General features: G+C 44.1%; 1 protein-coding gene, 1 long non-coding RNA gene and 1 pseudogene across 2 annotated transcripts; 1 reads left to right on the top strand and 2 right to left on the bottom strand.

The window, feature by feature from the left end:
* Nucleotides 1-73,256: 73,256 nt before the first annotated feature.
* On the bottom strand, nucleotides 73,257-74,635 carry LOC146866957 (endogenous retrovirus group PABLB member 1 Env polyprotein-like; annotated as a pseudogene).
* Nucleotides 74,636-90,063: 15,428 nt separating this feature from the next.
* LOC146866956 (zinc finger BED domain-containing protein 6-like) lies at nucleotides 90,064-150,870 on the top strand. Its single transcript, XM_085603273.1, has 2 exons — nucleotides 90,064-90,189; nucleotides 147,927-150,870. The coding sequence occupies exon 2, from the start codon at nucleotides 147,948-147,950 to the stop codon at nucleotides 150,603-150,605; it is 2,658 nt and encodes an 885-aa protein (XP_085459399.1). The 5' UTR covers nucleotides 90,064-90,189; nucleotides 147,927-147,947; the 3' UTR covers nucleotides 150,606-150,870.
* Nucleotides 140,210-231,119, bottom strand: LOC146866955 (uncharacterized). The gene is made up of 4 exons (XR_014960946.1): nucleotides 231,075-231,119; nucleotides 219,211-220,413; nucleotides 206,427-206,513; nucleotides 140,210-141,472 (listed from the first exon to the last, which is right to left on the bottom strand). It is a non-coding gene; the product is annotated as an uncharacterized LOC146866955 (long non-coding RNA).
* Between the last annotated feature and the right edge of the window lie 57,239 nt (nucleotides 231,120-288,358).

Here is a 288,358-nt window from a genome sequence, read left to right as displayed (position 1 = left end):
CGGAAGTGATGTCAATGAATTTGCCTTTTAAAAATGTCCGCGCGCAGCGCATGTAATTAGACACTGAAGAAGGAATTTCCGAAATGCGTCTGTTTGCTGTTTGGTCTATCTGCTGATTAAAGACTAACTGATACGGAACCTCCCCGTGACTGCTGAACTTTGTTGCAAGGACTTTGTTGGAAGCGTTCGTATTAACAACGCGGGACACCGCCGCGTGATAGCACCCGCCTGCGAGTGCCTTGGCTCATCTGGTGTAACTTGGTAGCTGTATATATATATATTCACTGAAAAAAACAAAGGTTTCAGGGGCGTTATAGTTAGCTGGACATTTCCCTCGTACAAAACCCTAGAAATTCCCCTGTTATAGTTAGTTCAGCTAACTATAACTCGCGCCCCCGCAATGCACTGCTGATGACGTCACATATTACATCACTCATGACATGGTCAGTGACATCACTGATAACATCACTGATGAGATCTCAAATGACATCACTGATGACATCACTGATGACATCATCCATTGAGTATGTGTTTCTGAACAGTTTTATTATGTTTAATATATATAGGGAAAGGCCTGTTGAAAAATAAGTGGGTGTACAAGTGTGTGAATGGATGATTTTCTAGGTGCGTAACTGAGTCTATAAGTGAGTCATTAAATGTATCTTACTGCAGACTAGTGACTAAACTGTGTGAATGTCTGTATGTGTCTGTATGTAGGTGTATAAGTGGCTGCATGGTTTTGTGAATAGCTATATGAGTGTCTATATGGGTTATTGATTGGTTGTCTGAGTATCTGTATGGGTGCCTGAGTGTTTGTGTGGGTAGGGTGTGTGTGACTCTATGCATAGATGTGTGAGTGGGTGATTCTATGGGTGCATGGTTTTAAGAGTGCATCTGTGATGGACTGTATGGTTGGGTGAGTGTATGTATGGGTGTGTTAGGGATTGAATGTATATCTCAGTGGTACATGTGTGACTAACTACATATGTGGAAGGCAGTATATATGTGTGTAAGAGTATATAAGTGGGTATATGTGAGAGTGTGTGATTGTGAGAGTGGCTGTATGGATTAGTGTGTGCTTGTATCAATGATTTAATTAGAGCGTAAGAATGTGGTACTATGTTTTATGAGTAAGTGAACTTGAGTGTGTTTAACTGTATAGGTGAATAAATTGGACTGTGTTTATTTACTTGCACGACTGACTAGATGTGTCAGTACCTCAATGGATGATTGGCGGTGTGTGAGTGTCTATATAGGTGTATAAATGCATATGATAGTCTTGTACGGAGTGACTGTAAGTATGAGTGACTGTACAGGTGAGTGAGTGGAGGTGTATGTAGACCTAAGAGTTAATGAGTGGGTATGTAGTTATTGGTATTGGAGTATCTATGATTTTCAAAATGGCTGTCAGAAATTTTGAGTCGGTGTATCAAAGGTTATATTAGGGTGTGAGAAGATGCACTAATTTATCACATGGATGATGTCATCAGTGATGTCATGAGTGGTGTCATTTGAGATTTCATGAGTGATGTCATCAGTGATGTCACTGACCATGTCATGAGTGATGTAATATGTGACGTCATCAGCAGTGCATTGCGGGGGCGCGAGTTATAGTTAGCTGAACTAACTATAACAGGGGAATTTCTAGGGTTTTGTACGAGGGAAATGTCCAGCTAACTATAACGCCCCTGAAACCTTTGGTTTTTTCAGTGAATTTCTAAGGTTTTTTAAATGCCTATTCCTAACTATAACGCCCCTGAAACCTATGGTTTTTTCAGTGAATTTCAAAGGGTTTTTAAATGCTAATTCCTATCTATAACTTATCTCCGAAGATATCATGAAAAGCATTCTTTTTTAAAAGTAGGGTGCACATTAGTTTTGTGGAAAAGCATCTTTGTGATTGGTTAAGAAAAAGCAGTTTCAACGTGGAGTACATATCAAAGGATAAAATCTTCTCAGATCAACCACACCGGCTACTTGCATTTGAAAGGCACTGTTCGAACTTAAAACAATCGTCAACTTTTAACCTGCACGTGTCGTTAAATATTCAAGAAAATGTTACAAAAAATATCGTTAAGTTTTAAAAAATTGATGAACTTTTAAACTGCACGTGTTGTAGAATGTCCTAGAAAGTGTGTTGATAGAATACGTTGCACTTCTGACTTCTATGTGTTGTTCAATATTTAAAAAACGGTTCATATGGAAAATTAAAAAGAAACCAATAGAGAAGTTTTGAAACCTAAAAGAATCAAGGAACTATTCTAATTTATTCTTTGCATGTATTTATGTGTGCAGCAACAAAATTATAGACACAACAGCACTAGGAAGAGGAAGAAGCAGGGAGTGGGGTGAGGGGGGGAGATGGGCAGAATGGCACACATGCACAATTAAGTACAACACACATATAGACTAACAATGGCCAAAATGAAACACACCAACAAGCAGCACAAGTCACACAACCCGCCAACATCACACCACTGAACGAGCATAGGCGTGAAAACCACGCTGCATTCATACATGATGTGTACAAAGGCCAGTCGTTGGTGTTGTGGGATGTCTGCGACCGTGGTCATCATGGATGAGATGCCCAGCATGTGGCACATGGTCGAGTTCACTGTGTGTTATGTTGCCAAACGGCTGCACCTCCCTCCCACGAGCCCCACACTTTTGTACAGTGCGCTGTTGTATCTCGTGCACTCGTACAGCACACCATTGTAATGCCTATTTGCGCATGTCCTGCTACATTCCAACTACAACATCACAGTGCCGTTTGGAGGTGGTGCATGCCAGTTTACAACATCAACTGCTGCGGCTCTTGTAGCAGGCCACACCAGAACACAGAGACACACTTACCGCACTTCCTGTACACGGACATGTCCGAGACACCCCGTTCCCCTTGCCAGATAGGCACACCCCTGCACTGACCTGTGAACCCCAGACCAGCACACGCCAGTTGTGCGTGCAGGAGGATGCGTGCGTAGCTACACATCCAGGCTCACTGCCAACGCTGAGGTGACAGCACACTTTGATGTTGCAGGGCTCATGCCTATCATGCTAAGACAATGACCACAGGGACACACTTACTAAGATGTGGGTTTGGGGGGCATTGGCGGTCCTGGAGTTGTTGAGATGAGTCTTCTGGCCCTCATGGGTATCCCTGTATCATGCTCATTGACTCTATGGTACCTGTGGGTGTTCTGGTGTGGCTCTTGGCTGTGTTCCCTTTCATGGTGCAGGTAGTTGTCCTGCTTAACACCAGCAGAAAGCAGGTGTAAAATCCCTGGCGCTAACGTGTCTTATCGCCGGAATTTGTTTCGCATTGCAATTGGTGTGAAAGTTGTGATGTGATTTTTTTCGTGTGCAGAAAAATATACGAACTGAGCAGTGTATCTCATCAAGATCCAGCACCTGACGCACTATTCCCAATCAATATAAATACAATGAGATTTCTTAATAGATTTTGTGTGTACACTGTAAGTGCAGCCAATACCTCAGTGCAATTCAATACAGGATTTTAGTATTTAGAATAAATCGGAAAGGTGCACCTTGTGTCTTTTTGCACGGGAACGGCTACTCTCCATTTCATTATCAGCACTTTAACTGAAGTAAAGTTGAGATAAATCTAACGCACTATTCAGAAGTTGGTGCAAACTGCAGATATCACCAGTATTCCAGCGATAAGTCCCCCAAAAGTTAACACCATGGTGGACTCCAACAAATAACAGTAATAAGAACAAGAAAGAGTCACACAGCAGTTAAGAGAACAACCAAAAACGTTATTAATTTTTTTTTCAAACTTTATTTTTTATAATAATAAATATATAAACGTAAAACTATTTTCAAACTTTATTTTTTTATTAACATATATATGAACAATAAACTAATAAACAAAATGTAACAACAATAATAAAAAACAACAAGGCGGAACACTACTGTGGGGACAATGGATGTCGACGACAGACCTGGAAAATAAGAAAGATTGTTAAAAACAACATGGTATTCTCAACAAAATAGCAAAAGAAACAAATCACAGATATATAAAATGCATACAGCTAACAAAATTGTATAAGTTTAGCTTACAAAAACTGTAAATGTTGCCGCTTTAAAATATTTACCGAATCTGAAGAAAATGTTTTGCAGAAGGCACCACACAAACAACGTTTTTCTTCAGTGGTGAGGACATTTTTTACTTTTTCCAAGGAGCAAACAAAGATCAATGCCACCTTCGTAACTCGCAAGATTTGCCAAAGAGTTCTGTTATGAGGAGATCCTAACAAAAAATACTTGTGCGGCACAGCAAGTATGATGAAACACCTAAGGACCCTTCATCCAAACAATCTTGCACGAGAAGAGTGCAAACAGATGAGAAACACTCCTGTTCTGTATCTGTAAAAAAGAATCACAAATAAATGTATACTTTCAAATTTATACTATTCCATTACTGTACAAACCCGTTTTATATAAAAACTGACTATGAAACTATAGCCCTGAACCACAAGTGTGACGATCATTAAAACACTACATGCATAGTGCATACTACTTTGAAGCAGTTCATGCCCTAAAGCCTACCTCACTAAAAGACTACATGCTAACTGACTAAATGATTACAGTAGTTTAAGGAGACACACTTGGTGACTCACAGGGTGTTTGCTAGCAGAGTATGAATACTAACTAGGGAATAGAAGGTGTGAAACACAACTGTGTAGGTGATTAGAGGACTGCATCCATACTGCATAGGCATTTAAAGCAGTCCATGTGCTAAGGCCTGGCTCACTGCATGACTACTTGGGTACTGACTGAATAATTATCGTACAGCAAGGAGAGTGCCTAGGTGAATTTATAAGTGCTAGGTTTTTCGCACAGGGAATAGATTAGTTCTTGGTACTGAATGGGTCACTACAGGAGTGCAAAGGCAGTGACAACTGCTGGACTGTATGGATACTGACTAGGAAATTGAAAGTGTGAAAGACAAGTGTCTAGGTGGTTAGAAGACTGCATGCATAGTGCATCGGGGTTTGAAGCAGTCCATGTGCTAAGGCCTAGCTCAGTGTATGAATACTTAGGCACTGACTGAATGATTAGAGTACTGCAAAGATAGTATCTTGGTGAATTTATAAGTGTTTGGGTTTTAGCACAGTGAATGGATTAGTACATGGTGCTGAATGGGTCACTAGAGGACTGCAAAGAGAGTCACAGGGTATTTCCTGGAAGTGTATGGATACTGACTAGGGAATTGAAGGTGTGAAAGACAATTGTGTAGGTGGTTAGAGGACTGCATACATAGATGATAAGCCTGGGTCACTGGATGAGTACTTGGGTACTGACTGAATGATTAGAGTACTGCAAGGAGAGTGCCTGGGTGAATTTATTAGGGTTTGGCGCTGTGAATGGATTAGTACATGATGCTGAATGGGTCACTAGTGGAGTGCAACGGCAGTGACAGGGTGTTTGCTGGAAGTGAACGGATACTGACTGGGGAATTGAAGGTGTGAAAGACAAGTGTGTAGGTGGTTAGAGGACTGCATGCATAGTGGAAATGGGTTTGACGTAGTCCATGTGCTAAGACCTGGCTCAGTGCATGAATACTTAGGCAGTGACTGAATCATTAGAGTACTGGAAAGAGAGTGTCTAGGTGAATTTATAAGTGTTTGAGTTTTGGCACAGTCAATGGATTAGTACATGCTGTTGAATGGGTCTCTAGAGGACTGCAAAGGAAGTGACAGGATGTTTCCTGGAAATGTATGGATACTGACTAGGGAATTGAAGGTGTAAAAGACAAGTGTATAGTATGTCAGAACATTTTTATTTGAAGCAATCTATTTGGTACTTAGAAACTGACTAAATAATCAGACTACTTCTAGGACAGTGCTTAGATAAAACTTTTAAATTTTCAGTTCTGCCACAGTGAACAGAATAGTACATGGTACTGCACCTTAGTGTCATCCCTGACTCATTTTATCAATGCATAAGCAAAGACTAGCTTCTAATGCTACTAAAACTTTACAACATGAGAGGTTTTAAATTAGTTATCTGTCAACAAATACACGATGTTACCAAATGCTTCTCTCACAGTGGTTCTCAAATGCACACAGACTCACAGTGTAATTCTAGACAACAACCACTATACCTAGGAGTTTACCAAAAATCATTCACTACTGTGGAAGTGGTAAGCGAACTGCACACAATCTTCATATTTCAGGACTGCACTTTTGTGTCAATGCCTGACTCATATAATGAAAGCATAAGCCATAACTGTCTTCTAATGCTACTAAAACTTGACAACATGACAGGTTTTAAAACAGTTATCTGTCAGCAAATACACGATGTTACCAAATGCTTCTCTCACAATCCTTACCCAAATGCACACAGACTCACAGTGTGATTTTAGACAAGCAACACTATCCTAGGAGTTTACCAAAACTCATTCACTAGTCTGGAAGAGTTAATGGTACTGCACACAATCTACATATTTATGTACAGCACATCAGTGTCAAAGCATGACTCATTTAATCATCATATAAGCAAAGACTGGATTCTAATGCTACTAAAACTTCTCAACATGACAGATTTTAAAACAGTTACCTGTCAGCAAATACATGATGTTACCAAATGATTCTCTCACAGTGATCCCAAATACACACTAACTCACAGTGTGATTCTAGACAAGCACCACTATCCCTATGAGCTTACCAAAACTCATTCACTACAGTGCAAGTGGTAAGGGAACTGCACACAATCTACATATTTCACAACTGCAATTTACTGTCAATGCCTGACTCATATAATGAAAGCATAAGCCATAACTGTCTTCTAATGCTACTAAAACTTGACAACATGACATGTTTTACAACACTTATCTGTCAGCATATACACGATGTTACCAAACACTTCTCTCACAGTGGTTCCCAAATACACACAGACTCACAGTGTGATTCTAGACAAACAACACAATCCCTAGCAGCTTACCAAAACTCATTCACTCACTACAGTGGAAGTGGTAAGGGAACTGTACACAATCTACATATTTCACGACTGCACTTTAGTGTCAATGCCTGACTCATTTAATCAACGCATAAGCAATGACTGGCTTCTAATGCTACTAAAACTTGACAACATGACAAGTTTTAAAACAGTTTTCTGTCAGCAAATACACAATGTTACCAAACGCTTCTTTCACAGTGGTTCCCAAATGCACAAAGACTCACAGTGTGATTCTAGACAAGCACCAGTATCCCTAGGAGTTTACCAAAACTCATTCACTACACTGGAAGTGATAAGGGAACTGCACACAATCTACATATTTCACGACTGCTCTCTAGTGTCAATGCCTGACTCATTTAATCAACACATAAGCAAAGACTGGCTTCTAATGCTACAAAAACTTGACAACATGACAAGTTTTAAAACAGTTTTCTGTCAGCAAATACACGATGTTACCAAACGCTTCTTTCACACTGATCCCAAATACACACTAACTCACAGTGTGATTCTAGACAAGCACTACTATCCCTATGAGCTTACCAAAACTCATTCACTACAGTGCAAGTGGTAGGGGAACTGCACACAATCTACATATTTCACGACTGCAATTTACTGTCAATGCCTCACTCATTTAATGAAAGCATTAGCCATAACTGTCTTCTAATGCTACTAAAACTTGACAACCTGACTGGTTTTAAAACACTTATCTGTCAGCAAATACACGATATTACCAAATGCTTCTCTCACAGTGGTTCCAAAATGCACACAGACTCCCTGTGTGATTCTAGACAAACAACACTATCCCTTGCACGATATCAAAACACATTTCTTTATCTAGAAGTAGTACTACATTTTAGTATAGAAACATAACATAACTCATTTCACAAATTCATAAACAATGACTGGTTTCTAATTCTACCAAAATATAAAAACTGCACAGTTATCTGTCTACAAACACATGAAAAACACAAATGCCAATCACAGAATGGTTTCTACATGCACACACATTGTAGAGCAAAAAAGTACTCCCTACACTTTAGCAGGAAAAATACATTAGTCTGATTAAAATCAAAATAGTCCACATACATCCCCTCACAATTAAATAACTCATCTTTCAAGTTCTTTTGTAGATTAAGGAGTATATCAATCACTCACCATATTTTCTTTTACAGAATCTCTGCACTGTGCACCTCTCAGCAAAAGCAAAGAATGGAAAAGTTTCCCTTTCATTTTCCACACATATACATGTAAACATCAAATCACAATCCTTCGCACATAAACTCAAAAGCAAACACACATTTCTATTGGTTAAACATTTCAACCCTTTCCAACTGAAATACATTTCAACCCTTCCCCCAATCTGCCTTCTGCCTGTTACCATAGAAACAGGTCATGGAACACTGCACTGAGCTCACAGATCTCAAGTTCAGCACACAATGTTCCTACACAAGACAGGAAGTGTGCTTGACTTTTCAACATATCAGCTTATCATATATAATGTTCCTTACAATCTGTTTTTGTGAACCAATAACAATCATACCTTTAAAAAACAAAAATATACACCCTACCTTTCAGTGTAGAAAGTTGTTATACAACCAATGATTTTTTGTCGTTTTTCAAAAAACGTTGCTGTGGATCCGCGCACCCACCGCGAGAGAATCCGTGCATCCAACGCGATAGGATGCGCGCACCATGCGCGCATTTTGACGCTTTTTTTTTTAAGTGGGGGCCACAGGGGGTCCTTCTGGGTCCCCCTAAGCAGATCTAAAGGGTCAGAGTATTTCCACTCTGCCCCCTTTATATCTTTTACACACTTATTCCCCTCCCATCTTCAGCCTCGCTTCTACCGAGGCAGAAAATGGCCGCCAACAGTTCCTGGTTTCGAATGTAGAGAGACGCTCGACAGCCAATTAGCATTCAGCGTGCGATCGGGAGGGTGTGCGCTCCGTTCGGGGAGGGTGCGCGTACGGTGCGGGTACGGTCCGCGGATCCTCCGCGGCCATAGATATCACTAACTTTTTTACCCTAATTTTCTCAGGAACTACTGAACAGATTCACACCAAATATGCAAAAGGCACGAGTCCGAACTGAGGACTACCTCTTTGCCAAATTTGGTGTCATTCCGTTCAGCGGTTCGGGCTGTAGCTGCGATAACAGATCCTATGGGAAATTGCATGGACACCCCTTTTTTCTCGGCCCCCGCTTCACGGATCACCGCAAAACTTTCAGTGTAGGAGCGGAGCGGTGCTGGCCAAAAGTTTGGAGAATTTCGCGAAGATTCGTCAATCGGCGCCAAAGATATTCCCAATAGAATGTTGCGGATTTCCTATGGAAAATAGGTCCTAACTATAACTATCTACTGGCGACCGCCAGTAGATAATATATATAAATATATATATCCTCGTCACCGCGTCGAGACTGCAGGAGTCCTCCTTACTATCACGAACACCGGACACGGACCTCAGGTAGGTGCAAATTCAAATTATTTTATTTTTAAGTATGCTGCCATAACGTTTCAGCTCCTCCGAGCCTTGCTCACATGACAATGTACTTTTCAGAGAGCGTTTTTTGATTTGCTTATAACTTTGGCGTCGTTTGACGAGTGTTTTACGAAATTTAGCCAAAAAGTTCTCTTTTCAGATCAGCTCCTATGTTGAAACTTTGGGGGCGATTTGTCAAGGGGGGCTGAGAAAAAAGGGGGGTCCAAAACCGTGTTTTCTCCATGCAACTTCTATGGGAAACTTTAGACAAGGCTACAGGTCAAACTGCTGAATGGAATTACGCCAAAGTTGGCAGGGAGAAATGTCTTGGTTCAGAAAGCACCCTTTTGTTTAAATGGGGTAAGTCCGTTCAGTAGTTTTAGAGAAATATCAAAATTTACAGATATCGATATTTAAGAATTCTGACATCTGATTGGCTGAGGTGTTACGAGCACGAGCGTGCAGCTCATTGGTTGTGAACTGTTGAAACTAGGAAGTGTTGGCAGCAATTTTGTGACTGAGTTGAAAGGCGTGGGGGAAAATAAGAGAATAATTGTATAAGAGGGTATAGTAGGATCACTGTGGTCTTAGTTTAAGCAGTCTGTAAGATGCAGAGGCAGGGAGTTTGAATGTTGCGTAGGCCGTGGAAATCACATCCGCAGAACAACGGTGCGCGGTATTGTGGCAAAGTTGCGTAGGGTCTAGAAATCCCGCCGGGGAAAAAATGCGCCGTATTCCGGCAAGCAGTGTGTAGGGTGCACACACAGGTAGTGTGAATGTGCAGTATTGCGGCAATGTTCACGAGGCTGAGGAAATCATATTGGGGAAATAACAATGCACCGTATTGCAGCCTTCCTTTAATATAATGCGCAGTAATGTTTACTTATAATGCGGTTTTCACTTTTTTCACAGACAGTGTCACTTTCTTAGACAAAATTTTATATTATGTGGGAGGGCGTGTTCTGTTCCTGTGCGCGGAACAAAATTAACGTTTAATTGGCTGAGGTGTTCCAACAACGAGCTCAATGTTCATTGGCTGCGAACCATTAAATGTAGAAGTGTTGCCAGCCATTCCCTCCCCCTGCGTGGAGTTGTAAGGACATCTGATTGGCTCACATGTTCCAAGCAGGACCTTCCAGAGGTTAATGTTCATTGGCTGCGAACCATTGAAAGTAGAAGTGTTGCCAGCCATTCCCTCCCCCTCCGCAGAGCATCAGGGACATCTGATTGGCTGACATGTTCCAAGCAGGACCTTCCCAAGCTTAATGTTTATTGGCTGTGAAGCACTGAAAGTAGAAGTGTTGGCAGTGATTCCCTTCCCCTCTGCGGAACACCATGGACATTTTGTTGGCTAAAGTGTTCCGAGTACAAGTTTGCTCATTATTAGCTGGGAACGGTTCACTGTTGTGAACCATTTTGTGACGCACTTCAATGGAGTACAGGAAAAGAAAGTAGTAGTGGGGAGGGTAGGAACACTATTAACTTTGTACAGTGTACAGTGGTCACAAGGTGGTGGACAGGGATTGTAAAGGTAAAAATAGTTTTTTATATATTTTAAGGGCCATTTATATAATTGGCGTAGGGTGTACAAATCACGGCGGGAAAATAACAGAGCGTGTTGAGGTCTTCTTTTTATTAAGTTTGCGGGTGGGATACTTCCCAGGAGCACTATTTACTTATAATGTGGTGTTTACTTTTCTAACGGGGAGCTGTGGTTGCGCATCAAAAATTTCAGTCTAGGTTTGAAACAGTTTTTATTAAGCAATTACAAATATACTTTCTTTGGCAACTGAAGCTGTATATATCAAAGGGGTGACAAATAAAAACGCAATTCATAAACTATCCCTTAAGCGTGGCCACACCCTCTCTTTTTTCTGCTATAGTTTGTAAAAGTGTTGCTTCATATTCTTGATAATATAAGAGGGCATGAGTTACTTTTAGATAAAGTAGAAAAGAAGTGACACAAGAAACACTCCCGCACTACATCATCTCAGGTCACAAGAACAATAACAAGTAAAAAACAGTTAAACACAAATGACTTTATATTACAAAGAAATGTACGCTTTATCATTCTTTACAATTTCTATTCTGTAGAATTCGGGAAAGTTCTGTCGTAGTGCTTAGAGGTTGCTTACTGCTCCGCTAACAAATCACATACTCTTTTAAGAATATATAGGATAGTAGTATAATAAGATACACTACTGGTCTTGGATATTCTATAGGGAGAAGGTGAATAGGAACCGCAACAGACAAAAATAGAAAGAGCAAAAAAACATTCAGAATTGTAGAGGTTATCAAAGGTATTCACTAAGAAAGTATCTATGCAAACTATCTTTTTTTAAACTGCAATTTCGAAAAATATTCTTACTGTAAAAATATCTGAACAAGTAAGTTATAAAGGTCAGTAAGCTGTATTTCAGATGGTTTACTCCTGGCGGCGACAAATCTCCAATTCATGTTGTGTGAAAATATCACACTCTATTACTATATGCAGAGTGTCACTGATGCCACACAAAAAGGAAAAGGAAAATAAAGTCATCAATACAAAACAAGACCAATAGCTAAATACTTTCCAGCGATGAATATGTTCAGAGCTTCTTTTCTCTGGGACCTCTAAATCTTTCATCTTCGCTCCGACGGGTCATAAACTCCTCTGAGATCACAATGACTGTTAATATTATAATATACATATTCACAGTACATGATCCCAAGAAGGAAGCAGAGTAAGAACGAGAAGGTGCTGACGTTACATATAAATCTTTAGTCTTTGCGCCGACGGGTCATAAACTCCTCTGAGATCATAATGGGTGGTTATTATAATATACATAATCACACTATTTGATCCCAAGGGGAAAACAGACTAAGAACCAGACGCTGCTGACGTTACATATAAATCTTTAGTCTTCGCGCCGACGGGTCACCAACACTTCTGAGGTCAAGTAGAGTGTCAATATTATAATATACAATGTCACACTATATGAGCTCAAAGGAGCCAGAACAGGAACAATGTTTGCTGTATTCTGTCTGTTTCTGAAAACAAGCTGCTGATGTTACATATAAATGGCAAAAACAACCAATAACACTTTTTTCTAAATACAAGTGTTTAAATATTGACAAATAGCTACGTATTATAAATATCTACTATGCTATAATCAAACAACTTACAACTCCATAATATGTTTTGTTGTCGCCAAAGAAGAATCCGACGCTAGAAAACGGAAGCTGCATTACAGAATGGACGCGCGTAAATAACTCGCAACAACAAAAGTAATCGAACAACGGGTGTGGTTTATATACTTTTTGGTTATTGAGTAGTCTATGGAAGGAAGACGCGGCTCCGCCCATTTAGATGTCACATTTTACAGTTGACACATTCTCACGTTTTCACTGCTTAACTTGTGCACATGTTGGGAAAAGTTACAAAATGTGAAGCGGTAAAGGTTTCGATTTCGATCCTCACAAGAATAAGCTCCTTAATATGTACATACGTTGGAGAGCTTAAAAACTGTTACTTGGCAAACTGTGTCCTTTCCTTTCTCATGACTAAAAACATCTATCAATTGCCGTAATTCTAAATAGAAGATATAAAACAAATATCCTTCAGAATTGAAGAAAAAAAAAATACGTGCTAATGTTTCTCATCACTATGGCTTTAAATTTAAAAAAATGTAGCTTTTGTAAAGCGTACAGCTACCCCCGGAGAGGTGTCCCAGTGCTCGGGGGTGTCGGGAAGCTTAAGAAAGGTGTTGCCCACAGTGACATAGTGGTGGGCTAACCTGCCGCTTGAGCCGGGAATCGAACTGTGAACGTTGTTGTTCTAAGTCAGGTATCATAGCTGCTGAGTCACACTTTTTCCACACTTATATGTTAATTAGTGCTAATTAAGTTTTAAAAATTGTTAAATTATAACTTATAACACACTACTGTTACAGTTAGTTTTTCACTACAAAAAGTATGCACGTCTTTTTAAAATTTACTTAAAAACAATATAGGTTTCAGGGACATTGTAGTTAGAAATTAGCATTTATAAAACCTTTGAAATTCACTGAAAAAACCATAGGTTTCAGGTACGTTATAGTTAGAAATTAGCATTTAAAAAACCTTTGAAATTCACTGAAAAAAACATAGGTTTCAGGGACGCTATAGTTAGCTGGACATTTCACTCGTACAAATCCATAGAAATTCCACCGTTATGGTTAGTTCAGCTAACTATAACTCGCGCCCCCGCAATGCACTGCTCATGACATCACATATTACATAATACATGGCATGGTCAGTGACATCACTGATGACATCTCAAATAATATCACTGATGACATCATCCACGTGAAAATGTGATGCACCTCCTCACAGTCTAATATAACCTTTGATTCACCCACTGTAAAATACAGACTACCATTTTCGAAACCATCGAGACACCAATACCAGTTACTACATACGCACTCACTGATTCCTAGGTCTACACACACATCCACTCATTCACCTATACAATTACTTATACATGCAGTCACTCATCAATACAACACTATCATATGCACTCATACACCTATTCAGACACTCACACACCGCCACTCATTCATGGAGTTACTCACACACCTAGTCAGTCATGCAAAGAATCAATCACACTCCCATTTACTCACCTATACAGTTATACACACACCACCTCACTAATTCATACAGATACTAACGCATACTTAGTCTCTTATATAATCACTGATACAAGTACACACTCATCCATACAGCCACTCTCACAATCACTCACTCTCACATATAGTTATTTATTTACACCATCAATCACATATACTGCCTTTTACATATGTAGTTACTCACACATGTACCACTGAGACATCCATTCACTCACCAACACACCCATACACCTGTTTCCACATATACTCTTGAACCCATACACCCAGTGAATCAACCACTCACACATCTATGCACAGAGTCACACACCTCCAACCCACCCACACACACACTCAGTCTCCCATACAAATACTCAGGCAAACAATCAATTACCCATATAGACACTCATGTAGCTACTGACCAACCCATATAGCAGCTTACACAACAACAGACAGACTGATACAGACATTCACACAGTTTAGTCACTAACCCATGCATTCAGTAAGACACGTTTAATCACTCACTTATACAATCAGTCACACACCTGCTAAATCCTCCATCCAGACATTTATACTCATTCTTCAATACACCTAGGAATATATATATAGAGCATATTTAAAAATTACAGAAACACATAGTCACTGGATGATGTCATCAGTGATGTCATCAGTGATGTCATCAGTGATGTCACTGAACATGCCATGAATGATGTTATATGCACGTTATAGTTAGGAATTAGCATTTAAAAAACCTTAGAAATTCACTGAAAAAACCATAGGTTTCAGGGGCGTTATAGTTAGCTGGACATTTCCCTCATACAAAACCCTAGAAATTCCCCCGTTATAGTTAGTTCAGCTAACTATAACTCGCAACCCCGCAATGCACTGCTGATGACGTCACATATTACATCACTCATGACATGGTCAGTGACATCACTTATGACCTCACTGATGACATCACTGAGGACATCACTGATGACATCATCCAGTGAATGTGTGTTTTTGTAAAGTTTAAATATATTTTATATATGTTAATGCCAAGGTGTATTGAAGAATGAGTTGGTGTATAAGTGTCTGGGTGGAGGATTTAATAGGTTTGTGACTGACTGTATAAGTTAGTGATTACATGTGTCTTACTGAATGCATGGGTTAGTGACTAAACTGTGTGAATGTCTGTATCAGTCTCTCATTTGTTGTAAAAGCTGCTGCATGGGTTGATGATTAGGTACATGACTGTCTATATGGGATACTTATTGATAGCATAAGTATTTGTATGGGTGGCTCTGTGTTTGTGTGTGTAGGTGGGTGGGTGGTGTGTGACTTTCTGCCAACATGTGTGAGTGGCTAAATTACTGGGTGTATGGGTTCAATAGTGCATGTGGAAATAGATGTTTTGGTGAGTGAGTGTGTGTATCAGTGTGTTGGGTAGTGAATGTATATCTTACTGGTATATGTGTGAGTAACTACATATGTGAAAGGCAGTATATGTGAGTGTTGGAGTATATAAATGACTCTATGTGATAGTGAGTAATTGTGAGAGTGTCTGTAAAAAATGAGTGTGTGCTTGTGTCAGTGATTGTGTAAGAGAGCAAGTATATGTTAGTATCTGTATGAATAGGTTAGATAGTGAATGTATAACTGTATATGTGAGTAAACTGCAGTGTTATAGATTATTTACATGACTAGCTAGGTGTGTCAATAACTCTATGGATGAGTGACGGTGTATGAGTGTTTGTATAGGTGTATCAGTACATATAATAGTGCTGTATTGATGAGTGACTGCATGTATGAGTTACTGTATGGGTGAATGAATGAATGTGTGTATAACTAGGAAGTAGTCAGTGGGTATATGGTAACTGCTATTAATTTGTCTATGGTTCAGAAAATGGTAGTCAGTATTTTAGAATGGTTGTATCAAAGGTTATATTATTGTGTGAGGAGGTGCATCAGATTATCACGTGGATGATCTCATCAGTGATGTCATGAGTGATGTAATATGTAATGTCATCAGTAGTGCATTGCGGGTGTGCAAGTTATAGTTAGCTCTACTAACTATAACGTTCACATTTCTCTGTTTTTGTACAAGTGAAATGACCAACTAACTATAACGTCCCTGAAACCTATGTTTTTTTCAGTGAATTTCAAAGGTTTTTTAAATGCGAATTTCTAACTATAACATCCCTGAAACCTATGTTTTTTTCAGTGAATTTCAAAGGTTTTTAACGTCTGTAAAACCTATGGTTTTTTCAGTGAATTTCAAAGGTTTTTTAAATGTTAATTTCTAATTATAATGTTCATTAAACCTCTAGTTTTTTCAGTGATTTTATGTTTAAAACGTTTTTATTGAAACAAAACAAACCATGGGGGAGGGGGATAGGAGGTTAGGGTACATATAATACAGTAAAAGAAAAAGATGCAACTCAAGAGGGTTGGCGAAGGATAGCTCGGTGGTCCAGAGGAAAAGCACAGTAAATGAAAGGCAAGAAATGCCATCTGTGGGATCCCTGCGTGCATATCCAACACCCCGAATCTGAGCAATGAAAGCCAGCAGCAACTCAACAAAGCACAATCCACCCCCCCCCCATCCCTCATCCCCCCACTAAAGAAAGGAGGGGAAAAAAAAAAAACACCATACCCCAACCCCCCCGTCCTATGGTCCCGCGCCAGATTTATCCGCCCCAAAAAGCCCCGCACCCCCCCCCCCGAGGACCCCGTCTCACATGTGATCTAGTCCGCCGGGATCACCGGCGGCGTCTGCCTAAGAAGCCTAAGATACCTCGGACAGGTGAGCTCCCGGAATTCGGTGGACAGCAGCGCTAGAAAGGGTTGCCACAGCTCTTCATATTGGTCTATCTCCCCCGCCACCGTAAGTGACAACTTCTCCATTCCCAGCACATGCCAGAGCCTATGCAACCAACCCGTAATGGAGGGGACAGTGGTGGTGCGCCAGTGGATAAGGATGTTCTGGACCGCAGACCCCAGCGCAATCGCGATCTGCCTACCCCTGGGGGACTTCAGTGGGTACATTAGGTCATTGGGGAGGCCCAGCAGGACATACGCCGGGAAGCGCGGCAGCTCTATCCCAAAGTGCTTATCCACCTCGTCCAAAACTTCCTTCCAGTAAGCGGTCAGCACGGGGCAATCCCAAAGAATGTGTGAGAGGGTACCCTCCTGCCCGCAGTCCCGCCAGCACCCCTTGTCAGTGTGTTTATGCATTTCATACAGTCTCTCCGGGGTGTAGTACCAATAAGTGGACACCTTAGTAAAGGTCTCCGTAAGGCCCGTATGATATGCAGAGTGCCACGCCCTATACGCAATTTTGTCCCATTCCTTGTGGCTGAGCGTCCTACCCAGTTCTCTGTGCCAGCGCTCCCTCCCCGGGTTATAATAGTGAAACGGCGGGGGTTGTAGGTACTTATACAGATTGGTAATTAGCTTAGCGTCAGAGGTCCGGGTAGCCAGCCACCTCTCATACGGTGTAATTTGACGAGCAGCGGTGTCACGCACCTGGGGCTGGAGGGCCCAATGCCGAACCTGCATGTAGCGCAATCTGTCCAGCTCCGTCAGGCCGAATTCCTGGCAAAGTTGCTGAAAAGGAATCACGCCCTCCGGTCCATAGATCTGGAAGAGCACCCTGCAGCCCGCATGCACCCAATGGGAAAAAGCTACCGGCTCCATCCCTGGGGAGAAGTCCGGGTTGCCCACTATGGGTGTGAACGGCGAAGGGAAGGTGGTGAGGCCCCGAGCCTCACAGACTGCATCCCACACCCTCAGGGGGACCCGCGTAACAAAAGAGGCGTAAAGGTTAGGGGGGCGATGCGCGCAGCGCAAGAATGGAACCTCTTGTAAGGTGCGGCCCGCCACTGCCTGGTCTTGAAAGAGCCAGTGTTTGTCGGACTCCCACCTGCTCCACTCCACCAGATATCGCAGCTGTGCTGCCTGAAAGTACTTACGGAGGTCCGGAATACCGAGACCCCCCGCCTCCGGAGCAAGCGTGGAGAGGACCCTCTTCATCCGTGGCTTGCGGCCCTGCCAGACAAAGCGAGAGATGTCAGCCTGCATTTGTCGTATCCAGCCCACCGGGGGCTGGAGAGGTAGAGCCCGAAAAAGATACAGTATCTGGGGCAACACCATCATCTTAACCGCCGCGATGCGCCCCAGCCAGGACAGTAGGCCATTGCTCCAGCGGCCAAGCTCCTCCTTGATCTTCCTGCTGAGGGAGGTATAATTGGCCGTAACCATCTCCGGCAATGTGGGTGCCAGCAGAATCCCCAGGTATGGCACCGTGGACGAGGACCACTGCATGGGGAAGAGTCGCTGAAGGTCCCTCCTGGTATCCGCAGCCAGGGACACGTCTAATGCCACCGACTTGCTCATATTCATTTTGAAGCCGGCCACACGTGCAAAGGCGTCCAGTTCCTGGAGGCAAGCAGGCAGCGACCTCCTAGGGTCGTCCAAGGTCAACAGGACATCGTCCGCATAGAGACTAACCGTGTGGACATACTGGCCCATCTGGACCCCAATAGCATCCGGGTTGTTGCGAATCCTCTGAGCAAACGGCTCCATGTAGAGGGCAAACAAAAGCGGCGAGAGGGGGCAGCCCTGCCTCGTGCCGCGTTCGATAGCAAATCCACCGGAGCTACACCCGTTGACCCGCACCGACGCTGAAGGATGCTTGTAACAGTTGAATACCATGGTGCGGAACTTATCACCGATTCCCAATTTCTTGAGAACCAGCTCGAGATACGGCCAGTGAACTCTGTCGAAGGCCTTCTCCGCATCAACGGACAGCAACATCCGCTCCCCCGGGATCCGCGAGGCCTTCTCCAGAACATGCGTCACCCGCTTGGTATTGTCAACCGTCTGTCTGCCGGGTACAAAGCCAGCCTGGTCCGCCTCCACCAATCCGGGGAGGCGTGGACCCAGCCTGGACGCTAGAATCCCCGTATACAACTTGAGGTCGACATTTAAAAGCGAGATGGGTCGATACGAACCGCAGAAGGCCCGGTCCTTCCCAGGTTTCGGGATTACCGAGACCGTCGCCCTCAGGAGATCCGGTGGGATGGCTCCCGGTTCGGAGAAGGAATTAAATAGCCGAGTAAGGACAGGGGCCACAGCCGTGCAAAAAGTCTTGTAAAACAGAGACGTGTACCCGTCCGGGCCCGGGGCCTTACCATGTTTCAGCCGCGCGATAGCGGAAGTCACTTCCTCAACATGGATATCCCGCTCCAGGTGGTCCGCCTGAGCAGGATCCAGCACCGGAAGGGTCACTGACTCCAAATAGCCTTCGGCATCCCGCGGCGAGGAGGGCTCCTCAGCATACAGCGCCTCGTAGAAGCCGCGGAAAGATTCCGCTACCTCTGCATCCCCGGAGACGACCACCCCGTCCGTACCCACCAGTTCCCTCACGACGCTACGCTGCTGCGTGACCCGGAGCCGGTGTGCTAGGAGCTTACCACATTTGTCCCCCCAGTGTAGAAGGCATGCTTCAAGCGCAAGGCGGCATACTCTGCCCTATCAAGATCCAGTGCCGACAGGAGCTTCCTCGCAGCCTTCAACTGCCGCCACACCCTTGGCGCCCCCGTGCGGCGGTGGACCTGCTCAAGCTCCCGGACCTGAACGGTCAGCTCGTCCCTTTTCCGTTGCCGCTCCCTATTTTCGGCTGAGGAGATGGAAATAAATTCCCCCCGGAGGACTGCCTTCAATGCCGCCCACTGTGTCGCTTGTGAAGTGTCGGTGTTGCTATTGTGAGTTAGGTAATCCTGTATGACCTCCCCAATGCGCTTCACTACAGACTTTTTGTGTAAAAGGGTATCCCGAAGGCGCCACACCCCCCTAGAGGGGGAGGCCGCCGGCCACTTGAAAACGCCGGCGACTGGTGAATGGTCAGACAGGGTCAGGACCCCAATGTCCGCCGCCGTGGCGGCAGCGCGCATCGGTCCACTCACCAGAAGATAGTCCAGCCGTGAGTAGGTTCGGTGTGCGTGTGAAAAGTAAGAGTAGTCCCTATCAGTGGGGTGCATGGAGCGCCAAAGGTCGTGTAAGTCCATTTCCGCAATCCGGGCCTTCACAGCCTGGGACAGTTCCCCCGTCTGCGGGGAGCGCTGCGCCGATCTGTCCATCACAGAATCGAAGACAATATTAAGGTCTCCCCCCAAAATGACGTGGCGGTCGGGAGAAGCAGTGACATCCACTAGCACGGAGTCCAGGAAACGCTCTTGGTGGTCATTTGGGCTATAAACGGAACCGACTGTAAACGCTATGCCTCCTAAGCGCATGCGATACGCAAGAAGCCTCCCCTTCTGTTCAGCACACTTATACAAAACCTCCCCCCTAAAGGAGCTCGCTAGAAGAATGGCTACCCCCGCCGTCTTGTTCGCTGCCGAGGAGAAGAACTGGGTAGGGAACTTAGCAGAGCGCAGCCTATGGCAATCCCGGGACAATAAGTGGGTCTCCTGCAAGAGGCAAATGTCCGCCTGCGTCCCCTCCAGCAAAGATAAGATCGCTCTGCGCTTCACAGGGTTATTCAGACCCTGAACATTAAGGGTCACTACCTTTAGGGCCGACATTCCTCCCGGGGATCAGGAACGCCGTGCAATGGGCAGGGGATCAGCGGGTGGGGCGCGCGGGGCAATCGCGCGGGACAAGCCAAAACAGACCAAGCGTGGGCACGGACGACATCGGACGGAACCTCCCTAACCCCAGAACAACCCCTACACCCACCCAAAATACAACCCTGGCAACTAGCCAAATGCAAACCTAAACACCCCATTGTCCCAGTCAAGCCCCAAAACGGGCAAGTCCGTAGAAAAAAAACGAAGTGGACGTCCAGCCACTCACCTCCATCCGCTCCCCCCCGACCCCCCCGCCCCATACCCAGCATTTAAAGAAGCTAGAGGCATCTCGCCCCAGAGTGAGTGTTAGGCCGTCAAGGCCACGCCGGTGGAGCCGGCCGAGTCCCTGGCCGCCGCCCTCAATGCGTCGGCCATGTCCGCCCTGATGGTAGGGGAATCAGGACGCCCTGCGCTGGCCGCCGATCGTCGCCTCGCCGACCTCCGCCGGCTCCGTCTCTCCGAGGGCCTCCACGACGGTGTAGCCCCTTCCTCCTCCGCCGCCGTAAGCCCCAGGACCCCACAAATGTCCTGCAAGGAGCGTAGCTGATCAGGCGGAAGGGATGTCCCCAAGAGTACGGCGTCTCGTGTTCGCGCAAAAAGTCAGTGGCAATCCTGAAGGACCTGCGTTTCTGCAGCGTGATGGCGGAGAGGTCCTGATAAAGCGCCACAGGCCGCTCCCGGAAAGTCAGGGGCTGTTTCCTGCGGGCCTCAGTCATGATGCGTTCCTTCAGCGGGAAGTCGGGCAGGAAAGCCAAAATATCCGGTGGAGGTGCCGATGACTGGCGCTGCCGGCCAACCCTATGTGCCCTATCAATGCGAATAGGGAAGTCCGCAGCTTCCCCCAGGATCTCTCGAAACAGGTCCTGCAGGTAGCCCCCCAGATCGGACCCCTCGTCAGCGGACGGCACACCACGCACTCGAATGTTGTTCCTCCGTGACCTGTTCTCAAGGTCCTCAGAGTGGGCCTGGAGCTCAACACACTGCTCCCGGAGGCGGAGAACGTCCTGTTGAAGATGGACTATCTCCTCATCCCGGCGTTGGGCCTCCGTCTCCACCGTTTCAACGCGCTCGCCAAGGCCCTCCACTTCCCTACGCACTTCCCGGACCTCGCTGGCCACTTCCCGCTTCAGTGTCTGGAAGTCCTCTTTGAGGGAGCTAAACAGTTCTTCCATAAAGGACCTCGTGACCGGTGGCTCCCCCCCAGTCACATCCGCCGAGGCCCGGAAAGACCCCGGTGAGGGCTGTGTTCTGTCCCGCAGTTGCTGGGCCCTGCCAAGCATGTCCGGCAGGGTGCGGTCTCCCTTCTTCGAGCCGCCTCTTCCAGTCATCGCAAACACTGCGGTCGACGGGTGGGCACAGGTCCAGCCGCCCCAGGGATGCCCAGCCGCTGGCAAGCGCCCGACGTGGGGGTCCCCCCGCAAGCAGAATCGCTGCGTCACAGGCGACAAGATGGCGGTTCAGTCCGGTCACCGCCAGCCGCGGGTGCCCATCCGAGACAGCAATGGAAGCTACAGTGGGGGGCTCCTCATCAGCACGTCCCTCAGAGAGTCAGCCCGGCAGCAGTGACGGTCACATACATCCACCAGCAAGGGCTCCGGTGAAGGCCAACACCACTGATCCCTCGGGGACAAAATGGCGGCAGGGCGGGGCAGGGCAGAACGACCAGGCCCAGCGACACCACCGGGGCCCCCTAAACGCACAGCAATCAGATAAGTTCCACCGCCGGTTTCAGTCTGTCACACGCAAGGGCCCAGATGGTCCGACCCCAACAGAGAGTCCGCCGTACTGCAGCCAAGGGACAGGGGCCCACACAGTGCGAAGTGTCGCCGACACAAGTCTGAGTGCCAAAGCACCCGTCCTAAGTCTTCCGCACCGCCGGTTCCCAGCCCGCAGAGCTCCTTCACCCTCCGTCGAGCGACGGGTCAGACTTCCTCCAGATCGCAGCTTTCAGCACCAGGCCCAGCCGAGGCGCCCGGACAGCACTCCGATGCGCTCCGCCTCCCAGGCCCTCCGTCGCTCCTCGAACTCGATCGGACTTTTGGGGGACTTCCCTCGAGGCGATCCGAACCAAAGCGACAACAACGTGCGTGCCAGGTGCTCCGCCGCACTCCTCTCACACGCTGAGCCTCAGCGGGGGGAGAAAAGCGTAAGAAAAGGGCTCAAGCTTGGCCGGGCCGGAGGAGCTACGGGAGGAAGCGTCCGCTCACCCCGCCATCTTGGCCACGCCCCTTTTCAGTGATTTTAAATTAAATTAAATTATCATTCCATTCCCAACCTGGTTAAAACAGCCGATATCGCTAGTTTTCTGGCAAAAGCTCCCGCCCAGAAAAAATGCCACAAATGAGAGCAAGAGCTAACGCAAATAATATGCAGAGTAGGCGTTCCTGTACAAAAATAACACGAAACACCACTTCCCGATATTTTCAACGAGCAGCCAAATCTGCGGTGCATTCCAAAAATAGGCGATTAACTGTGTTAGCAGTAGGAATGTAGCATCTGCCTTTTACTGGTGTAAAGTAGGACAACTACCTACAGTGTGAAAGGGAGCACAGCCCAGAATCACATCTAAAGACCAACACATGTAGCGAGATGTGGCAACCAAACATGTGTGAAGAACGCAAGTCACCCACCAATAATAATGCACACAATACCAAGAGTACAGGGTGACACATCGGCTCTTGCAGCCCGGGTGGCGGCAGCACTACAACAGGGACACCCGCATCAATTGATTCCTCATACAGCCCAGGACGGAACCACGCCCAGAGCTCCGGAGTCATTGTTCACAGCCTCACGCTAGACTGGCATACGCCAGGCCAACCCAACCCGTTTACACATACAGGGAGGGACAACAACGCTACATGGCCCAGCTTTTCATTGTAGTGATCTGCTGCTCACAGGTCTAGTTGTCAGTATGCCATAGCCACTCCCTGACGGCTGGTTTACACCCACACCACACCCATCAAGCACAGGCGTCACAGGACACGTGACCCTGCCAATGGAAACGACCGGACGCACTTGCTCCATGCCATTTCCATTTCAGACTTGGTGCTCCGGATGCACTGCGGCCGGCACAGGCACACCGCCACCGGACGGTGAATTTCGGTCCACTGAGGAAGGGGCATTGTAAGTGCTGAGCGGGTATGCAGCCTGCGATGATGCCCCGTCCCGGTGGTCCGGACAGCTCATGTTTCGTGTGCCCTGCTGGACCACAGTGTAGGCCTGAGAGCCATCAAACAGCTAGGGCCTACCGCCATGTGCGTGGCCTCACTGGTCACTGAGATAGTGGCACCGCAAGGGCTGAGCGGGTGTGCAACCTGCGATTATGATGGGTGCACTGGTATGTCCACTGCCATGGCAAAATCAAGACGCAGCACAAAATATGAGACCTGTTGGCCTGCGGAGCGGGGCTGCATGATGTGGAGGGTGCCCTGTCTGCAAAAAGGTGAGCAGTGAGGCCTGGGTGCGCAGAGGCGGGCAGACACCTCTGGGCGGTGGGAGTGGATGGGGTGCAGCAGCCTGGGTGCGCAGCGACGGAAAGACACCTCTGGGCAGTGGAAGTGGATGATGTGCAGCAGCCTGGATGCACAAAGGCGGGACAGCGATTTAGGCGTGCGCAGTCGTATATACTCTGCCATTCCTGATTCTGTACTATGTTTCAGATTTGGGAGCTTGAGGCTCCACTGGGTCCGGGAACATGGTTGGAGACACAGCAGTGGTGTAAAGGTGAGATGTGAGGGTTTTGTCCACAGTGTGGGCACTCACTGTCTCTCCTCATCTCTTCCTTTTTCTCCCTCACACTCTGTCTCTCTCTCTTCTCTCTCACACTGTTTCTCTCTTTCTCTCTTCCTCTCTCTCTCACTCTCTCTTTCTCTCTCTCTCACTCTTCCTCTGTTTCTCTCTTCCTCTTACTCACACTCTTTCACTCTGTCTTCCTCTAGCTCTTTCTTTCTTTTTCTCTCTCTCTTCCTCTCACTCTCACTGTTTCTCTCTGTCTTCCTCTCACTCTTTCTTTCTTTTTCTCTCTCTCTCTCTTCCTCTCACTCTTTCTTTCTCTCACTCTCGTCCTCTCTCACACTCTTTCTGTGTGTCTCTCTCTTTCTCTCCTTTTATGGACGCATGCTGCACAATCTTATCTTGCTTTTTGTCTAACAGGCTGTGATTCACGGATTGACGTCCCCCCCAACACGGAACTCCTGCCAATCAGTGCCACCAGAACTGAACGCATGTGCAGCCTGCGATGATGTATGGCAATCCTGACAATCAACACTCATTCTGAATTGTGAGCTCTGCTTTACCACCTGTACGCAACGCCTGAGATGGTTGCTTCGGCACGTGGTGCACCCTCTTACACACACGCCGGTGGTGGAAGGTGAACAGAGAGGCTTGTTTCCGCAGCAGCGTGCAGTCACCTCTGGGCGGTGAAAGTGGATAGTATGCAGCAGCCTGGGTGCACGAGAGCGGACAGACACCTCCGGGCACTGGGAGTGGATGGGGTGCAGCAGCCTGGATGCGCAGGAATGGACAGTCACCTCTGGGCACTGAGAGTGGATGGGGTGCAGCAGCCTGGGTGCACAGCAGCGGGCAGACACCTCTGGGTAGTGGGAGTGGATTGGATACATCAGCCTGGGTGCACAGACGCGAGCAGACACCTCTGGGCGGCAGGAGTCGATGGTGTGCAACAGCCTGAGTGCGCAGGCCAGACAGACACCTCTGGGCAAAGGGAATCGATGGCGTGCAGCAACCTGAGTGTGCTGGGGCGAAACAGAGAATGACACGTGTGCAGCTGTATGTACTCTGCCATCACTGTTTCTATACTATGTTTCAGATGACTAAATTTGAGGGCTGCATTATACTTGGCACGTGGTTGAAGACACACCGGTGGCAGAAAGGTGAGCTGTGAAGATTTTCTCCACAGTGTCAACACTCTCTCTCCATCTCTTCCTTTCTGTCACACACACTCTTTCTCTCTCTTATTCTCTATCTCTTCCTTTCTCTCTCTCACACTTTCTCTCCTTCTCTGTCTCTTCCTCTCTCTCTCATTCTTTCTTTCTCTCTCTTCCTCTCTCTCATTCTTCATCTCTCTCTCTGTTCCTCTCTCTCACACAATTTCTCTCTTTCTCTCTTCCTTGTATCTCACTCTTTCTCTCTTTCTCCCTCTCACTCTTTATCTCTTTCTCTGTCTTTGTCAGAAGCTGCGTCAGAATTCCCACGGAGGCAGAACGCTGCTAGCTCCCAATGCCCACCTCCCGGAACACACTGTAGAATACAATGGCTCCAGGCAGGGGGAAAGGGGAATGGGACAAGAAGAGACACTCGAGCTTTTCTGGACTCCTTCTTCTCTTCTGGAGATTGTTGTCTTGGAGTACCTAATGCACAGAAGGAGAATCACTTAACTCTTATTTACTCTAATTACCTGGCTGACTCTGTTCTATCACCTTGTTACCTTCCCTACCCAGTTTTGCTTGAGTTTGGGCTCCTCTTCTGATTCAGCTGACTACCTCTGGCAGGTGTTTCTATTTACCTAATGCACAAGGAGATATAATTCAGTTAGGTGATCGCCTATTCCCTCCTCCAGTCTCTTACTAATTTGCCTCCCCTTCTTCTCCCCTTACCTTGTATAGACTAACTGAATGAGTATCTGGGGGTTCTCTTATGTTAGCGAGGACTGCACAGCATATGGTAAGTGGTAAGTTGTTCACTGAGTCTTTAAGGGCTGTTGTTCAGATTTAGGTGATACAATCCACTGGCAATCCTTTGCTTCCAAATGGAAAACGCGCAAAAAGGTAAGAAAAAGGGAAACTGAGGAAGGAGAGAATAGGAAAGACCGCAAGGAGGGGTGATAACTGGGGAATACGCCTGAATGCAGGGTCTCTTATTTTTCGGCAAGCGAGTATAAGATTTGCTAGTGTTAAGGATAGTTCTTACTTGTTTCTTTGTTGCCAGGACTCCAATTCTTGACCTCCCTAAGCTCGACGATTTCCCATCGGAGCAGGAAGGATACGGTGTACCTCTTTGAATACTACAGCTTCTTCTTCAACTGGAAATTAATTAATCACTTCTCTCACAAATTCTGGTCTCTCTTTCTCACTCTGAACCTTTCTGGCACTTGGCTGCTCACAGGAAGACCGAGAAGGAATTTTCCCCCTTAATACTCGAACTCGGGAATTTCCTCTTCAAAGGACCTCTTCTGTAACTTACGGAAGATACACATCCTGAACGTGACGTGCACTAGAATTCGCTAGTTTTCTTCAGAGCGCGCCCAAAACACAGCTTCTCTCTCAGGGGACAAATTGAAGTGCGCATTAGAACGCGCTTAGCTGACGCACGGAATCTCGTGCCTCACGAGATCTCGCGCATCAATCTGTACTAGGTAGTTTTGGTGAGTCAAGCGGCCATCTTGCAATGGTGCAGTTACTCTAGTAGGCAGTTGTCCAAACGTTGCAGCAAGAGGGCTTAACCGTTACTCGAGATCTTTTCTGATGCAAATTGAGGGTAGTAACGGTGTTTGCCTTTTCCCTGACAGTACCCCCTCTCAAAGACCGATTTATCGGTCCTGGCTATAGTGGGTAACGCAAATGAAATTGTCTGATCAGTCTTGGGGCATGCACATCATCTGCAAGTACCCAGGTTCGTTCTTCTGGCCCATAACCTTTCCAGTCAATTAAGTAGACTAACTTGCCTCTTACCCTCTTAGAGTCTAAAATCCCCTTTACCTCATATTCCAGGTGTTCTTTAATCTGCAAAGGGGGTGGCGGTCTGTCTACTCTGAGATTAGGAGCTGTCTTTTTTAAGAGGGATACATGAAAAACTGGGTGAATCCGCAACTGCTTGGGTAGCTTGAGTTTGCAAGTAACAGGACCCAAAACTTGTTCTATAGGAAATGGGCCTAAAAATCGAGGCTGAAATTTTCGATTTCCCTTCAACCCAAGATGTCGGGAAGATAACCATACCGAATCTCCCTTCTGATAATGTGGGGCCTTTCTTCGATGTCGATCGGCTTGTTTCTTGTAACCTTCTTTTGCTTTCAATACATAGGATTCCGCAGTCTTACGAGCAGAAGCCAATTCCATTAACAAGTCACTAACTGCTGGAACTCCAAAATCTCCCTGATTACAGAAGGGGTTTGGGTGTCTCCCATAATTCAGAAAGAATGGTGAGTAACCTGTTGAAACATTCTTTGCATTGTTGTGTGCAAATTCCGCCATCCACAAAAAATCTGACCATTCACCACCCCGATCCAAAAGAAACAGACGCAGATACTGTTCTAACTCTTGATTCACCCTTTCAGTCTGGCCATCTGTCTCAGGGTGGTAACTGGTAGAATGTCTGACTTCAACACCCAACCCTCTCATGAATGCCTTCCAAAAGTGAGATACAAATTGAGGACCACGGTCTGAAATCAGGACCTTTGGGACCCCATGAATCTTCACAATATTTTCCCTAAAAAGCTTAGCCAACTCAGGGGCTGACGGAACTCCTTTTACTGGGATAAAGTGACTCATCTTGGTGAAAGTGTCTACCACTACTAATACTGTGTCATAACCCTTACTCCGGGGAAGATCTACAATCAGGTCCAACGTGACCATATGCCAGGGATGTCTTGATGTGGGTAATGGTTGCAAGAACCCCTGAGGAGCCTGTCTACTTGATTTCCCTCTGGCACAGAGCCCACAAGACTCCACATACCTCCTGATCTGAGACCTCATGTTTGGCCACCAAAAATAGCGCTGGATTAAGTCGACAGTCTTTAAGGTTCCTTTATGGCCAGCTAAAGGTTGATCATGACAGTCTCTTAGAACTTGTTCCTGAAGTTCTTTAGTGGGCAAGTACAGAGCTCCCTGACGATAAGGCAAGGAATCCTTGATGACTCTTCCTTCCTCTTGTCTTGCCCATTCGGTCATTTCCTCTGCTGACATCTGTCTGCCAATCTCTTCCTGATAGTTCGCAAAAGAAAGTGCGCACACTATCTTAGTGTCTGGAATGATGGGTTGGGGAGTTACCACATGTTCCGTACCTTCTGTCTGGATTCTGGACAAGGCATCCGCCTTTCCATTCTTACTCCCTGGGCGATATGTAATCACAAAATCAAAATCTGCTAAATAAAGGGACCAACGCAGCTGACGTGGAGTTAATGTTTTTGCAGACTTAAGAAATTGAAGGTTCTTGTAGTCCGTGAACACTGTGATAGTGTGTCGAGCCCCGAGTAAATGGTGTCTCCACTCCGTGAACGCATCCTTCACCGCCAACAGCTCTTTTTCTGCGATGGTATAATTAATTTCGGCTGGATTTAATTTCCGGGAATGATACGCCACAGGGTGCAGTTGTCCAGTTGATTTGTGCCGCTGAGACAGGACTCCACCTATTGCTTGATCGGAAGCATCTGCCTCCACAAAGAAGGGTTCACTAGGATCTGCATGCAGCAAGATGGGTGCCGAGGTAAAGCTGGTCTTCAGATATTCAAAGGCTTGTTCTGCCTCTGTTGTCCAACAGAACTTCACTCCCTTCTTGAGCAATTTGGTGATGGGGATGATCTTTTGCGAAAATCCCTGGATAAACCGACGATAGAAGTTACCAAATCCTAAGAATCGCTGAATCTCCTTAACATCTTTAGGCGATGGCCAGTCCACCACCGCTTGGACCTTTTTAGCATCCATCAAGATACCTCCTGGGGATAAAACGAATCCCAAGAACTCCACCGTCTGGACACTAAAAGCACACTTCTCTAGCTTGACATAGAGCTGGTGCTTGCGAAGTCTCTCCAGAACCGCCTTGACGTGCCCAGGATGTTCTTCGGTATTCTTAGAATATATCAAGATGTCATCAAGATATATCACTGCCACCTTATCCACCAAATCTCCCATAATGTCATTAATAAAGTGTTGAAAAGCTGCCGGGGCATTGCATAGGCCAAAGGGCATTACCTGATATTCAAATAGCCCGTATTTGGTCCTAAAAGCGGTCTTCCATTCGTGCCCTTCTTTCATGCGAATTAAATGATATGCCCCTCGAAGATCCAACTTGGTGAATATTTGAGCATCTTTAATCTGGTCGAGGAGAACGGAAATCAGTGGCAGCGGGTAACGATTCTTGACGGTGACCCGATTGATAGCACGATAATCGATGCACGTCCTCAAGGAGCCTTCCTTCTTCGGAATGAAAAAGAGCGGAGAGGATACTGGAGACTGTGACGGTCTGATGAAGCCGTTGGCTAAATAGCGATCTAAGTACTCTTTGAGATAACCATTCTCTGCTTCTGTCAATGCATAGATTCGACTGCAGGCCAATGCAGCTCCAGGTTCCAACTCAATGGTGCAATCGTAAGAACGATGTGGCGGAAGTCGTTCCGCTTCCCTTTCACTGAAAACCTCTTGGAATTCTAAATATTCAGATGGAACTTCTAAGGTATCTATGACCCCAATTGATTCTCCACAAAACGATAACAATGTGGCTCTGGATGGTTCTGGAACCTTGGATGGGGAATTGAAGCAATGTTCGGAGCAGAAGATCGAATCCATATTGACTGTCCGATTTTCCCAATCTATCGTTGGATTATGTATTGTGAGCCAAGGAAGACCCAAAATTATCAGGAACTGGGGGGCGTCAATCAAATTAAATTGAAGGATCTCATGATGACAATTTGCCTGGATCAGTTCCACCAACTCCGTATGATGCGTGATTGGGCCTGAGGAAAGATCGGTACCGTCTACAGCACGAACAGACTCCTTTTGTTCCTTGCGCAAGGCCTGAATTCCCATCCTTTTCGCATATTTGATGTCACAAAAATTGCCAGTGGCCCCTGAATCAATCATAATGGCCACTCCGCCAATTTCTTGATCTCGAAACTTCAAAGTCATTTGCAGAATTAAATGTGGCGTCAGGGTCTGAAGGGTATTCATGATCTGATGAACTCCTGGAGTCTGGTCTTCCATTTTCGCCACCTGAGCGACTCCGCCTACAGATGGTTTTGAGAGTTTCCCGGATTCACGGTCTTCGGTCTTTTCGGACACTCTTTCACAAAGTGTCCAGGACCCCCGCAATACATGCATAATTTCTTTTGTCTTCTTAGTTCCTTTTCTTCCTTGCTTAAAGGGCCGCGAACAGATCCTATCTGCATGGGTTCACTTTCGGTAGCTCCTCCCGAACCCTTACTTGTATCCGGCTTCGTTCTGTCAAACCGAGGAAGGTTCCAGCGAAATTCTCTCGTTTTCCTTTCTCCTCTTCGTTCGGAACTTCGAAAGTCAATTTCCAGGACTAGATCTACCAACTCGGAGAATTCTGTGGGTCTATTAGGAATCTGTGCCAGAGTATCCTTAATCTCATCCCGTAGCCCCCGATAGAATAAAGCTGATCTCTTCTCCTCGGGCCAATTGGTTTCCACCAATAATTTATTAAACTGAGTTAGGTAAGTAAGGAGATCTCTGTTCCCTTGACGCAGTTCTAACAACTCATTATCAGTGGCCTGTGAAATTCTGCGCCTATCAAAAATCCTCAGGAATTCTGTCTTGAAACGTTCAAAATCATATAGAAAGGGGTCATCTCTGGAAACTAAAGGCATGGCCCAATTTGCTGCATCACCCCCCAAATAGGATAAAATGAAGGCTACCCGTGACTGGGCATCAGGGAAAAGAGTGCGGCGACACATGAAGTGTAAAGAACATTGGGTTAGAAAGAGTTGAGCCTTTTGAGGATCTCCATGAAATCTTTCGGGGGGGGCCAATGGAATCAAGGTCTTGAGCTGGCTGGGCCCTACCAGAAAATGTTGGGGCTGGAGGTGTTCCAGTGGAGATTTCACTAACTCTCTGGGACAATTGTGTGGTTTCTTGTCGGGAAATTAGCAGTCCCTGTCTTAAATTCTTATTTTCTTCATTTAGGGCTCCTAATTCCCGCTGAATTCCCTCTAACATTTCCCCTAATGCCTTTAAACTAAAACCTTCAGCCATTCTGCCCAAGTGGGGAATCAACACGGCACTTCAATCTGTCAGAAGCTGCGTCAGAATTCCCACGGAGGCAGAACGCTGCTAGCTCCCAATGCCCACCTCCCGGAACACACTGTAGAATACAATGGCTCCAGGCAGGGGGAAAGGGGAATGGGACAAGAAGAGACACTCGAGCTTTTCTGGACTCCTTCTTCTCTTCTGGAGATTGTTGTCTTGGAGTACCTAATGCACAGAAGGAGAATCACTTAACTCTTATTTACTCTAATTACCTGACTGACTCTGTTCTATCACCTTGTTACCTTCCCTACCCAGTTTTGTTGGGGTTTGGGCTCCTCTTCTGATTCAGCTGACTACCTCTGGCAGATGTTTCTATTTACCTAATGCACAAGGAGATATAATTCAGTTAGGTGATCGCCTATTCCCTCCTCCAGTCTCTTACTAATTTGCCTCCCCTTCTTCTCCCCTTACCTTGTGTAGACTAACTGAATGAGTATCTGGGGGTTCTCTTATTTTAGCGAGGACTGCACAGCATATGGTAAGTGGTAAGTTGTTCACTGAGTCTTTAAGGGCTGTTGTTCAGATTTAGGTGATACAATCCACTGGCAATCCTTTGCTTCCAAATGGAAAACGCGCAAAAAGGTAAGAAAAAGGGAAACTGAGGAAGGAGAGAATAGGAAAGACCGCAAGGAGGGGTGATAACTGGGGAATACGCCTGAATGCAGGGTCTCTTATTTTTCGGCAAGCGAGTATAAGATTTTCTAGTCTTAAGGATAGTTCTTACTTGTTTCTTTGTTGCCAGGACTCCAATTCTTGACCTCCCTAAGCTCGACGATTTCCCATCGGAGCAGGAAGGATACGATGTACCTCTTTGAATACTACAGCTTCTTCTTCAACTGGAAATTAATTAATCACTTCTCTCACAAATTCTGGTCTCTCTTTCTCACTCTGAACCTTTCTGGCACTTGGCTGCTCACAGGAGGACCGAGAAGGAATTTTCCCCCTTAATACTCGAACTCGGGAATTTCCTCTTCAAAGGACCTCTTCTGTAACTTACGGAAGATACGCATCCTGAACGTGACGTGCACTAGAATTCGCTCGTTTTCTTCAGAGCGCGCCCAAAACACAGCTTCTCTCTCAGGGGACAAATTGAAGTGCGCATTAGAACGCGCTTAGCTGACGCACGGAATCTCGTGCCTCACGAGATCTCGCGCGTCAATCTGTACTAGGTAGTTCTGGTGAGTCAAGCGGCCATCTTGCAATGGTGCAGTTACTCTAGTAGGCAGTTGTCCAAACGTTGCAGCAAGAGGGCTTAACCATTACTCGAGATCTTTTCTGATGCAAATTGAGGGTAGTAACGGTGTTTGCCTTTTCCCTGACAGTCTTCCTCTCTCTCTGACTCTTTCTTTCTTTCTCTCTCTCACTCTTTCTCTCTCGCTCTCTCCTTTGCTGGACGCATGATGCACCATCTTATCTTTCTTTTTGTCTTGCAGGTTGTGATTCACAAATTGTCGAGGGATGACACGCCATACCTGTACCTACTTCTATTTTGTTCTTTTGTTTAACTAAAATGTTTTATATGTAAATCCATATATGACTAAGATTTTTATTTGTCGAACCTCACAAGCATCTTCTTTTTAATAATTGTACCACATTAACCAATTTTTAACGTTCCAGATTCCCTAACGTGACTGTCACATTTGTTTGTGGGGGTGAGGGGGTTTGACGGACAAGGAGCTGCTGCTGGGGGGTGTCGGAGCAGTGTTGGGTGTCCGACCTGCATGATCATTGGCTCCATTGCATCTGTTCTTACAGACTTGCAAGCTGGCGGGCTGGCTTGTAGATGGAGAGCAGCGAGCAGACTGGCTGGCTCGTAGAGGTAGAGCCGCGGCCCGTCAGTTCGCAGAGGGAAAGCTGCGGGCCAGCTCGTAGAGGAACGCTGTGGGCTGACAGGTATAGGCAAAGGTGCAGGCCGTCAGCTTCCAAAGGGATGGCTGAGGAACAGTGAGGTGGGGGAGGAAGCGTGAAGAGGGTATTTTGCAGAGGGAGACCTGCGGTATATTCCCAGTCTTGACTTCACAGATACAACTGCAGGCCCAAGAGGTCACTCCCGAAAAGCTCCGAGATGACCGGTGGTTCACAGACGGAGATTTACGGGCCCAAGAAGGTTGTTGGGGGTATGCTGGTGATGTGAGAAGGGGGTGCATTACCTGCTGATGTGGGGAGAGGCAGCGTGAAAGGGTTATCTCGTACAGACAGAGCTCCAGTATGTTTTTAGAGTTGCCTCGGACAGATGGGAGCTGACAGACTGAATCACAAAATGGCTTTTCAATGCACATATAGTGTGACTTATCAACAGTTCGCAACCAGGCTCGCAGAGGGACAGCTGCGGCCTGTGGGCTCAACTCGCAGAGGGAGAAGTATGGGCCGTCTGCTCCCAAAGGAACAGCAGCGTACTAGCTCGCAGTGGTAGAGGCACAGCAGCGTACTAGCTCGCAAAGGTAGAGAGCTGCGAGCGGCCGGACTGGCTTCTAAAGGCATAGCTGCGAAGTGTTGATGTGGGGAGAGGGAGCTTGAAACGGGAATCTCGCACAGACAGAGCTCCGGTATATTTTCAGTATTGCCTCGCAGAGGCAGAACTACAGAGAGATACGAGCAGATGAACTGAATCACAAAATGGCTGCCAACACTTCCTAGTCTCAACAGTTCGCAGCCAATGCGCCGCAAGCTCGTGCTTGTAACACCTGAACCAATCAGATGTCAGAATTCTCAAATATCGATATCTGTTTAATATGACAGTGTTTCCCAAACTGGGGTCCGAGGACCCCCAGGGGTCCGTGGCACATTCCCAGGCGGTCCTCAGCCAGCAATTTTAAAAGCACTGCAAAGTTCTTTGTGAAATTAGCAGTTTTCGAGCAACTATAAAAGTGTCAAGAAAATGCCAGTAATTAATGTACCTGCTGGAGAGAGATGAGAGTTTTGTCCAGTGGCAGCTTTGACTTATCTAATGTGACACAGAGAGTTAATATGCCTACTGCAAAGAACGCTTACAATGCATTTAAAAAAACAGTATTTTATGTGCATAGGTCAATGGGTTACTGATTTTGTCACAGAGATTCTTTCGTCACTGTGCAATTCATAAGGGACAATAGTAATCTAGCAGTGTCCTATAAACTGTCATCAAAGAGCTGCTTGCAAACTGCATGGTAAAAGTTAGCAACATATGTTTATTCCCAGTCTATCATTATCCTGATGCTGCTATGTTCCCACTTCCTGCACATGAACAATTTTGTAATGCTGTTTTGTCACTTCTATGTGTGCTGCCTAATGCAGCACACATGGAAGTTACAAAACGTAATTTTTATTAAAGATTGTTTATGTGCAGGAAGGGTCACCTTCCTGAACATAAACAATCAAAGGTGTTTTGCTTTTTCCGTTGGAAAAAGCAAAAACGAGGAGAAATAAGGCATTTCTCCTCATTTCCCAAAGTTAACACCAGGTTTTTCATGGTCTTAATTTGGGTGCTGTCTCCTATTTAAGCTGACCTTGTAAATAGAGGGCAGCGTCAAAATCAATGGGTGTTGGAGTGAAACGCCCACTGTAACTCCCACTGCCCACCTTTTTCACGCTAAGCATTGTGTGATAGGGGGCCTTATTTACAAGGCAGCATTAAGCCACAATAAGTGGCTTAACGCTGCCTTGTAAATAAGGTGAAGCCCCTATTGCCACAGGAACATCGCTAAAAGTGACGTTCCCATGGCGATAGGGACTTGTAAATATGCCCCTGAAATCCTTAGTAATTCGAGTATTTGTTTTGTGTGCACGCGTGTTTTTTTTTATTTTTTTAACTGTTTTAATGTTTGAAATTCAAATCCTACAAATTGCTTGGGGGTCCCCGGCTTTCAGTGGTGACTCAATGGGGGTCCTCAGGAGTCAAAAGTTTGGGAACCACTGTAATATGATATTTCTCAAAAACTACTGAATGGATTTACCTAATTTAAACAAAAGCGTGGTTTCTGGACTACGACCTTTCTCCCTGCCAAATGTGGCGCGTCCGCTCACAAAGAGGCACAGCAGCGCACTAGCTCGCAAAGGTAGAGAGCTGTGAGCCAACGGACTGCCTTCCAAAGGCATAGCTGCACGCTGGTGATGTGGGCAGAGGGAGCGTGAAAGGGGTATCTCGCACAGACAGAGCTCCGGTATATTAAATTGCCCCCGGCACCTTTGTTTTATATTTTCACTCGATGCGAGGCACAAGATGGCTGCTAACACTTCCTGGTTTGAAGTGTTACCAGCCAATCAGAGGGCACTTCCTGGTTTGAAGAGTAAGCAGCCAATCAGAGGCAAGCTCGTGCTCGGGAGTTAGGCTCCGCCCAGATATATATATATTTTTTTGCCTTCATTATCTCAAAAACTACTGAACGGATTTACACCATTTTAACAAAAGCGTGCTTTCTGGACCAAGACCTTCCTCCCTGCCAAATGTTCAGCAGTTTGACCTGTAGCCTTGTCTAAAGTTTCCTATGGAAAATGCATTGAGAAAACACGTTTTGGGACCCTCCTTTTTTCTCAGCCCCCCCCTTGACCAATCACCCCCAAACTTTCAAGATAGGAGCTGATCAAAAAGAGAAACTTTTTGGAAACTTTCGTAAAGATTTGTCAAACAACGCCAAAGTTATAAGCACATGAAAAAATGCTTTTCCTATGGAAACGTGGTCCTAATTATAACTATCTACTGGCGACTGCCAGTAGATAAATATATATATATATATATATATATATATATATATATATATATATATATCACCTACTGGCGGTCGCCAGTAGGTAGTTATAGTTAGGACCACGTTTCCATAGGAAATCCGCAACCTTCTATTTTGAATAACTTTTGCGCCGGTCGACGAATCCTTGCAAATTTTTCAAAATAGGTGGGGCGCTACGCTCCGCTCCTACCCTGAAAGTCTCGGGGGGATTCGTCAAGCGGGGGCTGAGATAAAAGGGGGTCCCAAAACGCGTTTTTCCCATGCATTTTTCCATAGGACCTTTAGACACAGCTACAGCCCGAACGGCTGAACAGAATTACTTGAAATTTGGCAGAGAGGTAGTCCTCAGGTCAAGGAAGTGCCTTTTGTAGGTTTGGTGTAAATCTGTTCAGTAGATTCTGAGAAAATAGCCTTTAAATCAATATATATATCTGAGCCAGCTTACGGTGCGCTTACGGTGCGCTTACCGTACGCGTACGGTGGCGTGCGCGAGCACGATTCTGATTGGCCCTTAGATCTTAGTAAACATTCGAATCGGTCGAAACCAGGAAGCGGCGGCCGCCATTTTCTCTCTCGCACTCTGAGGGGGGAGCTGATAAACAAATGCCAAAAACATATAAAGGGGCTGTTTAGACAGCGCCCATGCACATAACCATGTTAGTTGAGTCTTCAAAGATCCCCCAAGGCAAAAAACGGTAATTTTTTATTTTTCGAAAATTTCGCCTATTATGCTTACCGTACGCTTACCGTACGCGTACGGTAAAAAAAATTTTTACAAAAAAATCCACACTCTCTCCACCCCGTGTGCAAATGGTGGCCGAAGGCCACCATTTGTGCATGGCATATAAGAGCACAGCATTTCCCAAAAAAATTTCAACAGATTACCTATCACAAGGAAGCGCATAATATGTCCTCCATGTGCGCACGGTGCGCGAAGCGCATCGTGCGTACATGGCCCATCTAGCGTAACGTGGGCACGCAGTGCGCGTAGCGCACCGCGTGCCCACCGTGCGTGCACGGCACTAACTGCGTAAACACGTAGTGAACACGCGGTGCGAAGCGCACCGCGTGTTCACTGTGCGCGCACGGTGCGCGAATGGCGTTAAGTGCGTTAAGTGGGCGCGCACGCCACGAATGGCGTAAAGTAACTTAGCATTTAAAAAACCGTACAAATTCACTGAAAAAACCATAGGTTTCACACACGTTATAGATAGTGCAGGAAACTATAACTCACGCGACCGCAATCTTCTGCTGATGACATATGTGTCTTTATGAAAAAAAAATATTTGTAATATATGTATAGCTAAAAATTTATGGAAGAAGACATGGGCAAATAAGTGTCTAAATACAGTATTAGCATCAGCATAAAGACACATATGTCATCAGCAGAAGATTGCGGTCGCGTGAGTTATAGTTTCCTGCACTAACTATAACGGGGGAATTTCATTGGTTTTTTTATCAGTAAAATTTCCGCTAACTATAACATGTGTGAAACCTATGGTTTTTTCAGTGAATTTGCAAGGTTTTTTAAATGCTAATTCCTAACTATAACGTGTGTGAAACCTATGGTTTTTTCAGTGAATATTTATATATATAGTTATATATATATTCACTGAAAAAACCATAGGTTTCAGACATGTTATAGTTAGCGGAAATTTTACTGATAAAAAACCAATGAAATTCCCCCGTTATAGTTAGTGCAGGCAACTATAACTCATGCGACCGCAATCCTCTGCTGATGCTAATACTGTATTTACACACTTATTTGCCCATGTCTTCTTCCATAAATTTTTAGCTATACATATATTACAAATATTTTTTTTTCATAAAGACACATATGTCATCAGCAGAAGATTGCGGTCGCGTGAGTTATAGTTGCCTGCACTAACTATAACGGGGGAATTTCATTGGTTTTTTATCAGTAAAATTTCCGCTAACTATAACATGTCTGAAACCTATGGTTTTTTCAGTGAATTTGCAAGGTTTTTTAAATGCTAATTCCTAACTATAACGTGTGTGAAACCTATGGTTTTTTCAGTGAATTTGTACGGTTTTTTAAATGCTAAGTTACTTTACACCATTCGTGGCGTGCACGCCCTAACGCAGTTCGTTCCGTGCGCGCACGGTGCGCTTCGCGCACCGTGCGCCCACTTTACGCAGTTAGTGCCGTACACGCAAGGTGGGCACGCAGTGCGCTACGCGCACCGCGTGCCCACGTTACGCACCGTGCGCACATGGAGGACATATTATGCGCTTCCTTGTGATAGGTAATCTGTTAAATTTAATTTGTAAGTGATGACAATAATATGCCATGCACAGAGAGTGTTTTTTTTTTTTATTAAAATTTTTAGCGTAAGCGCACCGTACGCGTACGGTAAGCGTAATCGGCGAAATTTTCAAAAAATAAAAATTTACCGTTTTTGGCCTTGGGGGATCTTTGAGGACTCAACTAACATGGCTATGTGCATGGGCGCTGTCTAAACAGCCCCTTTATATGTTTTTTGCCTTTGTTTACAGCCCCCCCTCAGAGTGCGAGAGAGAAAATGGCGGCCGCCGCTTCCTGGTTTCGACCGATTCGAATGTTTACTTAGATGTAACAGCCAATCAGAATCGCGCACGCCACCGTACGCGTACGGTAAGCTTACGGTAAGCGCACGGTAAGCGCACCGTAAGCTGCCACAGATATATATATTGATTTAAAGGCTATTTTCTCAGAATCTACTGAACAGATTTACACCAAACCTACAAAAGGCACTTCCTTGACCTGAGGACTACCTCTCTGCCAAATTTCTAGTAATTCTGTTCAGCCGTTCGGGCTGTAGCCCTGTCTAAAGGTCCTATGGAAAAATGCATGGGAAAAACGCGTTTTGGGACCCCCCTTTTATCTCAGCCCCCGCTTGACGAATCCCCCCGAGACTTTCAGGGTAGGAGCGGAGGGTAGCGCCCCACCTATTTTGAGAAATTCGCGAGGATTCGTCGACCGGCGCAAAAGTTATTCAAAATAGAATGTTGCGGATTTCCTATGGAAAAGGGGTCCTAACTATAACTACCTACTGGCGACCGCCAGTAGGTAATATATATATATATATATATATATTTATTTATATATTTATATATATATATATATATATATATATTTATTTATAATATATATATATATATATATTACCTACCGCCAGAAGGTAGTTATAGTTAAAACCACCTAGATTTTTGATTTGCAAATTACTTTGGCGCCGTTTGATGAATCTTCATGAAATTTTTTTAAACGAATTGTTCACTCACGTCAGCTCCTGTCTTGAAAGTTTCGGAGTGATTCGTCAAGGGGGGCCGAGAATAAAGGGGGGTCCCATAACGTGTTTTCTCTATGTTAATTTCCATAGGAAACATTAGACACGGCTACAGCCAGAACTGCTGAACGGAATTACACCAAATTTGGCAGAGAGATAGCTCTTGGTCCAGTAAGCACACTTCTTTTAAAATGGTGTAATTCTGTTCAGTTGTTTTTGAGATATTTAAAGATTTACAGATATCGATATTTGAGAATTGTGAGATCTGATTGGCTGATCCCTCCGAGCACGATCTTGCCTCTGATTGGCTGCCAAAACTTCAAACCAGGAAGTGTTGGCAATAATCTTGTGCTTCACACTGAGGGAGAAGGAAAAGGAGATAGATTAAAAACAAGAAAAGGAGGCAGGGTAAAAACACCCTGACCCCCAGGCCTGTTTAGGGGGTCCCACAGGGACCCCCAGGCCCAAAAAAATCATTTTTTTTTACAATTTTGGCCAAGTCGCGCCATGTGCGATAATGAAATAAAAACAAAGCGCGGTCTCCTGCACTTCGTTTTTTAAAGCCCCTGGGTGGGCTAGGTCCCGGGGGCAATCCTGCATTCTGAAGCAGGTGCTCGCGGAGGCGCCCGCAGCCCTGGACGCCGCCACCTCCCTGGGGCTTTATATTTTATGCGCTGGGGCACGGGGCCCCCAGCAACCCCAGGAACTGCCATCTCCCCGGGGCTTCATTTGAATAGGGTGGGGGGCCTCGTGGGCCCCCCAAGCCCCGGGTCCGCCACATCCCGGGGCTTCATTAAGATACCATTGGGGTCCTCACCGGCCCCCCAAGCCCCGGGGAACACCACCTCCCTGGGGCTAAAATAAATCATAAATAAAGTGTGTGGGGGGCTCACGCCCCCTACACTGCCCCGGGTACCACCACCTCCCGGGCCTTTAAACACTTTGGAGGGGGGCCACGCGGCCCCCTGTTGGAGCCCTTGATTGCCTTGGGGACCGCCACCCCCCAGGGCTGGCTCCTGCAATGTCCTGGGGTGCCCACCCCCAGGACATTGCTGTTTGCTATGACAGGGCGGGAGAATGGCTCCAGCCCTGCCATAGCAAACACTGCTTTGCTCCATTAAAGCGAGAGCAGGAAAACCTGCTCTCGCTTCAATGAAGCAAAGCAGAATTGCTTTTGAGCAGGGGCAGCTGCATGTCAGCAATTCCCCTTGCTCAAAAGCAATGCCGTCTCCCGCAGGAGGCGGGGAGCCGGCGGGACCGTGGAGGCATTGGGGCTCCCCCCACGGTCCCCAACGGTGAGGCCAGGCCCCGGGGGATGGGGTCCCTGGGGCCAGAAGTGGCCTGGGAGGGGGGCCACGCAGCCCCCCTCCCCAAAAATTAAAGGATAATTTAAATAAAAAACAGAAAGGCTGGCCACGGGGTAATGGGTTCCCCGGGGCCATAATTGGCCTTAGGAGGGAGGCCATGCGGCCCCCCTCCAAATATGAATTAAAAAAAGAACATTCTGGCCATGCCCCGAAGGATGGGGTCCCCGGGGCCTAAATTGGCCTCGGGAGTGGAGCCACGCAGCCCCCTTCCCGTTTTTTTTTAAATTATAAAAAGGGGTCAGGCCCTGGGGATGGGGTCCCCAGGGCCACAAAAATGATAAAAGAAGGGGGGCCACAAAGCCCCCTTCTAAAAACAATTATTTTAAAAATGCCGGAATCTCGCCGGAGGCCCCGCCCCCTCCCTACACCACTCCGCAAACGTGCCCCCCTAAGTTGGGGAATTAATTCCCCTTGAATACTGATGGTCCCTGGGGGCCAACTAGCGCACCAGGTACCTCAAAAAAGCGCTACAAAGCGGGATTGCAGAGAGGTGGTCCGAGGCCATGCCCCTTTTTACACCACTCTGCAAACGCGTCTCTTGGAACACTGCTGGTGGGGCAATGAGGTCCTCCTGTGTCCTAAGGACCTCAGGACACAAGTGGACTTCATCCTCCGAGCAGCTATGTGCCAGGAGCTGCGTTTGCAGAGTAGTGTAAAAAGGGGCATGTCCTTGGACTGCCTCTCTGCAATGCAGCTCTGTGGCACTTACTGGAGGCACCTGGTGGGCTAGTTGGCCCCCAGGGACCCTCAGTATTCAAGGGGAATTAATTCCCCAACTTACAATGCACCAGGGGGCACCTTTGCAGAGTATTGGAGAAAGGGGGCATGGCCTGGTATGAGAGGTTATCAATCCTGCTGTGTGGGACTTACTGGAGGTAATAGGAGGGATAGTTGGCCCCCAAGGTTGGCGTTGGGGGCTAACTGCCCCTCCTGTTACCTCCAGTAAAACCCACACAGTGGGATTGCTAAGAGGTGTTCGGAGCCCATGCTCACCGTTCTCCACCACTCTGCAAACATGACTGCTATGTCATAGTTACAAATTAGAATTTAAAAAACCTTTGAAATTTCCTGAAAAAAAACATAGGTTTCAGGGATGTTATAGTTAGAAATTTACATTTAAAAGACATTAGAAATTCACTTGATCAAGGCCGCTTGACGGACAAAAAGCACCACAACTTGGATTTATGAAGCCATAAATCTATTGTACCTTTCATCGCTAGTTTGTGGTTCCTGAGAGCGGGTCAATTTCTGCTTCTCTCATAAATATATAGCTGATGTTAAAGGATACAATAGACAGCTTTCAGGAACAAGTCGTAAACGATCTAAAAAACCTGAATCGAAAAATTCAAAGTATCAATTCTGCTGACAATACAAATAAAAAACAATAGAAAAATATAAAGGAGCTCTAATACCATCAGCTCATGACGAAACTTAAAAACAACAGCGAAATATTTGTCAGGAGCGCTGATAAGGGTGGGAACGTGGTTTTATGGAAACGAGTGGACTACATCAATGAATCAATGAACCCATGAACCAACTAAATGATACCACCTGTTATTGCCGCAACAATAAACAAACTTTGAATGCTGTACATGGAGTTTACAATTTAAAATTGGCAGCCTGGAAAAATACGGTACTATTATCCATGAATGAATACAAGTATCTAAGAAACAACAACCCTGTAACACCGATACTATATTTCCTCTACAAGATCCACTAGGATGCAAGTTAACCACCAGGTAGGCCGATAATATCTGCCAGAAACAGTATCTTTGAAAAGACATCAAAATACATTTACTTTTTCTCCAGAATCATGTCCAGTCATTGGAATCTTATGTAAGGGTCATTGGGGACTTTTTTGAAAAAAAATTGATCTTAAATGAAATGATGAATATTTACTTATCGCCCTCGATGTGACCTCCCTATATACGTCGATCAAACACAAAGTCGGTCTTAGAGCAGTGCAATATTATCTTGCACGTAGAGGTCCTGAATACAATGAGCATACCAACATGTTAATTAACATGATAGAAAGCTGCTTAACGAACAATATCTTTTTATTCCAAAATGCGTATTTCCAACAGGCAAGAGGTCTCGCCAAGGGAGCCCGCTTCTCCCCCAGCTACGCATGTTTGCATATGGGCTGGTGGGAGGAGCTGGTTCTCATGAAAGAACACAGAGAGGCCATGACCAGACGTGAAAACATGGTGGTGATTCATTGATGACCTCTTCTTAGTGTGGCACGGTATATAAACTGAAGCAGAGATATTTATTGCCCAAATCAATAAAAACCAACTCAATTTATACTTCAGTGCCTGTATTAGTGACAAAACTGTCAACATAATAGACATGGAAGTTTACATTGATAAAGGTAAAATTGAAACACGACTTCACAGAAAGCCCACAGCGGGAAATGCTATCTTACATGCCAGCAGTGCTTATCCTGGGCACTTGATACAAAGTATACCATATGGGGAACTGTTGCGTTTGAAACGCATATGCAGCAATGAACATAAGCAGGGGGAATGCATAAAGAGATTTCGGGAGAGGGGATACAGTGAGAAATGCTTGGAAAAAGGCCCTCACCAAACGTAATCAGGAATCTAGAGCAGTCCTTGTGTAAACTAAACCCAAGGGGATAAAGGAAATTGATACAGAGGACAAATTCAGAATTATTTTGAAATTCAATCAGCAAGAAGGTGCTGTACGAAAAATGATCAAGAAAAACTGGCACCTAATCAGACAGGACCCCATAAATGGCCCCATAGTTCCTCGACAACCCGCAATCACATACTGCCGGGGAAAATCCATGAAAGATGTTTTAGTCAAGAATGACCCATGTGGACCCCAGTTAAAAATACATGGTTATCTCAACGGTTGGGTTTCCGTAGATGTAAAACTTGTAATGCCTGTCAACATGGTATATCCAAAACCAAATACAAGACCCAATTTAGTGAAAAAGAAATTCCTATAGACAAAGTGCTGAACTGTAAAACCGATCATGTAATCTATGTGCTGGAGTGCCCCTGTAAATTAAAATATGCCGGCAGTACTATTTTACAAGGCCACAAAAGGGTGCTCCAGCACATATGAGCAATCAGAAATAATGATACAGCATATCCAGTGGCTCGCCACTTCAATGAGAAACATGATGGAAACCCCAAGAAGCTACTATACTATCTAGTAGACTCCATTCCAATCACTAAAAGGGGAGGAGATCGGGAAAAAGCACTCCGCAGGTTGGAGATGATCTATATTTTAAATCTCGACACCAAATACCCCAGGGGTTTGAATGCCACTGAAGAACTACATGCCAGTCTTATTTATTAGTATTCTATAATGGATTTATCAAACTTTTTACATATTTATATAGGTATATATCTTTTATATATTTTATATAATTTATATGTATATATTTTTTATATATATATGTATATATATGTATTTTAAGTACCAAGCAGGACACTACATTATGTGATGATTACTTCATTATGGATGATCAAATGCAATGTGTGTGTATATATATATATATATATATATATATATATTATCTACTGGCGGTCGCCAGTAGATAGTTATAGTTAGGACCGTGTTTCCATAGGAAATCTGAAAATTCAATTTTGAATAACTTTGGCGCCGGTTGACTTATCTTCGTGAAATTTTCAAAACTAATGGGACGCTCCGCTCAGCTCCTACCCTGGAAGTCTCGGGGTGATTCGTCAAGCGGGGGCTGAGAAAAAAGAGGGTCCCAAAACGTGTTTTCCCCATGCATTTTCCCATAGGACCTTTAGTCGAAGGTACAGCTCGAACGGCTGAACAGAATTACTTGAAATTTGGCAAAGAGGTAGTCCTCAGGTCAGGGATGTGCCTTTTGCATATATGGTGTCAATCTGTTCAGTAGTTTCTGAGAAAATTGCATTTAAAAGCACATAAATATCTATATGCGCGCACCGTGCGCGCACCGTGCCGTGCGCGAGCGTAATTCTGATTGGTGGGTACACGTCAGTCAACATTCGAAGCGGTCGAAATCAGGAAGTGTCGGACGCCATTTTGTGTGTGACAGTGAAAAAGAAATGTGGAGAACGTGTAAAGGGGGCAGGGTACAGAGTTCCTGACCCCCTAACTTTTTTCAGGGGGTCCCTGAAGGACCATGAAGGGTGAAAAAAACATTTTTTAATTTTTTTTAAATCGCGGGGTGCGCGCACGGTGCGCGCACGGCGGAAAAAAAATCATTAGAAAAATAGAATTAAAAATCAAATTTAAGTGTTTAGATGTTAGGTGGCTCTAAAAAGAGCCGTTGTGTTAATTGAGGGACAGAGGTACAGAAAAATGACAAAAATTATAGGGTGCCGCACGTGTGCTGCTGTATCTTGCTCTCATTTAGGGGAATGCTGGTGTCCCCATAAGAGAGAAGAGCATTGCACGCATTGCACCGTATATGCACCCTCTTAAACAGAGGGTGTATATCCAGAGGAACAGAAGCAGGTGAAGCTGCCGCCGCAGATGAGGTGCTCGGCCGAGCTGCCGATGATGTGCTCGGCTGAGCTGCTGCGGATGTGCTCGGCTGAGCTGCTGGAGGGTTTTCTCTAGCAGCTCGAGCATAAGCCACAGGATGCACATCTCTAACGTGCCTGATCATAGTGAAGATACTAAAAGAGTATTTCTTTTTAGGATCTCCTCTTGATAAGACACCATTACAAATAGTGCAGGTGACTTTTGGAGCATTCACCTTCTTCTGCACCTCTGGAAAAGTGAAAAATTGCCATATAAAAGAGTTTTTCTGTTTCCTCTGTCTCTGTGGCACAAGGGTCTCCTGCTCACTCCCAGAAGATGACTGCTGCTCTGCCATTCTCAAGTACTGGAGTACTGGAAAAGCTGCTCAGCTCCTTCTCCCAGGGAATCAGAAGTAATAATGAGGGGAGTGGGTGTGGTGTTGGAAGTTTCTGGAACTGAAACTACTATAAACCAATGAAAAGTGTTGTTTCTTAATCACATGACCTGAAACTACTATAAACCAATGAAAAGTGTTGTTTATAAATCACATGAATTGCCGTGCGCGCACGGAGCACGCACGCATGCAAGTACGCGCACGGAGCACGCACGCATGCGCGTACGGAGCACGCGCGCAGGCGCGTACGCGCACGGAGCACGAACGGAGCACGCGCACATGCGCGTACGGAGCACGCACGACATACGCATGCGCACGTGGAGCACGTACGCATGCGCACACGGAGCACGTACGCATGCGTGCACCATGCGCGCACCATGCGTGCACGGTCAAAAACATTTAAAAAAATAAATAAATTAAAAGTGTTTATAAGTTTATAGAAGATATTAACTATGCTGTTCAACTCTATACAAAATAAAAAAAAAACTGAGCCATTCCATATTACACAATAAAGTTAATCTATAACTATATATATAGGTAGCTTATTGTAAAATAAATATTTAAAAAATATAATAATACATTCATAAATTAGCATTTGAAAAACCATGCAAATTCACTAAAAAAAAACATAGGTTTCACACACGTTATAGTTAGGAATTAGCATTTAAAAAACCTTGCAAATTCACTAAAAAAACCATAGGTTTCACACATGTTATAGTTAGGAATTAGCATTTAAAAAACCTTGCAAATTCACTGAAAAAAACCATAGGTTTCACACACGTTATAGTTAGGAATTAGCATTTAAAAAACCTTGCAAATTCACTGAAAAAACCATAGGTTTCACACATGTTACAGTTAGCTGGACATTTCACTCGTAAAAAACCAATTAAATTCCCCCGTTATAGTTAGTTCAGCTAACTATAACTCGCACACCCGCAATCCACTGCTGATGACGTCACATATTACATCACTCATGACATGGTCAGTGAAATCACTCATGACATCACTGATGACATCTCAAATGACATCACTGATAACATCACTGATGACGTCATCCATGTGATAAATTACCACATCTTCTCACACCCTAATATAACCTTTGATACACCGAAACAAAATTTAAGAGTTCCATTCTCAAAACCATACATACTGCAATACCAATAACTACATACCCACTTATTAACTCTTAGGTCTACATACACCTCCACTCATTCACCTGTACAGTCACTCATACTTACAGTCACTCCATACAAAACTATCATATGCATTTATACACCTATATAGACACTCACACACTACCAATCATCCATAGAGGTACTCTCACACCTACTCAGTCATGCAAATAATCACACTCCCATTTACTCACCTATGCTGTTATACACACTCAAGTTCACTTACTCATAAAAATAGTATCACATTCTTACGCTCTTATAGAATCATTGATACAAGCACACACTCATCCATACAGTCACTCTCACAATCACACACTCTCACATCTACCCACTTATATACTCTTACACGCATATATACTACCTTTCACATATGTAGTTAGTCACAAATGTACCACTGAGATATACATTCAATCCCTAACACACCCATACATACACTCACTCAACCACACAGTCCATCACAGATGCACTCTTAAAACCATGCACCCATAGAATCACCCACTCACACATCTATGCATAGAGTCACACACACCCTACCCACACAAACACTCAGGAACCCATACAGATACTGAGACAAGCAATCAATAACTCATATAGACACTTATATAGGTATTCACAAAACCATGCTGCCACTTATACACCAACATACAGACACATTCAAACATTTACACAGTTTAGTCACTAGTCTGCAGTAAGATACATTTAATGACTCACTTATAGAGTCAGTTACGCACCACAGAAAATTATCCATTTACACACTTGTACACCCACTCATTCTTCCACAGGCCTTTCCCTATATATATTAACCATATTAAAATTGTTCAGAAACACATAATCAATGGATGATGTCATCAGTGATGTCATCAGTGATGTCATTTGAGATGTCATCAGTGATGTCATGAGTGATGTCACTGACCATGTCATGGGTGATGTAATATGTGACGTCATCAGCAGTGGATTGCGGGCGCGCAAGTTATAGTTAGCTAAACTAACTATAACGGGGGAATTTCATTGTTTTTTTACGAGTGAAATGTCCAGCTAACTATAACATGTGTGAAACCTATGGTTTTTTCAGTGAATATATATATATATATATATATGTGTGTATTTTTTGTGTGTATTTATGCATTTATATGTTTATACATCTACACATGCAAGATTCTAAGTCACTGTATTCTATTCTATCAACCCATTTCTTCTCTTTCCTCTTAGTTTCTTTTCTTCCAGAAGAATCTATAACAACGAAACGAGTTTACCACACAGCCTCCTCAAACCTGCCTTGTATATAGAGGTATTTTTCTTTATTTTATTCACTGGGTTTTGTACAGTTGAAAGACAACACGACGAGTAGCACCAATCACGTGTATATATAGATATATATATATATATATATATATCAAAAAACCAGGGTGTCCCCAAGAAAACATCACACCTGGAAGGGTTACCGCACACCACCACCAGCAGCAGCGTCCACCACGAGTTCTGGCAACTTCCAATTTGCATATTACCATACGCGTTTCAAGCCGTAGCCCTTGTTCACTGGCATGCAACAGACAAAGTGAGGCAGTAAGGTAAATTAGGAACACCTTTATTCAATTCAGAGTCCCGCCCATGTGGGCGTGAGCAGGCATGGCATTGTGGTAGATGCAGTCCATCTGCTAAGACCCAAGTTCCATGTAAAACCAAGTGGCTATGCTGCCTCACGATGAAAGAAATGTCAACCCGGTTGGGTGGAGGTGACCAAGAACATCACAGCGTAGCTCCCAATATAATCCGGTGGTGAGGCCCCATCCACTCCCAAACTGTGCACGCAATGGCGCGCACTAGGATCCGCCCTTGAGCGGCGGGACATTTCCGCGGCCGGACTAGCCGCATTACATCAAAAAACCAGGGTGTCCCCAAGAAAACATCACACCTGGAAGGGTTACCGCACACCACCACCAGCAGCAGCGTCCACCACGAGTTCTGGCAACTTCCAATTTGCATATTACCATACGCGTTTCAAGCCGTAGCCCTTGTTCACTGGCATGCAACAGACAAAGTGAGGCAGTAAGGTAAATTAGGAACACCTTTATTCAATTCAGAGTCCCGCCCATGTGGGCGTGAGCAGGCATGGCATTGTGGTAGATGCAGTCCATCTGCTAAGACCCAAGTTCCATGTAAAACCAAGTGGCTATGCTGCCTCACGATGAAAGAAATGTCAACCCGGTTGGGTGGAGGTGACCAAGAACATCACAGCGTAGCTCCCAATATAATCCGGTGGTGAGGCCCCATCCACTCCCAAACTGTGCACGCAATGGCGCGCACTAGGATCCGCCCTTGAGCGGCGGGACATTTCCGCGGCGGACTAGCCGCATTACATCAAAAAACCAGGGTGTCCCCAAGAAAACATCACACCTGGAAGGGTTACCGCACACCACCACCAGCAGCAGCGTCCAGCCGTTCTGGCTGTAGCTGTGTCTAAAGGTCCTATGGAAAAATGCATGGGGAAAACGTGTTTTGGGACCCCCTTTTTTCTCGGCCCCCGCTTGACGAATCACCCCGAAACTTTCAGGGTAGGAGCTGAACGGAGCGCCCCATTAGTTTTGAAAATTTCGCGAGGATTCGTCAACCGGCGCCAAAGTTATTCAAAATAGAATTTTGAGATTTCCTATGGAAACTAGGTTGTAACTATAACTATCTACTGGCGACCGCCAGTAGATAATATATATATTACGTATACTCTCTTTATATATTTATATTTATAATGTATTTATTTATATATATATATATATATATTATCTTTTACGTATACTCTTTTTATATATTTATATATTTATATTTATGATTTACGTTTTTTCAGTGAATATATAGATATATAACCTACTGGCGGTCGCCAGTAGGTAGTTATAGTTAGGACCACGTTTCCATAGGAAATCCGCAACATTCTATTTTGAATAACTTTGGCGCCGGTCGACGAATCCTCGCGAATTTTTCAAAATAGGTGGGGCGCTCCGCTCCGCTCCTACCCTGAAAGTCTCGGGGGGATTCGTCAAGCGGGGGCTGAGATAAAAGGGGGGTCCCAAAACGCGTTTTTCCCATGCATTTTTCCATAGGACCTTTAGACAGGGCTACAGCCCGAACGGCTGAACAGAATTACTAGAAATTTGGCAGAGAGGTAGTCCTCAGGTCAAGGAAGTGCCTTTTGTAGGTTTGGTGTAAATCTGTTCAGTAGATTCTGAGAAAATAGCCTTTAAATCAATATATATATCTGAGCCAGCTTACGGTGCGCTTACGGTACGCTTACCGTACGCGTACGGTGGCGTGCGCGAGCGCGATTATGATTGGCTCTTAGATCTTAGTAAACATTTGAATCGGCCGAAACCAGGAAGCGGCGGCCGCCATTTTCTCTCTCGCACTGAGAGAGATGATTAACAAACAAAGCACAAAAACATTTAAAGGGGCTGTTTTGACAGCTCCCACACACATAGCCATGTACAGGGAGTCCCCAAAGATCCCCCAAGGCCAAAAACGGAATTTTTATTTTTTCGCTAATTTCGCCGATTACGCTTACCGTACGCGTACGGTAAAAAACTATAAAAAAAAAAAAAATATCCACACTAACCCCACCCCGTGTGCAAGCGGTGACCGAAGCTCACCAATTGTGCATGGCTTATCACATAAGTAAAAAACAAAAATATTTAAAAAAAAATATTAAAAAAAAAAATTATCCACACTCTCTCCACCCCGTGTGCAAATGGTGCCCGAAGGGCACCATTTGTGCATGGCTTATAACTACTGCGAAAAATTAAAATATTACCTTTAAAAACGAAGTGCATCATATGTCCTCCATGTGCGCATGGTGCGCGAAGCGCATCGTGCGTACATGGCCCATCTAGCGTAACGTGGGCATGCGGTGCGCGTAGCGCACCACGTGCCCACCGTGCGTGCACGGCACTAACTGCGTAAAGTGGGCGCACGGAACAAACTGCGTTAAGTGGGCGCGCACGCCACGAATGGCGTAAACTAACTTAGCATTTAAAAAACCGTACAAATTCACTAAAAAAACCATAAGTTTCACACACGTTATAGTTAGGAATTAGCATTTAAAAAACCTTGCAAATTCACTGAAAAAACCATAGGTTTCACACATGTTATAGTTAGCGGAAATTTTACTGATAAAAAAACCAATGAAATTCCCCCGTTATAGTTAGTGCAGGCAACTATAACTCACGCGACCGCAATCTTCTGCTGATGACATATGTGTCTTTATGAAAAGAAAATATTTGTAATATATGTATAGCTAAAAATGTATGGAAGAAGACATGGGTAAATAAGTGTCTAAATACAGTATTAGCATCAGCAGAGGATTGCGGTCGCGTGAGTTATAGTTGCCTGCACTAACTATAACGGGGGAATTTCATTGGTTTTTTATCAGTAAAATTTCCGCTAACTATAACATGTGTGAAACCTATGGTTTTTTCAGTGAATATATATATATATATATATACACATACAGAGATTACATTTATTTGTAATACAGTGGATATATTTATGTGTGTATTTATATATTTATATATTTAATGTTTTTCATATATTTTACGTATACTCTTTTTATATATTTATATTTATGATTTATTCATTTATATATATATATATATATCTGCAAAGCGACCCACTTCGGAAATCACAGGGCGCTCTCAGGCGGTGCGTTCAGAGACGGCAGGGTCAGGCCGTATTCAAATTATTCATTCGTTTCCCCGCAGGGCTGGGTTCTCGCGCACTCACGGAAGAAACAGATCGTCACCAGTTCATATCGTCAGGTTTCTTTCTTTATTTACAGCATGCCAGTTAGAAAAACTCTACGCGTTTCAGTCCCACCAGGGACCTTGTTCACGAGACTGATCTTGGCTAGAACTTTTTTTGTTTGTTTTAAATCCACCTCTACAATCGACAGTGACATCACTTCCTTTTCCGGAGCTAGGCATTCTGGTACATGAAGTCCAAACAAATTAAACTTAATAGATTATACTGTTACAATTAAGTTAAAACAAAGACTGGGAATTGTTACCCTTAATAAGGAGGCAAAGTGATGATAACGATATGCACATAATGTGACAACCTTCCTCAACAATGCATTAATGTTTCTGAGTTGCAATTCATTTTGCATTAAATATGGCCCTCTGGTGGGTCATCTTTTTTGACCGAGGTGATCCACTCATAATTAAATTTAAACAATATGAGTCCCAACTAGGTGTCGAATTTGCCCTCTGGTGGGCCCTCATTTTTCAGGCAATATATTGTGTCTAGATTTCCTCCCAGTCTATTTTTTTCATTTTTTTCTTTGAGATTGATACTATTCTGCCTAGTGCTCCCGAGTCCACCCAAACTGTGATAAAATCAAAAATCAATTTAAAAAAAAATAATAAAACAGCACAAATCGTTGACAGTTACAGAAAATGTCACTCATAATGAAAATTAATTCTGCAGTTTATAGATGGTAATGGAGTTCTTCGTCTTGATTTAGACCATCGGGGGTCAAAGTTCTGAAGTTTAGAATGTGCTTCGATTCTTTTTGCCTCATCACTCTTTCACGGTCTCCTCCTCTGGGATGTATTCCCACTGCTTCAATGGCATAGAATTTGAGATCTTTCCAGTTTCCTTTGTGTGCCTTCTCCATGTGTTTAGCCACCGCATTGCTCCTATCGGTGTTGATTGTGGCCCTTACGTGTTCCAAGATGCGTTTTTTCAATTCGCATTTAGTACTCCCCACATATTTCATTGAGCAGGGACATTCAATGATGTAGATTACAAATTGGGTCTTACAGTTGATCAACTGTTGGATTTGCCACATGCGTTTGTTTGCCATAAGCACTTCCTTGGTATTTTGTGCGATTGCACAGACTTTGCAACATGTGCATTTAAAAAATCCTTTGGGTTTGAGCCAAGTGTCTTGTTTCTTAGGATTCCTGAAGTGACTGTGAACTAGTTGATCTCTTAGATTTTTTGCCCTTCTGTACGTTATGTTTGGGTGATCCCCCATTATCGCAGCTGTAGTAGCATCCATGTGAAGGATATGCCAGTTTTTGCGAAGTATTTGCATCACTTTTGCATTTTCCGTGGAGTGAGTTGTTATAAACCTTATTTTGTTTTCTTCGTTTGTTTCTTTAGGTTTTTCTTTCAACAGTTCCTGCCTGTTGATGATCGTCATTTTTTGCAATGAGGTTTGAATCGTCTTAGAGCTATAGTTTCTTTGTTTGAATCTTGTTATAGCTTGATTTCGATGTTTTACCCACTCCTCCTCTTTGGAGCAAATTCTTTTGATCCTCATGAATTCGCCGTAATCTATATCTATACGCGCGCAGGGTGCGCGCACCGTGCGAGCACTCTAACGTGCGCGAGCGTAATTCTGATTGGTGGTTACATGTTAGTCAACGTTCGAATCGGTCGAAATCAGGAAGTGTCGGCCGCCATTTTGTTTGTTTTCAGTGCGAGAGTGAAAAAGGAAGGTGGCGAACGTGAAAAGGGGGCAGGGTAGAGAGTTCCTGACCCCCTAGCCTTTGTCAGGGGGTCCCTGAAGGACCCCGAAGGCAGAATTTTTTTTTTCTTTTTTTTTTAAATCGCGGGGGTGCGCGCACCGTGCGCACACGGTGAAAACCAAAAAAAATAAAAATAAAAATTTTAATACGTAGTTTATTGTAAAATAAATATATAAAAAAAATAATAATACATAAATAAATTAGTATTTAAAAAACCGTACAAATTCACTGAAAAAACCATAGGTTTCACACACGTTATAGTTAGGAATTAGCATTTAAAAAACCTTGCAAATTCACTTAAAAAACCATAGGTTTCACACATGGTATAGTTAGGTGGATATTTCACTCGTTAAAAACCAATGAAATTCCCCCGTTATATTTAGTTCAGATAACTATAACTCGCGCGACCGCCACTCTATCACAAGGATGATGTCATCAGTGATGTCATGAGTGATGCCACTGACCATGTCATGAGTGATGTAATATGTGACGCCATGAGCAGTGGATTGCGGGCGCGCGAGTTATAGTTATCTGAACTAACTATAACGGGGGAATTTCATTGGTTTTTTACGAGTGAAATATCCACCTAACTATAACATGTGTGAAACCTATGATTTTTTAAGTGAATTTGCAAGGTTTTTAAATGCTAATTCCTAACTATAACGTGTGTGAAACCTATGGTTTTTTCAGTGAAAATATATATATATATATATATATATATATATATATATATATATATATATATATATATATATATATATATATATATATATATACATTCACTGAAAAAACCATAGGTTTCACACATGTTATAGTTAGCGGAAATTTTAATCATAAAAAACCATTGAAATTCCCCCGTTATAGTTAGTGCAGGCAACTATAACTCACGCAACCGCAATCCTCTGCTGATGACATATGTGTCTTTATGAAAAAAAAATATTTGTAATATATGTATAGCTAAAATTTAATGGAAGAAGACATGGGCAAATAAGTGTCTAAATACAGTATTAGCATCAGCAGAGGATTGCGGTTGCGTGAGTTATAGTTGCCTGCACTAACTATAACGGGGGAATTTCAATGGTTTTTTATGATAAAAATTTCCGCTAACTATAACATGTGTGAAACCTATGGTTTTTTTAGTGAATTTGCAAGGTTTTTTAAATGCTAATTCCTAACTATAACGTGTGTGAAACCTATGGTTTTTTCAGTGAATTTGTACGGTTTTTTAAATGCTAAGTTACTTTACGCCATTCGTGGCGTGCGCGCCCACTTAACGCAGTTCCTTCCGTGCGCGCACGGTGCGCTTTGCGCACCGCGCGCCCACTTTACGCAGTTAGTGCCGTGCACGCACGGTGGGCACGCGGTGCGCTTCGCGCACCGTGCGCACATGGAGGACATATGATGCGCTTCGTTGTGAAAGGTAATATTTTAATTTTTAAGGAATTATTTATGCCATGCACAAATGGTGTCCTTCGGGCACCATTTGCACACGGGGTGGGGAGAGTATGGATAATTTTTGTTTTTTTTAGGAATTTTTACCGTACGCGTACGGTAAGCGTAATCGGCGAAATTTTCGAAAAAATTAAAATTCCCTTTTTGGCCTTGGGGGATCTTTGGGGACTCCCTCAACATGGCTAGGTGCTTAGGAGCTGTCTAAACAGCCCCTTTACATGTTTTTGGCCTTTGTTTTTCAAGCCCCTCTCAGAGTGCGAGAGAGAAAATGGCGGCCGCAACTTCCTGGTTTCGACCGATTCGAATGTTTACTAAGATCTAACAGCCAATCAGATTCGCGCTCGCGCACGGCACCGTACACGTACGGTAAGCTTACCGTAAGCGCACCGTAAGCGCACCGTAAGCTGCCACAGATATATATATTGATTTAAATGCTATTTTCTCAGGAACTACTGAACAGATTTACACCAGTCCTACAAAAGGCACTTCCTTGACCTGAGGACTACCTCTCTGCCAAATTTCAAGTAACTCTGTTCAGCCGTTCGGGCTGTAGCTGTGTCTAAAGGTCCTATGGAAAAATGCATGGGAAAAACGCGTTTTGGGACCCCCTTTTTTCTCAGCCCCCGCTTGACGAATCCCCCGAGACTTTCAGGGTAGGAGCGGAGCGGAGCGCCCCACCTATTTTGAAAATTTCGCGAGGATTCGTCGACCGGCGCCAAAGTTATTCCAAATAGAATGTTGCGGTTTTCCTATGGAAACAGGGTCCTAACTATAACTACCTACTGGCAACCGCCAGTAGGTAATATACACATACAGAGATTACATTTATTTGTAATACAGTGGATATATTTATGTGTGTATTTATATATTTAATGTTTTTCATATATTGTACGTATACTCTTTTTATATATTTATATTTATGATTTATTTATTTAATCTACATATCTATTTATATAATCTACTGTTTTTCCGAAAATGCATTTATGCAGAAATGAATGCTGACTGATTACGTGATAACTATCATTGTACCTGTTATCTTGTTTAACCCCTTCACTGCTAGGCCTTTTCCCCCCCTGTGCTAAGCCTTTTTTTTGGCTATTTGGGGTAGTGCGCGCTTAGGCCCCTGTAACTTATTGACCACATAAGCTATCCAAGCCAAATTTCCGTCCTTTTCTTCCAACATCATGGGGATTGTAAAGGTACCCAGGGTTTGTGGATTCCCCTGGAGGGGTCCCCGAAATTAGCCAAAATACAGCTAAATTATGTTTTTTTGGGGAAAAATTGGAAAAAAGGGCTGCATCCAGGTGGACTAGGTATTGCCCATGGGCTGTGCCATTTCATGTGCATTGTTTGAGACATTCAGCACATCTTTGCAGTGGGCATTCACTAGTCCTGGGCTAAAATTCCGTTCCGCTCACGGAAATTGCGATCATTTGACATTTTCGCGTTCCGCGGAGAGCGCGAAATTGTCAAAATTTCCGCAATACGCATTTTACCGGAATTTTTTGCTTGCTCGCGCTGTAAAATAATACATTCTCGCATGCGCGCGATCGCCTTACCTGAATCCCCGCATTCGCCGACAAGTTTTCCCGATCCGGTCGCGTTCTCCACGAGATGTTGGATTGTTGGTAGCCATTTGCGCTGTCTCGCGACAGTTCGCGCCCGCAGTAACGTCCTTCGTCGTGCGATCACATCTTTCTTCTCGCGGTGCACCGTGAGACAAGTGAAAACAAGATGGCCGCACCCGTGAGCAACCGCATGGGTAAGTTGGCGAGTCGCGACCACGCAGAAAATACCGCGAACGGGCGGGAAAAAAACTTCTGCATCTTCGCGATATTTCCGCGTGTTTGCGGAGATTTTTTACATTTTCGCGATAATTTGCAAAAGTGAATTTCGCAAATTCCGCCCACCCCTAGCATTCACCAAGAAGAGTGGGCATCAGTTGATGTCTCATTATTTGGATGATTTTTTGTTTGTGGGCAGGTAGGATTCTGGTGACTGTCTCGGGGCTCTGAGACAACTTGAATCATTAACGGTGGACTTGGGAGATCTGCTGGCTCCTAAGAAGATGGAAGGTCCCAGTACAGTTTTTACGTTTCTGGGTATTGAACTTGACACTGACTTGTTGGTGGTAAGGTTGCCTCAGGCAAAGGTGCAGGAGATTCAAAAATGTTTGACTGAAGTGATCAGAGAATGGAGGATTGAGTTGAGGGCAGTGCAGAAGTTGTTGGGGTTTCTGAATTTTGCATGCAGGGTTGTGAGGAAAGTTAGGACGTCCTGCAGGAGGCTGGGTAAGGCGATGTCAGGGGCTGAGTTGCCCCATCATGGAGTGCAGAATCCTGTGGCAGTGATAGCTGATCTATGTATTTGGAAGACCTTTTTGGATGAGTTCAATGGCATGTCTATGAAGTTTCTTGAGCAAAGCACAGTTTTGCAGGTGCGGATTTTTTCGGATGCGGAAGGGGCACATGGTTTCGGACTGTTTTGGAATGGACGGTGGTGTGTGGAAAAGTGGCGGACACACTGGCTGCATCAAGGTCAGAGCATTACCGTTGTGGATTTTTTTCCATTACTGGTAACCATGACAGCTTGGGGCAGGGAACTGGTAAACAGGACGGTGATGTTCAATGTAGAGAACATGATGGTGGTTGACTTGGTGAACAGGCAGAGGGAAGTGAGAGTGCTGCGATTGTTGAGACAGTTCATGCTGGCTTGTTTATGTTTGAACATTGTTTACGGGGCTAAACATGTGCCGGGTGGTTAACAATGATACAGCAGACTAATTATCTCATTTGCAGTGGCATCGGTTCCGGACATTGGCACCAAGAGCGGAGGACGACGGGATGCCATTTCCCTGCAGACATTTGGGCCAGGGGTAATGAGAGTGGTTGGTCTGCTCAAGAGGTCTTTGGCAGAGTCTACCAGAGGGAGCTGCTGTCTGGCATTGAATGAGTGTGGGGAATTTGAGGTATGTCCTCAGAATACGCTGTTACAGGACCACCGTGAAACTGAAGAGAGGGTGTTATGTTTTGTTATGTCGTTCATTGAAAAAGGTTTATCGCCCACAACCATTGCAGGCAAGTTAGCAAGTGTTTATTTTTATGGGAAATTATTTTGGGGGTTTGATACAGCTGGGAATTACATTTTGGGGTGGATTTTGAAGGGGTGGGGCAAGGAGCGGGGTGTGGGTGTGGTCTGTATTACCGGAGGCTATTGCTTTTGAATTGTTGCATGGTCTTCTTAGGCCTTTGCTCGATTGTTGTTGATAGATTTGAGGTGGCTGGTTTCCAGTTATGCATGATTTGTATGTTTTTTGGTGTGCTCTGAGTATCTGAGCTTTTAGGGTAGGCCAGGGATTCAAGGGTGCTACATGAAGCAATACGTTTGGAGCAGGGACGGATGGGTATTTGGCTGAGGCGATCCAAGACGAATCAGGCAGGGAGGGGTAAGTGAGTATGTTTGCAAGAGGGAGGCAGTCATGAAGCGAGTCCAGTGAACGGGTGGTGCAGGTTTCAGGTTTGGCCTGGGTGCAGACAGGAGGCCATATTTTGGCATGAGAGAGCAGGTAGGGTCACTGTCTCTCAGTTGCTGGTGGTATTGCACATTGCGCTACGTAAGCAAGAGAGCAATCCGGCCAGTTTCGGGACACATTCCTTTAGGTTTGAGGCAGAGACTGCAGTGGCATCCTTAGGGTGGGATTGGAGACAGATACAACAAATAGACAGGTGGAGTTCGAGATGTTGCGAGCGCTACGTGCGGAAGTGAAGAGGTTCTGCTTGACGGATAGGGGAGGTGGAGTGAGGTTAGCACTAATTCCTTCTTTTTACCGCAGGATGCGTGAGAGGTCCTGAGAACAAGCTGGTGATATGGATAATTGGACACTCTTTCGTGCACTGGGCAGCAAAGTATGCGGACCAGCAGATTTATGGATTAAACCTGGAACTGCCCAGCAGCAGGGATGAGGTGCTATAGTGGGGGAGAGGGGGGATGTGATTGGGCAATTTATTGCCATGGTTGCTAAAACTGGTCCCGCAATGGGGTTGCCTGGGTATGCTCTGGGTGCACTTGGGGGAGAATGATTTGGTCCAGCTGTCGGGTTGACAATGCTGCAACACATGCAGCAGGATTTGGAGGTGATCAAAAAGAACTTGTCAGGGAGATGCTTGATATGGACAGAGTTTGTGCTCTGCAGACAGTGGAGAGGGGCAGTGAAACATGCAGTAATTGACAAGGCTCAGAGGAAGCTAAACAGGGCGATGAGGGTTTTTTGCAGGGCCAGAGACATCACGGTGATAGCCAATGGGGGGATAAAGGAGGAGGAGCAGTGGCTCTTTAGGGAGGATGGTGCACACCTTTCTCAGATGGCCAATGCATACTATATGATGGAGATGAAGGATGTGGTGAATAAGTTGTGGAACGAGAAGACTCTGGATCAGACGGTCGGATTGATGAATTCATGAGTGTATGCCAAGAGGGGTGGGGAAGTAAAATGCCCTATGGGGTTTTCCTGCATGGCAGTATTTTGGGTGGGGGGAGAGTCACATGTGGGCTTATCTACCCCTCAGGGGATGAAGGGTACAGAGACAAAGAAGATGGTGTGAGGGATTCTTCGAACAGGGCAAATAGTTTTCATTGAAAGATGCTTGCTAGGGGAAGTGAAGGCAGAGATTGGAGAATGGAAGGAGTTCAGTGAGTGAAAGGGGAAAGAATGAAGCAAGGTATGGGGCATTGGGGTGAAAATATTGTGAGATGTGAGACCTAAAGTTTATGAACTGTTTTGCAACCCTGTCCTAATAAATGTCCTTTTACACTAATTGGTGCAAGGTTTGTGATTATTGCACGATGGCACCGCTTGACCATTGTGCTGAATAGCAAGTTGTTTATTGTTGTTTTGAGTTACCCCCTTTTAGGGTCACCAGGTTGACTCGTTTTATCTTATGTGTACAGGGGTGGCTCTCTGAAGCCTTGACTGTTCCAAAAACATGTATGTTGTAAGCAATTCACAAAGCAAAGCTCTACAATAAGTCCCATTTATCAGCCCTGTCAAGTGTCTCTCATCAGGCGTTAGAGTAACGCATTCTGGTAATTTCCTCACTTTGCCACGAGGCCCCAGAATGCTCACACAAATCAGCTGTTTAATTTGACCAGTGTTTTTGGTCTCTCTGACTGCGGCCTTTTGCTGTACTCTTTTGTTTACTGTCTATCCGTGCTAGAGGCAACCAATGGAGTGGCTGTTCAGAGCCACGTATGTGATTGGCCCCACCCCCGAGTGTGCCTAAGATCTTAGTTAGATGTCAGGTTGCCTCACTTCAACTGACAAGCACTTTGATTGGTGCCTCCTGATGTACTGCGCAGCTATTGTAGCTTCCTGAATTCTTTGCACTAACGGTTCATGGTGAGGTCCATGGCACTGCTGTCCCGTACCATGGGAATTGCTAATGAGAGCTGGTTATATGCCCCTTGCAGTTTCTGATGGCTTACTTGAACACCCACATCAGCCCCATCAAAATCTGACAGTCCACAAGCCTGATGCAAGTGCTTAGAGGGAGAGATGCCAGTCAGGAATTGAGCTCAGTAGGTGTGATGTTTCCTGTCCTATAGTCCTCCATTGGACATTTGACCTTCTCTGCTGAAACCTCTGGTAAGCTGCCTGATGCAGGGACAAACTCACTAAGGACGAAAGGCAGAAGGGTGGTGCAGCTGTGTGTCTTATTTATTTATTTATTTAATGAGTTTTATATAGCGCTGGCTAGACCCGTAGGTATCAGAGCGCTTTACATAAGGTTCCACAAAAGTTACACAGTACAATAGATTTGGGTAACATCAGTTGCTAGAAAAACATTTCAAGAGCATGTAAGCGAAGAAGGATAAGGGGGCAGGGAAGGGGGGGGTAGGGGAAGATAGGACAGGGAGACGAAGGAATATCTGCCCGAAGACCAGCTGGGTAGGTTAACGGCAGGGGGGGTGAAGTCCAAAGCCCATCTCCTCTTTAGCTATCAGGTAACTCCACCGAGCAACGGCCAGAACGCTAGGTCTCTGTGGGAAAACATTAAAAAAGCAAAGAGGACGGGGTAAAAGGAGAGTAGAGGGGAAAGGGTAGGGTCAAGGGGTAGGAGGGAGAGAACGAGGGAGAGATAAGGGAAAGTCTGCCCAAAGTCCGGCTGGGTGGGTGAGGGCAGAGGGGAAGTCCACGGCCCATCTCCTCTATAGCTACCGTGTAGCTCCACCGGGCATCGGCCAAAAAGCAAGGTCTCCACAGTCGCTCGCAGGTTCAGTGACTAGATGGGTAGGCCAGATGGGGGCTATGATTCGAGTTCTGTTTGAAGTCCAGATTTAGTCCCCGAGTAGTAGTACAGGGCGGAAGGGACCACTCAGGAAGCCATCTTGAGGTAATGTAAAGGGTTATGTCCACGGTGTTACATACCGCCAGTCCCCACTTAATCATTCTTTAAGAGATAGGGGTGCTTGATGTGCAATGGGGCAATGGTGCTCTACTTTTCTTATTAGCCTCTGCAAACATCCCTTTACTTAGGGGCTTGCCTCAACCCGCTTACTGCAGGCATCACATGTGGTGTGTGCAGGAATGCACTTGTGGCTGCATCAAAGGTGCTTTCTCCCCTGTGCCCCTCCACCGCTCACTATACAAGACGATGTGCTCCCGGGTCCCCTTGTTGCCGCCGGGGGCTGCTAGGAAGATGACAATAGTCTAGCAAGATCAGACTTCCATACCTGCAGCCGTCGCGTCCATAGTCGTCGCAAATCATGACACAGAGGTAGGCGCGGGCTGAGACCCCAGTCAAGGACCGGTCTCATGGGATGCTGCGAGTCAGGCTCGTGTGCCCCTCCCCCTCCAGCCGTAACCGTACCTCAGAAGCAGCCGCCGTGTCTTGTGGTACCTGAGCACAGAACACTTACAACACAGTACCATTTAACTCCTCTGTTAAACGTTTATTTGCTCTAACTTTCCATACTTTGGTATTGTAAACTTAAAGTTTGGCTCACAAAATGCTGTCTGGTCAGTGCCACTTCACATAATACCTTTTAATTATATTACAGATATGTACTGGAGTCATAAGTAGTACGATAACAGAGAGAAAACAAAGGAGGGTGAAATGAAGACTGCGTGAATTTCAGCATGCTGCTGGCAATTTTTTTTTTTATATCAGGGAAATTATCAGTAAAACCAGGCTGAGCAGACCATAAAACAGGTCCACAAATAGCCAAGAAACAGCCTAGACATTGATATGGCAGACTAGCCTGTTGGGCACTGTCTAATTGCCCTTCGGGCCGGTCCAACACTGGGGGCGAGTTGGAAAGATAAGAGTGACGAGGGAGAGAAAAGTAATGAGCACTCAAGAGGAAGGGGAAGAGTTAGAGGGGAAAATAGAAGCAAATGAAGTAGGGTAAGAGGTGTAAAGAGAGCAGGGATACAAAAAGAAAGTGGTGAGATAGGTGGACAGGGTGAGAGAAAAGACAGGAAAGGTGGAGGAAAGGAGAGAAGGTGAGGGCGAGGTAAAGGAAAGGAGTGGGTAAAAGTCAAGAGGGAAACGTTGGATGATAGTGAAGGGTTTGGAGTTTACTGGTAGATTTGGATTGGGAAAATGAGAGAGTGAAGGGCAGAGAGTGCACTGGAGTGTGAGCGTGCGTGGACAGTTTCAGCACTGCCAAGTACCACGCATAAGGCATTAGACTAACACATTTTAATGTGGTGGTCCACGTCACTGCATTAAAATGCATTATCACGCATTTTTAGCGCCTTAACCACCCACGTACGCTGAGACTGGGTGGACTAAAGCAGGTAGTTATCGCCGCCCCCCCCGCAGAAGTGCAGTGTCCAAGACTCAATGTGAGAGTCAATGTCTGGCCGGCAGAGCTGGGACAGAGCTGTGGCGGGGCTGCATAGGCAGCCAGCTTTGGGACCTTCGTGGCCGTGCGCTGTGATAGGGCAGCTCTGACAGGACTGACAAGCATTCCATGAGAGTGTATCTGCATACTGCAGTAGGGTGACCAGAGTCTCAAAACAAAAAACGGGGACAGTTCATAGACATAGAAGTAGGACTGCAGTTTGCAGTAACGGTCGACATAAAAGTAGGACTATTTGACAGCTGTTATAGACATGGAAAAGGGACTAAAATGACAGCCGCCTCCACAGACACAGATGAAGAATTACAGACAAATCATATGTGTGACACAGACTTAGCCGAGAGAGACGTCGAGGTTTCAGTGACCGTCACCCGGGTGACCCGCTAATTGCACTGTGTGATATCCTTACTTGGTGACACTCATGGCTCCCTGTGGATTGCAAAGTATGACTCACTGCACAGCCTGGACAACACGTCCTGGAGGCGCGGATTGAGCAGCAAACCTGAATTGACGGGGCACGCAGTGGCTCGCAGCCAGAGCCTGCCAGTGCCTGCAGTCTGGCCACACTTGGCAGAGTGTGTTACAGCCCAAGTAAGTTTAAGTTTAAAGCCTGGGTGCCAATGGCAGCGCGCGATCAGGCAGCTGCAGCGTCTGCTGTGTTACTCAAAACGGTGAAATGTGTTGCACGACTGGCGCCGTGTGAAGTGTGTTTTATGTTGATGGGGCCTCTCTCACATAGATTCCCTGTTGGGCCAGGTCGCTCACATGATATCAGAGAGTGGCCCCAAGTCCTGATGTTCTCCTGACTTCTGTTTGCTGGGAAGGAGGGGGGCACCGCAAAGGCTGGCAATCTTTATGTTGATTTTTCTGCTGGCCCATCCAACAACAGTAGCCACCAGAGTGTTGTTTGGGTCTTGCACATCTTTTTTGGGCTGGGTCCCACCTTGGAGAGAGGCACAGGGTCACTCATGTGACGTCAGAGGGTGGCCCGAGTTCTGATGTTCTCCTGACTTTTGTCTGCAGGGAAGGAGGGAAGGAGGGGGGCCACCACAAAGGCTGGCAATCTTTATGCTGTTTCTCTGCTGGCCTAGCCAACAACCGTAGCCACCAGAGTATTGTTAGCGGGGCCTCGCACATCCTGTTTGGGCTGGGTCCCACCTTGGAGAGAGGCCCTGGACTGAGTGATGCTCTCTGCGCAGCATATTTAATTACGAGGGAGGAACCAGATGCTCCAGTATAAGTCAGAAAAGGCTGAAGGTACAAGCCTAAAAAAACAAACAACCACAAAAAAACAGCTCCTGATTTAGTGTGCAGAGAGAGCCTTGATTTAATATGTTGGAAGGGAATTTCCTGATATTTGTACGATTCTAAGTATATTTACTTAGACATGAGTATAAATGAAAGTTGTTTAACCATTATTTCTAACGCTTTGCAGCAGCTCACGTAGAGATTCCTGATGCTCAAAGGGGTGTCATATCTGATATTTGTAGGTTTCCCTCGTTTTAATATCTTGATTTTGCTCGCAGGCAAGTGCTACTCATAGTCATTAAAATGTCACTCATAATTACTCTGAAATTATGAAAATGTCACATAGAAATCTGAAACCTTGGCAGCTATGCATGTAACATTAAACCTACAACAAGCCAGGACTATTCGCTTTGTCAGTTGTTCTTAGCTGCATAAGATAAAAAAGCAACAAACTTGGGCTTCGTTGTACATAACATTGAAAATGCTTCAGTTCTGGGATGATGAGACTGGGAAAGAACTATAACGGGTCTCTTTGAAGCAGTGGTCGAAGTGGGCGGGATCGGCAGGGCACGGCGTGCCCCTACTTCTTGAATTCCAAAGATTCCGTTCCCCATCTTATTTATTTTGACAATGCGTCCCAGGACGGAAGAAATCGGCATGGCCTATAGATAAAGCTCGGCGTTCCTGGCCTTCGTCACGGACGGGGCGGCTGCGAAGTAACAGAGAAGTAACAGGACTCTGTCTTTTCCTTCTTGCCCAGAGAAGACAAAGACAGTGTCCACTTCTGCTCTGCCGCTTCAGCTGCCCCCTCACTCTTTCCTTCTTCCCTTCTTCCCTCTCTTTCTGTCTAGCAGTTCTTCTCTTACTGAAAACCGTGACTTCAAGAAGGGGCTTGTTGTAAACACTTAATATCTTTAATGTACTTACCGATCTTCCTTTCATGTATTAGCCCTTCCTTTGTGTCCGTTCCCCATTCTTTCTTTGGAACACTCGTTGTGTTCTAAGTGCTCGTGTCTAATCCAAGCTGTATTCTAAAGTGGTCAGTTGGTGTCTGGTCAGCTGGTGTGGTGTACGCTTCGTCTCTGCTCCAGTAATAAATATCCTGTTTATGGTGAAGAGGCTCCAGTGTTGTTTATACAACCATCTACATCAATTTGGCGATGATTTCTTGTGCTGACTGGACGAGAGCGTGAGCCTTCTTCAGAGCAGACATCCGACAAGCGACACCCTCCACAAGAATTCACAGCGTGCCGCACTACCAATGATTTCCTGAGACTACGAGTCAGATCCATGCATTCGGCGAAAATTATTTGATGAAATAATGAGATTGCCGAGCTGTGCTGACGTTACCCGGCAAACCGTGAGTCAGTCACTGTGCGTTAGTCATCCCGCATGCGCAAGTCCACTACGTATTGAACGATGCTAGGCAGCAGCGTCTTCTATCCTCAGCGCGTGAATGGCCTCCTGTGTCGAGCATTGCTAAGCGGCAGCATTTGCCGGTCTCAGCGTGTATTAGCCTCATTGTATCTCCGCATTCCAACTCACCGCGTAGCCGCTCAACGTGACGACGCATCCCTACTACGTCTGGCGGCCATCTTAGATCAGGAAAGTTCATCGTCGTGACAGTGTACATTTATCTCAGCTGCTACACTGTTCTCAGCAGAGTTTCTGGGAATAGTTATTATGTAGCGCATTTACATACAAGAGTGATGCGCGCTCCATGGGAAAATAAATAGACATTCACTCAACACGTGAAACGAAGAATACTAAGGTTTCCACACAAACTGACAATGCCAAAGCAACAGTAAACTGTCTCTTCTGCAGGTGCTACATCCACGAGGGTTATCCTCACACGGTGATACACTCACCAATCGGGGAAAAGAAGTAAAGGAAAGGAAAAGAAGTGTTAACTAAAATAAAATAAAAAATAATAATAATTTGTTTTTGTAGGTCATATTGTTGGTAAAGGTGTGTTATTATAACATAGAAACAAATACTATTTCCAACAATAATTGACATACAAGCTTTCTTGCCACGCGTTCCGGAATATTTTGTCTTGGTTGCTAAACAACACCATGTCTCAACAATCGAATCAACAAGTCTCTGTGTCATTACCTCCTCAATTTCTCAGTGAACCTGGCACACCATCAATTTCATGGGAAGACTGGATACACATGTTTGAGAACTATTTAGACGCTTTGGATGGACAAGAGTTTTCTGCTAAACGCAAAAAAGCGTTATTACTAAGCGCTTTAGGTAAGGAGGGTCAACGCGAATTTCCGTATCTTCGCCAAGCGTTGCAAGCAAGCGGACAGCCAATTCCAAATGAGTATAAGGAGACCATAACAAGACTGGAAGTGAGATTTGGCAAGGAAGAGAATCTCGTCATGAACATATATACGTTCTACACTCATAAACAACGTTCTGAAGAATCGATTGATGATTTTGTAGCACGCCTTAGAGAATTATCTGTCAAATGTAATTTTGGAGCCATGAGTGACGAGCTGATACGTGATCAGCTCATAGTACAGTGCAACAATAAAAACATTCAGGAGAGATTGTGGGCAGCCAAGAATCCGTCGTTGAAATTAGCTATAGATTTAGCGAAAGTAGTGGAAAAATCAGAAAAATGCATGAAAGAGTTAGAAAAATATAGTTCACAACAAGTTTCGGTTTCAGTTGTGGCAGAGAAGCCTAAGAATGAGTGTGAGAGAGGAAATGAAGAAACGGTTGGTATAGTTACGTCTAAAGGGAAAAATCCCTTAAAGAAAAGTACTTTTGTAAAATATCCCAACACTAGATTTTGTTCCAGATGTGGTAGTAATAGCCATAGTTCAGATGCAAAATGTTGTTTTGCGAACAACAAGGAGTGCCTCAAGTGTGGGAGGTTGGGCCATTTCTCAAGAATGTGCCGGAGTAAAGGTAATACGAATGTGGCTGTTATTGAAGATAACCCATAGTAGTGAAACGTGAAAAAGACAAAATGTTGAGTGTGGATGATTCTGACATCAACAATTGCAATGAAAAAAGGGAAAAAAAGACCCAAAGCAGAGTTTCTGGTCAATAGTCGCACAGTAACTCTGATGGTTGACACAGGTTCAAGACACACTATCATTCCTGAGTCCCTATTCAGGGATGAGTGGCGTGATACTGTCTTGAAGGAGAGTGATATCTCTCCAACTGGGTACCAAGGTGAGAGTATAGAATTGTTGGGGTACTTTGATGCAGACATTCATTTTAAAGACAGGTCAATTAAAGGGAAGGTATAGGTTGCCGTAGATGGACCACCAATTCTTGGTTGGATCCATCAATACGATTTACATATAATAGTAAATCCGAGAGCACCCAACCAAGTAATGGTAGTAGATGACCACACTCTTAGCGACATACTGTATGGTGCAAGAGATGTGTTTAGAGATGAATTAGGAGAATTAAAGGGCTATGTTCACAAGATTGTTATAAAGAATGGCACCATCCCGGTACAACACAAAGTAAGAAGAATTCCACTATCAGTCAAAGATGAGGTTAAAAAAGTAATTAATGAAATGTTACAGGGTGGTGTCATTGAACCTGTTGAGGCCTCTTCATGGGTGTCTCCGGTCGTCATCACGCAGAAGGCGGATGGCAAAATTAGGTTGTGTGTGGACTTAAGATCTTTAAATAAATATGTGGTGGCAGACACTTTTCCCCTTCCCAACATAGGAGAGTTGGTCTCCACTCTACAAGGGGCGAAGTCTTCACGAAATTAGATTTGAAGAGATTCAAAACATTTAACAGCGTTCATAACCACAGAGGGTACATTTCAGTTCACAAGACTCCCTTTTGGTTTAATCTCTGCTGCTAGTGTCTTTCAACGCATGGTCACAGAGATTTTTAAAGGAATAAAGAAAGCCGTGTTCTTTCAAGATGATATACTTGTGTTTGGTGATACTATCTCAGAACACAATTTGGTGCTCAAAAACATGTTGCAAAGAATAGATGATGCTGGTTTGACTCTACGCAAAGAGAAATGCTGTTTCCTTGTTCAACACATAGAGTATTTGGGCTATGCGATTTCAGCTCAGGGAGTCAAACCAAAGAAAAATCTCTTAGAGGCCATAAACCTGGCTCCATGTCCCACAGACAAAGAACAACTTCGGTCATTCATGGGGCTTATAGAGTTTTATTCTAAATTCGTGAAGAACTTCTCAGACAAAACATTGACATTGAGATTGCTGCTAAAAAAAAGGAGTAACATTTTGTTGGAATGTTAACCACGATGAATACTTTAATTCGATAAAAAAAGAATTGTGTGAGGCTAAGGTTTTGACTCCCTTTGATATCAGGCGTATTTCTGTATTGATTGTGGATGCTAGTGCCACAGGCTTAGGGGCAATTCTTTTACAGATATGTCATGAAGGAGAGAAGACCATTGCCTTTGCGTCACGCACCCTCTCTTCTCCTGAGCAAAACTATTCAGTAATAGAGAAAGAGGCATTAGCTGCTGCCTGGGGAGTACAATATTTTAGGACATATTTGTGAGGTACAAAATTCCAACTCAAAACTGACCACAAACCCTTGTTAAAAGTTTTGTCGCCAGGTGGGGCTGGGAAAGGCTCACCAAGATTGGCAAGATTAGCTTCCAGACTCCAAGAATATCAGTACGACATTTCTTATATTCAAGGTTGGTGTAATATACAGGCTGATTGCCTCTCAAGACTCCCTATCAAAATGGAGAACACATAAAACAAGTTTTCTGATGTGCATACTGATGGGGCTGTGGCTATTATTCATGATGTGGTAGCTCTAAGTGAGGGTAGTTTTACCAAAGATTAATGGCTTGCCGCAATGGAAAAAGATATAGTTCTTACTAAGTTGATTGAGCTGGTAAAGTTAGGAGCCAGGCGGGAAAGCTGTGTTCAGCCCCCAGTGCGACCGTTTCTTAAAGTATTGGATGAATTATCAACCTGTGGTGATAGTATTCTAATGAGGGGCGACAGGTATATTCCACCATGCAACTTAAGACAAAAACGTTTGCAACTGGCTCATGAAGGTCATTTAGGGCAAACACTCACACAACGTAGACTCAAGGCAGACTTCTGGTGGCCAGCCATGGATACTCAAGTAGCATCCTGGGTAGAAAATTGCCCTGTTTGTAGAGATAGTGAAAAGAGACTCAAAGTTGGCTCTAGTTCAATGCTGAGCCACATTATTACTCCAGATTTACCATGGCATAGTGTATGTCTTGATTTCATTGGTCCGATGGATGAACTACTGTTCAGTCAACGTTTCGCCATAGTTATTGTTGTTGTTTATTCTAAATGGCTTGCAGTGGGATTTGTTAAAGACATAACCACTGATTGCACTATACAGTTCCTTAAAAGTATATTCCTTAATGAGGGTTATCCTTTAGTACTAATCACGGATAATGGCACTCAGCTTACTTCTCAGAAAATGCGTTCATTTTTATCTGGTTGTGAAGTGACTCACCACCGCACTTCTCTCTATAACCCACAAGCTAATGGTGTGTGTGAGAGGGCTAACAGAGTGGTTAAAGGAATTATTCAAATGACTTGTGCTTCGGGTGGGTTTGCCAATGAGATAGTCAAAGATATGGTGTGGGCCTACCGAACCACTGTTCATACAGAAGATTGTAGGTCTCCTTTTGAGCTCATGCGTGGCAGACGTCCTGGCACTAAGCTTGCGCCCTCCTGGATCAAAAATTGTCTTGTTGAAGGTAATCATTCTGAGTCTAGTGGCTATACCTCTAAAACAATTTCTGTAGGTGACTTGGTTAAAGTTAAACCAGGTAGAGTGACCAAAGGTCTTTCCAAATTTAGAGGTCCACATGTGGTTAAGGAAATTTTTCCACACTATGTTGTACTTGACAATGGTGAGAAGTGGAATCGTCGCAGGGTAGCACTTTATTGCAAGTCCACATCTTCCAGTGACATCACTAAGCCAGTAAAACCTGCTCAATCCAGTAGTGGTTACTTGCTATCTACCCCAGAGTTTTCTACCTCTTCTTCTGATGTAATTCGTTGTAGGGAGGAAGGGGGTGGTGATGCCTTTAACCCTAATGATGTGCAGAGTCAAGTTCCTCATAATAATGTTTCTCATCAATCTGAGGGTACTAGAGGTGTGAGATCTCGCAGACTTCCTGTCTATCTGAATGATTACTTTTGTTAATGTTTCTGATGTGTACTTTCTCTATGGTAGTTTTAATTGTTTTAATTTTTAGGGAAGAAGATGTGTTGTAAACACTTAATATCTTTAATGTACTTACCGATCTTCCTGTTATGTATTAATGTACTTACTGATCTTCCTTTCATGTATTAGCCCTTCCTTTATGTCCGTTCCCCATTCTTTCTTTGGAACACTTGTTGGGTTCTAAGTGCTTGTGTCTAATCCAAGCTGTATTCTGAAGTGGTCAGTTGGTGTCTGGTCAGCTGGTGTGGTGTACGCTTCGTCTCTGCTCCAGTAATAAATATCCTGTTTATGGTGAAGAGGCTCCAGTGTTGTTTATACAACCATCTACATCAGGGCTCTCACTCTGTTTCCTCTCCTTTCTTTTATTTGCTCCCCTGTGAAATGGATCTAAAAAAGGAACACACTTTTGCTGGAAGTGTTGTATACTTCTGAAATTTGAATTCCAAAGTAGGCATCGGGAAGAAAAGGTTAAAAATATGAAAAATAAACAAAGTAAGACAGAGTGGTAGCAAACTAGCCAGACTGATTTTATTCACACCCAAACACATTAGCGCCACTTTTACAGTTTGCCAGTAAAGCGCTATTTTTGTTTTCTTGCTTTTGTTTTCCCGGGGCTTGGAACTAGTGCACCAATCCTGGAGGTACTGCAATGCATGGATTGGGAAACAAAATGTGTACTGCGGCTCTGCTTTCAGGGATGTGATCTTTTTTACCATACTGCTTATGTTTTGTAAGGATATAAGCAATGGACAGGGCCCTGTATTCATGTCCTTCCTTAACATTTCATTCAAAAGCACTCACTGATTTCTGAATAGTGAGTGTAAAAGCGTTAATGTAACCATGTTCCTGATTACATTTCACATGGTTTGCTAAATTTTGCATTCCCTATTAGTGTTAACTTTTTTTTGTAGGCTGCATATTGCTCTTGTCTAGTGCGTAATTTAAATTGAGCTGCATCCAGGTGTTTATAGCCAGCAGCAATTGGGTGCAGTTGAAGGCAGTGTGACTTTTTCTCAGTGGGGCAGAATGGTGTTCAGTGGGGGAGAGGATGTGGCACTATGGCCAGAGCTGCTGAATTTGGAACCGGGGAACTAGGTTCAGCCTTCATGACCAGTCCACCAGACCATTCTCCTGAGGGAGCACATTCCCATGCTAGACCTTAGAAGGCTACGCAAGACCTTAGAAGCCCTGGTGTCTTAGCACCAGCAGGTGGACCCTAGCATGACAAGTTTAAGTTAACCTTCAAGGCTTGTCCACCACTATCCATACTGAAGTTCACCTCCAGTCTTGCAGGTAGACCTATGAAGCAGCACACCCTAGAACAACAGTGACCCTGTCACTGAGGTCACAAGACCCTTGAGAAGGGCCAGCTCTAGGGCAGTGCAACCAGTGTGAACGCACCGGGTGCTGACTTTGGGTGGAGGCATCATTTTTTCAAGTATATTATGGTTTTAAAAGTGCTTTCTGCCTCCTTTCTGGCCTCAAGCAATTTAGTTAAAATCCTAACATAGAACAGTGAGACATTAACTGTCATCTAAGAGCTGCATACAAACTGCAAGGTATGAATTAGAGTGTTATGTTTTTTCCCCCCAGTCTTAGATTATCCTAATGTTGCACAGAGTATTCTTTTGGATAGAAATCAATTGTGAATAATAAAGAGAACCCCCAATCATGGTATTACGTTTTAAATTATGAGTTTGTGTTTCTCCAGACCAATCACTATTGAACTATACAGCCTACTAGTATGGTTGTCATGTGACTCCTACACCTTGTAATCCTTAGTCTTATGTAACATTTTCTATACAGTGATTTACACACATATTGATTGTCTCTGTGTAATGTGTGTGATGTAAAGTGCTCTGACACCCTACAATGGTATGAGTGGAGCTGTAAATCAAATTAAATGCAACTGAGAGTGGGGTTATGGAGACTTGAGGGGCACTGTTAAAGGGTGGTAGTGAGGTAATCCGTGGCGGAGGTGGTCATTGGGGGGCACCAACAAACATTAATGCACAGGGCACCACCAGTGCTAACGCTGGCCCTGCCCTTGTGGCCAGTCTGCCTCACCCATAGGTCCCTCTATTGGCCTTGTTTCAGCAGTAGAAGCTGCAACTCACCAGGGATTGGCAATGCAGGAGTTGCACTCACACCAAACTAAGGGGTCTATTATGATGGCGGGCGGATCTGAAGAACTGGGCCTTTAAGGGCCTGGCAGCGCAGGGCACGCCTGAAATCTCCGAGTTCACCTGCCTTGTTGTACAGAGACACGGAATACTCTGTTAGCGTAGAAAACCAAATTTATTAGCTGCAGCTACGCACAGTTATCCTAGAAGTACATCAGTGGTAGGTTCTCAGGAGACTGCCACTTTACTCCGTGGCTCACAGTCTTTTATAACCTTATACACCCAAAGAAAAACACTCCCCATGCACCAAATATTAGCCAATAGGAAAACATTCAAAACAAGGCACCATGTAACCAGAACATCCCCCTTGAGTCGTGTTCTTGCCCAGCCCCATAAGTCAATCAATGACGGCACCTATAGGTCAATCAGTAATGGCAGGACGTGTTTGTGTGCTTCAAAGGACGACTTGCAAAATAAGATAATGCATAGAAAGAATACCGATGGCCAACAGATAGTTGGGACAAGGATTAGTCAGTCTAGACAAGGATTAGTCAGTCTGGCTAGTTCCTGGAATTGGCTTCACAACAAGGAAGGGGGGTTATTTGACATGTAGCAGTACAAAGGGCAGAAACACTTCGTTCGCCGAGCTGCCTGAGTGAGGGCAACACAAAATGGCGACGGAATACAAAATGGAGTCGAAACTAAATTACCTCAGACCCTCCTTTTGCCATTACGGAGGCAAAACACATAGACTCATGTTAATCTGAGTCAATGTCAATAGCCATGAGGTCGTCAAGCTGTTGCTGTAACATCATTTTCATATTTTCGGCTTTCTGTGAGACAGGCCTTGGAACACACATGGTGGCACAAAGGCCGCAGATAGCAGGACCACATTGTAGACAGAGGCAACACAAGAAGATAATGGCCAAAATCATTCCAATGAAAGTCAATACTTTCCATCCCCATGTGGACAGTAATCCCCAAAACCATTCTGTCAAAGACCAATCTCCTTCATCCTGGTGAATGGACTCAGCGATCAGATGCAATTTAGAGATGGCCTGGTATACTGTAGGGGCGTTGTCAGGTATGTAAATGCAACAGCTGGATCCAATCAATTTACATACTCCACCACGGTCTGCAAGAATGATGTCTAAAACCATCCTGTTCTGTAATGTCATAAGTCGGTCCGCCTGAAGCTCGGCTGTGAGGTTACTCAGTGCCCCTACAGTTTCATCTATCGTTGCCTCAACAACTCGAGTGAGGTGCCTTATGTTTCTGCTATTGGCCATAGGGCCCCAAAATGGGAGGAATCCTTTGAAAAAGTCGCCTCCCTCTTGTCCTGCTGTATCTTCTGAATTAATGACGCCCCTACTGTACCTATTTCTGTGATGTCCCGAAGGGGCGGTATATGTCGGAGGAAGGAGAAAAGCCACGTAACATGATCCTGAGAAATTAGTTGGTAACCATGTATAGGCCCTGTCATGGCAAACGAAATACGTTCCCTGAGATGGCACTAACGGTGGAGAAGTCTTAGATGCATAGGTATATGTATGTGCACAAGAGCTCGTTCCCAATTGAGCCTTAGCATTCTGACCATTTCCTTGGAGACACAGGTGGCCTCGTGGGGTACAGTCCAGATGGGCGGGGATCTCTTTCGTCTGGCCCTATCTGTAAGGCTAGTAACGTAACGGGTCACGTTCCAGCCAATGTATGCCCGTCGTTCGTCGCGGGGGAACTTATTAATTTTCCTGTAATATTTGCTCATAGCCAATATTCCCTTTACCAGAGGGTCATGACTAACGTCAACCCCACCCCCATATGGACCAACAGGGTGCCGGGGTTGGTTCTCGTAAGCATTAGAGAACATAGACACATAAGCCCAAGCAGACCCCTCCAGGGAAAAAGGGAAAACTAAATATGGCATCCCTTTATCCGTAGTATGGGGCAAGAGTCCAAAAACCCAACAATCGGTGGTATTGACCACCAATTGATGCTGGTGCAACAATTGAATGAATGAATTATTGAAATATTCCATTCTCCTACTTTGCTCATGTTCTGGTAGTGTATGTAACTGGTGCGGGGAGGCAGTGGTGTGAAAAGACACGGGATGGGAGGTAGGTGTAGGTGTCTGCTGCATAATATAAGTAACCCAACCCACACAAGCTAATATAGTACATAAAAAGATTAAAATACACAACGTTATACCACATCTATTAAATAATAATTTGCAATATTTCTTCTTCATTTTATCCTTCTTATCATTTTTCCTTAATATAATAGAATCCATCCTCTAAATTTTGCTCGTGGCAGTCTTCCTTCTTCACTCAGCTGTGATTATCAGCCGTCCTATGACACTGCAAGTCCGGCAGGCCTATTGCCACTACTCAGGTCACAAACTAAGACTCTTACCATGACCCTGCAACCTAATTGGATGGTCAGTATCACTGAAAAGCGTAATCAAAAGAAAAATTCTCAACTGTCTCTAGCCACTCTAGGCCTCAAATTGTATCTTGTTTTATTCGGCACAGTCTGGTCCTGAAAAAGTGTCTCTGGATTAGTCGTATTTAACCTGAGATCTGGTGGTACAGCGTCCTGCAGAACGTCATCATCCTCTTTCTCAGATCGAGTCAAATCTACGTGTGCATTGCTAAAAGGTACGAATCGGGGGACCCTTTCACCTTCAAAATCGCCAATACCTTCACGAACCCACTGGTCATAAGGCAAAGGCAAGGGTACCTTCTTACAATGCACACCGTGGATCCAATTTTTCTTTCCGACCACCTTCACAGCTGTGCGTGTTGTCAATAATACTTGACGAGGCTCTTTCCAGCGAGGTTCCAAGTTCTTCGATCTTTGAAAATTCTTCACACACACCCAATCGCCAGGTTGTATGGTATGACCAGGATCAGTAGAAGCCTGAGGCAAAGCGTCTTGTACCTGTTGATGAAGGACACGCAATTTAGTGGTGAGGACATGCAAATAATCAATCAATATTGGATGCTCTATCTCGGAATACTTCTTTGGCCTTGGGACTCCCCAGACATTTGCTGGGCGTCCAAACACAACCTCGTAAGGACTGAGTCCCATACGGGAATGAACAGTTGTTCGAGTAGACAAAAGAGCCAAGGGTAAAGCATCGGGCCAGGCAAGCATTCCACCAAACCTGCTGACTGAGGGTGGTTTGCCGCATGATATTTCTGTCTGATACCAAGACCTGCACACACTTTCTGCATTATCTGACCCACAAATTCACTTCCATTGTCACTCCAGACAATTCGAGGCAAGCCGAACCTCGGGAAAAACTCCTTCAAAAGGACTTTAGCTGTAGACAGAGCAGTATTATCCTTTAGGGGGTAGGCCTCTATCCATCTAGAAATGGCACACACCACCACAAGGACATACTTCAGATTATTACATCCCTCCATGTGAATGTAATCTATTTGCAACACCTCAAAAGGGTACGTTGGAGGGGCAAAATGGCCTGCTGGGGTTGGTGTTCCCTTTCCTGGATTGTGCATCAAGCAAACAATACAGTGCTTAACCAGATTATCTGCGCATTTAGGGATCCCCACATTCTGCCATACAGGGGCCAGAAGTTTGCATATCCCTTTAACACTAATGTGGGCTGGACCAAGTGCCATGGTAACTACTGGAAGTACATAGGCGTCTGGTAACAGCCAGCGCTGATGTTCCGACAATTCTGTCCAACACCCTGTCGCGTCCAACATTCCTGTACCCTCTCTCCACTTACTCAGTTCCTTCTCTGTAGCCTCTACCTGGATCATTTTTACACTTTCTATTGTGTCCTCACACATCCCTCCTTGTCTGACCCATCTAGCAGGGCCCGCAACATACATGCGGCTTGTGACGTCTCTGGCTGTCTCTTTCGCTGTCTGGTCTGAAAAAGCATTTCCTCGACCCACATCATCAGTGATTTTCTTATGCGCACTACATTTGACAATTGCTATCTGAGTGGGCAAGGTGAGTGATTCGAGAAGGTCATTTATCAACTGACCATGCTGTATCTTAGTGCCGTGGGAGGTGAGAAATCCTCTTTCCCTCCACAGGCGACCAAAACTGTGGGCCACTCCAAACGCATACTGGCTATCAGTGAACACATTCACTCTCTTTCCTTCAGCCAACACACAAGCTCTAGTCAGAGCTATCAATTCAGCTGCCTGGGCTGAATTGTGCCTAATGCGTGCTGTTTCCACAATTGTGTACAAAGTAGTGACTGCATAGGCCGAAGTCGTCTCACCATTGGGGAGCTTGAAACAAGAACCATCCACCCATAGGATCCCATCCGGGTCCAGGAGTGGAGTGTCCTTTAGATCCACTCTACCTTTTGTCTCCTCCTCTGTGCGGAGGAAACAATCATGCTGCTCCTGAGTACCTGTTTCTACTGGGATCGGTAACAGTGTGGCTGGGTTTAGGGTATTGCATCGTTTAATATGTACATGACTGGCCAAGAGCGTCAGCTCGTACCCTGACAAGCGGGCGCTCGTAAGGTGCTGAGTCTTTGTTCTATTTAGGAGAGTATCTACTGCATGCGGCACCATGACAATAAGAGAATTATCCAGTACCAATCCAGCAGGCTGGCGAATGGAAACTGCTGCTGCTGCTGTGGCTTTCAGACAACTGGGTAACGCCTTGGCCACTGGGTCTACTGTGGCCGAAAAATAGGCACATGGGTGCTGCTTGTCTCCAAATGGTTGCGTTAAAACTGACAATGCGCAACCTTCTCTCTCATGAACGTAGAGTGTGAAAGGCTTACTGTAATCAGGAGTACCTAACACAGGAGCAGAGCACAATGAATTACGTAAATCAGTAAAACTTTTCTGACATTCCTCAGTCCAAGGGAGAGGTTGGGGTGTATCTTTGAGAGTCAGTGCCAACAGAGGTTTCGCTAGCAAAGAAAAATTTGGAATCCACTGTCTACAATAAGAGGTAATGCCCAAAAATGCACGCACCTCCCTTTGTGTACATGGTACAGACATTTGAGCAATTGCTTGGATACGTTCTGGGGTCAATCGCCGTCCCTCGTTCGACAAGAGATGACCTAGATAGGTAACCTCTTGGCGACAATATTGCAATTTAGAGGGTGAAACCTTGTGATGAAGGTCAGACAAGTGACGTAACAGTGAAATAGTAACCTGTTTACAAGTGTCCTCAGAATCAGCAGCAACCAACAGGTCATCTACGTATTGAATAAGGGTGGCACCTGGGGGCAAAGAGAAAGCATCAAGCTGTGTTTTTAAAGCTTGACTGTAAATGGAGGGACTCTCGCAATAGCCTCGAGGAGCACGCTTGAACCGGAAACTTCGGCCTCCTAAAGAGAAGCCAAAAATATCCCTACTTTCCCCAGCAATAGGAATGCTGAAGAAAGCATTCTTAAGGTCGATAACAGAAAACCAAGCAGCCGAAGCAGGTATCATTCTCAATAGGGCAGTGATATCTGGGACGACAGGAAATTGGGATACAACAATCTTGTTGACGTGCCGGAGGTCAATCACAAAACGATAAACGGGTGGCTGGGAAGAGTCAGTGCGTTTAAGAACAGGTAAAACAGGACTATTGCATACATTTCCCCTTGTCTCTTCAATCACACCTTTCTGAACCAAATCATAAGTAATAGCCAATAGAGCTTTTTCACCATCACTGGAAATCTTGTACTGTGGAATGCGGGGTAACTTAACATTGGATTTGAGGGTGACGATATAGGACGGATTCCGCAGAAGACCAACATCATTGGGACCTGTAGGCCAGAGGGTTGCAGGAAGGGAGCGCAATTCAGGGGGGAGTTGGTCTTTAGACAAATACGCCGGGGAAATCAATTTCTTACCTAAAGTGAGGTGTACACCAGAAGGGGAACAATGCAATGTCGCATACAGTCTTTTTAACAAGTCCAAACCTAACAAATTTTCACCACAACCAGTTGTCAAAATAAGCGGAGCCTCCAAATCATAAGGACCTATTCAGATGGGCAGAGGACAAGAAACTGGGTTATGAACTGGGGCGCCAGAAAATCCTACAGAAACATTTGTTAAGCCAGACAAAGGTGCCCCAGGGAGTTTAGAGTGGATGATAGAACTCTTCGTTGCACCAATGTCCAATAGAAATGGCTCTGAAACACCTAGTGCAACGACTTTAAGATAAGGCCCATTTTGGTCCACTGGAACTGATATGACTCCCTCACTTTGTCTATGGCTGTCCTAGCTAGTATGAAAACCCTGACTCTCATCCTCGGTATAATAATCATCATTGTAATAATGGGCAGACTTAGCATTATGCTGATCAAAATAATTCATGGAGTTTTGAGGGGAAAAGGAACGCTGGTCTTGAGATGATGTGCCTCCCTCCCTACCCCTGGGTGTTGACTGGTAGCCACCTCGGCCTCGCGGCCCAGGCATGCCACCAGCACGCTGCAACAAAACTGGGCAACTATTTTTGAAGTGACCTTCCTCCTTACAATAAGCGCATTGATTTGGACCCAGTGAGGGCCGGGGAACAAAGGGCTCAGGTTTTTGCAACAGCTTCTGGAATTGGGGAAGCGGCTGGAACTGACGCTGAGCAGGGCGAGGGGGATAAGCCTGTTGCAAAAGAACTTTCGTTTTTAATTCCTTAGTCTTTTTATCAAGTTTGTCCTTTTCCTCTTTATCCCTATTTTCATAATACTGAGCAGTACCCAATATCTGGGCAGAAGAGGAAACGGCCCACGCACTTTCGGAATCCTTCAGTTTATTGGAAAGTTCAGGGAGCAAATTAAACACAAATTTATCTACAAATAATCGTTGGCCACCTTCCGTGCTCATATCCTGACCACTGTGATCAAGAAACGTCTCCTCAAATCGAGTAAAAAAGTAGGAAACGCTTTCATCTTTCTTTTGCTAACAGGCAGCTAACTTATCCCAATTAACTCGCAGAGCGGGCATCATAGTTTTCATCAAGGTAATAATCCTAGCGGGAAGGTCTGCAATTAAGGCATCAGGTTTAGCACCACCCACTTGGAGTCTATCTGCGGCAATTATAGCAGCCCAATCACCCCCCAATTCTTGGGCATGGTCCTCTTTCCGAATCCTAGCCCACAATGGTTGTGGGACCACATTTCCCATCAGCATGTCTATATCGGCTAAATTCATAATGCATGCATCAACAGTCTGGGACAGTTCTTTGTAATAACCAGCAGGATTTTTACGGGGGTCTGGTAAGGATTGTTTAAGGGTCAGAACCTCAGATCTTTTCCAAGGAACATGTACCCATACACGTTGAAAGTGAGCGGGTATACCAGGATTAGCGCCCTGGGGTGCAACCGCTTCTCTCCACACCGGAGGAACTTCTCTCATAGGATAGTGTTTTAGTTTCCTTTTAACAGAAGGATCTAGTTCAGGCAGAGACGGGTAAGTGAACATTGTTCTAAAGGTGACAAGTGTCCTTACAGCATCCTCAACCTCAGCACCCACAATTATCCCTTTGTTAAAGTCAGCCTGAACATCTAGCAGACCCTGGGGGGCTGATCCTAAACCCATATCCTCCCACTCTTGACCAAGAATGACACACATGGTATCAAAAACATGTCTTTGTGTGGGCGCATCCCACTGCTGAAAAGTGTCCATGATATCTTGCATACCATACTGGGGGTCATTCATGATCCAGTTACGGGCGAGGAGGTCTAACGCATCACGTTCTTGGGGACCTGGGAGCTAACTACGGGTATGCCTACGAGGAAGAACAGGAGTCATGTTTAATGACCCAAAGAAAGGGGACAAAAGGCCAGAAACAGTGTCAACCAGCCGCTTACGAACTGAGGGGGAATTCGACATAAGGACAGGGGACAAGGTATTAGGCGGGGCAGAAGAGGGGGCAGAAGAGGGGGTGACAGGTATAAAGGGGGTTGAAGGCAAAGGAGTCTGAGGCAAAGGAGGTGGCGGGATTGGCATTACCAGAAGGGGCTGTGGTTGAGGTGCAAGGACCTGTTGGGGAACAACAGGTAGTTGAGCGGGTGGCAATAGTAGGGGTGCATTGGCACCCTGTGCATAGGGAGGGGGTAATTTCAACAGGTGGGACATTAAAGGATCCTTTTCAGGGTCAACATCCTTGTCTGAAGGGGAAATGGGCAACACCGGATAACACTTATCTACTGCCATATGATGTTGTCTATCTAAAACCTCAATTGTATAATCATTCTCATTATCTTTAAACTGCTGGGCAGCCTGTATAACAGTCATGCCCTTTTTCTTCCTATCTCTTTTTGCTTGTTTTATTTCTTTCTGTTTGGCTTCCTTGCGCCAAAGGCGAAAAGAGTCAAACATAGCCGGCCGGGCTTTTCTTTTAAACAATGTAGCTTCCAAATTATCTAATATATCAGGCTCAAAACTACCATTTTTTGGCCACTGCAAAATGCCATCTTTTCTCGTATAACAGACCCACACTTCATTAAAGGTGATGGGGCCCACACCATGTTTAGAATAGAGCTCATAGGTGGGAGTTCCAGCCGGAGGAATTGGACAAGAGTCCTCCAGTCGGGAATCCCTATTACAACAACAACAACACCACCTTCTAAACTTACTGAAACCAGGCATCGTTATTTCACTGGCCTCTTTACAAACATCAAGAGGTTAATCAACCAACACAGCACAAATGTACTCACCCCTCGGCTTCGGCTTTTGCAAGAGCCGAATCAAAAAATCAAAAACAAAGAAGTGGGAGCTACCCACTATTACTTAACCAAATGTTATCTCACGCCAACAGAGGTCCGTCTAACGTCTCGCAATACCAGTCATCACCAAAGGGGGGCCAAGGCAGGGCGGCAGTCAGGGCAGCAGTCACAAGCAGCCGTTGGAAAGGAGAAGCCGCGCTGCAAAGACCTTCGGTCCACTTGCGACATGCAGGGGTCGATCACGTGGTGCGCTTCCTCTGGAATTTCCTTGCGGGGCTCCTCACGACCCTCGGGCTCGACCGCTACCTCTGAAGCCACCTCACAGAGGGCACCAATTGAAGAACCGGGCCTTTAAGGGCCTGGCGGCGCAGGGCACGCCTGAAATCTCCGAGTTCACCTGCCTTGTTGTACAGAGACACGGAATACTCTGTTAGCGTAGAAAATCAAATTTATTAGCTGCAGCTACTCACAGTTATCCTAGAAGTACATCAGTGGTAGGTTCTCAGGAGAATGCCACTTTACTTCGTGGCTCACAGTCTTTTATAACCTTATACACCCAAAGAAAAACACTCCCCATGCACCAAATATTAGCCAATAGGAAAACATTCAAAACAAGGCACCATGTTACCAGAACATCCCCCTTGAGTCATGTTCTTGCCCAACCTCATAAGTCAATCAATGACGGCACCTATAGGTCAATCAGTAATGGCAGGACGTGTTTGTGTGCTTCAAAGGACGACTTGCAAAATAAGATAATGCAGAGAAAGAATACCGATGGCAACAGATAGTTGGGACAAGGATTAGTCAGTCTAGACAAGGATTAGTCAGTCTGGCTAGTTCCTGGAATTGGCTTCACAACAAGGAAGGGGGGTTATTTGACACGTAGCAGTACAAAGGGCAGAAACACTTCGTTCGCCGAGCTGCCTGAGTGAGGGCAACACAAAATGGCGACGGAATACAAAATGGAGTCGAAACTAAATTACCTCAGATCACCACCGCCCATATAGCGGTGGCGATCCACCCGCCATTATCCTCCGCCCGCCTCCCATTTACCCCCGCCATATCAGGATGGCGGGGGGGACCCCAGCGGACGGAGAGACCGTCTGCAGGTTTTCCACCGGTCTCACAGGAGACCGGGCGGAAAAGGGGTCTAACATGGTGGCGGTGTCTGCAAGACACCGCCATCCATATTAGCATGCAGGTTGGGATGTGCCTTTCCATTGCGGCGTTGCCGCCATGGAAAGGCATGCCATCTTTGCCTATGGGGGCCGTAGCGGGCCCCAGGTAGTTGGGGGGGGCACTTCGTCTGCCCGCCATCCTAATAGGTCCCTAAGTTCGCAAACTTAACAATCTCTCTGCTTCATTCACAAGCACTTTTAACATGTGCTGCCTGCTGTGGGGCCACTGGAATTAATTATGCAGCAAAGGAGGACAAAATTATGCCGCAGAGTTTTACTAAAATTTGCATTAAAAAAAAAAAGGCTGCAGCGTAATGCAGTATATTTTCAGATATTTTATTATTTTGACATATGTACCCACACTAACCGTCTCTGGAAAGATTTTGCCTTATTAGTACCAATGTAACATACAAATGTAGCAGAGAGAAAGGTGACCAGTCAACTTTTGCAATAGGCCATCCACTCCGCAGGAACACATGTCACATTTTTTATTAACTTTTGATATACGTTTGAGCTACAAATAATTTATTAGTTTAAATGGTCAGATCATGCATCAGATCTTGCATTATGAGGCAAATATGGCAGAGCCATAATTATATAGAAAAAATTTGCAAACTAGGATATTTTGCGATTCATGTTTGAACTGCTGTTGTGGAAAAAGGGAGAAGTGCTGATAACAAACTCCATGGCTCGGAGACAAATGGCTTGTGCTTCCACATTTTGTCATATTTAGGACATTCTGTGATTATTAGCATATCCCGCTTTGTGAATGTATTTTAATGTCAATAACTCATTATAACCTTAAATAATCATGTGTATCCGTTGGTTGATTAAACTGGGCAGTGAAATGCCAAACAAATACTAACAAGCATTGGCATAGCCAATAGGTCTCGCCTTTGGGACCTTATAAGTGTTTAGCCATGCAACAGTTGCATAACTAAATACTCATAAGGTCCCAAAAGCTAGACCTATTGGCTATGCCAAGCGGCCATGCGGCCGCGAAAGGGAAAGTAATCGCGGTCAAGCGAGGCGCGCGCACCCGCGTACATGCACTGTAGCTCTAGGCTGGCCTGGGAGCACTTTTTGGAGCCCCCTCAATAAGTCTCGCCATGCCAGCGCATGCACTGGGTCAGGCGAGACCTAAAAATTGGGATGTTTGCGCATTCTGGCCACACTTCTGGCTCCGCCCACTGACCCAATCCACATGTTATTCCCGCCCTCTGATTCTCCGCCCACAGTTCCCTTACTTTTTTTCCCCCACTTCGACCACTGCTTTGAAGGCAGTTAAGGGTGGTAGTGCTGCAGCAGTAAGATTATTTTTTCATCCTAAGGGCAAATATGGACATCCCAGTAAAGACCCATCTCAGCATCTGTGCTAAGTAAGCAGAGAAATGTCCCGGTTTTAAAATAGTGTTTCAGTGCGAGACACTATTTAAAAACCGGGACATTTCTCCATTTAACTCGGGCACAGCACAAAAACGGGGACATTTCTCAGGAGCAAAGTGTCAGGACACGGGAACACTGCTCCGAAAACAGGGACCGTCCTGGGAAAACAGGGACGTCTGGTAACCCTACACTGCAGTGACTTGAGCAGAGTCCTGTGAGTCTGCCCCGGGAGATAAAACCTGTAAATGTAATACTGCTCCAGTCTCTCACCAGCACTCTGTTCATTCATAATCATCTCATTGCCCAGGAAGGTGTTTAAAGCCTTAGTAGTCCCGTCCCCCCCTCCCCCCCGCACTACCACTCTCTCCACGTACCCGACCCCAGAGCCGCACTGACAGACTTGACTGTACAGCCACCACTGTACTGTTGCTGCAGATCAGAGCTCATAAATTCTCCCTACATCCACGGACAGAGTAATTCTGCAGTCATACGCACATACACTCATCATACGCTGGGGCCCATCACACCAACATTTATTCTATTACTCTATCCACACTGAATATACGAGAGAACTCCTAAATCAATCTGCATCTAATCTGAGGTCAATGCAACCTAATTGATTTGTCTCGAGTCATGATTTAAACAATAAAACACATTTGAGATCTCAATAAATTGACAAAGAAATAACCACCCGACACTGTAATTCAAACAAAAGGTTATTTTATCTAAATTAGTTCAAATGTAAAGTCATCCAATAGCAAAATCATTATTCTCATAGTTACCTATTCTAGCTAAATGTCGTATTTTAGGTCAGGACAGGTCTCTCAGTAAAGTCTCCCGAGTCGCCGTCCTCTCAATCAGCATCGATCCTCTCGAGCATAGGTTCAAGAAGAAGTGGCCTTAGACCCTCTCTAGTCTAACAATATTTATACTAAAACTTACACATTAAAAGTTACAAACAAGCTCCAAGCGTCCGTTGAGCAGAGCGAGCAGGAAAGGATGTTGGCTCGCAACATTTAGAAAAAACCTCCGCTCTCGAATATCTCAAAAATAAAAACACGGAAGAAGGAAGCACAAACTAAATCTGCAACATTCATGGATGCTCTTCTCCGGAATTATAGTGAAGCCACCGCAAGTTTATCAAAATGTTCATTGTGACAATTGTTCTCTTCCAAGGATATCTGGCAATGAGCCCAGAGCTGCTGTGCTTTCGGAAACTTTTAGCTCAGACAGAGGCCGAGGTCATGTTCAACCATATTCAGCGAGGCCTCTCTTCATATTTCATCTATCCAAACGCAGGCTGTAAATGTCGGCCATTTTCCAATAGGCCAAAATGGACAATCTTAATTAAAAGAAACACAAAACAACGTTACTACATCGTATTGTCAGTCAGTCAACAATAGCTTTATTCGGTTAATAATTAAAACCATCAAAGCATACAGACAATCTCATTTGCAAAAAGTTACATATAAAGATAATTAACAAAGAAAATTCAGACAATGCAAAGTACACAAATATACATAAGCATATGTTTACACAAATAATTGGCGAAAGTGTTAAAAGATTTAAAACAGGCCAAAATTTAAGAAACTATTACATGATTTCAAAAGAAAGAAGATAAAAAAGGCCTGATCTCGGACTCTCACACATTATAAAAAGACTAGAGCTAAAATATATTAACCTACATTCGATTTCTACTTCTAATAGCCCCTGAAAGATAACTGGCAACTCCAAAACAGACCAAGGGAGAGCCCAGCATTTGCAGAAAAACCAAAGCGGGCCTTACTTGATCAAAGTGACAGTTCTTAAAAATTGGGCAAATAAATTTCTTACGTAACAAAGTGTAGAATTTGCAGAAAAAAATCATGTGCAGCGTATTTTGTATGGAGGAGTTATCACATGGACAGGGGCCCAAAGTGCCCTCTTTAAAAAAGCCCTTCGGGTGTGCTAGGAGCCAGGGTAACATGTCATGTTTAAACCTAATCAATAAAAACAAATGAAAAGGGTTATTAATATAAGTCAGGTATGGCTGCATCACATAGCCCATACTTAACATGACAAATCTCCTAACAGACGGTTTACACACTTCCTCACCTTCTCTCTGCAACTTTGCCCTGCACATGAACTGAAACTTTAAGTCTTTTATTTGCGATTTGGACAGCTCACAGGGTCTCTCAAATAATTCTGGGCAGCCAAGAATCTCCATCTTTGATTTAATATATCGTAGCCAGGGAATGCACATGGCTTTGTCCAGTGCCAGACAATCTTGTATAATGAGCTGGTTTAGGGTTGGTGGGTGCTGCACCCAAACCCTTAGCCAACCCATTAAAGGGGCAACGGCAATCTGGTCCACTAAATATTCAGCCCCCAGATCTTCATGAATATTAAAAATTGAAGTAGAAACAGGCAATGACAAAAGTTTCCGGAAAAAGGCATTCTCAATTGGTTGAATCTCCACTGCAGATGCATAGCCCCAGACCTCACTACCATACAGGGCCATAGGCACGCACTTAGCGTTATATATTTTCAAAATCGCGGGCAAGGGCTTGCAACCCAGCCGTTTTGCAAAACCCAACAACGCACCAGTTGCCCTAGCGAGGATATTCTGTTTCAGCGCGCGTTGCGCGACCCATGAACCTCGGTCATCAAAAGTGACCCCTAAATATGGAAAGGTCTGGACTTTTGTTAGCACCTGCTTATTGCAGAAGAATTTTACCTTTTTTGCAGCTCCATCTCCTATTGTCATAGAATGAGATTTCTTAAAATTTATTACTAAGTCCAGAGAGACCATAAAATCGTTAAAACCATTTAAAAGGGCTTGAAGGCCTCTAGCAGTTCTCGCCAATAAGACCGTGTCATCCGCATACAACAACGCGGGAATCAACTTATTACCTACTCTTGGGATGTCTTTACAAGATGAAGACAAAACGTCCCCCAGGTTATTAATATAGAGAGAGAAGAGCAGGGGGGCAAGAATGCACCCCTGTCTCACCCCACGCTTCACCTGCCAGGCATCAGTTAGATTCCCGTCCTTATTATAACGGACCGCCGCTGTAGTATCTTCATGTATAAGTGCCAAAAAGGAAATCAGCACGGGGTCAAGACCCATAGTTGCCAGGGAAGCCCATAATTTTTGGCGATTAACCAAATCAAAAGCAGTCGATAGGTCCATGAATGCTAAATGTAAGACCCCCTGCTTCGCAATCGTGTACTTCCCAATGATAAGATGCAAGTTAAGGCATTGGCCTACCGTGCTCATTCCCTTTCTGAAACCGTACTGTAGGTCCGAAATAATGGAGTTATCCTCCAGCCAAGATGTTAACCGTGCTAGGACGACTTTACCCATTATTTTTGTTGCGGAGTCAAGAAGAGAAATAGGCCGATAACATGCCGGATCCTCTCTTGCACCTTTTTTAAATATTGGTACTATCACGGCCTTACCCCAAGAACGGGGAACACCCTCCTTTGCTGCCGCATTAAAAACTGAAGTTAGAATTTTCGCCCAGTACTTAGAATCTGCCTTGTACAAATCCGCCGGGACACCATCGGGGCCGGGTGCTTTGCCCTTTGCCATTGATTCAATGGCGTCCTGAACTTCAGTCTGAGTAAAATTAATTGTCGATGACAGATTTGTATCCCCAAAGTTCACAGGATTCTGGTCAGGAATCTCGGAATAAAGCCCACTAAAATGAGACACCCATTTATCTGGGGCAATGAGACACTCATTAATAGTATTTTCCAATTCATTAAAAAGTGGGCTGTTAATTACTTTCCAAAATTGGGAACTACTTTTTAAGACACTAGCGTCTGAGAGTTCTTCCCACGCCAAATTTTTCAAGCAAGATTTCCTTGCCTTTAGGGCTTTCTTGAAGGATCTTCTTGCCTCCACAATCCTACTGGTGTCTTTCGCGCCGTCTTTTAAGGCCAGCAAGAGAGTAGCGTGCGCGCTACTACATGCCTGATCAAACCAGTTTTTATGCTTCTTAGGTCTTGGTTTCCCAACGAGAGTTAACTTATCCATAACCTGGCTGGTTATTCGCTCAAAGGCACCAAGGATATCCCCTGATTTAGATTCAGTCGCTAGGCAAATATTAAAATCCTCCAAATTACTATGATACAATTTCTCAAGAAAATCACTAGGGGTAATAACCTCCCATCTCAAACGAGTTCCCTGTTTAGTGGGGATTATGTTAGAATTAGAAATTGTAGACATATGAATAGGCCTAAGGACATTCTTAATGTTTAATTCCAACGATAGTGGGTTGTGGTCACTAAGAACATTAGCCGTGACACAAAAAGGTCCTATCAGTCCCTTCATAGTGCAGGAAATTAATATATGATCAATAATACTGTTGTTGCCCTGACCAGTAAATGTGGGCACAGGAGATACTAAATTCTGCAATGGCATAAATAAATTGAAAGCAGATACAATACTGTCTAGAAACATCCCACCTTTTGACAAATCAAAAAGGGCTTCCACCTGCGGACAATAAGCCTGCTCAAAATTTTCAAAATAATTAGATTGTCTCAAATGAATATTAAAATCGCCAAACAGTAACAAATAATAAGGGGTAACATTATTTGCATCGAAATCCTCTAGAAAGGTAAATAAAGCCTTTAAATGCTCCAATTCATCCGTCCTCGTAAATGAATTATAAAAGTTCACAACTAACAATGATGGGAGGTTGACACCTACAACCTTAACCGCCAATATATTGGGTGAACTAGTCTTAACGAGTTCTGTGCTATACAATAGCTTAAGACTAAATAATAACAAGAGGCCACCACTGGGTCTCCCCGAGGAAGAAGGGACAGCATATTTTATAAAAGACTGGAACCCATCCAGGTAAAAGGGATCTCTGGCCTCCCACGTCTCTTGTAATGCAATTATATGGTAGGAGGCGAGAAATGTCTTCCAAACTGTATCCTCTCTTTTTGTTCTCAACCCCGCTATGTTCCATGACAGAGCAATCTTAATTAAAAGAAACACAAAACAACGTTACTACATCGTATTGATTATACAGTGTTAATTCCCACTAATACCCTTATGTGTATGTATTTATCTAGCCATTTGCGACATAAAGAAGCGTTAAAGCATGTTATTTTAAAGCGCAAACACATAACAAATAGCACCTTAGCCACACGTATTTAATTAATTTGCTCACCAACTTAGTTCACGTATTAATTAAGCCATGCAATTGCATTCCCACGTGTAATTTTTCATTAGTAAAGTTGATTAGTCAGAACACTCGACAAAATTAATATCTAGTAATTATTCTTTAGTAAATAATTATAACATATAGAAATATAAACTGAAGTTTGAGTTTAAATAGAAAACCCTGCTCCAGCACTGTCACAGTGTCACTGTGCTGCTCAGCTGTGCTAAGTTCTGTGTGCCTGCTTTTCTGTGCACAGGACACCCGTTATAAAGTTAAAGATTGTTAGCAGCTGCTGCAGTGCAACCTTACTTGCCACAAATGGTCCACAAACATTTGGGAATATATTGTTCTGTGAATGTTTAAGTTACTCAATGATCCAGAATCACCCGTCTGCCTCAGAATGCGCAAATCACATACCCTCTTTGTTTCTCTCAGTCAAGCGCTTGATACAGATTAACATGTATCTGGATCCTCGGTACCTGCAGAGACAGCGCTCTCATGTGGATCCTGATGTAGGCACCTAGCTGTTGTTATGTTTCAGCAAAACACTTGCCCCACTATATTCTGCAGTTACAGTATCTCATGGCCCGACAGAGCAGGCACTGCCCTTACATTTCTGATGCTTTGCAGTAGTTTTAAGATCTCTAATGGATGTAATTTCTGTTATTTACATCTTCATCGCTTATTTTGCTTGCGAGAAAGTGACACTCACAGTCGTTGAATGTGACTTATATTTACGCTGAAATTATGAAAATGTAACACATAAGCAATCTGAAACCTTGGCAGCTATGACTTTTTATTCAGTAGCCCATTTGACCAGGTGTAATAAGCCCTCAATCGCCATAAGACTTGCGGTATCGGCAATAATTCTTGCTTCGACGCAATTGTTCATTTTTGTCAGCCTTAAATACTCGAAAATTAAAATAAATTAATTATATTCACTTTTGTTGTGCTGAGAGCATAGAATCTGCACTTTTTGCTACTTCTACATTGGTGTTCCAAATGTTGGCATGTACGACTGCTATGCATTTCACCTTCATATTTTATCCTGTATATTAATATTGCATAAAACGTCACCACTAAATTCCTGGGTCCACTTTTCACTTTAAATGTACTAGCATTTGACCATTGAAAGATGGCGATTATTTTGCCGCGTTTTCAGCCAGTCAAGTTATTTGTTATTGATCTGAAGCAGCCAATCAGCTTTGCCTCTCCGGAACTAATCAGCGAGTCTGAATTTGGAGTTCAGCGCGTATTCCTGAAGGCGTGTGTTCTTACCAGGGTAGATTGTTGTTATCCTAATTCCTTCCAGGTAAGCCACTCCAAGTTTTCTTAATGGCGTGAAGGAGCTGTCGCAGGCCACCGGCCGTTTAGTTTCTTCTAAAAGATCGCGAGTGGGTTATATTAGGTGGAGAATGTGGAAGGTTTTGAGACAGGGAGCAGCAGAGAGCACGTGTGGTCAGGCGTGGGGTAACAAGTGTTCAAACCAGCTGAAGGATATGGGAGAGCAACGAAGGTGGCCACAGGGTGATGGCAAAGGGGATCGTGTGCAGATAAACGTTTTCTGAAAAGACGTTTTCATTGGTTGCAAGGGATCGGACATTAAAGATTGCTTGTTGGTCGAGGAAGGAAGAGGGTTCGTGTGGGTAGGTAACCACGTAATTGCAGAGTGAGGGCTCAGCTACGCCGTCCATCAAGACAGTTGGTGCAAGCATTCGGTGAGTAGAGTTTTCCTCGGACAGTCCCGGTTTTTCGTGGTCTGTCCCGGCAGTTTTAATTAAAACGAATACATTTCCTGGTTTGTGGGAGAGGAAGGCGAACGTGCACATTTGACTTATAATACCGTACAGGCTCTCTTTCCCTACTTCCCTCTCCTGTTATTTCGCCATGGGAATAAAAGTTAATTCTCCATCTCGTTACAAAAAGAGGCTCGCTATGTTTTTTTTGTTCCAAATTGTAGCAAAGACGCATTTTTTTATGGATCCCTGTGCATCGTCCTACGACCTTCTTTCGTATCTTCTAGGCGCATATGCACTCTTACCAATTACTAGTTTAATGAGTAGCTCGCTGCCATTGTCAGTTCTATTTTTACCTTTGTAGATGCAAAACTACAAGCTCCAGAATGCAGTTTGATTGAATTACCTGCTCATGGGACAATTTGAGATCTCTGTAATTCCTTATTTTAGTTCGGTAAAGCTTAGTGAACTGGAATAACCCCCCCGCACTGCGCCCAACCGGTGGAACTTCTTATCTAGCCCCCGCCCCACTGGCGTCCCAAGAAACTTAGCCAACAAGGATTGTAATTGTTGTGGTCGTTGTTGGCCGCAGATTTTATTATGGTTACACACATACTGGTTATCCGGTCATCCTTTAGCATGACCCCTGATCACATTGGGTTATTTGCGAACTGCCATGTCTTTGTTCACAAAGCCCTGCCCGCATCTCATTCGCAGATTGTGGTACATCCAGCTCGTAAATGACCCCCCAACCAGTTCTGTTGTTAGTCCTTGGTAGTCCTCTTTTGTCCTGTTACCACTGGGACCACCATTTGGTTGGTCACCCACGCCCTCTCCGTGTAGGGAGAGGTAGCTTCTCCCCAGAGTTAGGCCTCCAACTCGCTACCTTTTGTGCCCTGCCGACAGGCCGAGTCTGGGCTACGAGCGCCGTCTCCGTTTGCTACCCCCCTCCTTGGCCAGGCCACCTCACCCTGCCGCATCCCAAGGTGAGCGGCCCTCCTCCTACACACCGCCCTGTCGATGTGTCTCCTTAGCCAACCATTGTACAGTTTTTCGCCACGCCGCAGGGAAGCTCACGTCTTCTTGCGGCTCCCCCCTTCGTTGTTGTGTTTTTTGTTTTTATTTTAATCTGCAACCTGCTAGGGCCATAGCGCCCCATAGGTTGTTCCAAAAAACTTTCAACCCTTCCTCCGACAGATGGACCCCGTCCTTGGGATGTATGACGATACAACGCGTGCTGTTACAACGCATGCTGTTACAACGCAAGTGGATTTACAACGCATGCCATTACAACGCAAGTCTTTACATCGACTTGCGCTAGATGGCGTGCTAACATTAGAAAAGTGTAATTTACTATTCCAACTCCAGTCCACTTAACAGTAGGGAAGGTGTTGGGATAGTAAACTACACTATTTGTAATGTTAGCACGCCATCTAGCGCAAGTTGATGTAAAGACTTGCGTTGTAATGGCATGCGTTGTAAATCCACTTGCGTTGTAACAGTTTCGTTGTAATGGTAGTGCGTTGTAAAAGTTGCGTTGTAAAGGTTGTTTCCCCCCCCCGCCCCCCCCCCCCCCCCCCCGTCCTGGCCATACAACTCTTGGCGCCCGGGGTGGATCAGACCGTGTCTGATGGATTCCATACCGTTGGTTTTGCAAAATTTGTGCATCAGATAGTCATCTTAGCAGCTCAGGCGCACCGGCTCTCCACGTTTTTTTTTCTTTTTTTCTTTTCTGTGATACCCTGCTGTGTGGCATCCCAAGGTGACACGCTGTGCCCACTCACCCTGCCGTGCGGCATCCCAAAGTGAGTGGCACCGACCCTTCCCAGTGCGGTCTAAAGCAGCTGTGGCCTGATGAATGTTTTTTACGCCCTGGACCGCCACCGGCCCACTTCTTGAATTCTTGCCTCCGGCATACCGTGCTGCGCCGCCGCTGTTGCTGCGCCGATCCTGAAAGAGTGGGGGGCAAATGCTCCCGGGGGCAGCCCGGCTTTGGCGAGGGCCTGGCGCATCAGAGCAGTAAATTGGAATCTGCTCAGGTTGCTTCCGTCTTGATGTTTGAAAAGTGGCGCCCCCCCCCCCTGCCGGGCGTGCTTCCATGTATCTGCGCAAGCAACATACCGCGCACGACTTGCTCCCCTGGATGCATTGCAGCTGTACTACTGTGCCCTTTCCCGCCTGGTCTGGTTTTTGACCTTCGCAGAACTATTTCCACCGAGGCTGCCCTGGGTCTGATGTCCACGGCCTGGAGGCACCGCCCCACTGGCCCCTGCCTCCTGGGTGCCACCAGTTCGCTGATGCGGTAGGCGCCAAAGAATGCTGTGGAAAAGGCTGCTTGGAAGAGGTGGAGCTCAAAACTGTCCTTTGTACACCACACCAGGGCCTCTAACAGCTGGCCAAGTCTTTCGAAATCTATGGGCCGCCTGCCATCGACTTTCCTCCCCTCGGATCACTTCCACCCCTTCATGGCTGCTTTGAGGTACAGGGATGCTGTCGGATCTTCCCCTGTATACATTTTTGAAAAATGGGCTATGGCTGCCAGGTGGGCCTGTGCCCAAGACCTTGTCTTATTGTTGGTGAATGCCCACTGTATGAATCGCTCTACCGCCCTTTGAGTCTCGTCCCTGTCGGCTAGGGATCGGATGCCACCTATCTCCATTACTGTTGCGGCGTATTTCTTGTAACGTCTAGCTGCTGCAGGAGTGAGGGCCTGATTTACCAATATAGATCGGTCTACCCCCCCCCCCCCCCCCCCCCCAGGTCCCACAGGTGCGCTGGGAAAGGGGTCATGGCCTTGTCTGCTCCAGGTGCCAGTTCCCTGAAGCGGCTCATCTGTGATCTGGACAAGGCGTTTGCTACTGTGTTGTCCACCCCAGGGACATGGCGGGCCTTCAAATCCTGGTTCCCTTCCAGCTGTAATTTAATCAACTGACGCATTAATCTTAAAATGTCGGGGCACCTTGCCGCTCCATTGTTAATGGCCTGCACCACCCCCTTGTTATCTGACCAAAGTGTTAGCTTCATGTCCCTTAGCTCCTGCTTCCATATAGTCAGTGCCACTATAATGGGCAATAGTTCCAGAAATGTTATGTTGCCTGTGATACCCAGCCTATGCCATTTATCTGGCCACCGACTTGCGCACTTCTTCCTGCCGAGGATTGCCCCGAAACCTGTGCTACTAGTGGCGCCCGTAAATAGGGCTATCTGTTTGGCTGTTACCCAGCCTTCCCTCCATATGAGGATGCCGTTAAAATCAGTGAGAAATGTGTCCCACATCAGTAAGTCTTGCTTGACCCCCGCCCCTAGCCTTACGTGATGGTGCTTGTGGGTGAGGCCTAACGTAAGTTGTGTGAGGCGCCTGGCAAACACTCTACCTACTGGTATGACCCTGGCAGCGAAGTTGAGCTTCCCAATCAGCCTTTGCAGCTCCTTGAGAGTTGCTTTGTTCCTGCCGCATAGGCCATGCACCTCTGCCCTGAAATCCTTTACTTTGTCCTCCGGGAGCCTGGCTGTCCCGGTTACTGAATCCAGCTCTATGCCCAAAAATGTGAGTTTTGTGGAGAGGCCTACCGTTTTCTCTGGTGCCAGGGGGATCCCCAGTAACCATGCCAGCTCTTCAAACGCTGCCAATGTGTCCCCGCAGATTGGTGACCGGGGGGGGGGGGCCTGTAAACATGAAATCATCCAGGTAGTGGAGTTTCCCCCCTTTTGGGTGTGTATCGTGTAGGGCCCATTCTATAAAGGTGGTGAACTGCTCAAAGTATGCGCAGGATACTGCGCAGCCCATAGGCATGGCTTTATCTATATACAGGTCCCCTTCCCACTGGACACCTAATAAGTGAAAACTGGAGGGATGGGCAGGTAACAGACGGAAGGCAGACTCGATGTCTGCCTTGGCCATGAGTGCCCCCTGCCCCGCCGCCCTCACCAGGTCGATTGCGTCGTCCACAGATGCATAACCCACCGAGCAGGCCTCTGCACCTATCCCATCGTTTACTGACGACCCCTCGGGGAAAGAGAGATGGTGTATGAGTCTGAATTGCCCCGGTTCCTTCTTGGGGACCACCCCCAGGGGTGAAATAACCAGGCCTTCTTGCAAATGCGGGGGTAGGGGGCCCTCAATCCTGCCTAAGGACTTCTCCAGTTTCTTGGTTACCACCCCGAGTGCTCCCTTGCGAATTTCAAGTTATTTGCCCCATCTAGGGGGAATGGACCACTGAATGGTATCACAAAACCTTCCACCAAGACCGCCGCATCTGCTTTGTTGGGGTATTCTCCCCGGTGCGCCGCTCTCCCCGCTCCACGAAGTTAGGAGCTACTTGGGAGAGCGGCTGCTTATATTCCCCCCCCCCCCCCCCACGTTTCCTGCCGCCAGGGTAACGCACCCCCATTGGGGGGTTCGTAACTCGCATCGGGGGGGGGGAGTTTGTCGCCACCATGATGGCCCGGGGGCGGGGGGGCTACCACTTGCCGCTTCCGGTCGCCGTAGGCACCCAGAACCAGTTTTTCCCCACCTGCGGCGCGGGTTATGGCGCCGGCCCCTGAGCCTCACTCCCTCTTCGGGGAAGAGCGGCGGCCTCTGCAAGAAAGGGTGCAGTCAGTAAAACACTAATCTTGTTTACCTTGCTATTATAAAATCTGTCTCATAGGTTTGGGGGATGTAATTATAGTTATGCTGACCAAGCATTCCAGATTAGCGTTGAGTCTAGTTTTTTCCCCGTCTGTCTCGGCAAATGTCAGTACAATGAGCATATCACAATTTTCATAGACTGTTTACGAAGCACATAGGATGTGTACGTTTTCATGTACTGCAAGGCAGAATTAATTGATAGACCTCGCGAGAAAGAAATTTAGCCAACACAGATTATTCTGTTTTAAAGTTGAATTTAACAGGCCCCACCCCCAGGATATCACAATTTTATATGTTAACTATTGTGAAATATGCACTTTAATAAAAGTCCCCCTTTTTTTTATTTTATTTTTTTGGTTTTACAAAAATACCCTCAAAAGTTAACGAGCATTGGCATAGCCAATAGGTCTCGCCTTTGGGACCTTATAAGTGTTTAGCCAGAGATATTGACTTTGCCTATGTCTTTAAGCTGTGCTGTACAGAAGTCTGCAGTATGCTGAAAAGTTATAATAAAGAAGTGTCAGAAGCATTTTTGTTACCTTGTATATGACCAAGAAAGCATTATGTACAACTGAACAACCATATTAAAAAAAGTATTAACAATAAATAATGTCTTAATTTTTATTTTTGTCCTTTCAATGCTGGCAACTTCTATCTGTCTGTCCCAATGGTTGCTTGTTATGTTTTTTTTTGTTATGGTGGGGGCATAAAAAACAAGCATTGGCATAGCCAATAGGACTCGCTTTTGGGACCTTATAAGTATTTAGTTATGCAGCACAATATCCTTGCTGCAACAACATCAACTGTTCCATGGCTAAGCACTTATAAGGTCCCAAAGGTGAGACCTATTGGCTATGCCAATGCTTGCAATGCAATAGGTCTTGCATTTGCGAGAGTTTAAGCAATTGGCATTGCAAAAGACAATCGCTTTTTATCTCTTTTAAAAAACCAACTCATAAATAAAAGGAATTGTCATTTACAATGCCAATAGCCCAAACTCTCGCAAATGCGAGACCTATTGCATTGCAAATGCCTTTTAATACATATTTTTTGTTTACTGGATGTCCTTGCCTCTTGCTGCCTCACTCCAAGCACACAGTCAGGGTGATGGGAGACATGGGCTTGCAAAGGGCTGGGAATAAAGGTACCAGTGGGTGAAGAGAAAACATTGATCTGGGGCTCAGTGCATCTGTAACCCGCTACTACAGGCCTGAATTTAGAACTGGTTTCAAAGTCAGACGCATTATAAATATAATGTATATAAAGTTTATGGCTGCTTCCTCCTGTTTAGGTCTCGCCTGAGCGCTAGCGCATGCTCTAGCTCGGCGAGACCTTTAGTAAGCGGGTTTTCCAAGTGCTGCCTGGTGGCCTAGCGCTTGCGTTCCTGCACGCACGCAGCCGCCCGATCACTTTAACTTTTTCGTGCTGCTGCGCGCGCCTCACTTCAATGCCCCGCCCCCTCCACCACCACAGAGCGCGTCTCACAGCTTGTTTTTTTTTTACTTTGAGTTCGAGGCGCTCTACCCTTAGATTCTATCTTTTTTTACATGTGGATTTTCAAATTTAATTGCGCACGCGAATACGCTCTTCATTTTGCATTAAACAATTAACTTCTATGGAAGCAAGGGCTTAACGCCTTAACCCCTAACAGCCCGAGGATGCGTTCGAGTTAGCTTATTTAAAAAAAAAAAAACACAATTTTACTGAGGGAAACACAATGGGCAAGGGATATTCTCGTTATCCTGTCTTAATGAAAACGTGCAGAATTAGTCATGCCCTGTTTGCTATGTGTTGCTTTGTTTACCTAAGGTTTGCTCTGCTTCAACATCCGATGTTCTGGCCTTGGAATGCACACACCAACTCTGTGGTAATTAATTCAGTCACCTTTTCCTCTGCTACTACTGCCAGTGCTGTGTTTTGGTATCTGTGCCAGGATCTCTTTAGTTCACTGCTTCATATCATGCAAGCACTTATTCACTTCATACACAGTGCTCTTTATGAATGTCAGCGCATTTATCTCCCCAGTGTGTTACACCGGCCAGCTTCTTTTGTCAGGAGATGATTTTAATGTGGAAAATACTTTTCCTGATGTTTTGTTGTCTCACTTTTGGGGATTTTAACTCCCTCAATAATAAATTTCACTTATCTCTTTCTTAAATCGCTAGTCTGATGTTCTTGGCTCCTGGGTTGTCTTGTTCCGTGTTTTATCGGTCAGCCATATTTGTGTGTTTTGGCCACTTCCAGCCTTCCATGCAATTTTGCACTTTTCCTGCAGGTGGCGCCGTTGCTGAGTCGTCATTGCCACATGCTGCAGACCACATTTGGTGCTGCGCAGCAACGAAAGTCTGATTTCCAAGCAATAAATACAACGCTGCTGTTATTCACGAGTAGAGTGTGAGAATCGAGACTGGATGACGGGAAGTTTGGCAGGGGTCACCCGAGTTATACTGTCGGGTAACTCGACTTTGTTTTTATGTTTACTATTGTAATCGTGGCACAAAGGTTCACCTGACGCAATTTACTTCCTCTGCCAGTCCAAAAGCAAATAAATTGTGCTACCTCCTCCACATTTTTTTCCAGAAAATTCACGGCAGCAACAGCAACAAGCATTGGCATAGCCAATAGGTCTCGCCTTTGGGACCTTATAAGTGTTTAGCCATGCAACAGTTGCTGTTGTTGCACCAAGGATATTGTGCTGCATAGCTAAATACTTATAAGGTCCCAAAGGCGAGACCTATTGGCTATGCCAATGTTTGTTTTGAAATTGCTCTGGAGGTCGGGGGGGGGGGGGTTGCAGAAGGAAGATAAACAAAATTGCAGCTCTTGGAGACATTATGGTTGCGTTCGCTAGCTTCTTTGTAATATGCAGACTAATCACCCAAAACTGTTTAAAACAAAACACATTCAACATTGTCAAGATCCCTTAATGTGTTATCAATTTTTACTGCTGAAGGGTAAAGAAAAGGGTTTTTTTAAAAAATTTTTTTTTTAACTCCTGTTTTCCAGATTACCTCACTAACAACATAGTTCTCAGTTGACATTTATTTTAAAGGCATGCAGATTAGACTTAAACTACTTTCTTCGTGTCACAATTCAAAAAAATGTATGCAGTTCAGTGCATTTCACAGATACCGTTAGTGGACCAGCATTGAGTGTGAGGTGATCGTCGTTGTGAACTGACAGACTTGGAGCTAAATATTCACTGACCGATTAAAAAAACAAACATTGTGGCTCAAAGCGATCCTCCAGTTTTGTAACGGGATTTAGATTGTGTGCACTGTATTTAAATTGGCATTATGTAATTATCCTGGGGCACAGTGTGCTTAAGACTGCATTTGTGCATTGTGTGTTTTTGATATTGTTGATTCAATGCACAACATTTAAGGCACATAACATGTTTTTTATTAAAATAAAAGAAAAACGCTGTGTGATGCTTTTACTGTTTAGTTTGGTATATCAGATAATGCAGGGCATTGTTTATGTTCATTGATATTAGTGTTAATATTGAGCTTTGCCTTTTGTTCCGATCTTGCCTCCTCACTGTCCTCCTACTGCCAGCCCAGCCTGTCACTTTTATTTCAATCTGGAGATCCTTGTGTATCAATGACTACAAAAGCATAGAACATGCCGGCCCTAGCAACATTTCCGACCCCGCCTCCAGCTGTAACACACAGGAAACACTAGGCCGCGTCAAAGATGAAGTTTAGACTTCATTAAAATCAGGTAGCTTGTTAATGACGCCATTCATTTTGCAGTTTTATATAGTGCGAATTAGACCTGAAGATATCGGAGCGCTTTAGGTGGGTACCAGTTTCATTACACAATGGAAACATTCACACAGTAAATAAAATTATTTTAAAAAAAATCACATTATGTGGAGCCGACGCCGAGACTCCAACCTAGTACTCCAGGGCCAAAGTCGGTAACTGGTTGTTACGACATATTCTTAGTGGTAATAATTCTCCCCCCCCCCCCCCCCCCCCCCCGCCACAGCATTTAGAAATGAGGACCCATTACGGGCGCGGTGCTGAAACGTACAGCATAGTATCAAAACAACAGTGTCTCAACCAGTAATTATAGGAACAATTTTTAGAAAAAATGCATAAATCATCAAGAAGGGAAACCAAAGTAAGGAAAAATTCTTTTGTTATTATTACTGTACAAAAAGATTATAGCAGCACTATAATACAATTAAATCAAGTTAAAGTAGCCAAACATACACCAATTGTGTACTGACCGTGCTCAGTGCAAGTGATAAGTGCAGTGACACAAGTGATATATACAGTGTGGGGGGCGCAAAGTGAAAAAACAGCATAGATCATAAACAAATTACAAAAGTACAATGAATAATTTGCAATAAGGTATAGATCCTTAGGTGGCCGTGGATTACACTGGGATGTCGACGGCGTTTCGACCTTATACACTTAAGGTCATCATCAGGACAATGGCTACAATTTGAAGAGTGCTGTAGAGAAGTAAAGAAAGATAAGAATAGGTGGATCATCTTTAGAATAGGATAAAACAAGTAACAAAGAGCGAGAAAAAAATTAGTAAAAAACTGAAGTTGTGGGGACAGGGGGGTGGGGGGGAAGGAGGGGGGAGAGGGGGAAAGAGAAAGGGGAGAGGTAGAGTGAGGGAGGTGTGGAGGGGGGGGGAGAGAAGAAGGAAAGGAAAATCAGTATGCCATCACGGAAAAAACGTATGGCTAAGGGTAGATATCAGTACAGTGACTAGGTATATTAAATCACCTGAATTCTGATCTAAAAGAATCAAGCAGGGCGCTAATAATAGGGCATTTGTCAGGAACTCCTACGTTAGGAGAGAGAGTCCGTGAGAGAGAGAGAGAGTCCGAGTTTGTCAGTGAAAGAGTCACAGTGAGGGAGTAAGTGAGAGAGAGTGTGAGAGGCCATGCGGGCAGAGGGGTGAACATATAAATCTAATATCAAAAGTTACTAAAAACGCAGCAGCACTGTTGCCTCACAGGGGAAGGCCTTTTGCAAACGTAGACTGGTCATGTTTCTGTTTCTTATTGCTATATTTGGGTATTTTACTGGTACTAATGAGGTGCACCCAATGCCCAGGCAGTTTTAAGAAGAGGAAAAAGTAAAAAAAATAATGAAATAATACTATTTAAAAATGTGCTGCTTTATGCCACATGAATTGCATTTCTTTGCTGCATAATTTACTCCACTCTGCTGCATAATTTTAGCCCTCTCCTGCAGCATAATTCCAGTGGCCTTGTTAATAGACAAGGCGTGAGGGGAGTGGGGAGAGGGAAAATCCTAAAACCAAAACAGGCCTATTAGTAAATAACATGCAGTGAAACTGGGTCACCAGATGGATGGGGCACAGCCAAAGACGACCCCCCCCCCCCCCTTCCCACTCCACAGCCCGGGAGTGCATGCAAAGAGCAGGAATTTAAATAGGTGGAGCGATAATAAACTGGAGACCACATAAGTAACCAGGAACACCACTACTTGGTAAAAGATGGGGACTGTGCAGTCCGGAGCGCTCGGGCCGTAGTCCTGCCATTGGCAGAAGAAGCCCCTGGAGCTCGGGGCGGGGTCTTTTGTTACACCACTGTGTCGGGGAATATTTATTGTTCCACCCAAAAGAATCGTTAACCTTTTTGTTTCTGCCCCCTCCCGCGGGAAACCAGCCCTAAACGAGCAGCGACGCGCGCGCAGTCCTGTTCCCCCTGCCTTTCTATATGCTGCACGAAGCCTGTCTTCGGCATTCCTTCGCTCTCATGCAGCATGCGCTTTACAGTGCCCCTGGGGCACAAGCGGAGACCGATTAGAGTGCTGCTGTTTCAGCACACACTCTACAGCCTCCCAGGGCACAAGCAGTCATCCACTCCAGCGCGCCTCTGTTGTTGGGAACCCCATGTGCCTAGGGTTTCCCAGAGTTGCTTAGCCTGTTTTTTACGATGGCCTCATTGCAGGAGTTGTGTTGACGGTGGGCCCTCCGACAGTAATTGCACTTTTAACAAGCATTGGCATAGCCAATAGGTCTCGCCTTTGGGACCTTATAAGTGCATAACTAAATACTTATAAGGTCCCAAAAGCGAGACCTATTGGCTATGCCAAGCGGCCGTGCAGCCGCTAAAGTGAAAGTGATCGCGATCACGCTCAAACATCAAAGCGGCCGTGTGGCCGCTAAAGTGAAAGTTAGCGCGGCGCGCGCGCACGTGCACTGTAGCTCTAGGCTGGCCTGGTAGCACTTTTTGGAGCCCTCTCAATAAGTCTCGGCAGACAAGCGCATGCGCTGGGTCAGGCGAGACCTAAAAACGGAAAATCCAAGGGGCTGAACTGCCATATGGCTCGGTGTGAGCACGAGGTGGGTGTGGACATATCCACGTAGTCTTTCCTGCTCTGGCATGTGTTACAGTACCATACACAGAGATGGTGCGGGAATTTTGTTTGTGCTGTGGGCAGATATATATTCAGTGAAATTCTCTTGGGTAGGGCAACACACTTCCACGTTCGCAGAATGTCAGAGGTATTGAAGGTAATAACAGACCTCTGACTTAGAGCCTGACCGGGCTTTTGAACAAACTACATTTGCAACCTGAGACTTGTAGGCCACACGTGCAGTGGATGGAGTGAAACTACAAGTCCCACCATGCTTGGTGCCGAAGGCTACAACACCAGACAGGCTTAAAGTCTCTCCATAACACTGGGGTATCTGTTGACATGTATCGTAGTTTCATGGAGGAAGGTGGCCCGTCCTGGGCAATCGGTGAAGAACTGCAGCCCACGTTCGCCGATAGCACACCAAGCACACCTCAATTTTTTAGATTGTCTGGTTGTGTTATCATTGTCCACCCACTTTTTGTTTTGGTTACAGATTTGTGATTGTTTGTTAAAGTATTTTGCAGATGCCGTTTTTGCCATGCCTTTCCTTGGTTATTAAAGTGGAATGAGTGGCCTCCGGAAAGCCTTGCCACAGCCATCCAAAGCACTTTAACATCACTCGCTCTGTAGTGCAAGCTCACTTAAGCATTCCTGCTAATATCTTTTTCATGGTTTATTCTATATGATAGTAACTTGTGGCCATGAACGACCCGGTTATTTGGCGTTATACCGAGCGTTAATGTGGTCTGTTCCAGCAGAGCAGCTGATCCTCTCAGAACACCATTACAAAGTTTAATATTCAATTTCACGCACAGAGTAAAATGAATGACATCATACTAGTGTTTTTGAATGTACTGTTTTCTCTCGACCGTTTTCTCTCTGCCGCACAAGTTAGTGCCCCTCAACGACTTAATATAGCGTAGTCCATTTAATCCATATTATCCGTATCTTGACCTAGCGACCGGTCTCTGTTTCAAAGTTTCAACAAAGTTTCAACAATGCCTAGAAAATCCTTTGGGTTGGAGCATGTCCAGAAATTGAGTTCCTGGATCATTCCAGGTGTTGCTGGTGAACAGTTTAGTAACCGCAGAATGTTCTCCTACCTGTAATGCAGGTGGTTTTGAACTTTACTGGTCTTGGAGCAAAGAAGAAGTACCAACCTTCATGGGCGCTTCATTTTTTCAGTGCACTCTGTGCCGCTCTTAATGTCCCCATGCCATTCCCCACACCACCCCACCACTCCCACAACAGTGCATGCCTTTCCCCCACTAGTTAACATTACTTTTTTTAATGAGCGCACCAATTTACCTTTTTAATTCATATTTCGTGCCATTTTGCATGTAGGATTAGCGCAGGAAAACAGAACGTAGAAACACAGAGAAACCTGATATGCAGGAATAAACATCTTGTTTCATAAAATGCTTAATTTCGCATATTTGTATTTCCAAGCTTTGTAACTAGCAGATTGTTACTATTGCTAAATGTAGTGGTGATCAGTTTACTTAGGATGGACTGATTCTGTCCCCTTGGTGTTGGAATTTGTCCTTCAGCTCATTGTAGATGTCAGCAGCGATCCTGCATGCCTATTGTATGTTTGTTAGCGTTAAACTCTTGTGTGTATTTTTGTGTGTTTTTTTTGCTTCTCCGTAAGCATCGATTCGACACAAATTGGGGTGAGGCAGCGGATTGCTGTGCTGCTTTTTTTCAGACTTGGCCACGCATCTAACTTTTTGATATTCCAGTGGGAGTTCAGCCTGGCTGCTTTGACACGTCTCCGTGTCATTAGGCTGTCAGTGTGAGTCTTCAGCTCCCCTCTGGCGCTCCGCATGACACATGATGAGAAGGGTGGGCCTTGCAATCTAATTTTTTGTTAGTTGCATTGGTCTTCTTTTTTCCTGACACACTTGTGCTTTTGTGTGTTTTGATGTCGACGTCAGCAGGAATTTGCGAAGAGTGCACCGGGGTTTTTACAGAAAAGTACTTCTATCGTGGCAGTGTACCTCAGAGTGTGCCCGGTTCCAGCTGTCAGGCGATAGGCACACTAGCTCAGTGATACTTTTTTTCTTAAAGATGGACCATGGGAAGGCTGATTAGCCCTTTCTGAGCTTCTAACTAGTCCTCCCCAGTCTATTATGCAGTGGATGCTCAACTCACTGAGCTGTTTTATTGGCCCTGGTAGTTGAATTCTGTTTTGTTAGCCCCCGTAGGCAAAGTGGTAGACTCCTTGCCAGTGTCTGACCTGGTTGATTTTTGTTTTGTACACAAAATGAAAAGCGCATTGACAAAGCCAATAGCCATGCTTGCATTTTTAGGCCTGCTGAAGTGAAAAAGCCAGCATTTGCAATTCAGTAGGTCTCGCATTTACGCGGGTTTGAGCTATTGACATTGCAAATGACAATGCCTTATATTTTTGTTTTCGTTTTTAAAACCTAAATAAAAGGCATTGTCATTTACAATGCCAATAGCTTAAACTCGCAGAAATGCGAGACCTATTGCATTGCAAATGCTTGTTGACCTTGTTGGGCTGTCTAAGATGTACCCAGTCATTTCTTTTGAAATCAAAACACTTCACACCATGAGTTGCGTCATAATACAGTTTGTGTTTAATTTGTGCAGCTTCCACTCTGTTTCACCATTTTAGCAATATCACAATGACAAATGTAGTCTTTTGGCAACATGTCTTTTATCCAATCAGGACAATCTTCTGTCTTAGGTTTCCTTTTTCTTAACAAAAGTTAAGGAGATACCCCCGGTAGTGGAGTGTGGGGTGAGATGATACTCCCAAACCTTTTGTTTTAAGAAAACATCAACCAGTACCCCACTTGCCAAAGCGGACTGTACACCTTTCAAAAATTTGTTTACAATCTCAACCAAACCATTAGAGGTTGGAGAGTAAAATGCCACTTTAAGATGTCTGATATGGTGTTTCTTGACTGTCTTTCTTTGTGAAGAGACAAAGCGAGTGCCAGTTTTAGTTAATAGATCCCTTGGGAGCCGTTCACAATCAAAGCTATTGCTGAAAAAAAATTACAACTGATAATGTGTTGGCCACCGGAACAAAATCATAGAAAATCCATTTAGAAAAGTAATCAACCAGGACTATTAAAAAATCTTTTGTCAGAAGGCAACAAGTGAAATGGGCCTGCAAAATCAAGAGCAACTTTTGCCCATGGCTCTTTAGGAAAGGGAACCACATGTAAAGGTGTATTATGCATAACCCAATGTTTAACAACAAACAGGTACTGCAAGACGATATCCAATTGGCTACTTGGGAATCTAAGAAGGGCCACCAAAAGTATTGTTTAAATGGTTAGACGTGGCCCCAAAACCATGATGAGCCACTTGAAATAATTTCGGTCTAATTGCAACAGGTGGAACAATTATATCAATGCGAAAGAGTAGGCCGTCAACAATGGACAACTCACTGGCTACCTGTGAAAATGGCCTGAGTGAAGCAAATAGGCGCCTCTTCCCTAGGGCATTCTTTAGTAACAAACTCCATGACATGGGATAAAACATTATCATTCGAAATAGCAGACCTCAATCATCACAAGAAATGAATTCACGGGTACTTAGGTTATGTTCCAAAGTAGCTACCACTTACTTAACTTCTTGTTCCTCACCCAAATTAATGTCTTGAGTAGGCATCCGGGACAGAAATTCTGCCTTGGCATTCCTGCTACCTGGCATAAATTCAATTTTGAAGTTGTACTCCAGCAATCGTGCCAGACGTCTGACAATCTAGTAGAAACCTTTCCTGATCAATTTCCATTAAGGAGATTAATTAATCGCTTGTGGTCAGTGAAAAGAACAGATAGGTTTTTAACTAATGGCCCAGGAGCAAGCCAAGGCTTCTCTCTCAATGGTACTAACTTTGAGACTCAGAAGTTTTGAGAGCGCAGGAAGCAAAAGCCACTGTATGCTCACAGTTGTCATAGCATTGTGAAAGTACACCGCCTATACCAATTTGACTGGCGTCCACAGTAACCATACATTTGGAGTCCGGATTAAACGCAGACAAGGCAGAACCATTCGTGATAACCTTTTTGACTGTATTAAATGCATGATCATCATAGTCATCCTAAAGAAACTGATAATGATTCTTTAACCGATTCCTAAGAGGTTTTACAATAATGGCATAACCTTGAATGAACTTGGAATAATATTCACTCATCCCCCAAAAAGATTTAAGTGAATCTTTATCTTTAGGAGGAGGAACCTCTTGACCAGCTTGTACTAAAGAAAACTTGGGAAGTATCCCAGTATCAGAGATACAATGTTCACGATAGTCTATATATGTTTTAAGTAATTTACATTTCTGAGGTTTAAGTGTCTACACTTTAAAAAACTTCTAGTACCCATGTTTAAAATATATTTATGCTCCAACTTTCTACTTTAAAAAATAAGGTCTTAATCCTGATATGCATGTGTTCCAGGAATTCCGGCCAAAATAGAATCCACAAGTTTTTGAAAAACGCGCCTCCCTGCAGAAGCCTGACCGAAAGGAAGCCTTAATGTATACGCACCAAAAAGGGTGATAATTCTTGTAAGGTCTTGGTATTCTGCAGCAAGGGGACTCTGGTAATTAGTGGAATGAAGATCTAACAAAGAGAAAAATTTAGCACCACTAATATTTGAAAGCAAATCATTGATCTTTGGTAAAGGATAACATTCAGATTCTTATTTAAAGTGCACAAGTCCACACATAATCTTATATCGCTATCCTTTTTGCGAGCTATGACGATGGGATTGACACATTCAGAAGAGTCAGTCTGAGTAATATCTTGATCTTGCCCAAGATTTTCCAGTAACATTTTAAGTTCATGACTAATTGATAAAGGCACAGACCTGACCTTGTGTAAAACGGGAATGGCCTTTTTCTTTAATTTTGTGTTCAAATTTCTGAATCATACCAATTTTATTGGAGAAAACCTCTGGAAAGGAATGTATCACCTCTGATAGGATATCATCTCCAGAATCTTGCACAGAAGCTCCGTTTAAATCACATATTCTGACCTGGTTGGGCGAGCCAGGAACAAGCATTAAGCCTAACCTTGCCAAGTCATGCCACTGTAAAATAAACATACCTTTTTTGGCAAAATAGACTTTGGTGCAAGTCTCTCTGCCTAAACACTTCCCACTTTCCATAAAAAAATCCAAGCATATCAGTGTCTTGATCACCGTATGCTTTAGGGTACACATCTGGTCTTTCTAAAGGTTTGGATTAACTCCAAATATGTTCATACAAGGTATCTGAAATAATTGTGATGGGTGCACCTGAATCTGCCATCATATCCAGTTTTGTAGCACTAATGTAAACATCACAAATAGGTCCTTTTGATTAAATTAGTTTCAGTTGCATCTGCCTCAAGTGTAAGGACAATCCTGGACAGATATTGCACACAGTCCTCTGTAATAGAGGAAATGTCAACAGAACCTACCCTAGAGGTATCTCTATCACTCCTGCAGACAGCTTGAAAATGACGCATCTCATGACACTTGGTACACTTCCTGCCAATGGCAGGATACCCAGGGTTATTGCTAAGATGTGTTTTGGAACCACACCTATAACAAAAAGAAGTTTTCTTAAATTGATACTTCTTATTTTTACCCCTGTAAGACAAAGCATTAATAGATTCTGGAACCTGAACAGCATTAATGGGTTGTGTCAGCATTTCAGATAAGGAACATTTACTAGATAATATTGAATGTTCAATTGCTTTTGCAATGTCAATGACTTCCATTAGGGGTTGGATCTCAAAATGAAAGAAGGCATTCTTAGAACTACACCCAAATACAAATTGATCCCAGCCTGAAACCTCCACAGTTAATCCAAAATTGCATCTGGCAGCTAAAATCCTAAGCACAGAAATATACTCTTCCACAGTCTCCTGTGTAGATTGTTTCCTCTTGTTAAAGTTACAACTTTCTAATAAAACACTTGGCTGTTCTGTGAACTTGTTCTTCAATCTGGTAATAGCTTCTACATAATCGTTCCAGCCTTCTCCGGTGATAACGGGTAGACTGTCAAACTTGTTGCCCTTCAGTGTCTAGATTGCTGTACACAATAGCCTTTTTTCTTTTTGCATGAAACTTCTCTGAATCAATTGCCACCAACAAATTGTCAAAGGCATTATTGTATTGTAATTGCATTTATATAGTGCTTACTACCCCTGACGAGGCGCCGAAGCGCTTTTTCGGCAAGTAGCACGCTACTCCGGGACCCATAGAGGATTAGTGTTGAATTAGTATAGTGAAATATGAAAATAATTTTAAGTGGTGGATAGGTTAGTCAGTTATTTGGATTCGGAAGCATAGAAAAGGAAAAAAGGTTTGTATTTATATAGCGCTTGTTACCCCAGAAGGGGTGTTGAAGCACTTTTTTTTTTTTTTGTAAGAGTAGCACACTACTCCGGAAGCCCATAAAGGATTAGTGGTGAATTAGTATGGTGAAATATGAAGTAATTTGAGTGGTGGATATTAGTCAGTTATTTGGAGTGAGAAGGATAGCGGAGGGATCAAAGGAGAAGAAAGGTTTGCATTCATAAAGCTCCTGTTACCCCTGATGGGTGCTGAAACACTTTGCTGGCGAGTAGCACGCTACTCTGGAACCCATAAAGGATTGGTGTTGAAAATTAGTATAGTGAAATATGAAGTAATTTGAGTGGTGGATATGTTATTCAGTTATTTGGATAGAGAAGGGTAGGCGGTGGGATAGAAGAGAGAAAAAGGTTTGTATTTATATAGCGCTTCCTAACCCTGATGGGGTTTTGAAGTGTGTTTTCGGCGAGTAGCACGCTACTCTGGAACTCATAAGGATAAGTGTTGAATTAGTATGGTGAAACATGAAAGTAATTTGAGTGGTGGATATTAGTCAGTTATTTGGAGTGAGAAGGATAGCAGAGGGATAGAAGGCGAAGAAAGGTTTGCATTCATAAAGCACCTGTTACCCCTGATGGGTGATGAAACGCTTTTCAGGCGAGTAGCACGCTACTCCGGAACCCATAAAGGATTAGTGTTGAAAATTAGTATAGTGAAATATGAAGTCATTTGAGTGGTGGGTATGTTGTTCAGTTATTTGGATAGAGAAGGGTAGGCGGCGGGATAGAAGAGGGAAAAAGGTTTGTATTTATTTTGCGCTTCCTAACCCTGATGGGGTTTTGAAGCTTTTTTTTGGCGAGGAGCACGCTACTCTGGAACCCATAAGGATTAGTGTTGAATTAATATAGTGAAACATGAAAGACATTTGAGTGGTGGATATGTTAGTCAGTTATTTGGATTGAGAAGGGTTGGGTAGGGGTAGAAAAGGGAAAAAGGTTTACATTTATATAGCGCTTGTAACCCTGATGGGGTGTTGAAATGCTGTATTGGTGAGTAGCACGCTACTCTGGAACACATAAAGGATTAGTGGTAAATTAATATAGTGGAATATGGAATTTGAGTGAACATGTTAGTCTGTTAAATTGAAAAGGATAGTAGCGGGATAGAAGAGTGAAGGATTTGGATACATTTCTTATTTTTTTTTTAGGAGGTCCTAGCAGTAGGAGGAGGCTTTTGGATGAGTAAAAAGGGATTTTGGAAGGAAAGAGTCAGAGGGAAGAGTTTAGAAAGGTTTGTTTTGGGGGCCCTGTATAGCAAAAGAGGTGTCAGATGATGCAAGGAGCGGCAGAGTAGGGGAAAGTCTAGAAAGGGTTATTTTGGGGATCATAGTAGTGGTATGGGGTTTGGGATAAATGAGAGAGTGGATGTAGAGGATACTTTGATCATGTTTAGGGTGAGAAGTAGGGTAGTGCATTGGAAAAAGTAGTAGAAAGAAGTTTGAGATGAGTCAGAAAATTGGGCTAGAAGATGATATGCCACTTTTCCCAAGGTTGAGATGGTTTGCCAGGATTTAGCAAAAAAGTGAGTATTTGAAGAAACTGTTGAATGGGGGACATTTTAAACTGCAGTCCTTTTTAAAATAATGACATATATATTTCCAAAAGTTTTCCCCAATGTTTTTGTTTAAAGCGAAACAAACAGTGCATTAATTTATTGGTGCAGGGTACAGCAAGGCAAAGAATGAACTTTAGTGGTAAAATGAAAAAAAAAGTACTTGTAAGTAAATGTCATGTCAAGTTGAAGAATAACAAATCATGTTTAATCATTCGAGTGTTAAAATGGCCCAATCAAAGATAGCCGCCACATAAAAATGACTCTAAGCGTCAGGGTCACAATCCAATTAGTCCTATAAAGTTGCAGTCACCTAAAGGGATGCCCAAGTGCGCGCAAGCAAAGAAACAGCTCCACGTGCTGGGGTACAGAAATTATCAAAAATCCCAAAAAGCGACTCCCGGTTAGCGCAGCGGATGACTGAAGCAGTTGAAAACACCAGTAACAGGTGAAATACGGCTGCCATTGAAATCACCAGTAACAGGTGAAATACGGCTGCCATTGAAATATGACGGAAGGTCAGAAAATTTAACAGCGGGCTCCTGCTTGCCGTCGCTCGATGCCAAATATGTAGAGGTGAAGGATGAGGCCGTAAAGCAGTAGTTGATGGTAAGTAAACAAAGTTTATTTCAATAGAATCAGGAGCCCACTTCCTGCAGGTCGTTCTCCGTGAAATCCCAACCGCACATGGAAACTTAGTTGCGGATACCAAGGAGAAGGGATGTGGCCATTAGCTCAATTAAACACTACATTTAAAAGTACACAAGTTGCATGATCACGCTCCACACCTGATGGAATGCGACCATGCATGTGATCGCTACACTTCAATTTTTGCTAATGTTTTTGAAGCAAAACTTGCTATCCCAATAGAAATCTTAGGGGGGGGGGGGTCTTATTTAATTACTTTAGGGCAATATCTATGTTTCCTATGTTGGATAGTGCTGTAAAGTCCTTCTGTGGCCCTCAGCTGATGCAGTCCCACAGTCCTCCTTCTATGTTTGTGGACTGTCCTGGGTTTTGTTTTTCAAAATATGGTCACCGTACGCAAGGATCATGTGCCTGAGGTTTGGCTGATGGTACAAGAGTCCTGGAAACTACAGCAGGGCAAGCAGGTGTTATTTCTAAAAGATGATAGCAGGGATTTTAACTTTGTGAAAAGAGAAGTTGTGACCCTAAGTGGGGGTGACAAGGGTTATTTGCCACAGACTGCCCATTGCAATTCGGGGTAGAAGTGTGAGGATGAGTTGCAAGGGTTTCCTGCGTGGCTGGGAAGCTGGCGGGGAAGGTCGAACCCAGAGTTGTGGGAGGAGTGGCAGAGGTCTCAAGCTGCCCAGGTGTGAGAAGCTCTTGCACCCTTTGTTTTTAGGGTGGTCTAGATACTTTTTTAAAAGACCTATTATCACTGTACAGACAAAACATAGATAAATAAATAGAACATTAAGAAATGGGCTTCGGCCAGCCATCTCAGCAATGGGCTTGTTTGGGTCATTCCCCTTAACGCATTGGCTGGATGAGCTGACCGTCCGCATTTGGATCAGCCCACAGCATTTTGTGGATTGCTGTGAAAGCCCTTACTCATCGGCCTCTCTCCGCTTCACCTCTTGCATATCCCTTTCATCTTCTATGGCATGTCTACTCTCTCCTAAAGGTTTACATTATCATTTAATCTCTGATGACCAAGGACGCTGTGCAAAACAATTGTACAAAATCAAAGATGGACGTGTTTCTGTGGCATAAATACGTTTTTTACTGATTGTTAACTCATTGTTTTCAGTGTTTTAGATGGTAGCAGCAGGTGTTTGTTGGTATTGGACAAGCATGTAATTTTGTTATGTATCTAAAGGTGCAAACAAAACTCCTTTATCTGCACGTCAGTTTGCAGCACTCAGTGTGTGTGTATAGGGCTGCCTGACACCAGAGGGGGAAAAAGAATATGAAAATGGCATGGATGGATATGGCAGGGTATGGTTTAACATTTTTCAGACTTTAGAGATGCCTTTAGATTTAAATATGTAGTGCTCCAACGTCTTACCTGTGCCCAATCATCTTATTTTATAATTTACACTGGGTCTCAGAATCTAACCACACCCATAGAGGCTTTGGTCCTCTGATGGACCTTGCTCATCGCATTGAGGGTGAGGAATCAGGGTGTCGAATGTCTGCCACCTAATGAGGACCAATAAGTTGTAGCCAATTTATACATTAGAAATTAGATTCAAATATATCATCCCCAAAAACATGCTAAAGCTATCTAGGATAGCTATGGGAAGTCCAAACCTCCTGAAAAAGTTCAATCTGGTCAAAATCATACAGAGCAGTAATTCCGCTGTTGCTATGCAGAACAGTGGTAAAATAATCTGATGCTCTGAAAATAGCCTGACTATTGCTTTTATGCATTTGAATCCAGATATTGTATGCACAGTATCTGTGGAAAGAACATGTGAAATGCAATTGAAAAAGACTCAGACAAATTTTAGATTCAATTAATTATCGTATTAGACAAGTGTAGCACTTTCAGCAATAAACCACATTTTAGGCAGGTCTGTAATCAGTCTCAATAAGCAATTACAGAATGTAGTATAAAACCACACATTTAGCAGAGTATAGACAAAAGTTAACCTCGCAGGGGATTTGAAAATCTATGGTTCAGCCAAAGAGTCCATGGAAATTTTGCTACACAAGAGGGTTCCTGCAAGGGCAGGAGGACAATTCAGAAGTCTGGTCAACGTCTGCCAGAAAGAAGTTCATGGGCAAAGCATATAGAAACAGCCACATGCGTGAGAAACACAAGGGGCTCTGATCAAGAGAGTTCTGGTCTGGACTGCCCTCCGTTCTGGGCTGCTCCTCTTTGCAGGAAAAAGTGCTGTATAATCAATCAAGTCCTAAGATGGCATCAGTTGTCACAACATCCAGGTTCAATCCAAATGTTACGATCATCCGCTCACAAGGTGCAAAAGCAGATACTTTAGCATAGTTTCCCATAGCATGTTCATGAGAATTGATCGTCCGTTCCGGGCACACAGGCTAGTCCACAAAGAGAAAGTCACAAAAGTAGCTTTCCATGTGCTGAGGTTAATAGTTCAGTTTCACACACTAATGTCTATATAGATGTATCATTTCTCTCTAAGAATGTCATATGAAAGTACCGGATAGTTAATGAGTGAGAAGTGAAGCAAGATTCCTTCTCACCAGACCATGAGACAGTGCAAGCCTAGAGACTAAGGCAATTTAATACATTTAAGAACAGTACTTCTTAATTAATAAAGCAATCCATAAATAGACTTCAAGCATGATGACATTCAGTTAAGCACTTGTGTCAACCAGTTAAATGTCATAAATTGTCAAAGATTGTTACATAGGAATGTTCAGTCTTGAGTATACCCTACTGCCACAATTTCAAAGTACATACATGTAAAACATTCTTCTAAAACGAATAAGAATTTTCGTTTTAGGAAATCTAAGACACTATTAGTGTGAACCTTTAGCTCAGAAACTTCCATTCTTGTAGATCAAATCATATAATATAAAGATGGCTTATCTTCATCATACATTTTTGCACAGTTGTGATTGAGACTTAATAATGCATGCGTACATAACTGATCATATTCATTTATATTAATTTGCATAATAGGAAATACATTTTATACGTTTTGCATTTTTACATTCTCATAATAAGTTTATATGTCATGCAAAGAACAACCAGCTTTCAAGCTGGATCACAAGTCATGGGACATAAGCTTGGTAAAAATTAGTTACCACATTTTCACTTTGATTTTTGTTCCCCATGATTTAGGCTCTTTTTTTTCCCGTTGTGGCACACAAATTCATTGTATTCTTTCGTTTTGTAAATTTTAATGGAACCACTACCCCTTCTCGGCTCACTCACTGCCATCAAGCCCTCTCTAATGCCTTGGCCAAATATCATAAAAAGGGGTTCGGTTGAAACGGCATACATAGCTGTCTGAGAGGTTATATTTTTAGATTTATTCTCATGCTGAAACTACACCGTAGTAATAAAGGGCTGCATTACTGGTGTTGGTGAGGAGAGTTGGTGCTGCTAATTGGAGGGGCTGCCGTGACCTCGCTAGAATGCGAAGTAGAATGACTACAGCGGAGAGAACATGGGCGCAGCTGGGGTTTGAAGAGATGGTGTCGAAGGCTTGGGGAGGAAGTTGAGGTTTTATTTTTAGTTAGTTGGCAGATTGGTGTTTAGAGTGAGCTGAAGGGAGTTGAGAGTGGGATGGATAACCAGGCTCTGAGAAAGGGGGTGGGGAGGCTGTGAGAATAGATATGAGAAAAGGCGATGTTCTATTTTGAGGGTAGGGTCTTCATACAAGAGCCTGGAGCCGTTCAGATAGGAGTTAACTTTCTTATTTTAGGTTAGGCCCTTATGTTACTGCCGTAGCATAATCCCTCTTATTAGGGCTCCATTCTCCCTTCAGGTGCAAACAACTCACCGGGCTTCTCTCAACACAGACACCAACATTCCTCGCATCATTACATTCTCACAGCACCACGATCCTTTGACCTTACATGTAGAACCAACGTCAAAACAATTTAGGAATGACCGAGAGACAACCAGACAAACGCTCCACTTTTCCAACTTGTGCAAGTAGCATATACTCCCACAACAAAAGTACATTCTCTCTCTCAATCTCATTCTCTCCAAACATGACGGGACCAGCAGCTTATGGTGTCAGAACAGGCAAGCAGCCTACATTGAGGCCATGTCAGATCCATCAATCTGTTTGCAACAATGAAAATCTCTAATATACACAATCACCAATTTACACCGCCTCCAGAACCACACCACTGTCTTCCTATTGGAATGCGGTGATGACTGGTCCTAGAGCACCCTACATTGACAATTGTGGCTTCCAACCACAAAACCTAGGGGTGCTACACTTCTGCATGTTTCCTCTCATGACAGGGTATTATTTCTCCTCACTTTGGCACACCACGGGGTACAGCACTCTCCAATGCTTCTATCAATGACTGAGTTCTACTCTTGCCCACTTTTGCACACCAGGGGTACAACATTCCTCTTCCTCGCGTGACTGAGAATACTACACTTCCCTATTTTCGCAAAATCGGCAGCTTGGATACTGCTCCCACCCCTCCTCCCGAATGCAGAGAAACCCGCATGTGCTCTAATTGCGGTTGCTGTTAATGCCATACTACACACTTTATGGTGAGGTACTCCGATGTTTGCAAACAAGAATCCACGCAATCAGTATTTGAACCCACAACACATGGTTACAAACTAAAGACTCTTTCCCCATCCTGTCACCCAAACTTCACTTTTAATGCGCGTCACATAATGCCATGCAACGTATGTTCAAATCAAATACAGAAGGTTCCTTTAACCTCCCCAAAACTACCTAGCAATTGTAAACCCAGCACAGTCCATGCTTCAATATTGCATTACAAAAAACGATGCAGGGCACACTTTCCCAAAAGTTTTAAATGTACCCAAACTGGAAAGATAAACATGTGCATCAACCAAAAACATAACATTAGCACAACATTAAAAGCCATTGCCTCCACACTTTAGCATACTTATTCTTGTATATACAAATTCTTACTCATTAAGAAAGATATTTCAAAACAATTTCTGATACTGAAGTCCCATTCCTCACAAACTTTGCCAGCATCTTAAACAAAATCACATAATTGTGTATCTCTAGTGTAGTTATCCTTCATACCCAGAGTTAACACTGAAGTTCATACATTCATTAATAATTTCTCAACCGTGTGTTTCATTGCCACCCCCAAACTGAAAGTAATCTAATCCACAGTCCTTCCTTGTGTTTGTTGTAAGTTCCTCATCAAAGTACATGACCGCGCGGACGACTCTGTTTTTTTGTGTTGTAATTCTTTTTGTTATATAAAAATATACAGGGAAAATGTATGGGAACAAATAAAAGAAAGAAGGTTTGAACCGGTAAAATTACGTGATCCATTCTGGCGAGTTATAAAATAACAAGCGTACATTTGTGAACAATAATAAAACTTATATTGAAAAGCGATAGAAATGGAGATGCTGTGCTGGCTTCTGACTTGTACAAGCGTGTAAATAAATGTGCATAAGCAGCAGCAAATGTGCTGTCTCTCCTAAAGTTTACAATTGAAGTTATATGCGCTGGGGAGTGTAAAAGACAGTGGTAGGGATTACTTTCTAATTTGGCAGGAACAGAACTACTCAAATTGCACAGAATTTCTTCATTCCTTGTCAGTAGGCATCATGTAACAAAAAAAAGAAATGTAGGCAGCATCCGTTAATAACAGTTACAATAATGTTGGCCCTTGTGGTCATTATTCTTGCAAAGTGAGTGCTTGTAAAGCGGTGGAGCTGCTGTGAAGGACAGTTCGGTGTTTGATATAGTAATACATGTTCTCATAGCAGAATGGAAGGGAGGAGAAATAGGTAGGGAGAGGGCTACATATGTGGAAAGGGGCATTGTGGTTATAGGAGGGTGGGGGGTATGTGAGAGGGGGTGATGTAAGAGGTGGCTGTATATCTGGTATCATCCGGAAGGGGTTGGGAAGTGGGCGGAGAGCCAGGGGAGGTTTGAATTGAATATCTTTGGCATCTGAGAAATGTTCATAATAGGGGACTCTGCCATGAATCTGTCCACGCCATCCAAGTTTATAGTTGTGTTGTCTCTGGTGGGGCCCATAATAACTGAGAAAACAGTAGTATGTTTTTTATCCATAAATCATGGTCCTCTAAGGGAGGAGTGCTCGGGCTTCCACAGTCTGGCCCATGATAAAGGAGAAACCATATTCAAATGAGTCTGTGCATTCACCTGTAGTTTATAGATAAGTTGTTCATATGTCACAGTCCTGTACATTTCTGTCAATCAGTCATCATGGGCGGGTCTTGGTGGCAAACGCCAGCATCACAATATGCATATTTATGCAGTTGTCATTGCTGTGGCCCGTAGGGGTCTCATATGGCTTGTGAGTGTCAGGATGCCATATGTGTCATGAAGCAGAATTAACTTTGCTGATAGTAGGAGAGAGAAGTTTGTTGCCTTGTTTGTCGTGTTCCATATTGAGGATCAATATTTGGAGTGCTCCGAGCAGCGGAGTAAGATATAGTGTGGGTCATTCAGGCTGGGCACATCTCCAGCAATTATTATTTTAATGCAGAAGGCCTGTTGACATGAGTTATTGGGCATTCCAGTACCAATCTTGTAAGGTTTTCAAAAGAGTACATTTCATTCTGGATTCCCTTAACCACCCCTCCTCCTCCATCTAGGTCACTAATCACCTTGGACCAGTCTTTCTCTGTACATGCTCTTTGTTAGGAATCCTGCCACTTAGTAGATGGATGCGCCATAGGAGGCCGGGAATGTAGATGATTACATTTCAGGTTGAAAAACCCTGAGGTTAACCCTTTGAACAGTCCCCAGATGTTTAGGTATTGTAATATGGCGGATTCTTTGATTACCCATGGATGTGTACCTAATCTGCTACAAAGGGAGTGCTTCAATTGTAGATATTTCAGTTTCAGGAAAGGCAATGTTCCATTTGAAGTACTGCAAAAGGTTTCAGTTCTCTTTGTGATATTAAATTATCCATTGTGAGGATTTCCTGCTTCTTTCGTGTTTTCCATGAAATTGGTCTCTCTCCCACTTGTATGCAAGCGTTATGCCAGATAGGCATGCGTGCATGTAGCCGGCTCTGATTTAAATAGTTTACGCGAGGATAGCCAGTACTTCCTTATGGCATGTATCACAGGGTTTATGGGTCATGTCATCGGGAGGTCATGGCCATAAAGTATGTGTAGGCCAGGGCCTCTGTGGGCGATCTGTTCACTTTTAACCCTGAGAATAGCATCAATTTGTCTTGGCCACATAAAGATTAGTCGAGAGAGGTGAAGTTGTGCGTAATAATGTTCTACACACAGTAAATGTAAGCTCCCACTTCGTCTTTGGGCAATCAGTTTTGTGATTCTCAAAGTTGGCTTCATGGATTCCCCTATGAAGTCTTTAATTACCCTATCAATTGCTCGTAGTGAAGGGCTCTTGACTATGGGTGTGAGCGTCCCGAGCACGTAAGTGAATCGAGGTACTATCACCATCTTCACAGCTTGTATTCTGCCCCACATTGATAGGTTATAATGTGTCCATGTCTCGAATTCCTCATTTGACTTAGTTATAAGCGGGTCCAGGTTGTCTGATCCCTTTTTTCCAGATCTACGTTAATAAATATCCTTAAAGATGTGAAACTCCGTGATCTGCATTGAAATTTACATTGTGCTGTAGTTGCTTTTGTCGTAAGCTGGGACAGTGGGAGGACATCATTCTTGTCCCAGTTGATCTTGCATCCCAATATCTCCGAAAAAGCAGAGATGGTATACATAAGTGTCGGTAGTGAGTTGGGGCGCCCTGTATGAGTAAGTTAGTTGTCATCCGGATACAGAAGGGTCTTGGAGGGGCCTTCCTGTGTGGGTATGCCTGCTTATTGTTCTTGTTGAATGGCCACTGACCTGGGTTCGAGAGCGAGTAGAAAGAGGAGGGTGCAACAAAAGACATCCCATGCAGGTTGCCCATGCCCCTGGGAAGGATTCAAACAGGAATCCTCAGCCGTTAACATGCGCTGTAGAGGCTTCATATAGCTATTTGACTTTACCGATAAAGTCTTTTCCTAGGACCAGCTGTTGAAGGATGCAGAACAGGTATTCCCATTTCATTTGATTTGGTTATTTATAGAGCGCGACTATCACTCCGAAATGAGCATCCTGGCGCTATGTGGGAGAGGAAAAGGAAGACCGTTCCATCACTTACATGAGTGATGAGCAGAAGGTATCTGAGGATCCAAAGATCCCAGTCTTCAAGGACTTTCTGAACTGTGGTTCTGCTTCCGTGAGCCTTTGGTGTCTAGGCATGAGGTTCCAGGCTCTAGTTCCTAGAGAAGCTAAAGATTTACCTTCTTTAGTTTGGCACCTAAAGACGGGGTTCAAGAAAATTTGCTGATGAGGATCCGAGTCTCCTGGCAGTGGTGTAGTGGGTAAACCTGTCCAATAGATATTTGGGTCCTAGGTTTCTGGAGGCTCTAAAAGTGACTAGCAGAACCTTAAATAGGATTCTCTTCTGCAACCAATGCAGGGTTTTGAGGTCTGCTGAGGAAGATGATCTGCGGGGCAGTTTCAGCACTAAGCGGGCTGCTGCATGCTGTACCTCCTGTAGTCTCTTTAGTACTTGTTTGTTAACTCTTGCGAGTAAGCTGTTACAGTAGTCCTGGCTGAACAGGATACGTGCCACTGCAACTTTATTCCTCGCGGAGAGCGGAATGTAGTCAAACTTTTTAAGTGTTTTTGTTCTGTTGAAGCACATTTCTGCTGCTGTCAGGGTATAAGGTTGGAACGAGAGCGAGGCATCAAATTTCACTCCCAGGTTCTTAGCTACTTCTACTGTGTTTGGTGGGGCGGGTGCAATTTCAGGCCGCCATTTGCTCGGCTCAAAGGGATTGTCCTTCCCTATCAGCAGGATCTCGGTTTTATCCGTGTTGCATTTAAGGTGGCTGAGCTTCATCCAACGGATGACCTCTATGAGGCATAGCTTAAAATTGAGTTCCGAGTTATTAGACTCTTTGTCTAAGGCCAGGATCTGGTGTGTTGTCTGCATATGATATTGTTTCAAGGCCAAAGGAGGTTATCTGTGAGATTAGCGATGCCATGTAGATGTTAAGCAACATTGGGCTGAGAGACGAGCCCTGTGGGACGCCCGATGTGATGGGACGTTTTGTTGAAAGAAAAGTGCCTAGGGCCACTGCTTGTTTTCGATTGGTGAGAAAGGATTTTATCCAGGCTAGAGCTGTGTTGGAGATGCCCACTATTTTTTATCCCTGTGAGGAGAATGTCATGTGAGATGGTGTCAAATGCGGCTGACTGGTCTAAAAGAAGTAGCACCACCTTTTTACCTTTATCTAGGGTTAATTTCAGTGAGTCCACTATTTCTAGTCGTGCGGATTCCATTGAGTGTTTAAGGCAGGAGCCAAATTGGCAGGGGTGTAGTATATTGAAGTTGGTTAGTTGTCTGTTGACCAGCTTTCTGTGATTTTGCCAAGAATGAGAAATAACGATATTGGTCGGAGGTTTGAAAGTATGGATGGACCCAGTGTTTGTGATGGAGGTATTTCCCTTCCTGACATTTTATGGTCGGTGAAGGATTTTACGTTTATGAAGATCGTTTTCTGATTAATGGCGGTCATTTAGTATTTTTTTTGTGTGAAAAGTAATCTTTTTTTTTGCTAATTTATGTTCAGGTGATATTTTATTCTACTTGATTAGAAGAGGATTAAGTCTTCTGGAGTGCATGCTCTCCATTTCCGTTCCATTTGTTTGCACTGGAGGTGGAGCTCTGCTAGTGTGGGCGTATACCAGGGCACAGAGATTCTAGACTTCATCTTATTTGTTGGCAGTTGTAGAGGGGCTAGCTCATTGCTAATTGAGGTCATCCATGTATGGGAGAGTTGGGTATCTTCCAGTAAGTCTCCTGATAGTACTGGAGTGGATGCGCTTGCTAGGTGTGGCAGCGTTGTATTTGCTACCTGTTTGGCCCATTTGCGACTTGACTGTGGTGGGGATATTTGTTTAAGAGGGTGTTTGACACCTAAAATCTCAAGGCTGAAGGGGATTAACCTGTGATCTGACCAAACTTGGTTGATTGGGGTGCTGATCGTAAATGAGGTGGAGTTGGAGCACACTCCGTCTAATGTGTGGCCAGCCTGGTTAGTGGGTGCTGAAAGCAGTTGGTGGATTCCTAGAGTTTCTAAGATTTCAAGAAAGTGGTCTACTCCTGGTTCTTTCCGGCATTGTAGGTATAGATTAATATCTCCTAGGAGGGTAAAGTTGGCATACCTGAGCATGAGGTGACCTAGTGTATCTCCTAGCTATTCCAAAAATCCCAGGCTAGGGCCTGGCGGGCAGTAAAGGAGGATGAGGCATTGAGTTTGAAGAAGTTGAAGCAGAAGCCAAGGCTTTCTGCCCCTTTCAAGGAGAGGAGGTCAAAGTTAGTGCATTGCAGAGAGTCTGATAAATGATGCCTAATTCCCTTCCCCCTTCTCTGGTTTCGTCTCTGTCTTGTCTGCAGAAGGTGTAACAGGGGGGGGGGGGGGGGGGGGGTGTTAGAGCAATATCCTGGTTGCACCATTTCTTAAGCTATGTTTGGGTGATAAAAAGAAAGTCTAGTTGTAGGTCCACAATTAGCTCTTCAATGTCTAGGGCATGTTTACAGAGTGAGCACACATTGATAAGTCCCCCCTTTAGTAGTGAGCGACCTGGTGCTTCATGTCTAGTATCTGGTGGCTTGGGGCTGGTGTCTATGAAATTAAATAACAATTTGCATTTGGGGCATGTTGGAGGGCCTTTAACCTTCCAAGTTACCAAACGACATTCATATTTTGTACCGGTGTTAAATGTTTTTGAAAAGTCTGATGACATTGTATTTCCTGGGCATATTATAAAGAAGCAAGGGAACCCAAGTAAGGTCTGCCAAGGACCTTGGGAATTAAGCTATTTTTAAGAACAGTGGTCCCTAGAAATACATTTATTACTGGCAATTGCACACAGGCAAGCTTATTCTAAATGTCCTGATGATGATCCATTTATTGCATTTATGGATCGAACTGCCGTCGACACCTGATACATCTTATACACTGCTCTAAATTGTCATTTAATGTGTAAAGGTGGTCTCTTGCAATTTGTTACATTGAAAATTGTGTGTTTAACAAACCTACAGATTTGCCTGAGCCTTTTCTGTTCTTCATTGTTTGTCCCTCTTGGTTTAGTTGGATGCAGGCTTGTGTCCCACTTACGAATTGTTTTGTCTGTATTGTTCCTATTCGAATTTAAAATATTAAATATCTGACCTCTGTCCGGCTTGACAAGTTATACAGATCTAGTACTGACTGGGTCTATATTCATTTCCCCCCCTTTTTACTGTAGTTTCTCTAGGGATCACTGTTCTTAAAAATATTGTATTACCTGGGGGCAGTTGAGCAGCGTGGCTGGCGCTGGTCGCTGTCGGGCGCAAACGGGCTTGCCTTTGGCGCGCCAGCTGCGCATCCGCGTTGGCAGTCCGTAGTGGAGCCTGCCAACCACTGGAACGCTACAGAGACAAAATGGCGGCTCCGGACGGGCATTTTTCCTCCCGGAAGGGGAGCGGAAGTAAGGTGCAGGTGCTCGCAGTTTGCTTGCAAGGAAGGGAACGCACAAACTTATTGTCCAGAACGAGAGGACTCCATGTCGGATTCAAATTCAGGTGAGCAGTACTTATTACAAGGCTAATCGGTACAATTAGATTTCCCCCAACATTAAAAATGCATGAATCGTGTATAGAACGGCCCAAGATCAATCAAATTAAAATCGTTTTCAAATACTAAGAGTAACGTGAGCAATTCAAAGTGCAGCAGATTTAAAACAGAGCAGTGAGGTGTGCAGTCTGACTTTGTCAAAGGTCTTCTCGGTGTCAAGAGATAATGCTAGCGTGTCTTCCTGGGTGTCTTATGAGAATCATATTACATGGAATAGAGTATGCATATGGTTCCGGGTTGTCCTGCCAAGCACAAATCCCATTTGTGATCTGTTTATAAGCGAAGTATTCAGTTTTTAAGTTGGGCTGCCAGGATTTCAGATTGAATTTTGATGGCTGCGTTGAGCAGAGATATGGGAGATAGCTGGTGCAGAAAAGCGGATCTTTTTCTGTTTAGGGAGAACTATTATTAATGCCCTGTTGAAAAGGGCTGAGAGGTTCTCTGAATTTCTGCCTTCTTGTGGCAGCCCATATAGGGAGTCAACAGATTTGGTGCGTGCCCATCTGTAGAATTATCCTAAAACACCATCCTCGCCTGGGGCTTTGCTGTACTGCAGAGATTTCCTTCATAGTCATTTCACCTAGGAGAGCTTTAGCCTCTTTAAGATGTAGAAGCTTTACCTCTTCAAGGAAGGTATCTTAACCAGTTTCATTATGAATCACAGGGATAGCCATCAGTGTCACTCTTTGCCTAAGTTGTGCAGCTGGTAATTGGCCCACCGTTTCCCCCTGTTCTTAGTGCTGATCTCTAATCCTATACAACATACACTTTTCTTTATTAGTGAACAGAGTGTTAGTTCTAGTGTGACATTTTCAAGATTCCATCGGGAGTTCTTTGCAAGTTAAGTCCCTCCTCATCATGGATGTTCTAGGCTCGCCTGCCTCTCAGCTCCTTGTTTGTTGGCAGTCGCAAAGTCTCTCATTACTTATCCACATATGGTGTTCAAATCACCAAAAGAATCTTCCATCCCATAAATAGCATGCGACCTCCATCTTCCTCCTCTTTTCGTTTGCTCTTCTTTAATTCTTCATATGTCTTAACATTTCAATTATCTTCCTCTAATTTCCAGCAATAAAACATATAAACAAAAGGAACATGTAAACTCAATTCCTCTGAATCTTATCCAAATGTTTACAAACAAACAACTTAAGGTATTGCATTGATTAATCAAAAACTGCCACACCCATAGGGATGGGTGTGCTGGGTAATGCTAGCCTCCTTGTCTTTAATAAAATCTCTATTCTATATTCAGTAAACCTACTAGAATCACAATTTTATGTCAAGGCAGGAGGCTAGCATTATCCATGTTCAAAGCTTTTTAAAACACATTTTGAAACATGTTCTATCGATTTTAAAATAGAATCTCCTGAACGTTGTAGCAGACTACCAATCTGCTGCTTTCATATCTTCTAATCTACCACCTAGCATACTCGCCCTACCTGCCGTACCTCCTCTTACCGAATGTGTTGTGAACTGTGACACTTCCACACCAGCCTCCCTCATAGTACACTTTACCCATCTCTTAATCATAGCACTCGAAACTGCTTTATATGGTTTGACATATGAGATCAGAACCTGATCCACTCCTGCTGCTCTCTTCTCCAGCATTCTGCTTTCATACTCTTTCCAGCAGCGCACCATGCAGAAACTTGGACATGTATCAAATATTGGATAAAAAATAGACCCGGACACGGTCTTTTTTTCTCTGACATAATTAAAAAGCCAGGCTATCCGGTTGATAAAATCTACGTGATGTATCTAGTGCCTTGAGATCTGATACACTTCGAAAAGATATAAGACACAACAAAGTAACCAACTTCCAAGGTAACTTCCTCGCTTCCATATATTTGTTGCTTGGTCAACCTTCAAACATTTTAAGAACCAAATCTACATCTCATAAAGACTGATACTTATGATTCGTAGGCCTCCTCAAACGACTGCCTTTTATTACCCTACATACCAACGGACTTCTACCTTGTTTGAATGAATGACCAGCAGATACCGCTGACCTATAACAGTTCACTGTCCTATAAGATGTCCCCTTCTCAAAGAACTCTGCCAAGAAATTCGCTACATAAACGTCATCTGCCTCCAAGGGATCCAAACTCCTTTCCAAGCACCAACACAGCCATTCCTTCCATGCCCCTCTATACCGTTTTCTTGTTCCTGGGGCCCAAGTCTCCTACAGTAACTCTGCAGCTCAGCCTAAAGGTCTGCGAATGCTTTTGAACACCTGATATCTTCCATACGAGACGGTTGAGGGAACACTACTCCACCAACGGGTGTTCTCCTCCTTCTACATTTTTCAAAAGACCCTTGAAGGCCATAATCAAAAGTGTTTTTTTCACTGCCAATTCCATCACCGATGGAAACCAAGGTTGACTCTTCCAAAACGGGGTAATCAAAACCAACTTTAATTTCTTCCTCCTCACCTGTACTGAAACCATCTGTATCGTATTGAATGGGGGAAAAGCATACCTCTTCAATCCTTTCCATTCCTGTAAGAACAGCATCCACCACCATTGCCCCTGGATCCGGTCTCCAACTCACATAATTCTCTAACTGGTGAGTTTATGTTGATGCATAAAGGTCCACTTCTAAAGGACCCAATTTCACAAATATTCCCTGAAAAATTTAATCTTTCAATTTCCAATCGCTGTAATCTATCATGTTCCTTGAATTCAAAGCTTCTAACACATTCTGGACACTTGAAATATTCCGCCTTCAGTCTTATTTTGTGTTCCAAACAAAACTTCCATATTTCTTTCGCCAGATCTGCTAGTCCCTTTGACTGTGTTCCTCCTAATCTGCTCATGTAAGCTACAGCAGTTACATTGTCCATCCTCTACCACACCGATTTGCCTTTCAAACCTGTTTTGAAACTCTTCAAAACAGACAATCCTGCTTTCATCTCCAAGCAGTTTATATAGACTCTCCTTCTCCCACGGGGTCCAAAGACCCCCATTTTCTTGTCCTAATCCAGTCGCTCCCCAACCTGAATTGCTCACATCCATCTCCAACATAAATTCTGGTCGGTTTTCTTTTCACCAAATTAACTCTTCTTTGGCATCCATAGTTATTGACACGGTATCTCCGTACCACAAACCCTTCGCTAATCCAGAACTTTTTAAATCCTGTAAGGCCCTGTAATGCAAAGGCCCTGGAAAAACTGCCTGTATTGACGACAATAGCAAGCCAGTCACTCGTGCTAATTCTTTTAACATTATTCTTTCCTTCCTAATTACCGATTGAATGTCTTGTTTTATCTTCCTCACCTTCTCCTTCTGAAGACACAATTGACTTAAAACTGTGTCCACTACAAAGCCTAAAAATTCTATCTTCTTCACAGAATTCAAAATTGACTTCTCCAAATTTACTACAAATTCCAGTTTCTCTAGAACACTTCTTACCAAATCCAAATGTTCCTTTAGCTCCCCAATTTCCTGACTGATTATTAAAATATCGTTGAGATAAATGATCATTCGGATCCCTCTCTCCCTGAAAAAACCAACCACTGGCCTCATTACCGTTGTAAAACACGATGGGGCAGAAGAAAGCCAGAAAGGTAGGCTCTGAAATTGATATAATTTTCCTTTCCATTTGAATTGCAGAAATGTCTGACTCTCCTTCGCTACTGGAATAGTAAAAAACGCATCTTTCAGATCCATTTTCACCATCCAATTGCCTTCTTGAAGAATATCCTTTAAGAGATGAATACCCTCCATTTTGAAATGTCGATATGTCACAAATTGATTCAATCCCCTTCGATTTATTACTGGTGTCCACTCTTTGTCCTTTTTCTCTACCTGGTTTTGTCCTTGTCCTGAAACTTGGCCTCTTCCTCTGATTGATCGACTTCGACTTCTTCCGCTTTCCAGGAAGAAATTGTAACTTCCCTGTCCTCTGTAATGATTATTGCTTTAGTTTTGATATTGGGCTCTGTAATTTGCATGGCTGGTAGGTTGCCCTCTCCTACTAGCCCATCCATAAAAACTACTGTTTAAAAATATCCTACGCATTGAATATTGCACCTTATCCAAGCTTGTGAAGGTGCAAACATAATTGGTTAATGACTTCACCATACCTTCCCCAAACAATAAGCTACGAGCCTCCTCACTGGATACCCTATTGGCTAAATCCCTTAAAATGGATTAATGCGCATAAGCACAGTCTTTCTCCTTTCAGCTAAAATTCCTGTATTTGCATTTCCTGAAAAGCAAATGGCTCTCCGACACCAGCCATGTAACAATGCCAGTTCCAAATCTAAATTTTTAAGATATGCCTCCTCATCCGCATCAAATATCTTTGCCAGAGGTCCTAGAATGTCAAGTATCTTATCCTAACATTGTTTCAAGGATCTTTCCAATTCTTTTCTTGGATCCTTACCCATCTTAAAAAGATAAGTAATGAGCTCCGGATCTATGATTGGAGTCATAACCGCTTTTTCATCTATCATAGGTCTCGAGCATTCCGCTCTCATAATATTCCTCTTTTTTTTAAAAGAATGTTTTTATTGTGATTTGTACACGTCCAGTAAAACATAGTACAGCACAATCGTAGCTATAATGACATATCTCAAATAATTGTGGGTAAGTGATGAACACTCAAAGAAAAAATACAATCCTGTCAAGGGATAAATTGATTACAACTGAAATCTTGAATTAATATGCTTAGTACTGTATTCGGACATAAGCAGTTAATTCTCAGGAAAGGAAATCGTAACATGGTAACTCTTAACTTATCCCACCCACCTCCACCCCCGGGTCACATAAGGAAAACCGCCTTTTCAAATCGTGCAACACAGGTCAGATTACGTATCTGAACAGGTGTTTCTACACTATTCTCAGACTGACAGTGCCCTGTGGCCGCACCGCCTTGTCTGATCTGTCACAGTCAATGTGTAGTTCCCCCGGCATTTGTGAGGTGAAGCCCTCTCCTATGGGGATCTCCGTGGTCATGGTGTATCAGGCCCTCGCATCCTCTTCTAGTTTTCCATCCCTTCGAACAAGCCTCATTCGAATGAGCTCTGCCGTTGCCCATTCCCGTATATCCCTGGCACAATTTTCCACCGTGGGGGGCACCAAACACATCCAACTAATTGCAGTCCTTCTTTTAGCCAATACCAGCCCCAACTGGAGGAACCTACGTGTAAGCTTTTTCCCTTCAGGTCTAGGGAGAAGACACAGCAACACCTCCTTAATGGATTGGGGTAGTGTCCACCCCGTCACCTGTCTTAAGCGCTCCAGTATCGATCCCCAGAAGAGACTTCGCTGTGGACAATCCCATATCATTTGCAAGAACTGGGCCTCATTATAACCACATTTGGGAAAACTAGCAGGGCGGTCCGGGTATATTTTGTGAAGTACACTTGGAGTCAGATAGGTTTGATGGACAATATTGAATTGGGTAAGTTTAGATCTGGTATAAGAACTAATTTTGCTTAACCCCTTCATGTAACCTTTTCCATTCAGAGTCCATTAGAGGTTCTTCCAGTACCGCGTCCCACTTAGCTTGAATCAGAAGCAGGTGTGTGGCACGGTCTTCCCTTAATGCCCTGTAAATGTGAGATACCAGCCTACGCCCCCCCCCCCCCCCCCCCCGCGCGATTACGAGAGCCTGAAGCGTGGCGGTGATGAGTGGCTCCTCCGGGAACGCCGGCCACACCTCTCGTACCACCGCTGAGATCTTTGCATATTGAAGGTATTGCCCCCTACCTAGCTCAAACATTGATTCCGCCTCTTCCCTAGTGAGTAACTTCTGTCCCGAGTACAAATCTCCCATCATGCAACAGCCTCCCTCCGTCCATCTGATAATAGACATTGTTTGACTTATTTGTTTAAACTGAACCACTGCCCCGGGCCATCCGGGGCATAGGACGCTCGTTTCACCGTAGTTTTTGTTGTGGATTTCCGAATTGCAGCCATGTGTCTGATGATATATGGGAGCCCCTCGGGCACCCGGGATCCCAACATAAGGAGATCCGGAAGAGGGGTTCCCCTGTGCTTCTCCCAAAAGTCGTTCTCGACTCGCCACTGTACGGCATGTTGAAGCTGTGTCTCCATGTAATAGAAAGCCTACCTAGGGACCTCCAGTCCTCCCTTCTCCCACGTCCTCTGTTATGTATCTAGTTTCATCCTTTTCCTTTTGGACCCCCACAACATGTCAACCAATAGATGGTCCAGCAGGTGGAAATACGCCCGTAGAATACGGTAGAGGGAGTTCTGCATGGTATATAAGCATCGTGGAAGAATCACCATTTTTAAGTCTCGCCTAGCGACGCAGCGCATGCGCTGCTCGCTTGTGAGACTATTGTCGTTGGTTTTGCTTCGGAAGTGGGGTGGAAGCTTCACCCATGCTTCTGACTGGCACGCGTCAAAAATATGTGCTTTTAATTGGGAGGCATGTTTGTACCCTCCCTGTCTCCTGTTTGCCGTAGTGCAGGAGATGTGCACTCGTACGACTCGCGGCGTTTCAGAACAACGCTTGCATGGCGCACTTTCACTCCCCCCGCCCGTCGGCTCCAGATCATCTTGGAAGCTCCCGGGGACCCTGCATGGCATCAGCAGTCTCGGAGTCGGCTCGCCGTTCTGTGATTCTGGGCTAGTCCCGAATCCCCGTCTCTTCCGCCTTGTTCATCCTACCCAGATTTCCTCCCATCTCTCCATTATGGCCCCTTCTAGTGGCTGCATTCCAATTGTTCTCTCTCCGTGCCCCACCCTTTAATGTGTTCCCTGACTCTGCACTTCCCTGACTCTGTGCCTCCGCAGCTTCGCCCTCCCTTCCCCCTCCTGCTTTCTGTCAGCTCGCATTGCCACCGCCCTCCACGCTGTCCTGGATGACTGAAGCTGATTCAATCATACCAAAACGCCTTCTGAAAAATCTTTAATGAAACCATGTGATAGAGCGAGCCAAAGTGCCCGGGCAGAAGGAAAGTGAGGCATGCAGACTGTAGGGCCCGGCACACCCTGGTGCATGTAGGCTGACCGCACATACACATAACAAAGAGACTTAGCTGTGCAGTTTTCCACGCGGCAACCCTGGAGAGCGTCACATCTAACCATTGACAAAACACCTCCGCTTAAGAGTGTAGTTAGACCCATATGGACCACCGTATCCAGATGAAAGAGGAATGGAAATCTCGGTATAGAATGAGGGGCAGATTCACCCACTGACCGCGTCATGCATGTAATCTTACACCATGTGTTGACCTCAGTATTTGCCTTTTTCCTGGCGTGTGTGTTGAGACATATTGTTGGTTGAAGTGCTCAGTAGCTGGCGATGTCTTGGAAATTAAGACACTGCCCCGAGCTGTCAAACAGTTAATTTACTGGCAGCGCAATAACATGGCCTGTCTTGTGCCTTTTTTGTTTGCTCAGTTCCCATAATTAGTGGTGCACATATCACGAGAATCCCATGTTGAGGATGGAGGGGTAGGGACTTGCTACATTAATCAAAACCTAAACTTGCCTTCTCTGCGTTATGCTCCAGTGTCGAGACCATGTGAATGTCTGTGGTTGGAGGGTTAGAATGCTTGCTGTCTGTCTTGTGATTTTTGTTTTGTCCATATGATTTTTTTCGCACCTTCCCTACCTAAAAGATGGTGGTCTTTTTTCTGTTAGCATTCGTCTGTAGGATATCGAAGATAGGTGAGCTCTATGGCACACTAGGAAGTGAGATGTGCTTGTCTATGTGAAATGGCTAACCAAGATAGTATGTTGTGAAGGTGGTGTTTGGTGAGATGGTGTGGTGTTTGTGTGACAGGCGCTGAGTTGTGTGTTACTGTGCTTTGATGTAATTGTAAAAAATTGTATTTATATAGTGCTTATTACCTCATACGGCGCTTTACAGGGAGTAGCACGCTACTCTGGAAACCAAGATTAGAGGTTAATAGTAGACTAGTCATTTTCTTTGTAAATTAGTTATGCAGAAGTAATATAATAATTCTTTTGTCACATTTCAAAGCTACTAATTGTATATATGGACATGGCTATTTGGATGTACGTGTGGTACTGTCTTGCATGCAATGCATTATGGGTACGGTGGATTTACCATATTTTCTGCAGGGTGCAGTACTATATGTAACCAAACGTACGTTTGCTCACTAGGGACCTCCAGAGCAGCTTGCATTACTGCACTGAGACATACAATGCTGGTTCCTGGGTCACTACGCAAGCATTTGCAATGCACCAGGTCTCGCATTACTGAAAGTTTGAGCTACTGGCGTTGCATTATCTGCAACGCCAATACCTCAAATATCAGTAATGCGAGACCTATTGCATTGCAAATGCTTGTTATTAGCCCTCCACACATTTCCCCATATTGCGTTCTAAGTAGGCTTCCTGCTTGTGTACCAGCCTACCCCCAAGGTAACGGACTGTGTCTCTGGCCCAATTCTTCCCTACTATGGGTAACTCATCCTCCTCCTTGTCCTCCAGGATTCACATGGAGAAAGTTTAGACTTCCCCGGGTTAAGGCAAAACCCTGATATCTCACCAAAGCCAGTTAACCCCCTAAGAAGCTCCGAGACCGCCTCTTCAGGATGCCGGAGTTATACCAATGTGTCATCGGCATACATTGACACCGCATGGACCGTTGTACCCAGCCTAATCCCCCACTGCTTCTTCTTGCATCTAAGGGTGATCGCCAAGGGCTCCATTGCAAGGTTTAAAAGGAACGGCGACTGGGGGCAACCCTGTCAGGAACCTCTCTAGAGTTCTAAGCTTTTCAATACCTGGTTGCGAAGGCGGACCCAAACCGTTTGTTTAATGTAGAGTAGTTTTACCATCTCAAATATTTATCGCCCAAGTACTATCCATATATAGTCCCATTCAACAGAATTGAAGGCCTGTCGTATATCTAGGAGACATAGAGCCCACTCGACCCCCCGCAAGTCCAGTGCATGCCAGATATGTGCAAGTCTACGCAAATTATGGGTGGTGTTCCGGCAAGGGATAAACCCAGCCTGGTCCGGGTGGACCAACATGGTCATGTATGGTAAGAGTCGCCCCGCCAACTCTCCACTCAGAATTTTCTCATCAGTATTCTAAAGGGAGATAGACATGTAGGAGCAAGGGGAGAGGGGATCCCTATCTGGCTTCAGAACCATGGACACTAGTGCTTCCATCATGCTATTAGGAAGTGCTCCCTTGTCTAGAGCCTTGTTTAACACATCCAGAAGGCGATCTACCAGCTGTGGGGAAAACGTTTTATAAAATTCGGCAGGTAGACCATCACTCCCGGGGCATTTCAATGACCTCAGCTTTTTAATTGATGATAGTATTTCTTCCCTAGTGAGTGGCGCCCCTAGGACCCCAGCTTCCTCTTCCTCAAGGATGGGAAGTGTTATTTCGTCTAAGAAGTTCTGTAGTGCCTGCGGCCTGGACTGGGCCACAGTCAAGCATGTCGTAAATGAGTCACAAATTCCTTTATAATTGCGTCTTGGGTATATACCATGTTCTCCATACTATTGCAAAGCTCTAACACCGGCACCTGTTCCGTCTCCGTACGGATGAGTCGTGCCAGGAGGGCTCCTGACCTATCTCCCTTTATATAGTCTCTGCCTGTAGGTGGTATATGTATGCTTCTCTAATCGTAACCAGGCCTCGAGGAGCTCCCTTTGGTGCCGCGTCCACTGCCATATTCGCAGGAGTCTTGTGTAGTGTGCTCTCTAGGGTCTGTAATCGCTTTTCCAGAGTATCAATATCAGCACTAAGTTGATGTTGGTCCCCATAGGTAGTCCTCATGCAGACCCCCCCTAATGACGTCAGTCTGTACGTATGGGGGAGTCCATAGGGGTCTCCACTCGAAGCCGCCATAGTGGGATAGGTGGTCGACCTAGTCCGCTGGACAGAGTCAATAGCAATGGCGCATGGTCAGGTATCGTGGCACATAGGAAATGGCCTGCGTTGTGGCAGAAAGGCCAGCGGAGAGGCAACAATGGTTGATACGGGAGAAGGTATTGGCTGCGGGGGTGAAACAAGAGAACTTCCTTTTTGTGGGATTGGGCGCTCTCCACTCGTCCCGTAGCTACATACCTTGAAGGATATCAGTGAGGGATCACATCATACGGGGTTTAGTGTTCTCTCTAGGGGGTTCCCTATCCAAGTTCCGGTCAAATATACAATTGAAGTCTCTGAAAAGAAGGAGCTCTGCACCCATGTACGGCGTTGCCGCCTTCAAGACTGCTGGGTACAAATCGGGCAGTCCAAGTTGGGCACATAGATATTGATAATGCACAATTCCCTCCCTTCCCTCCTCCCAAACAGGATAACATACCCGCCTTCAGGGTCTAGAACATGTTGTAGGTGTTGGAATTGGACCCCTGTAGCCACCCACACAAGTGCCCCTCATGCACAACCAGAATATGATATGGCATATATCTGCCCCCTCCATCTCTTCCGTAGGCTCGGTAATGTGTTCCCCCATATGTGTGTTTCCTGCAGTCCCGCAATTGCTAACCTGTACCTCTTCAGGAAGGCATTTATTCTGTGACGCTTACCTAGGCCTGCCATCCCTCGAACATTCCAGTTAAGAAACTTAAACGTTTGCACTGTCATGATGATATGGTACTAGGTGTATGGCGTGTGTCCCCCTTTCTCGGGTGTATCCATCTTGTCGTCTCTCTAGCCTGTGTGTCTTAGTGTAATCCAGAGTGACCCGAAAAATTCCCCCACAAACAAACCAACTTGTAAGAACTAAACAAACCCGTACGCACCCCCCTCCCATTGGCAGCAGTATAGATTGTATATGCATCTCGAGATCCCTATAAAAAACAATATGCACTGACCAACACCACCCTCTCCCTCCCCTCAAGCATTTCAATATCAGTATATCAGGCCTAGGGTCGAAACCCAAGCCAGCAGATGTCCATGATCATGCCCAATAATCGCTGTGCAAGAGAATTGGTGACACCGGGGCGCGAGATTACTCTCAGTACTCCCTGGCGGCCCTGGTCTCGAGTGGGGGCGTTGCTACTCCAGTGGCTGCCTGTCCTACCAGCATAGTATTTAATCAACCGGGCCCTCGACCGCTACTTGGTTTGAGTTTAGGATAGGCAGAAAATAAAAAAAAAAGGAAACTTATTGTAAGAGGTCAGGGTGCCACGCCCACATTCCCAAATTATAGGTCCCCTATGAACCCGCAAAGTAATAGCTCGGACCAGAATTGTCAGATCCACATCCTATCTACAATATGAATCACACTTATCTGTACAGTTCAGCAGTTAGTGTTCAGTACATAGTTTTATTCGTGGCCACTGCCTGGTCCGCCCGCCCCCCGTTTAAAATCCAGTGTCATTTCCACCGAATCCGGAACAATCTCCAAATCAGAAGCTTGTAATGTGCCGTCCCATAGGACCGTGATACGACCCAAGCTCATTGCTCTCTTTTGTGGCTTTTGACGTGTAGGCTGCCTATCGCCACTCAGGGAGGATTGCGTAGAAGGTGTCCCGGTGGAACTCGTAGAAGGAACCAGGTGTCTCCCATCCGGGGCCCTGGCATCCAACCAGTCACTCGCTTCTCACGCTGAGAAAAAGAACAAGGCGTGTCCCTCACTCTCCACTCTCCGTTTCGCTGGGAACATTAGGCTATATTTTAAGTTCAAATCTCTGAGCCGCTGTTTAACTGCAATGAAGGTCTTCCTCTGTTCCTGGACCCTTTGGGTGTAATCCGGGGAAACTGTTATGGAAAGTCCCTCAAAGAAGTATCTTTTTCCACTGCGTGAAAATTGAAGCAAAAGGTCCCTGTCATTAAACAGTTTTGGAATTAAAGCTCGAGGAGGCGCTCCTGGTCTGGGGGGCGACCAGCGCTCTTTGTGCACGCTCAACACTGAAGAACTTCGACAGTTGGTTAGGAGCCATTTCCCGAGTGCTCCAGTCCTCCAGAAACAGGCCCACATGTGGCCCTTCCGCTTTTTCAGGAAAGCCCACAAATCTGAGGTTCCCCGTGAGCGAACCTTTTGAGTCCTCCGCTCGATCGTCGAGCTTGATCACTTGTTGTTTCAGCTCCACCACTGCAGCACCAAGGCTCTTGAACTCTTCCTTTAAGACATCTGTATCTTTCTCTGTGGCAGTCACTCTATCTTATACTTTTCTGAGATCACACCTCAGTAGATTAACGTCTATGGCCACAGCATCGATCATCCTGATCATATCGTCCCTAGTGCACTGAACAGCCCAGATAACATCCATCAGTGTCGGTGCATCTTCAGCAGCCCTCTCCAGTATCCCCTTATCCATTGCTTGGTCCTCGTTTCTGTTCTCTGGACCAAGGTATATAGTCTGGGCATAGTTAGATATTTTGTTGGATTCCCCATGCTGTCCAACCAGCTACAGCTGGGTTTGTCTATAGGACCCTCCCCAATGGGGGTGCACCCAGAGTATCTCTTCTCAACGGCTTCAACCCCACCAAGGGTTCAGCTCTCGCTCATGTGAAGTGATCTCTTCTTTGACTCTGATATGCATGATATCCGTAAATGTGCGGGTTGTTCTTATAGCCCTCGCCCCAGAGTAAGGTTCTCCCGCCCTCCACAGTGCACCACCAACTCTCAGTTTGGTGAGTCTGGTGAGCTCGTCTGCAATCTCTCGAATCTGGCTCCCAGGGGGGACTCTCTTCGAATGTTTTCCTCACTCTCCAGAGCCGACACGGGTCCTGGGGCCGTTTTCCCCCCCCCCCCCCTCTCCTCAGGGCCACTGTCACCAGACGAGTCCAAGCTCGGCAGGACCTAGTCAGCTCTCTGCCCAGTCATCTTATCGATTTTTTTCAATTTATCACCCTACAGTAGTCCTTCATTCCCTTTAATTCCCGACCTGCCGGACACTCCCTAGCCAACAATGGAGGAGAGTCTCCAGTCAAGGGTGCGCTTCCCCACGAGGGCTTACCGGCATTAGGCGACCCGTTGGCTGAGCCAAACTGGTCACATTTATATGGTTTTCTCCAGCTGCTTTCACCACTCTTGTGTCCCTGCACCTCAGGCCATATGTAGTGTGCCTCCGCGCATGTCAGGTCGATCCTGCCTCTACCCCGGCCGCCATGGGGGGGGGGTCCCGACTGCCACACCACCCCAGCAGGGGCCCGACTGGCTCCCAGAGTCAGCTTGCCCGCTGTACCGGATCTTTGACTGCATTTGACCTCCGCATGGCCAGACTCTGTTCAACAGGTACGGGGTCGTCCGCCTCCAGACTTTTTCAACGGATTCAGCACCTCTCCCTCCGGGGCCGGAATCCATTCTCTCCCCTCTCAGCGGGGTCTAGCGAGTCTGTAGGCCTGGCGTCTTCGTCCAATCTCGCAGGCCAATCCCAAATGGCGCCAGCCGTTTAACCAGGTCAGGGCTCTGCTTTCACTGTCCTGGGCTTTCATGCCTCATCTCCTCACTCGCATGGCACCCGATAGTCTCACGGGTCCCAGGGGATCAATTTCCATGTATTTAGGAGCTAGAATTCTCCAAGATATTGACTTATCTCGGGCCGTCGCACGGAGCTTCTTCAGAGCATGTCTACGCAGCCATGATGCCAAGCCACACCCTATAATATTCCTCTCTTCCTTTTCTAAAGGCTTTCTTATCGTCTCTTTTGTGTAATCCGAAACATGTTCTCGGGGCCACCAATCCTTTCCTCTAAGGTTCCTAATATCCGTTGGACTGAATAACTGCTCTCCAAATGGCTCTACACCATATCCTTACTATTCTCTCTACCACTAAATTCATTCTCCTCTTCCAAAGCATCATTATATTCTAAATCCAGGATATATTCATCTATATCCATATCACTATATTTGCTTACATCTTTCTTCTCTTTCCTATAGCCTGTTTAACAGACTCCTGACTCGCCTCCTTTAATTCCCTATCAATCATGCTTCTTATTAGGTTCTCCTGTTCCTCCTTATTCATTCCAATTTTATCCATTTTATAATCTCAAACTTTCTGCATGTCTCTCTTTGAAATACCAAAAAACCTCTCCAATGAGCCATTCCGGTACTTTAAAACCGTCTCCCCGACATGAAGCTCAACCAGTGCTTTTTTACCTAGGAAATGGCCTTGCAGAGCAACTGCCTGTAGAAACAAATCTAATTGTTTCGCAACGTGCTGTAATTCTCTTCAAAATAAACTTAAATATTGGCCAATAGAAATGCGAGCTGAACAACGTACTTCACTCTTCCTCCCTTCCCTCTTCCTGCCTCAAGCTAGATGTGCGTCTTCCCGCGCAAGACTGCAGCACGAGCCAGAGGTAAGACGTCTTCGAAAAATTGAAAATATTTGAAAATAAACGGAGCCTTATGCATATTTGTGCTTGTGCGCTACAGTTAACCTCGCCTCACTAAACGCTTGATCGCGTTACCCATTTGAGTCTTTTTGACATTTCACTTCACTGAAAATTAAAACGCCTATTTCTTAAATCGAAACTCTATCAATAATTAACTTATAATCATTTTTAACTAATAACCAGTTTAAAATCCAACCAAATCACACCTCAATCATACACCTATAAATTGGGTATCCAATCAAATATTCTTCTTTGATCACTCCATCCCAATATTTCTTAATAAATATTTATTTAAGAAATAAACTTATATTTATCTGCTCAGAAACCCCAAACAAAAGAGGAGGAAGATGGAGGTTGCATGCTATTTATGAGATGGAAGATTCTTCTGGTGATTGTGATGTTGTTAGATTCCATGAGCGCTTTCAATGGTGCAGCTCAGAAGTGGCGAATAAAAGTTTAATGCATAATGCTAGCCTCCTGTTTTGAGATTAAATCTGCAATGGTTGTGAGGTCATGTTGGGGGGGGGCAGTGACACAAGTTTGTACGTGGGTGGAGTATTGTTGATGCAGAGTCGAGCCAGAAGGCTGTAGAAGACTGTGGCATCTCCCCTGCCCAAGATTGGGGAGGAGACTAGGACTCTGACTTAATCTGCTAGGAGTATAAATTAACTGGTGTGATCTATGGAAGTGGTTATGGTGGAAATGGGTGGGTAGAAGGAGCTGGAATGAGTTTGTTGAGGGGCTGTTAGCTAGTGTCTCTTAGCAGTGTGTTGTTACCTCTGGCCCCATCTTTATGCCCTGCTGGGGTGGGGTGGATGCTCAGTTTCCGGTATATCTAACATGTATCATGGGTCTCATGTCTCCTAGTGTTATAGATGTAGCTAGGTGTTGCAGGTGATGGTCTAGCTCAGAGGTGCTAAAATAGGAGAGTGCCTGGGTGCAGATGCCAGGCAAAAGGAGGGGTGTTTATAGTAACGGAATATCCCTCATGGCTGACTGGAGAAGGTCTTAAACGGTCCGATCTAAGACTTTGGTGGACAGTACAGTAGTGTGTATGGGCACAGACTTTCCAGACAGAGAGCCTGTCTTGTCTAGCAAAATATGGTCTAAAGGAGGGAGAGTTAGAGGTTAGTGAGTGCCTATTTTATGGTAGTAGGGGATAGTTGGGTAGAGTTAAACATTTGATAATCTGCAAACAGAACGCAGTAAACTATCAACAAAGGCAATCAATCAGTGATGAAGATACAGCAAACAGAGGTAGCAGTTGTACCCCACTGGGTTTTTGTCCGTTGGCACCAGTTCATTTAGTAGTAGTCGCCAGTACCGACACTGGGGGTGGTTTCAGGGGGTTACCTGGATCTGTCTGGATAAGTCCTGTGTAAGCTCTTTCACAGCCTTAATCACCTTCTCGCTTTCATCCCTTTTCTTGATGATACTGTCCTGTAATCTGCCTTGGCATTGATAATGTTAATTGCCTTCGTGTAGAGGTCTATTGTCTTTTGGTTGTGGTGGGGCCATGTTCATCCATTGTTCGTCTAAGCTGTTGAGAAACCTGGCAATATCCTCTTGGTCTGTATAGTCCCCGGAGTTCCCATCTATTGTCATCCACATTGTTGTTGGTTCTAGAAGGCAATTTCATGTTCCATTTTCGGAGCTTAGTCGGTAACCGCAAGAAGGCCTTCCTTTTGACATTTCTTTCCAGTTAAGAGTCTGCAGCAATTTGTATTCTGTAGCATTCTAGGAAGAATGGCCCATGTTTTTGAACTGTGGGGAGGGCCTGTCTGGCCTGTTAATGGCAGAGGAAGCAGACTATAATTGGTCTGGGCCTGTCTGCCACAGCTGACTACGAAGCCCAGGTTCATATTCTGTGCGCTCTTTGCAGATCAGGTCATGTTAAGAAGGTCACTTTCAGAAGACTGGGTAGAAGTTGGATAAAGAAACCTCACACATAGTTTCCTTCCATCTTTTCCGGAATCCCATACAATCTGACGTTATCCATTCTTGTAATCGCTACTGTAGAGCGAGAGAAAGTGAAATCAGTTGCACTCTCCCACTAATGAACATTTAAATAACATAGACAAATGATTAAACAGGGGTTTCTTGGAACTCTAACCAGTTCCCTCTTTGTAATAGGATGTCGGGTGTACTCTGCTTAATTGTTTTCTTCTGATGTGGTATCCAAATATTTTGAAGTAGACGTTTCACTCACTTATCGTGACATGCTTCATCATTGGCGCCTATCTACACACTGGTCAGATGATACTACCATGGCGGACTCAACCATAGTTGATAATGGGAGTTCTTAGATAAAGCAAAACTGGATATTCAGGGACCCAGATAGGTGATATGTTAAAAATACCTCAAGGTATGCCCTAATTATTATTTTATTTAGTGGGTACCTGGGGTATTAGTAAAACCAAGAATATTGCAGGTTCTACTGAAAAGCAATTGTTCAATTATACCCTCACTTTACTGCCAATATGTTTCAGCCCTCACCAAGAGCCCAATCTGGTCTCGGGCGTTCGTCAGGGCTGTCTAGTCAATGTCCCTGCCTGTTGTTTGTGCACGCACTCCGTGCAAAATGTGAGGCCTTGTGCTCTCACCTGTCTTTCTACCTTTATTTCCTTTTTCAGAGGATTTTCCTCTAGGGTGTCTCTTTGGGGGTCATGCAGTACGTGCAGGATGGTGCCGTCTTATAGTCACACATTCGTCAAAGAGCTGGCACCACGGAATTGCCTATGTTCTGCCGCTACAACCTAGACTTGGGCCTAAATATTTAGACTTATAGGCCCATTTGATGGGCCTATAAGTCTAAATATTTGGGCCTGAAGCCTATTAAACCTGTCAATGCTCTTCATTGAGAAGCAACCTAGGATTTTCCTTATTTACTGCACTGCATCTAGCGATCCCCCCTCTCCCCGTTGAGTTCCTAGAGCAGCCACATGAAAAAGTAAATTCAGCAGGTGCAATAGCTGTTTAATTCTGCTGTCCACAGTATGTTTGGAACAGCAAGAACAGAAATAATTGGTTCTGCAAGAATATTGGATATTGTATTTTCACTTTCCTTTACACCAGTCAACCCTTATTTATCTTCCTGATAACAGCATTTCATGATTTTGGCTTTACTTCAATATATTCACTGGCTACCACTGTCTAAATTTGAATGTAGGTGGCATATTGGCCAGTAAGCATTGGCACTCCATTATCAAAAGATATGCTCCTGGGTAGGCCAGAGAGGGTTTGTAAACCAGGACTTAGAGGGATGTGAGCAGCAAGGCTGTTGAGAGTTGGGTTTTTGGTTCTTGGGCATAAGGACGAGATGAGGCACACTACTCATATGTCCACCACCCTTCTTGGCAGTTTAAGGTTCATACATCTCAGTTTTCATTGACACAAAGAAACATAATTGAAAGTGTTTTACCGTTTCAGTGTAAGTGCATCATATTTGTTATAAATAGCTTTTACCAAAGATGCCTTTCCTTTTAGGCGGATAGGCTGCTAGGGACTACATAAGGCCTGTGTGTGTAGGCATAATTGTATATACATACAAACGCATTTCTCACTTTGTTGAGGGTTAGCGGTTAATGTTTTTAATGTGAATCAAATTAACATCCTTAATTTTAAATGACATAGCGATCTATTTCCTCACTGTAAGGAAAATAGGGAAGTGATTTCCAGTTCATAATCTTCTGGTGTTAATTTTAGCTAGCATGTTCACTGATGCTCTCATAAGAGGTGACTCATAAATAGGAATAATTCTGCCATTAGAATGAAAAATGTTACAACATTTATGAAATTGAACGTAAATGCTTTTGTCGTGTAGTCCCTACAAATCTGCAAGATCTGCGCATTATTTGGACAACATAAACTAAGGGATTGGTGTCTAGACTGATTCCGGACACCGCCACAGGATATATCGGCCTATACACCAGCTAGCTCACTGTGCCCACGGCCCTTACCAAGGAACTAATAGTTTCTTGCAACCACTAAACATGACAACTCTCGAACCCCTCAGGGACCGTGGAAACAGTGCAGTACTTTTAGCTCAGTCACTCTTACTCACTTATTCTCAAAGAAACACGCAGAATAAACGAGGTGGATGTTTTCAATAAACATTTATTGAACCAGCGTCATTCTAGTGTAAAATGTGTTTACTGCTTCAATCATTAGACGGAAACATATATATATGATTATAAGCACCAACAGAGTAAATAAAAGGTAGAATTCTACCATGGTGCTAAAACAGTAAATATATGCAGGCATATAGATACATCACAGTTATCGAGAGTACTCTTAAGACGCAAACCCTATTTAAGTGTACCTAAGTGTACCTAGCATGTATGTGGATGTAAAGCCAAGATTCCCCTAGGAAAGAGCCAACCCCATTACCTGATGGGAAAGAATGAAGGACCCAGTCTTTGGTCTTGAGTAGGAGACCCCGCAAGGCATGTCAGACCGCTGCATGCTGGAACTGCGTGCAGGACCTCAGCATCTTATGTTAGCGCAGAAGCATGCTTCTCTGGTTTCCCACTGAAGATGTGGTTCTGTTATACCAGAAAAGTACCCTCCAGGGTTCCACCTAGATGTGAAATTGTAATGTGGGTCTGTCGTGCAGGGATGACGATAGTGGTCACTTTTGTACAGAGTTATTATACAGAAGATGGTAATCCTGCTGTGCATGCCCTAGGCAGGGGATTACGATATGATGTTAACAATCCTCATGCATAATAAATGAGGCTAGATTTTGGACAAAACTGCACATTTATTCGGCCATTAACTAGGTAAAAGGTCCGTGCCAGAACCGTTATGTAGGGCAAGGTAGGACAAATGTAGGTAAAAGGTCGTGCAGCTACCTAGGGATATATTGGGGCACTTTGGGGATAATAACATTTTAAACCTATTGTAGTAAGTACACAAATGGATAAATGAATTCACAAACGTAATAGGACTGCTGAAAGCCAGCTCATATTCTCAGCAATCTCATAAATGCCACAGTTACAATGCACACACAACCTTGTTCCTCACATAGAATCCCGGGACATATATGCAGTGGTTTAGTTTATGAATTATGCTAAATACATTTAGGCAAACAAAACCTATAATTTCTAGAAAAAACAGATATTCAGATTAAATGTGGAACGTGTATGCAGATACTAAAATTATTCCAAGAAAACATAATTCAAGTGATGCACACCAGAGAACTTTGAGTCCCACCAAATCTTTGACCTGCAAAAATGTTGGTGAACCATCATTGATACTTTGTGCACAAAAAGCTGTAACTTGCGTCCTGCCAGAAATGTAAATTCACCATAAATTTTCTAGTGCACAAAAACGTGTTAGTGAAACATTATACCGGATACCTACAACAAAAAGATATTTGTGTTAATAATGGTCTATGTGAGCAGCTCCATACAGTAGTTTGCCAAGCATTTGTGACCATATACAGTAGTCATTTCTAATAATTGGTACTTTATTTGATTAAAAATATAATCATAAAAGTAAAACATACATATACAAAACTGAGAGGTTAAGATGACCAAAATGTAATAAGACTACAAAATTTAAAAACTACATTGTCTTTCAGCATGTCAAGACAGATTTTAAAAAGAACTTGCAGCAAAACAAACAACATCCCCCTTTAGTAAAGGTAAGAAGCGAAAAACTGTTCTATGCTGAACAAAGTTGTATCTTTTCCATGTAGGAATTTAAAAGCATTTTGAATAAATACAGCACAATTTGCTGAAAGATTCAAAATGTAAAAATGCCTGGACAGAGACCCCATCACAGTGATAAACTCACGAAGCGGTAATACCGACCCACTGCAAAACAGATTAAGAAATGAGGATACCGGTCCAACAACAAATAGGGAGTGTCCTATTAACACACCCAGCCACCTTCGATGAATCGGATTTAGTTCTACGGCATGACTGCAGCATGATATAAGGTCGATAAAATGGTTTGAGTAGTTACATATCTTAATTTTCCAAATATCTATTGTTCAAGAACTGGGCCGTTGAATTATACATATCCTGTTTACAAATATTAGCTGGAACTCTCAGTGGACTAGCTTTCCCCAGGACCTCTAAAATATCTTTAATATAAGGCAACCAGGGAATTTTCAGATGCTCCTTGCAGCCTAGACAATCCTTGATAACAGATTGATTAAAAGTAACGAGAATTGGATCAAACTGGGATTGATTTAAGGTAACAAGAAGATTGGGCCGAACTGAGAGCCTGGGTGATAATGGGGCGTGTTTAATGAAATCTTTGATTAAGGAAAACCAAGCTCCTCATAGCATATAGACGTGGAAGACATAACACAAACATTGGTTATCATCAAGTTGTAAAGTGATTGATGTAGAGTTTCTTCTAATGCAAAATAACTTTGACTTGCGTAAAACCGCATAGCAGCATAATGTCATTAAAAAAACAGTTAATAATATAAAAATAAAATAAAAGTTGCTGCTAAAAACTACAGATAAGACACTTGGGGCCAGATGTAGGTGGCCAAATACCGAGCAGTAACGCAGAAATTCGCAGATTTTCTGCGTTACCGACCGGTATTTGGCCGAGTGCAATGTAGGTGAGTTGAAACGTACTTGCAAAATTAGGAATCGCAAAATAGGGATTCCTTATTTTGCTCTTGCATTTAAGGAATCGGAAATACAGATTCCTTAAATGCAATGTACATAGCACTAAAAATAGTGCACTTCAGCCTTAAGGAATCGCTAATTACCACCAGCTTCAAGGTGGTGGTAAGTAGCAATTTCCTTTGAAAAAGCACTTTTTGCTTTTTTAAATGTGCCATGTGGCGCACATGCATGCCCTTAGGGCATGCATGTGCGCCACATGTGCACACATGCACATTTCAGGGGTGCAGTAGGGTGTCCTTTGGACACCCTGGCACCCTTGAAATAGCTCCCACTATTAGCGATTCGGTAATACCGAATCGCTAATAGTGAATATCTTCCCATTCATTCCTATGGGCCTCCTAGCCCATAGGAATGAATGGATAGGTATTCTTTAATAACGAAACTCAATTACCGATTAGTTATTAAGGACTGTTAAGGAATCGCTAATATTTTAGCGATTCCTTCGTACATTCCATTTAGCGAGTCTTTAATAGCGATTCGGTAAAAATCGCTATTAAGGACTCGCTAAATTGAAGTTACCTACATCTGGCCCTAAGTTGTAAAGTGTCCCAAAAATAGTACAGTTCGGTGTGGCAGCTGTCAATTGTCGGTACTTGATGTCTGGTCTATCAGGATCGCGTTCCATATTATTGCAGGGGCAGAGTACACAGATTTTGCTGGAATTCGGCTTTGTGGATATGCCGTTGTTTTAGTCACCTTTGCACGTTCCTCGAGGTTGGTACAGGGCCTGGAATTTGCTGGTTGAGCTTGCGATATGAACGGTGAATGAAGATTGTGAAGCTTATGTTTAAAGTAGTGTTCTCAGGGTTCAACGCCCCGATGATTGTCTGCCTACAGGACCGAACTCTCAATCTGTTCCACTCTGGCTTCAGTTTTAGTCTGCGCAGGTCCAGCAATGCTGGGCAGAGGCATACAACGTGCTCCAAAACCAAAAACTCCACCAAGTCCTCGCAGCCCCTGCACTGTAGCTCGTCTGATGGCGACGCCAAAGTGGTAAATGTTTCAGGAAATGCCATTTCCCCAATCGAAGTGCCATAAACCGCCATTTTAAGTACAAGGGATATGTGCATGCCAGGTATGGTGGAAGAGAATCCAGCTGGTAAAAGTTGATTACTGCCCATGCATGCTTGCATTTGGCGAAGAGTACTTTGTCGGTAGTATGTGACCACATACGGATGCGCTTCTTGAAACTTGTTTTAAAAACTGTATTACTAGGGTTAAGGTTCCAGAGGTCGCTTGCTGATAATTGCTGTACGCATTCGTGAAAGAACCGACTGTAGGATCCAGCAGAATTACTAAAGCTAATATCGGACCATAACAGTGACTCGAGGGAACCAACTCCGGCCTGCCTTAACTTGTGGCACGGTTTTAAATAGGCACCTGCGCTTAGCATTTTGTGATTTAGAAGGCCCAGTTCTAATCGAATCTGTGCAGCAGATGTGGATTTTGGCATATGGAAGACTCTTTTGTAGATCTTAGTCACATGTTGGTTTAATATTGTGCTCCGTTTGCCCCGGGAAATTTCAATGCCATACGACAACGTGGGGCCTATTTTGGCTCTCATGACTTCCAACATTGGGGTTAAACTCTGGCCTGTCAAGTTTTTTTGAAAGTTTGGAAAGCTTCACTTGGAGAGCCATAGCTTTCATTGAGATGTCGCTGCGATGTTTGGCAAAGGTGCCCCTAGAGTCGAAGTAAATCGCCACGTATTTCTAAGATTTTCCTACCACGAGTCCAGAATTGTTATATGTCCAACCGCCACCTCCATAGTGCTTTCTGCCAAATATGACCACTTCGGTTTTCTTTAGGTTTATCTCCAAGTTGTTGGTAGCGGTATAACTGTGTAGTTTGTTTAACAGACGTTGCAGCCCTACTCGAGTGAGACTGAAGAGGGCAATGTCATCGGCATACAGAAGGTTGCTTAACTGGGTACCACCAATCTTAGGGAGATGGCTGTTTATCACATCTAGTTCCTGTTGGAAATGGGCCTTTTTGCAGGGTCATCCCTAAACTTTTTGCCTTCTGTAATTTTTCTGACCTGTTTGTGTTGGTTTTATGACTCTGGGCACTTTACCACTGCTGATCAGTGCTAAAGTGCATATGCTCTCCCTTTGTAAATATGACTATGTGAATTGGTATATCCATGATTGGCTTATTTGGTTTGCCTGTTAGTCCCAAGTAGCGTGGCCTGTGTGTGCCCAGGGCTGGTAAACCAAATGCTGCTGGTGGGCCTGCAGCTCTGATTTGCGCCATCCACAGAAGCAGCTTGTAAAGTGTGTCTCAGACCTGACACTGCAGAGTTTGTGTGCAGTCCAGAACTGCCATCTTGGCTGTGAAGTGCACCCACTTCCCAGCCCCTGAACCTTCCCTTGGCATCATGTAAGTCACCCCTATGGTAGGGTGCATTGTATGTGTAAGGTAGGACATACCTTGGTGTGTGTAGCATGTCCTGGTAGTGAATTACACCCAATTTTGTTTTTCACTACTGCAAGGCTACCTGTTCTCCATAGGCCAGAATGGGCAGTTTGACTATTACATTCTATAGCTCTAACTGACCCAAGGAACATGGTAGAAAAAACAATGTAGTATGCCTGAGCTCAGAATATTAAAATACATCTTTTAGTAAAGTTTATTTTTATATTCTGTGTTTGAAAATACCACTTTTAGAAAGTAGGTATTTTCTTGCCTAAGCCTTCCAGTGTGCTCTGTTGTTACGTGTATTGGCTGTTTGGTTTTGTAGGGACAGGGCAGGCTGAGTCAGACCTGGGTTGAATAGAGAGATCTGCATTTGGAGTATGGGGAGGGGTAGCTCCTTGACCTGAATAGGGCTGTGCCTAGCAAGGTGAATGCTGGCTCCACCTCCTACTGTGCGTCTGATTGCAGACCCCCTCTTTCTGAAAGGAAGGATGCAGCCTGGTAAACAAAGTGCTCCTGGACTGAGCAGAACTGGTTCTGGTGGGGTTCAGTGACTTGTAGCTTTTGAGAACAAAGACTTTTGGGGTATAAATATCTGTGCTGAAATCCTACAATTTGTATTGCTCCTGGACAACAAGACGAACCTCTGTCCGTGTAACTGAAGGAATCTGCAGGAGAGGACTATCCTTGTGCTTGTGTGCTGTTTCTTGGATTGGCCTGCAGTGGTTATCATTGGACTTGGAAGAAGAGGGAAAAGGACTTTGAGAGAACTTTTATTCATCTTGCTAAAGCAATCACCCAAGGGCTAGGAGAGAGCTAGCCTCCTGTTGAAGTCTCAGGCACATCAGACTTAACCATCAGCCTCCTGTTTCCTCCCAGCGAGGATTTCTATCTGCAGGTGAGGCTCCTGTGAGTTTCAGGGCATCTAGTTCTACTACAGAGAAGAGAGTGCTGAAGTCTTCTCTAACGCACGTTTGCGAGCCGCCGCAGCTGAAAGCGCTCCATAAATTCATTGCGCTGCTGCCTCTGAGTGCTCGCAACCAAAGATCATGGCACGTTTGCGGGATTCCAAGTGCTCGCTAACCAAAGATCATCCGATCGAGATCATCACATCGTGGACTCCAGGCGTCCGCTATTTTCATCGCATCACATCAGGATCGTCGCTCCCTCGCGGAGCGCCATTTCTTCGCATCGCAACCTGATCGCACACACAACAGGATTGTCGCCTCGTCTCCTCCCTCGCTGCAAGGATTCATCAGATCAACGGCCTAGCGTGCAGAAGTTTGTCGCAGTGTCTCCGTACGCATCAGCAGATCGGCGCATTGTCTCCTCCCTCGCTGCAAGGATTCATCACACCACCGGCCTCGCGTGCAGATAATCATCGCTACAGCTTCTTTGCGACATTTTGGTTACTTTGCAACAAAATCCAGGTACTTTGTAAGTAAAAAGGTCGCAGAGACCACTGCTTTGAACTGAACTCCTCTTTGAACTATTTTTGCAGCATTTCAAGAGCAATCCTATTTTACAGTATTGTGGCTTTTTATCGTTATTTGGTCTTGTGTTCAGTCTATATATAAAGATACTTATTTTTTATAACTACTTGTGTGGTGTCACTTTGTAGTGTTCTTCACTGTGTTACTGTGTATGGTCATAAATGCTTCACACACTGCCTCTGAGATAAGCCTAGCTGCTCATGCTACGTTACCACAGGGTTGAGCAGGGGTTATCAAAGGGTGTAGCCCTCTTACTCTGACTTAGGAATAAGGGTCCCTACTTGGACAGTGGTCAGCCATTGCCAACTGGAGACCCCCATTTCTAAAATTTCCGCTGAAAGATCGGCGATGAACAAGTTGAAAAGCAGTGGAGCTACCTAACACATCCCTGTTTGACTCCCCTTGTCGTCTTGAATTTTCGAGACACATGTGAGCCGGTGCCAAGCTTGACTTGTATCCAGGTTTTAGTATGTAGTTGGACTATGGCCTCCAAAAGTTTGACCGGGATTCCCCATTTCATTAGCTTTGCCCAAAGTGCTGCCCTAGAGACCCAGTCAAAGGCAGCATTAAAGTCAACAAACCGGTAAACCACCTTAGATGAGATTAGTGCTTTATCGATGAGTATTGATAATGCTAATAAGTTGGACATGGTGCCCGAGTATAGAGTAGTCATTTAAATCCTTTTTTGCCAATGAGCTACCTAGACATTTTTGATGTTGCAAGGCCATTTCAGAATTCTGGTTCTTCCCCCTCAAAGTATACTTTGTCTAAAATAGAAGTTTGTTTTCTCAAACGCTATTTCCTCGTTATGGCCCAGATGTAAGACCTGCCAAATGGCGTCTCGCAAATTGTGTTGGATTTGCGAGGCGCTATTTGGCATGTACAACAGTGTGTTTAACACGGTTTGCAATTCCCAATGAGGTTGCAAGTTGCGAGGGTCATGAATATTAATGAGCCTCTCGCAATTTGCGAGCCCAATGGGAATGACCGGCCCTCCCGGGGATGGTGGCCTGGTGGGCTCAGCAGACCACCATGTCTGGGACCGCTTTTAAATAAAGCAGCTTTTTTTTAGCCCATTTTTCTTAAAGGAAAACGGGATTAATTTTTTTAAAAAAATTAAACGTTTTGATTTAATTTTTCAAGGGCATTGGGGGGGTTATATGGGTAGGCAAGACATTGACTTTTATAGAGTTGTGTTGCCTTGAGTTAATTATTCTCATTTTGTTAAATATGATTTTCCTTTTTATTTTTAGACTTTACCATCATTGGACACTATGCCTAATGGCTCTAAAAGGAGAAAATGTATCTGCAAAAGGACCTCCGAGCATGGCCAAACTAATCTATACTTCCCGCCTGACTCCACTCAACTCCCGACTGGTACTGCTGAGGCATCTGCAAGTGTCACTGAACACAGGAGCCATTGCCCTTTACACATTTCACCACCTGTTCAACATCAGGTCATTCCTGGAGAGAGCAGTCAAACCATTCTCCAAGGTGATGCGAAAAAGAAAGTGGACCATTATGAGGTTGATACGAAAATGGAGACTTTGACCGAAGAACACCTAAAAATGCAGTTGGCTGATTGCCAAGAGACAAAGCAGATACATGTGATTGAGGGAGTGGAAAAGAAAATTGAAGATCAGCAGGCTGCAGCTCTATATGGGCATGGTCGAACTATACCTACATTGCAATTTTTGTTTGCTCCATCATCCTGCTCCCCAGCAGCAGGGACAGCAGTGGATAATACCAGTCCTATCCATGATGACAAGATCCGATCTTGCCCTACCTCATCAGACGACTCATCTGAATTTTCGATGACTGAAGAAGAAATAGAGTGGAAAAAACATCAGCTGCAGGAGTATGTAGCAATGTGGCCCAGCACAGAGACTACGCCAATAATGGGTTTAGATCACATTTTGCCCTTGGTAGATTGTCCATCTCACTCCCTCACAACCTTGAACATTGGCGGAAATGAAGGAGGAACTATATGTGCACTGTCAATTAGTAGCACATCTTCCGAATTACTCAGCAGTGATGAGGAACCAATAGTACACAATGATGCAAACCGCAATGATTTGACCGCTGGTGAGGAGTTTGATAGCAGTAGTAGGCTGCTAACTGAAGACTGGTTATGGGAAAGTGAAAAGTGCCCAAGAACACATGAGAAAGTGCGGCAATTTAATTCAAAACTGGCAAAGATGTTGATTGTGGACGTAATTCCACTTTCTTTTGTGGAGAATGAGGGCTTCCTGTCAATGATAGCAGCTGGTGCCGAGGAGTGGGAGGTACCAAGCTGCCGTTTCTTTGCGGAAACTGCTTTACCTGAACTGTATGATCAGGTGGTATCGCAGCTATGCAAAGCACTGAAGCAAATGGTGGGGGGAAAATTGCATCTCACTATGAACATATGGTCAAGTGCAGACATGGCAACCTATGTGTGCTTCACTGCTCACTGGGTGTCCTTCAGATCATTTGCTGGTTTTGCAAGCCATGGCACAGCATCAAATCCTGTGCGTAATCAAGCAGTATTGTGTATGCAATTATTTGAGGAGGAGTATCCAAATGCACAAGATATTGCAAGTAAATTGAATGATGTGATAAAAGATTGGTTCAGTCCTTGTTTCCTGCAAGCTGAATTTGTGACGTCTGGCAATAACCCCAACTTCCTAAATGCCCTCAAAATACTAAATTTCAAGCACATCCCCTGCTTTGCACATACACTCAGTTTGGTGGTAAGCAGATTCCTGTCTTCCTCTCCAGATATTGTTGACCTTCTAACCACTGCACGCAAGATCTGCTCGCACTTCAGCCACTCTCACAGGGCTCTCCAAGATTTGTCAGTTTATCAGAAAGAGTATGACCTACCTAAACGCAGAATTAAGTTGGATGCCCCAAACAGATGGAAGTCAACTTTGCACATGTTAGAACACCTTCATGAGCAAAGGAAGGCAATCATCAAATATACCATGTCACCACAGCGTGCAAAGGATTTGGAGGGCACTGCCTTGACAGAAAGTCAGTGGAAGCTGAACATGTTTTTGTGCATGATCTTATCCCCATTTGAGGAAGCAACAGTGAGGGCTAGTCGAGAGGAAGCTGGTATTAGTGAAATCCTGCCCTTAATATCCCTGCTGGAGAATAGGCTCATCACTGTGCAACATGAGTGTGTCCAGCACAATAAAAAGCTGAGGGAGATGGCAAATAAGATGCTTTCTTCTTTAACTGATGATGCCTGCATCAAATACATAAAGGGCAATGACAATTATATGCTTGCCACTTTTCTGGACCCACGCTTCAGGGACCAGGTGTCTAGGATGACTTCTTGTCAGAGTCCAGAGGTCACTATCAAGAGATGCAAAGACATTTTGCAGACTAGACTACAAGCTGTTTTGGACTTAGGAAAGCATGAGTACAGAAAAGGCACAGTTGTTCCCAGTTCTTCAAGTGGGACATTTTCATTAGTCCCAAATGTGTCACACCAGTCTGCTAATGGTTCTGATACTATTAGCAACAGCAGCAGCCTTTGGAGTCAGCTTTCAAACAGCAGCCTTCTAAGCACAGGACGAATAACTCCTGACAACGCCCATGAAATGGTGATGGCATACATGCAGGACGTTTATGTGATTGATGCACTTGAGGAACCCTTGCATTATTGGAAAGGCAAAGAAGAATTTTGGCCAGTACTTTGTCGTGTAGCTGTTGAGATTCTTGGTTGCCCACCGACTACTGTCCAGCCTAAAAGGGTTATCCGTGCAGCTCAGGCCGTTTTGAATGCCAAGGACATCTGTGAGTACACAGAGAAAATGTCAAGGCTTACATTTCTGAGGATGAACCACCACCTTCTCCCTAATGACTACATCCTCTTGCCTGAGCAGATTCCAGACGGTGCAGCTGAGCCCGAGAGTGATGATGAGGAATATTATCGTTTATAATCCATAAAATACGACTTTCATGCTATGCTGCCTTAAACCTTTATTAGCCTGCTGCTGTGCACAGCCTGGCCTGCATCTGATTCTTTACATTTGGACTTCCCAAAGAGTTTGTTTCATCTTTTTTTGTCAGGTTTACATTTGGCCTCGGAGCAAAAACTATAATGTGCGGTAGTTTGGTAGCTTCAGTGTTTGTTTTGTTTTAATTTGTGTCGGCATATCGCTTTATAGCTTAATAGCACAATAAACATGTTTTTCTCACCTGCAATAGTTTCATTAATGAGTTCAACAATCCTTTTTTTTAAATGTTTTTATTTTAGGCACCTGTCTGTCTGCTTTATCTCTGAAATAGATAAATAACCCTCAATACTATTTATTCACATTTAAGTTGGAAAAAATCCTCTTTCAGTAAATGGGATCCCTCTTCATTTGTCTTTTGCTTTCCACGCTCAGTTTTTGAACGTGCAGTTTCCTCGAGGATTCGACTCATCTGCATGCAGCAAAGGCTGCTAGAAAATTTGAGCTTCGAAGAAAACTTCAATAGGATTTGCAAATTTCGACCATGTGTCCTTTTCATGTCCTGTTCTGTGCTGTGTCTGTATCGTATTCTTAAGCGAAACTAACATACTTCACAACCTGCCAAAATCACATACAGCCGCAACCTGCACTGACTACTGGTAAAAATGTGTACTGTTTGGACCATATGTGCCTTAATTATACATGTAAACCTCAGCAAGATCCTAGAATCTACCTGCGTTTTTGGTAATTGCACATCAAGAGAGAATTGATAACAAACTAGGAAAATCTTAGGCACAGTGTGTGTTAACATTACAATGAAATTAACTGCAAACTTCTACCTCAGATGCACCCATACTTTTTAGGAGACCATTCTGCACTTTATGAAACCACACCAGACGTCGATGACTAAATTCACTGAGAAACTTCGGGAGCATCTGCAAGTGGCAGCCATACTCCACAAATAGTATAGGTCGGCGAAAATTATCGAAGTGTGCCATCTAAATTTGCTTGTAACAAACTTCTGCTTCTCGCTTTTCAGTGTTAAAATGACGTTCAACTGGCTTTACATCGGTACCTCATGGCAAGTTTTTTTTTTTACTACAGCTCACCTCTACATGATTTGCTGTAGTATAACTATGTAAGATAGATAATTTTCACAAACGGTTAATTTGGATTTAGGAAAGTATTTTATAGGTTCTGTGCCGAATAAAATGAACGCCTGCACACCTCCTTTGATGGAAATGAATGTATTTGCAAATATTTTGCAGAATCTGTCTGTAGTTAACCATCGATCTGGAGGACGAGTATGCGACCCTGTTCGAATCTGTTCTTCATGCAATCCTCTGGACGTGTGCACAGTACCAGAGATGTGATTTGTATCCATGTTGCACATTGGAAGGCAACGAAAAGCTGTAAGAGGCCCTCTGGTATGCAAGTTTGATGGTATTTTTCCCGGTATTTTTCCCGGAGATATGAGGTGATGGTTATCTGGCACTGGTACCGCTTAGAATCTCTAGTATTGTACTCTCTTGGCTCTTTTGTTGTCTTGGTTGTGCCTACTGTTCTGAGTAGGCAAGGTCTGGTTACCTCTATTTGGAGGTGCCTCAAAGCTCTGCTATGGGCCTTTCTTTATCGGCACCACTCTTTCACGTATATGGTATATGTCTATTCTGTCGGTTATATGCTTATGACTGAAATGTAGAATCTCACTCTTACTCCAGCTCCCTCTGAAGAAAATATTCCTCACCATTTCCTCTATCTCTGTCTGAATCTTTTTAATCTCCATGTTAAAGCTGCTAAAACCAAGATTTTCTTTTCCCTTCCTCAGATCTCTCCATACACATTTCTTGTCTTAGCCTATTCATTCCCACCCTCTTTCCATCTCATCATAGCTGAGGGTGATGTGTGATCGCCACCCTTCGCATTCTATTACTTTTCCCTCCAAACCAACTTTAGAATGTTGGCAAAATGTCTTTACCTTTTCATGCGTCGAAGAACCTCATCTCTGGATTATTGGTTCTCCTTCCTTATTGAACTGCCACATTACTCTTTTGAGCCTCTGCAGTGTCTCTTTAACTCATGATCTCTTCTCCAAGGCTTCCTTCCTTCTGGTGGCTTACATTTCACTCCGCCTTCTTTTCTACTTTCTCTATCTTTTTAAAAATGCACTTGTAGTTTTGTTCTATACATATCTTTTGGCTGTCTTATTTCCTGTACTGTTGCTTGTGTTCTGTTTCTCATCTATATTTTGTTTCACTTCCACCCCCTTGCACAATCGATCCTTGTGCCTAAGCACTAGAACGCTGTCCTAGTTTTGCACACCATTTTTCTCTGTTAGACATTCTCTTCTCTACTACTTTATGTTCCTAGTTATGTTGCTAACATTTTGTATTTTCATTTTTTGTACCATATTGCATAACGTCAGCGATTTTGGGGAAAAGTGTTCTGAATATTCTGTGATTTTAAATGGAAAAAGTGACTAGTGCAGTGCTGTTACTTTCTTTTGTCAAGGCGATACTGCCCAGTACCTTGAGTGGACTAGTGTAATTACAGAATAAGGTATGACATTGTCTGTATACTGGATCCTTTAATGTTTTGGCTGTAGCGCCACTATGGGAAAACGATTGCAGTGGTATCACCAGCAGTGGACAACAGGACAGAAATTAACGGCATGCTGGAGGGTTGTTTCTGTTGCTTTGTCTTCACGAGGAATAGTCCAGATAGTTATTGTTGCTTTGACATCTTGCAATGGGAGTTGCCACTCCCCAGATCAAAACATTTATCAGTTGTTCCCAAGAAAGACCTTTTCTGCAGAGGAGTTTTGAATATTGTGCCCTAAATTTGCTCGTTCTCGTGGAAAGAAGTTTTGGGTGAGAGCCAGGTCCCCACAACATCTGCCTTTTTGAGGCAGGGAAGGATAGGGAGTCAGACTCTTGGGGATAAGGACACTGTGGCAGCAGCCAAGGTAGTTGTGGTGGTTCACACATTGTGCTGTGAGGAGACTGGTGGCTTAACGGGACCCAACTATAAAGGGGTTTGGTTTTTGTAGTCCCTCCGTCAGTTTAGTGTGTCATCTTTCTGTTGCCACCATTTTTATGGATTGCAGATTTCCCCTTAAGAAAACCAACTTTAGTAGTCGGAAGGCAGGCACGTGGGTGTGATGTGCGTATGGTAGTAAGGCATATTTTTAGTCCTAACAGAAACCGTGGCCTTCCTTAAAGATCACAGTGGACGGGATGAATAAACACCCATGCTAAAAGGAAGCGTGAAATTACTTTATACAGATTTCCTCTTCTCCCCGGGGTGCTGTACCTTTTCAAGTGTAAGTGAAGCGAACACTAATGATGCTACTGAGAAGCTTGCAAAACTGTAGTGCATTTTTGCTGTCTGTGTTGAATGTGACAGCTGGAACTATATGCTTGTGCTGGAACTATATTGTGGTCTTTCTGTTCTTGTGAGGAAAATTTGCACGGCCGTTTTTGGCCTTGCAGTGCCTGTTTTGGGTGAGAGTTGTTTGGTTTGCAGGTGTGTGACACTTTTTAAAACCTTTGTGCTATAGAACAATCAAAACGATTGGCTTTGTCAACGCAAATTCTTTTTTACTTGGTGACTTGTGTTTAGGTATGTATGGGCACACACATTTTCCTTAATGACTTGACAGGTGTAGGAAGCAGGCTCTGTATATACTATACCAAAGTGAGTGTGCACAGAGTCCAGTGGAACCCCAAAGGTAGGCAGAGGCAAATTTGGATAGAACCTTACTCTCTCTTAGTGGTAGTGTGATCGAGCAGTAAGGCAGTATCAGAGGACAGTGTTAAGCATTTGTTGTACGCACTCAGTCAGCAAATGAATTCACACACTCAAAGACAGAACTTGAGACCAATTGTTTTTGTATAAAACTATTCTTTTAGTTATTATATTTTCTAGAACCAAGCAAGCCTGGCACAGGTAAGCAATAAGTACTTTACAGTAGTAATGCAATTGAAATACAGTTTGAATGATAACTGTATATGCACTTCGATTTGATTTACAGTATGGATGCAGAGAAATGCAATACTTAGTAAATGCAGTACATGGACTTGAATAGACTTTTTAGTAAAATAGCAGGTAAGTAAATTTTGAGATTACTATGCTTACACAGAGTAGTATACCTGGATACTACTCTGGGACATTTCCTGAAACTGGTAAGTAAAATCGTTTTTGTTAGATTATGCAATTGTAAAGAATTTTTTTAGTTTCTCAAACTCCACACACACCAACTTTTCACAGAAAATTTTCAGTGTTATCCTATGGAGGAAAATAGTGTTATCGGTTTTGAGGTAAGTAATCAGTCTTTGGAGTTTAGGTCCTGGGGTTTGAACAAGGGTTCCCACAGGGTCAAGGATGCACTCTCGTTGCACCCTCAGCGGCACTAGGGCGGCCGGGTGCAGAGTGCTGAGGCCCAATGTTATGCAATGGGGTATAGGGGGCCTTCGGTTGGTGGCTGCTGGCAAGCAGGCCAATGGGTTGTGGGAGCAAAGCCCCTGGACTTTAGCTCAGAGCAAATGGGGAAACAAATTAGTACCGAAGGTGCACCCTCTGCGGCATTAGAGCGGCCGGGTGCTGTTTCCACGTTGGATGCCCTGTTGTTTCCAATGGAGAACCTCCGGTTTGCAAGAGCTCTGTAGGCAGGGAGACTAAGGACTTCTGGGTGCGATCACCACTTCGAGAGGTAAGTTGGGAAGTTACGGGTTGGTTAGGCACCGTTGGCTTGGGCACACAAGGCCGTGCGGCGTCGGGTGCAGGGGTGCCTTTAGGGGTCGGATCTTCTTACCGGCTCCTGGTCGCAGTTAGGGGGGGGGGGCCTTCTTGATTTAGACTGCAGGTGTCGGCTGGAGGCTTGAGGCAGGTCAGGGGTCACCTTATCTCGGTTCAGGATCGCTGGGGTGACCTTGTGGTGTTAGCCCACTCGAGCTTGGGCCGTGGACGGCGGGTGCAGAGTGGGGTAGTTTCCAGCTACTGCCAGAGGTTGCAGTTGAACAAATCCGGTGTTCACGGGAGAATCGGTCTTTGGAAGTGATGGCAGGCAGGTCCTCTGGGGTTTTGAGGTTGCTGGCTGCAGGACACAACGGGATTTCGCAGAAGCAGGTTCGAGGGGGAGACAGGCCGGTGGGGCTGGGGCCAAGTCAATGGGCGTCTTCCTCTTGTTAGCTGCTGCATGGCTGTTCGGTCCTTCTTCTTTTCTTCTTGTTTTTTGTCTGGATCTGAGGAAGCAAGGTTCAGGGGTGCCCCTAAATACCAGATTTAGGGGCATTACAAGTAGGTAAAAGGCAGGGACCAATGGGTCCTTTCCCTGGGGTGGGTACACCCCCTATTATGCCACCCTCCAGTGGGAGGCGGGCATGAGCCTGTCCCTGGTAGGCTGAGTCCCCCCCCGCCCCCATCTTCAAGATGGCGTGGACTGAGAGTTGTGCTTCACCAAGCCTCCCCCACCTGAGGTGTGGAGTTGGCAGTGATGGGAACCCCTCTCTTCCTCACTTGTTTTTCCCGCCGGTTCTCCTGGCCAAAGTGGAGGTCAGATCCAGTGGGGACCCGTTGCTGAGAGCAGCAAGTGGCCTGGGGAAGCTCACAAAGGTGGCAAGCCTTTGAAGCTTCCCCTTCGTGAACCCTGCCCATCCTGGGGGAGGAGGCTTGGCACCTCCTCCCAGGATGTGCATTGTTTCAGGCCCCAGAGAGCAGCAGGCTCTCGACCCAGGGGTCTAGAAACATGTCTGGTGGTGGCAGCTGAAAGCAGCCACTCAGCCTGGGCACTAGTGGTGTGTTAGTTTTCAGGGGGCATCTCTAAGATGCCCTCTGTGTGCATTTTTCATTAAATTCCACACTGGCATCAGTGTGGGTTTAATGTGCTGAGTAGTTTGATACCAAACTTCTCAGTGTAGCCATTATGGTGCTGTGGAGTTCGTAATGCCAAACTCCCAGCACCATAAAATGGCAGCACTGCACTTACAATGTCTAAGAATGGACTTAGACACTGTAGGGGTACAGGGCTGATGCACCTGCACCCTCACCACTGGTATAGTGCACCCAGCTAGAGGGGTGACTGGCCTATGCCAGGACAGTGGGTTGTAGGCATGACACACAGAGGTGTGTGCCAGAGAGAGAGAGAGACACACAGACGTCTTCCCTGGGTACCTGTGATATCATTTACCAGGGGCTGACCTGTGGCTAGAGATGCCAATTGGGTTAGTTTTATGGAAAGAACACAGGCCCTGGGAACCTGATTGGCAGGGACCCAGCGCACATCAAGTCAAAATTCATCAATAGTCTGGCAAAAAGTGGGCGGGGGATACTACAATAGAAAGCCACTTTCCTACAACAGGTGGTTGAGCCTGCATGAATAGATGAGAACTGATTCTATTCTTCAACCTCGAAAGGTCTGTCCTCCCCCCACAAAAAGGCTGCACACCAAATTCACATGTAAAGCCCACACCCTCCTGTAAGGGCTTTGATCCTTTAATGTCCATCATGTACTGCAGGTGCTGCAACAGTGATTAAATAGTGTAATCCCTTGTTCTGCAAAATCCTATCATGAGTGCTGAGTTACTACTTTCTGAGCTATAACTCTACCCCTTGTGAGGTCACGCAGGGCATGGTGCCTTAATTGGATGTCTAGAGTGACCAGGACCCCCTGCCAAACACCCTCCCTTAAACCTAGTCCTTGATCTCTCACTTCTGTGGGTGCAATCTCCCTGTTATGCTTGCACACTGAGAGGAGAGGCTTGATCCCATCCTTCACCCATGAAAAACCTGTTTCCTGGCCACTTGCTTTGTTCCCTAGTCTATTGCCCAAGACGAGCTGCAACTGTTAATCAAACAATGTAGGCAGTTGTTGTGCATCAGACGTCTAGAGGCAATGTTTGTTTGCCTTCTGAAAGTCAAATTGCATGTTGCAACATGAAACTTTCTGGGTTCGCATGCTGTATATTAGTTTGTCAGCCATCTAGTAATGTATAGCCTGTGATCCCAGAAAGATTCATTAATTCAGAAGAATTGTCGGTTCCTAAGCATCATTTTTGATCATTTGATATTGTGTCCCTCCCTGATGCCATCAGACATATACCCAGAAGTCCCATTGCGTGGTCACCATCTTTAGAATGTTTTTTTTTGCCCTTGGATCTAGATGCAGTGGTGGTAGCTCCTGGATGGAGAAGAGAAAACCCTTTTCAAAAGAAATCAAAAAAGATCCAAAGAACCACCGCAGGTCACCAAACAACAACGAAGGTCACTGAAGATCATCACCGGTTTTACACCGAAATCTTGAGGTTTTCAACCTTAACAAACCACAGGGTTCCTCGACTGTGTGGCCGAAGAATTCTGGTATGGAACACGCACCATTCAGGTTCTACCCTAAGGGCCATCACAAGTTTCCACTGAAAGACAGCCATCAACTGTGTAATTTGTGTCTGCCCAAGGACCCCACCCACACGCCTGAGGGCTGCAACAACTGTGCTGAATTTCAACCAGAAACTCATAGCAAGAGAAAAGCAGAGGAGTTGGCCTAACGGCTAGGGCGCTCGACCTCGGACCTGGGGAACTGGGTTCGAGTCTCGGTAATGACGCTGAACATCCTGTGATTCTGGGCAAATCACTTAATCTCCCTGTGCCTAACAAAGAATGAATGTGTCCTAATGTACGTAACTGGTGCTATGTAAAGCGCTCTGATACCTGATTGGATTCGGGTCAAGTTCGCGCTATATAAAACTCTGCAAAAAAAAAAAAGGTGTGCACAGTACACCATGGCGCACAGTTGCTGGAACAGACTCCTACGGCAGAGGAGCCATACAGAGATGACAACGCGGAAGTGGCAAAGCAGTAAGATCCTAACTCCGAGACAGTTGGCATTGAGAGGGGAAAGGCTCTGAAGAAGCAGACATTGACTGGCAGAGACAGATGGTACAGGGGAAATTGGTTGGCGAGCCAAAGCAGTTGGAATCCAAAGGGGCATACTTTGAGCTCGAAGGTGGCAGAAACCAGACACTAGCTCAGAGAGCCCTTCAAATCTAAACCCAGAGATAACACAGGAGTCAAACCCTCTGGACCAGCCTTGACCCCAAAAGTTGAATGGGAGAGCAAAGTTGTCTTGGCGCCAGCATTGACATTTGACGCTGAGAGGAACAAAAATTTCAGACTTGGACAAGAGATACCTTGAGGCCGAAATGGAGGCTTTGTTCAAAAGTTAAAAGGACTTTGGCAATTCCCTAAGTGGATACCAAATCCCTCTCCAGCGGGGGCACTGCTAACTCCATGGCGATTGGAGCTCACTGAGAGTGCGCTCTCCCTGGCCCTGGCTAATCCTGTTGCTATGCGCTTTTAGGGGATACATGCAGACTCCCTTACTGCCAGGGCTGACCTGAGCCTGGGTCGCGGCTTCCTGGCATGGACAAAGCTGCTGTATTCGGACCTAACTGCCAGAGTACGTACGGGCCAGACCCTAGCAGAGAGCTATAACGTGGGGTGAGGGACAAGGCAGGATTGCCCCCCTTATTTCTTTGCACTGGCCATGGAGCCATTGGCCAGTCACCTGAGAACAGTGAATAGATCTCAAGGTATACAGATTGGCAGCCATCCCCACCACATTGCGTTATATGCGGATGATCTAATATTTCTTGGGATTATGGCAACGGACTTGAGAGGCGCCAGGGACCTGCTCAAAGAGTTTGGCTCCCTATCACGCCTGAAAGTTAATTGGCAGAAATCAAGGCTGTTATAGAGAGAGGCGGACTCCAGAGAGACTGGACACGCTCCTGTGGGAACCAAGATGCTGCTTGGATCTAGGTGTTAAGATATACCACAGCCAGGCTGACCTCCTAGACTTGAATATAGGAATGGCCGTTAGGGCACTAAGGTTGAACACAGACTTTTGGAAAACTCTACCTCTATCAGTAGCTGGACAGGTAGCGCTGCTCAAAATGATAGCACTTCCTCGCTTACTATATTACTTTACGGTTCTGCCAGTAAGGATCCCTAGAGCAGTGTTCCAGAAGTTGGATTCTCTTATCTCATTCATCTGGGGAGCGGGCTGCAGGAAGATGGCGATGGCTACACAGATGGCTGAGGGTGGGCAGCTGTCTCTGAGTTTGAGACCATCTTTTTATCAGCGCAGCTACACTGGTGAACGCAGTGGCTGGCCGGCAGAAAAATCCCACATCGTGTGATGGGACCGTTAGTCCTGGAGTTTATTAGTTTAGTTGGGATGCTGCTGAAAACTGGATGCCCTTCGCATAGCGAAACCCAGTAGTTCAGAGTAATGCATAGATACTGGTATAGATGCTTACAAAAATGTGCATATGGGTTCCATATTCCCCTGACATACCCATAACTACTCTAGAGGCACTACCACATGGCGTCAAATCAGGAGGATTGGGGGGCTAGGATACAGCAGGGGCAACAAGAACGGGGGACTTATTCCGTGAGGAGGGGCACCTCCCATTTGAAGATTTCCATTCGGAGTTTACCATACAGCAGAGCCACTTCCTACTCCACAGGGCTGTAATGACAGTGCTAGGTAAACATTGGGGTACCTGACTGTTGGAGCCACGCTCTCACAAAGCCTGTCAATATGTTACCTTGTCTTCGGGGACTGTTAACGCGGTCATGTGTCTGTATAAAGAAATATGGGCAGACATGCTTTAACCCCTGCAAACCCAGTGCGGGGAGGACTTTGGGATTCCCATATCCAACAGATTGGGAGACAATTCTGTAGAGAACACCAAAGGTATCTAGAAATGCCTGTTTCAAACAAATCAAACACTATGTCCTACATAGGTGGTACCGGACTCCAGGGTGAATCAATAAATATTTCAAGATGTGGGGAGGTGGGAGCAGAGATCATGTACATGATATGGACCTGCCCCCGCTGACTACGTACTGGAAGGAGGTAACCATAGTGGTTGCTGATGTCCTATTGAGAAAGGTCCACTGCTTTCCAGGTCACTAAGATCACTGGTAGGTTCCAGGATGTGACCTATATATTGGAGAAAAGGAAAATCACCAGACCCTGAACGGCCTGGAGTGGGAAGGGCCAGGTCACAGGTACAGGGAACTTGAGAGGTGGGCTGGATATAAGGGAGAGGTACCGCTTTGAGAAGCTAGATGGGGCCTAGGCTAGTTAATCACAGCCCATGCTTGTGAAACATTGATGATTTGCTTAAAGGACCCAGAACACCCATCACAAACGGCGACGGTGGGGGGGGACCACCTGCTGCTCATCCTTAAATGTGATAGGTGTAGGGACTAGCTACGTTTTGAGTATACACATTCCTGCTGTCTCCTTGGTAGGAGCACTTTTATTATTCCTGTGACTTGATTGGATATATGGGACAATATTGCTTGTGACTTTTCAGTTGCTCTTTGGATTTCTATGGGGCATGGCTCTTAGAGAGAAGGGGAAGGTGGTGAGTTTGGTTACTGATATTTTTTAGGACAACTTTATAGCCATGATTCAATGTAAGGTAATGATGATGCAAATGTGCTTGTAGACTACTGATGTTATGAGCCTCAATAACATCTGTTGGAACGAAGAAAAAAGAGCACCATGAAGGGTCCCTGACGGCTGGTGCACCCACCGCAAACGGCTGCAACAATGACTGCACTGGAGACCTGTGCGGCTGCAGGGAGAGTAAGATGACGGCTGCACAGTAGACCAGGTATACAGCGAGGTGGCACCCTGATCCTGTCCTGCGGGATTTGGTCGCTTGGTGTGTAAAAATAGACGGAAACTGGACCTGTTGTGCTGACTTCCGATCCTCACCTTAGCACCCTCCGATGGCTGGGCTTACCCAGACTGTGACAGTCTGGGGGTGCCCAGGTCAGTGGCGTGCTACATCGACACAGGAGGCTTGAAAGCCATGGCAGGTGAGACTGGGAGACCTCATGCACACACAGAGCCAGGCCTCTGGACAGACACCGCTCAAGTTGCATGGTTCATTGGGATCTCCACCACTGACTGGACCGGCTCACAGCTGCAGCCTGAGGCCCTTGCCCCTGCACTGCATCGGAGAGGAACTGAAACTGGGTCTCCTGGAATTGTAGCTTGTGCAGAGGCCTGAGAGGGACTGCTTCTCTCCCCTCCTCTTGACAATATGCCTTGGACCCTGTGGGGGCAGCTTGGGGCATACTCATCACTATAAATCTGATGAGTAGGGGGCGCTCTCCTTCTGCTGATAAGCTGGACATAATACTGGCAGCCATAAGCTCCACCAAAGATGCCATCTAAACTAAAATTGACTCCCTGGTGGTGAACCTGGGGCTACTAAGAGATGACCAAAGGAAAATAGTGGACTGGGTGCACCAAGTAGAACTGAAAGTAGCTGAACTTGACCCCATCACTAAAGCACACACCATGGACGTGAGCTCCCTCACAGGCAGAGTCTTGGAGGCCCAAATAGATGACCAGGAGGGTAGGGTCAAGCAAAACAATATACAAGTGGTGAGGCTGCCAGAATGGATTGATGACTCCGCCATGATCACTGTTCTGGCGGACGAGCTGCAAGAGACAGTGGCCCCTGAGGGGCTATCTAAGCACTATGCTCTGGAGCGAGCTTATAGGGTACCAGCGTGCCCCCTGGGCCCCCACTGCTATTGGTGGTGGCAGTATGGGGACCATGACTACTGCCTGTACCACGCCCACAAGGTCCATACCAGTTAGACAATGCCAGCATTTGCCTGGCTTCACAGCTGCTGTTCAAAAGCAGAAGGCATTATTCCGCTTGGCGAAAGAGATGACTGCAAGTTGGGAGGGGGGGGGGCATCTACAAGCTACCTTTCCCTACTAGGCTGTGGATAACCACAGACGGAAGGTTTGTAATCTTTACTACGCTGGAGGAAGTGTGCCATGAAATTGATGGCTATGAGGCAGAGGGCTGAGAACAACTGTGGAGTTCTCCAGCGCCACACTCTGCAAGTGCAGGAAGTCTCGCCTAGATCAAAGGAGGGGTGCACAGCCTACACACCATCAAGACCGAGCTGGGTGTGACGAGGCGATAACTGCGGCAGTCAGGACTACCCAACCAATGAAGGGCAGATACTTCATCCTATGTGAAGAGTAGCACCGACTAGGATGGATACAAGCATGCTCCTACCCAGTCACCCCAGGCATGGCGGACAATCTTCCATGACGATTTCCTTCAGGGCACTTGCCAAGCAATGCTCCTGACTTGCCCCACACACCCCCTCTTTACATTCCCCTAGCGGCTTCTGTGGTCCTCTGAGGAATACTACCGCCCTGTTGTGGGGCCAGGCGAAAAACTGTTTTGGCTACCCTATACCTCTTTCATCACACTCCTTCTCTTTACTCCATGCGGCAATGGCTATTGTGTTTCCCTAGAAGTTACCCAGCACGACTATGGTTGGATTCGTTTGGACAATACACAATGGTGTAATCGTACTGGGTGTGGTCAGTTGGGGATTGTTTAAAAAGTCAGTTACATTTCGTGGGTATTGGATGCAGGAGTGCAGGGAACAAAACCCACATCTCAGAGACAACTCATTTCACTGGGGGATGCATGACCTATATGTCTGCTGTGATACAGTACTCTAACCATCTCATGTGGCAGGCCTACCTACTCTGAGTATTTGGCTAATGCACATTTGGATCACAACCACTTCTTATTAACCCTGGGTTGGTATGCCCCAAACCGTGATCCTGACCTGTAGACTGACTACAGCTGCTCCAGAGAACGCTGTCTTCTGGGACTCCCTGGCAACCGCTATCTGAAACTACATTGCAGAGGTAGGGGTATGGTGGGATGGGAGGCTGCGGTTGTAGTCTGCAGACAGTGCATAGATGCAACCTCCGGGGTTGAAGCTGAACTACCTCACAAGATTTCACAGCAGTAACTTACAATAGGCACCTTACACAAACAGGAGCAGCACTACCCAGAGGTGTATGGTTGGCCAGTGGGGAGAGGGAGCTCCTGCTGGTGTTACTCGACCGCTTAAGAGGCTATGCCTATTGGCAGTACATCAACAGGGCCCATAATGAGCAGGACAAAGCGGGGCGTCTACTCGCATTGTTAGCTGACCCCCCTATAGGCAACTCACATGTATTTTATCCTTAGATGCCATGACAGAAAGTGTACACACAGGTTGCCATTAATATAGTTTTTCATGACTACTACACAGAACTTTACACAGTGAGGCCTGGAGCTAGTCCACAAGATCTGCATAATCATGTATTTTCTGTCAAGACCAATAGATTTCCTCAGGATGTGGCTACCACACTAGGTGGAGACCTACAGATCCAAGAGGGCCATCCAGTCTCGTGCAAGTGGGCAGTCTCTGGTGCAGATGGACTACCGGTAGAGTTTTACTTGACCTTCCTCAACATAATGCCCCCCACCCCCGACAAATTTATATTTGAACAAGCTGAGGTTAGGGGCTATAGCAAAACGCACCTGACCGATAGAATGCCCCCTCGACAAATTTATGATGCTGCGGGGATGGTAAATTTCTACCACCCACTATCCGTTAGGCCTTACTTTTACCTCTACTCAAAAAGGGCAGGGAGGCGGTCCAAGCCTGCCCACACAGGCCATTATTGATAATCATTTGAGTGGGATATTGGTTACACGACTATCACTCTGCCTTCTGGACGTGATCCACCTGGATCAATCAGGCTTCATTCCGACGTGCAACACAGTCCCTAACATCCGTAGGCTTGTACACACACTACATTCCCAGTTTAAAGAGAACCCCAGGGCACTTGTCCTGGCGATTGATATAAAAAAACGTTTTGACATCCTCCTCTGGGAATACATGTATAACGCAATGATCAATATGGGTTTGGGCTGGGGGTTAATTACATGGGCGAAACATCTATACAACTCCCTTACAGCATGAGTTAAAACAAGACAACATATCTCCGATCCCTGTAAGATAGAGCGGGGTACTTAGCAGGGAAGCCCTCTCCCCCTGGTGCTGTTTGCCATTGGGGTGTAACCACTGGCAGCCGCACTCCAGCAGGGCAGATCCTTTCAGGGAATACACCTGGAAAACACCCCTTTACATATTGTTTTACGCAGATGACCTGGTACTGTACCTCCAAGGGGAGCGATCTGACATACAAGAGACATATGCAACACTAGAAGAATTTTCCAGAGTGTCAGGGCTAGGGGGTCAACTGGAACCAATCCAATGCCTACCAGATGAGCGCCCCGGACCAGAGGATAGACCACCTGAACTCGGGCGGAGTTGCACTGGGAGCCACAAACACCTTTGCCTACTTAGGTGTGCAAATCTACCAGACCGAAACCCAGCTGATAGAGGGCAGTATACTGGTGGCACTCACCTCTACAGTACAATCTATTTTCATTTGGCACGCATTACCGCTGTCCTGTAGTTGGCCACACAGCTCTGGTGGAAGTGTTGTTTTTTCCATGTTACATGAATTTTAATGCTATGCTACTCGTCCAATATACCAGAGCTTTTTGGGGGGGAATCAATTGGCTCCTAATGACCCTGCTCTGAAAAAATACAAGGCGCAGCGTTACCTTGGTCCAACTCTGCCTCCCAGCTACAGAGAATGGATTGGCAGTCCCCAGCTTCACTGTATTACCTGGCTGCTCAACTGGTTTGAGCGGCACTGGAGTGAATCACCTGGAGGTGCTCTGGGAGCAGAATCAGTAGAGTCTCCGAGCCAGGGTGAGCTGCTTCAACTACCCTTGCGCCCCCGGGGGATAACCGGTTGAGGCTGAAAACATCCTACTTAGGACTCTGATACAGCTGGAGCCCTGCCCTACGCCAGACTTATTGTATACTTCTGTGCGCCTGTGATCTACTGCTGGCGGCATTGGAGACTGTTTACCCCCACGGCGATTGGGGGGGTCTGCGGGAGTGGAGAGAGGCCGGAATCCTCACGCTGGAGGACCTATACGAGAATGATACACTCAAGGACTTACAAACACTTGTGGACACATTTGGTATTTCTCTCCACCACTTCTTACTTATGGCTCAGTCAGGGCCACACTGTGGACCTACTGAAGGCTTGGTACTGTTGAACCAGCTTCTCAGGCAGCACTACAATTAATGTGCACGACCTTGGAAAGGTTCAAGGGGATAATGCTGTTCTATAATGCACTGACTCAACAGGCCAAAACACACCTTCAGGAGATCGGGGCCAGATGGGCCTAACTCGGATAAAGATTGAGACACAATCCTGGAATCCACATCAAGGGGTTCTCAGAAATGGTCGATTCAAGCTCATTTAACTTTACTATTTGCATAAAGCATTTAGAGTATTAATGTTATTTTGTCTGGAGCATATGTGCAATGTCCCTGATGCAGTGAAGAGGGAGTGAAACTTTTCCACATAGTGTGGGCGTGCCCATCATGTAACCCCTACTGGAACTGTCACTTGGTACGTGGAAAAGGCTATAGGACTCCATATTCTGAAAACCCCAGCATTTTTTTTGCCTACTAGGCACTCTATCAGTTGGCGATGGCTTGGGAGACCCCCACTTGCCCAAACATCCTGCATTGGCATCCAGAGGTTCTTAAATGGGTAGAATGTGAGGGGGCGAATCTCAGTAGGGAGGAGAGTCATAGACTCCCCATCACTGAAGCATGCGCAGCCATGGGATACCCTTTAACAGGCCTGCCCAAGCATTGATGAAACCGGTGCTCTCCTATCAGCAATTGACAGTGGACCATACAAGTCCCACTGAGCCGGTATACAAACCTCCTACATGCACATGTGTGCCCTATACATATCACTCCTTCTTTTTTCCTGACTGGGTGACTTACCTACCTCCCCCAAAAACACATATATGCCCTGTGCGGAGACAACCGTGCTGCACCCACTCCTGACCGATGAATATCCCATGGCAATGCAACACCCCGACTCCAGTAAATTGATGTGTTAGCCAAGGTTGGCATGAGTTGTTGTTCACACGAGGATATGTTATGTACCCTGCATGATGCTTACCTACTGAACCGCCTGTGTATGCTTATACGGCACAATGGTTCCTCATGTACCTGATTTAAACCCCCACCCATCACTTATTGCTGGACTGTATTGGAGATAAAATTTCAGAGAGAAAAGTGGGGGTATGGCAAAGAATCTCGCGATATTACAAAATTTGCACAAAAATTCAATTAGAATGTGTTTAATAAAAACAAACAGGGGTGGTGACAGCTGGGTTTTGTGCATTCCCTCGAGACAGCCACATACAATGGGAACTTCGGTGTAACTTTATGGGCCTTAATGGGCCATCAACAGGCTTGATAGGGGGGCAGAGCTGAGAAATGCCTATTTACACCTGAATAGGCTGTGTATTGTCCACACACAAAGGGCTGCATACCCCCTGTAGTGAGCCTGGAGCCAGGACAGGAACTCTGCACATTAAAGGTCTCTCTCTGAAGTCTCCCCCAATTCAAAGACACAACTGGTTATAAGTACTGGACCTCTGGTACTTCTGAACCTGTGGACACTCTGCCAGGAAGAAGGACTGTCACTCTGCTGGACTGCCACTCTGCTGGACTCCTGTTCTGTTGAACTCCTGCCCTCCTTGCCTGGCAGTGATTAGGACTGGACCTGCTTATCTCCAACCCAGGACCACAGTGACTCAAAGGGTTTGCTGGCTTGCCTCCTGGTTGAAGTCTCGGGTACATAAAAGACTTCCAACTCACCTTGCTACAGCACCTAGACTCTGCCATCTGAGAGTCTTACCCTGCCAAGTGGTGCAAATCCAGTCCTGAACCCTTGGAAATGGTTATAAAGTGCTGCTCCAGGTAAAATCCACACATCAATGCTGTTGCCCTGCTAGAAACCGTTGCATCTCTATCAACACCAATTCATTAAAGCTGTTGCGATTATTGAGGACATTGCATCGCTGACGGAGCCAACGCATCACATACATCCTAAGGGTCAACCCCGATTCATTGCCTCCTTTTCTCCTCGCATCTCGTCCTTGACACAACCATGAACCAAGGTACTGTACTATTTCAGCGAGCCAAGGCTGGTCTCTGTATCTGAACCACAGTCCATCACGGTCTCCCTGAAGTTTTCGATTTGACCCAGTCTAACGTGACCAGATAGCCTCGGTCGGTGCTTTATGCTAGTAAGCACTACATTTCAGTTTAATCTTTAAAAATTAATCACTCCAGTTATACTTATTGGATTTTTGTTATTTTGGTCTTGTTTCATTCGATAAATTAAGATCTATTTTTCTAACCAGGTGTGGTATCTTTTTGTGTGGTGTTTCAATGTTTTACTGTTTGGAGTGTTGCACAAATACTTTACACATTGCCTCTTAAGTTGATCCTGCCTTCTCTTTGCCAAGCTACTACAGGGTGAGCACAGGTTAATTTAGGGTATGTATCTGACTTAGCCTGATTGTGGTTTCTGCTTGGCAAGCTGCATAGGTTTGCCAACCAGAAACCGAATTCTTAACAGCTTGTCTCTAGAGTAGCATAGCGTAGAAAAAAACAAATCGTCTCTGAGAAACGCCAGTGACTGAGATTAATACATGCATTCCTTCCGTTACTATGTTGTTTGTTGTATGAACTCCACATCTGCGTAAGTCACACAGACCTGCTAACTACCACTTTTATTTTCCTGGGTCACCTTAAAGCATTTACTAGTCTCATACACTTCATACTGCATAGTGGTAGACCACGCAACACTGATTTCTTAACTACCAATTACTATTGTAGCCTTCAGATCAATCCTTGGTTACTAGGTAGGGAAGTCTGATATTACATTTATTGAACACTAAGGCAATTTAGAACCTTTTTCATCCATTGTCACATAGGTATCACAGTCTACTTAATCCTTGAAAACATCTATGTAGTGCCAAATACATCACCTTGTAGCCCCTCCCACTCACCTTGCTATTATTCCTTCTCATTAAATCACCGCTATCTCCTATTCATACACACACTCCTCTAACTATACCACCTCACCCCTCAACATGCTATGGGCTATTTAGACCCTAGCAAATGGTGCGCATGGGAGCAGAGATCACCAGTACCACCACCTCCACCACCAACAATACCAACACCAATAACGCCATCAGCACCAATACAAGTACCACCACCACTAAATACCACCACCTCCAATACCGGCACCACCAATACCGCCACCACCAATACCACCACTAATCCTACCACCAATACCAGCACCACCACCACTACCAATATTACAACCAACAATACCAATACCACTAATACCACTACCACCACCAATATCAACACCACCATCAATACAACCACCAATCCAATACCACCAATACTGCCACCTATACCACCGCCACCACTAAAGCCACCACAACCAATACCATCACCACCAATACCCCACCACCAATACCAACACTACAACCACCAATACCAACACTACAACCACCAATACCAACACTACCACCACCAATACAACTGCCCATACCACACCTCCACCAATAGCACCACGACCAATATCACTTCCACCAATACCACCACCACCACCAATACCAACACTGCTGCCACCATTACCACCACCACCAATACCTCCCAGCAATACCACCCCCACCAATACTACCATCACTAAATACTTCCAATACCAGTACCACTACCACCAATATCAACACCACCACTACCAGCAAGACCATCACCCATACCGCTACCACTAATACCAGCACCGCAACCAATACCACCACCAATTCCACCGCTGCCATCAATACCACCAGCAGCAATACCCCCACCAATCCAATAGCACCACCACAACCACCACCACCAATACAATCACCACTAATACCCCACCACCAATACTACTACCACCCCAATACAACTACCAATCCAATACACCACCAATACCACCACCAATCCAATACCACCACCAATACCCCCACTAATACCACCACCAACCACAACCAGTGCCACCACCAATACCACCACCACAAATACCAGTACCACCGCCACCACCAATGCCACCTCCACCAATACCAGCAATACCACCACCACCAGCAATACTCCCACCAGCAATACCACCACCGCAACCAGTACCACCACCAATTCCACCGCTGCCACCAATACCCCCACCACCAATACCACCACCACTATTAATACCACCACTACCAATACCACCACCACTCTAATACCACCAATCCAAACCCACCACTAATAGCACCAATACCAGACCACCACCAATACCATCACCGCAACCAGTACCACCACCAATTCCACCGTTGCCACCAATACCACCACCACCAATACCTCACCACCAACAATACCAATACTACTACCACCACTAATACAACCCCAATACCGCCACCAATACTACCACCATTGCCAATACCACAACCAATGCCACAACCACCACCAATACCACCACCACAATACCTCCACCAACACTACCACCACTAATACAACCACCACCAATAACCCCACCACCAATACCACCACCACAACTATTGCCACCACCACCAATACCTCTACCAGCAATGCCACCACCACCACTGCCGATACCACCACCACCAATACCACTACCACAAGAAATACCACCAATAATACCAATACCACCACCACCAATACCAGTACCACCACCTCAGCACCTCTCGCTCACTAGTAATAGCAGGGGCACTGTACGAGGCTGGAGCTGCAGCCGACACCATCCCTCCCTGCCTGCCATAAAGCACAGCCCGCCCTGCACCAGGAGGTGAAGCGACGGCCCTACTACAGCTGGGGTGTTTTTATTATTCCAAAGATAGCAATTACATTACGCAATGCCACACTGCACGCTCGAAATACGGCGAGGGGAGGAAAAAGCCCCCCTCCCGCTCTTACTCCTGAGCCGCAACAGTGTAATCACAGAGCGAAAGGTGTTGGAGCACTTAGTTCGTTTTTATAGCTCGGATCATATGTAACGCTTACACATCTTCTTCACTGCACTATTTATTACTACTTTGAAGACGTCGCAGGCCGGTCTCTTCCTCTGATATTTACAATCTAAGAAGCGGTTGAGAAGGTACTTTGTTTCAATGCAATTGGGCTCTCATTTGCGAGATTTTAAGCTATTAGTATTGTAAATAGCAATGCCTTTTATTTGTTTTAAAAACCAAAACACAAATAAGTCATTTTCATTTATAATGCCAATAGCTCAAACTCGTGTGAATGCGAGACCTATTGCATTGCAATTCTTGTTTAGTATATAGGTTTGTCTTCCCCTGGAGACCACTGTATTTTGTGCTACTTACCTGATTGCAATTGAAGTATTGTAGTGCATTTGTGTTTATCTCCACATAGGAGATCTACTAGTGTGGTATTGAGTGTTGTGCAATATATGGACATAGTTTTATATATACACGGTGTGGTTCTTTTTCATTCAACCTACACTACATGATTAAACTGGTAAAACATGCTGCTTAACTTTCCTTCAAGATTAGTCTGAAGGCTGCTCTCCTCAGCTACCACTTTGAGAGCTTTCTATGGTTATCAAAGACCACTAAAATCACTATAAGGGTTGCCTGGATTAGTGCAAGATGCATCACTTATTTAAGTTTGCACCAAATACTAAGCCAGCCTCCTACAGCCATAGTATAGGGAACTAGACTATACCCGGCTATTACTACTAAGAAACCTGCAAAGCCGAAAAAGAATAAAACACAGGGAAAAGAAGATGAAAAGAACCCAGATACAGATAGCGATTCAAAGGATTTAATATTGGATGGATTGTTAGCCACACGTCCACCACGTTGGGGTCCCTACAACTAATGCTGATAATAATACAACAGCAGGTACTACAGTGGCTACTGCCCCTGTTGAACAGAGTGTAATCCAGATTGAGAGAATATTTCAGGCATTCCAGATTACTCCTGCACCTGTTGGTATAGCTCCAACTGTGGTAACGCCATGTTACTTTTTCAATTGTGACCGTTCCAGTACAAGAACCACAATTTGCAACAGCACAGACTATGGGAAGGACAGTTGCTAGTGCCCCCATAAAAACTGCCCTGAATTTCAAAGTTCAGGGAGCTGTAGGAAAATTGACTGCGACAGGGTTTATTCCGATAATTTCCGAATTCACAGATTGTTACATGGACATCACTGTAAACAATGTAATCACTAAGAGAAGGATTGTCTTTACGACACCAATATCCCAGGCAGAGAATTTATTTGAACATGGAATTTTTCACCATGGTTTGAGGAATCTGCAGGGCTTAAAAAGACAGAGAGAGCAGTTACCTCCGAACCTAAAGGTTTCAAAATTAAAGGATGAATAGGAGGAAATTATCAGGGAATGTTTAGATCTTGAGCATTTGAACCAGAATCAGGAAAAGGAACAGATTTACCTGTGTAAGGAAATTACAAGGCGTTCAGTAATTGCGCATGACAAATTGATGGATTTGGCCCAAAAATCTGAAGTTGATCTTTCAAAAAGTTTTATATGCAGATAAGTTACAGGATACAATTAGATGATGAAGCCATTGAGACAATGCGTTTGTCATGAATGCAACTACATATAACTGAATTAGTAAAATGCATCCATAAATGGAGTGATTTTGAAAAATGTGAGAACAAATGGGTAAGAAAGCATGAGAAGAACAAGAAACCATCAGAGTTTAATGGGGCAATAGAAAGCCATCAGCAGGTTCCCAAGATGAAACAAGCTTAGGCTTATTCATTGAGAGAAATAGCTGGTGGAGTGTATGTTCATGTAGCATGAAGTAGAGGTGATCTTGCAGCATTTACGAATAGTTTTCCAAAATTAAGAGACCATCCCAAACAGTGGTACACAAAAAGTGACATTTATTAAAATTTCAAAAGTGCTTTAGATTGATTTGGATACATCTTTTGATATTATAGTGCCAAATGACTTGTGGGCTGAATGTAAAGTTGTTGTGCAATGGCCATGTGAAGAGCCAACTAGAGATGCCCCCATTAATGCACTTTCTCCTGTAATCATGGAAAACTACAAAGCAGTGATTGCATTCCTGAAAGACAAGTTTCCTTTCAAAAGATATTGATTGGGTAAAGATAGAAGAACTTCACCAGTGCCAAACGAATCAGTGCATGATTACTATGAGCAGTTGCTTCAGGTGTTTCAACAGCTTAGTGGCATAAAATATCCTTAATCAAGTGCTATGGGATACTTTGTGTGTCAGTTTATTGAGTTAAGACCAGAGCTATGGGATACTTTGTGTGTCAGTTTATTGAGTTAAGACCAGAGCTATGGGATACTTTGTGTGTCAGTTTATTGAGTTAAGACCAGAGATCAGTATGCATATACAGCAGACTATAATTTGCTGGCAAACAAAATCTTTGCATGAGATCCTGAGATATGCAAAATACTGCAGTGACGAAGAAGAAATTAAGCAGAAAAAGCTTAAAGAGAAATTCCTGTTACCACAGAGAAAGTTTGCTCAGAAAGGTTTTCAGAATCAATCATTTGTAGGAAACCAAGGTGGTATGCAAGGTGTTGGTTTACATGCTGGAATACAAGGTACTCGAGGAGGATTTGGTGTTTGACAGGGTAAAAGTAGAGGTGTTCCGGTTGATCTGAATTCTGGTGTAGATGTTGCGATGCTGAAGAAAAGGACTCCTTGTCATTTCTGCAATAAGATTAGGCATTGGAAGAGGGAGTGTAGGCTGAATCCAGATAGAGTAAATGGCAATGTACAAATGCAGGGGTGGGGAATTAAATGCAGATGCAAAATGTCGCAGTTCACCAAATGTAAGTGCCAGTGCAGAAACCGGTTCCAATGATGTAGGTTCCAGATGACTTGATGGTCTCACAAACTATGGAAAATCCTAGATTTAACATGAATCAGATGCCCAAGGCAAATATATACCCATTACAGAACCAGAACCCATTGCAACAGTTCCCTATGTTTGATAATGACCGGTTGGGTTCAGATAACTCCCAATGTTTGCTTGAGGGGGGAGGAAGATTGCGTACTTGGCACAGTATTAGAGGTAGACTATAGTGGACCATTTGTAGAAGCAGTAAATGGTCACCAAGTGTCATTTTTGATTGATACCTGTGCTACCTGATCCGCTGTTAGAACAGTGGAAGTCCCAGACCTACCCCTCTTGGGGAAAGAAGATCCAAGTAACTGTTTCAAATAAACAGTTCACAAACGCAGTTTCAGAAAGGTTTCCTGTAACAATAGGCTAATTTGAGGAAAAACATCAATTCATTGTCTGACATTCGAGTCCTGTAAACCTGCTAGAGGGAGATATGTTGTGCAAGTTAACTTGTGCAATTTACTGCGCACCGGCTGGTGTTGAGTTTCAAACACATGATGAGGACGTAGAGTTTAAAATGGCCTGACAAGATACAGCTGTAGGTTTGTTGCCAGTGAGAACAATCGAAGAGTTACCTCCTGATTTGAAAGAGACAATAAACCCAGAAGTATGGGATTTCACAGGAAAAGTTATCGGTTTGATTAAAGGTCTAGAACCTGCCCAAGTTACAGTAAAGCCAAATGCAGTGTATTCAAAAACACCACCATACAATTTAACCCCTGAAACCAGTGCAGGAATAACACCAGTAATTGAAGAATTGTTGAGTAAAGGGATTCTAAAGGAACGTTTTTTTGGACGTCCATGCAACTCTTGGATCATGGGTTTGCTGAAGCCCAATGGTAAATTTCGGAATGTGTAGTATTCCCGAATGATTAACAGCATTGTTGTCTCATGGTACTGAATACAGTCCCCATACTTTTTCAGATTCCATGCACTGCAGAATGGTTCACTGTTGTGGACCACTGCCAGACTTTTTTCTCTGTACCATTGCATGAAGTTAGCCAGTTCTAATTTTCCTTTGTGTTTCGACTGACAGTTTTGGCATAGTGCCAAGTTCCACTAGGGTATACAGGGATCCTGTCCATTTTTAATCAAATTTTGAAAAAGAATCTTGAATCACTGCAGATGCCTTTACAATTCAGTCCTCATCCTGTACATTGATGACCTACTTGTGGCATGAGAGGCGCTAGAAGCTTGTAAATAGGATACGATTCCATCATTGAATCAGCTGGCTGAGACCAGACACAAAGTGTCTCCAGTTATACTGCAATACTGTTCAAAAGAAGTCCAATATTTGGGACATATCATTGAGAAAGAGCAAGAAAGGTATTGACAGAATGAGTTGAGGCAATTCTGCAAATAAATCCACCTCAAACACAGAGAAGTCAGGACGTTTTGAGAAATGTTTGGCTATTGTACACAGTGGATACTGAACTTTTCCTAGTGGCTAAGCCTTTACTGAGGTTGACACACAAAGATGTGCCTGAGCCACTTCCATGTGACAAGTGCTTTCCTAGAACTGAGAGAAAGTCTCTGTCATGCCCCGTCACTCGGAATGCCTGATTACAGTAAGAATTAAATTGTCTTTCAATGAGCGGGAGGGCAGCAATTTCTCAGTGCTTACTCAAATGCATGGAGGTGCACAAAGACCAGTGTTTTATTTTTCGACTAACCTTGAGCCTGTAGCCGCAGGACTGCCTAGCTGCCTTAAAGCAGTCATGGTCGTTGGTCTCAGTATTGAGAGTAGTGAGAAAATAGTGATGCGACATTCTATAACTGCATTGGTCCCTCACTCTGTAGAAATATTGCTCACCAGAACGAAAATCCAGTTTATGACCAACAATAGGTTCACTAAATATGAGCAGCAGATCTAAGCTGCTGACAATGTGGTTTAAAAAGATTGAGATGATTGTGATTGTGATGAAGTTAAACAGGATTGTCTAGATGTTAAAGACTTAAGCACCAAGCCAAGGCCAGACATTAAAGATGAACCCCTGAATGATCCGGATTATGTAATCTTTGTTGATGGTTCATGTCTAAGACAACGAGAGCAGCTTGCAGTGTCTGTACAATTCATGATGTGGTGGAAGCTTTAGGGCTTCAAGGGATTACCTCAGCACACGTTGCAGAATTGATTGCCCTTACCAGAACTTGCATTTTTAAAAGCCCAATTGAGAGTGGCTATATATGCAGATAGTCACTCTGTCTTTGGTGTTGTACACTACTTTGGATAGTTATGGCCACAAACCGGTTTCATGACCTCATCTGGAACCCCCATAAAAAAATAGGGAACATGTAAGAAATTTGCTTGAGGCACTTAAGTTGCCAACAGAAGTCACAGTGCTTAAATGTGCAGCTCACTGAAAGTGGCAATGATTACGTTGTATTCGGAAACACATATGATGATGAAGTTGCATGGTATTGTGCACTTGTGGCCTGCACATTTAACGGAGCTTACGCAAATGAATCTGAGGAGGATGCTGTCCTTTCAATGTTATTGTCAGTAGCTGACACATAGGAAGTGCTCAAAAGATAGCAGGAAAAAATTTCTGAAGCAGAACAGCAGGGTTGGGTCAGAGCGGGTTGTGAGAAAAATGCAAATGACATTTCGATGTCAGCTGATGGAAGATCAGTGTTGCCTGAAAGCTTGTCCTATGATATGAAATTTCCATGGAGACACACATCTAAGAAGAAATGCAATGGTGAGGTTATTCAGACAGATTTGGTTTTAACCCAGATTTAGGATGCTCGCTGAGGATTTGTGCCATTGTGTGACATGTCAACAAATGATAATAATGCTGAGTCACATAGGGAGATCATATGGTCTCCTCAAAAGGATGCAAATGGATTTCATTGAGATGTCTGCCTGTAACGGGTTAAGATATGTCCTGGTTATTGTGTTCATTTTCTCTCAATGGATGGAAGCCTACCCAACAAATGACAGTCTCAGTGTAGCTAAACTGCTGTTAAGGAAGTTAATACCAGGGTACAGAATACCGGTTTCTCTGGAGTCAGGTTGTGGGACTCATTTCAGTAATCGGGTCCTGAGGATGCTTTGTGCAGCATTACAGATCGAGCAGAGACTGCACTGTAGGTATCGACCACAAGCCTCTGGCGTTGTTGAACAGCTCAATGGAACCATAAAGTCTTGATTAGCAAATGTCTGTGCTTCCACATCACTGAAATAGCCTGATGCTTTACTCTTGGTTCTAATAAGTCTTCGAAGTATTGTTGACAGAAAGACTGGGTTATACCCTCACAAGATCTTGATGAGATATGTGATGAGACTGCCTGCTGTACGTGCAAATGCACTCGTGAGCATCAAAGATGACATACTCAATTACTGCAAAGGATTGGCTTGTCAAGATCTGGGTCCCGGCAATCGCGCTCGCTGCTGTGTCAGGAAATAACGAGGCGCAAGACACCAGAACTACAACCCCCATCATGCAATGCGCGCTACGTAGCGCGGGAGGCAACGGCGGTTCCGGAAGCAGGAAATAAAGAACTTGCGCTCCGGACCGCGTTGCCGATTATTTAATCACAGCCACAGAAGAGGCAGGAAGCTTCGTTTCTCCGCTCCCAGTGCGGTAAGAGTGTCGGATGACACAAAGTGCAATTCTGGTCTAAAAACAAGCAGGAGACTTATCCCGGTCCACAGTTGACTCCCCTGTTGGAGGTGACCGTGCAAGGCGAGTTACATTGCAGGGGAGTGAAGGCGCACTTAGAGGCGCTTGGGCTGCTCTTGACCCCGTTGGCGAAACCCGACACGGTTTCATGCAGGGTGAGAATAAGCGCCCGCGATTTTCTCAGTGACGGCGCACATAGAGGCGCTGGGGCTGCTCTAGACCCCGTTGGCGAAACCCGACACGGTTTCATGCGGGGTGAGAATAAACGCCCGCGATTTTTTCATTGAATGCAACGAGAGTGTGCATGCGCGAGTGAGACCTTAACTCAGCATCACAAGACTGTATTAAAATCGTTGTGTGTGATAACGGAGGCATAAGACCAAGACAAATTTCTGGGCAGCACATGGGTATGGATGTTCATTAGCGTGTAGCATTCAAATATAGCGGAGTGTCTGGATGGAAGGGAACAACTTGGCATTGTAGGGTCTGAGGTGTGCTTTACCAGAAGGACCGCGATACCGCACAAATTCCTTCTCTGGGCCCGCATCAGCCATACTCCCACAGGGCGCAATTATCTGTTCTCGTGTCTGTCTGCAGAGTCTGCTTTGCCTTCTTTTGTTGTTGGTGGTGTGGTGTTTCTTTCTTGGTATTCGAAAAGGAGAAAAAGAGGAGAATGAAGCCTCAAAAGACAATCAAGGGCTAATTCATCGGAGCCAAGCTCTGTAAGCGATTTACCTCTCCGCTCCTCAGAAGTGTGAAGCAACAACGTTCTTTTTCTTTACAGGTAGGAAAGGGAGGTGGAGGGGGCAAAGAGAATAGAGTAAGGGAAGAAAGGGTAATAGTTCAATTCTCATGGTGTTTCCTTGTTTTCTATACAGGTCTCCCTCCACGCAGTCCCCACCCTTTCCTTCCCCCGCTCAATTGCCCCAAAAGTCTGCATATGTTTACATAGTCCAGACTTGGGTCGATTCAGAGGTGGGCCCCCATTGAGCATCAACACAGCCCCGAGGATACGGAACCAGCGAGTACGACATGGCTGATGTGGTGCATTCTGTTTCTCACCAGGTTGAAGGTGCTACACTAGATGTGCATGAGAACAGTGCCACAACCTTAATCCCAGTGACGGGGTGTTGGTCATGAAGCACGTTCAGAAGACTTGTATGGAACCTAGATGGAAAGGCTACAATTGTGTGATTTTTATCATGAACGAGGCTGTTCAGTGTGCCAGAGTACCAAAGTAGATGCATACTTTGCACAACTGAATAGTAAGGAATCCATATGAAGAAATAGTGTTCCTTAAGCCTGAATAATGAGCACTGGTGACTGTATTACTGCAAGCTGAGTGCCTGCAAGGAACATTATCACAAGAAATACCACAAGGAGAAGTGAGAGAAGGAAGATATGCAGACAGTCACACCAGTCCAAATTTGTGTAACTTTACAAAGTGGCATTGAAGTCTCTGACACCGAAGAAGAGGCCAGTTCTTAACCTGAGAAAACCGCGCAGACAGCACCTGAACCAACATAGGATCCAGGTGAAGGAATAAGCACCAAAACCAGAAGAATCACCCGCAATGCTAAATGGGCACACTATTATGGTCAAAGAAGACTAAGAACAAGTGTGTCAGTTGATCAAATACCACCGACTACCACTGAAGAAACAGAGTCAAGTGGTGTAAGTGACATTGAGGAAAATTAACAAAGACTGAGAAGATCAAAAAGAGCAGGAGTTCCTTGTGGAAGATATTTTGCACCTGAATGGACATACTGCGTAAATCAAGTGATGAATATATCAGTGGATGAATTGAGTGATCTGAGATCTGAACAGTTTGAACCCCCTTGATGTCACTTTAAGAATAAAAAGTGGATAAAGTTGTTTGGCAAATATTTATGGAAAGAAACATGAGTTTGTGAGAATTTTAAGACAAGTATTGATTGAGAAAGTGCAAAAGTCTGTAATAAAATATTCCTTTTTGTTTTAAGGTGGTTTCCCTAGGCCCAAGGTTGCTTTAGAAGAATGAGGACATCATTTTTAGAAGAGCACAGAGTAGGGTTAAGGTAGACTATACAAAGATTTCTGTGTAAAAAGAAACTACTTAAAAGAAAACTAACTGCTTGAAAGAAAAATACGAAAGAATGTTGCTTGAGAAAAATCTGAACTGCTGACTTATTGCTGTATATTTTTGCTTAAACTATCTGACTACAGACACGTGTTGTGTATTACATTTGTAGTAGCAGTATTAGTGATTATAATATTAGGATTTTATTTCACACCTAATGAAGAAATTAGGTCAATACATGCACCTACGACATCTACACACACAACAGATGAGGAGCAATTGAAACCATCATTTACAGATTTCAAGAGAGGATTACACAACTAACGTTTATTCTAGATTAGTTCAAGAGTACACTCAGGTTATGGAAGCAAAGGACTGCCATGTTTGCTCCCACTTACCTTCACGAGCTGCATAAGAAGTGACTTACCACCACAGGTGCAATCACATGTTGTATTTTGCTTACATTAGTATATAGGTGAGAACATTTTGAATATTTTCAAATTATGACTTGATGCTTTCTAGAGGACTTTTACAGCAAAGAATGAATTTACACCCACAGGCAAAAGAAATGGGCACAGCTTAGTATTATCTTAGACCATCCATACCTATTGATAGTTTTAAGGCTTATGAAAGCAAATATCGAAGAGCAACAATGGAGGACCTCCTATGCTGCACCTCGTGCCAGTTCCTATATGTGAGTTTTGCTGTGCAAGCTACCCCTACGCCAGCCGTTGAGTGGCGTCACTGCTCCAGATCAGAAACTTTTATGACAAATGGGGGTTCACAACTCAAGAAGTCCAAGAATGATAGAAAAGTAACTTCTTTATTCCAATTAGTAATTCCTTTGACCTAACAGAAATCTTCGTATCCTCTTAGAATGAATATGGGCCACTGTGCAATACACTTGACCTCTTGAATCTTTGGAAATTATTTAGGACAAACAGTGGACATTGAGGCGCAACAAATCCTACTCGCCCATTGACTTCTCTTTGTGGGGCTTTCGTATTGTGCCAAACGGATTCGCCTATTAGAATTTCATTGGAGCATTTTGGTCTGTAATAATAGATTACATTTGCCTATCTTCGTGGGTGTGTTTTAAAAAAAATCATACTTGGATCCGTTCTGCTGGCAATCGTAATTTTCATAAACGGGCCTACATAAGAACAGATTGATGTTTGTGAGAAGCCAACTGATCTGAAACTATTAATTAAAATGTTGGCACTTTGGCAATTTGTACTTTACAAATGACAATTTTCTCTGCCCTGATGAAGTTCCCTATATGGGAATGAAACACGTTGGCTGGATTGCCTATATTTGATGATCTTAAAGAATATTTTTTTGGAATAAAGAAGTTACTTTTCTATCTTTCTTGCCTTTCTGGACTTCTTGAGTTGTGCACCCCCATTTGTCATAAAGGCTTATGAAAGCAATATAACCTCCTTAATGAGGCGTTTAGAGAAAGTATTAATTATGACAGAGGGAAGAAGTGCTAACATTTCACTCAGTAAGAATAGGGAGGAAGGTGTTTTGAAAAATGTTTGGAAGAAAGAAGAAAACCAATTTAAAAAGAAAAATGTTTACCGAAAACTGGAATTAGCCAGAAGATTCAAAGGGTAAATATGTGTTTACAAAAGAAGAACACAAAGTAGAATGAGACGTGTGGGAATTAATTGTTGCAAACACACAATTGAAATTATGGGGGGGGGGGGGGGGTACATGGCACATTTTACAAGGAGAAGAAGCGGCCATTCCAGGAGTTTATTTTGTTTGTGGACATGATGCTTATTTCCAGTTACCTGCTTATTGGGAGGGTATTTGCTATTTAGCTGTGTTATTAGATAAGATGATTTATGCATATAGTATAGATACATTAAGAATGGCACAGGCACACACGTAGTGCAGAAGATGGAACTCAATTAGTGGGAGACTTTTTTTAGTGCAATCATACCATTGGTAAGAGTCACACTGAATGAAGAAGACATTCGAAAAATGTCAACAGTTGTTGACAAACGGACAACTAGTACTTCTGGAGCCTTATTAGTTGTAAACACAGAGTTAGGAGCCAATAGATCAATGGTGTTGCAAAATCACTTAGCATTAGACATTTTACTCGCAGAGAAAGGCAGCATCTGCAAGATGTTTAAAGTTCAGCATTGCTGTTGCCTAATGTCTCTGCAAGCCATGTAGAGGGGATCAGCTAAACATATATCTCATGTACCTGTAATCACTGCAATACATACGACGTTTGGCTAACCCCGCGACACAAATGCTAATGTATCTATTAATTAAAAATCAATAAAATACTTTGAAAAAAAAGAAAGTTCAGCATTGCTGTTCTTATATCCCAGACGAAAATAAGAAAATGCAAGAGTTTGCAAAGAACATTTCTGATTTGAATCATGAATTAGAACCTTTAGAGACAATTCAGATTTCACAAAATTTTGGAAAGAGAATTACAGCAATTGGTTTGCAACTGCTGTAGGAGGGATTTTGGAAGACATTTTTATGCTAATATTAATAGTAGGGCTTTGCTTATTGATCTTGTTTTCTTTATTCAGAGGCTGCAGACATTGCACAAACAAGCAGTAGAGCAGGGAAATCGTTGAACGAATAAAGAGGGAAATAGCATTAAATGATCACATTAATGAAGAATACAGAAAATCAGAACAATATGAATGTTTGAAAAGAAAGAAAAAAGACTGAACTGAGAATGAGAGTGTGTTCTAACAGATTAATTAGTGAAATTGTGATGGTTAAGATAACCATAAGATGGGAGAATTGAGGGGGGTTCTTAATAAAACACGAAACAAAAAGGTTATGATATATGTGCAATATTAACATGCAGGCTTTAATGAATATAAAATGTGTCAAAGTGTGAAATAAATTGTTGTATGTAGTCCTATTTATTTGTACTAGGCCTCAAATGACTAAAGCTACATTTTGCTTGAAAGTAGTTTGACGAGTTTTGCTGAAACACGCATAAAATGTTTAATTCTAGACCTCTCAATGATCATACTTTTCCCAATAAGTTAAACAGATGTTTTCAAATAACTCTGCTAAATGTTTCTACTTTCAGAAAGAAGACTGTCAGCATTTGATTATAAATTGTCATTTAGTAAAATAATGAAAAAAATCTTTTATAACAATGCAACATTTAAACTGAACTGGACCTCTTTTATCATTCTTGTTTTATTTCCAGGACGATGTTTTTTGGAAATGTTTTCTCTTTGTTATAAAGATGTTCCAGCTTTTACATAGCAAACATACATGTTAGCAAAATGTAGAAGTTGATATTTTAGAAGCCTAGACATTTAGTAAGACGTGTAGGAAAGGAATCTTGCATGAGAAAATATTCTGTAAGAATTTAATCATCATGTTGAAAGTAGCAAACCTAGCATTACTGTCTATAAACTATTGTATTCGTGTGACAAGAAAAGGAGTGATCCTGTTCCCAGGAGAGCATTGAAAGCTGATTGGACGTGAGAAGGCGAAGACGCAACATGACCTGCAACATAATTTTCAGCTGTTTATAATAGTGCATGTTCCTAGAGTATGTTGACAATTTTAGACCCCACTGGTTAAGACTTTCCCAGACTCACTTGCCGTTCCACATCTCTTTGCTCATTGCCGTTTGCAGTTGCTACTGCTACCGCACATTTACCCTGCCTCATTTCACGTTGCTTCGAGACTCGATTGAGTTTCTTGAGCCTCTCTTCATTAGAAGTTTTGCTTTGATTGATTATTGACTATTGAATTGCTTTATGCTTGATCTCTCTCACTCTCTCGAACTTGAACTCTTTATGGTTTCTGGCTGACACCTTTTTGCCTGAATCTTAAAATAGGGATGCTTTCCTTTATGGAACATGCTTTATGCATTTTATGATGAATCTTGTCTAACTGTATTTTTTATTATTGATGTCTGTTCACAATTAACTTATTAAAATGTATACAAATAGAATGTATGGCTTTGAATAAATATGACTTACTAAACTTTAATATGTAAAACCTTTAAACTTGCACCCAAACTCTCATTATTAACTGATCTTCTCCAAAACAACGGATCAGTCCGTGTGAGGGTAAACCAAGTTTATTTAAATTGACTGCTGCTTCAGCAAGCTCATGACTATTAAGTCTGGTTCCCATAGTTGACCCTGCTCAGTCTGAATCCTCACATTATCTCAATAGTATCGACTGGCCTCTGCGATAAGCCACTAACTTCCACATCAGTACAAAGCAAAATTAAATGAGCCACAATAGAGTCTTTACTACAGTGAACAAGAAGCCCTCTTAATTCTCAGAAGACTGTATTCCTCAACTGGGCAGAAACAGCCTACCAAACTTATCAAAGCATATAAGTTGTGCTAGTTGGCCTATATCTCCATATGGAACTGGGCATAGGAGGCGTTGGTGCCCTTATTCCTTTGGATTTTCCAACTGCCTTCAATGCAGTATCCTACAATGGTTTAGCTGGGTGCTTCAAAGCGAATACTAGGGAGGGTCTTACATGTTTTCCACATAAGTGTGGCAAGGTTGTTACCATTTATCCATTTATGAACATCCAAAGTGTCAAATGTGGTGTGCCTCCGCAATCTTTGCTGGTTCTGCTATAGCACAATTTATGCATGGGAACATTCGGTAGAGGTAACCGGGTGCTTTATAAATCATGTTATTATTCTTCACTCGGTTGACTGACATTTGTACACATCTGGTTGATGTGCAGTTTATCCGCTAGGATACCTAGCTGCCTGTTTACTAAGTCAGGCTTCAAAATGCCTGAATGTAGTTTTCTGTTGGATGACTTGTAATGTACCAAAGTTTAATCCTAATGAAACCTATGCCATTATCGGGAAAAGCTATGCAACCCCCGACCAGGTACCTTTTGGCCAAGCTCACTGAGTACTGCTTTAGTTTCCTCCTCATCCGTTAGGAATGTGGATTGTATAATAGTTCAGGATTAATCTCTGAAGACTAGGGTGAGCAAACTGACATTTTTTCTCTTTTGGCTCACACCTTCGAGACAAAACTCTTCCCTGATCTTTCGGACCTACATAGTCCACAATTTCATGCCCTTCTGAACAATAGGAATATCCTGTATATGTAAACTTCCTGAAATATCTGAGGTAAGTTAAACTTGTGTTTGTTGTACCCTACAAACAGGACAGCCACCACCAACTCAAACAAAAAAAAAATCAGAATACATTATGCTGTCTTGAACCATCTTCAGGCCACTCCTGTACATAGTCCTTGTTAGAATTTAACACATCTTCCTCCATCAATATTGTGCATAAAAATTAAGAACAATATAACTCCTAAAGAAACACCTGAAATAGTACACCCAAAGGGAAACGTAACATAAGAGCAAAGATTACACAATGGAAAATCAATTAAGAAAATATAACACATGGATAATTAGGATTCTTCTTATACATTAAGGAATTCTTCAAAGTTAGCTTATGCTTTCGTAGAGAACCCAGCCCTAGTATCCCCCTGTGGATCTGAACTTCGTTCAGGCTTCTCTACCTCAGTAGATCACCTAGAACCCAGCACACTGTTTTCCCATATTCCAACATAGTCCAGTAGACTTCTTCACCACATTCCTTGCCAAGTCAACTACAGTCACACCTTTATCGTATTACAGTCTCCCTTCTTTCCTTTTGAAGGGAGTTTTATTCACACCACATCACCCTCATTAATTATAGTTTTTGTTACATTTGAGGTGATTACATCATTTTGCTTTTTTCTTGTTCCACCTTGACTTTCTTCCCAACACTATCTTGACTCCTCAACTTTTTCCCTACATTATCCTGCTTCACACCGCCTTTCTTCCCTACACTATCCTGCATTCTGGGGCACCTTCATTCAACAAAGACATCTTTAATACATCTTGGATTTTGTACCCTTCAGTGCCTGGAAAGGTGTTAAACTTGTTGTTCAATGTGGGATATTCCTACACACCAACACATGTGCTTACTAACTTTGTGGGTGAGCTTACAGGCCACACCTATGTTAATACCTAACCCAGTTAATAAGTTTGGCCTCTCCCTAGAAGTGAATTGCCCCCATTAGCTGAACACAAATCATTGGGTCTCTCTTCTTGAGAAAACACGTGTGTTAAAGACTCGATCACATGCCTGTTATCAGGTTCTTTCCCAAATTGTACTGTTAAAAGCAAAACGACAATCGTGAACATTGCCTGCGCCATCTTGTCTGGTGGAAATTTCTATGTGCACATAAGCTACAGTCATTTTAATCTATCACAGCCATTTTGTACTCTGTTGGTCACCTTTGTTTCACCCTGCCCTTACTAGCATCCCTCTGACCGACCTGGTATATGTGCTGGGGGCTATAAACTCTATTCCCACAACAAACCTCAGCGCCACTTGCTGCAGCAAACTCGTTTTTCCTATCATCTCTGTTTACAGGCAAACCTTTGGACACACTACCCCTCACTGCACCTAGTTACACAAACAGGTTCCAAACACCAAAAAGACTCTTGCAACATGATGTATTGCACTGTAAACAGCAAGACTTTTTTTTTTTTTTTACCAACAATGGGACCTGTTTTTATCAACAGAACGGACTCTTAGATCTGGCCGGTCTCACATGTTTTAGACCCTGAAGCAAGGTCCAGCTGCAAGATAAGATTGTCTGTTTGACCTTGGGCGGGAAGAGAATTACTGTTGGGCTTGTGTGACAACCTGCCCGGGGCGGGGACTCCAAGCTTGTGTAACCATGTTGATGAAACAAATGCATTGTGTCAAACCTGTATAAAAGGAAGAGCCAAAGGAGTTAACTGCAGAACACCTCCCTCCGACATCCCGGTGTCTGCAGTTGACGTGATCTCCTCATGAGAAATAAACCTTTTTCTTGTCTTCCAGTTTCCAGCGCTTGCCTCATTATTTTGATAGTGAACCCAACGTGAATTAGAAGTGGAACCCTGCACCAGGCTGCATTGAGGGTCTTAGAAGACTCGCTGCCTTTCACAAATTGGCGCCCAAACATGAGGGCCCATCAGCGACTTGTGGGTCCGGTAGAGAGGTCCTAACGACGGAGTGAACGACTAAACAATTTGGGTGTACCTGCCTGAGAAGACCCTCGTCTGGCTGCCGATCGACTGAACTTCACCGGTTCCGAACGGACCTCTCTCGAGTGACCTGCGGTCCTGACTGGGACCTTAGAGGAACGCTGCATTGATTGTTGGAGTGAGAGGACAACCAGGCGCTGGCAGGGGAAGACGAAGAACTGTCCATACGGTGCGGGTAAGGTCGCGAAAAAACGACTTAGATTGATTGATTGAATAGTTTGATTGAAATACTAGTATTCCTTTTTTATTGAGTTATTTGAGACATTCCCTGCTTGCAAACAATGAAGAATAGGAATATTCTCTCTCTTTGCAGACAGCGAAGGACAGGTAGTGCAGACTTTTTGTCTAAATTGAGATATTCATTTTGACCGATAAAATACATCATGCCTGTTTTCTCTAGATTGTTTGTTTGTAATTGTTTTGGACTGGACCGTTTGTTAGAGGTCAGTCAGCCGGCGCCGCCGGAAGGCACCCCTAACAAGGACATGTACGTAAAGTATGGATTAGCCACCGTAGCTTATAGCAAACTATGGCATAAATACACTAGGAAGGACCGGGTAAATCAGTGGCCACTGACGGGATCTTTCGATCCCGCTAAAATAGAAACGTTAGAATTAGCTCTCCACAATAAGAATACTAGACCAGCCATGTTTGACAGTTTTGGTTTATGGTGAAAAGAGGCAGCTCAAAGAAAGAAAAGAGATGAAGCTAGACAAGATAAAGAAACGCGAAAATCAGCTTACCAAGCCTGTAAAAAGTTAGAAGAAAAACTAAAAGAAAAAGAAATCGATAAAAAGGAACAGGAATCAAAAATATCAGGTCAATGCCCTGTCAGAACGCCCTCAACTCTTTACCCCGAGTTACCGGCAAAACAAAGGGTAGATGATGATTTATTGTTAGGTCCCCCAATCATATACATGCCACCCCCTTACGCCCCTACTCATCACGTAGTACAACGCCAGGACCCCCAAAGTATAGCTGGAGGTGGCACGATCGCCTCAGTCTCCACCGCCTCTGCTCCCACCGAGTCACCCACACCAAATGCTTCATCAAAGGATACAGTAGTAGAGGTAGGATCAAAAGAAAAAGGAGCGCCCAGGGTCCCGCGATTAAGTACAAATGAGCGAGCAGGCATTGATAAAATAGTTAAATCCCTCATAGATAGGAAGGAGACAGAAGATTATGTAACTAGCATATGCAACTCCTATGTTGAAAATCACAAACGATACTTTATTGTACGTCTCTGTTACCACACTCTTACTGCATATGAAGAGAAATACCAAGATGTAGGGCCCGAGCGACTAGTAGCTCTTTATAGGAAAGAAGACACCGGAGATGAAGGCGACAACGATGTTACAGAACTCTTTTCATCCACACTGGAAGTATTCCGTCACCTTGTGGAACAATGACGGAGAAGGACAGGACATCTAAGATCGCAGGACCCCCGGTGGAAAAACCAGATAGCATGATGCCGATAAAAGAAGCTGCCCCTTATTGGGTACCTCCTAGAGGACAAGGAACTCATGACCATATGAACCATCAAGACGCTAGAGGAAGGGTGGTCTACAATTGGGTGTATCAGCCATGGGACAGACAGGACATTTTGACCTTCCGTAAATCTTTACCGGATTTATGAAAAAACCCCACCGCCTTTTACACCGAGCTAGGTACCGCTCTGGGATCAACAATAATGACACTTGCTGACATATTCTTCGAGTTATGTTTGCAAGCAGATGTGTGGAAACAGATTAGGAAAATAGACCATACCGAACAGCTTGGTCATACCTGGGAACAACTAAACACACTAGATAAACAGCGGAACCCTGGTCAAAAACCGGTTAAAGCAATATTGGACCTCCCTGACAAAATAGTGCAGAAAGTGAAAACGCTGATCCCAGAGAAAAAGATAGACTGGTGCATAGTAACCACGTGCCACCAGAAACCACAAGAGGATATCTCCGAGTATTTCTCCAGATTTGAAACCGTGTTCTCCGATTACAGTGGACAAGACATGTCCACCGCAACCGGAAACCACTTATTTGTGCAGAACTACGTCAAAGGACTACTGCCAGATGTATCCCAGAAATTACAAGCCAGCGAAAGTAGTTGGGCAGCATCTAAACCGGCGGCCATTCTCCAAATGGCCCAGTACTATGAGCATCAGAGAAACGAAAATGACAGGGCTACAGAAAGTAAAAAGAAGGACTTGAAGGAAAGGGTGATGATAGCACAACTCCAGGGGGCGAATACAGGAAGGGAGCAATATAGGGGAGGATACCAGCAGAATACCCCTAGAGTGCAGCCACCTAGAAACAATTAATCGACCTCATATGTGGGACGCCAAGACCTAGGACAGGATCAATGTACATTTTGCAAAGAATATGGACACTGGAAAACCCAAACCCTTTGTTAGGAGCTGGTAGGGGCAGGGGGGCGCGGGAAATAGCAAGTTGACAGAGAGGAAGAGGACGTGGGAGAGGGGACGCGAGTGAAGCAAACGAGTAAAGGCCAGGAAGAGTGAACGCATTTGACCATCCCAAACAGAATCAGTACCAAGAGACAGATTATGACAATACGTACGACTTTGCATAGGACAGCCAGGGGCAAGGGAGGGATCCAGTCGAGCTCTGTTGATCAGCAAGGCCCATATGTTACCGCTGAGGTCCTGGGCACAAAGTCGCCATTTTTGGTAGACACAGGAGCAACACGTAGTGCACTATCCAAACGACTGATTCCAAGGGCACCCTTGTCAGGCTCACATGTGACCTCAATAGGATTTGACGGTACGCCCACCACCAACCCTTTGTCCCGACCGATCCCTTTTAACCCTGACAACAATAGCGTTGAAACGACATTCCTCCTCTCTTCTAACACCCCAGGCGCCATTATGGGTCTCGACCTTTTGAAACACTTCCATGCTCACCAGACGGAGTGCGTGTCATCCTGTATGACAACCCTCAGCGCTATAGAGAGAACCCTTCTCAGCACATGTTTCCCATCTCCGAGACTGACGCATCCCTACTGGACATTTTGCCATCACACTTATGGGCTAAAGCTGATTCAGACGTAGGACAAATGATGATTGACCCAGTACACTTAACAATACGACAGGACACAACCCTACCGAAAGTACCACAGTACAAAATATCGCCAGAGGGTGAGAAGGCACTGATAGATATCATACACTATTTGGTAGAGGCAGGGGTGGTAGAGGAAGTAGTGAGCAACGTTTGTAACAGTCCCATACTACCGATTGTAAAGAGACAGGGAGAGGAAGACGGAAGAGCCTACCGCTTCATCATTGACCTGCGGGAGATAAACACAATCGAAGTGCCACAATACCCAGTAGTTTCTGACATCACGACAATTTTGACTTTAATCCCCTCCGCTGCCACCACCTTCACTGTAATTGACCTCAAAAACGCATTCTTTTCCATACCTATACACGAGGACAGCTGCTATCTATTTGGGTTCACCCTAAACTCTCGTTCGTACAGGTTTTGCAGAGCACCTCCGGGGTACACTGAGAGCCCAAGCATCTATAGCCAGGCGCTTAAAAGACAATTGGACGCCATACAATTGCCAGATGGAGTGGCACTAATACAATATGTAGACGACATCCTTCTAGCAGCAGACACCATACCAATAGCCGTCACAGCCACCATCCAACTACTCAATTTTCTTGCTGAGAATGGTCACAAGGTCTCATGAAAGAAATTGCAGTTCTGTAAATCACAAGTGACCTATTTGGGTCAACTTTTATCAAAAGAACGGAGGAAACTCACGCCTGACAGGATCCAGACAATTCTAGACACCCCTGTCCCCAAAGATCAGAAGCAAGTCCGCTCTTTGATAGGCCTCACCTCATTTTGCCGACAGTGGTTTCCGAACGTTAGCCTCATTGTCAAACCCCTTCTCTCCCTCCTAGCTAAAGACATCCCCTCGCCTCTCCCCTGGACCCTCGAATGCCAGTCAGACTTTAAAGAACTACGCAATTCCCTTTGTTCAGCGCATGTCCTAGGAACCCCAGAGTACTCCAAACCATTCTTCCTCTACACGCACAAGAGGAAGGGATGTGCATTGTCTGTCCTAACACAATCAATTGGTCACAAACCACTCCCTTGTGCATATTTCTCTGCCACCCTCGATCCAGTAGCCAGAGCGCTGCCAGCGTGCCTGCGCGCTGTGGCAGCTGTAGCAGTATCGATACGCCAGAGCGAAGGAATAGTGCTCTCCAATCCAGTCACTGTTTTAGTACCCCATGCAGTCAACACACTACTAAACCAGACCAAAACCCAACACTTGACTAGCGCCCGACTGGCAGGATATGAGTTGACCCTGATAGCACCGCACATTACTCTAAAGCGATGCACCACCCTCAATCCAGTCACACTGATACCCCTACCCGAAAATGATCCTAGCGTGACTCCACTACACGACTGTGTGACACTAACCGATGAACAAACAAAGAGTAGAATAGATCTCAGAGACACCGCCTTTCTAGAACCAGATGGAGAACTATGGGTGGATGGTTCATGCATCAGACTCCCCGACTGTACCACCTCAGCTGCATACGCTGTCACCACAGCCCGAACCGTTCTGGAAACAGCCCGTATTCCCCAACGTTCAGCCCAGGCTGCAGAACTCATTGCTGTCACACGAGCATGTATCCTAGCGACTGACACGACAGTTCACATATACACCAACAGCCAATATGCCTTCGTGGTGGTTCACCATTTTGGGATCTTATGGAAAGAAAGAGGGTTCCTGACTTCACACGGTACACCCATCCTGCATGGAGATTTAGTCTCCGCCTTGACGCAAGCAGTCCTCCTCCCCAAGAAGTTAGCAGTGATAAAATGCCAAGCACATAGGAAAGTGACTGATCTCTTTGGACAGGGACATGCACTAGCAGACGTTACTGCCCGAGCCACGGCAGGAGACAGAACTACGACACAAATGTATGTGACCAGGTCACAATCTGAACAATGGACTGACGCTAGGACCACTGTAAGGGACATACAGACTACAGGCACACAAGACGAATTGACCATGTGGGAAAAGGTGGGACTAAAAGACGAGGAAGATTGCTGGAGAACTAAAGACGGAAATAAATGGCGGTTACCCAATGCCTACCTCATCCCCATATTGACCATGGCACATTTACCAGCACACATAGGCTCCACCCCCATGATTGAACTAATCACCAGAGTATGGCATAATGTCAAGATAGCAGAATCTGCAAAACGCCTAGTACAACAATGTATAGTCTGCCTACAACACAACCTAGGGAAGGGGACAGTAGTACCACGGGGAGGGTTTGGAGTCCCTGACCACCCCTTTGAAATCCTTCAAATGGATTACATTCAACTAGAGAGATGCCATCGTCTAAAATATGTCCTGGTGATTGTGTGCGCTTTTAGCAAATGGGTGGAGGCATATCCCACCCACGACAATACCGCCTTAGCCACTGCAAAAGTATTGCTGAAAGAATTCTTCCCCGATACGGCCTGTGCAGTATTTTATGGAGCGACAGCGGCCCCCACTTTGTAGCCGAGGTGATACAGAACATACTGAGAGGGTTGGGGGTAAAACAAAAGTTCCATGCCGTCTTCCACCCCCAATCAGCGGGCCTGGTAGAGAGACACAATGCAACATTGAAGCTGAAACTAGCCAAAATAGTTGCCACGACCGGGTTGAAATGGCCCGTCGCCCTTCCATTAGCATTGCTATCAATGCGCTCTACCCCAACCAAACACAGACTGACCCCGTATGAGGTGGTCTTCGGCAGGCCTATGAACATTTGGGCGGCACAAAGACCCACCTCCATTAACGATGTCCCGAACATATTAATGTCGGATTATTTGCATAAATTGACAAACGAGCTAACAATTATCCACCAACAGGTGCAGCAAGCCTTGCCTGACGTATCCAGGGGCCCGGGACATGAAATCAAGCCAGGCGACCATGTAGTGAATCGCAACTTCCAAAGAACTAAGAATCTGCAGCCTAGGTGGACGGTCCCCTGTCAAGTCCTGATCACCAGCCGAACTGCCCTCCGAGTGGAAGGAAAACTAAACTGGCTGCACGCTCATCATTGCAAGCGAGTCCCTCCTACCCTGGCAACCTGTGAAGGGGTGGAGGTGCAAGAAAAAGTACTCGCGAAGAACCGACCAGCTCTGAGTTGCTACCCACAAGAAGACACCCTCGAACTATCAGAATTTCCCAACCCCACGGTGCCATCCAAGAAAGGGTACAACCTAAGATAGACGAAAGGAGGGAGCTCCAACGACCAGGCCACTAACTGAGTCAAGGTCTAACCTGCACAGACAATTGCACTTGTAGCCGCATTTCTCACCTGTCTCCTGCTAATGGATCATTGAAGAGAATGCACCTGCATACAGAACATTGTCACCCACCATGCAACCAATCGCCAAGAAAGAACACTACCTGGTATCACTACCACCACATCTCCGAGAACGACGCAAAGAATTCTGGAATAATTCTTTTGTGCAGATGTTGCACTAGCACAATCTTGCCACCAATGCTACCAACTGTTGGGTCTGTGGGCTGTTACCACATGCCACTGAACATTCCATCCCTTTCATCCCTTCGCCCTTTTCTATTCACAGATCTTGCCTTGCCTGGATGATGCTCCTACAAGAAAGTTACAAAGACAATGCCACTTCCGACGAAACAATCGCCCAGTTCTACAACTAGTTCTGGCGAAACAAAACAGGAAGAACAGCCGCCTCCTTCTGCCCTCACACCTTCAATGCGACATTCCCGATGAATGTCCCCCCCCCCCCAAAGAACGAGTGGAAATGCAAGTGTTCAATAATCCTAACAGAGCCACATTTTCCTACCTGAAGAAAAGAACTGTGCAACACTGACTGTGGCCCTATCTATGGTGAACGTCTCTGGCCTTGTATGCATTGGAGGCCGTGGGACTAAGAATGTGCGTCACAGCACCTGTAGCATTGTAAGGACTTTGAACACTGCCAACCCTCCAGCGCTTGTTGCATCACCCAATATGTACTTTGTTTGTGGAACCAAAGCCTACACCTGGCTCCCAAGAAACTGGATGGGCACGTGCTACATCGCCTTTGTTTTGCCACCAACCTACACAGCCCATGCAGAGCATCATCGAGAAAAGCGTTCTAAAGACTCTGATCAAGCAGACTCTGCCTCATCACAGTTCCTCGACGCAGCAAAAGGGCTCATCCCGCTATGGGGTCCGATGGCAAACAGCCGAGCCATCAGACATCTGTCCCAAGCGGTAGGGACCGCCCTGAACGTCACTGCTGGCATCCTCACCAACAACACTGCTGAGCTCCAAGCAGTCCGTCTGGTTACCCCTGCAAAATCGCATGGTCCTGGACGTGGTACTGGCAGACCGTGGAGGAGCATGAAGCATCATCGGTGCCAGCTGCTGTGTATACATTTCTGATAATTCACCTGTCTATGAAGCAATCGAACATCTCCATAGACTGTCTTCAGAAATTCATCAGGGATCAGAGACTTGGACAATTGGAAGTTGGCTTTGGGGCATCTTGAAGGAGTGGGGTTGGAAATTATCAATGATTCTCTTGTTGCCAGTATTGACAATATGTGGTTGTTGTTTGGGTATACACTGTATACCACCTTTGTGTTCTCTTTACATAACTACCTTGCACCCTAAGACTATGGACACTCGGCTAACAAAAATGAGAGTAATGTATGATCAAGAGATACAGGACATTATGGAGATCGAAATAGACTGACAAGCTGGCTAGGTATGTTCAAAGGGGCCACTGTTAAAGCAAAACGACAATCGTGAACATTGCCTGCGCCATCTCGTCTGGTGGAAATTTCTATGTGCACATAAGCTACAGTCATTTTAATCTATCACAGCCATTTTGTACTCTGTTGGTCACCTTTGTTTCACCCTGCCCTTACTAGCATCCCTCTGACCGACCTGGTATGTGTGCTGGGGGCTATAAACTCTATTGCCACAACAAACCTCAGCGCCACTTGCTGCCACAAACTCGTTTTTCCTCTCATCTCTGTTTACAGACAAACCTTTGGACACTCTACCCCTCAGTGCACCTAGTTACACAAACAGGTTCCAAACACCAAAAATACTCTTGCAACATGATTTCTTGCACTGTAAACAGCAAGACTTGTTTTTACCAACAGTGGGAGCTGTTTTTATCAACAGAACGGACTCTTTGATCTGGCCGGTCTGACATGTTTTAGACCCTGAAGCAAGGTCCAGCTGCAAGATAAGATTGTCTGTTTGACCTGGGTGGGAAGAGAATTACTGTTGGGCTTGTGTGACAACCTGCCCGGGGCGGGGACTCCAAGCTTGTGTAACCATGTTGATGAAACAAATGCATTGTGTCAAACCTGTATAAAAGGAAGAGCCAAAGGAGTTAACTGCAGAACACCTCCCTCAGACATCCCGCTGTCTGCAGTTGACGTGATCTCCTCATGAGAAATAAACCTTTTTCTTGTCTTCCTATTTCCAGCGCTTGCCTGATTATTTTGATAGCGAACCCAACGTGAATTAGAGATGGAACCCTGCACCAGGCAGCATTGAGGGTCTTAGAAGACTCGCTGCCTTTCACAGTACCTCTAACCATTTTGACCTATCAGCTATAAACACTATAGCATACTTCTAAGAAAAAGGGAGCACATTAATAGATTTTTCTCCATCACCTGATTCAAGTTTCTCCTCACACCCTTCTCCTGCTGGTCCACAAATAAGATCTGCTCTTGTATCATGGCTTAAGGGGGATGGCCAGACAACTCTTATGATACCAACCTCGTATATCAATTCTTAACTCGCAGATGTACATCTTTCGAAATACACCTTTCTGGTGAAAATCCACCTGGGTTTCAAAATACCACAACAGTTCAATTTTGGGGTCCCCATCCGCTCCAGGATTGACATCTCAGATTTTTTGTGGTTTCTTTGCACTTAATGTGTCTTTTAAATTAATTGTCAGTTTCTATCCTGAGTCCATAAGCAAGGGAACGTTTACTCTGTCAGTCAAGAAAGATTCAACGGGATCCTTGCTTCATTTACTCTAGTAACTAATGCTATATTCTTCACGTTATTGGCTGTTTCACTTTCCTCATTCTTCACATGTACTCTGGGCCAACAGTGGCCCATCCTTAACGGTGGAGGGGCCACGCCCCGCACGTTTTGGACATAAACCAGGTCTGTTAGGCTGAGCAAAGGTCAGCCTGACAGACACTTTTTAGTTTCAGGTCAGGCAGCCAAGTGCTAGATATGAGTTAAATGCCCAGGAGGCTACTGGTTGCCTGAGCTGAACTTTGGATGTCACAGCTCATGTGGGCTTGACCTCCACAGTTCGGCAAAGGTTCTCTAATCCCTTCCCCTTGTGACGAGGGGTATTGTCAGTGATAGCCTCGTACCTGGACACTTCGATTTTAAGTCCTGTAGTGCCCAGGGCCAAGTGTCTTTCATTGCCACCTCGTCACAGAGTGGATGAAGTCAACAGTCTCTCTGACCCTATCATACTCTGTGATTAGAGCGTCTGACAAGGGCCCTGGTACTTACTTTTGTTTTCCACATTAAGCACTGTCAGAGGCAGTGGTGGCTCCTTCGCTAAGGCAAGATTACTTGTAATCTGGCAGGCAAGCGTCCGTGACTCTTGGCCTTAGGGGGGGGAGTGGTGGGGGGGGGGTTGTGGCGGTGGCTGTCCTCCCGCCCCCGCAGCCAGGAAAGTTCTATTCGGGCCCTAAGGGCCTATTAATGACTTCGGCGGTCTTGGAACGGGGCTGACGCCCCACCCTAAGACCGCCTGTCAGATTACGACTTTTTTAGTCTCTGGTGGGTGGGTATTTGGTGGTCCCACGGCAGTGCCTAGGAAAAAGGCACTGCAATGTGAGCTTTAAACGTAGTTCCTGCACTGCATGTATTGGTGCAGTCCATGCCATGCAGAAACTGTGGTGCAAGCACACAGGGGGGTAGCAAATGTGCCCCCATGCATGCTCCAATATGCATGGGGCAAACCTTTGTTACCTGACCACCAGCAGTTTCCTGGAGTAAGAAACTCCATGAGGCTGGTGGTGGTCAGGAAACTCATAATATGCATGGCGGTGCCACAGCGGCACCACCAGCATATTGTGAGCTGCTGATGGCCGCGCCTCTGCCAGGGAACGTGGTTCCCTGGCGGTTGTGGCGGTCCAACCGCCAAAGCAGTAATGCGATGGTCAACTGCCGGAGCGACGGTTGTCGGACTACCAGTGTGGTGGTGGCTGGACTGCCGGGCCACCGTGGGTTTGGCGCTCTGCCCTAAGTGTAGAATACTCTACTAACGGCCAATTCACTTTCGAAATTAAATAAATGAAAGCACTAGCTTATGTCTTTGTTACAGGGGTTGTCAACCACTATAACTTCCTAATAGAAAGGCCATTCTACCAAGAAATTGAAGACAAGCATAGTCCCCTAATGGACTGTTTTAAAGACACTTTTGTTGGCCGATTGCATCAGTAGGACCACAGATACCAAGTCAAATACCAGATACCACAGTGGAATGTCCATGAGCGCACCGTAGCACAGGAAGCCAAAACAAGCAAAGCTGCAGAAGGATGGCATAAGCCTTCCAATCCCCACTAGGCAGAACTCAACCTACATTATACAAATTTATAGAAGCATTACAAAAAGAGCAACGCTACCAAAACTAAAAATGGAGCAATCTTTTACCCAAATTGGCCAGAAAATTAGCAAACAAACCATAAGATCGTATGACCTGCTGCAATATAAGGTCGAACTCGTCATAAATAACAAGGGACTACATTGCTTAGAAATGATAGTCAAAAGCATATTATAAATTAAATATCAACCTGCTAAGAACCTCAAACACTACAACAAACTCTAAACCAACAACCAAAAGCCTTTTTCTTTTTTAAATATTTTATATAAATATTATGTCAGTGAAACAATGATATAAAATAAAGTTGATAAACTCTGATATAATAAACAAATTATTAATTATTTAAAAAACAAATGTAACAATCAAACAACCAGCTTAAAAACAAATCAATTATATCACATCAAACAATTCCACATAATAACATACACATAGCATAAACACTATATCACATTCCCACAAACAGTAAGAAATAAAACTTACTGTTTTGTAGGTGCAGATCTTTACTCATTCACATAACAAAAATAGTAATCCACAAAAAGAAAGAAGAAAACTAATCCATAAACTAAAAAAGAAATGGACAACTATAAACAATCCAATCGAAATCCCTCGAAGAAATGCAGTCTGTAGGTTCCATATAAAAAACTGAAAACTTTTTAAAAAGTTACTGTTCCAGGAAACACCCCAAAAAAGGAAATCTAAGGGAAAAACCATCAGTTTAAAATAAAGTAAAACTGATTTCCTTTAGTAAAAACATAAACTCCAAATGTCCTTACAAATCATTCGTAGACAAAAACCTGTAGCAAAATGTTAAAGACCCACATGCATAATACATTACAGTCCCAAATATAAACATAAATTACATTTAATCATCAAAACATAAATAACATCACATAAGTTAACACAAAACATTCATACATTGACAATTTAAAAAAATGCAAAACAACAAAATAGTGGGAATAAACCTACCAAAAACACATCTAAATATACTAAAAACTCACAAACAACACTATAAACAACTTTCAAACATGCATCCTTAATTCCCCCCCACTCTCAAAACCCTAAGAAAATCCTTAACAAGCATTTGCAATGCAATTGGTCTTGCCTTTGGGACCTTATAAGTATTAAGCTATGCAGGACATTTTTGTGGGTATAACAGCATTTACTGTTCTACTGTGAATGAAGCAGTGAAAGGGTGCAGTACCACAGGCAGGCACTAGGTCCCCCTTGGGGCCTCTTTTGGCCACGTAAAGGTACTCCACCCTGCAACATCATTAGAGAAAGGATATGGCGCACTAGCCAGAACTGCTGACTGGGGAGCTGGGGATCTGTGTTTCGAGTCTGGTGTCAGCTCACCACCCTGTGAGTATGGGCTGATCCTTTAACTTCGCCTGAGTGCCTGGATACCTGCGCTACATAAGTGAAAGCTACTAATATAAAATAATGCCAAGACATCAATGCAGTGATCTCGGTGGGGGAGTACAAGCAGTGCTGTTCAAGAGGGGAGACGGCAAAGAGAGATTAAATGAGGACACTGCAAATCGTGCGTAAATTAACCAAATGAAAAAAAAGCAAAACGAGCAGTGGCCTCAGATGGGTGGTTGGGGCCTGCAAGCAGAGTTGTGGGAGGGGCGAGGGGGAGCATGGGGAGACGGCAAGCAAATGAAGCGGACCAAAGTTTCATTGCACAACAGAAGACTTAACGAGCACAGAGGCAGGCCAACCAAAAAAGGAGTGCTCTCAAAGTAGAAATAATCTGAAGAGTAAGAAGACATGTAACAGAGGCAGTCCTCCTGGGTGGATAAAAAGTCTAAAAGGTGGGATTACTAAGTGTATTCCCCAATAGAAAGCCAGCATTTCAAAAGAACAGCAAGAGGAACCCATTAAAAAGATTGCCATTTTTTGAAGCTCATATCCTAGATACACCATTTCTCAAAGAGACAGGGCATGCGCTGCCTAGGCGAGACCTCAAAAGGACTTACCTGTTCCGATAAACAAGAGCACCTAACCGCGAATTGGTTCCTGGAAAAATTACCCAAAATAACACTTATAGACTACAAAATAGAAGGTAGCGGGATAAAACAATGGCTGCCAAATGAAACAAAAAAAAAAGACTATCTGCTCATAGACATCAAAGGGAAATACAATACAAATATTTAATAAATGTGAAAAAAGTAATACATTTTTAGAAATGTTGAACATGTCAAACAATGTTGTAAAAAAATTTGAATAAATTCCAAAGTATAAATTAAATAATAGCATAAAATATATAGAATGTTTTAATATATACTAATAAAGAATATGCTAAAATAATGTTAAAAAATGTATTTATAAAGTTAATAATTTTGTAATTAATGCAAAGTAACATTTAAAAATGTACATTATATTTTTTACAGTTACAAATGAGCTAAAAATATTTTATTTACTTTATTTTACAACTGCTTTTTATGCATTAAAAACATATTTATTACGTTGTATAACTACAATAAATTAAAAATTGTCAAAACACAAAATATAAAGAATGAGATCTTTTTTTTATAGTAAATTTGGAAAGAATCTTGGACACTAAAGGGGTGACATTTGTTATTCCACTTCAATCTAAACCAACTTGGGGACGGAGTTTGATTCTAAAGGGGTGACATTTTCCATTCCCACTCTAATCTAAACCAACTTGGGGAAGGTCGTGGACACTAAGCTGTGGCATTTACTATTCCCACTCCAATCTAAACTAAAGGGGTGACATTTACTATTTCCACTCCAACCTAAGCCAACTTGGGTAAGGTGTTGGACCCTAAAGGGGTGACATTTACTATTACTACTCCAATAAAAAACAACTTGAGAAAGGTGTTGGACACAAAAGAGGTAACATTTACTATTCACACTCCAAACTAAGCCAACTTCAGGAACGTGTTGGATAGCAAGGGTTACATTTACTATACCCACTCCAATCTAAACCAACTTGGAGAAATTGTTGGACACTAAAGGGGTGACGTTTACTATTCCCACTCCAACCTAAACAAACTCCGGGAAGGTGTTGGGCACTAAGGGGTGAGATATACTATTCCCACTCCAATCTAAACCAACTTGAGGAAGGTGTTGGCACTAAAGGGTTGGTATTTACTATTCCCACTCCAACCTAAACCAACTTGGGGAAGGTGTTGGACGCTAAAGGGGTGACATTTACTATTCCCACTCCATTAGGCAGGTTGCATCTTTCCACAGTTTGTTATAGAGTACAGGCAGCATTACCTGCAACCAGGTCACCTTTGTTGGTTTCTAAACCATCCACAAAATGTATTGCAATTATTAGGTTCTCCCTCCTAACTCATGAGCATTTAAGATGCTAAGTTTAAAGTCTGACAGCAGACGAGGGTACTTTGAGAAGCAGAAAGTAACAATATTTCATGTCTAGACAATCTTGCAGTAGGAAGATGCTGATTTTCAGTGGTGAAGAGCAACAACATATGGGGTGCAGCAGTATTTTCAGATGCTCCAAGAAGATGGGCAGCAATGAATACTGAGCACAGATAAGAAGGAAGTCCATCCACAACTGTGTGCAAAGTGTTAGAATAATAGGTACTGGCTTTATCTGATCATTATGATCTTTTACACCAAAACCAAAATCACTGTGTTTGTGACAATATAGAGTAAAGCAGAGTTTAGCATAATCGGGGAGCCCCAAACTGGTTGCAGATGTCAAGGCTTGTTTTATTTGTACAAGTGCATTTTTGGCCTCTTTAAACTATTGCAAGGGCTTAGGGGTGTTTTATCTGACATAATCGTTCAAGGGCTTTGCAATAGTGCCCTAGTCCAGGATCTACTGTCTACAGTACCCAGCTCTAAAATAAAATGTGTATCTGGGAGATGGTCACTGGACAAGGCAACTTAAGGATACATCCAATTTGCTCTAGAGAGAGGTGAGGCTCCCTCATTGAGATTTCATGACCAAAGTATTGCACTTTGAGAAGCAAAACTGTAGTTTCTCCTTTGAAGCCTTATGCACTTCTTAGCCAATTTGGTGAGGAGATAGAGAGTGCTTCAACCTTCCAGTGATCTAAAGTAGCAAATGCCAATAATGTGTTATCAGCATATTGCATGCATATGAATTCATGTTCTCACTTATAGTTTAAAGAGAAAATCACAAAAAAGATAGACTAGAGAATGTGCCTTTTCTAACTGCCCATCCACAACTATATATTCACTGTAAAGAAAAGGACAAAAAAAACTAATAAAGAGTGGGGAGCTGTTGTACCCCAATCTAAACGATTCTTTTCCCAGAATTTCTGTTAGCTCTCCTGCTAGAGTCTTGTTCAGTATTGATAATCATATCCGACCAATCACTGGTGCCGTTCTTTTCTTTTCTGAATATTGGTTGGTTTAAAACATGTCAGTGTGCAATAGTGAATTTTAGTCCCAAAGGGCTAGTCTGCAAAGGAAAAGTCCTTTGCATGGTGAGGAACATGCACTCCTGTCCTGAGTGCCCCAGTTTCAATGATGTCTGGATCTCTGGTGCTGATTTTCCTTAGTTATGGGCGAACACGGATCATGAATTGAAGTCTTGTAGGGGCACTCAAAATGCTACCATCATGGCAGTTGCCTTTACCAGAAGTCAAGTAGCATGAGCAGGGTGGTGGCAGCATACTGTGTAGTGATCAGTAGGAGTGAAAACGTATTTTTGCTGGTGTCATTGAAGGGAGGACTACAGGCCCAATCATGTAGGGTTCCACTGCTGTGTGCTGTGGCTTACATGAAGTTAGTATGTAGGTCTGTGCAGCCTACATATGGTTGTATGCATTTTCTAGGTGTATGTAGACTCTGGGTTCCATTTTGGGAGACGCATGGCTGACTGGAGGAGCATGAGGAGGGGGAGGATTCCCGCAGACAGATTTGTGGTTTCCTGCATTCCTGAGAACTGGGTGGTAGGCACACTGGAGGAAGGAAGAGCTAGGCTCTTTAGTATACTTCGAAGGGTGCTTTTTGATTCTGTGAGAGGTCACTAAGAAAGGGCCAGGACACATCTTAGGAAGTAGACCTGACTGATAAGAGAATCATAAGGAGTAGGGCTGAGGCCCTTTGATGCACATATCACTGGGGTGGACGTCCAGGTGTGAACGTTTAGTCACTCCCATGGCTTGTGTTGTGGGGCTATCATATTTGGAGTCGCTCTTGTTGTGATGTAATGAAGAGGGACAGGAGAGAGGAGTGGACACTTCAAAAGGAAACAGACCCCAGAACTAACTTCAAAGACTCAGGGCCAGATAGATTTTTTCAGGTCACAAACATACTGATTCACAGAAATGGGTCGTTTGCGATCGGAAAAAAAGCCTTTTTCTATGTACCAAACCCCATTCTGGGATTTGGTAACCTATTACTGAATTGCAAAATGGGTTAGCGATTCGGTATTAGGAAGAGGTGTGTTATGGGTGTTCCTTCCTAATAGCGACTTGCAGTGGTATGTCTGAATGTTTTGTGACCGAATTGCAGTCGCAAAGCATTTGCATTTTACTGCCTACTTCAAGTAGGTGGTAACCCATTCGCAAACAGGAAGAGGTCCCTGAGGGACCCCTTACCCTTAGTGAAAGGTTGCTAACACTTTTTCTAAGAGCAGGCAGTGGTCCTGGACCACTGCCCAGTCTTAAACAAGCATTGGCATAGCCAATAGGTCTCACCTTTGGGACCTTATAAGTATTTAGTTATGCAGCACTATATCATTGGTACAACAGCATCAACTGTTGCATGGCTAAACACTTATAAGGTCCCAAAGGCGAGACCTATTGGCTATGCCAATGCTTGTTTTGTTATGGGGGGCATAAATAACAGGAGGGTGAAGGTCAGTCAGTCTGTCAGTCTGTCAGTGAGAGTGAGTGAGAGAGTCAGTCAGTGAGAGAGAGTCAGTGAGAGAGTCAGTCAGTTAGTGAGAGAGTCAGTCAGTGAGAGTGAGTCAGTGAGAGTGAGAGTCAGTCAGTGAGAGTGAATGAGAGAGAGAGAGTGAGTCAGTGAGTGAAAGAGTGAGTCGGTGGGATAGTCAGTGAGAGTCAGTCAGTCTTTTAGCGAGAGTCAGTCAAGTCTTTTAGCGAGAGAGAGTTAGTGAGAGAGAGTCAGTCAGTGAGAGAGAGTCAATCAGTCAGTGAGAGTCAGTCAGTGAGGAGAGTGGAAGAGTCAGTGAGAGTCAGTAATTGAGAGAGAGAGAGTCTGTCAGTGAGAGTCGGTGAGAGTGAGTCAGTCAGTGTGGGAGAGTCAGTCAGTGAGAGTGGGAGAGTCAGTCAGTGAGAGTGGGAGAGTCAGTCAGTGAGAGTGGGAGAGTCAGTGAGTGAGAGAGTCAGTCAGTCAGTCAGTGAGAGTGAGTGAGAGTGAGTCAGTGGGATAGTCAGTGAGAGTCAGTAAGTCTTTTAGCGAGAGTCGGTCAGTCTTTTAGCGAGAGTCAGTCAGTGAGAGAGAGTCAGTCAGTGAGAGAGTGAGTCAGTGAGAGTGGTATAGTCAGTGAGAGAGAGAGTGGGAGAGTCAGTGAGAGTCAGTAATTGAGAGAGAGAGAGTCTGTCAGTGAGAGTCAGTCAGTGAGAGTGAGTCAGTCAGTGAGAGAGAGTGGGAGAGTCAGTCAGTGAGAGTGGGAGAGTCAGTCAGTGAGAGTGGGAGAGTCAGTCAGTGAGAGAGAGTGGGAGAGTCAGTCAGTGAGAGAGTGGGAGAGTCAGTGAGAGTCTGTCAGTGAGAGTGAGTCAGTGAGAGTGAGTCAGTAAGAGTCTGTCAGTGAGAGTGAGTCAGTCAGTGAGAAAGAATGAGAGAGTCAGTGAGAGTGAGTCAGTCAGTGAGAGGGAGTGGGAGAGTCTGTCAGTGAGAGAGAGTCTGTCAGTGAGAGAGAGAGAGAGAGTCTGTCAGTGAGTCAGTCAGTCAGTGAGAGAGTGGGAGAGTCTGTCAGTGAGAGAGTCTGTCAGCGAGAGTGTCTGTCAGTCAGTGAGAGTGAGTCTATCAGTCAGTGAGAGTCTGTCAGTCAGTCAGTGAGTGAGAGTCTCAGTGAGAGTCAGTCAGTCAGTGAGAGTGAGTCAGTCAGTGAGAGTGAGTGAGTCAGTCAGTGAGAGTGAGTCTGTCAGTCCGTGAGAGTCAGTCAGTCAGTGAGAGAGAGTGGGAGAGTGTCAGTGAGAGTGAGTCTGTCAGTCAGTGAGAGTCAGTCAGTGAGAGAGAGTGGGAGAGTGTCAGTGAGAGTCTGTCAGTCAGTGAGAGTCTGTCAGTGAGAGTGAGTGAGTCAGTCAGTGAGAGAGAGTGGGTCAGTCAGTCAGTGAGAGAGAGTGAGAAAGTCAGTGAGAGTTTGTCAGTGAGAGTGAGTGGGTCAGTGAGTGAGTCAGTGAGAGTCTGTCAGTGAGAGTCTGTCAGTGAGAGTGAGTGAGTCAGTGAGAGAGATTCTGTCAGTCAGTGAAAGAGAGTCTGTCAGTCAGTGAGAGAGAGTCTGTCAGTCAGTGAGAGAGAGTGGGAGAGTCAGTCAATGAGAGTCTGTCAGTCTGTCAGTGAGAGTGAGTCAGTCAGTGAGAGAGTCTGTCAGTGAGAGAGTCTGTCAGTGAGAGAGTCTGTCAGTGAGAGTGAGTCAGTAAGTGAGAGTCTGTTAGTGAGAGTGAGTCAGTGAGAGTGAGCCAGTTAGAGAGTCAGTGAGAGAGTGAGAGTGAGTCAGTGAGAGTGAGTCAGTGAGAGTGAGTGAGAGAGTCTGTCAGTGAGAGTGTCAGTGAGAGAGAGTTTTGAGAGTGTCAGTGAGAGAGTGGGAGAGTCTGTCAGTGAGAGTATGTCAGTGAGAGTCTGTCAGTGAGAGTCTGTCTTCAGTGAGAGAAAGTGAGTCAGTGAGAGAGGGGGAGAGTCAGTGAGTGAGTCAGTGAAAGTCAGTGAGAGTGAGTGAGTCAGTGAGTGGGAGAGTCAGTCAGTGAGAGAGAGTTAGTGAGAGAGTGGAAGAGTCTGTCAGTGAGAGTCTGTCATTGAGAGTGAGTCAGTGAGAGTCTGTCAGTGACAGTGGGAGAGTGTCAGTGAGAGTCAGTGTGAGTGAGAGTCTGTGAGTCAGTGAGAGTCCCTATGAGTGTCAGTGAGAGAGTGAGAGTCTGTGAGACTGTCAGTGAGAGTGTGGGAGAGTGAGAGTCTGTGAGAGTGTCAGTGAGAGTGTGATTGTCAGTGAGAGTGAGTCAGCCATTAATGCAAGGCATTTACAGTTAGGGTGAGTACTCTAAAGCTCAACTTTCATTGTGACAATCGTTCGACTATAAAACCTGTACATGTTTGCAGAGTTTAACAATTTGTGGCTAGTCTTAATGCTCTGAGGATACTACATTATTATAAGCAAATAAATACATGCAGAACAAATAAAAGAAACAATTATTGTGAAGACTTTAATCGCATGTTCTGAAAACCTGTAATTTCCCATCTTTCAAAAGAGCACAAGCAGCAGCTGTTATAAAGTACTCGTGCCTGTGCTCGTCATTGCTAATTTATATTAATCGATTTCATTTTAAAGTAATTCAATTAAGACAGAGAGACAGCACATCGGGTAAGGATTACAACGCACCTGAGAAAACGCGTTAAACTCTTATCAAGCCTGGGAGTAGTGCGTGCGCATGCGCGCAGCCTTCACTTTTTCAAGCACTGCACTCGTGCTTGTGGCACGCCGCTGCGCGCTCCCGCAAGGTGGATGCCGCCACAAGCACAAGTGCAGTGCTTGAAAAAGTGAAGAACGACGGCTAAAGGCCCTCCTACGCAGCGCAAATATTTCAGCCACTGATTTTCTCAGGCAATCAATCAGCCATTCACCCCCCCTGCAACTCCTGGAAGCTCGATAGATATATAGTGCTAGATTTCTGCAGTGATCCTGCTAATGGTACACTTCGTTGTTCACATATAGGTTTCAAATATGGCCTATATTTTAGATTTAGCATTACTTGTGGGAAGTACTAGATGAAACTTACATTTACAGGCTGGGTAAGTACAGAAACATGGGCAACTTGCACACAGTGATGTCAATTGTCAATGGAGGTTAGTGAGAGGCCTCCGCCACCTTGCACAGCCCTTGCCTTTGAGTCCCTGATACAAAGGGACCAGAGAAAGGAGAGCTAATTCACATCACAAAGATTATGACATCAATGGAAAAGTGTGATAAAGAGCCAATTGGAGGTGTTTGAGTATATGTGCGCATTAGCCCACTCAACCTCATTTTACATTGTCCACTAAACAACCATCAGATGGCTGAGGCCACCATCAGTGGTGCCCAGATGCCATATATGCAAATTCATCATTTGACCTGCTGAGTCGAACAGCAAGTTGTGTACGTTTTCAGTTAATGTTGCTCACTGTTTAACACACTCAATCTGCTGCAAGCTTGCTTTGGGAGATGAGGCGGGGTAATATATTAGTTTACAGATGAAGGGGGAAGCTGTATTCGAACTCCCGGAGTCTAAAGTGCATTTTTTTTAAGTAATCTAAACCGAGCTATCCCCCCCTTCTAAGAACCACTTCAACATAATCAGAATTTGTAAACCCCCTCATCTGCCTATTTAGGGAAGCCTTACATGAAGCCCTCAGTAGTAAGTGTGCTTTTCACCAACTTTACGTAATGTGGAAAAGTGCCTTCTGTGTAATTCTGAATATGAAAATTACCTTTCGAAGTCTGCCTCATGATTCCTTTCTGGATCTTCCGAAAATTCTGCCAGAAGTACTTGTTTTTCTTTTTCCACTCAGCTTTTCCTAGAATCGTAACAGCCAAAAAAGAAAGAAAGAAACAGGTATTATTAGGATGAGTGGAGCCATGCTTGGCACTCAAAGTTGATTCGATTTATTTCAAATTGATTTATTTTAACAGGAAAAGGGGTGTTGTAATTTAGTTCAGAAAAATTAGACGTTCATGCATATGCTGCATAACATTTATTCTTTTATGGGAGCCTGGAAAAAAAAATAACGCTGAAAACAAGCTTGGGTACATGCCATGCATACAGAGCGAATATATGTTCGAGTATATTTTTGTTGAAGGTGACCAAAAACAATTATGGGTATGAAGAGGCGCAGTTTTGTTCATCTATAAAGAAGTAAGCAGACAACATTGTGGTGCTGTGACAGATGTACTGCAGCATTATTGCCATCACCGTTTACGCTTCATATTCATTACCATGTGACCAGCGATACACAAGTTATCGCTGGATTATTTTATTGCAGTAAAAAGCCAACTATCCAAGTAGAGGTAAACTAGTTGACTGAAGGATCTTCTTAATCAGTGCATCTATCTTGCAGGATCTGTACAGAGGGTCCATTAGAGCATCATCGGTACTATTTCCTGGTGTTTGGGGTGCACATTTTCGTTAGAGCAGGCTGTTTTACTAACCACGATTACTTTTACCAAAGAAAATAAAATGTAATTTATTTATGAAACCTGTAGCGCACATGATAATACCTGGAGGCATCCTGTTGCTAAGACTGGTATAAAAAAAAAAAAAACGGTGTCAGCCAGGCTACAGCTGGAAGAACCAAGTTTTCCCAGCATGCAGCTAGACCTAGGCTGAAGATTGACAGGCAGGAGTTCCAATGGGAGGAAACTTGGAAAGGAAGGCTCGACCAGCAAGGCTCGACTGCCTGATCTTGGAAATGCTCAGTAAGGAGGCATGAACAGTACTCGGGAAAGATGGCGCTTTCTGTTCCTTACTTGTCTGTTTCAACACAGGGCAGGCGTAGGCATGCTTGCAATAACTGTGTGGCGCGACTTGCTCGAGATCATCATTTTGGTGAATCAATAATGTTTATAATGCAATTAAAGACCTATTTTGTGGTGAGTCGCACGCTTATTGCTACTCCAGAGACAGCAAAGGAAATGTCCTAAGAGCATGATCTGTGGTTTGGGAAGGGCTCTCACAAACAGTTGTGACAAGCAGAGTGGAGAGTGCATTGAGGGAGCGAGGTGTGAGGAAGGGACTGCTACACCCATCGGGCCATCGCCTGTGTGCACACTCAAGTTGGTGACCCTGGCTACCTGATGGGGCCGCTGTGAAGTTAGCTGTTGCTGCACCGATCAGGCTGTAGCTCATGTGCAGAGTACAGTTGGTGGGCCTGTATGCCAGAGGAGGCCTCCGGTAGAGCAACTCTGGGGGAGCGGGTTTGACTGATCACACAACCGAAAGGCCAAGGCAAACTTGTTCTGCTTTGTATCACCATGGGCACTGTAGCAGTTTCTTGAGAGCAGTGATGAATGTAAGTTAGGATGGATATATTCATAAGGTATTGAGGATGGAGGCGAAGCAATGAAGGAAGGAAGAACACGTGTAGCAGGGGAAACAGGAAATCAAGATAGAAAAAAAATAAGCGCAGGAACCCAAGCCTGGATGTGTACAGTGGAGTAAGGGGAATCAATTTGGAAATTTTGCCAGACACCTAGCCAATGCCGGAGAATCTTATACAGGAGCCCTACCCCGATCAACCTCAAAAGTCCCTCCACTATCCTGGAAGTGAGGATCATGTAGTTCTCATACTAAGCATACTACAGTGTGCCAATCTTCCTTCCTATTCCTTGTTTTACATACAGAGCTATATTTATCGGTTTTGTTCTTCAAGACTGAGTGATCTTGCTAGTCATCTACTTGGCTCATGACTTGGGATATAGTGGTTTCTGACAAGATGCACAAAACCTACAATCCAGACTCAAAAGGAGCGAGGTAGCTTATAGAATGGGACCGTCCCAAAGAGAAGCTTGCCCTGTCATGAATCTTGAAACTAGGAAAGTGCTCAATATACAGCTAAAACACTTCACTCACAACTAGTGTAACCAAGATGGTGACCTGCGAGTACTCGAGCCCCAACTAAAGCATCAGAACCTGAACGATCGCCCCCCACATGTGAGTGAGATCAGGGGAACGTACTGCGTTATCGGAGGGAGTACCACGAAAGACTTGCTGCTACCCCTGCAAATCTGATAGTGCTACTCACTGCCGGCAGCCACCTGACCATTCCCGGGGACTCCGGTAGAGCAACTCTGGGGGAGCGGGTTTGACTGATCACACAACCGAAAGGCCAAGGCAAACTTGTTCTGCTTTGTAACACCATGGGCACTGTACCTTTTTGACTTTAGAAGAGTCGGAGTGGGACCCCAAAGACGCAGAATTCTAGTGGGGCCTAACAAGAATGTCACCTATTGTGAATGGGGAATAACCAGTAATAATAGAGAGAGGGAAGTAGGACTCAGGATCCGCCTATCTAACGCTAGAGAAGTGACCTCAGGAGAAACTGTGTGTATTTTTTGTGTATGCAGTATTTTACATTGTGTTCATACATAAATACTTAATTTTTTTTATAAAAGCAAGTATTTAACTGAACAGTCATTTATTTTCTGCTATTAAATGTATTGTGAGTTGTGAGCCTGTGTTCGTAACTCCATCTAACTCCCCTGGAGAAACCTAGGTCTGCACCACCCACGCTACCACTGAGAATCAAGTGCTGAAGGGGTCGTGCCCGTGGGCATTGGAAGTACGGGGTCCAACACCCATGGTTGAGACCAATAGCTCCAGCTTCCCCGTAGGCCTATAAAAGGGTTTCTTACAGGGTGGCTTTGGCACTCAGATAGTCAGTCATGAAAGCTCAATGTGGGAAGGATTTTGATTGGGATGTGATTCCTAAAGAATATAGCAAACAGTCCCAATTGTCCACATGTTCCAAGTAAAGTACAGGATAATAATATGTTGGTTAGGAGCCCATGGTAAATAGGTTGTGAATGGTGCCAACAGCAGCCTGGGATTGGTTCAGAACCACTGCTCAGTAAACTTGAAAAAAACACAAACAATGACTATAAGAAACTTGTGAGCAATTGGGTATTAACCGGCAGAACACGCAGGAGTGCATTATGAGCTTATCTCTTGCTCAGCTGGGAAAGTGCTGTAGCTAGCCACAGCCCTATCAGGATACTGGCTCAGTAAGAAGATATCACGGAGAGATGTCAAATACTACAGAGTTTGAAGAGGCAGCATGCTGGCAGCAGTTTCTTGAGAGCAGTGATGAATGTAAGTTAGGATGGATATATTCATAAGGTATTGAGGATGGAGGCGAAGCAATGAAGGAAGGAAGAACACGTGTAGCAGGGGAAACAGGAAATCAAGATAGAAAAAAAATAAGCGCAGGAACCCAAGCCTGGATGTGTACAGTGGAGTAAGATGAATCAATTTGGAAATTTTGCCAGACACCTAGCCAATGCCGGAGAATCTTATACAGGAGCCCTACCCCGATCAACCTCAAAAGTCCCTCCACTAGCCTGGAAGTGAGGATCATGTAGTTCTCATACTATGCATACTACAGTGTGCCAATCTTCCTTCCTATTCCTTGTTTTACACACAGAGCTATATTTATCTATTTTTTTCTTCAAGACTGAGTGATCTTGCTAGTCATCTACTTGGCTCATGACTTGGGATATAGTGGTTTCTGTCAAGATGCACAAAACCTACAATCCAGACTCAAAAGGAGCGAGGTAGCTTATAGAATGGGACCGTCCCACAAAGAGAAGCTTGCCCTGTCATGAATCTTGAAGCTAGGAAAGTGCTCAATATACAGATAAAACACTTCACTCACAACTAGTGTAGATGTGTTTTATGGGGGGTGGTATATGAGAAGTAAACCCAATAGTGACGTGTCAGGAAGCAGAACTGGAGGTACTTTTTTCTGCTTAGCATGGTCAATGTGTAGGGAAGGCTGGTCATAATTGGGGCCACTGAAATTTTGCGGTGGGGGATGGCAGGGTTGAGTAAAATATGTGGCACGAAAAGACAAATTTTATGTCAAGACCCGGAAGCTAATATTATGCAATAATTTCCTTTATTGCCACCACTCAGCAGCATATTTTAAAGCTTCTAAACTTAAGAACTTAGAACTTTCAAAACATTCCAAATAGAATAAGCCTCCCCAGCACCCAGTCCACTACCTTCTTTTATTGCTGCTGCTCATTCAGTTAAGTACTATACTTTTCATGATGTTATTCATGTTATGAGTGTGTTAATGAATTTGTTTAGGGTATGTTAAATGAGTTTGTTTGTAGGTATGATGTGCGACTGGTTTGGCTGTCAGGTGGTTCATTTTTAAAATAGATATGAATATTGAGTTTTTCTGTTTATTAGTATTTGGTTTTAATTTGTGCTGATTTGAGAACTCACTTTTGTGGAGATTTAGAAAGTAGGCTTTATTAGAATTGGGTGCTTTTTTGGTCTACCTCGGGCCTGCGCGAGTGAAACCATTGTCTTTGCGGTTGTGAACTGGCGGATGGTTGCTACAGTGACCCTCTTTGTCCGGAGCACGAGCAGACTTCGGTGTGCTGAGACTCTGCGAGGGAGGTGCGTGTCATGGAGGTGTGCGTCATGGAGCGTATTGCCGTGCTACGTGCGAACAGGGTACCGAAAGACTAGACTGCTGATTTGATTGACTGAACAGTTTTTGGATTGTCCAGGCTCCCATAGAAAGTGTCTTTTTTAGAACGCTCGGCCGGACTGGATCGGTTTATTCTGTCAGAAGTGAGTTGTTGCACGGAGACTGTTTTAGTGAAGTGATTTTGGAGTTCATATAATTGGAGTTTGGTGAGGTCTTCGATCTCTCTTTTGTAATTTGAGTGTTGTGCTTAATTGATATGGATTTGGAAGCAAAATAGATTTTTAAATTTTTGTATAGTTCTTTTACTTGTTGGTGAACAGATTTGAATTTTATAATGGAACAGGCAGAGAGATCTATGGAGAGTTCTCTGGAGGAGAAATTGAATAAGGCTATTGAAAAGATTACAACAGAGGTTTCACTGAGAATGGAGAAGAAATTAGAGTTGCTTGCTCTTAGATTGACTACTCCTGATGAGGAGCAATTCTGAGGTTGAAGTAGCAAAAAGATCAGCAAGGAAAGCTTTGCGGAAATGGAAGCATGTGTCAACCAATGATGGTTTGGCAAAAAGAAAGAAGTCTACTATGGTAGAATACGTTTGTTGTAAGGACAGACATGTGGGTGATGCTGAGGGCATCGATGATGGTCAGAATGAAGGTCCAGAAGTTGAAAGTGGTGAAAAAATAAACGGACATAAACACAAGGTGGTAATTTGTGATGAGTCCTCCGAAAGTGCTGAGGTGGAACTCAGTTGTTCTTCAGAGTTTGACACAGAGGAAGAGATCTCTTCTGGAGGGGGTTTTGCAAAGGATGGAAAGTTTAAAAAGGATGATGGCTCTATCTTGGATCCATTTGGACAAACTATGTTTGACCCTCTTCTGATTAAACACCCTTTATCACCTGAATCGTCCCCTTCTGATCATGTAGCCCAATATATTGAATATTGGATTAGAAGAGAAATACCTAAGGAGGTGTGTGTCAGACTGAGATCTGAATGCCGTAGACCCTCTGTTGATAAAAAAGTAGTTACAACTCCAGAACTGGACGCAAAAATTATAGCATTTATTGCTAAAGGAGTACGCAACCCAAGGAGGGGTCTGGATGAAGGTTTGAAGTCATGCCATGATATGCTTTTGGATGTTGTGGGAACTTTAACTAAGGCTTTTGATATGACTGAGGAAGCTTATATGTATAAGAAAAATGTTGATGTGGACACACTTCGTCAATGGATCCAGAGAGCTGTATGCCTTTTGGCTTATGCCAATACGGCTTTATTAATTGAGAGAAGGAAAGGTATATTGTTGAAAATTAATCCAAAATTGGCAGAGTTAGCAGGGAAAGAAGAAGGGCCTTTGGCAAATGGACTTTTATTTGGTGATAAATGTATAAAAGACCTTTCCAGATATGTAGGGGCTTTTAGTTCCCTGCAAACATCACAAAAAGAAATCAAGAAGGTATTTCAAGAGCGTGTTTTTGACTTGCCGGAGTCGGTTCCTCGGCTAAGGTCAGGGAATCACAAGAGGCTCCTTTTCATGAGGTTTCAGAGGCTTTCAAGGTCAACAAACCTTTCGTCAAGGTGAATTCTTTCTGCAGAGGAATAGATCTCAGGGAAGATACGGTTGAGGGAAGGGAACAGGCAGAGGCTCAGTTAGTAAGTCAAGGCCTTTCTGTTATCCCCTTAAAATTGGGCAGCAGACTTGCCCAGTTTTATCGGAATTAGTTGGTGATTACAAGGGATCCTTGGGTGTTGGAAACTGTTCAGGGTTTTCAAATAGAGTTTGTTGGAAGTCCAGTGCAGACTTGTTTGCCAAGGAGGTTGTTTTTTTAAAGGGATCAAGAGAATTTGATAGATTTGGTGATTCAAGAATTAATTTCAAAAGGAGCTGCGGTGAGAGGGTTGGATTGCGCAGAAGGTTTTGTGAGCAATATTTTTCTGGTGGAGAAAAAAGACAAGGGAATGTGTCCTGTGATAAATTTGAGAGAACTGAATGATTGGGTACAGTAGCAACACTTCAAAATGGAAGAGATGCATTTGTTGAAGGATGTGTTGCAGAAAGGGAACTGGATGACTCGATTTGATCTGAAAGATGCATATTTGACAGTTCCTATTTGGGAAGAACATCAGACGTATTTGAGATTCCAGTGGAAGGAGAGCTTGTGGACATTTTTGTGTTTACCTTTTGGTCTTTCGTTGGCACCATGGTGCTTAACGAAGGTACTTTGCCCTCAGAGAGCTTCTTTGAGACAGAGGGATGTTCGTCAGATTATTTATCTGGACAACATTTTGATTATGGGTCAAAACAAGACAGACTTGGTTTGCCACACAAATCTTGCAGTGAGACGGTTGGAATTTTTAGGTTTTGTAGTGAACAAAACAAAGTAATAATTTGTGCCAAATCAACAAACACGGTTCTTAGGTTTTATAATAGACACTGTGGAAGGATTATTGAGGTTACCAAAAGAAAAACTGAAAAGGATAAGAAAGGAATTAGGGAGTACGCTGAAGTTAGATTGTGTTTCATTGAGAACGGTAGCTCGTATTGTTGGCCTACTCTCTTCAACTATCGGGCCTTACAAAGATTGAAAGCAAATCATTTGAGGAATGGCTTGAGGTACTCAGAAAGGGTTTGTCTTTCATTGGAAGCAAGACCGGAAGTGAATTGGTGGTTGAGGAATATGTATGCTTGGAATGGGCCTGCAATTTTTGGAGAAAACACAGACCTGATTATAGAATCGGATGCAAGCTTGGGTTGAGGTGCAAGATGTGGATTGATGAGAACTGGTGGTCGTTGGACAGAGCAAGAAAATCATTTACATATAAATTGTTTGGAGTTATTGGCAGGTTCTTTTGCTATAAGTTGTTTTGCAGAGGAAAGTGTGAAATGTTCTGTAATTCTGAGAATAGACAATGTGTCTGCCGTATGATATGTCAACAGGATGGGTGGTCCACGTTCAGAGGGCCTAGTAGATATAGCAAAAATATTTTCTGGGTACTGCTTTGAGAGAGGCCTGTCTGTTCAGGTGGAACATATTCCGGGCATTACATACTCAGTTGCAGATTGGTTCTCGAGGAATTTCCACGACTCCAGCGATTGTATGTTGGACACGAGTTTGGACCGTTTGTAGGGTCCGTTTGAATTGAATCTGTTTGCGAAAAGACTCAATTGTCAGGCGGAAAAGTTTTTCAGTTGGCATCCAGACCCGGATGCAGTGGGGATAGATGCTTTTCTGCAAGATTGGAGAAACCTTCAAGCTTATGCGTTTCCACCTTTTGCCATGATAAATAGAGTGACAGGGATGATTCACAAATGGAAAGAAACAGTGGTGGTAATAACTCTCTTTTGGAGTGTGCAGGCATGGTACTTGATCGTGTTGGAAATGAGTGTAGACCTGCCGGTTTTGCTGCCGGTTTTTTGGGAGAGCCTTCTTAGCCCTCAGGGGGAGGTTCACAGTCTAGTGGAAGTGGGCCGGCTTCAATTAGTGGCTTGGAAACTTTCAGGAGAGTTTGGGACAAGCCAGTACTGTTATTTATGGATTCATGCATGATAATCGTGAATTAAATCTTAGGGATTTATCTTCTAAATTGACTACGTTATTGTGTCTGGTCTCTTTCCGCAGGGTATCTGATGTTAGGGCATTGGTGGTGTCTTTTAGATCTTATACCCCGGAAGGGATTTGTTTCCATGTTAGACAGAGAACTAAAACAAATTCTTCAACAATTTTTTATCCTTATTTTGATGAAAGAAGGAAGTTGTGTGTGGTGCGTTGTGTTAAGGAATATGAAAAAAGAACATTGCATGTAAGATCCTCTGTGTTTTAACAATTGCTGGTCTCTTTCAGACATCCCCATAAGGCTGTCTCTTCACCCACTTTGGCTAGATGGGTGAAGGAAATGTTGAAGAAGTGCGGAGTGGATGTGAGTATGTTTGGGGTGCATTCTGTGAGAGGTGCTGCTGCTTCCAAAGCATGTATGGTTGGGGGTAGTTTGCAAGCCATTTTATGCTGTGCTGACTGATCATCTGATACTGTGTTCAGATGTTTTTACTTTAAACCGATTTAAAATGCAGCTACTTGTTTGATTGATAAGCTTTAAACTTGCATAATATTAGCCTCCAGTTCTTGACATAAAATGTAGATTTTCCCCAGCCTTGAGGGGCTGAAAATCTGGATTTTATTAAAGACACAGAGGCAAATATTATACCTCGGAAGGTTTTTGCCCGATTCTGATGTTGTTTTATTATTTTCACAGCTGGACAAGTCTATGATGTCACGGATTTCTGCGTGGAGTGTTCTTTTTCTCTGGATTTGTTTGGGAAAGAAGAGGTTTTCGTAACATTTGAAGGAAATTTATTAAGTACATTTACTTCCGAATTTGCAGTTCAATAAAGAAGGCAGTGGACTGGTTGCTGGGGGTTTGATTCTATGTGGAATGTTTTGAAAGTTCTAAGTTCTTAAGTCTAGAAGCTTTAAAATATGCTGCTGAGTGGTGGCAATAAAGGATCTTATTGCATAATATTAGCCTCCATGTCTTTAATAAAATCCAGATTTTCAGCCCATCAAGGATGTGGAAAATCTACATTGTGCAGCATAATGCGGCACATTTTGTAATAGTATCACTTCATTATTTTATCATTTTCAAACTTGTTAACATTGTCTATGCATTGGGTGTAACTCATTAGTACCATTTTAACACCCAAATATAGCAATAAGCAACAAAAATGCAATTAGTCAACCTTTGCAAAGGGCCTTCCACTGCTGCGGCAATGTGTGTCACTGCACATTTTTAGTAACTTTTGAACCATTTGAGCTAGAAACAACACTTTCTTTGGCTAAAATCTGCACATTATGTGGCAGATGATTAATTATGTGGCAAATGCAGCAAATCTATAAGCATGCGAAAATCATTGCGGCCACACAATCACAAAATTCCAGTCACCCTGGTCATGATGGAGTACTGGTGCTGACTGGATTTAAGCTGCGCATGGGCAAAGGATTCTTGAAGCGAGTAAAGATACTGAGCAGGCCAAAAACATGTGTTTAGAGACAGTGGCTATCTTGGATGTTAATCATGACTTTTCATCATGCTTTACGGCATCTTTTGCTAGGCAAACTTATTACACAGTTGCTGAAGTCAGGGCCTTGCTACATAAATATCAGCTTTCAAGTGCCAAAAACTATTGCTTCCTAAAGGATTGCTCTATGGACTTTACAGAGATGTACCTTCAAGTTTTGTTTTGTTGAAAACACACTTTTAAACTATTCCTTGGACATTTATGTACATTTTTAAGACTGGATTACAATTATCTGCACTGATAAGACTAGCATTGTATGTTCTGCCAAACGTCCCTATGAAGGAAGTGGGTGGATCCTAAAGAGAACAATTGCATATATTCCTATATATGAATATATTCATGAACATTGTGTAAACGTTTTGCAACAGTCAAGTAGTAGCTATCCTCATCTTCCACAAGATAGCATGTATTTACAACGCTTAAGTTTTCAGGAATTGCTAGTTTTCCAATAGAAGTGTACGTTTGGGTATACAGAGATATTTCCAAGAGATCCACTACAATCTGTAGATCTCATTGACCCCAAAAGTGGCGAGGCAGAGTGTGGACTTCTGTGTCTCTGTTTTTTCTCTTATCCCATTGGCCTTTCTATTCTTCAAACACTGGCCCTCATTACTTAGTGTATGTGATTATTGAAGAGACAGAAAAGAGCATTATTTCCATTGGAACCCGTACACAAGGTTATTGCAACCTGACAACATGTTTGTCATCTATCATATTATCACTGCCACAAATAATATGGGATCTATGGGCCTCTGCGGCACTTTTGCGCCACCGAAACGTCACTTTTTTGACGTTCTGGTGGCGCAATGTGCCCCAGCATATTTACAAGGCCACATAAAACCACTTGTTGTGTGCCTTCCTGCATAAAATCAATCTGCATTGGCGCGTGGTAGCCCATTGTGCGCCAGTGCAGGGAAAAAGGACAGGAATGCACCGTATCACATAGATACGGCGCATTCCTGCCCTTTTGTTTTGACGCAGGGCAGCGCAGCAGGTTTCTTGCATCGTTGCCCACCACCAAAACCTCATAAATGAGACCCCAAGGGTTTAATATGGAAGCTTTGGGCTGACTCAGAATGGTGTAAGTTTCTTACGGACAATGTTTTTATGTGGCAACTGAGCCATTATGATGTTTTACATACAACCACATCTTTGCTCATATTAGGTCGTACAGTAGTTTAGCCTAGTGTAAAAACAACACACGTAAAAGCTCTTGACAATCCCAGTCTTCCTTTGCCAATGCTAACATATGTTCAGCTTATGCTAATGCCTCATATAATTCAGCCGCATTAGTAGATGAGCATGCTTTTGCTACTTTCTATGTGGCCTCACTAATATCCTTGGAATGCATGTTTGTTTGTTCTTTCCCTTCCATGTTCTCTGCTGTATATGATATTTGTATATATGTCTGTTTTGTGGCTGTTTATGTGGAGGGTTTCTCCTATTGGTGTTGATGCGGTGTGTAATATTGATCATTAAGAAATAGCAATATGTATCATTGTGTTCTTATGCATTTGCTGGCACATGCATCAACAAAGACTTTTGCGATTCCTTAATTGCGATTTTTAAGGAATCGCAATTAAGGAATTGCAAAAGCCTATGCATGTAGGAATCGCTATAAAAATAGCGATTCCTACAAATTCCTTAATTGCGTCCCGCAAATTGCGAGTCGCAATTAAGGTATGCCGTCCCATTCATTCCTATGGGCCTCCATGCCCATAGGAATGAATTGGAGATTGCATGAGCAATTTGCGAGTACCAGTAGGTACTCGCAAATTGCTCATGCAATTTCAAGGGTGCAAGGGTGTCAAAATGACACCCTATTGCACCCCTGAAATTGATCTGTGCACATATGTTGCACACACATGTGGCATGTGTGTGCGCAACATGAAACTTTGAAAAATGCACAAAAGTGCATTTTTCAAAGTTTTTGCAAATTACCATGAAGTTCAACTTCATGGTAATTTGCTCCACCTATTAGCGAAATCGCTAATTTTTTCACTTTCATGCATTGCATTTAAGGAATCTCAATTTGGGATTCCTTAAATGCAATCGCAATTTAAGGAATCGCAATTTAGAGATTCCTTAAATTGCGATTTTTGCGATTTTATACCGGTCGCAAACGGGCAGATTCTGAGAATCTGCCCGTTTGCGACCGGTTTTTACATTGATGCATGTGCCTGTTGGACAATTGCAAGTATTTGACATGCTATTTGCTCCAATTAGTTATTTTTCTGTTCTAGGCTCTATGCTAATTGTCTGAAAGATCATGGAATCCCTGTTTCTTTTTATTCGTTGGGTGAACAGTATCTGCATGCATGTCCTTCACAGCATTTCAGGAATATAATGCCCATCCATCCCTATGACTGGTCCACTTAAACTATTGAACCATTTTTGCTCAATATTCTCTATTATTTCCTAATATGAGCGCAAAGGGCTCTTTTTATTTCCACAAGCCAGTGGCAATCTGCCCTGTGTACATGCTTAGTTGTGCTCATGGCAAGAAAGCAATGTGCTGCAGGTTTTGGCTTGTGATACTGTGTGAATAGAGTATGCTCACAGGCAGCAGAGTCTCACACCACTACCACCATATTTCAATCCTTGTCTCTTGTGAGACTTTACAAGGATTTCCCGCATGGACTAGTCTAAGAACCTCCTTAGTAACCTGATGAATCCAGCAAGCTGATAATGTGTGAGTATGCCTGTCACAGACGTCCCCCTGTATGGCTTCACCAGGGTCTTGAGGTCCAGTACAGCAGATCAAACACAGCTTCCCAATAAAAAAACGCTACGGAGTTTCAAAGTACACAGATAAGGTTTTATGAGAGCATATGATGTAGGTTGGAGAGTGTAAAAGCTGTCCCCCACTGTGCACAGGCAGCTGATTTTATATTCCTGTTAATATTATTTTGAACTATTTGCAAAATATGGCCCAGTTTTAGAACTCTTAACTCTCTGGCTAATGGTCAGGTTCAAGGCCAACTTACCAGCTCGTGACATGGAACCTTGCGGCCTGTAACCAATGAAACACATGCGCATTACATGAGGGTGGTGCGATCTGGGCAATCGATCAATCCTGTGGAACGTTCAGATTTCTTTGTTTGTTACTGAGCTCTGAAAAATCCTTTCACCCTGGATGCACACACAAGAAATCCACAATGTATATTTTTTAAGACAATATTAAAATCAACTTCCTAATCTACTGCTTACAATATTTATATAGATGTAACAATAAAACAAACACAATAGTGGCAATTAAAAATCATAGTAGCAAAAAGAATTGCAACATTGTGATGGTAATTCAGAAATTAATTGCATTCCACTGGTGGAACCAGTTTTTGTAACTAAACCCTCCCTTCCAGTCTGTCGTTGAGCTGTCTTAGCATCAAAAGTGCCTGTCCAAGTTTCTTGAGGTGGACTCTAGGCCACATATCGTCGCCACTTTTCTTCAAGGCGGTCGCTCTGTCTTAGGGTTGTTTGCAGCTTAGCTAACATGAACCAGTCTCCCAGGACCAAAGCTGTAGATTCCTTTTTGTCTAATATATGTCTGCCCCAGGATTAAATACACCTTTCGCCCTCATGATCAGTGATGTAAAATGCAAGAATGAGCATAATAATTCTGCTGCACTTTAACTAAATTCTATCACACATTATAAATCTATTAATACTTGTTTATGAATAATTGAGCTATCAAACTACAATTAAGCAAGCATTACATGTGGTACACATGCAATCAATACTAAATGCAACACTCAATCATAAATAGAAAATGTGCACTCAGATACACAGCTATACAAATATATGAAATGCAACGCTTGTACATAAGCAAAGAAACACAAACATTGTACCCCTATAAAGGCCAACCCTCTAACACTTCCATCTCTCTCTTGGTTTTTCCATAATATGTCTTTTCCTATCTCTGGGCTCTGTGGAGCCTAAACCTCAGTCATATTAGGATGTCTTACATCTGCAAAGTCTGCAATCATTTATTGCAAAATGTCCATAATTGTCTCGGTTATGTCCAAGAGTAGTCCTAATTTACTGTCTTTGACCCACATGGGAGTATGTGTTTCGAGCAGATTCTGTTTTCATATCTGAATTACTGCTTCAGGTTAAAGGAGGGAGTGCTTCCACAGGCTTGGGTTCTGTTCAAGAGCAGTTGGCGCTTGATCTGGCGATGTTCGTAGTATCTGTAAAAACAAGAGCATATTTGTTTCAGCTAGTAATGTTGTTGTTAAAACAGTTGACACTCAGAAAATAATACAGAATTATAGAAACAGGAATACAAATGGGAATGGATCCACTTGTTTCTAGTGCATATTCATGTAAAGCCTTTGCACATGCTTAAGCCCATTGTAAACCTACTTCCAAACAGTGCCTCCTGTTTACCCACCAACTTGAGCAAAGGCAATCTAAAACCTTTAATATTGTAATCCTGCTTTACCCACCTCTCTCCTGGCAATGATATTTTTCTCCTGGCTAGGAGGAAATAAAAGGTTTCAGTCAAGATGGTTACCTTTCTTCCCGAAGCAATTTCCTGAAAATCCTGTGGAGCTCCTGTCTGAATGAGACTCCTACAACTACTGGGTAAAAGTGTTGTTTTTTTAAGTCTAAAGCAAAGCTTATAACCATACGAAACCACATTTTATATTATGCTTAATTTTGGGACACCAGTATTGGTCTGGGAGCTTTTACAATTCACTAAAAATGTGAACAAATTCTGCATTCTGTTCAAAAGAAGGGACTGAACTTTAGCAAGTGCACTATTAAGGACAACACAGATCAGTATCAGGTTTAAATATTATCGAGAAAAAGAATGCTCAGCAGGTCTTTGCAAAATAGAAGTTGTAAAAAAAGAAAGAGGCTGTTGCAAATTGGTTCCGCCCATTTAGTCCAGTAGGATCTTTCGTTTTTGAGCAAACGGTTTTTGGACCTTTACAGTGGTTAAGTTTCACTACCTGAATCTCACTCATGGTAAATTCATGCCAATGCAGCCATGGTAATTAGTCTGGCAGGTTTACTGCCAGTCTTTTAATATAAGATGCGGCACAGCTAGGGTAAGGGGCACCAGGCTAACCATGTGTTTGGGCCACAATTGAGAGACTATTGTTGTGCGCAGCCTGATATTTGCACACAGGCTGCATGCATGCCTGTGGTAAATTTAAACTGCAAATTCGATCTGTCAAAATAACCCCTTTTGACTGGTCAAACCCTTCCTTTTAAATAATATGAAGTCACCCCTAAGTATGCCTTATTGCCTATAGAGCAGGATGCATGGTGCTTAACAGGACGACATGTAAATGTTTAATGTTTCACATGTCCTTACAATGAAATGGACACAAAAGCTATTTGTATTGTAAGAAGGTTGGCAACTTACATAGGGAAATACTGAGCTAAATTATTACTTTAAAGAAATGCTAATTTTGGTTTGATAGGAGCTACATAAATATTTCAAGGACTTTATTTATAATAGTTACTCAATATTGAATTAAGTGGTAAAATCAAAATTTGTCCTACTATTGAGCAAAATGCACTATTAAACGTTACCCTTTTCCAACCGAAAACCTCTAGAAGCCTTTCTGTAAGTATTCCAACTGTCGACTGGAAGCTGGATGTCTCCCCTGGAGCAAGAGGCCTTTCAGGCTAGCGTAGTGTTAGTGCTAATACTGAAAACAACTGTTGAGTTTTAGACATGTTGTCTTACTGTGCTTTACTTTTAATCATCCACATGAATTTTATATTCTGACAATTAAAACAGGGTACTTCTACCTTCCAGCTTGGAAACCTTTATTGCAATACGCCGCAAGCACTGAGAATGTTATGGATGCCGCCAGACCATTGACAGACAAACCAAGCTTAACAAATAGTGATATAATACAAAGGACATCGGAGAGAGGAATCCTCCACTATCGTGATTGAACTATCCTGGTAACATAATCCAGACAGTGCCGTTGACTTTTGCCAAGGCTTTTTCAATACTTTGCAGGACATCACAATATAAGACTTTTGGAAGACCGTTTTCAAGAAGCAAGGCCTAGTACTGACATTGAGTTCAAAAGTACCATTAAAGAACACAATACGAATATTAGTGACAGAATTAGTTTCCCCCTCCTTCCACCCATTACAAAGCAATAAATAACAGGTCCTGAAGAAGATGGTTTAGACAATAGTATACCATTGAAACGTACGTCGACCGGAGAGAGAGTGTGACACCCCAGCTACCAGCATAGCAATCGAGTGTTGAATTGATCACCCAGTTTGCGTTCCATCTGTGCGTAAAAGTATTGCTCTGGGGTGTTGAGCGTGAATGTATTGAATGCAAGAGATATGATTGTAGAAGTTGTGAGAGGTGTGTATGTGTGTGGGGATGTGCTTAATTAAACTGTAATTATTCCACTAATTGTGATCTTTAAAATGTTGAATTATGATGCAGCATATGTACACCCTTAGTAGACAAATGATGATAGTCACTGTGTTGTAATTGATAAATATACACATATACTGAAAACATAGTTTTAAGATGTGAAAAAAGGAAAAGATTTATATAAAAAAAGAAAAAATGAAATAAAAGATGCTATAATAAGTAATCATTTTGTGTGGGGAAGAATGTTTTTTACGCCCCATGTGTGAGCTCCGAGAAGCCGCTATTTAAAGAAATTTAGGTCTTGAGGGAATACTACTATGGTAGTTTGTATTTGGTGTTTTCTTCCCCCTGTTCTCTGACCTGTTTAGTTAATTTTCTAGGGGGGTGCCTTGCCAATCTAACCTTCCAGCTTGGTGCCATAAGTAAAATTCTAATCATTTGTGTGTAAGTGAAAAGTGATGTTTGGTAATGAAGTGGCTTGTGTGCATGTCAGGATTACCAAATACAGTTAGGTAGCATTGCACAACATCTCAAAAAAGTAATCTAATGTTTCACTATGAAGGAACAAAAGACCAGATGTACACCACTTTTTTGTGGTCGCAACACTCAAATTTGGAGTTTGTGACCGCAAAGAAGCTTTTGCAAATGTACCAAACCCGTTTTAGAATTCAGTAAAGTTTTCCAGACTCATGAAAATGAAAAGGCTCTGCGAGTGGATGCCGATCACTGTTTGGAAGAAGAGTGTTGAGGGTGTCCCTTCCAAATTGCATTTCTGAACCAGATGTATCAATGGTTTATGATAAGAATTTCGTTGCATACCTTTGAAAAGCTACTGGTTCCCAAGTTGGGGTAGTAACATATTTGCAAAGGGGAAGGGGACCCGTTTCATCCCCTTCCAACTTCTGAATTGGAGCTCTTGCTGAAACTTTTCTCAAAAGAATTTTTTTTTTTAAAGAAAGCCTGTTCCTTTAATAAAATTAAACTGGTTTAAAAAGTTATTTTTCAAAAACAAAACAGTCAGAGAGTTGGTGGCCTTGCAGGCTACCATCCCTGTGATTGAGGAATCTGTGACTGACTATAATTCCCTATTTTGTGACCCAACCCACTAGTACATAGGTCAGGTTGTAAAATAAGTTTCTGGTCACAAAAAAGTAGAATTGTACATTGAGACCAGAAAATTAGTTCATATGCCCCATAAATAAGTAAACCATTCTAGGTAGAGGCATCTTGTGTTATCAGCCTTTCTACAGTGCCTCATGCCCACAGGATGTTATATGTTATGTGTATTTGTAAAGCACACAGTCACCCACCAGGTTATCCTGGCGCTGAGCAGGTGGGTGTGCCTTGCACTGCCTATGGTAGGTTGGTTAATTGAAAAGCCAAGTCTTCAGCTCTTTACTGAATTCAAGAAGAGAGTAGGAGGCTCTGATGTGCAGTGGTAGGCCATTCCACGCTTTATGAGCCCTATAAGAGAAATAGGGGTGAGCGAAAATTCCACTCCACCAGCGGAGTCATGCCCACTCTGCATTCCTCTCCGACTGCGCGGTTCTGGCAAAACTCTGCCAACTGCAGTGTGGCAGCGTTTTTTTCTTGAGCAATGCTCATCAATGGCAAGCGCAAGCGAGAATTTGCATTCCCTAGAGTGATTTTCAGTTGCTAGAATGCCTCCCGGCGAGATTTCTCAATGCAGGCGCTTGCGGCAGGTTGTGACTATTTGCGTTGAGAAAGCTGCCACTCGAGTAGAAAATTGTCCTAAGTAACTGCTGTCGCAATGCTTACGTTGTTTTAATTTTATTTGTTGTTTATGCTTTTTATTTGTTGTTATTTTCCTTCTCTGCAGGTGTGCTTTTTAACTACGGTACCACACTTTTTTAGGGTGCTGTATGCGTGCTCACTACTTAGTCTCTTATAGACATTGGGCACCACCAAAGAGGTGTAGGTAGCCGCAATAATTCCCTGGTCCTGATGAATTGCCATTTATTATATACAAAGGCAAGAAACATGTTGACCTATTGATCACGTCAGCACATACACTCACTTAACTATTGGTGTCACATGTGCAGACTGTATATTTTTTAACCAGGATGGTGACCACACTGTATTAAAATTATTTAGTGGATCACCTACCCCTGTTTTAATCGGTTCACTTCAACCCCATTTGCACCTACACTCACCTATGTCTTAATATTGTCTTTTCAACCCCACACACACATCACTCACCGGCGTTGGAATAAAAGATCTCCGCTAGGAAGGCCCTATTAGGTGCCTGATCGGGCATTGCACCCGCCGGCCCGATAAGGAGCAAAGACCCGGTGATGAAGCAAGACACCCGCTTGTTGGGTGTGTGAGGGTCTTCTTTTCCAAATAAGGAGTAACCTTTACTCCTGCTTCTCACCACAGTTCCCTGTCATCACTGTGTTACCCTCTTGTTATTCTGTCACACCTTGCCTTAACATTAGGAACTGCATACCTTTTGTTTTCACTAATGCTTGGGCATGTATGCTGGACCTTGATAACAATAAAATTCATTGTTATTTCTTCAAGCCCTCTCCTCCCTCGATTTGTTTAATACCAAATTGTATAGTGCCTTGAATGTGTGTAAGGAGTTTGAAATAAGTGCATTTGTGTATCGAGAGCCAGTAGAGCTCCTTGAGGTATGGTGTGATGTGAGTTCTGTGTAGGAGGTTGAAGATGAGTCTTTGCTGCTGTCATGTCCAGTTTGCTGTTGATGATTAGTCCAAGGTTCCCGGTATGGGTGCTGGCCGGGTGTGGGTGTAGGAGAGGGTCCAAGTCTGAGTTCGGCCAGCTATCAGTTAGAGTCCCATGATGAGGTTTTCTTGCTGAAAATCACTACTTCTGTGATGTTGGTTTTTAGCTTGAGACATTTGTCTTTCATCCAGTTAGCAACTATGGTCACACATGCGGTGAACTCATTAATTGTGTTGAGGGTCTTGTCTGAGAGGGAGAGTTTGAGTTGGACAAAAGCATGTTGATGTTGTGTGGACAGATGACATTGGCAGAGGGATCATATATACATTGAAGACGGTGGGACTGAGCGATGAACCTCTAGGCACTTCGCAGATGAGTTTGCAGACTTTGAAAAAGTAAGCTGCCAGGCTGACAGCTTGTCCTCTATCCATTAAGAAGGAACAAATCCAGCGGAGAGTGGGTCCTTGGATGCCAAGCTCATGCAGGCGAATGATGAGTATAGAGTAGGAGACTGTGTCAAATGCTGCAGAGAGGTCCAGGAGAATGAGGGCTGCGGTGTTGCCTTTGTTAAGGATCATGTGGATGTCGTCTGTGGCAGCGATAAGTGCTGTTTCTGCACTGTCTGATTTCTGGACTGTGCGTCATGCAGAAGCTGGTGGTTGCTGAGGTTATCGGTGAGGCGTTGGTTAATTAGTTTCTCTAAGACCTTTGCTGCGTATGGTAGGAGCGAGATGGGTCTGTAGTTAGAGGGTGTAGCTGGGTTAGCGAATAGTTTCTTCAGCAGGGGCATGACGGTGGCATGTTTTCAAGTGTCCAGGAATGTGGCAGGCGTTGGAGGCAGGATGCTTGATATATATCCAGTGCCTGAAACAAACATCCAGTACAGGATAAAAGTGATAAATAATGTGTGAAGAATGAGTGATGCCGTCTGCTGAAAATGTAAATGACAGTACTTCTCTCTTTATGATACATTTTTATAGGTCTAGCTGTCCGAGATACTTTGGCAAGCGCAGGTGTGACCAATGCATTTCCCATAACTTAGCTGGGGATAATGCTTATTTGGAGATTGGTCAATCCTGTCAGAGACTGCCAGGAATACATTGATATATTGTCGGGTTCTGAAGCACCTTTTCCCAAAAAATAGATACATACAAGAAATCCACATTATATGTTTTGAAAGTCTTAAATATTATAAGCCCGGTTTACTGCCAATTATATTTTAAAAATGTGAAAAAGATAAAATGCAATACATTAAAAAAACTTTAAATCTTGACAGCATATCAGATGGCAATCATTAAATCACATCTACGAAAGAATCAATCTCTATTAAAATCCTTCGCCTCTTAGCCACTAACTAATGTCAAAATTAGCACATAATGCGGTCTTAACGAGTTTAATAGATGGCTTGCATATCTTTTTCTGATAATTAAAAGGTGTTTTCCCTGTCTGGAACTTTGCCTAGAGAAGTGACACCAATCTTTTGTCATAGTTATGCCCTACTGCTCCTGAGAAAATGACCTTCAAGTTGACTGTTTTTGACTTTGATGCTCCCTCGAAATTCAGAAGCTTCTCTCACCGCTAAAATGCTCATGCATCGATATTATATACTGATTTCCAACATTATAATGCGAAAAATAGGCTTTGTGACTTGTGATGTAAGGTGTAAAAAACGAGTGAATTCTCTTGCACCCTTGCATCAACTTAATGTGTTTCTTTCTATAAATCATACTGGAGGAGTAAATACCATATGAACCACCGATGCACTATCAATCTATCCCAAAACATCATTATTCTGTGAACACGTGTGAATGAAATAACACATGAAAACTGCACTTTCACTATAGGCATTTATGATGATGAATTCAGAAATAAATTAATGCAATCAGGGCTCAGAAAGCTCGAAAAGGGCAAAATACATGGCACCCGCATTCCATTACCGTCCATATTATATATGAGCAGTACTGTGAGCAATGTCTCTATACTCTGCCAAGCCTAGTTGGTTTATATAGATACCGCACTTCAGATTATTGGACTAAAACACATTATGTCCAACTCCTGATGGTGTGCCCTCTCCATATTGTTTGTTGGAACCACTTTTAAAAATGAGTATTAAATAATCAGTGATTTAGGGTAGCCCCTGCTTAGAGTGGCCATGCCTCACAAAATGGGCAATCACTATGAGAATCTGGATTTTTTTTGAGGTGGTTGATTACCCACCTCAAAAGACAATTACAACCTTGGTCATGGTGAACCCTCATAGTCAATAAACTGACCTGACTCATCCCCCAGGTAGCCTCGGCACAGAGCGGACAGGCTTAACTTGGGGCAATGTGTACAGTATGTATGCAGTACCAAAACAGTAATACAGTCAAAATGCTAAACAATAAGAATCCAAAAATGAATTAGAAAGATGGAGTACAATTGAATAAACAAAATGACACCAAAGTAACAAAACTACAGTAAGGTGAATAGGATTTAAGTATTTTAAAAGGTCTATGTAGAAGTTACGTCGAAAAGCACAAAGTGCCAATGAAAGTCGATGGTTGTAGTCAGAGGTGCAACTAGAGCCACATTTCGGGGGATGGGGGGCTACTAAAACTTTCGGGGGGGGGGAGGGGTCTGATTCTTCCAGCAGTTGGCAGGGTGGAGATGCAGGGGCTCTCAGAAGTGATGAAAAACAACAAAGCCTCGTTAACAAGTAAATGGTCTTTTAAAGACCTGTGAAGTACTCGGATGCGGCTGTGTGTGTGCCCGGGAAGCTGTCTCAGCCCGGGCTGACACACATGATGGGGGGGCCTGAAGCCCTTTGAGCCCAATGGGCGTTGCGCGCCTGGCTGTAGTAGACTGGGACCTAAGTGCAATTCGAGGCTGACCGTGATGGAGTGCTTTTCAGATACATCAACCAGTTTTGGCCTGGTCAAAGATTTTTCCTTTTGGTTTTATCCTTTAACCTTAATCCACCACAGAAGTACACATCTAAAGCCCTCCAGGACTCCAAGGGAGGCACTTAGAGACTCACAGGGTATCAGGCATATGCCAACAGCAGGTTCTCCTCTAGGTCCCATTGCCACTGGTCAGCTGGGTACATCTAGGACTAGGCCTCTTGTAGCTTGTTGCATCCCTGTAGCTTGAACCGTATAGCCCTTGGAGTCTACTTCTTTTTCTTGGGTACAAGAGGGAGCAGGTCATGGACAGCAGGTGCAGTACTCTTCTGATCTTCTGCAGATCCAGGAAGTGTTCTGATTCTGAAGTGGGTGAATGTAGGCGCCACATATATTCCAAACATAAATGAGAGAGTGAGGAACAACGAAGCTCGTCCTTCTCCCCTAGGCACTTATGACAAACAAAAAGAATGAGCAAAATGAAATCTCAATCGACCAGCATCCTGTTAGTCAATTAGTTGTCTCCCAGGAGAAAAACCTATTAGATTTTTTAAAGACCCCACAACCACCAACCTAGTTAGTGGCATTCTTTATCGTCGGGTTCCGGCTTAGGGGGGCCGAATGCCTCCTAGGTGTGCTGCGACGCCTGACTACAGTGCAGCAGGATTTATTGGAGTGAACAAGTGAATATTAGTGAGTGTGAACCTTAAAGCTACCTCCAGGATACTCAGTCAGATAATGATAATTGTAATAAAGAGTTCCGGGGGCAGGATTGAAATCAAGGGTGGATGTGGAAGAGAAAAAATGATCTCACACATCCAAAGAAAGTGAAATAGTCTACATGTTTCAGCCAATCAAGTCTATGCCAGGAGACTTTCTTCAGGACCAGTGCTGCTAGGGCCGAAAGCAACCTTAAGCAGGCATCGTGTACGCACATACCCTACGGTTGTGGCTGTAATCAAAAGGAGGACTCAGAGTCAGAGGAGCCCCCCCTGCTTGCGCCCGCTTACTTCCTCAAGCCCTTCTGCCTGCTCGGTTACCTACTTTGGCCTTCAGCGGAATCTCAACGATGCTGTGCATTTTGCCACTGAGGGCTAAATAGCGGTGTACTCATTACTGTGACCCTGCTGCCTGCACGTGTTGACGTCACGGTATTCGAATGCTACATCAAATTGGATGATGCTGCCAGGCTTTTAGGATTGTGTAACCCTTTCTTCCCCTTGGGGATTACTTGTGGATGTTCTGCAGTCAAGAAGGCTGCACAACATGTGGCCCTTATTACGAGACACAATCATGATATGGTTGTCACACCTGACATTGTTGCAAGTTTTATGAATGTTGAATAGCCCCTGAATGTGATAATACTAAAGAGGAATGTGGCTTGGTCAATTATTTTGTTCTGATTTGCAAAAAGTACAGACACAAGGAAGGGAGAAAAAAGGAAAATGGGGGGAGGGGCCTGAAATAGTCTAGAATCCCCAGTGATACATTAATTACACCCAGCTAATCAGTGTCAAAAGAGAACAGAATAGGCTTAAGGTGACATGACTACAGCCCCACAGTTACTTGTGATTTCACGCAAGGTCATGGATCAAGTGTGTTAAAAACAAACACTACAATGTCAGTCTGGGTGAGTATATAACACACGAAACACAGGGGGTCTAACAGCCAAATTTGAGAGGCTACACTGTCGATACTGAGTCAACAAGATCTCAAAATATCTTTATCGCACACACATAATGTGTTAATAAAGATAAAGAAGGAAAAAAGGCTAACATTACATGCATAGAGGAGACCGGTACATCATCGATTATTCGTAAAATGGCTGATTAATCCACAACAGATTGTAAAGGGTTTCCATCAAATTAGACTCAATGATCATTCCTATCATTTGGCCAAACCCATGTGCAAATGAGGCTGGTCCCCTGATCAGTGGGACACTCAGCTCCGCACCTTATTGTTGTATCAGGATTTGGTCCACCAAATACACAAACCGTCCATGATGACTGATCTTTTGATGGTAAAGTAAGAAGAAATAGTGCAACAAACAAAAAAGTGATTTAAAAAGGATGGAATGTCCTCCTTCTAAATACTTTATTCTACGGACTGGACACGCCTCCTAATTAAAAAATAGAACAGTGCAAAAGAAGACAGTGACAATTATCTGTCCACATAAGGGCCAACATGTTTCTGCCTAACGGGTATTTAATCCCTTGGCATTCGTCAGGGCCTCTGCTCGTATAATAGTTGCACTCCTAATAGTGAAATATAGAATTCACCACCATCACCAAAAACAAATTATAATAAAACTGGTTTGAAACGGTACAACCTGTAACAACCATGGACATTAACCCTCCGATTCACAATGATTACTGTGAATTCTGTGAAGGAAAACGTTATATCATTAGTACTGTATTCGATGCATCAGTCTCATGTGCATAGTGTGTCACCAAACCAACCAATAATGTGTGTCAGAAAATTAATTTTTATGCTTACCCTTTGTGGTAGGGCAATAGACCTCACTTCACCTGGACACTGCTCAGGTACTAAGAGGCCCCGCACTACAAAGATATAGGGAAAACAAAAGAATGTGGCAAAGTACTATAAAGAATTTTTTTTTGCTTTATACCCTGCCTATGATCATTCCTATAACCAAATGCCCTGTATCTAGAGGCAAAACATGTGAGGTAGATAAACACCCCAAACTCAGTGTACTAAGCCTCAAAATGACCCAGAAACTCGACTAAGACACCAAACTTTAAGGAAGATTAAAACTCCCTTGTATGCTCATTCAGGAATTTTACAACATACTGATCTACAAAACCTGTGATTTGCTAAAGTTTACAACATAGTATAGCTACAAATATTCTAAAAATATTCTGTGGTAGCTGCTCACCTTTCCGTCGGTACCTCAAGCTCCCATCTGAGACTTGGGGGAGGCACCGATCTGTAGGAGATGCTTGTATAAATAGTCTAGTGAGGGTTTGTTAGTGAAGTATCCCTCCACCTTTAGGATGTATACTAGATAGTGGCGATCTTATCATGTGTCCCTTCAATTGGTATATATTAATGGCAAGGACACTATTATCAGACATTTATTGTGAAGTAAGCCTTATTGGTCTTTATTTTCAAAAGAAAACTAAGGGCACTACTTTACGCTCGAAATCTCGCGAGATCTCGCGAGAGGAAGTGCTCAGAACTACCATATGATGTCATATCGGCCATCTTTGTAGTTCCTAACACAATGATCTGGTAATCATTAAACAGTCATTATTCCTCACGTGCATATGATGTTAGAATGCCCCCAGTGTTGTGAGTCACTACCTATTTTTCTCCATAATAAGCCTGCTTGAGCTTGTTTTCTTAGGAACAAGAGCGCACTACTTAGCGCTCGAAATCACGCGGGAAGATGCGCTCAGAACTACCCGATGACAACATATCGGCCATCTTTGTAGTTCTGAAGGCTCCAACCTGTATATCATAGAATCACGATTGACCATGTGTTGTTTTTGAAAAAGTACCAGTCATTGGGCAATGACAGCTGCCCAGTGATGTCATTTCGGACATCTTTGTAGTGCAATGACTGCAACCTATTGGTCCGTGATATTCCAATGTTGTTTTTGGGAACACAAATGCTCTAGGTAGTAAGCCAAGAGTGGCCTCAGAGTGTATTCAATGGGCATAACTATGCAGATGCTCCAAAATCTTAAAATGTGGGAACCATCCTAATGGTTGTGCATAGCTATATGTCACCCTCCAGTGTATGTCAGAAAACTCCCATAATCAAACCTATTTGTGAAATTATGAGAAGAGTGTGAGCAAAGTAATTCAGGCATGAATCAATATGTACAACATGTTTATATAGACCCACCCTATTACAGTCAGTATATCCCAGTTATTACTCACTAGTGCCAAGGCTACAGGGAGGTCCAAGGAATATCATCATTTAATCCTTCTGTATCTGTCCGAAGTTTATAAATCCATTTTTGCTCTTTTCTAAAAAGGTAACCCGACACATCACTTATGTGACTGGGTATATATGGCTTCTCCAGGACAGTCCATTGGAAATCCGTTTCTAGATGTGCATGCTCCAGGAAATGTCTCGTAAGCTTAGTGTTGTTTTTCTTGCAACGAAAAGAACTCTTGTGTTCCAACATCCTGGTGCGGACTTTGCGGGTCGTCATACCCACATATCGTGTGGCGCAAGGACATGTCAGCATATAAATCAGATTGGTACTATTGCAATTACTATAGTTACTCTGCAACCAAGGTCTCGTGGTGCCTATATCTATCTCCTTCGTATGTTTGGTCTGAGGGCAGACTGAGCAAATGCCGCAAGGGTGATGCCCGACAGCTGGTGGAAGGTTCCACAGTGTTCCACCAAGTTTCCTAGGGAGCTCTTTTGGGCGTGTGTGAACAAGTCGATCCCGAATGCTGCTTGCCCTTTTGAACGCAAACAAGGGTTGCGCAATTTTCTCTCTCCCATGGTTCAGAAGGCGCCAGTGTCTTTTGACAATCTTCTGGATGGCATTGCTTCTAGTATTGAAGGTGCTCACGAAAGTGAGTCTAGTCAGAGGTGGTTTAGGGATTGGAGCTTCCAGGAGGGCCTCCCTATTGTTGTTAACCGCTCTCTTTTTTGATCTTTTTATGAGTGAATTAAGATAGTGTCTGTCCCGTAATTGTCCACAAAGATTCCTAGCATGCACCTCAAAGTCCTCTCTATTGGAGCAGTTCCTGCGAACCCGTAGGAACTGGCCATATGGTAGATTCTGGCGCAGGGATTCAGGTGGTAGCTCTCGTAAAGGAGAAGTGAGTTCCGCGCCATAGGTTTCTTGTACAGTTCACTCTGCAATCCTGCAGTAGTGACATAGATCGACAGATCTAGGAATGCAATTCTTTCCTTATTTGTTTCCATGGTGAATTTAAGAAACTGGTTTCTACTGTTTAGCCATTGGTGGAATTCATTAACAGAATCCACTGTGCCTCTCCACACCACCAACACGTCGTCAATATAACGCTTCCACCACCTAATAGAGGTGTGGAAGGGGTTGGTGGGTGTCAGTACGTGTTGTTGTTCGAACTGGTGCACGTATAAATTCGCCAGACTCGGCGCGAAAATGCTGCCCATACTCGTACCCGAGATCTGGAGAAACAGCTTGTCCTCATACTTGAAAAAATTCATTTTCATGGTTATAGTTGCCAAAGCCATTATAAATGGTACAGGGGTGATAGTTTCACATATACTATCCCTCAGGATGGATGTTACGACTTCCAAAGTCTCATCCTGAGGGATAGAAGTATACAGTGATTCTACATCGAAAGCGACCAGGAGGTCTCTTTCAATATCATAATCAATTTCTGGAAGGACACGCAAGACATCTTTAGTGTCCTGCACATATGTAGGCATTTTCTGTACAATTGGCCGCAGAAAATGATCGACAAAAGTTGACAATGGCTCCAGGAGAGACCCTATTCCTGAAATAATAGGCCTACCAGGCGGTGGCCTCTGTGGTTTGTGTACCTTTGGTAAAAGGTAGAAATAAGGAGTGGTTGGGTGTTTAGCAACCAAATAAGTCGCCTCACTTTGAGTGATCCACCCCTCAGATAAAGCTTCTTCCACCATATCCTGTATCTGTTTAGTCACCTCTTCTGTAGGATCTGTAGACAAGGGAGAGTATGCCTGTCTATTGTTTAGTTGTCTATAGCACTCAGTCTGGTAATCCGTGGTATTTAAAATAACTATAGAGCCGCCCTTATCTGCAGGCTTTATAGTTATTAAATGATCCTCTGAAAGTGATTTCAGTGTCATTTGTTCTGATTTGGTAAGGTTGTTAAATGACCTGACTGTTGTGCTCCACAGTGAAGCAATATCACCCGCAACAGCTTGCTCAAAGGCTAATACCTGTGGAGGAACCGTGTGAATAGGTGGCTGGAATATAGAATTTGGTCTAAGACCGGTGTTTGTGTCGCAATCAGCATTAATCTGATCCTTGAAGAGATAGTGTAATCTAAGTTTCCTGAAAAACTGACTCAATTCGCATTGGAAAGTGAATGGGTCCCCATGATTCGTCATGACGAAACCCAAGCCTTTATTGAGTACTTGTTCTTCAAGTGGAGTTAGTATCTTGTTAGATAAGTTGACTACGAGGGATTGTTCGATGGGCCTGCTTTCTGGTTCTTGGCAGTTTGGCTCCGTGTACCTGCATGTGGGCCTGTCTGGTCTTCCCATTGTACAACTGTGTTTTGTGCTGCTCGCCTTTTGCCTCTTGGTCGGCGTGGGCCAAACCCTAAAAAATGTTGAGAATTGTAGGCATTTGGAAACCCTTGGAAATTCAGCGGAGGTGGAGGTACAGGGCAAGGCTGTTGGTTCGGTGGAAAACCCCAAGGGGTGGGTGGCCACCATTGCTGGTATGGATCAATATGTTGATTGCCATATGAGTAGGGTCTGTTCCCCCTACCTCTCCCACGTTGTGGAAAGCTAGGAGCGCCCGTGTTGGTGTTGTCTGGATCACTACTGTCAGACCCTGAACTAGAGTAGTTAGACCCATAACGTTTTCCATTGTTTCTGTATACAGGTGGTGTGTACGTATCGCTCGTATAGGGGTACACACGTTCATGCTTCCATTTACTCAAATCTTTTTTGAATTTATTATGGGAGTTTTCTGACATACACTGGAGGGTGACATATAGCTATGCACAACCATTAGGATGGTTCCCACATTTTAAGATTTTGGAGCACCTGCATAGTTATGCCCATTGAATACACTCTGAGGCCACTCTTGGCTTACTACCTAGAGCATTTGTGTTCCCAAAAACAACATTGGAATATCACGGACCAATAGGTTGCAGTCATTGCACTACAAAGATGTCCGAAATGACATCATTGGGCAGCTGTCATTGCCCAATGACTGGTACTTTTTCAAAAACAACACATGGTCAATCGTGATTCTATGATATACAGGTTGGAGCCTTCAGAACTACAAAGATGGCCGATATGTTGTCATCGGGTAGTTCTGAGCGCATCTTCCCGCGTGATTTCGAGCGCTAAGTAGTGTGCTCTTGTTCCTAAGAAAACAAGCTCAAGCAGGCTTATTATGGAGAAAAATAGGCAGTGCCTCACAACACTGGGGGCATTCTAACATCATATGCACATGAGGAATAATGACTGTTTAATGATTACCAGATCATAGTGTTAGGAACTACAAAGATGGCCGATATGACATCATATGGTAGTTCTGAGCACTTCCTCTCGCGAGATCTCGAGCGTAAAGTAGTGCCCTTAGTTTTCTTTTGAAAATAAAGACCAATAAGGCTTACTTCACAATAAATGTCTGATAATAGTGTCCTTGCCATTAATATATACCAATTGATGGGACACATGATAAGATCGCCACTATCTAGTATACATCCTAAAGGTGGAGGGATACTTCACTAACAAACCCTCACTAGACTATTTATACAAGCATCTCCTACAGATCGGTGCCTCCCCCAAGTCTCAGATGGGAGCTTGAGGTACCGACGGAAAGGTGAGCAGCTACCACAGAATATTTTTAGAATATTTTTAGCTATACTATGTTGTAAACTTTAGCAAATCACAGGTTTTGTAGATCAGTATGTTGTAAAATTCCTGAATGAGCATACAAGGGAGTTTTAATCTTCCTTAAAGTTTGGTGTCTTAGTCGAGTTTCTGGGTCATTTTGAGGCTTAGTACACTGAGTTTGGGGTGTTTATCTACCTCACATGTTTTGCCTCTAGATACAGGGCATTTGGTTATAGGAATGATCATAGGCAGGGTATAAAGCAAAAATAAATTCTTTATAGTACTTTGCCACATTCTTTTGTTTTCCCTATATCTTTGTAGTGCGGGGCCTCTTAGTACCTGAGCAGTGTCCAGGTGAGGTGAGGTCTATTGCCCTACCACAAAGGGTAAGCATAAAAATTAATTTTCTGACACACATTATTGGTTGGTTTGGTGACACACTATGCACATGAGACTGATGCATCGAATACAGTACTAATGATATAACGTTTTCCTTCACAGAATTCACAGTAATCATTGTGAATCGGAGGGTTAATGTCCATGGTTGTTACAGGTTGTACCGTTTCAAACCAGTTTTTTCATAATTTGTTTTTGGTGATGGTGGTGAATTCTATATTTCACTATTAGGAGTGCAACTATTATACGAGCAGAGGCCCTGACGAATGCCAAGGGATTAAATACCCGTTAGGCAGAAACATGTTGGCCCTTATGTAGACAGATAATTGTCACTGTCTTCTTTTGCACTGTTCTATTTTTTAATTAGGAGGCGTGTCCAGCCCGTAGAATAAAGTATTTAGAAGGAGGACATTCCATCCTATTTTAAATCACTTTTTTGTTTGTTGCACTATTTCTTCTTACTTTACCATCAAAAGATCAGTCATCATGGACGGTTTGTGTATTTGGTGGACCAAATCCTGATACAACAATAAGGTGCGGAGCTGAGTGTCCCACTGATCAGGGCACCAGCCTCATTTGCACATGGGTTTGGCCAAATGATAGGACTGATCATCGAGTCTAATTTGATGGAAACCCTTTACAATCTGTTGTGGATTAATCAGCCATTTTACGAATAATCGATGATGTACCGGTCTCCTCTCTGCATGTAATGTTAGCCTTTTTTCCTTCTTTATCTTTACTAATACGTTATGTGTGTGCGATAAAGATATTTTGAGATCTTGTTGACTCAGTATCGACAGTGTAGCCTCTCAAATTTGGCTCTTAGACCCCCTGTGTTTCGTGTGTTATACATTCAGTTGGTGCTGGGGATAAAATCAGGTGTGGGTCTTTAAAAAATATATATCCCTTGGGCCCTATTTTAAATGGTTTTGTTTAATCTAGTCTGGGTGAGTATGCAGCTATGGGGCCATGACATTAAAGAGCTTGAGACAGTGAAATCCTCAAATCAATGGGTGAATACTGGTAGTAGAGTCCCTGTCCTGTCGGGTCCCTACATATGTTGGTTTTTGTGAAGTTCCTGCCATAACACAGGGACTGAGTCAGTTGAGGCTTATTGTGTTCCATGGTATATTATTGTTCAAAGCAAACACAAGGAAACCCGTTAATATGTGTGGATAAGCAATATATCCATCTGTGTTCCTTTTCAAAATGGAGATTCTGCAGGTCATTTAGGTTGGGTTCAAGTTGTTCAACTATGACCCATCATAAGTCATTAGTAGTGTGTCCTTTTAGGAAATGATCTGTCATCTTTGTGGCATTGCGTTTACATCTGATATTGCTGTGATATTCACAGATCCTGGTTTTGATCTTCCTGCTGGTCATGGCTATATACCGCAGCTGGCAAGAGCATATTATCATGTATATGACATTTATCGAGTTACAGTTGGTATGTTTCTTTAGAACCCTGTTCTTATTGGGTTCGATCTCTATGGTCTTAGCCATGCTAGTGAGGTGGCACACACTGCTATTTCCACATACGTAGTTCTCCTTTACATTGGGAAAACCCCAGATATTCAATACTGTAGTGCGTTGCTCAGCGTTCTTCTTTGGAGGAGTTGTGACCAGTTGGTCTTTTAGACTCCTAGTCCTTGTGAACGAGAAGAAGGGTTTGTCCCAGTTGAGGCTGCCTATTTGTAAAATCCGCCAGTGTTTATTTATTATTTTGGTTACTTCATTAGCAATGGTGCTGTAGGTTGTGACACGTGAGAAGTACTGTGGTATCCGTCCGATGGGTTTCTTCCAAGAGGGCGTCTCTGTTCTGTTGGCAGGCTCTTTTTCTGGTGGACCTGATGATTTGTTCGGGATAGTCATGGTCCCTCAATTTAGCTGAAAAGTTCTTGTCCTGGGCATGGTAGTCCTCCACTCTACTGCAATTCCTTCTCTTAAAAACCGGCCATACTGCAAGTTCTCCCCCAGAGCCATGGGGTGAAAACTATCAAACTTCAGTAAGGTGTTTTTGGCCGTAGGCTTGTAGAAGGTCTTAGTTTGTGATCTACCATTTTCAGCAAAGATGGTGACGTCTAAAAGGTGATATTTCTAGTTCCTACGGTATGCGTGAGTTGTAGGTTTGTGTCACACCCATTGAGCCATTCCAGGAAATGTTTGAAGGAATCTTCCTGTCCTTCCCAAATCAACAGTATATCATTGATGTACCATTTCCAGAACTTGATCCTTCCTGTAAAGGGGTTATTATTTTTGAGGACATACCTCTTTTCGAACTCGAATGCATACAACCCAGGGGCAAAGTTGCTCCCCATCGATGTTCTGTATGCCTGGAGGAAAAGTGTACCCTCAAACTCAAAGAAATGTTCTTTTAAGACCAGTTCGGCATGATCTATCATGACATTCCGTGGAGTGTTGTACTCCCAGGAAGTTTCATCTAAGATGTTCTTAATTACCCTGATGTTCTCACCCTGGGGGAGGCTTCTATAAATGCTTTTAATATCCAAGCTTAAGAAGGTTGGTCTGTGGATCAAAGCTGACTTCTCTTAGTAGGTTCAGAAGGTCTTTAGTGTCCTTTAAATAAGTAAAGGTGTTTTGCACCAGGGGTTTTAGAACAAAGTCACAGACACTTCTCAATGTTCCAGGAGGGAACCTATCCCTGATACGATTGGGCATCGTGGAGGTGGAGATCTATTCTTGTGGATTTTAGGGTGTGTAGAAAAATAGGGGTTCCTTGCTTTTTTGTGCTTTAGAAAATCCGCTTCATGCTTTGAAATATATCCAATAGATTCTGCCTCTTCCATACGATAGGTGCTCCTGGTCTTGAGTTCCAAGGAAGGGTCCACTGTGAGGGGCGTACAGTTCTTAACATTGTCCAATAGCTGTCTGGACTCAATGATTTGGTAGTCTTCTTTGACCTACATGACCATGCACCCTACTTCTTTTCCTTTTGTTATGTGACAATGGTGTCATCTGATTGGAGCTGCTTCTCTGCTCTGAGTTCTTCCTTGCTCTGAATATGGTAGGTGTTCTTTTCCTGTGTCTTCTTGATTTCATTAAAACACAGCCTGTTCAAACATGAGTAACTCCACAGCTGTGTTTGGGGGCAGAAAGCTTTCTGAAGAATTCCGACAGTTCACAGTGGAGTTGTGGAGGTGGGACTTATCTAGATGTGCCTTAGGTTCAAAACCTGATCCTTTATTTAGGACATTCACCTCAATACTAGTGAATCTGTGTGAAGACAGGCTCACAACTATTCCATGTTTGAGCTGGTCCATGATTGTGCTTCTTTGGATCTGCTCTTTGTGTTCATTCCTGGATTGTGCTCTTCCCAATGTACTTGATTGCCCCTTCGCCTTTGGCCTCAGCCTCTCCTCCCTCTTCCTAAAAAAGGAAACCTCTGGTTCTGAGAAAAGGGGGTTGGGGGGCTGTGTTGGAAAGGAGTGTTCCAACTAACCATTTGATGCGGTTGTGGTCGGAACTGTGCAGGGAAACCCACTGGGCCTTGAACAGGGTAATTCTGCCATTGTCGTTGCTACTGTTGTTACCTCGCTCTGCCCCTCTGTCTACTCTTTGAACTGCCCCCACTGGACCCGCTATCTGTATCTGATGAGTTTTCATCTGAAAAGTCTGAAGAATCTCGTGTTTCTCTGAAGGGGTGTAAGCTGCATCAGCACAAGGGTACATTTTTGTGTATGAGAATCTTTTAAGGTCTTTCAGGAATTTGCGTATTTTTGGTTGTGTCAAATGCTCTTTATATTCCATCATTTCCTTGTTAACCTTATCCAGTTTCTTTTTGAAGGATGTTCTGGTTGTCTTAAAATTGTTTTCTATTGTTTGGATCTCAATTAGTATGGCATCTGATAATCTTTTAGCTGTTTTTATTATCGCTATGATCCAATCCCTTGTGCAATCCCATGCTATTTGCTCCAAATCCATCCCGAAATCAGCATCTTCCAGGAAAATACGGGGTGTATTAGTCACAATCAGTTCACTTGGGGTTGTATTAGATCTTAGGTATCCAGTTAAAATGACCAAGTATAAAATGGTCCTAATCCTAGTCCCTTATTGATCAGTTAGACTATCCCAAACGTTGGTTTTTGAGAATGTTTGGCTATGTTGAGGTCCGCAAGTAAAGGGGTGGCTGGGCAACAATTTGGTTTATATCGTCCTCCATGAAAGTAAGACCCTGGTTCTCTGCCATGACTGTGGTTGCCTTAAAAACCATAAAAGGTGTATGCTAGTAAACTTTCACAGCTGAGCGCTTCCAATCTATTCCAAACAAAAATGAGAGAGTGAGGAACAGCAAAGCTCATCCTTCTCCCCTACACACTTATGACAAACAAAAATTGGGTGCCATAAATAACACCTATCACAGGGGGAATAACATGTAGATTTTGGTGTGCAACGCACCAAAACCAGCATTCTACTGTAGATACCATATGTTTTCCCAGTAAACTTTTGGCAGGTTTGAGTGTCGAGTCATTTAACGCTTCCGATAATTATCGATACATATCGAATGCATTAAATACCTTTAAACTCATCATTATGATCCACACGTAGACAGGAGTTTATGCATGGGTTGGAATATTAAGAGCAACTCGTAATTAGGCCCATAGTGTTGGATTCTTCCTTTTGTGTCCAAGAGTACAATGTTGACTTAAATCACTGGCGATTTAATGGATTCAAGGATTCAAAGGGAAAATCAATTAAAGATAAACTACTCTGTGGACTGGTAGCTGTCTCACAAGATAAGCTTCTAATGGTCCATATGAGGCCCACTTTGGGTCATCAGTATGAAGGAATTAATGATAAAGGGAACTGTGCAGCTGACCTAGCTACCATAGCGGCCAACCAGACTATTAGTGTTGCAGTGTTAACCAAATCTCAATTGAAGACAGACACATTTACTTTAACAGCCATTCATACCACCAAACTAGGCAGAAAGCCTCCCATAGGCTTTCCTCCTAAATACTTGTGCACCCTTAATTCAGAACACACTCCTCTAGTCACACTACATGGAGTGGGAGACAGGATAATACCTAAGAAACTGGCCAGATTTGATATAATCAAGGTAGCTCATGAGGGGTTGTCATCAGCCCATGCTGGGATTAATGCAACCATAGCAATGCTACAGGATTGCTACTAGTGGTCTGATTTATACAAACAGAATAGAGATTATGTCAGGTAATGTGACATTTGTCAGCAGATTAAACCATCTGCTGTTAAGGGTCCCTGACAACTCCCCTCACAGTCTGCAACATGATGTCCAGTGTTATTTATTTGGACCATATCAGCTCAATAAATTTGGGTAACCGATATACATACATATTTGTAACAATTGGTGCATGTTCTCGATTCCTATTTGTGTGGCCACAGAGAAATGCAAGTCCTTCAGCTGTCGTAAAGGATTTATAGTGTCTGGTAGCAATTCATTTACTTCACTCGGATAATGGTCCTGCGCTTGCCTCCAAGGCAGCAACCCGTTTAGAACAGAATCCAACGGGTTAGTTGAGAGGGCTAGCAGCATGATTAACCATGTTTTGACCACTAGGGTACTAAGTTCAGGTCTTGGTTTCATAATCTTTAAGGAGTCAAGAGCGCATTAAATATTTGCCTATGCGAGTATGGGGGGACATTCTCCATAGAGGTTCCGTTGGGAGTTCATACAGGGTCGGCTTTAGGGCGGTGCGACCAGTGCCACCGCTCCAGGCACTGACCTCTGGAGGTGCCGCGTTTTCAAATATATTTTGGATTTAAAAGCACATGCTGCAGAGTTCCATGCCTTCAGCAATCTTCAGGCAACCTTAAAAAGCCAAGATACCTCTGGTGATTAATGTTCCTGCTGGAGAGAGATCAGAGTTTTGTGTGCTGAAAGTTTGAACTCATCATAAAGTGGCACAGAAGGTTAATATGCGTGCTTCAAAGCATGTATACAATGCATATCATAAAAGTGCATATAATGTAGATAGTTCATTAGGTTACTGCTTTTGCAGAGAGATGCTTTTGTTACTTGCAGTTTATAAGTTACAATCCTAATATAGCACAGTGAGCTATTCACTCTCAAAGAGTTGAATGCAAACAGCAAGGTATAGGCAGGGCCACTAGAATTATGCAGCTGGGGAGGGACACATTTTGCAGCAGGGTCGAGTAAATTATGTGGCAAGCAAAGGCATATTATGCGGCATAATGCAGCACATATTGTGATGGTATTACTTCGCCCTTTTTTAAAAACTTGTTAACACTGTCTGGGCATTAGTTGCACCTCATTAGTACTAGTTTGCCACCCAAGTATAGCGATACGCAATATAAAGGTGACCACTCAACTTTCGAAAAGAGCCTTACACTGCGCAACAATTGTGTTGCTGCATTTTTACTACATTTTTCACCGTTTGAGCTAGAAAAAATTTTCTGTTAAAATCTGAAGATTATGCTGTAGATGATGCAAATCTATAATAATACAAAAAAACGCAGTAGGTATGAAATCTTATAATTCCAGTGGCCATAGGTGTAGGTTAGAGCATTAGGATTTTTTCCTGTATCTTTCATTATCCTAATTTTGTTTAAAAGCGTTCATATGGGTAAAAATGAATTTTTATTAGTAAAGTCAACCCCAACTACAGTGTTACATTTTAAATTCTGAGTTTCGTACTCCTCCAGACCAAGCACTCTTACGCTATACTGCCTAGGAGTATGGATGATATGGCATGCCTGCACCTTGCAGTCCTCTTTGTCTTGTGTAACATTTCCTATGCACTGATTTACACATGTATGATTCATTGTCTGTGCGTGTGTGTGTGTGTGAGTGATGTAAAGGGCTCTGGCACCCTACACTGGTATGAGTAGCGCATAAAGCAAATTAAATGCATGTAATGGAGATTGGTTATTGAGAATGTCGATTCTCAAAATGAAATTAATAGAGAATCAAGATGTCATGAAAGACATGAAGGTTAACATTATGCATAAACACCTTTTAATGCCACTCTACACCACCATTGAAGAACACAAGTACCAACAATCTAGAGTTAGAACATTGCTGTCCATAAATAATCTCCTCTCAGAACTCTTCTCCTCTTTTAATGTGGCTAAACATCTTCTTTTCTTTTTCTTTTCCGTTGCTCTACAGATTGTCTACCGACATGCGAGCACCTCTCCTCTCCACTAAGGATTCTGTAACAATAAAATAACAATTAATTAAAAACAACTGAACAGCAGCATAAAAACACGTAATATAACATTTACAAATTGTATACTAGAATCCATAAATAACTGTAAAAAATTTGTATTTGTTTATTTCATATCTCCCCTGTTATTTCATTTTAGGGATGAGGCGGGAGGGATAATGTTAACCTCCGTGTCTTTCATGAAATCTTGATTGTCTATTCATTTCATTTTGAGAATTGCCATTTCATATAAAGACCGGAGGCTTCCAATATGCATGTTGAAAGCCTTTCATTACCACATTTGACACATGCTTTATTGGTCTGAAATAATGCTTTGCAAAACTTCCAGCATTTGACCAATCTGCAGCCTTAAGTATTTCCTCCAAACGCCCCCAGATAGATATTATTTATTTGCCATAGCACCCCTCAGATGCGGCTTAAACCTGTTCACATCAACACCTGTTTGTATCATAACGTTTTTCAGCCATCACGCTATAGTTGAAGAACCAATTGTCTTATGTGGTTTGGCAGAATAAATCAATAACTGCTTCTCTTCATTACTCCTATGTTCTAACATTCTCCCCTCATACTCATGCAAACAATCCACAACACATAATTTTGAACTCTTTGAAAATCTAGGATAAATACCAGACTCTGACATAGTTTTCGTCCTCTTCCATATCTCAAACTGTACTCCTTCTGGACCATAAACTCTAGTATCTATCTCTACAAGAAAGTAGACATAAAAGAGTAGCTTATTTCTCTGTATTTTTTTTTATATCTAAGTACTTATTTACAGGCCACTCCTGAAACAAAAGTAAGACCATATTCACAGCCCACAAAACTGCATATCGTGCCCTGGGAGGTCTCCTTAATCTCATACTCTTCTTTATTCTACAAACTATAATATTCCTGCCAACTGACCGATCATCAACTTTAGCATGTCCAGCAATAATTGCTGACCAATAACAATTCATGGTTCTGTATTTCAGACCCCTCTCATATTACTCCACTAAAAAAAGAAATCTATCATATGCACAATAGGAGCCTCCACGGGATCCAAATTCCTTTCCATGCACTAACTGTCCTACATTCTCCAAATTATCTTTTCCTAGTTCCTGGAGCCCATGATTCTTCCAATAACTCTACAGCCTCTCTTGAAAGGTCCTGAAAACATTCAGATCTCCTGACACCTTCCAAACAAAAGTTTTCAAAACTCCTTCCTGTACCAAAGGATGCTCCTGGCCCTCTCCATTTCTCAAAAGACCTTCTCCTACTGGAATCATAAAAGGAAATGCACAAGCCAACTCCACCACAGTCGGAAACCTTTCCTGAGATATCCAAAATGGTGTCACTAATACTATTCAACATTTCTCTTCCCTCACCTTCAACAACACTCTCTGAATCATTGCAAAAAGAAAAAAGTATAAGCTTTCCTCCCCAACCAAACTTGCAGAGAAGTATCCACTGCACTCGCTTCTGCATCCGGCAATAAATCTGCAACTGGCACGTCAACCTGCTTGCAATGAGATCAGCCTCTAACGGTCCCCAAAATTAGTTGATCTTGGCAAAACAGTGATGATTCAACTGCCAATCGCTGAAATATCTCAAATGACGAGAATTCCAACCTTCTGACAGATTGATTACTCCTGGTAAATATTCCGCTCTCACAGTAATCCTGTATTCCAAGCAAAAACTTCAAAAAATCTTTGCTAGTTCTACTAATCCCCTGGATATGCTTGTTGATGTAAACTACCGCAAAACGTTGTTCAACTTCATCAAAACTGACTGCCCTTTCAAAATCTCTTTGAAACTCTTCAAAGCAAATAATCCTGCCTTTAATTCCAATTTATATTCTTTTTCCTCTACTTCTGTAACCATATTCCACCTGTCTCTAACTCTCCCAATCGAGCTCCCTAACCTCTGAAGCATGCATCTGTCTCTAAAACAAAGTTCGGAGCACAACCAAAAATGGCACGGCCATTCCATGCTTGCATATTTTCCAACCACCAAAGCAATTCCTCCCTTGCATCTGAACTCAGTGTTAGCCTGTCCCCATACCAAAAACCATTCTTCAATGCTTCTCCTTTCAACGTTTGCAAAGCATGGTAATGCAATGGTCTTGGAAAAATTGCTTGGATAGAGTAAGATAACAATCCAATCATTCAAGCCAGATCTCTTAGAATTAGAAAATCCTTTCTCAAAACCTGAGATATCTCCTTCCATATCAACGTTAATTTCCTCTCTGGAGGTTGCAATAACAACTTGCCAGTATCTATTTGAAAACCTAAAAACTCAAAACTCTGAGTTGGTACCAAAATATGTTTTCCTTGTTGCCTAAAAATCCTATCTGCTCTAGCATGCCCTTTGCTTGCTCCAAATCTCTCATCAAACCGTTCATGTTTTGGGACATAATTAAATGTCATCCAAGTATACATTAAAACAAATTCCTCTCTCCCATAAATAAGCTACCACCACTCTCATCACCTTATTAAAATACCACGGTGCTGAAGAACATCGGAACGGGAGGCATTGAAACTGATACAACTGATCTCTCCTACTGAACTGTAAATTCTTCTGGCTCCCTTTCTCCATCGGATTAGTGAAATATGCATCCTTTAAATCCAATTTCACTAACCAGTCATTTTTTAACAACAAATCCCTCAGACAACGTATGCCTTCCATCTTGAAATGTCTGTATACTAAGTATTTGTTCAACTCCCCTAGATTGATCACTGATCTCCATCCCTTGTCCTTCTTTTTTACCCCAAAAATTGTACTTACAAAGAATTTCTCTCACTCTTCCAAGCATAATATTGCTCCCTTTTGAAGACATTGCCTCTATCTCTAAGTCTACTACCATCAGTAATTTGTCTCCTACTGTTAACTCTCTTGGCTCTTTCTTTTGAAATGGCAAACTCAAAAACTCTATCAGATAACCCTTGACTGTCTTCAACACTCAGGATCCTGAGTTAAATTCTCCCATTCACTTATAAAATCTCTCAAACGACCCCCTACTCTACCTGGGGAAAAATACAAAAATACTCCCCGTACTCACCTTGGATTCCAGTAGATTGTACTCGGGTACGTAAAAAGGTGCCTCTATCCATCCTTCCAGCTCTTCCTCGATTCGGGAAGAAACCTTGAGAGGTCTGAAATCCTCTCCCTCTGTATTGGGAATAGTACTGAGACTTTTTCATGCCCCGGCCAGGAGTGGGTTCCCTTCTACTGGCCCATCCAAAAACTCCACTTCCAAAAAACCTTCCTTATATTTGACTGAGATTTATCCAAAGAGTTACCCCTTAGCATCTTCGCCTGGGTCTATGTGTGCCATATCTCTTAACTTAAGGCTTATTTTCATAAGAATTGCTTTTCTTCTCTCTGTAAGCAATCCAGCGTTTGTATTTCCCAGTAGCACCACAGTCCTCTGGTTCCATCCTCTGAGCAACTCTAAATCAACAGGTGTTTCATTTACATGTGCCTCCTTAACCATATCCATAATACGGGCAAATGGCCCAAACACACCCAAGACCTTGTCCTGGCAGATCTTTGATGAAAGCTCTAGACACTTTCTCGGGTCTCTACATAGTCTAAATATAAAACGTTTTAATTCCGGGTCTAAATTGGGCGTACTGCAAACCTTTTCCTCAATTACAGCCCTAGAGTATTCTGCTCTCATAACACGTCTCACCTCCTTGTCCAAAGGTTTGCGTATCCATTCCTTAATGAACTAGCCCACATGGTCCATTAGCCACCAATCACCACTCCTAGAATGTTTTATACTAAAGGGTGAAAACATCTCCTCACCTAAAGGGGCCTAAGAACTTCACCTAAACTATAATCCTCCAAATTTGTCAAATTCTTCATTCTCAGATCTAAAAATATACCTATCTCACTCTTTTTCGTTGTCTGTACTTGTACTTCCATTAGCCATAATGCTTTCGTCTCCTTGTGTGTCGCATTGGACACCTTTCCTTAGTGTGCCACGCGGGACACCCAATCTCTGCATGCTGCTAAGGTCACCTTTCCTCCTGATGGAATTTAAATCACCCTTCCCTCTTTTAGTCAAAACTAAGTCCTCCACATGTTTTTTGTTTTCAATCTCTTTCCTCCTATTCCTACTGACAGGTAATCCTCCTCAGACAATGAAAAGAATTCTTCACCCGTATCCATTCCAATCCTTCTTACGTAAAATACTAGCCACAGATTCCTGAACCTTAGTCATCATTTCTTGTTGAATTATCCTTCTAACCATATCTTCATCCATCAACGATACAGCCGTACCCCCACTACTGCCTTGTACAGCTTCCATAATAATAATCACTCTTTTTTAATTTCCCTAAATTTATCAATATGTTTCAGAACAAACTCTGAAAACAAACTATCCATTTTCCAACTCCCTTCAAAAAAACTCTGTGCCCACTCCTCGTCTGAACAAGCACAAAGAAAAAAACTCAGTTTTTTTATATTTTATTTAACTGGCGTAACACACATAGCCCTTCATTTTATTTCATTCTGCTGGGCCAAACCAAGAAATATGTGGTACAGCGCGTCCACTGAATGCAAAACGTCTCTGAGTAAAAAATAAACAGAACGCGCGGTAAGTGATCACCGCATCTGCGCTCAGAAATTAATATAAACAGAGTCCGTGGTAAGCCCATTTACAGAGCCCCATGCTTGCGCTATCATAATATATTAAAATCCTCTAAACATGTCTAAATTTAAATATCCCGACAAGTGGCTACAGGCCTTAATATAAAAGCCCAACACTCAAAATAAAATCATATGAACAAGCCGTCAAAGGCGGTATTATTTCAATAACCCTCGAGCGCCTACCTATTTAAATTATATATAAATCTCTCCTAAAATTTGAAGATAATATGCTTCTATACATTAAAAGCGAACACATATTCTCAATACTAAGCCTACTACATATAACTTAGCTAACACTTATAAGTAATAAAAATAACAAAGGTACTTATCTGTCCAGAGCAGTATCAAAAAGAGGAGGTAAGTTCTGAGAGGAGATTATTTATGGACATCAGTGTTCTAACTCTAGATTATTGTTACTTGTGTTCTTTAAAGGTGCTGCAGAGTGGCATTAAAAGATACTAATGCATAATGGTAGCCTCCGGTATTGATATGAAATTGAGGGGCACTGTTGGAGAGTGTTAGTGAGGGAATTTGTGGAGAAAGCAGTCATTGGGGACGCACTAACAAATATTGTCACACTAAGTGCCACAAGCACTAAAGCCGGCCATGAATGCCAATGTATGTGCCTGGCTTAGATAATCTGTGGAAGGTGGTGGGTAAAAAAAAGTTTGACCTGGGAAAATGTTTGAATGTCTTATGAAGTTTCCAAGAGGTCAGAAATAAGCTGCCTAATGTGAACCATTCTGAAATCCCTACCAACGTAGAAAAGGTTGAAACTATTGCTGATGGGTGTATCCCTAAAGTTGGGGATCTAGCATGTGATAAGATCCACAGAAAGCAAGCTTTGAACCATCCTACAGATCACCCCTTACAGTCCTTGGGGTAATAGGCAAAAGAACTGTCTTCTGCCTCCTTTGTCTGGTTCACGGAAGAATGGACAGGTGTCCATCAACCATGTGAAAAAGCACTATGTGGCGGATTCTCTACAGCAGACCATCGCAGACAACAAGAGTGATTCAGAGTAGAAACTCTCAGCTTCTCCCTACTCTGAATGAAATACCCCTTAATGAGAGCAGTAACATCTCTAGCTTGCGTTCCCAGCTGAGAATATTTGAGCATACAGCATCGCCAACTCTACACAGAACAATAAACTCGACCAACAAATATAATGCTGTCATCATTACAGCTGCAAATGTTTCACGCCACTCCATCATCTACTATGAAGTACCACCTGAACCCACATCAGTCAAACTGATACCCTTTCGAGAAACACCTGAATGATTCTTGATTTGGTTCTGAAGATTTCTCGCCACACTCCAAAGTTAGTGTGCACCATTGATTGGTTTCATGACAGATACTTGATTCCGCCTTGGTCCTACATCTGGACCATCCTAGGAATGTTTCTACCCATCATATGGCTCTCAACAATGATCAGTGGCGGTGCATCCATTGGGGGCGCTGGGGCGTTGACCCACTAGCCGCATCGCCCTAAATTCGTGCAAGCGAATAAGCAATTCTCAACTCCTCCACTCTCACGCTGCTGGGACACGTGCGCGCGGCAATCGGCCACTGAAGGGGGTGGCGCGGGGCATCGGCAGCACTCAACGCAGTTTGAGTGACAGTCAGACTGTCACTGACAGCGGCGCGTAGTGCGCATGTTCGGGTTTGGGCTGGTCACATGCGCACTGTCAGCCACTACTATACCTTTCAGTAGGAAAGCGAAGGAGTGGGAAACCCGAGAGGCCGTCGCAGCCCCCAGTCTCCTAGTGGGCGGGCCGCATCCGTGCCCTAGCCAATCCTGGCACTGAGAGTGAGACACCGGCCACGCAGTCTGAAGTTGTTCCTGCTCGGAGTCTGGACCGGCCCAGGAACTAGATGCATAGGTGACACGGGATCGGGTTACGGTAAGTTTTTTATGTTACCTCCCCACCCCCAAGAATTGCGAGCCGCACTGTGTGTGCTGCTGGTGACGTGCTTGGCCCTCCCTGGCTCCAAAATAACCCTAGTGCACTTGCTGGGGAGATTGCATTGAGAGACACAGAGGCAAAGGCACAGAACTGTATTGTTACCATCACTATGCAGACTATTATGTATATAGAAGTAGCTATTCTAGAGAGATACACAATTACACACAATGGGATCAATGTGAAACTCCACATCCTAAAAGTCACCTAAACATCTTGAAAAAGTTTCCTTTCTTTTGGAGTGATGATAGGTCACGTCCCTCTGCTGGGACGCGCGTGCCGCAATCGGCCGCTGATGGGGGTGGGGCGGGGCATCGGCAGCACTCAACGCAGTTTGAGTGACAGTCAGACTGTCACTGACAGCGGCGCGTAATGCGCATGTTCGGGTTTGGGCTGGTCACATGCGCACTGTCAGCCACTACTATACCTTTCAGTAGGAGAGCGAGGGAGGGGGGAACCCGTGAGGCCATCGCAGCCCCAGTCTCCTAGTGGGCGGCCGTAGCCGTGCCCTAGCCAATCCTGGCGCTGTTAATGCAGCGTCTGGATTGGCTGAGAGTGAGACACCGGCCACGCAGTCTGAAGTTGTTCCTGCTCTGGACCGGCCCAGACCTGTTCCTGCTCAGAGTCCGGACCGGCCCAGGAATTGGATGCAGAGGCGGCAGGGGACCGGGATCGGGTTCAGGTAAGTTTTTTATGTTACCTCCCCGCCCCCAAGAATTGCGAGCCGCAACTGTGTGTGCTGCTGGTGCTGCTTGGCCCTCCCTGGCTCCAAAATAGCCCTAGTGCACTTGCTGGGGAGATTGCATTGAGAGACACACAGTGTCATGGTTCCAGCCGGGGGTGTTCTGCGGCAGGAAACTGTCTTCCGGTTTTCGGAGCACGCACCGCTTTCAGGTCAGCGGTCTAGTGCTCACGAAAACCATAGGAAGCACTTCCGGGTGAGGCCGCATTTAACCGCGGCGACCACTCCCGTCAGTGCTTCCAGTACTGAGACGCGTTGCTGCTTGGCTGCCTGCTTCCACCTATTGCCTCACCGCCTCTGGACCCTTGTGGAAGAGAACCACAAACTTCCTACACTCCCCTCACAGGTATTTGCCGTGTCACACGCAGGAAGCGTGGACACGGATTTTCTCGCCTCCCCCTTAATTCCTGTCTCCTTCCGTGACACACGCAGGAAGCGTGGTCACGGGCTTACTTTGCTCCCCTCACCGCGCATAAGCGCAACTGTACCTACCATTGTGACAGGCACAGGGAAGCGTGGTCACGTATTTACCTACTGTGTTCCTTCACCGCGCCGGAGCGCCTTAATTCCTGTCTCCTTCCGTGACACACGCAGGAAGCGTGGTCACGGACTTACCTTGCTCCCCTCACCGCGCATAGCGCAACTGTACCTACTATCGTGACACGCACAGGGAAGCGTGGTCACGTATTTGCCTCATTTGTCCCCTCACCGCACAGGAACGCATTTGTACCTACCTTCGTGACACGCACAGGGAAGCGTGGTCACGTATTTGCCTCATTTGTCCCCTCACCGCGCAGGAGCGCATTTGTACCTACCTTCGTGACACGCATAGGGAAGCGTGGTCACATATTTACTTCCCTTGCCCCCTCACCGCGCAGGGGCGCGTTTGTTGGCTCCATCACATGCTGCTGTCCGACAAGCATGTATGACGGCCATTGACCCTCTGCACATAAGACGTCGGGATCACCAAGACAACCCTCTATCTAGAGTAACACGAAGGGACCTACAACCATCAGATGCCAGGTGACTATTGACTCCTACTACCAGCCCTGTAGTGCGGTATGGTTGTTGCGTCTGTACGTGTGATCCACGAAAGGAAAGCAGGTGCACTAATCATTGTTGTCCCTCTGTTTAGCTGGCGATACCCCAGAGAGCATCCCCGGTCTAGCGTGACTCCTCCTCTGATCCTCTTCAACAACGTCTTTCCCCCGATCCCATTAGGCATCTTTCCCTGGTCTCCTCCGTGCCTGGGTCTGATTCTTCACCTTGATCAGGTAGGGAGGGGAACGGTGGAGGTTGCTCACGGCGTCCCTGCAGGATAGCTCCACGAGTACAACAGGTAAGACTTGTGGGGTCCTGACACACAGGCAAAGGCACAGTATTCGGGGCTCTTTCATGGAAGGTGGCGAGGGAGAGGGGAGAGGGGTTGGTGGGTTGGGGTTACGTTTATGGTTCGGGCATCAGGAGGCCTGGGCTTCAGGTCACCTACTGATATTTCAGGGGAATTTCACCATGTATAACAGAGCGAACAAAATTACTTTTGTGTGTGAATATCACTGTAGGCAGTGATGTACTGTATCTAATATTATGCATGTCAACACAGTCAGTTTATATTTAACATGAATTATTGTCGCTAGAACAGTCTTCTTGCCAGCCAGAACCCGAACACACCAGGGTATTCTATACTAGGCTCTCATGAGTGGTAGACTGCAGTTTTTAGGTCGAGCCTAGCATAAGACTGCACACATGCGCAGTCTCGCTGGCGAGATTTAATGATTAAGGGTCAGTGTCAGTATTGGGCTTTAAGCCCTGCCCCTCTTTCCCATTGGCTGGCGTCACCGTTTATGCTAAACGGCGACCAGTCATTGGGAAAGAGCACTTGCTGACGTACAGTTTTCTCTATTTAAGCCGTCCCACTTGGACTGGCTCACTTGACTTACTGTCGTCGCAAAAGCTTTGTTATCTTTATGGGGCCATGTGTTTCAAACACATGGCCCCTTAAAGATAACAAACCTTTCACAAAGGAGGAAAGTGAAAGCGGAACGTGCAACCGTGAACATACCAACAGCCCCAATGTGTGTCCTCTAGCCTCTAAAAAGCTTTGGAGTGGCGTATGAATTGTTGTTTTCAGCGTTACTGTCAAACGAAGAAAAATAACATGTGAATGTGATGGCAACATTTCATGAATTAGTTCTAAAAATTAAAGAGGTTGTTTTGGGGTCTTTTGAAATTCCTCAGGAAGTTCACGAATTCACCAACTATAACTAATTGCCACCACTTGCGCGTCATCATAAATTCCCACTATAGGCGCTCTAGCGTTTTTTGATGTGATGGAGTTTAACGCATGCGCAAAGAGTTCTTTGAGGCGCCACGCAGTGGTTTGGTCTCCCGCGTCTTGCTGTGTGAACCTGAGAACTGCGGGGGCACAACGAGAAACGAACAGTCTTTGGCAGTAAGAAGAGAAGACCCGGAGTGCGTGATTCCCTTAGATAGTTTGATTTGGCGATTCAAACTCTGTGCTCCACAAGCTTAGTATGAGCATAGCACGTTATGAAGGAAAGGCCTTATTTGCATAACACGTACTTCCCAGGATTCACTCGAGCTCTGGCCACTTTTCCTAGGTATTTCATTTATGGCAATAACAACTGCATAATTGAATTTGAGAGCCATGATTCTGAGGGGGGAGACTGGCATGCATGAATGTGTGGAACTCTTGGTGCTCTCTTTCTTGTTTAAACGTCAGAGGCATGCCTTAAAGTGGTTAGTGATGCCTACGAAGCAATGTCGCAGGTGGGTGGGCACTTGAAATAGTTTGCTGATTGTGTAATTCTTCCCGTTCTCTGTTCAGCCAAGTGTATTATCTTATAGATTGTTAGCGAGACTGTGCCGGATATGGAGTTAGAGTGGGTTGAAGTGAAAGAATGCTGCTTCAGGTGCGGCGTTGCACTAAGCAACTTTTACCCTATCATCATCAACAGACCAACACAACAGCATGTTTATCTATGTGAGCGGTTACCTAACTGCTGCTCGCAAAGAGACCACTTCAATCATAAAAGCACGATTCGGGTTTCCATAGTTTGGGTGAAGCGAATTAACATATGCGAGGTCAGAGGCAGGCTCAAGCTCTTGCTGGCTGACATGTATGGCGCGAAGTAGAGTTAGTAACGTCAGACTAAAACAAGCATTTGCAATGCAATATGTCTAGCATTCACGCGAGTTTGAGCTATTGCCATCTTATATGACAGTGCCTTTTATGTTTTGGGTTTTAAAACATAAGTAAAAGGCATTGTTATTTACAATATTAATAGCTTAAACTCTCTCAAATGCGAGACCTGTTGCTTTGCAATATAGGGCCTTCTCGATCGCTTGTTTGTTCTGTTCCTTAATGTTGATTTATTACCCCAGCTTGGTGCGAAGCCCAACTGGAAATCCCTGAGGAAAGCGGTTTCCATTTAACCAGGTAATTTTGAAACTACTGTTTCAAGAATAGTTCTTTTGGGAGGTTGACTGTAGAGCAGCCAGTAACATGCAAACATATCTAGATCGGCGGTTACTTTCATAAGGAGCTGGGTTACAATGGTATATTATAGTTTCTGGGTAGAATCTCTTGTACTGCAGAAGCATTAGCCAGTCAAGTCAAGAAAGCTTTATTCGACGATTGTCATAAAAGCATACAAAATTTATATATATATACACAGTTTACAAATAACATATTAAAAAATAATTTAATACAATAAATAAAGGCATTTGCAGAAAGATTGACATTACAGAATATCGGGATGGTTATCCCGCCAGCATTTTATTCCTGATCACCCATGCCCTGCCTAAAAACTTGGCAACAGATATGTAAACAAATAGGATTTCAGCAGAACGCATAATACGCACTGCCACCTTTGCATTTCTGGTACCTAGCTGTCGGCATATTGATTTTAACCAGAACTTGCGGGGAATTACATAGGATGGACATTGGAACAGAAAATGATTGACCGATTCAATAGGTGCGGTACAGCCAGGACAGTTAAGCACCTTAGACACGGCCCATCTAGCAGTAAACTCTCTAACTGGGAGACTGCCAACCCTAAATTGAAAGTACAGCTTCCTGTCCAAAGGATTTGTAATGTCATCCCAAAAAGGTGCCAGAGAAATAGTATCCTTAAAATCAAGAAAGATACCAGACAATGAAAGCGGGGCTGTGGAACAAAAAACTCGGGTTGCTACCTTTTCCCAATATAAAGCCTTCAATACTTGTTTAGGCGGGAAGCTAGCATTTAGTGGATCCTCCCACAAGTTTTTTAGGCCCAGGTCTTGGAGCGAATCACGCATTCTACGGAGCCACTTGACCTTGTGAAAAGTATCCAATTTAATAATATCCATCAGGCCAAGAGCACAAAGCCTGAGTTCGGGAGTCACCCATAGGCGTCTCCAATATAAAACTGGGCGAAACAGGGCAATTAGTGCTATTGGCCTTATACCTAGATCATAGGACAAGGGACAAAGGGGAGTACTCTGAGGTAGTTTAATGAGATTCCTTAAGAATCTATTTTCAGAGGTAGATAGTTTGTGTACATTATCAAAACCCCACAACTCTACCCCGTAGAGCGCAGCACCAACCACTTTGCCATCATATACCCGAAGAGCAGGGTTAATCGGTTTAGTCAGGGATTTGGCGTGTTCTTTGCTTAACTCGCCAGAGAGCTGGGAATGTTTAAGGGATGCCAAATCTACTTGCTTTTTCCATCCCAAATCATGTTGGATGCAAATACCTAGATAAGTAAAATCTTGGACCTGGTCCAATATCATGTTGTTCATATATATTTTACTTTTAAAAGATTTTGACTGGTTAAAAGACATAAATTTAGATTTTAAAACATTGATTTCGAGGCCGCGTGCTAAACAAAAGTCCTCAAAAATACCTAGAGACTTCTGAAGGCCACTCGGCGTTTTAGAAATTATAAGACAATCGTCAGCGAACATTAAAATAGGAATTTTTTTACCTGCCAAGGAGGGGGCATCTACATATGCATCTATCAATAATGCAGCCACATCGTTTATATACAGGGAGAATAAAGTTGGTGCAAGTACGCATCCCTGTCTGACCCCCTTCTGGATAGGAAACTGTTTAGTCACTTGACCGACACCACCCCATCGGATCTGTGCAAAATTATCTACATGAAGTCTGGCAATTAAGGAGATTAGGACAGCAGGCATCCCCATCTTGTCTAGAGTGGTCCATAGGGATGCCCGGGGGACAAGATCAAAGGCTGCCCTAAGATCTATAAAGGCAGCATATAAGCTGCCCCCCCCTAAGTGGACTACTTTCCAATAGAGCATAGCAAAATGCAGCACCTGGTCAATGGTGCTTATTCTAGCTCTAAAACCAGCCTGTAGATGGGAAAGGATTGTATTCTCTAAAGCCCAGTCCAGCACTTTATTCAGGATCAACCTGCCTAGGATCTTTTGTGTGGTATCAATCAAACTGATTGGACGATAGTTGGCAGGGAGGGACTTATCTCCTTTTTTGAACACCGGGATAATTTCAGCACCTTTCCAAGAAGTGGGAATCGGGGCACCTCTGGCTATCAAATTGGCTAAAATTAAAATATAATTTCCCCAAGATTTACAATTATTCAGAAAAATATCAGCAGGGACTCCATCCATCCCAGGGGCTTTTCCAGGAACCAGTGTCTTAAGGGCAATAACAACATCACCTATAGAAAACGCATCTTCCTTGTAAAAGATAATTTGATAGTTAGAAGATACGTGCCCCTTTTCTTCAGCAGCGTACAAAGCCTCAAAATGCTTGACCCAAGCATCTTGCGAGACCCAATTTTGGGGTTTTTCAGGATTACCCCCGGTACCCCATTTAAAAACAGACCAGAAACGTCTCATATCCTTCTGGGCACCAGCTTCCCTAAGTTCCTGCCATCTTTGAGAGTCCCACGCTCTCTTTGATTTAAAGATAGCTTGCTTGTAGTCATATCTGGCGATACGAACTTTCAGACTGTCGCCAGATTTCAATGCAATTCCCAGATTCACACGGGCATCTCTGCATTCAGTAGAATACCATCGTGTTGAGAGATCTTGTTTGGGCTTAGGTAATTTGGAGGGCCTTACAAAAATATTTTTAAGTTCAAGGAAGAAAGAATCGTGAATCGACATTTCGGGTGTGGAATGTGGATCCAAAAGACACTGGTTGTATACAACACCTAAATCTTGGGTAGCAAGCTCTAAACTATTTAAAATACGTGTTAAGCATTCTTGACTTTGGACAATCTTAGTCCACTTGACATGGCGCAAATCGTTAGTAATAACTACATCTTGTTGATACTGTGGAGGAGAACCACTATGGGCGGTGGTGGTCACCCAATACGAGATAGACAGGGAGAGAGGATTATGGTCACTCTCCAATCTGTCTATAACCGTCATGTCCCTCAGGGTCTCCCAAAGCTCTAGTGATAACAAGATATAATCAATCCTGCTAGTACGGCAACCACACTTAAAAGTAGCAGTTCCAAGCTTATCGTGTACAGCCCTGCCATTTGTTGCACGAAGCCCCATGTTCAAACAAAGGGCATTAATCTGGATTGCTATTTCAGTCAGCGAATAGCAGGTTCAAGGTCTAGACTTGGGATACCCCATAGGTCATCCTCTACCACTGAAATACTCCGATCAACACCAAGAAGCGGTTCAAAGGTTGTGTTAAAATCACCAGCTAAAATAACATAGGAGTGTTGGGAATAAGAAAGCATAAGTTCATCCAATCGGCCTATGGTATCAGATTTCTTTCCACCTGTGCTTCTAATGTAAACATTATAGATATCCAGGAGCTTTCCATCTTTAAACTTGAGGTTAAGCAACTGGATATCTGGGTGTGAGGTAGGAAGCTCCTTAACAATGACACCAAGATCCTGCCTGATCCAAATAGTGAGACCACCAGAAGGGCGACCCTTTTTACCCTTGATCGCAAAAACATTAAAATTCAGGAAACCCAACATAAACTGGGCCTCGAGTGACCAGGTCTCCTGAAATAAGCAGATATCATAAAGATTAATAAATGTTACCCAATTTGGATCTTCCAACTTAGATTTTAGCCCTGCAATATTCCAGGACAAGAGCATCCCAAACTCTGCATATGATGCACTGCCCGCCATTTGGGTCACCGGAGCAGTGCTCAATTGGATTGCCCCTGCCGGATCTATGGAAAGGCCTTCTATTTCCCCACAGGCCAGAGTGCCTGGCTCAACATTTGGGATTTTATCAGTCAGCAGTGAGCAAACAGGATGAACTATTAGGCTGCACTCTTTATGCAGTCAGTCATTTTGTTCTAGGCACGACTCGCCCATGGGCAAACTAGAGGCTTCATCTAGACGAAAAGAGCCAGTAGGAGTAGACCTCATTTGAATGGCAGAGTTATCCGGGGAACAGCTTCTAAACTCGAGGTTGATTAGGTTATCTGCTATAGTAGGGTCAGTAAAAGTAACCTCAATAGAATCCCTCCCTCTACCAACCTGGGGGATCCTACTTACTCTTACTATATCGGCTCTAATTACAGAACAACAGCCCCTTACGTGCCTAATCCAATGGATAACCTTATTGGTCAGGGATTCATTGGTTTCATAATCAGAGCCAAAGGACAGGCTCGGGACATTCACCATATAAATTTTCCGAGGATGCGGAACATGTGTATGTGACCCAGAATTTTGTGATTGAAGATGGGGGATACTCCTAGGGATGATACCAGATCTAACATCATCACGTGAGAGTCCTCCTGCATACAAAATATTCTGACACATACCAGGAGGGACTCTAGTAGGACATCTAACAAGAGCTGGAATAGCAGCTTGATGAATATCAGCCCTGGATTGAACTAAAGAACGGGACTGGTTGCTCGAGGGGCGAGAGACATGAGGCAGAGTCCTACTACATATGTTAGATGACTTATGTAAACCATCTACTACTTCAGGATGGGCTGTAGGCAGAACCCTTTCAGCAGAGGTGGAATCAAAATCATGATGGGTGCCTGAGCCCAAGTTAGATTCTTCTAGTTTATTAACAGCAACCGTTAACAACTCGATCTTGTTTTGCATGGTTCCAATCAAGGAGCAAAGTTTTTTCACTGTCACCACTAGAGATTTCACATCCTGGTTGCTAGCCTCAGGCCCCAAAAGAACCTCTGATAAATTTGTGGTAAAACTTTCACCAGATGCAGAGGCACCCGGATTAGGGACCAAGGGTTCAATGGGAGGTGAAACAAGGGTACTTGTATCAATGTCAACTTCACTCAATACTGAAAACCTATTGCTCCAAACAATAACAGATGATTCATTAGAGGCAAGAGGAGGCTTGGGGGAATGAGCTTGCCCCTCAGACAATGGTGCTGTAGGGGCAATAGGAGCCACTACTTTATCCACTTCCAAATTAGATATATCCTCCCCACCCTTTCTCGGGAGAAACATGTCCGGAACCGTAACAACACCTCTGGTAATCTCCCTCCTCCCACCAACGGCAGTTTGAAGGGTAGGATTAAGTAGGTCCTCACATTCATCTATAATGACATCTATGCGGTCCATCACACAATTACTCCCTGCATGTTGAAGAGTTTTCTTCGTTTTAGTCCTCCTCAGCTTAGATTTGGTGGTCAGAGATCTAGATGGCTCGGACCCACCCTCCGGAGTTTTCCTCTTACCCATGGCTTAGACTTTGACTTAAAACAAGGGCACATAGACCGAATAGCAATACCTTGGGGTGTCGAGTACTTGATGTCAGAGACCTGGCCGACCCGACCCTCGTCGTCCCCGGACGGCCACAGACGGCCCGCCCTCTGCCCGGGCTCAGCCCGGCGCCGCCCGCGCGCGTCCCGCGACGCGGGAGTGTCCTCGCGTTGATATCGCCTCCAGGTGTCGATGGGCGTGATCTCCGGCCCCAGGTACCCCAGGTGGTACTGGGAGACGTAGTCCCCGTTCAATACGCGGCCGCAAAGCTGATGAACGCGGCGGCGTGTGGGGGATAAGCGGTGTAGGGGCAAATGCCAGGAGCCCTCGGTGCAGCAGCCAGGTCAAGCAATGTCCTCCGGCAGGCTAGCGGACACAGGAAACTTCCCCCGCTCTGCCGAGAGTGTCCTCGCGTTGATATCGCCTCCAGGTGTCGATGGGCGTGATCTCCGGCCCCAGGTACCCCAGGTGGTACTGGGAGACGTAGTCCCCGTTCAATACGCGGCCGCAAAGCTGATGAACGCGGCGGCGTGTGGGGGATAAGCGGTGTAGGGGCAAATGGCAGGAGCCCTCGGTGCAGCAGCCAGGTCAAGCAATGTCCTCCGGCAGGCTAGCGGACACAGGAAACTTCCCCCGCTCTGCCGAGAGTGTCCTCGCGTTGATATCGCCTCCAGGTGTCGATGGGCGTGATCTCCGGCCCCAGGTACCCCAGGTGGTACTGGGAGACGTAGTCCCCGTTCAATACGCGGCCGCAAAGCTGATGAACGCGGCGGCGTGTGGAGGATAAGCGGTGTAGGGGCAAATGCCAGGAGCCCTCGGTGCAGCAGCCAGGTCAAGCAATGTCCTCCGGCAGGTTTGAAAAACGCTGCAACTTCTGCGAAGAGAGCGCGAGGAACCCTTCACACTAACGGCTACTCCCACAATTCACTGACGTGATGTGCGGGTTACGTTCATGCAGTAGCCATTTTTCTGATGAGAGCATGTACATTGGGGAAAGTGTGTAGGATAACATCCATCTGTTAGTTATTGAGGGCCTTCTAGTGTGAGTTACCGATGGAGAAGCTGAAACATTGTGATCATGTTTGAACAAACCTATATGTTAGGTATGAGCCTGTGCTTGTACAGAAAGTGAAATCTGAAATGAATGAAAACATCTTTTGTATTATCCAGGAACAATGAAAGTACATGTCTTTCAAATAGTAAGTTTGAGCCCCAGTTTTACCTGGAAGAACACGCGGAACACAGAAAAAAGTTACCTTCTCCAGCACACACTAGCATTTGTAAGAGTTGTATTCTTTACTTTTTATTTATTTTATGGGTGGCAGCTAGTTATGGTACGTTACATGCCCATATATTTGAGTTGTTATCTAATCCCTTCACTTTCCTGCGCATAACTACCCATCTTTGAACTGTTGATATCACTGATATTAACCTATGCGGCACGTTGGAAGATAAGATTATACCGTACTTGCATGACGCATTACCTATTTTCTGCACTGCATTCATTTATGGCCTGTGACACTTGTCCTTGTACCCTTATCTTTTTTTCAGTATTGTGTGCTTAATTCGCAAGTTTTAATGTCTCAGGACTGTTCGTGAACTGTGTCGATTATTATCCTTTATATTTTGCCATTTTCCCTCCACACTTGTAAGCACATTATTTAACGTACTGCCTGCTACACATATTAGCATATTGTATCAATGCCGTCCTCGTCTTTATTTAGAGTGTTTCTGCTGCGCTACTGTCTATTAGTCTGACTGTGAGAAGTTGGCCTGATGTATGATGTCACTAGTTATAGTGTACACCTTATATCAGTCCAAATACCCTTATGGTGATTGGTTGTAAAGTCAACCTTATAGACCAGCTATCCTAGTGGTAGCATGGACAAGAGCAGTCTTAGGCTAAACTCTGAATGGCATGTGAAGCCAGCTGTGATACCATATATAATCCCTTGAATACCAAATGAAAGGACACCACAACAGATATATATATATAAAATAAAGTGTATTTATTCTAAGCAAACCCTCAGCACTCTTTATGAGATTAGAGGTAAGTACAACACAGTCTTATTTATGCATACATTAAGTCACACAGGTAAGTAATACAGTTAGGCCCTAGGGGCCATGCAAACCATATACTAAGTAAGTGGTATAAGAACCACTGTCACGGAAATAGAGTAGGCCTAGGCCTAGGGAATCGCTGGGGCTACACTACACTAGCGTTAGTTAGGAAGTGGGAGGCCCACGGGATTCGGGTGCAGAGTGGAAACACTCACGCGTAATGCGTAAAAGTCAATAGCAATAGTACAGTTTAGAAAACGGTAGATTTAGGACACTTCTGGAGTAGCTAGGAAGTTGAGACTTGAAAACTAGACACTAGGATAGTCACTATCCTGATGAGCACCGGAGTACCCAAGTTACCTAGCCCACAGGCTGCGGGTGCATAGGGGTGAAGATGCGTCGTTTTCGTCGTCGACTCCTATGGATGCCTGAAGAAAGATGCTGACAGGCAGTCAGTGAAGAGTGTCCGGTGGATCCCAAGGCTGGGATCAAGAAGAAAGGAAACCTGCAAGCAGAAGGGACAGAGTCAAGGTCACTAGCCAGTGACCATGTGGAACCTTGAAGGAACCAGGCGATGTCGTGAAGATTTGCAGGTGAAGGTGAAGCTTGTCGCTGCAGCCAGGAGGACCAGGAAGCGTCGAGGACGACCAGGACCAGGAGGCGAGCTGTCCCACGAAGGCTCTTGCTGTCGGCGGCGTCGAAGTTGGACTAGGACTCACCAAGCCTTGGCAAGCGGAACCCACGAAGAACGAAGGACTTGCTTCTGGTGCAGACCAGGAAGGTCTGGGGTGCTTCTTCTTTGCAGAGAAGCGGGAGCCAGTCTGGAGGAGCCAAACCAGCGCAGAAGATTTCAGGGTGCGTTGTCACAGAGGCCACTAGCCAGCGGGCAAGCAACCGGACAGACGCGGCAAGCAGGAAAATGCTGAAGGGCCCCACGCAGGACTCGTGGAGTGTGGGGGGCTGATCTTCGGTGCTGATGGTGCTTGGGGTTGGGGCTTCTCAATCCCCGGTGCACAACTTCGAGGGTACCTCAGAAGCTGTGCTGTAAGTTACTAGCCACTTTTTCCAGGTAGCCGGTCCCACGTCGCTCGTCGCCTCCACGGATCTCAGCTCTGCTGCAGATGTGGATGAGGGTCGGAGAAGTCTGGAAGTCAAGGCTCTGGTCGGGCTCTGCAGTCGGTTCCTCGTAGAACGGTCGCAAAGCAAAGGGTAGTCTCTTGATGGTGCCTGTTTGCACAGGGTAGCCACTCCTTGGCTACAAGGGAGATTCTTCAGTCTTCTTCTTTCGTCGAATGTCGATGGTCCAGAGTTTCTGTTCAGTTTTGCAGGTTCAGGATAATCTAAAGTCTTGAGGCCCAACTCCCACTCTTATACTAATCTGGGGGGCTGGGATACCTGCTAGGTCACGCCTTATGGGTGGGACCTGGGAGGGGGTGGTTACACCCACTTCCCTTTGTCCAGTTTCGCGCCAGAGCTGGGGCTGGCGTGCCCCAGCGCCGGTTTGAACTGGACTATGCAAGGAACACCTTGTGTGCCCCAGGCATGTCTCATTCCTTTCAGCCCACCCTGCCCCAATACACTAAAGGCTGTCTGGGGAGGTGCTAGCACCTCCCCAAGCAGGAAACCTATTGTCCAGGCCTCCCTGGCTGGGATCACTCCCAGCTGCAGGAGGTCAGACTTGTGTCTGTGGCAGCAGCATCCATTTTGCGATGCTGAGGCTTTGGTTAGAGTTAAACAGCAAAGTAGGATTTTAACATGTCTCTCCCTCTAGAAGGGAGGGATAATATCCTCATCACCAGAAATGGTATGGGGGTATTATTCCAAAGTGTTAGACACCTTACACGACATGTTTTGATAAAGCCAAACCATAGTTACCATAACCGTTTAAGATTATAAGGCACTTTAAGAGTATATGGTAGGCTATATCATAGAACAGCTATAAGGACATGGTTCCGAAAGCTGCAGACAGGCTCAGCTCATGCTAGAGCACCATCTCACATGTTACCAAGCACTCTGCCTCCAGGATTGTTAAGGCCTGCCATAGGAGTGACTGATAGGTACACATGTGTCTATATATAAGGGTAGATATAGGCATACTATATCTAAGCAAGGGGTGATTACACGACCTTGCCCCAGCTGAGTGATCAGCCAGTTGTGTCTGATTGGAAGGCCAGACCAGGGGTGGCATAATACATGCTGCAGCCCCTGGGAGGCCTAGGGTACACCTATGCCCTGGGTACCTAGGGTACACTGTACAGGGTCCAATAAGGTGATCCTTACCAATTGGTTATGTACCTAGGGTACATGGAGTCCATTTTAAAGAGAGAGCAGACAGCCTGAGACCCTGAATGGCAGGATCTCAGGCCAACTAAGTCGAAAAACCAGCTAGACACTAGGCAAAAAGTTGGGGGTAACCATAGTCAGATATCCACCTTCCTACACTGACTATCTATGTTGACCAATTATCGTGAGGCTTAGCCATGTGTTATAATTTTGCACTTTATATTACTACCTGTTACTGCACAATATATTGGCTTTCAAAATAAACAAGTTGTAACACTTATGGAGTTTCTTGAAATTATATTGCTCACCAAGCTAAAACGTCCAACAAAAAATTATTATTAATCACATAGGCTCATTGCCTCAGTTGCCTTGCTGAAAGAGTGAATTAGAAATATTAAATCTGGACATTAATAACTAAAAGACTAATTGTGCTGCTCGAGTAATGGACTGAGACATGTATGTTACTGTCTTGTTCAATGCCAGTAATCACTATCCAGAATATCTGTGTGCTCCTGAGAAGTGCAGTACTCTCCCATTGTCAGGTTTGTCAGGTTGTCAGCATATTACGATCACCAGCCCACACACCCACCTACAGAGAGCCCACAGCACTTTGCCTTCTCTTGGGGGGGGTTCCAGACCTCAGAGTAGGGTAGAAGAATCGTGGGTAACAGAAACCATGAAAGCGTTGCTAGCAAGCGTAGATATCCGGAAGCAACACCTTATGTAGTATTGCATGCCTTCCCTGCTGTTGATCCTCACAGCAAGGGTTCGGTATACGTGCGCCTAGGCAGTGACAAGTCCATAATAACGCTATGTAAGAACAATATCGTGCCCTGGGGATGGAACAACACTCACACCCCCCAGATACGCGCTATGTTCTGTTTAGTCTGGTGCGCGATTGTTCCTATTCCAATCTTGGTAGTTGGAGCGGAGAGTGCGTCAGCGCGTCGCTCTCCGCTCGCGAATACCTGCAACTCCCGGGCCGAGAGTTGTGCTCCGAAATTCAAACAAGGTCCAAGTCTGAGCACGCATGTGCTCCGCGGCCCCTTTGGAAGGTCTTCAGACAGACGGCAGCGTCTCCGCATCGTCTCCGATGATGGTGCTCCAGCAGGGAGTACCATCCGCTTATATTCCGACGAAAGATTGTCAAGCACCTATTTCCGGCAAGGGCGGTGCTTATAACGGCAAGGGCTGCGATTGGACGCTCCTGGACTGCGTCCCGCTACCGCGCCCCATAGCCTCTTGGGAGTTGAAGTGCGGTGGTTCTTGCAACCGGCAACGCGGCATAGAACTGTATGCAGAGGGGGTGAGTGGCGCGCATTTACTCTCTCCTCCCTCCTTTCTTGTGTGTGGCATGCGGTCATGACAGAACCCCCTCTCGAGGACTGCCGACTCCATGGTCGTCCGGGTTTCCCTGGGTGTGCGGCGTGGAACTGCTCAATTAGGTCGGGACAGTGGAGGTTCTGCACTGGTTCCCAGGCCCTGTCCTCCTCCCTGTATCCCATCCAATCTACCAAATATTGTACGCGCCCCCTTACTAGTCGGGAATCTAGAAGCTCACGAACCTCGTACTCGTCCTGACCATCTATCTCCACAGGGAAGGGCCGTTGCGGCAGTCTCACGCCAGGAGGACAGGGTTGGAGCAATGAGACGTGAAAAACGGGATGTACATGCCAGGTGCTGGGCAAGGTGAGTCTCATGGCCACGGGGTTCATTACTTCTTCTATGAGATAGGGGCCTATGTACTTGGGTTTTAGCTTGTGTGCCCCCTTAAGGTGAAGGTTCTTAGTCGCCAACCATACCTTATCCCCAACCTGGTATTCCGGTTCCTTGGTCCGCTTTCTGTCGGCGAAGCGTTTTTGAGCCAGTTGTGCCGACGCCAGATGCTGTTTTGCATCTATCAACACAGCCCTGAGGTGGGCGTGGTGTTCTTGAATGCTGGGAAGCTTAGATACAATGGGCCACTCGAAGGGGAGCATATTGGGATGGTGTCCATACAAACAAAAGAATGGTGAACAACCAAGCGTAGTGTGTTCCGCGTTGTTGTATGCGAATTCAGCCATCCACAGAAGCGTAAACCAGGTCATGGAGTTTTGGAGGGTGAAACAACGGAGGTACTGTTCCAGCGTTTGGTTCAGGCGTTCCGTTTTGCCATCCGTCTGGGGGTGGTAGCTGGAAGATAACTTGGCTTCGATGTTCATGACTTTACATAAAGCCCTCCAAAACCGAGAAGTAAACTGCGTTCCTCTATCGGTAATGAGAACATTCGGGATTCCGTGGATTCGCACCACATGTTGCAGAAAAACAGCGGCTAGTTCAATGGATGTGGGCAGGCGTTTCAGAGGTACGAAATGTCCCATCTTCGTTAAGTGGTCAACCACTACCAGTATGGTTGTGTACCCGTCACACGGGGGCATTTCAACAATAAAATCCATAGACACCGTGTGCCAGGGTCGAGGGGGTATGGGCAATTGTTGCAGGAGGCCTGTCGGCTTCGCGTGACTGGCCTTTCCCTGTGCACACACGGAACAGGTGTGTAGGTATGTCTCTATGTCTTTTCTCAACGTGGGCCACCAAAAGGAACGCTCGATGCAGGCGATGGTCTTCTTTTGCCCCATATGTCCTCCCAGTGTGGAATCATGAGCCCATGCCAAGACCCGTGATTGTAGTTCGGGTATGGGAACATACAGTGCTTGCTGATCCTGGTCCCGCACTCTGTTTTCAGGATCTTCCTGAATCCAGGCTTGAATGTCTATGTCAGTCAAGGATACTCTGAGGTCTTCTAAGAAGTCCGGCGCAGTGATTGCAGCGGCAGATCGGTCTGGGCAAGACGTCTCATGGAGTATCGAGGGTGGACTTGGTTTACCCAGCGGCAAACAATCCTCTGGATCGTTGATACGGGATAGAGCATCAGCCTTGCCGTTCTGGGACCCAGGTCGATATTTAATAACAAAATCGTAGTCAGAAAAAAAAAGAGTCCATCGTAATTGACGCGGTGTGAGGGCTTTGGCAGTTTTTAAGAACAGCAGGTTCCTGTGATCCGTATAGATTTCTACGACATGGTGTGCTCCCAGAAGGTAATGTCTCCACTCCTCACATGCCCGTTTAATGGCTAGCAGTTCTTTATCTGTTATGGAGTAGTTCACTTCGCAAGGGGTGAGCTTCTTGGAATAGTAGGCCACAGGGTGTAGCTGTCCAGTTGCAGGATGCCTTTGGGACAGAACGCCTCCGATGGCGAACTGTGAAGCGTCTGTTTCAACGATAAAGGGTCATTGTGGGTCGGGGTGCCGTAGAATGGGTGCTTGTGTGAACCGTTCTTTTAAGAATTGAAAAGATCGTTCTGCCTCTTTGCCCCATACAAAAGTGTTCTTTCTCAACAAGGCGGAAATGGGTTGAATGATCTTTGAGAAGTCTTGGATAAAACGCAGATAGTAATTGGCGAACCCCAGAAAACGTTGTACGGATTTTACGTTTTGTGGTGTTTTCCACTGGGTGATTGCATCCACCTTGCCAGTTTCCATCTGGAATCCTTTTGCGTTAATAATATATCCCAGGAATGCTACTTCCTGGACATGAAACAAGCATTTCTCCAGCTTGGCATACAGTGAATGTTTTTGCAGCCAGTCTAGGACTGTTTTTACATGGTTCACATGTTCCGTAAGTGTAGCTGAGTAGATGAGGATATCGTCTATGTATACCACACAAAATGTGTCTAGGACACCCCAGAGCACCTCATCCATGAAATACTGGAAGGCTGCCGGGGCATTGCAGAGCCCAAAGGGCATCACCCGATACTCGAAGAGCCCAAACTTCGTCCGAAAGGCGGTTTTCCACTCATCACCGCTTTTGACCCTCACCAAGTGGTAGGCTCCGCGTAAATCCAGTTTCATGTAATAGCGCGCCCCATTCAGTTGGTCCAAGAGTACTGGAATCAGGGGCAAAGGGTACCGGTTTTTGACGGTGACTCGATTGTTCGCTCGGTAGTCGATACACGTGCGGACCTCATCACAGTCCTTCTTAGGGATAAAAAAAAAGCGGAGATGAAGCAGGCGAAGAGGACTGTCTGATGAAACCGGAAGCAAGGTTTTCGTCGAGGTAGTTCCTTAAGTATCGAGTTTCGGGTTCTGTCAGGGCATACACCCTGCTGCACGGTATCTCTGCCCCGGGTACCAGCTCGATGCGGCAATCGTACACCCAGTGGGGTGGAAGTTGTGTGGCCTTCTGCTTATCGAAGAGGGGCTGGTACGTCTTGTACTCCTCTGGTAGGGTGGTCGCACAACAGTAGGTATTACTTGTACATGCGGTAGTCAGTAACCCAGCTTGGGTGCTCTTGGGTTGTTCGAGAAAGGCCGCTTTTCTGGCGCAGTGTTTTTTACAGTAGCTGGAGCTCATGAGCACAGTGCGGGCTGCCCAGTTGACAACAGGGTCATGTAAAGTCAACCAGGGCATACCCAGGATGAGACGGAACTGCGGAGCGTCGATGAGGTCAAACGTGATATACTCGTAGTGGTCTACACCGTATTGCATCAGAAGTGGCACTGTATGGTACCTAACCGGTCCAGAAGACAGAGCCGTGCCATCCACTGCTTTAACGGTTTCTGGGTTCTCCTTCTTTTCCCAAGACACACCCAGTATCTAAGCGTACTTCTGATCAATAAAGTTTCCGGTAGCTCCGGAGTCCAGCAATGCCGCCACCTCAATGTTGTTGTCCTTTGTGGTTTGGAGTTGCACGCTGACTGTCAGGTGCGCCACAGCTGGTTGTGTGGTATTGGCGATCACAGATGAGATCAATTTCCGTGGATCCCCCGAACCAGTGATCTCTTTCAGGTCCGGGTTTTTCAGTTTTCCGACGGTTCCTGAAGACTGAGCCCTGCCTGCATTCGCGGGACGTTGGATCGCTCTGGGAGTTGGGCCCGAGCTCGGCATTCTCTTATGAAATGCCCCCCTTTTCCGCAATACAGGCATAGCTTCATCTTTCGCCTTTTTTCCTTTTCTTCTGTGGTTAGAGGCCCTCGGATACCTACTATCTGCATCGGCTCGACTCCTTCTACAGTCTTGGGGTGCTCCTCAGGAGCGGCTTGAGGTCAGGGAGGCAGGTAACGAGTGTCTCCTCGACTCTTGTCCCCTCTTCTTTCCTGCAATCGGTGGTCCAATTGCACTGTCAGGTCGATCATCTCTTCACAGGTTTGGGGTAACTGCACCACCTGCGCAAGGACGTCCTTTACATCCCCCCGTAATCCCTGGTAAAAAAGTGTGGTTCGTTTTTCTTGGGGCCAGTCCGTTTCCACGATGAGACGGTTGAACGATGTAATGTAGGTAAGTAAGTCCTGAGAACCTTGTCGAAGAGTGATCAACTCACGATCCATGGTCATCAAATGAGATTTCCTGTCGAATAATTTTCTCATCTCTAAACAAAAATCAGTGAAGCGGTGTAGCACTGGATCGTTACGTTCCATCAAAGGGATAGTCCAGCTAGCTGCGTTTCCTCCCATGTAGGACATCATAAAGGCCGTCTTGGCCATCTCCTCCTGAAACATCGCAGGCTTACACAGAAAATGTAGTCTGCATTGGTTGAGGAAGGTCTCGAATTTTTTGGGATCCCCATAGAAGCGTTCAGGGGGAGCCAGAGGTATTCCCGTGTTCTGTAGAACGTGGACGGTGGGAACGGAGTTGGTGCACGATGGAGGGGCAGGATTAACGACAAAGAAGCCTCCCCCTTGTGTTGAACCCGGAGAGGGGGTGTGTACTGTTTGTACCGGAGGGGGTAAGGTCGCCTCCCTTATGTAAGAACCCGACCCCTTCCCTGTCCGGGAGAGGCCAGCAACCTCCCTTCGAAGTGTACTCATCTCCTTCTTGAGTTCTTGATTCTCTAATCACGAGGTTTGTACCTCCAGCTGCAGACCAGAAAGGCTCTCCAACAACGAGATCAACACCACATTGGTGTCCATCGCTCAGGCTGGGCGTCCAACTTGGGCTTGACAATCTGTCAGGTTTGTCAGGTTGTCAGCAGCACAAGAAAAAGAAATACGCCACTAACCTATTCGTAGCTGCCAGCAGGAACGATGTTCTGACGAGTAGCATCCCTCCTTCCCGGAACGCTATCCCCCACAATGTAAGTACACTCACTATGGAGGCGAGCACCTCGGGGAAAAGGGAAGGAGATAAAATAACAAAAGAAGCGCGGTGGGTTTTCTTGTGCTTCCAAGGTCTGGTCAGGGGCGTAATGCGCCTCTCTCCCTCTAGCAGCGCTGCAGAAGAATAGAGAAGAAATGTGTGAAGGGTAGTATGGAACACACAACAAATTGCATATTACGATCACCAGCCCACACACCCACCTACAGAGAGCCCACAGCACTTTGCCTTCTCTTGGGGGAGGTTCCAGACCTCAGAGTAGGGTAGAAGAATCGTGGGTAACAGAAACCATGAAAGCGTTGCTAGCAAGCGTAGATATCCGGAAGCAACACCTTATGTAGCATTACATGCCTTCGCAAAAACCAAAGGAAATGATGGATGGAGTGTTGAACATTGCAAGCACTCACCCCCAGTCAACTGATCTGGGTTTAATCCATCACCGTTCTTTAGCCCACTCTGCCACCCCAGTTCAGACATGGCCATATGCAAATCAGTCTGACCCTGTGCCTCATGGGAACAGTCCAGCCCGAACTGCCAAGCCATGCCTTCCCTGGACCGGAAACAAGCTTCCTAGGACCGGTTTCTGGCATTTCAGCCATCTTCAGCCAGGCTTGCTTGAATCCAGTGGCAAAGTGAGCAAGGGACTCACGTCTGAGCATACCCTGCCAACTTATGGCGAACAAAGCAAAAACCAAAGGAAATGATGGATGGAGTGTTGAACATTGCAAGCACTCACCCCCAGTCAACTGATCTGGGTTTAATCCATCACCGTTCTTTCGCCCACTCTGCCACCCCAGTTCAGACATGGCCATATGCAAATCAGTCTGACCCTGTGCCTCATGGGAACAGTCCAGCCCGAACTGCCAAGCCATGTCTTCCCTGGACCGGAAACAAGCTTCCTAGGACCGGTTTCTGGCATTTCAGCCGTCTTCAGCCAGGCTTGCTTGAATCCAGTGGCAAAGTGAGCAAGGGACTCACATCTGAGCATACCCTGCCAACTTATGGCGAACAAAGCAAAAACCAAAGGAAATGATGGATGGAGCGTTGAACATTGCAAGCACTCACCCCCAGTCAACTGATCTGGGTTTAATCCAGCACCGTTCTTTAGCCCACTCTGCCACCCCAGTTTAGACATGGCCATATGCAAATCAGTCTGACCCTGTGCCTCATGGGAACAGTCCAGCCCGAACTGCCAAGCCATGTCTTCCCTGGAACGGAAACAAGCTTCCTAGGACCGGTTTCTGGCATTTCAGCCGTCTTCAGCCAGGCTTGCTTGAATCCAGTGGCAAAGTGAGCAAGGGACTCACGTCTGAGCATACCCTGCCAACTTATGGCGAACAAAGCAAAAACCAAAGGAAATGATGGATGGAGTGTTGAACATAGCAAGCACTCACCCCCAGTCAACTGATCTGGGTTTAATCCATCACCGTTCTTTAGCCCACTCTGCCACCCCAGTTCAGACATGGCCATATGCAAATCAGTCTGACCCTGTGCCTCATGGGAACAGTCCAGCCCGAACTGCCAAGCCATGTCTTCCCTGGAACGGAAACAAGCTTCCTAGGACCGGTTTCTGGCATTTCAGCCGTCTTCAGCCAGGCTTGCTTGAATCCAGTGGCAAAGTGAGCAAGGGACTCACGTCTGAGCATACCCTGCCAACTTATGGCGAACAAAGCAAAAGCCAAAGGAAATGATGGATGGAGTGTTGAACATTGCAAGCACTCACCCCCAGTCAACTGATCTGGGTTTAATCCATCACCGTTCTTTAGCCCACTCTGCCACCCCAGTTCAGACATGGCCATATGCAAATCAGTCTGACCCTGTGCCTCATGGGAACAGTCCAGCCCGAACTGCCAAGCCATGTCTTCCCTGGACCGGAAACAAGCTTCCTAGGACCCGTTTCTGGCATTTCAGCCGTCTTCAGCCAGACTTGCTTGAATCCAGTGGCAACGTGAGCAAGGGACTCACGTCTGAGCATACCCTGCCAACTTATGGCGAACAAAGCAAAAACCAAAGGAAATGATGGATGGAGTGTTGAACATTGCAAGCACTCACCCCCAGTCAACTGATCTGGGTTTAATCCATCACCGTTCTTTAGCCCACTCTGCCACCCCAGTTCAGACATGGCCATATGCAAATCAGTCTGACCCTGTGCCTCATGGGAACAGTCCAGCCCGAACTGCCAAGCCATGTCTTCCCTGGACCGGAAACAAGCTTCGTAGGACCGGTTTCTGGCATTTCAGCCGTCTTCAGCCAGGCTTGCTTGAATCCAGTGGCAAAGTGAGCAAGGGACTCACGTCTGAGCATACCCTGCCAACTTATGGCGAACAAAGCAAAAACCAAAGGAAATGATGGATGGAGTGTTGAACATTGCAAGCACTCACCCCCAGTCAACTGATCTGGGTTTAATCCATCACCGTTCTTTAGCCCACTCTGCCACCCCAGTTCAGACATGGCCATATGCAAATCAGTCTGACCCTGTGCCTCATGGGAACAGTCCAGCCCGAACTGCCAAGCCACGTCTTCCCTGGACTGGAAACAAGCTTCCTAGGACCGGTTTCTGGCATTTCAGCCGTCTTGCATGCCTTCCTTGCTGTTGATCCTCACAGCAAGGGTTCGGTATACGTGCGCCTAGGCAGTGACAAGTCTATTTATTTATTTATTTATTTGTGGGTTTGTATAGCGCTAGAATCGACTCCAACTGGAGTATCTCTGCGCTTTCTGGAGCCGGTAGAAACAGAGGAATAATAGGAGCTAGATCTCGTTTCTGAACAACACAGTCTTCAGGAGTTTCCTGAAAGTGAGATGTTCTTTGCACTGTCTCAGATGAAGAGGAAGTCTATTCCATAGGGTAGGGCCTACGATAGATAACGCTTTACCACCGTGTCTAGATTTCTTTGCACGGGGAATCACCAGAAGAAGACAGTTACTGGACCTAAGTGAACGACTTGGAACATAAGGAACAAATTTGTTCTGAAGATAAATAGGTCCTTGTCCATTTAAACATTTATGGATCAAGCAGCATAACTTGAACTTAGATCTCTGGCGAATGGAGAGCCAGTGCAGTTTCTCCAGAAGAGGTTTGGACGCAGTTCTTGGAGGAACATTAAGGACAAGACGAGCCGCGGTGTTTTGAATGACCTGAAGCTTGGCCAGCACATTTTCGTTGGCAAAAAGCAACAGGCCATTGCAGTAGTCAATTCGACTCAGAACCAATGTCTGGACCAGAGTTCGTCTGAAAGAGTTCGGTAGTAAGGGAAAGACTCTGCGTAGCAGGCCAATCGTATGGAAACAAATTCCAGCAGTATGGTTAGCATGCTGTCCAAATGACAAGTCTTGATCCATCCGAATCCCTAAACTCTTCACAACCTGTTTGGGTTCTGGGGCTACTCCCAAATCGGGGGGCCACCAATCAGGGGTCCACAATAGTTTGGCTTCTCCAAACAGCATTAGTTCCGTCTTACTGACATTGCATTGCAGGAAGTTGGAAGACATCCAATTAGCCACCGCCTTCATGCCCGCAGAAAAGGAGTTTTTAATTTCTGCGGACATGGTCTTGAAAGGGAAGAGGAGCTGCGTGTCATCAGCATAGGATACTGGAATGAATCCATAGCTGCGCATCACTCTTGCCAGGGGTGCCACGTAGATGTTAAATAAGGTAGGGCTTAGACAAGAGCCCTGTGGCACCCCTTTCGATATCTCCACCTCCGCTGATCGGTACGTGTCCATGATCACTCTCTGGGAGCGCCCTGATAGGAAGCTCTTTAGCCAATCAAGGGCTTTATCCTCAATACCAGCGTTCGACAACCGGTCAATAAGAATGGTATGGGACACGGTGTCGAACGCTGCTGAAAGATCTAAAAGAACTAGGATTACTGAGAAACCCTTGTCCTGATACATATGTAAGTCGTCTGTAACAGACAGCAAGGTAGACTCTGTGCTGTGTTTCGGCCTGAACCCTGATTGTGAATAGTCCAGGCCGCCAACAAGTTCGATATGATTGGACAGATGACCATTAACATATTTTTCGATCAGTTTCCCTAAGAATGGTAAAAGGGATATGGGCCTGAGATTTGTTAGATCGGACCATGGGATAGTAGTATTCTTCCTAATAGGCCTGATAAGAGCACGTTTCCACTCTCTTGGGACAGTGCCTGAGCCCAGAGAGAGATTCAAGTCTATAATAACGCTATGTAAGAACAATATCGTGCCCTGGGGATGGAACAACACTCACACCCCCCAGATACGCGCTATGTTCTGTTTAGTCTGGTGCGCGATTGTTCCTATTCCAATCTTGGTAGTTGGAGCGGAGAGTGTGTCAGCGCGTCGCTCTCTGCTCGCGAATACCTGCAACTCCCGGGCCGAGAGTTGTGCTCCGAAATTCAAACAAGGTCCAAGTCTGAGCACGCATGTGCTCCGCGGCCCCTTTGGAAGGTCTTCAGACAGACGGCAGCGTCTCCGCGTCGTCTCCGATGATGGTGCTCCAGTGGGGAGTACCATCCGCCTACATTCCGACGAAAGATTGTCAAGCACTTATTTCCGGCAAGGGCGGTGCTTATAACGGCAAGGGATGCGATTGGACGCTCCTGGACTGCGTCCCGCTACCGCGCCCCGTAGCCTCTTGGGAGTTGAAGTGCGGTGGTTCTTGCAACCGGCAATGCGGCATAGAACTGTATGCAGAAGGGGTGAGTGGCGCGCATTTACTCTCTCCTCCCTCTTTTCTTGTCTGTGGCATGCGGTCATGACACCCATAACCTTAAATGCAGTAGTTCTAAGAAGTGCAAGTATTCTTCCATTAAATGTAAAGCAGCAGTGCTGAGAAGTGTAGGTACCGTCTCACTAAATTTACTGCAGAAGTGACGAGGAGTGCACTTAAACTCCCATTAATTATATACAAGCATTGGCATAGCCAATAGGTCTTGCCTGTGGGACCTTATAAGTGTTTACTTCTCCAGCGCAATATCCTTGGTGCAACAACATCAACTGTTGCATGGCTAAACACTTATAGGGTCCCAAAGGCGAGACCTATTGGCTATGCCAATGCTTGTTCTGACACCAGTCAGGGCCTAACACAGCTAGGTGTTTTTATTCTCTTAATTAATGAATGACGTGGTTATTCTAAACTTATGCGTGCAGAGACTGCATTCCTTCCTCGCTCTAATTCCGACCAAGGTATGCCATGTGTGTTAATAATGGATGTATGGCAGTGTTGTTGTAGACCTGTGAGACCGTATTCTTTTCGTACACCATTAATGACAGTCCATTTTTATAAACAAATACACACGATACCGATCGTATTTCAGCAAGCATGTGTGAACTCCATAACTAGCACCGGTCTGCCAGCAATGGGCCTCTATTAAAGAAGGTATTTAAGCACAGTGTGTTGCAAAGTTTTTTAAAAATAAAATGCCGTCACCCTTTGAAAACATTAAGGCCTCAAAACAAGTGGCCCGGCCGCCCGGTAAAAAAGAGCTTTAATTATGGGAGTGGTATTTCCAATACCTTACTTTATTACCACACGTTACCTGACCGGTCCAGCTTTTACATCTGGAATACAGAATAGCAAAATAAATGTAAGTTCAGGCAATGATTCGTGCACGTTATTCCCCATTTATGAGCGGAATTTCACAGCGTTATTCCTGCTTTGAGCAGGGGAAATGTTCAGGTCAACATCATTTATTTAAAAGCTTCAGTCTTCCTGTGGAATAAGCCATGAGTGATGTGTGTTTCAGGGTAGTGTGACTTCCAACCTTTTCAAATGCACACATTTGAGTTATATGCAGTGGAGAAGAAGATACTACATTTGTGCTAAAATGCCATTATTAGAATGTAATTCTTTAAAATATGAACTCCTTTTTTCTGTCCTAAAACTCTTACAGAGTATGCTTCCCAGATTAGTGATAAGCTCGTTTAGGTTGGGCTCACTGGCTCTGATAGCACTGTGACTCGAGCTGGCACATTGACCAAGCTGTGCGACCTAAGAGATTTCTCAAGAGCGGTGATTGGTGGAAAGTGGCCCATGAGGCCGTTGGCTGAATCCGATTTACCCCCTGCACCCTAGTACATGACAGGCTCGGATCAACTTGGATTAGACCATTTGCCACAGTAGCCTCATGTCTGGAACATGTTCAGAAGCACTAGAGTGCATCATGTGTGCAGCCTGCACCCCAGGGCCGTGTCCATAACCATTTTGGATGCGCCAGAAGTGCATCATTTGCAAGAGTCTGATAAACAGATGGTAACAGCACCTTTAGTTCCCCTTACCCTGAGGGTGTACGCAGCGGTTCTATTGCAAATGTTATTTCATTTAATAAAAGGCCAATATCACTGTGTTGTAGAGAGGAACTAACCGATGCTTTGCATTTTTCCTATCAAATCTATTCCCTTCTTATTTCCCTTATCATGTTACCCCTAACTGCGCTTAATGACATTGAATGCCTCTTTTGTGATACTTCTCTTAGATTTAAATGAGTGCCAGACCAAATTATAAAAGGTACCATTGTGAACAAAATTAGGTCAGTTTAAGGAAGGAGTTGCAAGAACTTTTTTAAATTCTCGACCCCAGGTCTAATTGCACATAAAATAGTTTTGTATTGAAATGCCTCTCTTTTTTTTCAAAGTTTCACTGTGGAGACCTCCCCCGTATCGGTCGGGTTTGCTCGCTTGGCTTGCCTGTGATGTAACACTCATCCCCAACTTTTACGCCCTACCTCTTTCAAAAGTCACCAGCCGCCACTGACAATGATTACTGTTTTACTGTTACTGAATGGACATTACTTTCCACAAAGAACAATTGCACAACCTGTGGGTCGTGAACTGGTATCACATCTTTCAATCAAAGTAGAGAAATCTCTACTCTGCAACTATCACAGCTTATCCTGTGCCCGAGGGCGTAGCTTGGGAAAAAGTTCCATAACAAATTATGGGATTGACTGAGACATTACAATTACTGTATGTTTTGAAAGTTTTCTATGACTGACATGTTGGTTCCTGGTTTTATTTCAGAGGACTGGGGTACAGAGACTGTAAAACGAATGGTGTCTGATTTACAGGCACATGCTACTTTGAATAATGAAGATCCTTATTTGAATTTTGTGAATTAGAAAGAATTGTATTGTTACCATCACTATGCAGACTATTATGTATATAGAAGTAGCTATTCTAGAGAGATACACAATTACACACAATGGGATCAATGTGAAACTCCACATCCTAAAAGTCACCTAAACATCTTTAAAAAGTTTCCTTTCTTTAAGAGTGATGAAAGGCCACGTCCCTCTGCTTTCTATTTTTCATAAAACCACAAAAATGTGAGAAGAATCTAATTGCCACCAAAAAGCTATTTTACTCACATGAGTTCAGTCAGAAACTGGCCATCTAAGGCTATTAGTATTGGAAAGAAAATATTGATGAGAAAAGTATTTGGGGAACCATATTTTGGCAGATTCAAGGCAAAAAAAACGCATTTAGAGCATGCATTGTATCTAAAGAAATGCTTTTCGTGAACAAAGCCATTCAGCTGGCTACCTTTCTGGGATTTGGTACTATGAAAGACTCTAAAAAACCTATCATACAAAAAGTCAATGTAACTCTGTTTAGTAATTGGCAATCACAAATGAACACTTCTTATTTAGACATAAATGAAATGGTCCAAATTGAAACAGTTAATCCCACTCACTTTCCTCCAGAGGGTTTAGCTCTATGGCCCTATAATTCTAATACTTGCATGCGTCATTTTCTTCAACACCCCCGGTCCTAAAGCTAATCAACCTGATCCACAATATAACACACAAACACCTGTAATAGTTACAACATATACTGTAGACAAACTGTGCCAACTCTGTTCCAGTCTTTCAGCTGTGAAAGAACACTTATCCTCAATTATAGAAAACATGTATTTTTCTGATTTTTTCTGGGACCACATCTAACTAGAAATAAATGAGTTTGGGCATCAGTAATCTATGCCATTTATAATTAATGGAACAAATGCTGAGAAAAAGACATGCACACACTCTCTTAGAGAGTGTATTCATTAAATCACATTCTGTCCTCTGCCTTGGACCCCCTCAGAGGAGACTTAGGTCTGTTAAAACACGGTCAGGATCAGCTGAGAGTTATTATACAATTAAATTGGACATTACAAACACTCGGATCAGGTTTTGTGCCTTAGCAACTTTTAAACAAAACAGCTATCTTGAACCTTATAATCTGACTGTAACACAGAAAACAATAGTGATAAAAGAACCCACATACATGTTGCTGAGAAAAGACCAAATGCAATAAACAACTCCTTCTATGACATTGCAAAATGTGCCCAGTACACTCTTCCTAAACTAAACTTTCAGGGTGATGAGGGCACAGTCAAAGTCCTCTCAGAGAAGAAGTGTTGGAGACAAGCACTCGGAACTTAACAGTCAATCAACAGGCACAATAATAGAATGTCCAGCCCAGTGCTTTATCTTTAGCTAAAAAGAAAGTACTCTGAAGTCACAGCAAAGAAAATACCACACAGCCCAATAAAGGTACAGGGTTGTAATCTCATCTAGGATTCCCAGCAAGGCGGTGCACTCTCTCTGTAACCCTATCTAGGATCTCTAATAATTATGGGCCCTCATATGATAAATGGTTTTATACAATAATCAAGCACAGATGCAGATTTCTCTGGATTACCCTACTGGCTAATGCTTAGATCAGCTGAATAGCTATTGCCAAAAAGAATTCACACAGGCAAAAAAGCCTATCGATCATAGAGCAGATTTTTCTGTGCAATCAGTCTATACACATCTAACACCTGATTGGTAGTACTGCCTGTCTAGAGGCATTGGCCAGTGCACTCAGTATTCCCGTTCCTCTAGAAGCAGTTTTAGTGGTGCAAAGCATTTGGGTCACAAACTCTCTGGTGTGGATCAGCGCAGCAGGTCTCCCCAGTGCTGCTTGTGTTCAGCAGTTGCAGCCTCCCAGACCAGTTGCAGACTGGCATTCAATCACAGCATTTGCAACTTCTGGGCAGACTGTTGAGTGGATGATTGTCTTTGGCAATTATGGCTTCCCAGACTAATGGCAGCTGAGTGCTTGGTGACAGCAATTATAGCTTCTGGGCTGGGTGCTAGGTCACTGCAATGATAGCTTCTGGGCTAGTGAGGTAATCATAAGGAATGGCGGTCCGCCTTCTTCAGGCTGCAGCAGCACCAAAAGTCTTTAGGCCACATGGCGGGGTGGCAGATGCCATAATGTTACTTCCCACTTGAAAGACTTGGTGCAAGTCACAACAGTAACCGCTCAGGAAGACTGGGAAAGTCCACACAATGCAGGTCTCTCCTGGCTTTGCTTCCATGGTGAATCAGCTTCTTCTGGGTGTTCCTCATGTTGGGAACATGTGAGGCGTCTTCATTTTGTGACTCTCTCGTCATGCAGAGCACTTTCTTTCCCTCGCCCGGCAGGCACACTTCTAGGTGCTAGACAGATCTCAGCTCCATCAAGTAGTGCAGCTTTCAGGGTATGTCCTCTCAACACTTAGACTGACCATCATACAGACACCAGTCCTGCTCACACAGCAGTCCTTCCAGTACTCTGCAGAGCCCTCCATTTCTCGCTCAAGAAGAACTTGGAACTGGAACAAAGTGGGCTTATTTGGGTCTAGTTTTAGCTCATGTTCCATACCAGTGATGTGGAGATCCTCGAAGGCTTTGTATCTGGTTTGGGTTGGTTCTCATGCAAATGTAATTTTCTGTCTGTCTCTCAGGCATAGCCTTTCTGCAATGTGATGGCTTTCACAGGAGGCAGCAATGATGCTGGCTCCAAGCAGGAATTTCCAAAACAAGGGCACAATGAGATTTAAGATATCTGCACCGGACCACTGACATAATATCGACAGACACAATATCGACCTACCATTTTATCAACACCAAAATATCTATTAAACTATTATCGATGACCTATACTTATTTAAAAAATACACATATATCGACACCATATTTATCGCCAAACATAAATTTTGTTTTCTGTATTATCGAACACACAAATATCGTTACATAAAATATCGGACATAGTTAAAAAATATACAACATGTCCAAAATATCGATGAAAATAATATAGACAGCAATAATATCGTCTTTTAAAAAATATCGACAGCTTAAAAATTATTAAAACTAACATATATTAACCCAAATATTTTTTTTAACTACAAACAAGCACTCCATACAAAATACATAAACACACTAATAATTAATATTACCTACTGGCGGTCGCCAGTAGGTAGTTATAGTTCGGACCTAGTTACTATAGGAAAATGGAAACATTCTATTCGCAATAACTTTGGCGCCGATTGATGAATCTTCGTGAAATTTTCAAAACAAATTCTTTGTTGAGATCAGCTCCTATGTTTAAAGTTTGGGGGTGATTCATCAAGGGGGGGCCGAGAAAAAAGGGGGGTCCCAAAATGTGATTTTTCAATGTTAATTTCCATAGGAAACTTTAGACAAGGCTACAGGTCGAACGGGTGAACGGAATTACCCCAAATTTGGCAGGGAGAAGGGTCTTGGTCTAGAAAGCACGCTTTTGTTTATTTGGTGTAAATCCGTTCAGTAGTTTTTGAGAAATATCGAAATTTATAGATCTTGATATTTGGGAATTCTGCCATCTGATTGGCTGAGGCGTTGCGAGCACGAGCTTGCTGCTGATTGGCTGCGAGCGCTGCGAGCGTTGGCAACTAGGAAGTGTTGGCTGCCATTTTGTGATTCTGTTGAAGCGAGTAAGGGGGAAAAAGGGCAAAAAATGTGGGAAAGAGGAGGGTAGGAGCACTGTAACCTCTGTGGGGTGTTCAGGGTGTGCTATAGAGGGGGTGCGAAGTGAACTAATCATACCTTCCGGTGTGAAAGTGCTAGGCTACGGAAATTAAGTGAGGTATTGTCTAGAGTGTGATGCTGCTAAGGTGAGGTGGTGCGGGACTCGGGGATTAGAGCGTGAGTCGAAATTGTGTGTCTTATGCTGTGAAGTCATGTGCCGTGGCCGCTGCAGTACAGCTGTGGAAGTAGTGTCAGCATGTGTTTATAACTACTAGGACGAACTACTGACCCATACTGGTCTGAAAGTTCTGGGGTATGGAAAATATGTGAGGTAGTATGTAGAGTCTCATGCTGCTAAGCTGAGCTGCTGCCGGACTCAGGGATGAAAGCGTGAGCCCAAACTGTGTGTCATATGCTGTGAAGTCATGTGCTCTGGCCGCTGTGCCACATCTGTGCAAGCAGTGTCAGCATGTAGTTATAGCTACTTGGAGGAACTTTTGTTTCGAACATTGTAACTTGTATATGGTGCTTAGGGGGTGTTATATAGGGAGTGTGAAGGTAAGTTTGTGTGTATGAAATGAATTTGGTATTTGGAAAGTGGAAAGCACTGACCCTACGGGTCTGATGGCGCTGGGGGCGTAAGGTGAGGTGCTGCTGGAGTTGGGAATAAAGCTGATGAACTACTGACCCCTATTGTGAACTTTTAACGTGCACGTGCCGTTGAATGTTCGATAAAATGTTGCAAAAGTATATCGTTAGGTTAAAAAAAAAAAAGGATGAAATTTTAACCTGCAGGTGTCGTAGAAGGTTCCAGAAAGTGTGGTGATAAAATAGGTTGAACTTGTGACCTGTATTTGCCGCGGAATAATAAGTAGCTTTTCAGAAGGAAAATTCAAAATTAACCAATGGAGGTAAGTTTTGGAATGTTGTTGAAGGAATGAAGTATTCTGATTTGTTCTTTACATGAATTTATGTGTGGAGCAACAGAGAAAATGTGCCATTCCTGGTTTCATTCTTGATGAAGTCGGAGCTTTCATGTACTATGTGAGAAAGAGAGAATTGCATGCGTGTGTCATTTGAAATCTGGATAACAACTACAAAGGTGAGTTAGAAATGAACAAGGTGTGTTATGTGTTTTATAGTATTGATTAAGTATTTGAGGTGATGTTTTTAATTTTGAAAGTATTTTTTATTTCAAAGTGATATATAGTGTTAGTAAAGTGTGGTGTTTGATATTGGTTATGAAATATGCATAAAATTTGAGCTGTTATATAAGTTTTTTATAAATGTTTAGGAATTTTTCACAGAGAAGAAGTGTAGTTTGTCATCTTTATAGGACTGTATTGTTTTGAAAATGAGGTATAGCGTTAATTTGAGTTTGTAATGTATTGGAGGAGATAAAGAAAATGTTGCACGTTTGCAACGGATACTTTTTGTGGAAATAGTGGGGTGGGGGGTGGTAGGAGACGTATGTGTTATTAAGTTAAAAGCGATAAAACGAAATGCAGAATTGTTATGTGGGCAGGTTGTGGTCTTATTTTTGACACTGAGAGGTAGGTTTGAATGTAAGTCAGGGTAGGTTGTTGTACAGGGGGGCCGTGTACAGTGTTTGGAGATTACATGGAGAGGAGATGGAGATAGGAAAAGTGATACGTTCCTTTTATATGTACGCATAGTTTGAATCATGTGATCCTAAGTTGAGATAAATATGAATATGGTTTCTGGTTTGCATTTGGGTATAGTGAATAGTTTTTGTAGTTTCTGACTAGTGAATAATAAAAAGGTATCTATACTGAAATATATGGTAGTAAACGTATTAATTATTGTCTGTTCTTATGGAATAGAAGTAGTTGGGGAGTGCTTCTTTAGAAGAGATGTTTTATAAATGTGTGAGAGATAAAAAAATATGTAAATGTGCGGTATATTTTCTGTATGAGTTTGTTGAAATTAGAGAACTACATGTGATTATAAGTGATACTATTTGTCAGGTTGTGTCGCTGTGGCGGATATATGTAGGTGTTGAAGTCGTTTGTGTTTTACTGATGGTGAGCTTCACTATCCCTTTTGAGACACTCGTCAATTTATTCATTCCATGTAATATCTTTAATATAGATACAGTAAAGGGACTGTATATCGAAAGTTTGGGAATTAGAACTTTGTTTACCCATGCCCTGCTATACACTCTACAGAGTGTTTAAACGACTTTCGTAACATATAGATGTCTAGCTAGTAAAGGTGGTGTAGTTCGACTGGGCCCATTTATAAACCGTGCTATGGGATGGCTTATGTTTTACCCACCAATTTGCATGTATGAATACTTTTTGCTGCTAAGTGTTCCGGCAGACACCTGTTAAAATTAATGTCGTATATGGATATAGTGGCGCTAGTGTGAATGGTGGGGGTTTCTGTTTGATTTTGTATGGTTAAGCAAGGGCGGGGTGGGTGTGGGGGAGGTGGTCATGTTGCTGATTGAAACACAGAATATAGTAACGTGCAGATGTCGAGCTACTAAAGGTGATGTAGTACCACTGGGAGCACTTATAAAGCGCCCTATGGCATGGTATATGTTTTACCCACAAATTTGCATGTTTTAATACGGTTTGCTGATGAGCTTTTCAGGAGACATCTGTTGAAGTTAAGGCTGTGTATGGCTATAGTGGCGCTTCTACGTTTGCTTGGGCTCTTTCTTTTATTGCGTAAAGTTAAGCAAGGGCGGGTGTTGAGGTGGTGTAGTGGTACTGTGACTATTTATAAACTGTCTTATGGTATGGTGTATGTTTGAGTTGCAAAATAGTGGCGGCAACAGGAGTGCAGGGGCTCGTTGTTTGATTTCGTAAGGTTAAGCATGGATATGGGTGGGGGATGTGCGTATGTTGCTGATTAGAAGACGGACATTTGTAACGTGGGCATGTGTAGTTAGTAAAGGTAATGTAATTTGAGTGGGCCTATTTATTAACTGTGCTATGGTATTGTTTATGTTTTTCCCGCAAATTTGCATATTTGAATACTTTTTGTTGATAAGTGTTCCGGCACACACCTGTTAAAATTAAGCCTGTGTATGTGAATGGTGACACTACTAGGAATGGTGGGGGTTTCTGTTTGATTTCGTGCAGATAAGGAAGGGAGGGGGTGTGTTTGGGGGAGGTGGGTATGTTTCTGATTAAAACACAGAATTTAGAAACGTGCAGATGTCGAGCTACTGAAGGTGATGTAGTGCCACTGGGAGCACTTATAAAGTGCCCTATGGCATGGTATATGTTTTACCCGCAAATATGTATGTTTTAATACGCTTTGCTCATGAGCATTCCGGTAGACGGTTGTTGAAATTAAGTTCTTGTATTGGTATATTGTGTTTACTAGGTTTGGTGTGGCTCTTTCTTTAATTTTGTGAAGTTAAGGAAGGATGGGGAAGAGGGTGGTGCAGTGGCAGTGTGCCCATTTATGAATCGCTTTATGGTATGGTATATGTTTTTCTGGCAAATTCCCATGTTTTAATACGTTTTGGTGATGAGTGTTCCAGCAGACAGGTTTACACAACATTACACAAATTACACAACATTTCTGTGGATAAGACATCTTTCTGCTGATAGACACTCTTGTACTGTGGTAGAAGGCTGATAGGGTTGATGGAAAATTATGAAACTTGGTGCCATTGTAGATTTTAATGGAAGGTTACACTGTTTGTTTGTTACTATGGTGTAGTTAGGGTTCTAAGTGGGAGGAAAAAGTGGGGGTGTTCTAAAAGGGGGGCAAAGCTCTTAAAGGGGTGTGGGCTATGCAAGTTGGGGCGTGGTCTAAATCAAGATAAGCATCATTGTGGGCTTTAGAAAATCCTCTCCAATTATCGTAGGTTCAGAAAAAAACATTATTTAAAGGATTTCCCTTTCTTCTACAACGTGGGTAACCTAGCGTGATGTCTCCAGTTCTCAGTAGTGAGCAAAATAAGCATGTGTACATCGATGTGCATGCTGTCACTGCAGTGTAATAAAAAAAAAAAATTGACTATCTTTGAGAGGGCCGAAAATAGAGCCTGGTAGAGAGTCGTTTGGAGGCTGCCTGAAAATAACTGCCGGTCCCCAGACCCGGCCCAATTAAAGCGCAGTATCCATGCATCCTAAGCACTGCGCCATTCAAGCATCGTTTAATTGATGGATATATTCCTACATATATATATATATATATATATATATATATACATAAATCTGTTTGTCCGCTTATCTTAAGCATCTATGAGCGCACTCGCCTATAGTAAGCACTGTGCCATTCATGCAGCAATACGCCTATATATGCATAGATATATCTGTCCCAGAATCAATCCGAAGCATTTATCAGCCCACCCGTCTATCGTAAGAACTGGTCTTTGCATTCATTCATTCTTCCATCCATCCATACATTGATACATTGATCTATGTATCTATCCATTGATGCATCTGGCCATGCATCCACTCGCCCTTTCTTCAACTATACGTTCCTATTTCCGTGCATCGTCCGCCCCGATCTTAAATACGGCATATTATACTCATCCAGCTACCCTCTTAAGGCGTTGAAAAGGCTTGCGAAAAGCATTGACAGGCAGATTTTTTAGTAAAGAATAACAAAGCTTTGAGTTACTCTTTGTGAAGCATACTTCAACTCCCTGCTCTGGTGGTGTTTTAAACAAAGATACATCTAGCGAAAGAAATGTAAAGGAGCTTTTAAGTGTAATACGTTAATTTAGAAACATAACGTTTTGTCGAGTTGTTTATAGGTACACTGTTTTAAAGTGACTGACAGATACTGAATACCTGTACTTCTTATATTTGAGAAATTATACCAGAGAGCTAATTTGGGGTGGTGAGAACCTTGAGTTCTATATTTCCATGTGAAGTACAGTATAGGAATATAAAAGTAATTGGAAAGCTTTTATGTTCATATTAAAGAGGGGGTGTGAGAACTTAGTGAGGCAGGCAAAGTTTGTGTTTTCCTTAGCACTAAAACAAGACCGTGCGTAAGGTGAGAGCAGGTTTGTGCTGGAGTTGCCTTGTTGTGGTCGTTTGCAGAGGCACAACCAGAGGGAAATTTCGGGGGAGCCTAATTCTTTCAGCAATAGGCAGAGTGGGCATGTAGGGGTTGTAAAAAGGGGTGAAAAAGAACAGAGTCTCCTTTACAAAAAAATGATGTTTTGAAGACTGGTGAAGTACTTGGATGTGTGTGTGCGCCCGGGAAGCTGTGTCAGAGAGTCCGGGGCAATGGGCGTTGCGCGCGTGGTGGTCTGTCTGCTAATCGCCCTACGATGATGTTGCTGGTGCGTTGCAAAAAGAGAAGGGAAATACTGAGAGAAAATGGTTCTCTTTAAAGGATTTCCCTTCTCCTACAATGCGAGTCACTTGGCATGATGTCTGCACTTCAAAGTAGTGAGCAATGTGCATGCTCTCACAGTATCACTGCAGTGCAAGTAAGAAAAAAAACGGATTACGTTTGTGAGGTCGGAAAATAGAGCCCTATAAAGACCCGTTTCGAGGCTCCCAAAAATAAAGTGCTAGTGGTCACATCCCCACAGACACCCCCTCCAGTTAAAGCCCTGGGTGCAGTGTTATGTTTGCGAAGTTGTTGATAAAATTGTTGGGTAATAATGGAAATTTGTATGTGTGCTGTTTGGTTGATAATATCATTCTAAGTACATAGATTAAGAATACTATTTATAAAGTTGTGTGCGGTGGGTTGCAGAGAAAGTAGTGGGATGTGGCAGAGAGGTGAAAAGTAAGAGGTAGTGCAGTTATATTAAATTGTAAATGAGTATGTAAATAATTAAAGAAATACTTGCTGTATGTTCTATGGCACTACTTGTCATCCTAGTGCTCATCTGTCGTGCTCCATCACGTTGCAGCACTGGGTCTGGAAGTTGTTAGTGGAAGTTTTGCAATTGTATGTTATTATTTTAACATAGTGAAGCAATGTGAAAAATAGTTGAATCTATTTTTTGTTTTTCAGAAAATTATTTCGTTTGGATTGAAATTTGGAAATGCCTAAAAGAAGTGAAAAAAAAGAAAAGAGAAGAAAAATATATATTTGACGAAACGGAAAGATCTTGAAGTAGAAAAAATGCGAGTAGTAGAGAAACTGTTTGTTTGAGTAAAAGCAAAAGACAATTTTTGAGAAAAATATTACGAACATTTAATTAGAAAAACATCACACAAAGCAAAAAGAAGAATTTTTCAAGTAAGATATAGCAGAGTTCAATTTCAAATACGAGGAAAAGGAAAGATGGTAAAGAAATAGTATCTGGTACTCGGAGACAAAAACTATTTCAAGAAATTCGTCAGAGACTTTTTCGATCTAGAGTGATTCAGAATTTATTGAAAACATGCTGCAAATATAAAAGAAGAATGTTCCAATTCAAAGAGAAGCAGCGTATTGAAAGTATAGTGGATACTGCTTTCAATTTGAAACAGAAGATGTTCATTCTGATTTTAAAGAGATTGAAAGTATTGGATAAAATAGTGAAAGTATTGAAAGACAAAAGTAGAAAAAAAGACTTGTGAACAGAACCAACTTTTGTAAAATCTTTAGTGGACATTGGAGACATACTTCTAGTACTGAGCCTTTTTTTAATGAGGAAACTTACTTCCAGGAAAATAGTTTATCATTTGCAGTTGATACTGGAGGTCGTTGCTACGAAGTTCAGGATGGTGTTCCTCTTCCAAAGGAGGAAATGGTTGGCAAAAGTGCAGAAGAGTTAATAGCTGAAGAAGTGCAAGGGAAACATCCACGAGCTCCTTTGTATAAGTGGAGTTGTAGTAGTATTTGTAGTGTTCGACAGGAATCCATTGATATAATGAGAAATTTGCTATGAGAATATACTAAGAAAAGTATAAAACAGAAGATTAAGTTGTTACAAGGACTAGATCCATGTAATATAAGAAAATATACTGAGAAGTATGGGCATTCTCTGGCTTGTCTGTCAAGAAAAGTTTGTGAAAGTGTTTTTCATCATTTGAGGATGTTAGTAGTACACCATTCAGAAATGTGGAACTTTGTAAAGAAACTGTGCTATGTAATAAGTCCTGCATTAAGTTTAAGCGAACTGAATGGAAGTCTTTTATATGGTTCTCTATCAGATGTTCAAAAAAGTGTGATGATATTGAAATGCGATATTTAGATTCAGAAGAGCAGTTCATAGAAAGTGAAAGCTTGACAATTACAGATGTTGGAGGAGATTAGAAAAACATTAGCACTGATCAGTTTGAAGAAGAAATTGGAAAGTTTAATGTAGTGTGCTCTGAAATACCAAACTATGTTTGTGTTTGTTGTCGACGTACTCATTATAAAAGTCAAAGTAGGAATTTTGATTTGTATTTGAAAAGTGAAAAGGAGAACAATGGTAAGCAGGAAGAATTTGCAACTTACTTGTTTGTTGAAGGTCGATTTCAGTTAGGTAGTGATCAGCGTATATGTAAATATTGTTACAACAAATTAGAAGAGGACAAAATGCCTGCTAGAGCAGTGCATAATAAGTTGGAGTTAGTAGCTATTCCACAGGAGCTGGCCAAATTGAATACATATGAGTCGGTTCTAATTCATTCTGTTAATCCTTTTCAAACTATAATTCGGATGGAGCCTAAAACAGGTAAACTGCCACCAACAGACGTGCAAAGAGGGCTGAAAGGAAGAGTGGTGTACTTACCTTTGGATTTTAAGAAACATATTGAAACTATTGCTGGAGAGAAAGAGGAAGATGAGGCAGTAGTTATTTTAGTAAATGGTGTACCCAC

The sequence above is a fragment of the Triturus cristatus genome, chromosome 1_2 (assembly GCF_964204655.1).
Source record: "Triturus cristatus chromosome 1_2, aTriCri1.1, whole genome shotgun sequence".
NCBI lineage: Eukaryota > Metazoa > Chordata > Amphibia > Caudata > Salamandridae > Triturus > Triturus cristatus.
The sequence above is the reverse complement of the archived record's forward strand: the minus strand, read 5'-3'. Positions and strand labels throughout refer to the sequence as shown.

Bases quoted from the DNA above. Each gene is read 5' to 3' on its own strand.
- LOC146866956 (XM_085603273.1), top strand. From the start codon at position 147,948: ATGCCTAATGGCTCTAAAAGGAGAAAATGTATCTGCAAAAGGACCTCC.